The 274,649-nt window shown below is 40.7% G+C and overlaps 36 protein-coding genes and 4 non-coding genes across 57 annotated transcripts in view; 20 read left to right on the top strand and 20 right to left on the bottom strand.

Annotated features, from left to right (window-relative positions):
* Nucleotides 1-227, bottom strand: part of LOC135639577 (small ribosomal subunit protein uS14) — a 5,323-nt gene extending 5,096 nt beyond the window's left edge. Inside the window, exon 1 of the mRNA XM_065153394.1 lies at nucleotides 83-227. Within this exon, the coding sequence (XP_065009466.1) occupies nucleotides 83-144 (62 nt within the window). The 5' untranslated portion in view covers nucleotides 145-227. The remainder of the gene's footprint in view (nucleotides 1-82) is intronic.
* Nucleotides 228-5,265: 5,038 nt separating this feature from the next.
* Nucleotides 5,266-6,241, top strand: LOC135640494 (uncharacterized). The gene is made up of 2 exons (XM_065154966.1): nucleotides 5,266-5,403; nucleotides 5,482-6,241. Exons 1-2 carry the CDS (start codon nucleotides 5,323-5,325, stop codon nucleotides 5,929-5,931), a joined length of 531 nt encoding a protein of 176 aa, XP_065011038.1. The 5' UTR covers nucleotides 5,266-5,322; the 3' UTR covers nucleotides 5,932-6,241.
* Nucleotides 6,242-9,925: 3,684 nt separating this feature from the next.
* Nucleotides 9,926-19,552, top strand: LOC135641575 (casein kinase II subunit alpha-2-like). Its single transcript, XM_065157033.1, has 10 exons — nucleotides 9,926-10,235; nucleotides 11,882-12,011; nucleotides 13,100-13,294; nucleotides 13,872-14,029; nucleotides 15,588-15,678; nucleotides 15,803-15,868; nucleotides 18,040-18,122; nucleotides 18,251-18,314; nucleotides 18,449-18,517; nucleotides 19,243-19,552. Exons 1-10 carry the CDS (start codon nucleotides 10,150-10,152, stop codon nucleotides 19,300-19,302), a joined length of 1,002 nt encoding a protein of 333 aa, XP_065013105.1. The 5' UTR covers nucleotides 9,926-10,149; the 3' UTR covers nucleotides 19,303-19,552.
* A 726-nt stretch (nucleotides 19,553-20,278) lies between these two features.
* LOC135584042 (leucine-rich repeat protein 2-like) lies at nucleotides 20,279-22,829 on the bottom strand. Its single transcript, XM_065153696.1, has 7 exons — nucleotides 22,463-22,829; nucleotides 22,256-22,388; nucleotides 22,099-22,170; nucleotides 21,862-22,005; nucleotides 21,674-21,745; nucleotides 21,511-21,582; nucleotides 20,279-20,560 (listed from the first exon to the last, which is right to left on the bottom strand). Exons 1-7 carry the CDS (start codon nucleotides 22,620-22,622, stop codon nucleotides 20,491-20,493), a joined length of 723 nt encoding a protein of 240 aa, XP_065009768.1. The 5' UTR covers nucleotides 22,623-22,829; the 3' UTR covers nucleotides 20,279-20,490.
* Nucleotides 22,830-29,168: 6,339 nt separating this feature from the next.
* LOC135639434 (pentatricopeptide repeat-containing protein At5g02860-like) lies at nucleotides 29,169-32,110 on the top strand. Its single transcript, XM_065153180.1, has one exon. The coding sequence runs from the start codon at nucleotides 29,194-29,196 to the stop codon at nucleotides 31,693-31,695; it is 2,502 nt and encodes an 833-aa protein (XP_065009252.1). The 5' UTR covers nucleotides 29,169-29,193; the 3' UTR covers nucleotides 31,696-32,110.
* Nucleotides 32,111-35,997: 3,887 nt separating this feature from the next.
* LOC103988011 (uncharacterized) lies at nucleotides 35,998-38,139 on the bottom strand. Its single transcript, XM_009406498.3, has 3 exons — nucleotides 37,471-38,139; nucleotides 36,896-37,246; nucleotides 35,998-36,815 (listed from the first exon to the last, which is right to left on the bottom strand). Exons 1-3 carry the CDS (start codon nucleotides 37,966-37,968, stop codon nucleotides 36,195-36,197), a joined length of 1,470 nt encoding a protein of 489 aa, XP_009404773.2. The 5' UTR covers nucleotides 37,969-38,139; the 3' UTR covers nucleotides 35,998-36,194.
* Nucleotides 38,140-41,409: 3,270 nt separating this feature from the next.
* LOC103988007 (uncharacterized) lies at nucleotides 41,410-53,100 on the top strand. Its single transcript, XM_009406495.3, has 18 exons — nucleotides 41,410-41,661; nucleotides 41,755-41,856; nucleotides 44,002-44,084; nucleotides 44,250-44,334; nucleotides 44,452-44,538; nucleotides 47,024-47,085; nucleotides 47,281-47,474; nucleotides 47,551-47,611; nucleotides 47,752-47,929; nucleotides 48,657-48,695; nucleotides 48,774-48,835; nucleotides 48,954-48,990; nucleotides 50,672-50,721; nucleotides 50,834-50,903; nucleotides 51,961-52,036; nucleotides 52,395-52,474; nucleotides 52,551-52,619; nucleotides 52,698-53,100. The coding sequence occupies exons 1-18, from the start codon at nucleotides 41,602-41,604 to the stop codon at nucleotides 52,755-52,757; spliced, it is 1,455 nt and encodes a 484-aa protein (XP_009404770.2). The 5' UTR covers nucleotides 41,410-41,601; the 3' UTR covers nucleotides 52,758-53,100.
* Nucleotides 53,101-54,641: 1,541 nt separating this feature from the next.
* On the top strand, nucleotides 54,642-56,359 carry LOC103988010 (uncharacterized). Its single transcript, XM_018827808.2, has 3 exons — nucleotides 54,642-55,955; nucleotides 56,040-56,069; nucleotides 56,258-56,359. The coding sequence occupies exon 1, from the start codon at nucleotides 54,779-54,781 to the stop codon at nucleotides 55,775-55,777; it is 999 nt and encodes a 332-aa protein (XP_018683353.1). The 5' UTR covers nucleotides 54,642-54,778; the 3' UTR covers nucleotides 55,778-55,955; nucleotides 56,040-56,069; nucleotides 56,258-56,359.
* On the bottom strand, nucleotides 55,634-70,723 carry LOC135639692 (formin-like protein 5). 3 transcript variants are annotated; one of them, XR_010497009.1, is made up of 20 exons: nucleotides 70,371-70,723; nucleotides 69,312-70,015; nucleotides 69,016-69,231; nucleotides 66,696-68,935; nucleotides 66,026-66,149; nucleotides 65,404-65,475; nucleotides 64,201-64,299; nucleotides 63,935-63,976; nucleotides 62,625-62,705; nucleotides 62,427-62,477; nucleotides 62,271-62,352; nucleotides 61,996-62,090; nucleotides 59,749-59,820; nucleotides 59,545-59,661; nucleotides 58,652-58,720; nucleotides 58,510-58,576; nucleotides 56,996-57,141; nucleotides 56,593-56,907; nucleotides 56,292-56,371; nucleotides 55,634-55,773 (listed from the first exon to the last, which is right to left on the bottom strand). XR_010497009.1 is itself a non-coding variant. In XM_065153556.1 (18 exons), the coding sequence occupies exons 1-18, from the start codon at nucleotides 70,441-70,443 to the stop codon at nucleotides 56,866-56,868; spliced, it is 4,392 nt and encodes a 1,463-aa protein (XP_065009628.1). In that variant the 5' UTR covers nucleotides 70,444-70,723; the 3' UTR covers nucleotides 56,415-56,865. The 3 variants fall into 3 exon arrangements, 1 of the variants encoding a protein (XP_065009628.1); XM_065153556.1 differs by lacking the exons at nucleotides 55,634-55,773; nucleotides 56,292-56,371 and having other exon boundaries at nucleotides 56,415-56,907; XR_010497010.1 differs by lacking the exons at nucleotides 55,634-55,773; nucleotides 56,292-56,371; nucleotides 56,593-56,907 and having other exon boundaries at nucleotides 57,071-57,141; nucleotides 58,652-58,689.
* A 1,383-nt stretch (nucleotides 70,724-72,106) lies between these two features.
* LOC135640715 (probable WRKY transcription factor 4) lies at nucleotides 72,107-76,892 on the bottom strand. Of its 2 annotated transcripts, XM_065155420.1 has the most exons (5): nucleotides 76,760-76,892; nucleotides 75,887-76,694; nucleotides 74,240-74,943; nucleotides 74,022-74,162; nucleotides 72,107-72,700 (listed from the first exon to the last, which is right to left on the bottom strand). In XM_065155420.1, exons 2-5 carry the CDS (start codon nucleotides 76,394-76,396, stop codon nucleotides 72,424-72,426), a joined length of 1,632 nt encoding a protein of 543 aa, XP_065011492.1. In that variant the 5' UTR covers nucleotides 76,397-76,694; nucleotides 76,760-76,892; the 3' UTR covers nucleotides 72,107-72,423. The 2 variants fall into 2 exon arrangements, with proteins under 2 accessions (XP_065011492.1, XP_065011491.1); XM_065155419.1 differs by having other exon boundaries at nucleotides 75,887-76,835.
* An 88-nt stretch (nucleotides 76,893-76,980) lies between these two features.
* LOC135640716 (uncharacterized) lies at nucleotides 76,981-78,712 on the bottom strand. Of its 2 annotated transcripts, none has more exons than XM_065155422.1 (3): nucleotides 78,418-78,712; nucleotides 78,189-78,293; nucleotides 76,981-77,339 (listed from the first exon to the last, which is right to left on the bottom strand). In XM_065155422.1, exons 1-3 carry the CDS (start codon nucleotides 78,656-78,658, stop codon nucleotides 77,185-77,187), a joined length of 501 nt encoding a protein of 166 aa, XP_065011494.1. In that variant the 5' UTR covers nucleotides 78,659-78,712; the 3' UTR covers nucleotides 76,981-77,184. The 2 variants fall into 2 exon arrangements, with proteins under 2 accessions (XP_065011494.1, XP_065011493.1); XM_065155421.1 differs by having other exon boundaries at nucleotides 78,189-78,311; nucleotides 78,418-78,710.
* Nucleotides 78,713-78,922: 210 nt separating this feature from the next.
* On the bottom strand, nucleotides 78,923-82,466 carry LOC135640717 (eukaryotic translation initiation factor 5A-like). Its single transcript, XM_065155423.1, has 6 exons — nucleotides 82,306-82,466; nucleotides 82,042-82,186; nucleotides 80,584-80,706; nucleotides 80,450-80,506; nucleotides 80,292-80,366; nucleotides 78,923-79,272 (listed from the first exon to the last, which is right to left on the bottom strand). The coding sequence occupies exons 2-6, from the start codon at nucleotides 82,162-82,164 to the stop codon at nucleotides 79,171-79,173; spliced, it is 480 nt and encodes a 159-aa protein (XP_065011495.1). The 5' UTR covers nucleotides 82,165-82,186; nucleotides 82,306-82,466; the 3' UTR covers nucleotides 78,923-79,170.
* A 5,951-nt stretch (nucleotides 82,467-88,417) lies between these two features.
* LOC103988003 (probable LRR receptor-like serine/threonine-protein kinase At1g74360) lies at nucleotides 88,418-92,747 on the bottom strand. Of its 2 annotated transcripts, none has more exons than XM_065153980.1 (2): nucleotides 92,076-92,747; nucleotides 88,418-91,966 (listed from the first exon to the last, which is right to left on the bottom strand). In XM_065153980.1, exons 1-2 carry the CDS (start codon nucleotides 92,105-92,107, stop codon nucleotides 88,552-88,554), a joined length of 3,447 nt encoding a protein of 1,148 aa, XP_065010052.1. In that variant the 5' UTR covers nucleotides 92,108-92,747; the 3' UTR covers nucleotides 88,418-88,551. The 2 variants fall into 2 exon arrangements, with proteins under 2 accessions (XP_065010052.1, XP_009404765.2); XM_009406490.3 differs by having other exon boundaries at nucleotides 88,418-91,937; nucleotides 92,021-92,746.
* Nucleotides 92,748-96,245: 3,498 nt separating this feature from the next.
* Nucleotides 96,246-96,325, top strand: TRNAL-UAG (transfer RNA leucine (anticodon UAG)). The gene has a single exon. It is a non-coding gene; the product is annotated as a tRNA-Leu (tRNA).
* Nucleotides 96,326-105,335: 9,010 nt separating this feature from the next.
* TRNAL-UAG (transfer RNA leucine (anticodon UAG)) lies at nucleotides 105,336-105,415 on the top strand. Its single transcript has one exon. It is a non-coding gene; the product is annotated as a tRNA-Leu (tRNA).
* A 2,651-nt stretch (nucleotides 105,416-108,066) lies between these two features.
* TRNAL-UAG (transfer RNA leucine (anticodon UAG)) lies at nucleotides 108,067-108,146 on the top strand. The gene has a single exon. It is a non-coding gene; the product is annotated as a tRNA-Leu (tRNA).
* Nucleotides 108,147-109,981: 1,835 nt separating this feature from the next.
* On the top strand, nucleotides 109,982-110,061 carry TRNAL-UAG (transfer RNA leucine (anticodon UAG)). Its single transcript has one exon. It is a non-coding gene; the product is annotated as a tRNA-Leu (tRNA).
* Nucleotides 110,062-113,899: 3,838 nt separating this feature from the next.
* Nucleotides 113,900-127,095, top strand: LOC135640606 (uncharacterized). 5 transcript variants are annotated; one of them, XR_010497397.1, is made up of 10 exons: nucleotides 113,900-114,946; nucleotides 117,736-117,924; nucleotides 119,642-119,734; nucleotides 119,831-120,013; nucleotides 120,104-120,206; nucleotides 120,281-120,466; nucleotides 121,687-124,163; nucleotides 125,563-125,666; nucleotides 126,584-126,663; nucleotides 126,969-127,095. XR_010497397.1 is itself a non-coding variant. In XM_065155232.1 (8 exons), exons 1-8 carry the CDS (start codon nucleotides 114,716-114,718, stop codon nucleotides 125,569-125,571), a joined length of 3,471 nt encoding a protein of 1,156 aa, XP_065011304.1. In that variant the 5' UTR covers nucleotides 113,900-114,715; the 3' UTR covers nucleotides 125,572-125,822. The 5 variants fall into 5 exon arrangements, 2 of the variants coding, with proteins under 2 accessions (XP_065011304.1, XP_065011303.1); XR_010497396.1 differs by lacking the exon at nucleotides 126,969-127,095 and having other exon boundaries at nucleotides 126,584-126,820; XR_010497395.1 differs by lacking the exons at nucleotides 126,584-126,663; nucleotides 126,969-127,095 and adding an exon at nucleotides 125,835-126,555.
* LOC135640607 (uncharacterized) lies at nucleotides 125,956-128,969 on the bottom strand. The gene is made up of 4 exons (XM_065155235.1): nucleotides 128,561-128,969; nucleotides 127,038-127,127; nucleotides 126,853-126,949; nucleotides 125,956-126,221 (listed from the first exon to the last, which is right to left on the bottom strand). The coding sequence occupies exons 1-4, from the start codon at nucleotides 128,952-128,954 to the stop codon at nucleotides 126,083-126,085; spliced, it is 720 nt and encodes a 239-aa protein (XP_065011307.1). The 5' UTR covers nucleotides 128,955-128,969; the 3' UTR covers nucleotides 125,956-126,082.
* Nucleotides 128,970-129,081: 112 nt separating this feature from the next.
* LOC103988001 (pentatricopeptide repeat-containing protein At5g66520-like) lies at nucleotides 129,082-131,129 on the top strand. The gene has a single exon (XM_009406487.3). It carries the CDS (start codon nucleotides 129,121-129,123, stop codon nucleotides 131,065-131,067), a length of 1,947 nt encoding a protein of 648 aa, XP_009404762.2. The 5' UTR covers nucleotides 129,082-129,120; the 3' UTR covers nucleotides 131,068-131,129.
* Nucleotides 131,119-140,570, bottom strand: LOC103988000 (chaperone protein ClpB3, chloroplastic). 2 transcript variants are annotated; one of them, XM_009406486.3, is made up of 10 exons: nucleotides 140,167-140,570; nucleotides 138,702-138,920; nucleotides 137,774-138,011; nucleotides 136,675-136,870; nucleotides 136,470-136,524; nucleotides 135,043-135,193; nucleotides 133,920-134,228; nucleotides 133,532-133,797; nucleotides 131,917-132,843; nucleotides 131,119-131,617 (listed from the first exon to the last, which is right to left on the bottom strand). In XM_009406486.3, the coding sequence occupies exons 1-10, from the start codon at nucleotides 140,425-140,427 to the stop codon at nucleotides 131,282-131,284; spliced, it is 2,958 nt and encodes a 985-aa protein (XP_009404761.2). In that variant the 5' UTR covers nucleotides 140,428-140,570; the 3' UTR covers nucleotides 131,119-131,281. The 2 variants fall into 2 exon arrangements, with proteins under 2 accessions (XP_009404761.2, XP_065011305.1); XM_065155233.1 differs by lacking the exon at nucleotides 140,167-140,570 and having other exon boundaries at nucleotides 137,774-138,038; nucleotides 138,702-138,834.
* Nucleotides 140,571-141,577: 1,007 nt separating this feature from the next.
* Nucleotides 141,578-144,768, bottom strand: LOC103987998 (formin-like protein 5). Its single transcript, XM_009406485.3, has 2 exons — nucleotides 144,077-144,768; nucleotides 141,578-142,423 (listed from the first exon to the last, which is right to left on the bottom strand). Exons 1-2 carry the CDS (start codon nucleotides 144,650-144,652, stop codon nucleotides 141,866-141,868), a joined length of 1,134 nt encoding a protein of 377 aa, XP_009404760.2. The 5' UTR covers nucleotides 144,653-144,768; the 3' UTR covers nucleotides 141,578-141,865.
* A 2,059-nt stretch (nucleotides 144,769-146,827) lies between these two features.
* LOC103987997 (diacylglycerol kinase 1) lies at nucleotides 146,828-156,207 on the bottom strand. Of its 3 annotated transcripts, XM_018827745.2 has the most exons (9): nucleotides 156,060-156,206; nucleotides 153,902-153,965; nucleotides 152,217-153,802; nucleotides 150,502-150,868; nucleotides 150,345-150,421; nucleotides 148,412-148,531; nucleotides 147,782-147,946; nucleotides 147,374-147,511; nucleotides 146,828-147,285 (listed from the first exon to the last, which is right to left on the bottom strand). In XM_018827745.2, exons 3-9 carry the CDS (start codon nucleotides 153,381-153,383, stop codon nucleotides 147,136-147,138), a joined length of 2,184 nt encoding a protein of 727 aa, XP_018683290.1. In that variant the 5' UTR covers nucleotides 153,384-153,802; nucleotides 153,902-153,965; nucleotides 156,060-156,206; the 3' UTR covers nucleotides 146,828-147,135. The 3 variants fall into 3 exon arrangements, with proteins under 3 accessions (XP_018683290.1, XP_009404759.1, XP_018683291.1); XM_009406484.3 differs by lacking the exon at nucleotides 153,902-153,965 and having other exon boundaries at nucleotides 156,060-156,207; XM_018827746.2 differs by lacking the exon at nucleotides 153,902-153,965 and having other exon boundaries at nucleotides 156,085-156,106.
* An 831-nt stretch (nucleotides 156,208-157,038) lies between these two features.
* LOC103987996 (uncharacterized) lies at nucleotides 157,039-157,330 on the bottom strand. Its single transcript, XM_009406483.3, has one exon. It carries the CDS (start codon nucleotides 157,268-157,270, stop codon nucleotides 157,058-157,060), a length of 213 nt encoding a protein of 70 aa, XP_009404758.1. The 5' UTR covers nucleotides 157,271-157,330; the 3' UTR covers nucleotides 157,039-157,057.
* A 2,710-nt stretch (nucleotides 157,331-160,040) lies between these two features.
* LOC103987995 (protein NUCLEAR FUSION DEFECTIVE 4) lies at nucleotides 160,041-164,406 on the top strand. Its single transcript, XM_009406482.3, has 3 exons — nucleotides 160,041-160,842; nucleotides 162,144-163,072; nucleotides 163,580-164,406. Exons 1-3 carry the CDS (start codon nucleotides 160,507-160,509, stop codon nucleotides 164,088-164,090), a joined length of 1,776 nt encoding a protein of 591 aa, XP_009404757.1. The 5' UTR covers nucleotides 160,041-160,506; the 3' UTR covers nucleotides 164,091-164,406.
* A 747-nt stretch (nucleotides 164,407-165,153) lies between these two features.
* On the top strand, nucleotides 165,154-166,100 carry LOC103987994 (nuclear transcription factor Y subunit C-4-like). The gene has a single exon (XM_009406481.3). The coding sequence runs from the start codon at nucleotides 165,306-165,308 to the stop codon at nucleotides 165,945-165,947; it is 642 nt and encodes a 213-aa protein (XP_009404756.2). The 5' UTR covers nucleotides 165,154-165,305; the 3' UTR covers nucleotides 165,948-166,100.
* Nucleotides 166,101-170,492: 4,392 nt separating this feature from the next.
* On the bottom strand, nucleotides 170,493-172,788 carry LOC135639676 (acetolactate synthase 1, chloroplastic-like). Its single transcript, XM_065153540.1, has one exon. It carries the CDS (start codon nucleotides 172,735-172,737, stop codon nucleotides 170,755-170,757), a length of 1,983 nt encoding a protein of 660 aa, XP_065009612.1. The 5' UTR covers nucleotides 172,738-172,788; the 3' UTR covers nucleotides 170,493-170,754.
* A 7,305-nt stretch (nucleotides 172,789-180,093) lies between these two features.
* LOC135640207 (uncharacterized) lies at nucleotides 180,094-185,199 on the top strand. The gene is made up of 4 exons (XM_065154440.1): nucleotides 180,094-180,313; nucleotides 181,360-181,424; nucleotides 182,601-182,799; nucleotides 184,469-185,199. Exons 1-4 carry the CDS (start codon nucleotides 180,185-180,187, stop codon nucleotides 184,919-184,921), a joined length of 846 nt encoding a protein of 281 aa, XP_065010512.1. The 5' UTR covers nucleotides 180,094-180,184; the 3' UTR covers nucleotides 184,922-185,199.
* Nucleotides 185,200-188,079: 2,880 nt separating this feature from the next.
* Nucleotides 188,080-192,597, top strand: LOC135641159 (glucose-6-phosphate 1-dehydrogenase, chloroplastic-like). The gene is made up of 10 exons (XM_065156260.1): nucleotides 188,080-188,336; nucleotides 188,540-188,766; nucleotides 188,850-188,944; nucleotides 189,097-189,211; nucleotides 190,243-190,448; nucleotides 190,534-190,683; nucleotides 190,769-190,889; nucleotides 191,050-191,279; nucleotides 191,388-191,588; nucleotides 192,003-192,597. Exons 1-10 carry the CDS (start codon nucleotides 188,159-188,161, stop codon nucleotides 192,250-192,252), a joined length of 1,773 nt encoding a protein of 590 aa, XP_065012332.1. The 5' UTR covers nucleotides 188,080-188,158; the 3' UTR covers nucleotides 192,253-192,597.
* A 463-nt stretch (nucleotides 192,598-193,060) lies between these two features.
* LOC135641162 (peptidyl-prolyl cis-trans isomerase-like) lies at nucleotides 193,061-197,857 on the bottom strand. The gene is made up of 7 exons (XM_065156263.1): nucleotides 197,700-197,857; nucleotides 197,404-197,598; nucleotides 196,991-197,129; nucleotides 196,814-196,902; nucleotides 194,364-194,418; nucleotides 194,198-194,283; nucleotides 193,061-193,418 (listed from the first exon to the last, which is right to left on the bottom strand). The coding sequence occupies exons 1-7, from the start codon at nucleotides 197,721-197,723 to the stop codon at nucleotides 193,266-193,268; spliced, it is 741 nt and encodes a 246-aa protein (XP_065012335.1). The 5' UTR covers nucleotides 197,724-197,857; the 3' UTR covers nucleotides 193,061-193,265.
* A 285-nt stretch (nucleotides 197,858-198,142) lies between these two features.
* LOC135641160 (SWI/SNF chromatin-remodeling complex subunit SNF5-like) lies at nucleotides 198,143-203,759 on the bottom strand. Of its 2 annotated transcripts, none has more exons than XR_010497592.1 (3): nucleotides 202,308-203,149; nucleotides 198,608-199,493; nucleotides 198,143-198,296 (listed from the first exon to the last, which is right to left on the bottom strand). XR_010497592.1 is itself a non-coding variant. In XM_065156261.1 (3 exons), exons 2-3 carry the CDS (start codon nucleotides 202,871-202,873, stop codon nucleotides 198,860-198,862), a joined length of 1,200 nt encoding a protein of 399 aa, XP_065012333.1. In that variant the 5' UTR covers nucleotides 202,874-203,137; nucleotides 203,238-203,759; the 3' UTR covers nucleotides 198,423-198,859. The 2 variants fall into 2 exon arrangements, 1 of the variants encoding a protein (XP_065012333.1); XM_065156261.1 differs by lacking the exon at nucleotides 198,143-198,296 and adding an exon at nucleotides 203,238-203,759 and having other exon boundaries at nucleotides 198,423-199,493; nucleotides 202,308-203,137.
* A 4,940-nt stretch (nucleotides 203,760-208,699) lies between these two features.
* LOC135641161 (NAC domain-containing protein 83-like) lies at nucleotides 208,700-210,003 on the top strand. Its single transcript, XM_065156262.1, has 3 exons — nucleotides 208,700-209,086; nucleotides 209,154-209,443; nucleotides 209,537-210,003. Exons 1-3 carry the CDS (start codon nucleotides 208,900-208,902, stop codon nucleotides 209,801-209,803), a joined length of 744 nt encoding a protein of 247 aa, XP_065012334.1. The 5' UTR covers nucleotides 208,700-208,899; the 3' UTR covers nucleotides 209,804-210,003.
* Nucleotides 210,004-213,585: 3,582 nt separating this feature from the next.
* Nucleotides 213,586-219,992, top strand: LOC103987986 (probable U3 small nucleolar RNA-associated protein 7). The gene is made up of 9 exons (XM_018828248.2): nucleotides 213,586-213,685; nucleotides 214,197-214,253; nucleotides 214,676-214,741; nucleotides 214,838-214,927; nucleotides 215,343-215,475; nucleotides 215,712-215,830; nucleotides 216,356-216,423; nucleotides 217,968-218,016; nucleotides 218,521-219,992. Exons 2-9 carry the CDS (start codon nucleotides 214,197-214,199, stop codon nucleotides 219,535-219,537), a joined length of 1,599 nt encoding a protein of 532 aa, XP_018683793.2. The 5' UTR covers nucleotides 213,586-213,685; the 3' UTR covers nucleotides 219,538-219,992.
* Nucleotides 219,993-222,795: 2,803 nt separating this feature from the next.
* On the bottom strand, nucleotides 222,796-229,584 carry LOC135640497 (uncharacterized). The gene is made up of 4 exons (XM_065154972.1): nucleotides 229,440-229,584; nucleotides 226,687-226,869; nucleotides 223,439-223,715; nucleotides 222,796-223,257 (listed from the first exon to the last, which is right to left on the bottom strand). Exons 2-4 carry the CDS (start codon nucleotides 226,862-226,864, stop codon nucleotides 222,918-222,920), a joined length of 795 nt encoding a protein of 264 aa, XP_065011044.1. The 5' UTR covers nucleotides 226,865-226,869; nucleotides 229,440-229,584; the 3' UTR covers nucleotides 222,796-222,917.
* A 1,119-nt stretch (nucleotides 229,585-230,703) lies between these two features.
* LOC103987983 (transport inhibitor response 1-like protein Os04g0395600) lies at nucleotides 230,704-233,790 on the bottom strand. Its single transcript, XM_009406471.3, has 3 exons — nucleotides 232,812-233,790; nucleotides 231,763-232,258; nucleotides 230,704-231,680 (listed from the first exon to the last, which is right to left on the bottom strand). Exons 1-3 carry the CDS (start codon nucleotides 233,261-233,263, stop codon nucleotides 230,901-230,903), a joined length of 1,728 nt encoding a protein of 575 aa, XP_009404746.2. The 5' UTR covers nucleotides 233,264-233,790; the 3' UTR covers nucleotides 230,704-230,900.
* A 3,355-nt stretch (nucleotides 233,791-237,145) lies between these two features.
* Nucleotides 237,146-241,680, top strand: LOC103987982 (long chain base biosynthesis protein 2a). Its single transcript, XM_009406470.3, has 12 exons — nucleotides 237,146-237,432; nucleotides 237,553-237,618; nucleotides 238,641-238,729; nucleotides 238,991-239,136; nucleotides 239,224-239,348; nucleotides 239,457-239,550; nucleotides 239,625-239,788; nucleotides 239,962-240,123; nucleotides 240,215-240,341; nucleotides 240,472-240,638; nucleotides 241,047-241,154; nucleotides 241,252-241,680. The coding sequence occupies exons 1-12, from the start codon at nucleotides 237,301-237,303 to the stop codon at nucleotides 241,339-241,341; spliced, it is 1,470 nt and encodes a 489-aa protein (XP_009404745.2). The 5' UTR covers nucleotides 237,146-237,300; the 3' UTR covers nucleotides 241,342-241,680.
* An 829-nt stretch (nucleotides 241,681-242,509) lies between these two features.
* Nucleotides 242,510-244,788, top strand: LOC135639963 (transcription factor BC1-like). Of its 2 annotated transcripts, none has more exons than XM_065154004.1 (7): nucleotides 242,510-242,999; nucleotides 243,094-243,258; nucleotides 243,354-243,419; nucleotides 243,490-243,558; nucleotides 243,641-243,721; nucleotides 243,815-243,976; nucleotides 244,084-244,788. In XM_065154004.1, the coding sequence occupies exons 1-7, from the start codon at nucleotides 242,643-242,645 to the stop codon at nucleotides 244,153-244,155; spliced, it is 972 nt and encodes a 323-aa protein (XP_065010076.1). In that variant the 5' UTR covers nucleotides 242,510-242,642; the 3' UTR covers nucleotides 244,156-244,788. The 2 variants fall into 2 exon arrangements, with proteins under 2 accessions (XP_065010076.1, XP_065010075.1); XM_065154003.1 differs by having other exon boundaries at nucleotides 243,812-243,976.
* A 1,304-nt stretch (nucleotides 244,789-246,092) lies between these two features.
* LOC135583999 (chaperone protein ClpC1, chloroplastic-like) lies at nucleotides 246,093-253,712 on the bottom strand. 2 transcript variants are annotated; one of them, XM_065154067.1, is made up of 10 exons: nucleotides 253,576-253,712; nucleotides 251,935-252,548; nucleotides 250,652-250,767; nucleotides 250,449-250,571; nucleotides 250,182-250,367; nucleotides 249,646-249,861; nucleotides 249,279-249,496; nucleotides 247,902-247,977; nucleotides 247,744-247,833; nucleotides 246,093-247,566 (listed from the first exon to the last, which is right to left on the bottom strand). In XM_065154067.1, exons 2-10 carry the CDS (start codon nucleotides 252,494-252,496, stop codon nucleotides 246,388-246,390), a joined length of 2,766 nt encoding a protein of 921 aa, XP_065010139.1. In that variant the 5' UTR covers nucleotides 252,497-252,548; nucleotides 253,576-253,712; the 3' UTR covers nucleotides 246,093-246,387. The 2 variants fall into 2 exon arrangements, with proteins under 2 accessions (XP_065010139.1, XP_065010138.1); XM_065154066.1 differs by having other exon boundaries at nucleotides 253,434-253,656.
* An 8,769-nt stretch (nucleotides 253,713-262,481) lies between these two features.
* LOC103987979 (zerumbone synthase-like) lies at nucleotides 262,482-264,723 on the top strand. Its single transcript, XM_009406467.3, has 3 exons — nucleotides 262,482-263,294; nucleotides 263,431-263,508; nucleotides 263,611-264,723. Exons 1-3 carry the CDS (start codon nucleotides 263,275-263,277, stop codon nucleotides 264,416-264,418), a joined length of 906 nt encoding a protein of 301 aa, XP_009404742.2. The 5' UTR covers nucleotides 262,482-263,274; the 3' UTR covers nucleotides 264,419-264,723.
* Nucleotides 264,724-266,322: 1,599 nt separating this feature from the next.
* On the bottom strand, nucleotides 266,323-271,930 carry LOC135640304 (auxin response factor 23-like). 3 transcript variants are annotated; one of them, XM_065154613.1, is made up of 15 exons: nucleotides 271,452-271,930; nucleotides 271,236-271,342; nucleotides 270,972-271,067; nucleotides 270,795-270,851; nucleotides 270,526-270,681; nucleotides 270,369-270,453; nucleotides 269,782-269,872; nucleotides 269,539-269,703; nucleotides 269,220-269,339; nucleotides 269,034-269,109; nucleotides 268,799-268,967; nucleotides 267,765-268,714; nucleotides 267,227-267,417; nucleotides 266,944-267,139; nucleotides 266,323-266,608 (listed from the first exon to the last, which is right to left on the bottom strand). In XM_065154613.1, exons 1-15 carry the CDS (start codon nucleotides 271,636-271,638, stop codon nucleotides 266,600-266,602), a joined length of 2,655 nt encoding a protein of 884 aa, XP_065010685.1. In that variant the 5' UTR covers nucleotides 271,639-271,930; the 3' UTR covers nucleotides 266,323-266,599. The 3 variants fall into 3 exon arrangements, with proteins under 3 accessions (XP_065010685.1, XP_065010686.1, XP_065010687.1); XM_065154614.1 differs by having other exon boundaries at nucleotides 267,765-268,699; nucleotides 271,452-271,929; XM_065154615.1 differs by having other exon boundaries at nucleotides 267,765-268,690; nucleotides 271,452-271,929.
* Nucleotides 271,931-274,649: the final 2,719 nt, after the last annotated feature.

Raw genomic sequence — 274,649 nt, 5'->3', positions numbered from 1 at the left:
AATCCGTAGAACCCTTGACACACAAGATAAAGGTATCACCGAAAGCACGAAATTCAACGAAGAAAAGGCCGATATCGCTCACCAAACACGAGAACCAGGTCCATAGTTCTTGGGGTGCGAGTTCCAGACGTTCGAGTGCCCCATATCTCAGCCCGCCCCGCGCCGCGCTCTCGCCCGATCGCCTCAAATCCCTCGACCAATAACAACGCGTCGAGCGACGGGTCCAAGCTTTTATAGCGCCACTAGAAACCCTAGCAATTGGTCGACTCCATAGTGAAAGCAAACGATCGCTGCCGTCATTTCGTGATCGGACGGTTAGAGTTCTTGGAGTGCCTTTAGACGCTTTCCAAAGCCCATGGGCTGAGTCCATAATAAGCCCATGGATTGGAGGGCCGAATCCCCTAAGAATCTTTCTGCTAAATATTATTTCTGTCTAAATTTTAGTCCTTCTAATTACAGACAACTATTTTGGTGGAGATATTTTATTTAATAAGTTAAAAAAATTCTATATATTTAAATTTTTATACAAAATATCAAATACCCTCTCTATATATTTTGGTGGAGCTGATTTGACTTTTTTAATGGGACGATAGATTCTGGTTGGATTCAATTGAATTGAATACTTTCACCGAATCGGATCGATTCATTTGAACTATATATATATTATTTAAAATTATAAATCAGTTAATCAAATTAAATTAACTAATCTTCAATCGATTTGATATGACAAGTCTTAAGTGATTCCAATTTAACTTATTTTATTTTTATTAAATCGAAAATTGATTAGGTATAATTATCCGATTTGATTTGAACCGATTTAAACACCCAATGTGGCGCAAATGCAAGACCTCATATTTATCCTCTCCCACTTCGCCAAGTTGACCTCATCTTTTCGATCCACAGGAGAGCATGTCCTGTAAAGCTGTGGGGTGCAATGAATGGAAGCAATATGAGACAACGACCAGTCTAGTGAGCATATCAGGTGGTGGAGGAAACAGCAAGTCCATCTCCTTCAGATTCTGCTATCTTTACCTACCTTAGTTATGACTCCATCTGTGCAGCTAAGGGGACAATGAAGCATGGCAAAAGTACAGATGTGATGAACAGGTAAAGCATCCTTACCACTTTAGCTCATTGTCTGTTCCACAAGCATTCATAATCACAAGAAAACTGGTACAAAGAGGGAGTTGACCTAATCACTTGTGGATTCTTCAGCTATAAGAAACCTGAGTGATTCTTTTGAGATTTCTATTAGAGCTTTAGATTAGGCAGAGTGAAGCATCTCTTTCTAAGCTTAATAAAGGAGTTGTTGACACATTATGATCTATCTTGGCATGTGGATTGGCTGACAGATTCTATTTACTAACATTGTTTTTTTCTCAGAAAAGTTACAAGACCTGAAATTGTAGGATATATATGCTTCAACTCTCAACCAGGAAGAACAGCTTAAGCATTTGTTCTTAGTAGACAAGATGAAATGGCAATTGAATTTATGCATCGTTTCAACCAAGAATGATGTGATCAGCAGACAGGTCAACCTAAAGAGACTTGAAAATGATGGATAGATATGTCGAATAGAGTCATCTGTATTTGTTGCTGCAATTGCCATCGAGCTATAGATATGCTGCTTTTGATGGTGTCAAGCGATCTCCTTGTCTTCATCAAACACACAAACACAGCAAGAACAGCTCAGTGATCTTTCCCATCATCCAGTAGCAGAATCAATCATCCTACCTCTTTACTACCACTACAACATCCCATCACTGTCACCTCCAAAGTTGTTTTTCTTTGTGGATTCTACCACCCTACCAACATGAGCTTGGTGGAGTGGTGAGGTCAGCGCTAGATTCTTAACCTCTGATGCAAGGGATAAATCTTGTCTACCAAATGAACACTTGGCCAAGCTGTCAAGGAAAAGTTGGTGCCTTCATGAAATCTGGGCAATTGTTTGCAACTTAACAAGTAGGTCAGTGATGCTCAACTCCATTTAGGTTCTTCTCCCTCAAAAGTAGAAGTGTCAGTTGGGAAATCTCACTTCCTTTGTATAAGAGGAAGATTTAACTATCAGACAATTACCTAAATTTATGAGTGTAGCAATTTTGAGTTGTTTGTTTACATGCTAAACAAAAAAGTACTGATATTAATAATATTCTTCGTCCGATTACGACTTGACATGTGGATGATAATTTATCGTACATTATCACTATATAAATTGTAAGAAAATATGAATCATCATAATTCTATGAATAATTTTTTTTATCATAAGTAGTCACGGATCTCGAGTTATAAATATAGATCATTCTTTTTTTATATTTACTCATATCACGTATCAATTGATTTAGGTATCGAAAGGAACTTATCATATTTAAGTTTTGAAGTCGGGTTTGATTCCAAAGTTCATTCTCCTAAAAATTTGTATCGTTAAGTAATTTTCGATAAAATTTAAAAACAAGTTTGATTTAATTTGTTTTCGATAAAATTTGTCTCCACTAACAAATAGAAAACAATCAAATCAAACAAGTTGCAACATATGAGAATCTCAGCTGCACTTCAACTTCCATAAACAAAGACCTCACTCAAATAAGAACAATCTTTTTTTTCTTCTCATTCCTGCAGAACACAACCAAGAACATTACAGGACACAGGTACCTTGTTATATATCTGACAACGTTGGCATTCAACAGAACTGCTCCTCACTTTCCTAGTCTTTCATCAGCCTACTGAGAAAGCAATGGCTTCTGCTATTTGTGTGCTGAGCTCATGCATTCTTCCTAGTTCCTACTATATTCTCTCTCTTGGGTCATCTTCCTCATATGGCTGTGCCTACCCATCCCGGCAACGCGTGCTCCCCTGTAGGCCCTCCCTGTCTCTCCCTGGCTTTAGCACACACAACCAAAGGAAGGGCTGTGAGATGGGGAAAACATGGAATGATACAGTGCACTGAGAGGAACAAGAAAAGAAGACTTCATCCACATGACCCCCCACTTGTGATCCTTTCTTGGTAGACCACCCAACCCCGACATCTGTATCCCTATCCACTGTGCTCATAGCTTTTTGTTTGGAGCTTTGTTAGTTTCCATGTGCTCTGTATACATCCATTTCCACCTACAATTGGATTGTTTAGGAGGAGGCACTGTCAGTACAGCAGGGACAGAAGCAGAGCTTTCCTCCTCCCCAAAGAAAAGGAAAGAGGCTTTTGTATCATTGGGGCAATAATGCACACCTCCCCATGTGTCATCCCTTGGAACAAGTGATGCTTACTAGGTAGTTAAGACCTTCGGGAGGATGCATCTGCCCCGGCATGATCCAAGGTTTGTGCTTGCAGATCCATATGCAGCCAATGGAAGGTCATTCCTAGGCTCGATGACCTGCCATGTCCATTCTTTATCTCTTGAGGTCCTTGTCATTCATGTCATCCATATGCAGTCACAGGAGGTTTCAAGCACTGCTAAACACTCAAAAACAATAATTAGCATACATATATACATATATATTCTATGGCAAGCAATTTCTCTCGTTCTGGCATCAAGTAGATCCCAGGACCAGCATTACATCATCCTGGTGGAATCAATTCAAAGGGATCACATAGTAGTCATGTAGATGAGGATTAAGGTGCTGATGATTGAAGTAACAAAGTACATGAGAGGACCCACTGGATGAGAATTAATATTGAGGACTATTTGATGGCACACATGATGTGATCAACTAATATGTTCTTGGCTCACCCACCACATATATCTGCAAACATCCAGGACAGATCCAGCTAATGGTTGTAGCAGCCACAACCGGCAAGACAATTATATATACATGTGAATACTAATCATTCTGTGTCTGCTCAGCTTACTTTATGTATGAATGCTTAATGTAGCATAAACATATAGATCTTCTACAAGTCACAAGAGAATATGTAGATTACAGAGACCCACATCTGTCCAAAGAAGTATCTACTTCTCTTATCTGTTTCACAAATCAGCACAGAAAATGTTGGTATGGAGAGGTATTGATGGAACTTATAGGTATATGGTGAGACAACTTGTCATGATAATAAAATTCTTTGGCACATGTGATCTACAATGGCAGGTGTAGCTGTCTGTCCAATGATTCTTTGGAGTAGTGCTCCATAATTTTGGAAAATAACATATAGAACAAGTGGGTCTTCTTCATATTATAATACTATCATTTGTTGGCACTGCCTGGGCCATCTTTCACCTTCATATGCCTAAACTGCACTGGCCAAGGGACTGGGATTTGTTTGGCATGCCATGAGCACCCATTAGAATACTCTGCTGGGAGTCTGTGAAGAGAATCTTAAATCCTCCCTCTGCCTCCAGGTTGGGTTGTAGGGAGATTGTTGTGTTGGTACAAGGACATGTTCACTGTAGTTGCAGGAGAAGAGAACAGTCATCCCTCAGGCTGCAGTTCCGAGTCCTCTCTTCCAGGAGCAGAAGAATTGAGCTGCTAACAGGAGCCAGGTAAGAGTTCCCTCTTCCTTTGTCATTTGTTCCTTTCACCAATTGTGAGATGAGATCATGATAGTTTTTTCGCATTTGTCATGGTCATAGAGCACATAATGTTCTCTTATGGCCTTCAGCTTACAGTAAGACAGAATGGTTGTGTAGGATGATAGCTTATTAGGAAGCATTTCTTGCCAATTTTTCTCTCAGAGATTGACATGTACAGGTTATGCACCATTCTGTAACCAATGTAAATGAGTTAGAGGAAAAGGAGACATCAGAAAACAAGAAATCTAATACAAAACAGTAAAATCAATGCTTTTTCTAGAAAGCAATTTCATAAAATGTTCAACCATAAGACAATTGGAATTTAAGGAACTCATCATGTTCAGGAATAACCTACTGAAACCTGAAAAATTAATTCCTTTTAGGAAGATGTTAAATTGTTAATAATGTTGAAGAATATCTTTCAACTGAATGTCTTCTTGCTTTCCTTTCTTTTTCTCTTCTTTTATCTTAGGTAGCTAATTCAAAAATCACCTGTATCTTTTTTTGCCCTTGTGAACTAATTTACCTAATATAATTGCATGTCAAAAAACTGCATAAGGCATGCATATTAATTGAATTATTTTCTCCATGTATGCTTATATAGGAATTCGATAAAAAATAACAGTAGCTTTGTTGGTTGAAACTTGATCACCTTTGGCAGTCAAATTCAATTCAACAGAACAACCACAGTAGTGAATTTGATTGCAAGATGAGATACCGTGAAGGCAGGGAAAGCAAGGATGCATGATCTTGTGGCTTTAACTTGCCAAAGCACCACAACACCACTCTGAAGACATCAGAAGATAGAATTTGAAGGCCAATGGGGAGATACATGAAGCAGCATGACAAAGAATACTTGAAGATGGCCATCTTGAAGCAGGAAACTGCCTTTCGACAACAGGTAGCTTCTTGTGCCTTCAATTCGGACAAGTCATGAGGAAACTGCTGCTGACTCCATTCTATCGGCTGCCTGATCCAGGTGCATGAACTCCACCGTCTATACCAAGTTCAGCATCTGCTGATGAGAGAAATGAAGAACACCAACAAGAAGATCCAACTGGACGAACATTGCAGGGCACTTGATCTGGAGCTGCCGGCAGAACAATTCAGTGGAAAGCAACATAGAAATGTGGTGTTGGAGACTTACCAGGAAAGCGACTTACAGCTGACGCTTGCAACCGGAAGCAGCACCCGACGAAAAGAAACATCAACTGCTTCAGATTGTGGATCTAGTTTTTCTTCATCTTCAACACAGTCTGGAACTACAAAACAAAATGGCAACAGATCAGGACTGTTCCAGGTTCCTGAGATTGATATGAGGTTCAATCATGATAGGCATAGTGGATTCAAGATTGAGGAACAAATGAGACAGGATGGTGTAAAGCAGCGTACTTGGTTTTCTCAATGTTTGGGCATGAACATGACATGATTGCTTTATGCAAAGCAATGAGATATCATTTGTGGTTGTCAGAGACAACCAATTTAGATGGGAAACTGCCCTGTAGAGTTGAAGATGGTGAGCAGTGAATCTGTATAAGCAGAAAAGACAATAAGCTAGAATTAACAGAGGAGAGATGCACGTTATAATTGGAACTAGAAGGCCTTAGCAGCTTAAACTATTATCAATGCTAGAAGTACATTCTCTAAATGATGTACTAAGTTGTTTATTGGATGATGTAAAACCTATCGATCTCTCAATCACCAGCAACTTTCAAATGACAAACTATTCTGAAGAAGCAGGATGCAGGGGCTACCAAATATGCATGCATTTGTCCAAGCATACTTTGCATACAGAATTGCATTTTCAATTTAGATTCAAGTTAGAGTCAATGGACAGATCAAGGAACATGTTTCTTCAGAAATTTTTTTCTGCAGTCTTGGTATCTAGCAAGATACAAAATTGATATGGCAGCCAACAAATTCTAATCCAACAGCAAGTTATATATTACAATATGCATTACTTTTCAAACTTGTTGTGACATTTATCCAAAAGCTTCAAACTATGAAAGTGAAACATATTGTCATTATTTGGTACTTGTAATAATATTAATGCATGAAAGCATACAGAAGATCATATCTCTAATTGATTTAGCAAAGTGCTATCCTGAATTAGGAGAAAAAATCATATATTGCCCAACCAGACATGTAAAGTCATCTACCAATCTTGCTCTTCTTTTACTAAAATGGAGGAATAATTGAAGAATAACAAGAAATTTTCATCATCAAACTGCACCCATGCCTGTGCAATCTGAGAAGAAACTACTTCTCTCCACTGCCATAAGAAGAACCAGAGAAAGGCACAGCTCTCTCTCTCTCTCTCTCTCTCTCTCTCTCTCTCTTTCTCTCTCTCTAATTACTAAGATAAAGTCATAAGCCCACTGAGTGCTCTACTGCTCTTTGATAAGGAATCCTTCTACAAAATTTGAACAGATTTCCTTATTTATCATTCAGAGGCAAGGCCTTGTTTTCATAATCTAAAGGCCGATTCATATCAGACTGATTACATGAAAAAACCACCTTAAGAACAGTATTATCAATTTCCTGTCATAGTGAAAATATTAAATCAAAATGTATTCCACATATACCAGCAAAATACTTATGATGCAGCAGTATAAGAAGCATCAAGAACCATACTGTTACAGAAAAAAGAACTCATAATTCCTAACTTCAAGTTTACATGTAATAACAATGATATCAAAACCTAAATTATATTTCTTTAATCCTATTTACAACTTTTCTGAAGGCATTATCCTAGACAATACAAATAGAGAAACTGATGTTGCTAAACATACCATATCTAAAGTCTACTATCTGAGCATCTTGCAAAATTTTGGAGAATACAACTGACAGCAGAAAATTCTGATAGGAGTTAGCCAATTGTTTTTGAATGCTTACTTTCTGCAAGCTTGCCATGTAAATGAGATATGTAATCCATAGAAACAAGAATGAAGTAAAAAAATGATATATGAATTAAAAAATTACCAGAAAGAATATCATTTAATGTTCCTGCATTCCAAATTTAAAAAGAAAACCTACTGAATTGAGTTAGTTAGAATGGAGCTTAAAAGACAAGTTAAACTATGTGAAATAAAGATAATTCCGAAGCAAGATAAGCTTTAGCTTTGAATCTCTTGATACAAATCATAATTCAGCTGCTCACTCATATGAGAAAGGAGAAAGCATAATGTTCTACTGCAGAAGCCTTGTTATCTAGATTCTAGACAATCACTGATGCCTTGCTGTCACAGAAGCAAAGCAAAATTGAAGCCTGATCATCAGTCGCATTTTCTTACGATATTTTCTAGTATGTGGTTAGCAATCAGTATCTGAGTCACAACAATTCATGCTATAATTTCACATTCACAATATGATATAAGACATTAACATGCAAGATTTCAGCTGTTTCGGCTTGTGCATTACAAATGCTTCGGCACAAAATAAGAAAGGGTATCTCCCATACATAGATGGTTGCGAGTTCAAAATTTCAACATCTCAGGTAAAATCAACTCCACCATACAGACATTCATAGGCTCTAGTATTCTATTCGTAGTCCACCATTCAGATATTCCTAATTTTAGGCTTTGAATCAAGGTTCGTAATTTTGTACCATATATATATATGTATGTATATATATATATGTATGTATATATATATATGTATGTATATATATATATGTATGTATATATATATATGTATGTATATATATATATGTATGTATATATATATATATATATATATATGTATATATATATATATGTATATATAAATGTATATGTGTATGTGTATGTGCATGTGTATATATGTATATGTTTATATGTGTATGTATATGCATATGTATATATGTATATATATATACATATATATATATACACATACACATACATATACATATATAAATACATACATATATACATATATACATACATATATACATACATATATACATACATATATATATATATATAAGGGCGACGTCACCGAGGCTTCTTCTCCCCGCGCAGATGAGGAGAAGTTGCCGACGACGCCAAGGCCTCGTCGCCTCAGGCAAGAACGAAGCGACATCTCATCTATGGCATCTGGTCAGGGAGGTCGGTGATGGATCGGGATCGTTGAGGGAGAGTGGTGCCAGATCTCCAGGTTCTCCCTTTTCTTCTCCCTCTTCTTCAACTAATATCGCCATATAGCGGGCGACGACGATCGAAATCGACCATCACCGATCAATTTCGCATGATAATGAGGCGGAAACAGCCCCAATTGATGGTATCACCCGGTAGCAGGCGGTATCTTTCGAAATTGAAAAGTTTGATTTGAATAACATTCAACATCCGGATAAGGCTTACTGTTTCTTTCTTTTTTGTCTTGTTCTTTTGCAAAAGGTAATTGGTAAAGATGAGATTCGAGTCCAGAATTTATAATAAACTGTCAAAGTCTTTACCAGCTAAGATACCTGACACCTTCCTGGCTATTAGCTTTACAAACTAAACCCTGAAATCCTAAAGAGATACTCTATCAACCGCACCTCCCTTTAAAGCTCAAGATCAAGAACTATTGAGTGCGCTACACGATTCAGAATTCTTGCAGACATCGAAAATCTTAAAAAAGAACCTAACTTTTAAGATACTGAACCAATTTTAACAAGAAACCACCGAAAAAATGCAAGCTTACTCGGGAATGGATAAATGGGGGGCAGGTCGCGCAATAACGAGATGTCAACGGAGGTGAATACGGCCCCGGCATTGATCGAACCGGGCGTTCCTCGATCGATCATGTCAAGATACCAATTTACGAACTCATTCCGAGAGGATCTCGCAGAAGAAGCGGTGGAAGCGGAGGGCGAGACCACCTCCTGAGATTGGAAGAGAGAACATGGGATTGCGTATAAGCTCTCGCTTGCGGCAATGAGGGCTCGAAGACGTCGCCGGAGAGCGGAGCCCGTAGGTGGTGGAACAGGAGGCGGAAAGGGAGGAGGGCGAGACGCGGGTGGTACGGCGTTCCCGGCGATTACCTTCTCGATCTCGTGATTGGCGCATGGGGGTTCCGTTTTTTAGAATTGCCGCTTACTTCCCAAAAGGAGCCCACAAAACAAACCCAACTCATCAGACGATCACCACCGTTAATCCCGTCATTCCAATGTGCCGACGAGGGCGGTATCGTTGATTTCTTCGTGGGTGTCGAAAGCGGTGCTTCTTTTTGGTCCCTTTCGTTTCGGCGTCTGGTGACTTAAAATGGGCCCCGCGCAGGGTGGGTTTGCCAAGTCGCAATTAGCTTGCACTGAGTTCGGTTTGGGTTCAACTCGAATCAAACCGCAGGACCGGTCCAGATTTTTATCGGCTCGGCACGGCTCATCCGTGAACGAGTCACATGCGGGAATCTTAGCGAGGGCGAGCCATCCTAGCGATCCGAGCTTTGGATTCCGTGGGTCGCACCCACCGGCGCCCACATTGGCCTTCCCCTAGCTCTCGTGTTCGGTTCGCCGTCGCCCTCTCCTTTACTCTTCGTTTTTGCCCCCCGCTCGTGAAAGCTACACGCGATCGCTGTTAAGATTTCCCCTCTCCTCCCGATTTGCCTCTCGCCTTTGCGATCGGCAAGGTCTTCGGAGGACGAGGAGGAGGCCGGGTATATACCGACGTGAGGCCTTTGCGCTGCCATGTCGAAAGCCCGGGTATATACCGACGTTAATGTTCTCCGGCCCAAGGATTACTGGGATTACGAGTCGCTCACCGTTCAATGGGGGTAAGAGCTGGATTCTCTGAAGCCTAGCCGTGGATTTAGCCCTAATTTATATGTCCCCTCTTTGCGGTGTTCTCTTTCTTGATCTGGCACCGATTTGGGCAGCCGAGCTACCCGATGCATGTGGATTTGCTTCTAACGTGTGTCTTGCGTGTGGATTGATGATTGTCCACTTTGATTTGCCTATTTAATGTCGGTATTCTTTTTTATTTTTTATTACGTGAGAGAGGGGGAAATACATGAGCATCGATTGAAGGAAGGGTTTTTGTTTGGGGAAAGAAAAACTTGACCTCGGGAGAAAAAAGGTGGATGATAGGAAATGTAACAGGTTTAGGAAGAAGAACGAATTGAACGCTAAAAGCACTAGTTTTCCTGGGCCACGTGATAGAGAGAATAGAAAATAACATAACAGAGATGTTCGTTTCAGATTTCTTTTGTTTTGCTAGATCTAAAAGTTTAAATTGAATAATCATACACGACTTGGACATTGTGGATGCTAAACGATGGTTTCAAAACCTGATCATTACCAGTACCATTGTTGCAAACTGCTTTTCAGGTAACTTATGATTGAAGCAGGAGTACTAAGGTGCCTGAAGATTGTGACAACCAACCAAAAAAGTGAAATGTTTAATATTTTGCATTTGTTGCTTTTATGCATTGGAGATATTGACAGAAAAATAAATGGAAAAGTTAAAGGCATAAGTATCTATATATCAGTTTTCTGGAATCATTCTTGTCCAAGAAAATTGGTAAACTTCTTATAGAGGGGAAGGAATATAGAACATACATTATTATTAGTCCAAAGACTCAAAGATCTGCTTGAATTTGTGGAAAGAGCATCTGCTAAACCACTCATGAAATCTATTCTGATCTTGGCATGACTCATGGGACAAATGACTGCATGGTGTAGAACCACGGATCATTGGTTTTTGTAAGGTCAATTAAGAAATTCAACGGTTCTAGTAATTGATCAAGCCTTAGAAGATCAAAGTCAAATTTTCAGTATGAATTTCACTTTGCCAAGTCAAGTTACTATCCATAACAGAAGATCAAAATCCTTCAGCAGCAGTATTTGGAGAAGTGAAGATACTTCCTTCTCGAGTGAGCTGCATGGTTTACATTTCTTTTCTCTAGCTTCTTCATACTTCATTTAATCAAACACTAATCCCATCTACTCTAGTTTATAGTTCTTGAAACTTAGAATGTTAATTTGATATGTAAACTAGTTTTTTAATTGAAATGTCAGCATATACAGGAATTTGATAACTTGTTAGTTATGAAGCTTGTATATGTATCAATGATTAATTTATACACAACTAACAACCAGCCATTCTGTATTTCTTTTTTACTTAATTTGCATATAAATAACCTTTCTGTCCGGAGTAATGATCCATTGACATGCCCTAGATTCCCTTTTGGTTATTTTTTTGGATTTTTGCACATTTCATTGTATGTGTATTAAGCTATTAAGAATTCTTGTAAAAAGAGCAACTAGTTATATGGTACTTGCTTCATTAGCTGCTTGTGCGGTGTTTTCTTCAGATTTTCAGAATCATCACCGATGATGATAATGACAAGAAATAATTTTTTGTATTCACTTGGAAGATGAATTATGCTAAACAAAGTTCAAAATATACTTTTTTCTTCAGGAATCAGGATGATTATGAGGTTGTGAGGAAAGTTGGAAGAGGGAAGTACAGTGAGGTCTTTGAAGGCATTAATGTAACCAATAATGAGCGATGCATCATCAAGATCCTAAAGCCTGTGAAGAAAAAGAAGGTATTGATTCATATGTTGGTTCTCATGTGCTATTATTGCATTTTTTATCTTTAGTGTTCTTTTAATGTACAGGTCCTTTACAAAAAATTACTGGAAAAAGAAATATATCCTATTGTTTGTTAATAACTTTCTATTGTTCATGGAAAAAGTAACCACATTGATGTCTTATATAACACGAACAGTTAGTCTGATGGTCACCTGGAATTTAGTTCGGCAAAGAGAAAGTCGGATGGGACCTACTCGTATCATTTATAACTCTCTTCTTTTTATATCAATGAAATATATAAGCTGAAACGAAACTCCAGAGAACGATTGCTGTCTGACCATCCATAATGTGAGTCTTGCAGAATACGTGACAAGACATGACTTGCCGATCAAAGTAAATAAAATGTTTCATTGGTGTTCTCATAAATTAATAAGCTCTCTTGAATTTTAGCTGTCTTATATTTATTTTTCTTTTCTTTGCTTAATATGTTTTTAGGAAGCTATATTACATGATTTTATGAAACCAATTTCCACTTTACACTTGTCATTTTTCTATTGTTCTCCTTGTCTCTTATTATGATGAAAGATAAGTCATGTTTTCCCTGTCCGTATTGTCCAAAAATTTGTAGATCTAGTGGATAGTAACACAATTTATTCATCTGTTTTCTTTCGCCCTTCTCTTATTTTCATTCTTGCTAGTCATGGTGATGGTTTTAGCTCCCGAAGAACTTAGTAAAATGCAGTATTTATATCTAGTGTATTCGTTGACAAATATCCACACACATGAAACAATCTGATTATATAATATTTTGTAAGGTTATTCTTTGTCATATTCTCTGGATCAGAATGAATGGAGATAAATATTGATTATTTCCCTTTCTTTAGTAAGATTGTTCTTGCTAAGAATGCCACCATGCTTTTTTCACATACTCTTCAAATGAAAATGTTCTTCCTTCCCATTCTTTTCTTTAAGTAGTAATTGTGTTTTACTGTCATCTTTTATCAGTTGCTGCAGTTATGCTACCATGAGAATAAAAGTTTGTGGCTAAACCGATTTATCTCCATTGTTCTTTCTAAACTGTTTTTCTTACATCTTTTTGCAGATTAAGAGGGAGATAAAAATACTTCAGAACATTTGTGGTGGCCCAAATATTGTGAAGCTTTTTGATATTGTCAGAGATCAGCATTCAAAAACTCCTAGCTTGATATTTGAATATGTTAACAGTACAGACTTCAAAGTCTTGTACCCTACATTGACGGATTATGACATACGATACTATATTTATGAGCTTCTCAAGGTTTCTCTCTTGCCCCTTTTCAAAACAACTCTGCATGCCTTATTTATATGCTTGTTTGTCCTAAGGTTTAAAAAATTATGAAAGCCATAAGAGAGCCAACCAGTGTTTGGGAGCTATCTTCCTTTGCAAGTCATTGTTAGGCTAAGTAAGCTATCGCATTGAAGAACTTTGATCATGAGATCTAATGTAATTTTCTTGATAGATTCATTCATGAGAATGATGTTAGTTTGTCATTTGTTGTTTATGGTTCAAAAAGAATTGGCTTCCACCTTATCTGGTAGTGATATTTCAGCTTTTGGACTTTTCTATCAATCTTATAAGATGTATACGTAAACTTGGATATATTGTTTAATCTTTCAGTCTGACCATTTGTTGATGCAGCTGGTGGGCATCATTGCTCAGCATATATTTTAGCTGTAGAATAGGAGAGTACAAAGGTGTAACCAATTCTGCAAATAACTTTGAACTTGTACACACATGCAATCATTGTCCTACTTCTGGGTTGCTCGACTATTTCTCGAGATTTATTTATCTTCACATGCCTTGTGAACTTTATACTGCTTTGTGGCACTTGTAGGCACTAGATTACTGCCATTCTCAAGGAATCATGCATAGAGATGTCAAGCCCCATAATGTCATGATAGATCATGAACTACGGAAACTCAGGCTAATAGACTGGGGACTTGCTGAGTTTTATCATCCTGGCAAGGAGTACAATGTTCGTGTAGCATCAAGGTAGGTATCACATGCTAAAGTTTTTATCATCCTTTTATCTGGCAATTAAGGGAAAACATAAGAAATGACTTACTGCCTTTTTCTGAGGTCAGTTACTTTGCTAATTTTTTATGCAGAACAAGGCCAATTATGACATTTTAGCATTAAATAGAAATAAAAATGGCACTGAGTAAGAAGGAAGATTAATGAATGTTGATATTCAAAGATCTAATTGTTATTGTTAGTGCGTCTTTTGTCTTAGTTGTTCTTCTTGTTCAACTTTCTGAAGATTCTTGACTGGTGCCTCATGTTTGAGTTTTTAAGAAAGCAGCAACCTTTATTTCTTCTTAGATTCTTGTAACATCTTAAACAGTAATGAGTCTGAAGTCCAACTTTATCATGTTTTGGACATTTAGATAGCCGTGACTCAGTGATTTAAAAAGCGCTAGGCGCCAAAAGGCGCCAAGGTCCAAAAACGCCCGAGGCGCTAGGCGCTCGCCCAGGCGCTCGCCCGAGCGAAGCGAGGCGCTAAAATATAAAAATATAAAATATAATTAATAAATATAATTATTTAAAATTTTAAATAAAAATATAAAAATATATAATATAATTAATAAATATAATCACATTAACAGTATAAACCTGCTGACGGAGAAACGAGGAAGCAGCGGCGAGCGACGGCAGCAGCGGCGGCGAGCGGCGGTGGCAGTGGCGGCAGCGGTGAGCGGCGGCAGCGGCAGCGGGAAAGGGAAAGGGAGCGGAAGGCGCGAGCAGCAGGAGGCCTCGAGGGAGGCGCGAGCAGCGGGAAGGCTCGCGGGAGGGCTCGCAGGAGGCGAGAGGGCTCGCGGGAGGCGCGAGCAGCGAGAGGGCTCGAGGGAGGCGCGAGCAGCGGGAAGGCTCGCGGGAGGGCTCGCTGGAGACGCGAGCAGCGAGAGGGCTCGCGGGAGGCGCGAGCAGCAGGAGGGCTCGCGGGAGGCGCGAGCAGTGAGAGGGCTCGCGGGAGGCGCGAGCAGCGACAACGGCAGCGGGAGCAGCGGCAGCGAGCGACGAGATCGCGATCGGGATCGGCAGCGACAGCAGGTTAGGGTTGGGGTTATATCGGTTTAGTTGGTTCGATTGAACCAACTAACAACCGAACCAGGACCGAACCAGACCTAAAATTCTGGTTCGGTTTACCCAGGCGCTCGCCCGAAGCGCCCAGCGCCTGGGCTCGGGCGAGCGCCCAGGCGGCGCCTGATTGAAGCGCGCCGCCTGGGACATTAGCGAGGCGCTCGGGCCTCGCCTCGCCTCGCCCGAGCGCCTAGGCGAGCGCCCGAGCGCCTTTTGCAATCACTGCCGTGACTATCTGGAATTACTGCTCTATTTATGAGTTGATGTTGCCTTAGGAACCAGCCGGACATTTAGATAGCCATGACTATCTGGAACCTTTCTTTCTAAATGTCAATCTGTATGACCTCGTACAACCAAAATGATGAAATATAAGATGAATTCTTTATCATGGATGTTTCCTAAACATGTCTAATTGTTAGATTTAGACTAAACTCTAGTAATGTACTTAAATGAGTTTGTTGGAATCCAGATACTTCAAGGGTCCTGAGCTCCTGGTTGACTTGCAAGATTATGACTATTCACTGGACATGTGGAGTCTTGGTTGCATGTTTGCTGGAATGGTAAGTGATCTCTGTTGGAAAATTTATCTAATGAAATGCTTAGTCTTTTGAACACTATTAAGGCACACTGCAATCAACACTAAGAACTGTATATGGTTTACACATCTCTGCTGTTTGATTACAGATATTTCGCAAGGAACCTTTCTTCTATGGTCATGACAATCATGATCAGCTTGTTAAAATTGCTAAGGTAAATATCAGTTAAACTTTGTTCTTTCTGCTTTGGATGTAAGGTTATTCAATGCAATTTATTTGCATTGGCTTTTAACAGAAAATTTCATTGAACTTGTATGTTGATTCTCTTTCCAAATTTCGAAACTTATTAAATAAATATTCAGATTCTGATCAGAAGTGAATTTGTACTAGATGACAACTTGTTATTTTAGCCTATTGTACTTGATGCAGTTTGTGGTGTTTTTTTTTTTTTTACCAAAGAAAATTAAAAATATATTAAAACTTAACCAAGTCTGATACAACCACTGCTGTTCGCATCATTGCGAACCAACATCTCTAAGACAGAAGGCAGTTCAGCCTGCCAAATAACAGTGTCAGCTTGCATTCTTTCATGATTTGCAAGCTAATTTGCTGGTTGATTTCCCTCCTGATAGATATTGGTAATCTTCCATTCCAAAAATTGAGTACATAAGAAAAATGTATCCTTAATTATATTCAAAACTCCCCTTGGGGGGTCAATCTTGTTGGAAATTAGATTGACAATTGTAAGAGAATATGTCTCGATTAATAATCTTTGAATGCCAGCCCGCAAAGCTGCTTGAATCCCTTCCTTAATTGCCCAAGCCTCACAGTATATATTATTCCTTCTTACAAGCTGCCTGCATCCAAAGATTAAAAGTAATCCATTAGTGTCCTTGATAATAAATCCTACTCCCCCTAAATCCTTGTGGTCCCAAGATCCATCCAGCCCTTTTGTGTAGGGATCCATTTGACAAGAATTTCTTGTTTCCTCTTATTTCCCTCAGGGATAGCAATTGTCAACACAGTATAAGCAGCAGCAACAACTCTACACAGTAGGGTGAAGGGCTGTATTTGTGTGTTATTAAAAAGTTTATCATTTCATGCTTTCCAAAGGTACCAAAGAGAAGTAGCAATCAAGGTTTTGATTGCCATAGCATCATGGGAATGAATAAGATCCCACACCCGTTTAGCATAAGAACATTGAAAAAATAGGTGAGCGATAGATTCAACAGGTTCATCACACCAAACACATGTAGAGTTGTTGCTAATACAAAAGGACCCAATCCTATCAGCATTTGTGGTGGTTTCATTGACCTATTTATCAAGTGTCATTCCAGAAATGTGGTTGCATTATAATTAGAAGATATAATTAGAAGGTTTTTAAAAATTTTATGATCTTATTATTGATCAAATTGCTAATGTGACCTTACTGTCTTTATAATCTGGTATCTCATAAGGCTTTGTTCATTAACTCCATTAGAATGTATGTGATGCCAGAGCTGCAACTATTTGTGGTGTACTTTTCTTTGTTTAGCCACTGAACCTGAGAAGGATGTTATTATATAAAATATTTCCTTTTCTCTTCTTCTTCTTCTTCTTCTTCTTCTTCTTCTTCTTCTTCTTCTTCATTCATCCTCCCCTTCCAGAACCACTTTGACATTTAACTACCATGTGCATCTTGGTATGGGCCTGCCAATGTATCATCACTTTCTAAAGCAGTTTTGAAACATGGTATCTGGTAGATCTTCTTTGGTTTCACTTTCTAAACAAGGAGGCCTCATCTTTCTCCTTCCAAGAGTGTAAGGTTAAGGTATACTAATTCCGATATGTGATGACGCATCCCACTTTGTGATTGTGCAGGTGATGGAGCCACTGAGCCACTTGTTGCTGAAATTTCTGTGTATACTCAACTAACCATTTCAACTGGGACTTTAACCATTTCCGACATGTGATCCCACCCATCCCTGCTTTGTGATACCAAGTGGTTTATGCTGGTCCCACCAAGGGTTGATACTGGTCCATATGATTTGGTTTTTTTTTTTTACTCGTATTGGATGATATAAGATTGTATCTTGGTACTATACCAGTCCGATAAGGTATTGAAACTGGTATTGGACCATAATATTAAACCTTAGACCAAAATAACCTGAATTTAATATGAATGCAAACTAGACTAGAGCTGACCCTTTATAGACCTGGCTGCATTGATACTGAGGGGACATGGGTTTTCAAGATGGAAGGAACAGAATATGACTAGGTAATTGAGAGTTGAGAGACATGGATGGTCGTGTTGAAATGTAATCAAGATTTATTGTGTATTAGTTTGTATTTTTCAGGAGAACCATATGGGTTGGTTTGGAGTCAATTCTTATTTTCATTTTTCAGGTACTTGGTACTGATGAACTCAATGCATATCTTAACAAGTACCGTCTAGAGCTTGATCCACAGCTTGATGCTCTTGTTGGAAGGTATGATTGTGTTTCTTCATGTGGACATGATAGATAGTGGTTGTTTATATGTGACGTACTATACTCCCAGTGGGATGGAGTCTTGCATTTTTTATCCCAATATCATAGTCTTGCTTTTTTTGCTGCAGGCATAGCAGGAAACCATGGTCTAAATTTATCAATGCAGACAATCAGCATCTTGTTTCTCCAGAGGTCTTATTTTGTGCTTCTTTTGTAGCTTTAATGTGCAATATACTTTGGCCTTTAGATATCTACTTTTGCCTTCTTTTGTTATCATCATTCCCAATAGCCCTCCATCGTGACTATGGCTGAAAATTTGCATGCAGGCAATAGATTTTCTTGATAAACTCCTTCAATATGATCACCAGGATAGGCTCACAGCGCGAGAAGCAATGGTAGTATTTCTGAACTCATATAAGATATTGCTTTTATTCCAAATGAACCCTTATTGTGCTGCTGATTATGATTGAGAATCCTGCATGTAATGCCCAATTTTGTTGATTGACATTGTAACATCTACAGGCAGCATATTTTCAGTTGAATTTTTTTTTTTCCAAGAATATTTGGAGAGACTATGTTAATAAAAAAAATTTCAGCCATAGTAGACTGTAGGAAATCCTGGAAAGAGGATTTAATTTGTCAAAGTGTGATTATGAATTTTACAGTGTGAAACCAACTTAGTTAAAGACTGTAGATAAGGGTTTAAAGGATTTTTATGAATCATTCTCCGAAAAGTGATTGCAAAAACTTGTGATTGAATTAAATTGGTTGCAAAACTGCTAATAGGAAATTTCATTACTACAATTCCTGAAGAGAGCCAAATGCATATGAAGGATCTATCATGAGGGGAACTCAGGCCTATGAACCAATGTTTTAAATATTGATAAGAACATAAGACCAGTGCCCGGCATGTATTGACCGACATAGGATGGTACATCTGATACATTCATTACCATATTGGTCTATGTACTGCTTGAGATTGTCATCCAAAGATAATAAACCTTATTATGAACAACTATGTTATTATCTTTCTCTAAAAGCCTGATTGTGCTTGCTTTCTACATCAACACAAGCCTTTACAGCACGGATGTTGTATTGTTGCTTTGTTTATCTTTTGCAGGCGCATCCATATTTCCATCAAGTGAGGGCTGCAGAGAATAGCAGGATGCGGACCCAATAAAACAGGCAGTTCTGTTGCTGCTATGAAAGTGAGGGCTGTGCAGGCAGTTCTGTTGCTGCTATGAACTCATCCCCATACTGTTATGGATTTGATGTACCTTTGATCTTCGTCACAATTAATAGCACTTGGACGATGTATCGTGCTTGTAGTACCGCCCGATCGAGCCTTTATCTTCCCCTTCTGTAGCACTCAATTGTCATAATGCCTGATTTTGATGTATACTCGGAAATCCTTAGTTCTTGCATTTTTATTTCCTGGATTCTATTTATTAGAGCACCGGAAAGCATGAATCCAATTTGGTTAAATCGGGCAGTGGATGCTCAAGTCCGGCAAGCAAATTGTTGAATCTGTTTCATGTTGTATGTTTGTTGAAAGTCAACGATCCATAATCAAATCTTGGTATGATGTTAGACATGTAGTCAATTATAGATTATTTTTGTATTTTTAAAAAATATTTTTATATTTATAAAAAATAAAATATTTATTTTTTATATATCATCGATTACTCAACGATAAATGAGATAAATTGTGCTTAATGATATATATTATAAAATAATGATTAAAAAATTAACCAAATAGTTTGTTTTTATAAATATAAAAAATCTCTAATATAATTATAAAAAACATTAAAAAAATCAAAAATATTAAAGATAATTAATTATATTAGATAATTAATAATTAACCCGATAATTTCACACATTATTTCTTCTTCCTACTTGAGTCTCGTCATATTTAATATATCATTCATCATGATTCAATTCACATTAACTTATTCCAACCATTATTAACTTCAGATTCTGCCCAAACTAAACCTATCATACTCATTGATACGTTGAGTCTGAACCACTGTTGAGCTACGAGTGATCTAATGGAATGACGATACTATTTGCACCTGCAAATATATTTATATGGGCTGAAATATATATGCGGGTGAAGACTGCCATGACAAGAAGGTTAAAACAACAGCTCAGAAAAATGCTAGGAAACCAAGACAAGTCCCATCTTCATCCCAATTTATGTGTTCATTGTTGATGTAGATTCTTTTGCCACATAACACTTTAAACATAGCATATTAGATTATAGGTATTCCAAGATTCTGTAACTTAAACCTTTGTACTATAGCCATCTTTCTGAGTATCTGGAAGCACTCGACGACGGTATGCACCAACACCAGTCGATACGTAGGATTCAACAGCCGATATCGTACGGGACCAGGCCTTGCAGCTCAGGTCCATTGAGTCTGCTGTTGTTGTCAAAACTGAAATGCCAAGTAAACAGCAAGGAATTACATTTTGATGACTAAAACCCGATTAGATCTCATGCGGGAAATAACCTCGAAAGACAAAACAGTAAGATGTGCAGCTTCGGAAAATGCAAGCAATGATTTCAACAACTTAAACTTGAGCTCAAAGTAAAAAATGCAGAACATCCGCGATAAAAGAACATAGAGTGCAATAATTCATCCGCGATCCGTGAATTTAAGCGTGGAAATGTTACAATATGCTCTAACACGTTTACTGTTGATTTTGCTCCTCTTGAACCTACATGTGCTACCATAATTGATCCAAGAACCAAGCCATTCAGCAAAATATAATCAACTAAGAATTTATCTTATTCTTGGAAATACTGCAATCAGGTTTTCCATTTGCATCGACTCCTTGTAACGGTTGAGACTTAACCGTATCTCTAACGAACTTAACCATTGGATGCCTCAAGTGCAGTTGTTTGTATGACTTAGAAATGATAAGACAACGATAAGCTTATACTAGCTGTTGCAGTCATCCCCTTGGTCCTACATCAACCACCAAAGTACCTATATGTTATAGAGCCGTCTAATGTAGCAGCTACATAAGCATTGTTCTTATCTTCTCGCGATCTAATAATCGCACGGTAGTACGTGTCAAAAACTAAAAGTTTGGTTCACAAATTAAAGATTAATTCCTGTTGGATGCATACATAGAGCAGAAATTGGCCACCAAAATGTCACATGATGAGAATCCTATTCACCTGACAGTTCATGTTGAATAGGCTTTCCCACAAACCAATTCAATTCTTCCTCATTTTCCAATCAGTGGTTGTGGGTTATGGAACCCCAATTATTAGTATTTTAAATGCAGTTTGATTCCAATGTCCGCATTGAACTAATAAATGGATCATTTGTGTTCTTCTTTAGCATATGCTGGGAGATCTCAGAAACAATGTCATTACCTCTGAAGGGGGAAGTTGGCGAATGGCCCATCGATCGGAATGGTTCCACAAAGATCATTGTTTGAGAGGTCCCTGCAACAAATTTAGAAGAGATTCTTCGGTGTTAGATCTTAGAAACGTGAAAGAAACACATGAATTTGGATGTCAAGTCATTGTTCCTTACAGGACTTTGAGATTTGAGAGGAAGACAAGCTCTCTGGGAATGGATCCGGAAAGCCTGTTGTTGTTTAGCCGCCTGCAGAGATGATTGCAACCAAAAGGTGATCAGAAATAGCTAATTGATACTGTAATTTCGACGACGACGAAGAAGCAATGTTTGTGCATGAGCAATGAAGAAGCAAATGTGCTCACAAGAATCTAAGTGACTTCAACTTGGCGAAGGACTTGGGGATCTCTCCCTGCAGCTGGTTCCCGTACAAGTCCATGCTGATGAGGCTCTTCAAGTTGCCCAGCTCCGCCGGGATCTTGCCTTGGAAGTTGTTCCGGTAGAGCTCCCTGCAACCCAGGCGACACCATCCGTGAATCAAGATCCCATCTTTATGGTGACAGAGGACAGAGACGAAAGAAGAAAGCCTGGGAGGGACTTACAGGTACTGGAGGCGCTCGAGGCCGCCAAGCTCGGGGCCAATAGAGCCGGAAATGTTGGAGTTCCCCAGGTCCCTGCAACGAAAGTTCGGTCTTTGGTAAGGGAAAAGGGTAAAGATGGGTGATTTGAGAGAGGAAGGGGACGGGAAGAAGAAATTACAGGCGGATAACACGGTTCTGGGAGTCGCAGGTGACATGGAACCAGGTGCAGGGGTTGACGAGGGTGGGATCCCAGCTCTGCAGCACGTTGGTGGGATCCGTCAGCCGCGTCCTCCATGCGTGCAACGCTTCCCCTGTTCCCAACCCAAATCAGAAAAGAACTCACCTTTCTTCTTCGAAGAGCAGCGAGGGAGGAAAGAGAGCTCACCTTCGGGGTTGGTGGACAAGGCCGGAGAAGCGGCGAGGAGCAGGAGGAGGCAGGGAAGCAGCACCGGAAGAGAAGCCATTCGAGGATAACGGGGGACAACGAGGAGGGGAGAGGGGAGAGGACTCTGTAATGGAAGCTTCAAGGGGGAGACACTATCCATCAATGAAGGGGGAGGGAGGGAGAAAGGGTGTCGGAAGTCAGCGGTCAAAAAGGAAGGCGCACGGAAGGAGAAGGGAGAGAAAGGCACGCCATCGTCGTGGGCGTGGGGTTTGGTTTTGCGTGTGTGAGGGTCGGTCGGGTGGTGCAATCACCCATCCCGGTCTTCAGCGCGACGAGCCACTCGAGGCGGCGGTGGTGGTGGTGATCTGCGCGTCGAGAGGCGCATCCATTGGCCGCAGCGAAGTGGAGTCAAGTCGTGAGACTGAGGGCACTCATGCATGCGTCACGTTCTGTCACGGCATGGAAAAGCAGCGAAGTTGCACCGTTCCACGCGTTGACTCGGTCAAAGAATCCTTCTTCTCTTCCTGAACAATGTTTGACTAATTCGACGAAGCATTAATTCTATCTGCCAAATATAAAATTTTAATTACTGGCTCATAGAGAATATAATCTTTCTAAGCTTGTAACATTTTGTCCTTATTCTAACATGAAATATAAAGCATTATATCGGATTAATTAAAAATTACCCTATAGTTAGGCCCTCTGTGCATCCTGAATTCTAAATTTAAGAATTTTATAATGACCTCCTTATAGTCATGAAAGTGAGCCACGTATCCATATTTCTTTAAGCATAATCAATTTTAGTAATAGAAGATATAAAATTATCAATATTACGAATGATAAAATGATTGTTTCAACTATTACTAGTTTTGTTATCTATATTAACAACACCTTGGTGTCACCAAGTAGGTCTGCCGGTAGGTGCTATGCCCTGTCGCCCTTGCCCTCCTCCCGTAGCACCTCCATCTACTCCCTCATCTGCAAATACACATACTCTTATCGTCATCGATCATGCACGTGCGCTGGTGCCCCACCTCCAAGCAACCATGTTAAAGGCCTCCATTGTCCGCGAGATCTATGCTTCTATCATCATGGAGAAGCCATCAAGAACATGGAACACCTCGTGCGTGAAGCTACAATACTCGTCGAGCTCCCATGCCATGTTAGGCAGGTGGACCCATGCATTGGTCGCCATATCGTAGGCTAGCATCGATCACAACACATTCTTTTCTCTTTTCATATCTGTCGACCACGAACACCATTCAGTGATCCTTTGATCCTGATGAGCACGAAGGAGGAGCACTACGAGTCGAGCATGGGGCCCCCACGGATGCCAAACTCAATACACCACATCGTAGATGTGGATGTCGTCGGTGAAGGCCTAGCAGTGGTGGTCCAATCCATTCCAATCCATGAACCACCGCTAGCCCTCTCCCAATGGTGTCTAACTGATAAGAGAGTGGGAAGTCGTGGGAGTGACCAAGGATCGATAACATCAAGGTCCAGATACTGATGGCTTGGTCGAGAAGTAAGAGATGAAAAACTAGGAAGGACAAAGAGGATTATTACTAAGAAGAGATAGGTTCGGATCGGACAAGATCGATCGGGTGAGGTAAATAGAATTTTTGAGGCGATGGAAGTAGCACAACTCGAGGTGGTGCTATTATTAGTAAAATCGATAATACCTAAAATGATCATTATTTTCATTGATAAAATCGATAAATTATATGAGTATTATATTTTTTTATAAATAGAATAAATGAGATTAAATATTTTTCTTCAATAACTATGGAGATATTAATATATTTTTTTAAATTTAGGGACTAAATTGTTGAAAGAATCTAACTACTAGAATAATATGTAATATACCCCATTATATCTATTGATTAATGCCTGCCGTCGATTAATAGGACAAGGTAAATATTTTTGATCAGGTTAACACTAATCTCAAAGGTTCTTTATATTCGTGTATAAAGAACAACAAACTAGTTTGAATGATGGAACTCATGATTTATGGCTAACATTAATAGATTAATTGAATCGATATTTTTATTACCCATATCGGTCTAATAAGTTATCGAAATCGATACACGACAAGCATTTAAAGATTTTGATTTGATGATATATCATCGTAAAAGTGATTTGCTCATCTAAACACATCTTCACGTACGTACACATACGAAAGAAAACTTCCAACACCTTTTCAATATCATTCGATTCGCTTCGTATGGCTATGGAAAATACGCAAATAATTATATTGATTAGGAGCTAACTCGGAAAAGGTGAATATATACATATTCAAAATTATTTTATGTGCAATGAATTCAATAGATCAAATCGGAAATAGAATCGATTCAATGGTTCATCAATTTCAAACCTAATCGGAATCGGTAATAACCATTTTAAACAGACAATTATGGTTTCTAAACTGTCTAAATATAATAAAAATCAAAATAAAACATATATAAGGTCTATGATATGATATTAGTAGTTAAATACTTACTTTAAAAGCAATTAATTTGGATTTAAATCTTATAGAGTTATTTAGCTTCATTAAAATTTTATAATTTTACCTTTTTATATTAACTATTTTTTTAAGTCATTAGAGTGATTATAGTTATACATCTATTTTTTATATATTTTAAAAATAAATTTATATTTTTATATTTTAAAATATTTTAATTATTCAAAAATTAACAATTCAAATCGGAATCAGAATAAAAATTTTAAAAAATTCAAATAAATTTTTTTTATTTTTAATTAAATAAAAAATAGAAAGAAAACCATGATCAAGGTTGGCAGTGTAGGCTATAAATTAGAAAATGATGTCCCAAAGCTTCTAGAATTCATTTGAGTTTTTGTGTTATCCATCTCTACCTCTATCTTTAGGCTATAGGAGATTGTTGTGATATTGCTTGTTGTTGTATGGGAGTTGGGTTTTTTTTGTTGAATCTCGAATTTTGATGATGAAACTAATTGATTGTGTTTAGATGTTTAACTGCATTTTGAGTGATGCAGGTCTACTCGATCAGGATTAAATAGTTAACACAGGAGGAATTGACGTTGCGCCGGAGGAGATCACGTTAGGATATTGGATGGCAGAAGGATTCGGACGTCGGGCATCGGGCCAAGAACGGAATTGCGCCAAGGATATCGGGGTTACGGAGGTCAACCGTCGATTGGGCAACAAGCCGCAAGAGAGGACGATGCGCCGAAGAATCGGACAAATCGCCAACCAATGACGTGTCGGGCAACAGAATGTCAATTCGCTTTGTAATAATTGTCTAGATCGGAGTAGAGTTTTGGTTTGTGTGCAGGATTAACTATGATAACAACGAAGACATAAAGCGAAACAAAGTGTCGGAGTCAAGCGCGAAGGATTTGTTGTGAGTTCGAGAGTTCGACGAAAGTCCGAAGGTTCGTCGGGAATGCTGCCGGAACTAGCCGAGAATGAGTAGGGAGCTTGTCGAAGGGTTTTTCGGAAGCTCGCCGGAAGATTCGTTAGAAGTTCACAGAGCTCACCGAGAAAGATCAGAGCTTGCCGAAGAAGCTCATTGGAACTTGCCAAGATCAAATCGTGAAGTCTAGGAGCTTGCCGGGAGTCCGTAGAATGGTTTCCGAGAGTTCGTCGGAAGACCGTCGGAAGTTCGCCGGAAGCTCACCGGAAAAAGTCTTGACTTGCGGATTTTGTAATAGCTTAGAAAATATCTTTAAATTCGTAGCTAGCACGTTAAGTAGGGTTAGGATTAGGTGTTAATCTTATAACTCAAGTAGGGGCCAATTGGACCCGAGTTCGGACTGGTTTGGGCCAAGTTTGGACCCCAACCAGTGAGCTGAAATAGTGTAGGCGGTGGCACCGCCTAGAACCCGAGAACCAAGCGGTGGCACCGCTGGACTGAGCAGTGGCACCACCCAACACCTGAGAGGTCCGACGGTGGCACCGCCAGTACACTGCCAATGTCATACACTGACAGGTGGTGGCACCGCCACTGACAGGCGGTGGCACCGCCAACATCGGGAACCAAAGAGAATTCAAATTTTGGAGCCCAAATTTGAATCCTTTTGAGGCCTATAAATACCCCTCAATTCTCAACTGAGATAACAACCTTTGAGAAGCAAGAGATTGAGATAAAAGTCTTAGCAAAGTCTTTAGCAAGTTTTTGTTTTCAATTGCTTAAGTATTCACCTCCTTCTTTCTTTTTGAAAATTTGTAAGAGAGTGAACCACTTGTAAAAGGTTGTAAGAGGGGTATTTGTCCTTACCTTTCAAAGTGATTTGCTAGTAGAAGTTGGGAGCCTCATCGAAGAAGGCTTCGCAAGTGAATGTAGGTCGCATGACCGAACCACTATAAATCGGTTTGCGTTTATCTTATTGTCATTTATATTACTGCAAACCATCTTCACTTTGATGCTCTACTTCTTTGTCTCCTTCTTACGTATCCCTTCAAGTTAAAATGCAATCGAAACAGTTTCAAACGAAACGTTACTTTTATCATACGAAGTTTCTGAAAGTGTTTAAATCATCAAAAGTTTATCATACTTTACCGCTGCACTAATTCACCCCCCCATACTTTACCGCTGCACTAATTCACCCCCCCCCCCTCTTAATGCCGCTCCGATCCTAACATTTTTATGGTTTTATTTTTGAGGTTTAGAGTTTGTTCTCAACATTCTTTTTTAGGTTTATATGTACCGCTCCATATAGTTAATTTTGATGAAGATTTCATAATTTTATTGCTAGGTGATGTGATAAGGATGATAAAAAATATATTTATCATTCTATTTATATATATTTTTTCAAATCTTTGGAAGAGATAAATCAGAGAACCAACACAGTAATTCTCATTGCATTAATCATTATTATACTCACAGAACATACATTATGAGGTAAGTCGAGCTATCCATCGTTATACATATGGTAAATTCTAGAAATAAAACCTCTAAATTTGATAAATTTCTCCGTCATAGCATTTCTTATTTCATAAAAAATAATTTTACCTCTACAAGTTTGTCCGTCATTGTCTCTGTGTGTGGGCTTCCCACCCTTCGCTTGTCGTCACCATCATTCTTGTCATCCTTGGTAACAAAGGGGGCATGGGTGAGGATACTGAGGGCGAGATGCACAGGCAACAATAAAGATGACGATAAAGGAAGAGAGGAGAGGACGCTAGGGTGACGATGTGTGATAAAGACAGCTAAGAGTGGACGATGGTAACAAGCAAGAGGGAGAGCTTATGCGTGAAGATACAAGCGACCAGGTGATGATTCTCCTTCGCCCTCTTCGATTATTACAAACATAATGATCGTGAGAGATGAGGGTGACGATCAAAATGTGAGGGAATGCACACAAAGGTGAAGGCAATCTAAGAGGCAAACGGAGTCGAGGATAAAATTATCTTTTTATGAATGAAGGGGTGTTACTATGAGAATTTCTCAAAGTATTTTTTTAAAAAAACAATTATCATATATATATATATATATATATATATATATAGTTATATTAGTGAAAAACACATGTTTAATATAAATTCAATATCTTTTTCTTTTGTAGATTATGCATATTAATATGCAATGATAGAAAACACATGTTCAATATTAGCAGTAGCATCATCTTCTGACATATCTAAATAAATATAGGACAGACAAAAAATAAGAAAAAGGGACAAGTAGTTGAGACGAGCGCTAAGGCAAGAGACTCTCATTTCGGTTGCTTTCCTCTTATATTTGAGATGAGTGGAGTCCATCACTAAAGCAAAACTTCTTTAAGAAGAGATTTGAGTTCATCATGCTCTCATATGAGTTAATCGGAACATTTTAATTTAGTTTATTTTAGTTTTGTATCAAAAAAAAAAAAGATTGACTCATAAAAATATGAAGAATAATTATTATCAATTCATATTTAAATATTTTAAACCTAATGATGCAAAATTAATAAGTTAATGGATTACACTAAAAATAAATCAACGCTCTTCTTGAGATTTCGAATAAGAAATTGTTTCACAACGGAGGATATATTAAATCCAATGCTCTTCTTTAAAATTCAACCTTTCATTGGTCGATGATCGGTGAGATGAATTAGTACAAGAATATATTTAAAAAATTTTAGAAGAAAAAATTAAATATTTAATTATTAAATAACATAAGAATTAATTTTATAGTAATTTTATGGATGGCCTAATCTCTTGAGGTCACTCATATCCACTAGCGAACTTTCTTCAATTAATAAAAATCAAAACCATTCACACTTCAAACACATATTTGTTTATGATAATTAAAGAAAAAATATTAAAACTCAAGAGAAATAAATATAAGAGAATTATAATATTTATGTACAGGATCCTTAATGAACATTTGAATTCACTTGTCTCAACTCATAATTTATTTTTTTATTTATAGAGGTTTAAAATTTAAAATATTAAACTATTTTAAAAAATCATAATAATATTTTTTATTATATTTTTAAATATTTTATAAATCAACATATTTTAATACATAAATTCGAATCTAAGATCTATCACTTATCACTTATTTAACTGTATATTAATAATCTTGAATGTCTGAGCAACATTGTTGTTTTTTAATTTATCTATATATATATTTTATATTCTTAAGATATTTTTAAAGTTAAAATATTTTTATTTTTAATATTATTATAAAATGAAAACAAATATCTTGTCGACTGTATTCTATGTAAGTCCTCGCCGTCTCCCTCTCCTCTCTGTGTGTGCTGTGATGGCGGATAAGCTATCCCTCTCCCTCTCCCTCTCCCTCCCTCTCCGCGTTCCCTCCCCTCCTCCGTCCAATTCAAAGCCGCTCTTCCATGAATCCCCGTCCCCTAACACCCCTCCGCCTTCTTCCACTCTCGCCCCAATCCTCCACGACCTCCTCCTACCCCCCCAAAACCCCGCTCTTCCGTCCCCCGCCCTCCGCAACCGCCGCCGCCGCCCCCCGCCCACCTCCTCCCGCAAGCCTCGCCTCGGTAGGTCCCACGACCCCAACCGTGGCCGCCCGTGGTCCATCGACCCCCGCGCCTCCCTCCGCAGCCACCGCGCCCTCCACTCCCTCGTCCACTCCACGTCCCACCCGCCCCCCGACCTCGACGACCTCCTCCGCCCCCTCTCCCCCTCCCCCTCCCCCGATTCCCCCCTCGAACCATTCCTCACCGACCTCCTCGCCGTCATCGAGGGCCTCGAGTTCCACCGCCACTCCGACACTGCCCTCGCCGTCTTCGACTGGGCCCGCCGCACCCTCGGCGACGCCCGCCTCTTCTCCTCCGGCGTCGGCGCTGGTCGACCCATCCTCCCGGTTGTCATCAGTATCCTCGGCCGCCAGGACCGCCTCGCCGATGCCGCTGCCCTGCTCCAGTGCCTTCAGGACCACGGCTCCTCCGCCGACGTCTATACCTACACCTCGCTCATCACCGCCTATGCCCGCAAGAAACGGTACCGGGAGGCGCTCGCCGTGTTCCGCCGGCTGGAGGTCGATGGTTGCAAGCCGACCATCATCACCTACAATGTTGTCCTCAACGTGTACAGCAACCTGTTCATGCCGTGGAACAAGGTGGCAGCCCTTGTCGATGCCATGAAGAGCAATGGAATTTCACCGGACAGGTACACCTATAACACCCTCATTAGCTGCTGCCGCCGTGGGTCACTCTACGAGGAGGCCACCGAGATCTTTAGAGAGATGAAAGCTATGGGCTTTGCGCCCGATAATGTCACCTACAACACGCTCCTTGACGTCTATGGGAAGTCCCGGAGGCATGCAGAGGCGTTGGGCGTTCTTCATGATATGGAAGCGGCTGGATTTTCCCCCAGCATTGTCACGTATAACTCTTTGATCTCTTCGTACGCTAAAGATGGGATCTTGGATGAGGCAATGGATCTCAAGGAGCAGATGGAGGTGAAGGGGATCAAGCCGGATGTTTTCACATACACCACTCTTATTTCCGGGTTTGAGAAGGCTGGCAGGGATGAACTTGCTGTGAGGATCTATGAGGAGATGGAGAGCAAGCGGTGCAAGCCAAACTTGTGCACCTTCAATGCTTTGATCAAGATGCATGGGAATCGGGGAAGATTCACAGAGATGATGAGGATCTTTGAGGAGATCAGGTCCATTGGCTTCAAGCCAGACATTGTAACTTGGAACTCGCTGTTGGCTGTGTTTGGACAAAATGGAATGGATTCAGAGGTCTCAGGAGTGTTCAAGGAGATGAAGAAGGCAGGTTTTGTGCCCGAGAGGGACACATATAATACCTTGATCAGTGCTTACAGTCGGTGTGGCTCATTTGACCAAGCTATGGAGGTTTACAAGAGGATGCTTGCTGCTGGCATTGGACCTGATCTTTCCACTTATAATGCTGTGCTAGCTGCACTTGCTCGCGGGGGGCTTTGGCAACCAGCAGAGAAGATACTTGCGGAGATGAAGGATGGGCGTTGCAAGCCTAATGAGCTTACATATTGTTCATTGCTCCATGCATATGCCAATGGGAAAGAGTTAGATCGGTTGCATGCATTATCTGAAGACATATATTCAAGGACTATCGTGCCACACAACATGCTTCTGAAAACACTGGTATTGGTCAACAGCAAGAGTGATCTTCTAGCTGAAACAGAACGAGCTTTCATGGAGCTGAGGAAGAGAGGTTGTTCCCCTGATATCACTACTTTGAATGCCATGGTCTCAGTCTATGGAAGAAGGCAAATGGTTGCAAAAGTGGATGAGATCCTCAAATTCATGAGAGCCAGTGGCTTTACTCCTAGTTTGACAACATTCAATAGTTTAATTAACATGTATAGCCGGCTGGGAGACTTTGAAAGATGTGAAAAGATTCTTAATGAAATCAAGTTGAAAGGTGGGAGGCCTGACCTTTACTCATATAACACTGTCATCTATGCCTATGGCAGACAGGGCCGCATGAAAGATGCCTCAAGGATATTCTCAGGACTGCAGGCTTCTGGTCTTAGGCCTGATATTGTAACATATAATACTTTTGTTGCAAGTTATGTGACCAATTCAATGTTTGTAGAGGCTATTGATGTAGTTCGCTACATGATCAAAAGTGGCTGCAGGCCAAATGAGAATACCTACAACTCTATAGTAGATGGGTACTGCAAACAGGGGCGGAAGGATGAAGCAATTGCTTTCATATCGAACCTTCAGCAACTAGATCGTGGAATTCCTAAGGATGAGCAAGAAAGGTTATCAGAACGACTAGCGAAAAGTACTTTGTAGTTCCAAAGGAAGTTCACACTAGATGGATACAATCAACTTTTCTTTTGTTGGCTATTACACATTGCAAAAAAACAAGAGGCTGTTACCACACTTATTTACAACTTTTCAGCAGCTTGATGCTGGGAAATGAATTGTTTGAGTAATTGGATGAAGCCCCCTTCTGATCTCAGAGGCTTGAGCCTAGATCATGATCTATATCATCCAAAGTCGCTTCATCCTCTGTGAGCTATTTCTTAGGTATTTCTTGTTCAAATCTCTCTTGGCAAAGAGCACTTTTTTCCCCACATGTAATCTTGATTTGACTTTATGTTGTAACTGACTTGTACATTTCTCGTTAGGTTGCTCTTTAAGTAAAAAAACATGTATTAAAATGTCACATTTATACTGATTGTGCTATTATAAGTTGCATTTTGTACTGATACTGTAAGCAATTTGCTCTTTTTTGTTCGTGTTTTATGCATCAATAACTGTGGTATAGCTTGGATGATGCCTTGTTCAAGTAACTAGACACTAAGGTTCTAGAAACCATACTATGATTGGAGGAAGGGGTCAGTATGATGACAAGCATTCTGTAAGAATAGATATAAGCTGAGGACACTTATCTAGGTGATCTTCCATTGGCTGCTCACAATACATAGAAAACTTGGTGTCTGTTGATCAGGATTCTCTTTGCCATTACATTGTAACTCGTTGATTTTCATTATCGTAAACTCCACTCATCTTCTTCAGAACTATTGACTTGGAGTAATCTATGATGCACTGAGTGAAAGCATTCTTCCTTTGTCATGTGGTTTCCCTTATCCAATCATCTACGTGATTAATTATGTAGCAAAATTATCTTGATAAGTGGAGGAAAGCAGTTATGCAATTTATGGCTTATTCTATGCTTGGTTCAGGCCTTTTGCACAAGAGATAATGAATCAATTAAAGACATAGTAGTTCTATTCCCTCCTCTTCGGCTGTGCCTCTGTGTGCTTCATGTGGGAATTCACATGTTCGCCATAACATCATCTTTCCTGTTAAGTAACAACGGTTGTATCATGCCCTTACCTTATCAATAGTTTCATGTGTTTCACAGTCAGCATTGGTTCTGTATTTCTTCTTCCTTCTATCTCCGCAATGTGGAGAAGATTAAGCTACTTTAAGGTCAGATTTGATGTGTTTATGCAGCTTAGACAAGAAATCATACTTGTTCCAGAATGTCTGGCGTCCTACATTACTTGAATGATACGCATCATGTCAATTATGTGTGTGCCTCACATTTTAATAAGAAATGTGAAGGTTGGTAAGTGAGTGAGTTTAGCAATCAATATTCTTCTCCTGCCATGTTTCTACTCAGTTGTGGGTTCCTATTTCCTATTCCTGAATCGAGTCTCTTGTTTAACATCTGATTTCTGTATCTCAAACTACTACTGGCTTTCTCTTCATTTGTGATAAAACATAACACTGGCTTTGGAAGTAACTCTGATGCTCAAGTCCATTGTATGGCTGAATTTTGATTGCCAGGATCATGAATATCAAGGTTTGCTTTACATCATGTTATCAAGGTTTCCTGTTCCTGGATAGAGTCTCTTGTTCAGTATCTGATTTCTGTATCTAAATGTTCTGCTGGCTTCTTTTTCTTTTGTGACAAAAACATACTACTGGCTTTGGAAGGAATGCCGACAGCCAAATTTATTGTATGGCTGAAAATTTCTTGTCTGGATCAGTGTATCAAGGTTTGCTTACCTTTACATCTTGTTATACTAGAAGTTGAATTGCACCTAAAAGTTTCATATTCATAGTATGGCTGACGTTTTCTTGCCTGGATCAGTATATCAAGGTTTGCTTTCCTTTATATCTTGTTATTACTAGTAGTTGAATTCCACCTTGAGGTTTCATATTCCTAGTGTCTTCAAGGTAAGTTTATTTTCTCTCTTGTACATACTTATAAGGTAAATGCATAATCGAACTTCAGTTGTATTACTTGTCAGGGTTTTGTTTCACATCTTCTAGTAGTCCAGACAGGTCATTGAGTTGATTTGTTGCACATCTCTGCATATTAAATCGCCAATCTTTCCTATTTCTCCATCTTTTTCAGAAAAGGTACTTGTGGACAGCTGTCAAATTAATTGTGAGATACATGTAATCTTCAAACATGAAATTTGGGTCCCTCCAGTAATTCTTATCTTGTTCCTGGTGAGGCTAATTAGGAATTTTCTCTCTGTGGGAACCAAAGAAGATAGACAATGGATCGACCATGAGAACAATATGCTCAGACCATAAATGGAGTAGCCTGCACACTGCCACTAGATTCCATATCATTTATTTGCTGCTGTATGTCCCAGGATCAAGACAAACATTCCCATCAGCATTTCACTTCGGATTTGAGAGGAAGATGTGCCAACATATCATCACTATTGTCAATTTCTTTCACCACTGTTAAGCAAGCAAACCTTAGCTTTCCTTTTTCACTTTCATTGTAATGAATCATGATGTGCACAAGGAGCTAGAACTTTTAATGCATTAGAGAAGTAACTATTTGTTTGAAGGAGGGGAAATTTTGTCTACTTATATTCTATTTTCTGATCTTTTCTTTGGATAATTTCAGGGAAACAAACCTTGTTTCTGGATGTCAGATACAGCAAAGAACAAATAGCATGTTTGGATCAAGTAATCCCACTGATCAAGTTCTTTGTATTTTTTAATACACGAAAGTTAGATATTTCCTTAAATGATATGGATCTTAATAGATTACCAACCTTTATAGTTCCTGTTTTCCTGGAAGCTACAATGATTCTGTTCATTCATCACTACCAAGCAGGACTTTACATGATATGACAGAGAAGAATAGATGTGGATGACATCTTCCTGTGTCCTTTGGTTTCAACTCTGCAAGTGTGGGAGGCTGAAGCACATGGGATGTAAGTGGCAAGAGTTGAAGCCTTTGGAAGGCATTAAAGGGCAGTACACACATGTCCAAAATAGCTGAAAGCTTACCAGGACTGAAACAGTGGTGGTTCAGAAACAGGTTGTGTGATAGTGCAGTGACTGCAAAATGTTGATAGCCTGATTTCCTGCTACCTTGGACATGACCATAGATTCTTATACAAAGCATGCTTGGTGTTTGTAATTTTGACTCACTGAAAGATTGGAAAGAAGACACTAAAAAAAGGAATCAAGGGGATGATTTGAGAGGAATATGCATGCAAAGGCTGGAGGTTTAATTCAACCTGAGAGGAGTATGATTTGTTGGTTTACATCTTTAATACCACAACAGCATGGTTTGATCACCTAAAACCTAGTAATAGTTCTTTTGCACATGTAAAGGCTTTTGCTTTAGATGTAAATAGGACTTGAAAGCAATCAGGTTGCTTGGTCAATGGGAAGTAGTGTTGATGTTAACACTACTTCAACACAAGGAAGACTCTGGATGTACAACAACAAATCATTTTGTCCCAACTTTAATTGATTATATAGAGTAATGTCTTTAGTTAAATCAAAAGTGTTCAAATATCTTTTTTTGTAGTTTTTGTAAGATCTTCATCTCATCTGACTATAATATTTATTGATCTTCTCAAGACATGTTTATTTTAATGTAGGAGCTATAGTTAATTATTCACTTAAGAAATATTTTTTTATAGCTTTCCTAATAACTTTGGACATCTACTTCAATATTCTTATCTTGGTTATACTTTGATGCAGCATATCCATGATATTATGTTGTGAGAGACTACACCACAAATATTCAAATCATTGAGATGGATAATATGTGCAAAGGTACTGAACATATCAGATCTACTGCAAGATATAAGATCAAAAGAATACAGAAACAAAGGGCCATGGTGCTGCATTGAAGAAGATCAAGTGTCAGATTTGGTCAAATTTGGTTGGGGATGCATAGCATCTGCAAAGGTGGACATATCAGATTCACCAAAGATCTTACAGTAGAAAAAAAAAACAGAGAAAGGAAAAGAAAAGAAAAGAAAGGAAAAGAAATCAAAGGTAATGAATGAGATGGGAAACCACATGGAGACCTTGAAATCCCCATGTCCTTGATGCAATGATGCTTTCACACAACCTGTCCCGAGACAAAGCACAGAGTTCTGGGTCTTGGTCAATAAAGGTAGAAGAAGACTAGGAACATACCACCATCCCCAAGACACCCTCCCACCTGGACATGACCTGTGGACCCCCTTCCAGTGACCAACTCCCAGATGCTGTCCCACAACAGGAGAAAGAAGAAGAAGCTCACAGCACACTGAGGAGTTCCTGAAATCTACAGAGAAGTGAAGGGTTGTTCTACACAGACAGCTTCATGTCTTGAGATCCTTGGAACTGAAAACAGTATTTGATTAAAGAACAGCAAGACGAAACAAGGACAGTGAAGTATAAACTGAGGAATCAAAGAAGAAAGCCTCTCCCCCCAATCCATCAATGAATTATACTCTATGGTTAGTCAGCACAAGAAGAAGAAGATGATGATGATGAAGAGAAAGCAGCAGTAAACAGTTTCAATCCTACACTTGGAGCCTCCAAACGATCCGGTCACGCATGTCTTGTGGCTTCTCAACAGCTGCCACCTTCGCCCGGTGCGCAACCCCGGTCGTCGTCTTCCCTCTTTCTCCTTGAGCAAGCTCACAGGTTTCGCCGATCGAGACGCATCTCACGTCAGCAGGAGGAATGAAGCAATCCATGGAGAGGCCGGGGACATTGAAGGCCACTTCCTCGATCGTCCACACCTCCTCCATCCTCGTCTTGGTGTGGCTCATTGCCGCCTCACCGAACCTGAAGAGGGTGACATCGGAGCGACCGGAATGGGCGATCATTATTCCCTCCACCGGGCGGTAGTCATCGAGGAAGGAGTTGATGGTGGTCTCCCAGTACACTGCATCGCCTCCGGCGGTGGCTTGGATTCTCGTCAGGTGTGAATCTTCCATGTGGACGAGGAGGCCGGTTCGCTGGCTGAAGCAGCCGAACAAGACGTGCCGGATGATCTCTGCGGGGCCTTCGCTCCGGGCTTTCAGCGTCTGCGGGTCGGCGCAGAGCTTGAGGATGAAGCAATCCTCCCCGTTAACCTTCTTCTCCCCGATGCAACGCGCGTCGGCAAACATGCTTGCCGTGGTCAATGGATCAAGACCCTGCAGGAAGAGCTGCACTCAGAGCGAATCCATAGCTCGAGGCTTCCTCAAGCAAATTCAGTGACCACAAGAAAAAGTACCTGGAGCGCGCGGCGGAGGGGGCGAACGGGGCCTCTGGCGGCATGGGCGCCGAGCCAGGGGGTGTGGCGCCACACCACCTTGCCATTGGAGCCGGCGTGGACCTTGCTGCCGCCCACGGCGAGCTCCACGTACCACATGTCCGGGGTCATCTGCCAGAGGACGAAGCCGCCGGACTCCGCGGTGCGCGACGAACCGCCACGGTTCTTTACGACTTTCGTCGCGGTCTCAAACTCCGACGCCACCATTCTCACCTTCCCCATGGCGTAGGCGTTGCGGATGGATCTCTGGAGCTTCAGACCCCCCGACGCCGCCGTGTACTGCTGTAATATGTACTGAGCCGACGAGGTCTCCTGAAAGGAAGAAGTATAGGCGATGATGAACTAAATCCAAGCAGAAAAGTTCCATCAACATGTCATTTTGGCGCTACAGATGTATTTGGGCAATAAATTTGGAGCTTTCGTCTCAAGAGAACGAGAAAACCGGACTCAATTAAGAGCGTCAAAGCGTCAAGCTGTAGCTTTTGCCGACGAAGTGATGTGAACAGAGCAATGAAGGAAAAGAAGGCGTAGCTCACGATGGGAGTGTTCTTGATGCTGAGATGAGGCAGAGGGTCGACGCAGCTGACATGAAGGGGGGCGAGCGGCGCACCCATGACTCCGAGCAGGAGGCGGAGGTCCGAGCGGCGGAACGAGGAGGACGCGCCTCCGGCGGACGAGGAGGTGACGGACGGGGCCCGGGAGAGCTGGCCCCTCACCCAGCGGCCCCACCCTTCCTTCGTCGGTGCCCCATCGTCGTCTCCGGAGCCGCCGCCGTCGGGGCCCTCCATGAGTGGCGCGAGCGTCTCCCGGAAGCTCACGGACCTAGCGACCAGCGCTGCCTGGTCCGGGGGCAGCGACAGCGACTGGTGGCGCCCGTGGCCCTTCCTCCGTCGCGGCGCGAACAGCGCGGGGGCCTCCGCCGCCGGAGATCGGCCGCTTCCCGTGTTCTTCTCCCGAGATCGCGACCGCGCCGGCGACAGTCCCCGCACCACCTCCTCCCTCAGCGCCGAGAAGAACCCCTGCTTCTTCTCCATGGACTTGCCCTGCGAAGCTCACTCCCCTGGACTTAACCGTAATTTACAGTCGCAGCAACGGCCGAATCGCCGTTGTCCGTTAGGATCTGAGAAGCTGGAATATAATACTCTTTCCCCCAGAGGAGGTTGCAGAGTCGGATATATAAGCGGACAAGGAGAAGACAGGAGAGAGAGAGCTGCTCAGCTCGGTGGGAAGGGGAACGAGGAAAGCAACCAAAAGCAGCGTAAATAATAACAATAATAATAATAATAATAATAATAATAATAAGAAAAGAAAAGGATTAAATATATCGTAAACAACAATTGGTATTTCGCGTCACGAGATTAGCGTTGATCAGAGATCTTTCAATCGCAGCCGTCCGCCGGCGCCTACTTACTCCACTGTGTTGGGTCTTCACCAGTACTACGTTGTAACGTTAATCCCACCAAACCAAATCATCAAACACAGTGCGTGTGCCACGTGGAGCATCATGCTAACCCATAATTTTGGGTGCATTGCATTATGGATTGATTTGTAAACGTACACAATTCGATAGATATGGGAACTGAAGCGACTCATATAGAATCTTGTCATGTTTGCAAGTAAGATAACACTATAAGGAAAATCCTGCTCAATGATTCTTGCTCTAAACGACTCAGCACTCCTTTTGCTTCGAAGACACATTTATATGACGTATGTTAACAATATAATTTTATATTTAATAGTAAATAGAAAATTATATTCGATTATTCTTAAAATTTTTCATACTCTGACTAATCAAAAGATTAACATCTTTAAATCAGAGATTTTAGTAATCCTTTATTTGCTAGTTGTACGTGACTCAATAGGAAAAGTGTGTTTTTCTACTAAAACTGTAGCTACCAGGCTTCTCTATAAGTTGAGATGAAGCATATTATTATTGATGATGATATGTGATATAGCACAATTTGATAACATGCCCTCTAACATTAGGAGCATCAAAGTCAAGATGACGGATCATGTCGGCACCATGCCCCTCGGGTACGATAGCGTCGATCGAGTATGATGCCATCCCGCAAAGATCAGGACGATGCCGACCGAGTACAACGTCGCCTTGCAAAGGTTGGGACGACGTTGACCGAGTACAATGCTACCCCACAAAGGTCGGGACGACGCCGACAGAGTACAACGTCGCCCCACAAAGGTCGGGACGGTGCCGACCGAGTACAATATCACCCCACAAAGATCGGGACAGCGCCGACCGAGAACAACATCATCCCGCAAAGATCGAGACGATGCTGACCGAGTACAACACTGCCCCATCAAATCGGGACGGTGTCGATCGAGTGCGACATCATTGTTTGGCGCCGAGGCACAAAGGACGATCGTTGTCCGCACGAGAAGCGAGTTCGTCGCTTAAAGGGTCGACGACCATAAATGTGTCAAGTACAATTGGTCCCCATGCGCAGGATATAAAACCCATCGTCGAGCTAACGCTAGAGGAGGATTTCCTTGTCTTCACTTAGCTCTAACTAAATCTTTGGAGGGGTCGAGTCGAAGAATCTCCCTCCAGACCTCGACCTGTATGCAGGAACCAGGCAATAAGAAAGGAGGCAACTAATCAAAGGGGAACCCCAACATTCCAGAAGCGAGGTTCGAGCTCGACCCAATCAGACGATGACTTTCGTTGCCCGAATATCCACATGGGCGATCTTGCGCATCCGGGATAGGACCGAATTCAGCCACAGTGTAATACTAACAATATTTAAATTTTTCTTAGATTCTTTAATAATTTTGACCTCTTTATATAATGGCAAAAGAATTAGGTTGAGATTTTCAAATTTACTTATTTTTGGAGAGGAGACTGAGCTTTGCTTCCGCTTCTTAGCTCTAATAGTACATGTGAGTTTTGTATTCATGATATTTAATGATTAATAATTTTTTTATTTCAGTAAAAAGGAACTCTACAAAGAAAATCTCATTTACGTACTTGTTTAGTACAAATGATGTGGTAATTAATCGACACATTACTTTGGATGCTCAGCACACTATTTCTTCTCTTCGTCTTCAAGTGCCAATTATGGGCATCAAGGTTACGTACCAACTAACCTCTGTCCTTGCATCCACAAGATTCTCGATTAGGTCTTGGTGTGTTCAAACGAATCATGATTAGCTATCTAAATAAATAACCTGCTTTGAAGATGGTAGCTTCTTTGTCTCGCCATCATCCCACAATTAGTCCGATGGTAGCTTCTTTGTCTTGCATCTGACAAGGTTGCCTTTGCTCTTGGTAGTTCACACCAAACATGTCACGTTCACTGCACGCAGAAACAGGACGAGCTCATGTGGAGTTCTGATCAGCAGCGATGGCCGGCGCCACCTCCTCATCATTTCTTCTACGTGAACGTTGGACTGAGCCACATGTAAACATGATCTGGGAAGGAAGGAAGGAAGGAAGGAAGGAAAGAAAAGAAGGATATGGTGAGCCGCCAGGCTCACCGAGAGACCAATCGATGATCGACGGGGATGTCGGGAGGGACGACAACGAGAGGTGGCGGCCGTCTGCTTTCTAATTGCACATGCACGCTTAGGTGGTCGTAATCTTTTGACGCCTTTGATCCCGGGATGTGCGTGTCCTTCGTTTCGGCTTGTTCCCCTCGTGTGGAACAAGAAGCTAATGGAGCCCCGTAATCCCCAGACTTTGATATGATCTTCTACTTCGATCCAGGCCCTGAATCGCTGTGCGGCGATGGCTGGTGCCATGCCCCTTTCAAGCACATGCGTTTGCCTCGCTGAAGTCTCGCGTTCAAGCAATGTCGTGCGATCTTTTCTGGCCTTCCGTCTTCTTCCTTTCACCTTTTACACGAGCATGCAGGGGAGGAGCTACTAATGACGATCGGTGCCTACAGTTGCGGACTGATTGCTGCAGCAGAGGGAAAGCCGTTGTTGTACTTGTCGGTCAGCAAACACCGTTTCTGACAGTCGTGTTCATTCATGGAAAGAGGCAGACGAGGACGAGAGGAACGCTTGGAGACTGAAGAGGCTTTTGATCTGCCCCGGGGCGGCATACGCGGCACGTTTCTTGCTGCTGCGGCCCCGGGGGAGGTGAACGCGATCGCAGACCAAGTGCTTGATCTTTGGTCCGTGAGACGACGGGCTTATGCCCCGAGCTCAAGCTTGGCCCATCTGCCTACGTATGAAGCGGTAGCCCGAAGCCTAGTTCTTTCCGCAACGACGCTTAGGTTACACGCAAAGCAAAGGGAGAAAGCGGAAGGCGTCGTCGTTTCAATGCATCCAACGAGGCCACAAGAAGTCGTCTTGTCTTGCTCAAGCCATTATTCACATTTGGAAGTCATGGATAGCTGCAAAAGATTGGAGCCATATAATTAGGATTGCAATCAATTATATCCAATTATTGACTTATTATTTTCTTTAATAAAAGGAAAAAAGAAAAATAGATTAATAAAATAGCATCTCAGCCTTGGCTGAGACACCGGTGGGGCGGGCGAGTGGAGGAGAAGCGACCGGACCACGTCGCGCCACTTATGGCCGCGCGTTAGCTCTGGGACGCCAACAACTCCACGCTTGCCTGCCCGCCCGCCCATCTTCACTCTCTTCCTCCCCCTTTGGTTCCCCCCAACTCCTCCTCGCTCCGGAGCCCTCTTCTCCCAGTCATGGCTGATCCTTCCTCCCAACCACGCGCCGACTCCCAGGACGTCGAGGAGTTCCTCTGGGTGCGCTTTCTTGCCCCTTCTTGCTTCTTTTCTACAATCCGATCCTTGTTTTCCTTTTCTTTGTTGGTGTTTGATCTTCTTGGAGGAGCGCAGGTGGAGGAGGCGGAGATGGGGATGACGGTGGAGAAGTTCTCCGAGGTGTTCGATCTCGTGCGCCGAGGGAATCGTGCCTTCCGCGACAAGAGGTTCGAGGAGGTGAGCTTTCTCGGCTCGAATTATGACTTTGGGTTTTGCTTCCGATCTTGGTGCTTATGTGGGAGAGAGACGGCTGTGGTCGGTGTGATCTGTCTCAAAATCTTCGCTGAACCGATCTCGGTTGATGAGGCGCAGAAGATTTGTAATGCAGGAATGAAATTGGGAAGTCCTTGTTGCCCTGTTCATGCTTTATCGGTGCAGAAATCGCTTCTTGCATCGGTTTTGTAGGATTTAAAGCGTTGATCCACTTGTATGACCATGGGAGGTAGAGTCACTTGACTAGTTTCATTCGATTTTTCTGCAATTCTTGGGCGAAGGCCGTGAATGACCGAGTGGTGGATTGATTGATGTTATTCAAGACTCATGAAACCTGGCCCAAGAACCATGAGTGTAGATACTGTTTCATCTAAAGATAGTCATGTCAGGGAGGAAGCCAAGAAGCTCAAATTAATTATCTGCCAATTTGATGCCATGATGTGTGACCAGGAACTTGGCTAAAGAAAGGGTCTTCCTTTTTGCTTAGTTGATTTCTATGATTAAAAAAATTTTGTGTTTCCAAAAAAGAAAGTCCTTTAAACTGTAGCATGATCATTGACATCATTTCTTGGATGTTTCATCTAGATGGTATCTTAGGAATGTTGGGCAATCCATTGAATTCTGCACTCATGAGTTCATTGGTATAGGAGGTCTGTCAAAAAATGTGCACTAGTTCTTATGTATCAAACTTGGAGGACACCCACTCTTAAGGTTATATCTGATTTGAAAGGGTGGAGTGTCGGACACTTGACAGTGAATTTGGCATATAATGAGGGGAAGGCGGGAGGTGGAGGTGTAAGGCAGGCCAATAGAGAATAGGCAACATGGGAAACTAATGCACAAGCAGTGAATGAAGTGGTGGCATGATCCAGAGAGAAACTAGAGCTAGAGGATGTATGGGGGTTGAGAATAGGGCCGGTGATGTGCTTGGCGGCAAGAAGTTTTGACCCATTCCATTATATTGTAAACTTATCTAGGCTCAACAAATGATCCAGCCACCTAGTAGACATAGCGCAGGTCTGGTGTATAATAACTATACCCAACCCTTTTCCATAATTTGATTCTTTGATTCTTACGTATCCTACATCCCATCCCAATTACCAACTCCACTTTCCTTCCTTTCCTCTATTCCACTCCACTGTTGGCCTCATGTCAGCTAGCATAAGGATATTGACCATAATCTTATAATAACTGGCAGTATATAAATGAGAATGATGCATCCCTATGACCATATACATTTTAAACTATATACAACAACAAAATCAATTCGTAAATGCCAACTATTTTGAGCTTTGCTACTTGGATCTTTTCCCATCATTGGTGGGCAATATTACAACCAAATGAATAGTCTTTTTTAGGTCTTCCCCTCGTTGTCATTACTTCCACTAATTTGGGGCAATATAATAAGGCTACCTCAGATTTGTCCAAGCCACCTTAAAGCGTTCTCCTCATTTTGTTTATTAACTGAAATGGCTCATAATTTGTTGCCACTGCTGATAGTTTACATCGTTTTATTATTTTCTCTTTTATAATTTGTTGCCACCCCACGTGTCAATTCAACAACCTTACCTGGGCAACACTGAACCTTTTAGATGTATTTTTCTCGATTTGCTCAACATTGAGATTTATGAAATACAGCAAACATTGTTATTGTTTTATAATTGCTTTTATTTTATCTAAGAGGCACATGAAGAGATCATATATATTTCTATTATTTGATATGTTGTGTATATGATGGCTATCGTGCATCAGACATGTAAATTACACAGTCATTGTATCTATCTGATAAATTATATCTATGGATACTCATACACGTATATGAAGTATTATATTTTAGTATTCCTGATCTCTCTTGCATGAAGAGCATTCAGTTATATGTTTGTTCTCTTAGATCAAGTGATTTATTTACTTTCTTAATCCAGTTAAACATATATATATATATATATATATATATATATATATATATATATATATATATATATATTTCTGAGCTTTTATCATATAATATATATATCATGGGATAACCCTACTGTTCTGTTATTCTATAGATGATATACAGTTTAAATTGGTGTTGTTTATAATGCTCTTCTCTATTGAGATTTTGTGCAGGCAGTTTCTTTTTACTCAAAAGCTCAACTTTTGAAGCCACGAGACTGTGTCATTCTTAGCAATCGAAGTGCTGCTTTCTGCAGGTTCATTTTTATATGATGGTTTCGCTTTCGCTTATCATACATTTTACTGAGGCTTAATCTATGTACTTCTGCATTTTGACTCTAGTTCATTGTGCTTACAAATATTTAACGACATTGTTTAGTATGTTAAAAGATGCCTGCTAATTTAATGTTTATAAATAACAGGATCAGTCAACTTCTTAGGGAACGATCAGCACGTGAATCTGAATATCAACCGTTAAATGGTCTAGACCCTACTACACATGCTGAGGTACACCTGTCCATTTACTTCATCCAATCTCAAGTTAGATCACTGTATAATGGATCCAAAATTCCATTCTTTTTGTCCCACTGATGGACAATGCAAGTTTATTTGGCCATATGTTAGCTTGCTTTGAAGGATGCTGAAAAAGTGATTAGTCTCCGGAGCAACTCACCAAAAGCATTTTTCCTGAAGGCCAATGCTCTTGTTCTGGTAACAATTGGAGAAATAATGATTATTTAATTTTGGACTGTTGTTATTTACATGGGATTTTTTCTTGTTGAGATTGTTGTCCTTGGAAAGTTTTCTATTGAAAAACATTTTTTTTTCTGAACATTAGTAGTTTGGCCTTGCTACTCTGCCTAAAAATGATACTTCACCGGTGCTTCTATTTTGCCACCTGTCTTATATGTTTTGGCATTTGGAGGATACTTGTTGTCAGCATCCATGTGTTGTATTATATCTATTTTTGAAATACTATTTTCTATTTTGTTGCATAATCTAAAGGTCAGTTGAATTTTTGCTAATATTGTGTTTCCATTTTCTTCTACTGAAGCAGGAAGATTTCTAGCTTTGTTCTGTCTGTCCAAAATCACTAAAAGCATTGGCTACTGTCTAATTTGAACATTACAATGTGAAGCTTCATGAAGAACTTAAAGACAGAATAGCACCTAAAGAGTTGCCAGATATAAAGAACTAACTCCACACTTTCCCACCAGAAACATATTAGCCTGTTTGCAGGCCTGGAAATGGGCTGGGTTGGTCAAGTCTGATAGCAAGTCTCGCTTGGGCTTTGCATGTGACCAGACTGATTAGTGGATCAATGAAAGGAAGCTCAATGTGTGTATTCATATACTCAGAAGTAATTAATTTTAAATTTATTTCAGATTTGATCTGAAATCAGAAAGCATTGAGGTTGTATTCTAATATCAAGCTCAAGTTCCAACTATTGTTACAGAAGAGACGTGATAGATCATTCAGTAGGGACAGTAATCTTTGTGGCAATTGATGGATATGCTAACTAGCACCAGTGGTTATGGGAAAAAGAAGAAAACTCTTTGAATATATTTGGGAGAGATAGCTTTTGTATCAAGTAGAAATCAAGAAAACTAGCTTTAATGCTCTCTTGTTAGGTTCTAGAATCATTTGGATTCCATCTACTCAGTGTATCTATTAAAACTTTCAACTTTAAGAGGGTAATATGATCAGGGTCAAAACCAAATTATTCCATCTACTCAGTGTATCTATTAAACTTTCAACTTTAAGAGGGTAATATGATCAGGGTCAAAACCATTCAACATGTCAATGAATCAATCACCCTTCAACATAACCTGTATACCTGATGGATCAAACTAATGTATCAGGCTTGCTTAAGTTGCGGTAACCTGAGGGGTCCAGATTGAATTGCCAGGGTGGCTTGTTAGTGACAAGAAAAAGTAGGCTAAGGAAGCAAGGAATAAGTTCAGATGGAAGTAATGTCGAGTTCTAGGCCCCTTGACACGATGTAATTGTGCCACTGAGTTTTCAAAGTATGAAAACAGGCACATAAATCTTCTTTTGGTATTTCATAACACTTGAAGACTTCAGAATATTTTCTCAACAACTGCTAGTAGTTCTTGCCACTTCCATAAATAAAGGAGATTTGATGCTTTAGAATAATTTGAAAGTAGAAAACATGCTTTCCATCATAGGTGCAAGCGGAATTAGATATTTGTCCGATTAAATTCAGTCAGTGACGTATTTTCTGTACTAATAGCTTAGATGGTGAATATTGTGTCATAGAAAGTAATGTTTTCACAGGAACAATTTATCGTCAATTTTATCGAGGTTTCGCTACAGTTTGTCATCATAGATTCACTGCTGTCTAACATCAGTCTGGGACAGCAATTGTCTAAAACTCAAGACTGAGAAGGCATTATAGATTTACGGAAGATTTAGGTTAAGATCAATGCCTATGCATTCTTTAAATTTAAAGTGATATGTTTATTTTTTGGATTCACATTTTGCAGCAGTGTGGAACTCAGTTAAGGGGCTTTCCTGAGCTATCAGTTTATTTTAGTAACTGGTTTGATACCTTGAATGGTGCTGGCTTTTGATTGTTGTAGTTTCAGGTCTTTGTACTGCAGATTATCCTCATGGCTAAACTGATCTTAAGGTTCTTCTTTCCACTGATGCTATATTTCTTAGGCATGGTAATTTAGGATGTGGATCATGTGTGTTGTGACCATTGCCTCGTCATTGACACACATACGAGAATATATGAGGTCGAGTTATTATTATCAGATTATATTGGTTGTAGAAGGCTCAACTTAGACTGATTTCTATCCCTTTTAGTTTCTAGTGCCATCTAAATAAGATAGGTCTGGTTTAGTGTGGTTTAGCTCCTTATATTTCTACCTTGAACAGAATTAGTGCTCAAGACAGGTTGGAACTTTGATAGTTTAAGTTGTTATACTTCTCTTGGGTATCAACAGATTTGAAATTGAATGGCAAAGCTACCTTTTCCAATGGTATACATACTGGGAAGCTCCATTATGTAATGAGATCCCAGTGTCTAACAATATTTCCTGATCGATGGTTAGCATGAAATAAAGTATCATGTGTGTGTTTTTCTGAAACTGAGAACACTAGAAGCTAATCCATTACTCTTGTTAACTTTCTTAAATTTACCTTATGCTTCGCTCCTCTTGCTCTGCAGCTTGAGCGGTATGAGGAGGCACGCGAGACAATTATTGCAGGCCTTCAAATTGATCCTCTTAGGTATAACATCCACTATGTGCTTGCCAGTTGTTCTTTTCTTTTGTTGGTCTGGTACATCTTTGCAATGTTTTTAGAAATTCAGTAATGTTTTTGAGGGCAAGCCTTGGTGTAATTTTAAGGTTCCACTTATGCACTATAAAGAAATGGTCATACTGGTCCATGAAATTTTGCATGACTAATTTGTTTACCTTATAGCAATCTCCTCCAGACATACCTCCAAGAGATGGATAGACTTGCAGCTGGTTCAGTCAAAAAGGTCAAACGCTCAAAACCACAACGTACAGATGACTTTGAATGTACACTATGTCTCAAGTTACTGTATGAACCTGTCACCACTCCTTGTGGGCATTCATTTTGTCGCTCTTGTCTGCATCAGACTATGGACCATGGTGTGCCTAGTATTTTTTTTATTTGTCTCTACCATTATCCTTTAAAACACTTAAATCACATGTTGTCTCCCGGCAGGCAACAAGTGTCCTATGTGCCGGACAGTCTTATTTATTAGCCCAAGAACATATCCCATCAGGTAATGTACATTTTGTGATTATTACACTTTCTACAATAAAGTGCTTTTTTAGTTGTTTTGTTGTTCCACAACATTTCTGAAGTTTAGTGGACCAAAATACTTCTTTGGCATTTCTGATCGCTGTCAATTCACTTTTTCAGCGTGACCTTAAACAATATTATACAGAAAAACTTTCCAGAAGAATTTGCTGAAAGGAAGTCTGAGCAAGAAAACTTGACGCACTTAGGAGTTGATATAATGCCTCTTTTTGTCATGGATGTTGTCCTCCCATGTCAAAAGTTGTCACTGAATATATTTGAACCTCGCTATCGGCTAATGGTATGTATTTTTTTAGGCTCTTTATTCTCTAAATATAACGTCTCTAGATCAGTTTTCTCTGTGGATTTCATTCTTTTTATATAGATTGTTTAAAATGTGCTCAAGTCTGCAAAAATATTTCAGAGGCAAATAGAAAGATCATCATAACTTGGAACAGTTGTGGATATTTCTTTGAAACCTGTAACTATAATGTAACAGCTGAACTTGACTTGACTGGCGTGTGCTGCAATATTATGAAAATATGGTTATATTATCTTTTAAATTTAGTCCAATAAATAGTATTTTTCAACCATAAACTCTAAACTTTTCCAATGTAAGATGATCTTGAATACTGGTTCAGTTTTTTTTTCCGACCAATTGCAACTGTATTTTGTGTATGTAGTGGTGAAATCTATTAAAAAGTTACTTGAAAGCTGTGGACTAAAGTCTTAGCAAGTCTATAAAGGTGAATTGCGTTGCTTGCCATGCCTTTCTGCACATTGTTTTAGGCTCTAAAGTAACTTGAAAAAAAAAAAAATTATAGTCGTGGAGCCAGTAAATTAATGAAGTTGTAGGCTATTTTGATCTTGAAAGGTTATACTGTTATCCTGGTCAGCCTAAGACTAGGCACATGGTTTAGTATTTTTCAACTTTTAGATAAATGAGTTTTAATGTCTTTTTGTTGCCTTTGTTTTGTTATTTGTAATAATTCTTCTTTTATCTTACTAAGTTCCTTCACAATTCATAGGTGAGGAGAGTAATGGAAGGGAATCATCGGATGGGAATGGTTATACGTTGTTCCTAGCCTTTCTTTAACAATAAATTCTGGATTCTTTGTTCATTTATTTTCTGGTGTAACTGGCAGGTCGGTGTTGATCCTTCAACAGGTTCAATTGCTGATTTTGCTTGTGAAGTAGAAATTCTTGAGTAAGTGTTGCTTCTCTTCTGATCTTATGCCTGCTTATTCAGTGTTGTAAGTTGTCACCATATGATAATGTGCTTTATTGGCTTCCCTAAAGTATAATTTGCTTTAAAATTTTGATAGGTGTGAACCACTTCCAGATGGCCGGTTTTATTTGGAGGTAATATTGCATTGTGTGCCTTGAGGTCTCTTAAACATACTGTTTACTTTTCTCTTACCAATTTTGTTTGCTCATTCTATACCAGTTATGTTTATCCACTTCATGTCATTATGGTTGCACTATTTTAATCATGTCCATTTCATTATGTGTTGACACTTTATGTGGTGGTTTATTGGAATGTGGAACATTCTGGATTGTGGTATGGGTATGGGTCGTGGTATGCAACACGGTTTATGGTAGGTGGGGTTTAGGGTTGGTTCTTTTGCTTCCATGCATTAAAATTATGGATTCAAGCATTGTGGTGTATCACCATATCGTGCCCCAAAAGAAAACATACCAGTATGCAATATTTCACACTGTATTGGAGCATACCAGTTCGTCTACAATTTTATAGATTTGTCCCTTGACATATCATGTATGGTTGATATCTGAAAATCACAACAGCCCAAAAAGGGACCTATATAGGGTTGACATCTGAAATTATTTCCTTGTTTTAAATTACTTAAATTGCTACCTAAGGTAAATACTTAGTCTCACTAAGTTATTAACTGCACATCTAATTGTGTCAATAACAATGGCAGTAGAAGAACTAAAACTATATAAACATTAAGTTTATGGAATTTATAGGAATGTCTGAAATTTGTTAGTTGGTATGTTTATATTAATTGAGCGACAGTGAGAAAACTGGATCCAAAATTCAGTGATCAGGGTGGTATACAATAGTTTTGGCACACAAAAGTACCTTGAATTGGGTCAAGGAACTCAATAAAATAAGGATTACTTGGAAATGTTAATCAGCAAGACATTGTTAAGTATTAACAACTATATTCAAGCCAGAAGTTATTGGTGATTGGTCATTTGATAATCAATTTCCAAGGCGGAATGATTATTTGGCTTGTTTCCATTTTTTGCATAATTTGTATAGTTGTGGGAAAGATAATAATTGGTTTTTCAAGATTAAAGCCAGTTTGCAGATTACATAGCAATGATCTTAGGATTTGGTTATAATAAAGCTCGAATGTTCACTGACAATTGGAATGCAATAATGTATTGTACCAAATAATATAATACAACTCTCAAATATATTATATCTCTGTGTATGTTGTTCACCAAGATTATTTCCTTTATTTGATATATCTAATTATTTGATATGCTTTATCAACCATAATTTACACCATAAATTGATATTGTTGTTCTTAGTTGGTCGTGGTCCCCCAGTTGTGGCCCTGTTTTTGGTTGTACTGTTTTTCCAATTTTTTCATTATTATGTCCCTACATAGTCGGTAGAACAATGCTATGGGAACTTACAATACCAGATTTAAAGAAGAGTCTGAGAATTTTGGTTGGTCATGATCTGTGGCTCCATCAATGATTTGAATGAGAGAGAGTGGATTGTGACCCAGGAGCATGTGCAGTGATATTCTCTGAAGTCCATGATTACCATATTCAGTTCACTTCTTCATGCTTTATTGCTCAAGATAGTAAGCTACGGGGACTGAGAAAGATGTGGAACATATTTCTTATTGTAAGCTGCTGCAATATGGTTAATGCTTAATAGCATTAACTGCACAGCTAGAAGGATGACTAGTTCAGGCCTGATTTAGGCTACTAAAAATCTAGAATAGATTAGTTCAGATTAAACACTTTCTAAACTAATGTTGAGATATGTAATTGTATCTAGGTAGAAGGACGAAGGCGGTTTCATATCTTACGGTCATGGGATCAAGATGGGTGAGTAATGTCCAGACATGATTTAGCATTTTTGAATTGTTTTAACTTTCCAAGCTACTCTATATAACTGTGCAGTCAGGTAAAGGGTAATGTTATTCATAAATCATCACAGGTATCGTGTTGCAGAAGTAGAATGGATTCAGGATACACTTCCACCAGAAGATTCCCAAGAGAGGGAGGATGTAAGCATGACATGATCCTTTGCTAACTTCCTTCAATATCTGACAACAGAATATTTCTTCTTTAACAAATAGGACTTATGAAGTAGGTGACTTGATGATTTCGTTACGGTAGCTGTTGGGTTCCAGAAGTATATATGATTTTATGATTCAAGTAAATTGTACCTTTATCATCCACCCTGTTTTCTTGCTATAAGCTAATGTATAGACAAGAAAGATTGTTTTATAGTAAAATAGAGCTTAATGGAAATTTTCAATAATGGGGACACCTCATACAACATCTTTGTTCCCATCTGTCCTTGAGTGAGTTGCTATCTTATGCAAAGTTAAAATACAAGTTGTCAGGGTTCTGCTCAATATAGATAGGCATGGTCAGTATATTTGTAGTGTAATCTGCCCAATCATGTAATCACTTCTTTTTTCATTTGGTTAAAAAGGGTTGCATTGCAACTTACTTTAATCTATTAGAATATGCAGAAGATTGGCCATTGCTATACATCAAAGCAACAAGCTATTAAACCCAGTGGATTCCTTGAAACAATAATTTTTCCTGTTTTTACTTTTCATATCAGCTAAATGACCAGTAAATTGTTGTTTTAGTACTGATTGTGAGGTGGCTAATTTTGATGTTTGGTTCTAGATATTAACACTTCGTTGTATATATAGGGTTGCAAGATCATCATAAGTCTGTAGTCCTAGACTGTTATTTCTGGACTACTTTGGTGTCGTTTCCTACATTATAGTGCCAATCTTTGAACCTGACTTGTCTCTTTTATTATACCTTTATTTTAGACTAAAGAATTGCAAGTCTATATGATCAATATCTCACAACTTACGATGTATGAGATTATCGCCTCGGTGCACAATTGCACATTACCTCTCTTTGATATTGTCTAATCTAACAAATCAACTTTCATCAGACTAACCTCTCTTTCATATCTAAGCAATTTACAGCTTAGAAGATTGTCTGGATTACACATGCACACTATTTTTTCATAGACAGATCATGCAATGCACAAGCACCTGTCAAATTGATTGTCTATTGTTGGCTTATCAACAGATACGGCAAATGGCCAGTGGAGCAGCAGAATTGACTAAATCATGGATCAAGCGTGCAAGAGAAGTTACAAGAATAGGTACTCTATGAGTCCGATATGCATGCCTGACATACAACACTTTGCATTCTGCATCAGGTTCATCAAACAATAAGAGTCCAGTGATTCCACACTAAAGTTATTACAGTTTCCCTACCAGCTATTGGTAAATGATATAGGTCTGCAGATACTTTAAGCATCATGTTTTTCATCTTCCAAACATTTTTGTTCAGCAGAGTTGATGTTTGATTGTTTAATTTTAAGCAGTATATTGTATTGCTAGGTTACTGCCCAGTGCATATGTCTGACCACAGTGGTAGCTTTACCTAGTGTATTTTCTCATCTTATTGCCCTGTTTCTCTCAAACACAAATTGGTCAATTCCATCTTTTTTTTTCCAGGTAGAAGATCAAGGCAACTGGAACTTCTTGAAACTGAAGGAATACCTAAGCCGCAAGATCCTGAACGTTTCAGTTTCTGGGTATCTGTGTTGTACCCTTGAACTTTCACAGGTCACATGATAGTATTAGTATATTAACATTCTTCTTGTCTAGCAGCTCATCAATCTGTTAAACTTGAGGCCATCTGAAAGATTGGAACTATTGCGGTTACGCGACACGAGGGAGGTATGTCTTTGAAACAAATTGGTGATGATTTCCTGTAGTCAGTTGTAATGACTCTGTTATTTAAATGTTTGTCTACAGAGGATTTCCCGTGGGCTTATCTTCCTTAGGGCTGAAGAACAAGGTTGCCGAGTCCAGTAACATCGATCAATTCTCGACTGAGTTTTACACTTTGTTAGATACATGCTTTGATGAGTGATATTGTCCTCAGCAAAACTGAATGGCGGGAAGAGATTTATGAGCTGATCGCAAATAGTTTGGACCTTACGGCTCCATGTGGTCATTGTAACTGTTATCTACATAAGTCAATTTCTTTCTTACGGCAACATATGAATGACAAATCCATCTAGCTAAAAAGTGTTGATCTCTGTACAAACTTGCTGTCTCTGTTCATACATTTATTATATAAGTGGATGCTGTATTATGGCTGTATAAAAAATTCAACAATAGATCCCCAATCATATAAACTTGCATTCTCTGTTCAGACACTCCACTTATGTCACATTATTTGTTGCAGAAAGGTTGATTAAAGTGCTAGTCAAGCATAGAAGTTCAGCAGATGTTTCTACCTACGACTGATGGCAGCTTCCCGCACTTGTGAAGAACACTGAACAACAAACAGTAAGCAGCAAAAACAACTGGATTTCTTTTTTCTGTTGACAATATAATAATAGCTCGATACGTCACATATAAGCAGCCGCACATTCATCGAATGATGGTCAATCTAGATCTTGGAGCTGTTCATTCTTTAGCAGAGTTTCTACTATTACGATTACATGCATTTCCAATTATTAATTCATTATGGAAACATAATCGAAGCAGATGGCGTAAGTGTTACATTTACTATCTTGTGATCTTTGTATGCAGGTTAGGTTTTGATGCTTCACGCCCTCGTTCCGTTCCCGAAGCTTCGATGCAGAGAGATGGAACGGCTTACGCAGCCGACAGCCTCCCCCTGCACCGCACGTCTCTCCACATCCAACCGTCTGATTAGATCATGATCAAAAGAACAGGAACGACGTTCTTGCACGCAAAGAAAACCCGTCCCGGGAAGCCTCTGGAGATAAAGAGGAACCGTCGGATCACTTGGATTCCTACAGCGATGAAACCACTGGCCTCCGTCAACTCCCTATATTAGCAGCCCCTCTCTCACCTTTCCTCGCTCACCCTATAAAAGCCCCCACGGACCGAACCCTGTTTTTTTCGTGTCGCAGACCACGAGAGAGAGAGAGAGAGAGAGAGAGAGAGAGAGAGAGTGGTGTGGCGTCGACAACGCTGGACATGAAACCATCTGTGGAGGCGACGAGGCCGCCGGAGTGCAGGGGCCACTGGCACAACAGCGCAGGGTACTTTAAGATGCCGCTGCACTATCCCAGGTACACCAAGGCGCAGTACGAGTCCATGGACGAGGTGCAGCTCGATCTCCTGCTCAGGGAGTATGGCCTGCCGTCCAACGGAGACGTTACTCAGAAGAGGAAGGACGCCATCGGCCACTTCCTCTGGTCAGATGATTGAAGGCAGAGAGAGATTAGTCCGCTTTCTCACGTTGCTGTGGCACTTCTCCTTTTCTCCCTCAATAACCTTTTAAGCATATGTAGAGAAGTCGCTTTGCTCCATCCATGTCATGGGGTTTGGTGAATTAATTAATTAATTATATACATAAGTAATATGTGAAATGTAGAGAGTCGATGCCGTGACGTTGAGATTCGGATCATCATCATCATCATCTGCTCATCGCGACCGGACATCAAGCGCTCCCCCGAAACGTCCCCTGCCAACGTTCTCGGCCAAGTGGTAGCGGTAGTAGTATTCTTCTGCATCGAAACGAAGCCTTCTCTCTCATCGCTCTCCTCCGTCTTGATGCGCGTGTTCGCACACACTCTTTCTCTCGCTTCCACATCGGTCGCATCTCACGTCTCCTTTTCCGCATCTTCACGTTATTCTCTCTCATGCTTCTTCATCTTCTCCACTGCGCCTCCTCCTCCTCTCCCCACTCCCCCCTTCCCACCCCCCCCCACCCCCCCCCCCCCCCCCCCCCTTTCCACGTGATCTCCATCTTCCTTTATCCTCCTCCTCCTTGCTTATAATAAATGTGACCACTTGCGGTGAAGTCTGACGGCGCTTCTTAGTCCTCAAGAGACCAAAGGAGGAGAGACATACAAATGGACGCCATCAGCAGCGGTGGCGGAGGGGGCGAAGGATGGCGAGTGGCGCCGCCGATGAGCGCAATGGAGATCCTGCGAGAGACCGTCCGGATCCTCCGCGCCGAGCCCTCCCCCTTCATGGCCACACTCGTCATCCTCATCTGCCCCGTCTCCAGCGCCCTCCTCTCCGCCGTCCTCGTCCCCCCTGCCGCCTCCGACGCCCTCGCCCGTCGCCTCGCCTTCCTCGCCGCCGCCAGCGGCCTCCCCCTCGCCCGCCCCCTCCTCCAACTCTGCCGCCACCTCGCTGCCACCCTCCTCTCCGCCGCCGCCTGCTTCCCCCTCCTGGCCACCGCCCTCCTCCTCGCCCGCACCTCCGTCGCCTACTCCGTCGCCTGCGCCTACGCCGGCAAGAAATTCCGCCCCGCCGACTTCTTCGCCGCCGTGCGCCGCGCCTGGCGCCGCCTCATCTCCACCTACCTCTGGGTCTGCGCCTCCATCTCCGCCTGCCTCGCCCTGTTCCTCGCCCTCCTCCTGCTCGCCTGCAAGGCGTTCGCCGCGTTGGGCTACCCGCCCGAGATCGTCGTGTACCCGGCACTGCTCACCGTCCTCGCCTTCTCAATGGCATACGCCCACACCATCATCGTCTGCAACCTCGCGAGCGTGATCTCCGTCTTGGAAGAGGTCTCCGGGCTGTTGGCGTTGCTGAGGTCGGTGAGGTTGATCAGGGGGCAGACGCAGGCGGGGCTGCTGATGTTCCTCGGGTCGACGATTGGGATGGCGTTCGTGGAGGGGCTATTCGAGCATCGAGTGAAGACCTTAAGCTACGGAAACGGGTCGTCACGGCTGTGGGAGGGGCCACTTCTGGTCTTCATGTACTCCTTTGTTGTACTGATAGATTCAATGATGAGCGCAGTGTTCTACTTCACCTGTAGGTCCTCTGTCATGGAAGAATTGGATGGGGATGGCCGTGCTCTGAAAGGAACGCAGAATGCTTCTCCCGAAGTGGACCGATGCTGAGTGAACAGAATCAAAAGCTAATAAGTATTCACCATTATTTCTGGCAAAACAGAGAAGTCGATGCATGCAATTAGACCTGAAAACAAAACAAAAACAAAAACAAAATTGCAGCCTCTCTACACTCAAAACAATGCCACCAAAAGTTTATAGTGTCATTCTGTTAGTTCTGCAGGTTTGGGTAAGAGCTTTACTCATACATTGTCAATTGCAGTACCAATTATGAGCGGCTGCATGTCATTTATAAGAAATTTATTGTGCACAGGTACAGAAATTTGATGATCAAGAATGACAGGTATGTGAACTCTTACATCTCTGAATGTTTTCTGGGATTTAGTAACATACATCTTCCTTTCTATATGCTTGTTTAAACAATTCAATGCTTCATACAAAATTGATTAGTTTTCCAGCCACATAATTCATTCATGTATCAGATAATCTTACTGCACAAAGCATGTTTTAACCACTAGGATGTGTTATCAGAGATTGGAGGAAAAAGAATGCAACAATTACTCACAAATGTTAATGGCCGCTTTTGTTGAGTCAATTTGGTGTTCGACAAGCACTGTTCATCATTCATGAGGCTGATCAATGGAGCTGTAAGGCAAAACAGAAACCTCAAGCTTTGTTAGATTACAGTAGTACAAGTGAAAATGCCTATACAGATATTTATCTTCAATTTTTTTTATTTTTTACACGAGTTCTTGTTTAGCGGAACCAATCATGACTTTACAAAAAGAATCATACCAACTCATGTTAGCTCTGTATCATAATCATAGTTACAGGAACTGAGATTTGGCATTCAGTACCAGGGGTACCTGTTGACATCTGAACCCAGCAACCAACAAACTTAGCGCCTCGATACACAATAGATTAAGATTACCAGACAAGTAGATCACCATCCTGGGATCTCCCGTATCATGATTCCGGTGCCATGTTTGATGCAGCATCTCGGGTTCAGTTCTATCATTCCTGACCCGAGTCGCCTGGTAGGCAGTACTCTTTTCTCATCAACAATGGAGGGATATCATGAGGTGGAGTATTATTTGGGACAAGCTAATTAAAATAGTAGTCAATAAGCAGGTGGATGGTCATCTGACATTTTTATCTCCTCGATTTGTTTCTCTGGTGTCCTGCATGAAATATTGGGGTTCGATAAATTTGAAATCACAACATAAAGCAGAAATGATAATAAGCATATGTTGAGGAGCAATGAGATACCTTGACAGCTCTACTCCTGGGTGTCGAAGATTTGGACTTGTCTATCCCCCAATCTTTCTCAGCTTTCTTCTCAAGCTCAGCCTGCTTGCAGTTATCCTGATGTGCCCGCCGAAATAACGATATGAAATTCCGAAGAGTAGTCACTACTGCATTAACAATAAGGCAGAAATTATAATTCCAGGTTGAGAACTTCCGCTTGAGAAACAAAGTTCCCGTAGCATAAGGAACTTATCATCCATGCTGATTGCTTTGTGGATTCCTTCACATGCCATAGAGAGAAATAGCAGTTTACAACATGGACAATAATTCCTACAGAAAGTACTCAACAGTGGAGTCCTTGGTAGATGTTTCTCCCAAACATTGGCTCGTCATCCTAGCCTTTTCATGTCCTCTGAGCCCTTCCAAACTCTCCATGTTAACTTATTCTAGTCACGATATATACCTAACTTCTATTGCCCATTCTTCACCACCATTCAAGACTTTCTAGACATGTTTCATGTCCTCTGAGCCCTTCCAAACACTCCATGTAAACTTATTCCAGTCATGATATATACCTACAAATGCCCATTCTTCACCACCAGTCAATATCGAAGGCTCCTGATAATAACTCCCATATGCACTAGTAAACGAAGCAGCCAGTTGGAACAAACCTTCCAACCCACCATGCAAACATGAGATGTTAGGTCATAGCTTTCCTGAATATTGTTGTGTGTCTTCCCTCTTATCACACTAGCCATAAAGATTCATTCTCTTTGCTCATATATATAAAAATATATGTGTTGTATCACACTAGCAATACAGATTCATTCTCTTTGCTCATATATATTAATATATATATATATAAGTGTGTTGTGTGTGTCTGAAATCATACTTAACAACCACTAGCAAGAAATAATTTTTTTTATTAAGAATAGAAGGAAAATAAAAACATTATTTTTGAGTGTTCTAGCGACTAGATCGATTTCACATTTCATGTCATATCTTGAGCCTACTTATCTATTTCAGAGAGATAATGCTGAGACATCTACTTACTCCAGGGTAAGAGAGAGATTAAGGCTTCAAACAAATTTTAACAACTAAGAAAGCTGATCATGAAATGATAGACAGCCACACGTACAAGAGATACTGCTTTTTTTTTTTTTCTTTTCTTTACATTGAATCAGCAGTTTGTGCCTGTGGAATTATTATAGGTTCTTTAGTGACATCTCAACAGAGAAGAGGTAAGCAAATCTACCACTGCAGGAGTCTAAAGAATGATCCAATATCATACCACCAAAATAACAACAATGGGAGTTCCTATCTCCCATCGAAGGAGAAGTTGATCATCAGACCATTTCATCATTTAAATTTGCAATACTGAAAAGGATTGTCCAACCGCCTTTTCCATGAATAAGCAGGAAAGCAACATGGAAATATGCAGGGCATGCTTACAAATAGATGGAGTTGTTTAACAGAAATCAGCCACCAAAGTTACCATGAAAAGAAATTTATTTGACCAAGTAGTGAAAACTGACCTTGTTCAAAAGAACATTGTGCAGGATCTTCGCCAAAGTATAAGGCAAGGGCATCTGCTTTTCTACCCTGTAATGGATAAGAACAAGTGTTACTTGAAACTAAGACAGCATTCACGAGTTACACTACTAACTGGTGACCTACCACTTCAGTATAAAGCATTGTTAAGGATTGTACTTCAGCTGCAGCAACAGCAGTAAACTCCTTCAGGGTCTGATAATTTGATAACATAATTTCAGCTATAAAAATAAGAAAATGAACTGATGTAAAATAGGGCAAGATTTTAGCAAACATAGATCAGTCAACAGTTACGAGCAAAATCTCTTCACAGAAGAATATGGCAGATTAATACCAATATTCATGGGTTGCAAGTGCTGATACCAGGCATTACAGTGAAGTTTAATCATTTTCCTAAAGTAGCTTCATTAAGGCCATTGAGCCAAGTCCATATTTCAAATGAGATCATCCCCTATTACTCCCAAGCATTACTGCTACCATTAAATTTTATTTTCCTCCAAGCTAGGTATTCCTAATTCAAACTGAACCACCATCCTTGAAGTTTAGAACAAGATGATGGTGTTGTTATAGACCACAAGAGAAAGCTTAACATTTTATACTTCATCTTAGTGGGCAATGCTTAGCAGTGGCAAACAGTCAAGCAACAAAAATCAGCCGGGTTTAATTGGCAGATGTAATATAATCATTGACTCATGCCTCCAAACATGTTATCAAACAAATAGAGAGAACAAGACCATGGTTTGCTTTACTAGTTTGTACTGATGTACCGCCCGTTCGTTGGTACGATATGTACTTGTGTACTAACACATGTTATAGTAGGGCGTATTGATAGATCAGTATGCACCACCCATATCGGTCCTCTATTAGACCAGTATGTACTGTACTGCCCATATCTAGCGGTACAACGAACCTTAGGCAAGACCTAACAACGCTTAATAGGAAAGACATATTTTTAGACATTTGGAAGCCTTTGAGCAAATGGCATGTGTGTTACTTTGAAGGATAGACAGATGCTGAACCTTTAGAAATACTTCAGATATAGGGCCATCATTTTCAGAAGCTTGCAGCTCAAACCCGACCTTCTCCAACCCTTTGACTACGGCCTGCATTTCTTCAGCCAAATATTTCAGTTGTATCTGCATAAAATTTGTTTCAGAAAAACCTATAAACTGCATGATGCTCAGTTTCCATATTGCAAATAATGGTAGTTAACTGACTGAAACCTTAGATGCAGCTTCCAAACTTGTAATATCCTCATGAAAATCCAGAAGATGTGGGGACTTGATAGCAAGTGCCTGATTTTGTTGCAACAAAAATTCAATGAGATTGTATAAAAGAATTCTTAGAGCCAAGAACATTTTGTATCAAAAGATAAACGGATGCAAGTAGAACTTAATGATTTCAAACCTGATTGACTGAGCTTTTAATTATATAGTAACCCTAAAATGGTATATAGTATATACAGCAACATTGTCCATTCACTGATGATTGTCTAATTTACTTCAATTACTAAAAAGTGAGTCATGTTTAAAGAGCCTATTATTTGTGCATGAATAAAACCTTAAATTTTCCTTGATCATTTATGGGCAGTAACAGTCATTTCTGGAGTCCAGAAAATTTTTAAAGTTTGTAAGCTGAAAAAGAAAGAGGATCGATATTGGATACAACTTTTCTTTTTCTGCCATTTAAAATTGTCCCCTATAGTAATTAAATGCCTAAGAAACACAGAACTTCAGCCTTTTCTTTCTCAATATTTAACACTGCCTAAAAATAATTTAAAAACATTCCTTCCGATTAATCAAAAGTACATAGTACAAAGCTATTCAATCTTGATCATTTTAGCATAGTTATAGACTTGGAGTAACACAAGATCCTACAGAAATAAAGGAGAAAGAAAATCACAACACAGAACTTCAGCCTTTTCTTTCTCAATATTTAACACTGCCTAAAAATAATTTAAATACATTCCTTCCAATTAATCAAAAGTACATAGTACAAAGCTATTCAATCTTGATCATTTTAGCATAGTTATAGACTTGGAGTAACACAAGATCCTACAGAAATAAGGAGAAAGAAAATCACCACACCGTTGTATCCTGTTGCCAGTCATCAATTTTGCTCTTAAGGTCAACCATTCTTAAGACCATGTTCATCCCACTTATCAAAACCCTTTTTAACCCAGTGTGGTTAGTATGATGTGACCTGCGGGCCAACATATCATGTTAAAATGAGGTCTGATTGGATAATTGCCACATTAACTTGATGAGCCTAAACTACCTCTATAAATTGATTCATCTTAGCCCAGTTTGATGATATTAGATCCATCCACCTCTAAATTAATTCAATTCTTCTCTCACATCTAATATGAGACTAAAACAGAGTATTATAAACTCCCCATACTAAAGGTTTGGTGTCCTTGTCAAAGCCTAAATCATCGCCCAGTAATGCTCTAGCTTGACATATGATATTCAGTTTAATAGTGGCTCCACTTAATGATGTGTTTCCAGCTATATACGTAGGTTATAGGTAGTCATCCCTACTTGGTGCCTCACCAAGCTTCCTAGTTATGCTTTTATACCATTTACTATGACTTGATTGAATGGTATTATTGATCCTTTAACTTGATGAACCTGAACCACTGGTACAAAATGTTCCAATAGAGTCATTTAACCTATAAACCAATAGAATGGTCCTTCCATATCCAATTTGAGACCAAACTAGGGTGTTATATATCGGGTTTCCAAGAGAACCACATAGGTTAGTTTTTGGGTCAGAACTTTGGTTACAGAACCTTATCCTAGTACAAAACATAACATATGATTCTAATTAGCCTCATGATAATAGCTCTACAGGTGCATGCAATGCTAAGTCCACTCATTTCAATTATACACACATCTTGGAATGAGAACTAGCTCAACTAATTTCACCATGAAATACTTACAATTTGTTTTATAAGTTCACGAGATTGAACTCATGGAATATCTAGAAATGTCTCATTATGTTATTGTTGGATAGCTTGAAATTTTTAATCCAGTTTAGTTCTATCTTTGTTTTCAAAATCAATTAGTGGTTTTATATAATTTCTTGTTCAAAATGGCACACCAACAATTAAAACTAAAGTAAAAGAGTTAGTGTATGCTTGGTCCTGCATGGACCTCCTGATCCACCTATGCCTATTAATGACGATCACATGTTTTATATGTTACAACACTCCCCTAATAATTTAAGTACTTGGTGTTCGATCAGTATTCCATGTTGACACTTAATATATGTATAAAAGATTGTTAGCTGACATTTCTAAGTATGCATTCCCTCCTTTCAGGTTATATGCTCACTTCACTCCTAAAGTCCTCTAGTATGAAGTTTGAATCAATTAGATTGTCACACTTTCAAGCTAAACATTAGAATGTAACTGATTTAGCTGACAGGACCCTTGCATAATGCATATGATAAAGTAAATGTAGTCATACCTTGCATAAATAATGCATCAGTGTCATCTTATTGTTGGTGGAACGAGTATCAGTAAGTTTTAGAAGACTGTCCAGGTGGAAACCAATAGCTGAGCCTGTAAAATTAGATAAAATGCTATTTCAAACTGAAAACAACTAAAAAGTGGAATGTAGCAAACCTAATCAATTCGACAAAGAATTGGATCATCTCTATTTATTAGACCATCCATAAATGTTCCAGAAATAAACAAGAATGATGAATAGATAATATCAAGAGTACATGAAAATAAAGCTACCTCTTGCAGTTCCTTGGTTTAATGTATTTCCAAGGTACAGAATTTTCTTCATTATCTCCTTTAATTTGGCAGAACTGCAAACCTGACACGCCATACCTAATGTAACCACTGTAAACATAGTGATTAAGATGATAAATGCTATTTCTCATGATGTACCTGTTCACAAACAGAGTCTATAGTGTTTAAACTCTTTCTAATATCCAAAACCTGGAGGAAAAAGGCAAAAAAGGAATACGATCAGAGCCTGCCATTAATTTTCACGATAAATGTAACAGACTGTCATTAATTTTCATGATAAATATAACAGCCTATCATTAATTTTCGATAAATGTAACAATAGAAACATGCCGTGACCTGTGAGCCAAACTGAATCTTGAAAGAAAAAACTCTTAGTTTCGACTCCACACGTGGAACTTTCATCAACTCTAGAAAATACTGCAGTGAACACCAAGTGGTATAAAAGTAAAATAATTGTCTTTAATAATATAAAAAAGTTGAATAATTAGAAAGAACAGACACAGTAAATTAACAATAGCAGAATAGTTCTAATATGTCACCAATCTCACAGAAAATCCGTAAATAAGCTTTACAAGACTTTTCATATATTAAGGTGTCTGTCTGCTACTTCAGCTCATTTATTTATCAAAATCAAGGCAAATACATAAAACATGGATAAAAAAGACTGAGTTTAAAATTGAAACTAAAGAAAAGCAATTTAAATTACTTGGGCCAGAATATTGCACAGACATTAGTTTCTCATGTAATGTCGTCTCAGTCGAGGATAAACTGCAGCAAACAGACATTAGACTCCAGAAAGATTTCCTGGTTAATTTGGTTTCAACTGTAACATGACTGAAGGTAGATAAGGATATATTATAGGAATAATCCCAATGCTCAGGTGGCACATCTATGGATATATGTGAAAACAGGACCATGATGCACTGAAAGACCAAGTTTTGGAGCTTCATTTTGTCCCTTAAGAGTATATATAGTAGCACAAAAATTAAACTCAAGTGTAAAATAATGTAACAACTTGATTATTTGAAAAACCATTAACATGGGTCTGTACAATCTATAACGAATAGGTTGTACCAGATGATTCCAGAACCCACAAAAATGGAACATGTGGGCAAACAATTGAATTGCCTGCTTATAAAACACTAAAATAGAGCAATTAGTAGCAATTTCAGCTCCACCTACTCCCATAATAATATATAGCTTGTCAATTCAGTGGTTGACCATGTATTAACAACACAAGCATCAAACTTACTATAGTGGCTTTACAGTGTTTGGCAGGCTAATTAAATGTCCTGATTTATTTTTCGATCTCATATCATCAGGTGAGCCTTCCATGTGATAAAACTTAAAGTAGCAAGAAGAACTGTATTATTGTTTATGCATATCACTATTGGATAAACAAGCTGATTTTAGGTACAAAACCAAATGAGGCATGAAAAATGTCGCACTACTTTACACTCTAATTTTACTTTTATAAACACCAAAATGCTCCCTATTTTTAATCACAACAGGATTCTGGGATTTAAAACCCATATAAATGACCCAAAGCCAATATTCAAATCTTGGTCACCATTCCATTCTTAAAATAAATTATTATAGCAGAATATCCCTGGAGATATCAGATCACTTAGTGAAGTATAATGTACCTGCTCACATTTACCAAGCTGGTCCTTGTCTCCAGTGTACCCCTAAAAACCATAAAACAGAAAAGGAAAATTTTAGTGACAAAACAAGGTGCAGTCTTTAGAACTATGAAATCTGAAGTTTACCTCTTAAGTATAAAATTCCTAAAACTATATTCTTGCACTTATATCCTCTATAGGACTGCATTTGAAATTTTTCAGGTTACATTTATACTTTATCATATTAACATATATAGATTATTAGGAAAAGGGGTATTAACAAGACGCACCTTCAGCAGCTCCATTTCCTCTTTGGTTGGACAAAATTTGATCATATTTTCCACTTGATCCACATCTAAAATAGAATCATCCATTGCAAGAGCAGCACTCTGGGTAACATTTAACCATTAATTTTCAAATTGAAGAAAACAAAACTAGTATTTTTCAATTATGAATGGCTTAGTTTTGAGAGTAAATTTGTGCTCATGACCTGAATCATTATAAGTAGATGTTCCCTCGACTTTATGCATGCATGAGGGAAATTAAACACATGTTGTATGCCTATACATATAAGTTGTGTGTTGTGTGCAACACATATCACCATGTTGATGCACATTAGTAAATACACATGCTGTCCATGACTACCTTTTGAAAGATAAATAACTTAGTGCAACTCTGGATAATGAAATAACATAAAAAAATCTTGATTAATGTATTGCCTGTATTTTAATTTCTAATATGATCATTCCCAATTAAACACACAGTTAATGATTCTTCTGATTTCTCTTTCCAACTATTTTAGTATACTATATATAACAAATAGTTGTAGAATACACTGGACAGTAGACACTTCCAGCAGCCAAAGTGTAGAACCAACATAAGTATTTATATGAAGCTCTTTGGCAAATTAAAAAGAAGAAAATAATATGAACTGAAGTTCAAATTTCAGTTTTGACCCATATATTTTGTGGAACTAAGAGTATAGTTGTTTCTTAAAGAGAAACGAAAGCTAAGCCATTTGTACAAACTAGTACAAACCCAGAATTACATTCAAAAAAACACTTTCTCATGTTAAAGTTACATTTAATGTTTGGAAAAAGTGGTCTCCCAACTTATCATTTTATCACCATATCAAAGCAGGTCGTATGACTGATATTTGATCGTACCTCCTAATTTTATTTTTGACCCATATACGGAATTTTGTGCAAAGCCTGGTGGTCTTTGGCTCAAGCTGTAATCTTACACTTAGGTTCATGTGTCAAGTGTTTATCCGGATTCTGGCTTGCTCCTGAGATGGATGTTATAGTTTATGTGTTAGGGTCATTTCTTATCAGCTTAAGCTTTTGAAAGACGTGATCATGCAACTAATCATTTTATCACTCCATAAAATGGAATTAAAAGATCTCCATGTGTTTAGAACTCACAGCTAAAGATAATTAAACCATACCTAAAGCAAGATCAAGATTATATTCCAGACAAAAAAATATGCTTACCACCAAATCAGAAAGTGGAATCTTGACTTTTGTCAGCATGATTTCAGTGTTGTTAGCCCGCCTTAAGTCAATCTATTAAAAGAGTTGAGAGAAAAGTTCAGTAGCTAAAAGCTGAAGAAGAAAACATGCATGCACTTGCAGTTATTGAAACCTATTTTTGATTCACAATGTTGTGTACCGTAGTACATAACAAGAACTACATGTAAAAGACAATTTTGTCTGAAACTTCAGCCCCTCATTTATACATAGCCATGTTTATATATACTGTTAGCATTTTCCTTATAAGCTATTAGCATTGCTTGTAAATCGGCCAGCGCCGTCTTATACACTTTAACCATTGAATCAAAAATAAAAATATTTCAGGAACAAATGAGAACATTTAGTTGTTGCTTGAAAAGAGCTCCACATTTTCTTAGCTAATAGTGACACAGAATAACGACCCTTAGCTATGATACACCTGAATCGACTAGATTTCGTTTCTATGATCTACACCTAAATAAATATCAATGAACAAGAGAGCAGTCAATCAAAAACCAGGTGAACTATTGATAGTGCTGCATTTAGACTGAAGCTACCAACATTGTTATGATGTATAACAAAAATTAAGGCCCTCATATCTTACCAAGCGAACTTTGTCAGGTTTCAATCCAAGAAATTTATGACGACCCTCAGTTTTAGAGATATCATTTTTGGGTACCACTGCTGGGAAGAGTCTTTCAAGTTCAGATACATCAAATTCTGAAGCACTGCATGCAAAATGTTAATTTATAAGAATAGGGAGCAATAGGCAGACTATCATAGGTTACAGTGGTTGTTCATTACAAGGACTAATTATCTTATGGTTGTGTCGTGTTTTCTGGAATGATGTTATTGTTGATGGTTCTACAGTTTTTATTTGTGAATTATAAAAAAAACTTTACTTATTCTGTGATTTTCTCCTTTATTTCTTTTGTTTCACTGCATCTCAGGTTACTGAGCTTTCTTTCCTTTCATATATTGTAAACAGAAATACCTGATAAAATTCCACCTTTTTTTCTTTGAAAAAATAGGAGAGTACTCAACATCTAAAGCAATAAGAAGCAAGCAACATCAGTACAAGACAGTAGCCATCTAATATAGTGGCAAGCATACATTACAGAGGAAGCTGTTTGGTGTGAAACTCACATAAATGTATCAGCCATTGACAAATCCAAAAAGCACATGGAAAAAAATACCATAAGTACTATCCTTCAGGTTCTTAGGGGACCAAAAGTGTTAGATGTTAGAAAGAGAAAGAATAGACAAATAATTACTTTGAAGCATCCTCAGATTTTTGAAGTTCTGCCCATATGCTTCCTTGAACTGCTCTTGTTACTTTCACCCAGTGCAATGGCTTCAGTGATGACCTACAAGGTGCTGAACTCACTGAACTTGTTGGACATATGAGTCCATGCCTAGGTGATATACCTCTAGCATCAACCTGAGAAACAGGCATAGCTGACACAGTAGAAGAAGGAAGTCGTCTTACATGAGGAGAGGCTCGCTGTTTAGGAGTACGAGCTCTAGGAGGTGGTGGAGGAGGAGGAGCGCCACCATGTGCTCCTGGAGCACGTAGTGGAGGTCGAGCTCCTCCATGAGTTGCAGATGGAGGTGGAGACAGGATAGGGGCAGCACCTTCTGGGGGTTTTGATGCATTTGAGTGAGAATTTAGCAATGGCTCTAGTGGTGGAGCAGGAGGCATCATTGAAAAGCATTTAACAGATATTGCTGAATGAGGAGGATGAGGAATATATACACCAACATTTTGGTCAAGAGGAGATGGAGGTGGAGGTGAAGGTGGTGGACCTTGAGTTCTTCCTCCTCGATTTGGTAGCAACAAAGGAGGAGGTAACAAATTTTTGGCGTGAGGTGGAGCAGAAGGTGGTTGTGGCAGAAGAGCACCTTTCATATTGGCTTTAGGACATAAGGGTGGTGATGGTGGAGGAGGAGGCAGAGCTGCACTTTTGACAGAAGCTCCTGAGATCACATGGGAATCGAGGAGTGGTAGGCCTTTGGTAGATTCTCCTAAGAGCATAGGTGGACAAGACGGGCCTTTAGCAAATGAACATGAAAGTATAGCTGGTGAAAGAGGAGGCAGACCATATCCGACACTTTCTTGTTGTTTAATCCTTGTTTTTATTACACCGGAATCAGACAGTCTTATACATGTTGGTATTTTCTTTGAAATTGTACACGGAGACTCTTTAGGCGTCAGCATTTGACCATCATATAGTGCTTTCTGACTGACAACCTTCAGATCTATCTCACTTTCAGAAACACCATTCTCTGTATTATCTTTCCCCACATGCATTTCCATCTTGAACTTCCCTTTGTTTTCTATATCCTGGTTCCCTGGATTATGAGCCTTGTCAACCAGAATGAACTTTTTCCTGTTAACAGTAATCTCTGGGTTAGGTTTACACTCTCTTTGCTCTAATATGCTTTCAGCCTTTACTTTCAGAGCTTGTGCTTCTGACTCACAATGTATATCATGCAAATTTATCATCTTATCTGTAACAATGTGAGCTGAATCATGCTTGATATCACACATTTCAGTTGTATCATCTTCAACAGCTAGAACAACAATGTCCTTTAATTCATGTTGGTAATTGCTCACTTCTATTATATTCTTCTCCTCACATGCAACCATGTAGTCTGCAAGCACAGACATTTCATCATTTACCTTAGGTTTTGTGCTAGTGGTAGGTAATCCACTCATTGTTTGGAATCCAATACCCAGAGTTTCCAAACGATTCTTATCCCGTGGTTCTACCTCATCTCCTATAACTAAAGAGCCTGTATGTCTACCACAACACGATGTCTCTGAACTGGGCTCATCATACCTTGCAGCAGACCTCTTTATAGAACTTTCCTGCTTTAGCATACCTGCCATAGATGGAGCTTCTAACTTGTGACTCATATTCTCTGGAATAGCTGACACCTTGATGTCACCTACTCTCTCTTGATTAAAATCGCTGTTCTCTAAAGCAATCTTCTCTTCAGCTTCTGAAGTTGATGTGCCATTCCTTTGCTGAGGGGGTGTGCTTCTCTCTACAATCATCTTGTCTTCAATTGGAACCACAATGTCCAAATCAACTAATCTTTCAGCAACAATCTCCTTATCATGTTTGAAATTGCTAGTTTCACAAATAATCTCAGCTTGACCGAGCATACCAGGAAATTCTGAGTTGACACCTATTTTTTCCACATCGGCAAAATTTTGGGTGATCATACTCTTTGAGACCTCGTCAGAATTACTCATTTCCAATTTGCACCTTGCTCCCTCTGACAAAATATAATTTTCGTCCTTAGGACTCCTTCCAGGATCTCTTTTGGCATCATGGATCTGGAAATAAGGATCTCTTTTTATGTCATGCCAATCTGAACTGCTAAATGCTTCTGCCTCAAAAAACTCAGCTGCTTCTTTGGAAACACATTGTGTCTCTTTCCTCCCTTCAACGACCATTTCTGTGCTTGTATCAGATATGGAAGCATCAGAGTTTGAAAAGACAACCTGGTTGGGACATGAATTTGATATTTAATTTCAAACCTGTGAGAAACAAAATAGTTGTACTCTAGGAAACAGAAACCAACCTCGATTTTGAAGTCCTTTGGGAAATGATCCTTCGCACTCCATACAAGATCAATTTCATCACGTGTCAATGCCAAAATATTAGATTGGACAAATGCTGTGTTAAACATGACTCTGAACATCATTTCCTCATGTTCCAGATCTTCGTCCAGATGCAGGCATTCGATGACAATATCTCCTTGAACGCAGCAACAAGCATTAATTTTTGTTGTTACAGCCTGAGCGTGCAGTGATAGTTAAATACCAAAAATGTATAACTAGATAAGATAACTAATGAAACAATGGGCATATGCAATACCTGTCTATAATGATGAATGTGCTTCTTGGTCCTTGGTGTTGCGAAAAGCATCTTTGGACTACTGCTTGTGGGTGTCAAATGGTCTTGCCGGTATATGCGAACCATTGGCCTACAGCCACCTTCGCGATCAAACCTGGGAATGGCTTTGATAATCAGGCATTCCAAGGTGAAAGTGGTTTCTCGTGGAGGCCAATCTGACATGCTACCTCGTCTGGATATGTATTGAAGGTATCTAAGATGAGAAGGTTGAGGGTTCAAGGGGGACAAAAGATGAAGGAATTCCTTAGGAGCTTGCTTGTACACCATTTCAAGAGTCTTTTGTTCCCCAGTGTACTGCTTCCCGTAAAGGAGTAAGCTAGCAAGCATGAAGGCAAGGACCAGCCAACCTTCCCGCTCACAGTGCATCAGCAATACATTATGTAGCCCTTCCATTGACAGCCAGCTCTCGCTTGACTTCAGGAAATGGTGGATCATCACCAAAGGGAGCAAAGGACATCCCTTGGACTGCAGCGGGTAGTCCATGACCATGATATCATACTCCGACAAAATGTCTGAAATTTGGCTCCTCTTATCTCTTTCTCTGAAATTACAAACCATGAAGGAAGCATCCGGGTGATAGCCCTGCAGTTGGGCAAATGCCCCACCCATATAGTTCTTGTACTCACATTCTCCCGTGGTTTCAGTCGAGAAACAGCAGTCAAACACTGCAGAAACAATTCACCCAAGAATCAGAAGCACGAATCATAAAGGAAAAGACCTTCTGTGTTTTGACACAAATCCCGCGGAACGTTCACATAACGGGCGAATCGAAGATCAAGAACCTCCAGCCGGGAGAAACGGAAAACAAAATCGCCGTTCAACGGCTACAAGATCAGCCAAGACCACAAAATTCAACACCAAAAATTTCCAAGATCCTCCAAACACATTTCCAAGAACAAACCCACCAAAAGTCACCACACTCCACCTCAAGATAAGAGGGAAAATAAATCAAAACCGTAAAGAACCCAGTCATTCCACAAAATCAATGCTCGACGATGGGTACATATAGAAGAGCACTACCGTAAACGCGTTCGGCAATCTCCAGCAGCCGATCGGGCGGCTTCCGGAAGAACAGCCTCTTGAACAGCGCCATCCGTCACCGGCAGCGCCACCCCGCTTCCGGCACCCGGCCTAAACCCGAACTCTCGACCGCCCACCGATCGAACCGGCCCCTCTCCACTCCAAGCTGAATCCTGCTGGTGGCAGTTCAAGAACGACCAACGGACCAAGCTCCCCACAAAAGACCAAGACCCTTTCACGGCGGACGGAGATCGATCGCGAGGGTTTCGCGTCCGCGCGAGACGAGAGAAAGAAAGCAAGTGAAGGAAGAGAGAGTGGAAAGCAGAAGTGGGTGTTTGATTCTTTCTTAATCCTTCCTTTACTCTAATCGATTCGTAATGTGGGTTTGGGGGGGAAAGCGGAAGCGGGAAGGTTGCCACATCAGGGGAGGCTTAACGCATCGTGGTGAAATGAACGATCGAGATCAGTCAGAGTTTCCCAACGGACGGACGATTTTGCTTTCGCGTATACCTAACTTCATGCGTCCGCTCGATTGATCTCCAACGCGAGGCGGGATTGACACGTGGCGGTTAGGCTGGAGCTCGGACTTTTCCAAGTAATTAACTGATTTATTAATAAAGATTAATATTATAGATTAGACGATCTTCCTCTGTGCTAGCCAAACACACCGAATGCGTGGCTTTCTGTGATTCGCTGGGATCAGGTGCGTGTGCGAGCGGATAGATATTGGATCACATAATACTGTCTCATAGCTTGAGGCCTCTAAAAGAAAAAGGAGACGACGGGTCGTAAGAGACCGACATCCAATATCAATATGATGCGGATCCGTATGCGAATCCATGTTCTCTAGATTCGATCATGACCCGATTCCAATTTAATTCCAAATAGATCAAAAGAAATAAAATTATCGTTCTCGAATAACCAGTGAATCGGGTCGAGACTATCTCTCTCTCTCTCTCTCTCTCTCTCTCTCTCTCTCCCCCCTATCGGATTCAGTTTGATGTGATTCGGATCTCATCCTATATGAATGTTGGAGACAAGCTGGCTACTTTACAGCTAGCCAAAACTTTGAATGGTTGTTGATCAATAATTACAGTTTTCCTTTTCGGATATCTCACATTTTTCTGTATAAATTGCTTCGAGGATTGTGTAAATCGTCATCTTTGTAATGCATTTATTTGATTGCTTCATGAAATGGATGTATGATGTTAGCATAATCGACACGTATTCCAGCTTTTCTTTAGAGATCCTTGTCAACTCATCACAGAGCGAAACAAATTGGTGCTGCAGATGATGGCTTCGGCCACGGGTGGCACGCTCGTGGATGCTTCCGGAGAAAGGAAAGAAGAGATAGAAGAGTTGAGACGAAGAAAAGGAAGGATGGAGAGGTCTCACCACCCAACAACTGGTCTGCGGAGACAACAAAATGGCGTGAAAGTGAATGATGAACAAGTGGACCAATCGATCATTTCTTCCTCAAAAAAGGATTGATGGAGGAAAAGGAAGACAAAAAGCTTTGGACTCATCGATCGAAGCGTGTGACTCATGCTCATCGAGTTCTGATCATAATCACAGATATCAGGAATTCCAGATCTGTGTAGTCAAGTTTCTGACTCTCCATCTTTCTCCACTTCAAGCTTGAATTCATTCGATCTTGGGCCATCAGAATCTAGATAACATTAGTACTTTGTATCGAAATCGATTGCACTGCGAACAGACTATGATTACAACAAGTCTAAAGAAATCTGTTTGATTAGCCTAAGAAATTGTTACATACCGAGCAAATATTGAAGTTTCTGCTTTCAGAGTACAATCAGAAGAGAACGATGTACAAACACTTTCTATGACTTTTATCGTGTCAATGTATGTGCAAAGATGAGGTAAACTGGATACAACGACATTTTTGTCGAAAAATCTGTATTGGAGCTAAAATGAATACCTTCCACATCTTTTAAGTCTGAGCACACTGCTGGTTTGCTGGCGTATTGAACCAATAGTAGATCCGCATAATACAGCATATAGTTGTTCAGAAATTGCGACAAATTCCGGTAAACTAAGTGATCTCACGTTCTTCTTTAAGCTGTAAAACTGTGACTGGTTGCTGATCATTGTTTCTGAAGTTTGTGGTCCTGAGGGAGGGTTGGCTATTAGATTGCACAATGCTGGAAGCAACACCAGCGCACGCCAAGTTACGACTGCTATTCCTGGAAGTGGGCACATCATGGTTATGTTTCCCCTCATATGTTGTTATGACAGATTTGGGATCAGTTGGAGCTCTCTCGACATGCTTCCTGACATTGCATCCGAGATATGTGCACTTGTAATAACTCCTGCACATTGAAATGATGAATATCAAGCACTGAACTGCATTTGTTATTAAAGACCATCAGTTGGGATTTGTATCAATATGGATAGTGCATGTTTATTGGGTTTATTGAGGAGCAAAATGCAAATTTGCTACGAAGCCTGGTCAACACAATTCATAGGCTTGTTGGTAAATGATATATCATTTTTAAAAAAAAATAAAAGAGAGTACTATGATATGAAGAACAAATAACTAGAGTTCATAAAAGAAAGAAAAACAAAGTTCATATTGAATTAACTAAAGGCAATCTACGCTCTCTCAATGACGCAGAACATGTCATGATTTATGTCATTACTTAGGCACTTCGAGGGTAAAAATCAATATTGCATAGTCATGTATACGAAGGGAAGCATATTGAAGTGTCTGATCCAGTGAGCAGGCAAAAAGGAGAGAAAGATGACACTCAGTAAAAGACTAATTTAAAAATGAGAATATGATGCTTGTCATGTTGTGCGAATGTGAAACACTGGAAGCTCATAAGAAGCCTTAGAATCATAAAAAGATATATTTCTATAGTACAATTAAAGAATCTGATAAGTATCTGACATGGCTTGTGGGGTGGAAACAAGACTGCATGCAACAATAACAAAACACAAGGTTACCAACCAGATTATGGTAGGATGTGGGACCCGTAGTCCTGTGTCAAATATGCACTACGTTTTATACAGTTGGTGAAGCAATCCACTCCCGAAGACGATACATGAGGATACAGGCTACATTGTGATAGAATAGTACCAGAAAAATTGGCCCTAATAACATAATAATTATGTAGCCGACCCATCCCGGTGTATCTTGATCCACTTGCCTTTGTATGCATGACTATGCATTCTTTAGTAACTAACTTATGTGCATCTACCACCACAGAAACAAAGGAACAAAAAACTGTCATGCTGAATGGCATGTATTGAAGCATATCATGCTCGAAAGCTATCGGCGCACACACCATACAGACCCATGCCAAAGCTATCGATATTTAGCTAAGCCAACTATTGGCTTGCACCTAGTAGCATAGAAGTCTACCAGCATGATGCGGAATCATACCATGCCAGAAAGTATCAGCATCACCCAAGTGTCATGAAATGACAATCTTTGCTAGAAAGTGCCATAGAGACTGAAAAATGACACTATTAACAATACACAATGCACAATTTTATGAAATTCTGCATGCACTACAAGGATAAAATGTCAAATGATAAGAAAATAAATTCTTCAAACAGAATATACTATACAAACAATTGCAGTTTTGTCAAAAGACAAATAGCAGAAATTTGTGAAACTAGTACTACCTCGGATTAGGATTTCCTTTAACAACTTTCTGCCCATACTTTCGCCATCTGTAACCGTCATCCAAAAGATCGACCTCGCTTGTTGTTTGCACAACAATCTTAGGTTCTGCTGATGTCGTTTGGGAGGATGCTGATACATTCCTGTCAACCAGCAGAAATATCCTTGTGAAATGAATAAAGATACAAGAGCAACAGTTTTAGTATATAATGCTACTTACATTCGTTTAGCATCAGCATCATGATTGTCCCTTCCATCTGTTTGTGTCTCAGATGCTTCTTCCCTATCAGTTGACCCAGATAACTGTTCAGGTGCGCCATAGTCAAATTCTCGATCTCTCTTTGAAGCTGAAGTAGCAGCAGTCATGCCATTTGATCTCCTGAGATTCCCATGATTACCATGAAAACCAGATTCAGGTGTTGAAGGATTGTCAAGACTTTCAGTGATCTCATTTGACCCACTAAGAAAACTATCGCCTTCCTTAAATCGTTTATTTGAGGTAGGACGTTGATGGTTGTGCTGACCCTTGTAAATTATCTCAGTAATTTGACCATCTGCCGAATGCTCTACCTTTTTCTTGACTGGACAATTGGGATGGCTGCATTTATAGTAGCTCCTAGGATACTCACTGCTTCTCACCATTTTCTGGCCATATTTTCGCCAATTATAGCCATCACTGGCAGGTTTATCAACTACAATGGCTGTAGAGTGAGATATTTGCTCAGAAAGAGAGCCCTCTGCAGATTCAAATACAGAATTGTTTCGCTTTCGGGTAGGGGTTTCCTGGATAAGTTGCTGTGATGATGGTGGTGTTGTCACAAATTCAGATGGGTATTCTGCCTGACTCAGCATTTTGAATTGGGACTGGGATGCCTGAGCTGTGACCTGAGCCAGAGCCTCTTGATGCGACATTACGAAGGTGCCCTGCAGAGATCCAAATTTAGAGCAACAAAAGAAAAAGATGTTTCACTGATGAAGTTTTTTATCACTTCACTCTGACGGAGAGAAGATCAAAAGAGTATTGCTTAATCGATAAACTCATAGTGAAAAGCCCTTAATATGGAGTCTGTAAATAAGTACTATTCAATAAGCATATCATACTGCTTAAACACGGCAAAAGCATTTCGAACTCTTAGTTGAATATTTTTTAATATATGAACCTTTCATAGAACAACAAACAATAACAATAAAACTCGTAAAGTCTTGACTATTTGGGGTCAACTACGTGCATCTTTTACTGACATTGAACTACAAAAGCTATATGCTTATTTAAGTTAAAGAGTATTAAAATATTTATTTATAATTTTCATTAAAACCTTTTTAGGTCATCTTCTACCTCTCTTCGTACCACTAATAGTAATCATTTCACCTCTTAAGAACTTAGTTTATGACAGCTTGAGCCATATGCTAACTGAAATTAGAAGCAATGAAATCAATTATCCAGACATTTGATAACATCAAACAAGTTGGTTATCGCTAATATGAATTGCATAAACAGATGTTATACAAGAACCTGATAGAAAACAGGATCTAGGGACCTGCTATTCAAGTACCATTAAATCAGCTTCCTTAGGTCAAAAAACAAAATATAATTTACTTCATTATGTCTGCCATAGAAAATAGAAATGTGTGTTCTTCAATAACAAGGCCTTTATCTGCAATAGATGGCAAAAGGTGTTATCTGAACGCAAATTCTTTAACTCTAAATGCTAAAATCAAAGAAAAAGTCTGAATTTCCAGCAACCAAACATCACATCCTCCTTCCAAGAATAATTTTTGCTTATCATGGAGAGGTAAGCAAGAAGATAAATCAAGTTCGAATTTTTATTAATAGGAAATTAAGATCGAATCCTATGAACTCGCATACCAGGCCGGACGAGAAGAACCCAGGAGAATCCAGCAAGCTTGAGGGGCTTAGTCCTGGGGCAATCGTGAATGCCTGCGGCTGGCTTACCGTCAGGCTTGCAGGCCGGTTCTGCTTCACCCGATTCAATCGGCTCACCCCACCGTCACCTCCTATGCCTCCTCCCTCCGCCGCGCCGTCTTCCGAGCCACCAGCCGCCACCTTCTCCTGTTCCCAGGAGATCCCAGCCGGCCTCCTCGCCGCTGCCACGGGAGAATTCATAGCTCCGACGAGCAGCTGAGTGAAGGAACGGCACTCCGTCTCGGGATCGTCCGCGAAAAAGCTCGACACCAGCGTCAGCGGGCCGGGGCTGACCTCCGAAGCGCCCCCTCCACCTTCATGGAAGAGACTCGCCATGGAAGAGCGCGGCGGCAGCATGATGGTGGGCCGCGGCGGCTTCCCTGCACCCGCCGCCGCCATCCCGTCACCTCCACCTGCTCCTCCGCCTCCGCTGCCGGCGCCGTTCTCCGCCATCCGCCTGCCCCAACAGTCCTCACCTCTCTGCCGCCGTCCTATCTGCGCTCGATTTGGGTTGGGCGAGAGGTCAATCTAATATCCTCACTTAGTATCACACTCCCTTTTTCCCCCTTTGGATTTGGGGAGAAAACACACGACACACATCGAAGGATAAAAACTCCCTCCAAATCTGAAGAGAAAGGAACGTTGACTTTGCCGCTGGTCTGATTGGCGCGTGACTTGAGATATGCTTCGTCTAATGACGGAACTGCCCCCATCATCGTCTCCTTTCTACAATGCCGATCCCGATCTTTGCCTGAATCATGTGGGTTATAAATCGAATCGTAGAATTTGAGCCAATCACGAAAGTTCGATACCTACGTGCCGGCTGTTGTTTTGCGCAGCCAACCAACGACAGCTGTTGTAGCAGCTTCCACATATCCTCTGAGAAGCCCTCGAGCTGTCTCTACAACTGTAGTGATGTTCGGTTGATGACGAAGCCAAAACAGGTGCGGGTAAATGACCAAAGAAAGAGGATCAAGATCAAGGCAAACTCCACAAGCCAGCCCTAACCTAAGCAGGTAATATTTGAGGAGAAAGCATTGGATCGAATGTTTAAAGCATATGGATTGAATTGTCTGTGTGACACTTCCCATACAACAATGCCAAAGCTCAATCTGTTCCAAGCGATTAGTACTCTGTTTTACCGGACTATTCGGTGAAGGTTTTGGAGGACAGTTGATCGCACAGATGTTTCCTTCAGCAGCACGGAAACAACAGGCGTATGAGGCAGTTGGAATAGCATGTCATTGCTCTTCCTTGTATGGTAGTTTACAAGGAGCCAAAGGGTTCTTTGATGTCGCCTTCCCCAGCATTTCTGCTACAGTTCTGCATCGACATTGACTCCCTGGACGAATGACATCCCCATAGACGGCCATCTCAATGATATCCAGCTCCTTATCTGAAGGATAAAGTTCCATGCAATAGTTATTGCCAGTTAGAAATCACAAACATAAGTGGATATCAAGATTCAAGTGCAGACAAGCAACAAATAATTCGATATCATCCACCGGGCGGGATCGCAATCTAACAATAGGTGACGACGAGCAACATAGGTTCGGATGTCTCGGAGATAATACATCACCTATAGTTACTTCAATTTGGTAGATACTTTGTTGCCTCAAAAGTATGCAAATTAAAAGTATGCTAGTATCAAAATGAAATATATGTGATGTGAGTAGAAAATCCAAGATTATTTTTCATTTGCCTTCCTATTTTAGTAATAATCACCCTAAACCTAATCTCTCATGGGTATAGACCTATCCTTCAAACTACATGAATCCAAGGGTGCTTTGCAATTGCTCCACTTTCCATCCTTATCATTGTAATGAAATGCTAATGGGAAAACATATTTTGAATTTAGCCTAAGCTTTTACCAGAAATTGGGCAATTTGGCTTTGCAATTGGGCAATTGCCCAGAAATTGGGCAATTTGGCTTTTACCAGAAATGCTAATCGAAGGCAACAGATTTCAATTTTTCTTCAAGTTCATAGGAACAACATATAACATGTCTCAGATAAGCTATAGCTGATATCTTCAATGAAAAGAAATAGCAAGGATAAAAATATCTTGTGAGCAAAGACTATTAATGCAATTAGTGCAATGTGGCAGTTTTAGGTACCACAGTATGCTTGATGTTATTATTAATAAATTAGGTAAATGTATCATGAGAGAGAGAGAGAGAGAGAGAGAGAGAGAGAGAGAAGCATGTCATCATAAGCATTAACATTAAGAAGGAAGAGAACCACACCTGTGAACTTGATGTCACATGAGAAGCCTTCCAGTTCAGCTTTGTCCACCCACTGCTTGTCTGATTTCAACCTGTTCACCCTCGTCTGTAGAATTTGGCAGTTCTCTGCAGTTGATTCCCCACCTACATCAGGGAGTTCATCATGTACGAGAAGAAGAACAGATTCAAGAGACGACAAGTCCCGGAGTAGTGATAGGGATGATCGGCGGAAAAACGCATCAAGATCAACCTTTGGAGAAGGGGATGATGTGGTCGTATTCGTAGCAGAGGCAGCCTTGGCAGTGCCAGAAGCGCTTGCAGACGACGTTGCCGGCGGCATCCTTGCGCCACCGCTCGGGGTGGCGGCCGGGCACCACCTCCGCCTTCTTCCAGCACAGATCCCTGGCCTTGGCATCGAAGAACCTCGGCCGATCCGTCTCCCCCTCCTCCCCGTGCTCGCGACGAGGACGAGGAGCCGATGGAGCGGCCATGCCTCCGCCTCCTCAACGGCCCTCTCGAATGTTCCCACTTCCCACATATCTAATCCTCCTGATTTAAGACGGTTGGATTTGGGCCATTAAGATGGACCGTGCTAAACCGAAGACCAATTCTTACGAACCCGAGTCGGTCGAGTTTAGTATCCGACCCAATTACTTCCATATCGAACGACTCGTTTTACTTCCACATCAACAGAAACAGATACAGAGATATCCTCTGTGCAAATATGACTCGACCATAATATTAGAGAAGAAAAATAATAAACACAGATATTTAGCGTAAATACCAACACTGTAAACATGTGTACAGACGTTGACAACACTCAGTTGGAGAAAGCATGTCCTTTAAACAGCACAACAATGTCAAATATAGCGAAACAAAATATCGGTTTTCAAGTGTGTAATAGAAGCTGTAGTAGGTAGGCACTTCAGATCGAGAAGATAAAAAGGGGTCCTGTGATAGCTGGGTATGTCTATCCTCTCGAAGTCACAAGCAGCCGCAATCCTTATTTGGGACCAATGTCCTTCAGTGCGCAAATCTGCTCCTCTCCCATGGCAGACATGACAGTCACCACCAGATCCTTCCCCTCTGCAAAACCATCTTTAATCTGCACAATTGAGAAAATTCAAGTCAATATGACTCCAAAGCTCACTTGCTAGCTAATTTTGCATCCGACCAGGATTCAAATATCACTGAGAACAATGAATTTAGCCATAATAATGGTGTGGTGCCTGATCTGACTAGATGTCGACAAATATGCTCTGTGAGAATTATAGAAAGAGTCAAAGGATAATAAAGCATATCCACGGTCTTTGCTACATATAATACAAATCAATAATTTTATGTCTGTTACAAGAGGCATCTCTTACCATAAAGAACCAGCAGACCATAAGCAAACAGAAAATATACATAAACATGCCCGTAAGTTGCGTCAATGCTACATAGAAATAAATCTGATGCAGTGAGCACTCTCCACCTTCTAATTGTGGGAAAAAAGTCAACCATGTTCATGTAATATGTTAAATACACAACTATACATGTCCCCCACGATCTATATATACTTGCAACAGTTACCAAACTCAATCCCGCTGCACCTATTGGCTTCTGTTTTCTCACTAGCAATAAGCCTACTGTGTCTGACAAACATGTCTTAAGGATGACTAACACCAGACATCCAAGCATAGAGTAACCAATACAGACTCTGAATTTATGAAATAACTAATAAAAATACTAAAAATTATTGGTCACAGAGACAATTATCTAATATAATTATTTTAAATACATTATTATTTCTATGTCATAAAGTCAAATAAGCACTTGATCCAAGGTATTCGAAGAATCAATCTACATATATGTAGATAATTTTGTTCTACATCTTCGTTACAAGTTTTAAGAACATGTGGTCCAACCACAGATCACAGAAACATCCTACCAAGATAACCATAGACCTAAAAGTTATAACTAAAAAAGTCAACGAATCGTCCACCATAATCTCCAGGCTTTAACAAATGACAGCTAGATTTTGGGTAAATGCCATTATAAACATATTGAGAACTCAAAACATAGTTAATCACAATGTATTTAATATGCACAAAAAAATGAAGAAAATATATCAAGTGGACTAACTTGAGCAAGAAGAGTTTCATCAGTTGGAAGTTTCAGATCATCCTTTGTGTTACCATTTTCAGTCAACAGACTAAGCTGAAACATGCAGTTAAGAGTCAAACATATAAGGTTAATAAACTAACAATAAAAGATAACAACATGATAGTTTTCAAACATACAAAACCATCTTCAGAGATATCAATAAGCTGATAGTCAGTGCGAGTGACATGGGGAACCTGCAAAATATTGGAAAATCAGCATTAATAAACTTGAACAACAAGTATTCAACCAAGGAAGCTGGACAATTACTTACATCACAGTTGTGAGAAGATGGAACAATATCTTCAAGCTTCTTGTTGTTGAAAATGTCAATGCCGACAAAGTGACATTTGGCATGACCGTGCTTTCCAGTTTTGGAGGTTGAAACCTCTACGACCTGGTGCAACAATTGTTAAAATTTTCCAAAAATAATATAGGATTTAGATGATTAAATTAAATAGATATTCTGGGATTTCACATCAAATTACTACTTAAACCGATATAATGAAAAACAATAACAATAATACCAACAATTTCTGATTGATTAGATGGATCTTTTCCTATCATTTTGCATTAATAGGCAATATCTGAAGAAGTAGTCCATGCAACCACATAACACGGCAACTTAATGTGGTCCAAATAAGCATGAAGATTTAGCCACATAACCACAAAAAAGCCTGCGGGTGGCGCCAGGATTTATATTGAGAGGGCATGATTCTCAAAGATTATAGTCAACATACAACTACAATAGTCAACTTACTCTAATAAAATTTATTAATAAGCTAATCAAATATTTAAAATAACATGTAAAGCATTTATCCTATCATGAGATGTTTAGAAATAAAGAATATAAATAAAACGATAACAGAGAAATTGTGAATAAAATATATTGTCGTGAAAACAATTCTGAAATGTGATTGTTTAGAATTCTAGAACGAAACTATTCATATTATTTTACCATCAAAATAATATCAGAAAATATTCAACAGATACAAGATAAAAATTGCAGCTTTATGTTCAAAAAATTAACTGATATTATAAGAGAGGAACAAATGTTGAAAAAAAAAAAGAAGAAACATGGTATTAAACCCTCCAAAATCCACCAAAAATTAGTTTGGCCTGAGATCTAGAGAAGAAAGGACGACAGGCTTTGGTTCTTTTGCAAATTCACATAGTTGGAGAGCGCACACACACGAAAGCCCTATCTTTAGGAAAAAAAAATTGAAGGAAGAATACAGACTATATGAAATACTGATTACTGCAGAAGTTGCTTAAGAAACCAATGTTATACCATCGATTGGTCACTATATAAAGGACCGGACTCAGATGTGAAAATTTGGATCTGTGTACCATGCGCTGACTCTCAAAATATAAGTCAGTGTAATTTGCATTAGGCAGTCATATCTAACCAATACGAAATGTATTACTATTACCCCGTGAGACCTCATCCCTTCTGAGAAGGTATAACGAGTCCAGAAGTCTTATCATCAACTAATTAATATATATATATATAATTAATTAAAATGTCTATGAATAACCAGATTAATAGCGAACACCAGAAATTGCAAAAGTCAGTAATAATACCAAATAATAAGCACAATCACTTTAAGCCCCACAGAACAAAAAATAAATCAGTCAATTATATGGAAAAATCCCAACAAACGATCATCTTCCCAAGTTCATCAAATCAACGAACAACAGAACACAGAGACAAGATGGAATAGAGATCGACCTTGCACGCCCTCCCTTTGATGACGATGTACCCGTTCTTGCGAATAGTTCCTGCCTGCTGCGGATAAGTCTTGGAAGCCCCCGCGTCGGCCTTCGAGTCAAAATGATGTTCCTCGTCCGACATGCTTACTGATACCGATACCTGTCTACACTTGGCCGCATGAGAAGAAACGAAAGAGGAATTAGACCCGACCGATCGAAAGATCCAAAACAGAATCAAAGAACAAAGCGAAGGAGCGGAGAAGGCGGTCGAAGCGATCGGTACCTGTCACCGTGGTCAGGGAAGGAGGCGATGGGAAGCGGTGGTGGCAGAGTAGCCGGCGAGGGGTCAGCGAGGAGCGCCTTAAATAGCGGCACGCCTCGAAGGGATGGGAGATGCCCGGATTCCAGCCGCTGCCTAGGGTTTCGATTAATCTCGCCCTAATCCTCGCGTCACGTCCGGGTCGCATCTAGCCGTCGGATGCGGATTGGCTTTTATTAACGGCGGGATGGCACACGCGTGCAGCGTACGCATAAGAAGGCACGCGTCCGTTCGCTGCTCTCCCGCTCTCCATGTGTGTCGCAGATCAGCGTTCAGGCTTTCTGTCCAATTAGGAGCTTCTTTCGGCGTCCCAAATGCATGCATTTGACCCTTCTCCAATTAGGATTTTTAATCTATTTTTTCTTCACATTTTTAATCTATTTTTTCTTCTTGATGTAAAATCTTTCATGATGCATTGAACCTTTCTTTTGATAAAATGAATCTCTTTATGGTACTTGAACAAGTTTAATTCTAATATTCTCTCCCCTTAAACTTGTTGCATCTAATATACCAAGTTTATTTCGAAGTTGTTAAATATATACACCTTTTTCAAGAATTCTAAATACTGATTTGACATAGATTTATAAAATTTTTTATTTCATTTGAGCTGCTAGAGAGATAAATAATATTATTATGTCTAGTCGAGCAACTAGTACAAATACTTTTTCATATTCAATCTCATATTGTTGTTTGTATCCTTTTGCAATCGGGCCTTGTATTTCTTCACTCCTTTTGTATTTTTTTTTTATTTTAAAGATCCACTTACCACCAATAGCTTGATGGACTTCTCGAAGTATAGTAAGCTCTCATGTATCATTTTTGTTAATGGCATGAATCTTTTCATTCATATCTTTTCGTCATTTTTCGTCTCTATAAGCTTCTTTGAAGATTAATGGATCATATTCTACAAAAAGATAAAATAAAGAAAGTTCATCATTATTAGTATTAATCCTTCGAGTCACATCATATAGCTCCTGAATCGATCTTGTCCTTCTTATAATTAGACTTAATCATGTGACCTAGTTGATCTAGGTGATGATTATGATAAAGTCACTTCGGTGCTTGCTTGTATTATATCATCTTCTTCTGAATATTGAAAAATCTTGGGGGCGACATCATATGCGCAGCGAAAGAACAAGAAAACAAAATCCCCGATTCCCAAAGAGATGTTCGTCGTCGTGCGAAGATTGGTGCACAAAATCTGTGAAACTTAAAACTGCGTATAGAGTAGATTGTGTTACCTAGGGAGATTGTATATCCCTGTTTCCTTGTAGATCTTTAGGAGAGGGTAAAGGAGGTCAAGCGTCCTCCTCTCTAGCGGTGATCCACACAGCAGGGTTGCGACGACGCTCCTCAAATCTCGAGGCCTGCTCTAAGGTGGAGAGGGGGAGGAGAATAGGAGAGGCAAGCAAAGGCTCTAGCCTATGAGGCTCTGAATCCCTCCTATTTATAGAGGCCCCCTGTCAAACCCTAATGGGTCCTCCCCTAGTGGGTATTGGATCTGCATCCAATAAGACAAGGGCTCCGTCGGATATCTCATATCCGAACCTCTACTCATCGCAATGCCTATCATATGTGTGTGACCCTCTAGGCCCAATATCGAGTTGGCCGTGAGTCATACCTGTCAGAACTCCTTCTAACTCAGTGAATTATTATCTTTGTAATAATTCACTCGACTCATCGACTACGGAAGTACTAGGCCACTACGCCGTAGTCCCTAGACGATACAGGGGAATCCAATCTATTGGACCTGTCTGTCCTCAATTACCGTGTACCTATAGTCCCTTATCCATCTAATATCCCAGAGACCGTATATCGAGCATGGTGCTGTCAGACCCATACGGTTTCTACTCGAGTCTCGCTCTAATCGGATTCACCCGGAGAACTATTTCTCTCTCAACCCGAATGACCCTGGCTAGGGATTTGTCTGAGCAAGAACATATGGGATATTCCTCTCATGACGCCGAGAGTAGATGATCCTCTATCGACACTTAATAGCCCTCGTAAGGTCGACTACCACTCCCAATGACCAGCTGTACTAGATCTGGGACAGTCAAACCTATAAGTCTGGTATCAAAGAGTGGAGCACTCATACAGGACATCCTTGGTGTCTCAAGTCTAAGGACCAGATACACCACTAGGACTACGAAATCATTGTCTGACAATAAGGCATCATCAACCATCCAGTATTCCGTAAGCAGATCAATCAGTGAACTCATTCTCCAATGAGCACTTGTATTGTATCCCTAATGTCCTCACACGAGCAGCTATGAGATCAGTTGCATCCATCATATGGACGGGTATACAACACACCAGTCTGTCCGGTTATCACGATGTCCCTCTCGAGTAACCTATGATCGGGATTATTTAGGATCTGTGTTTAAAGGTGAATCGATCTCATTATCGTGATCTCATCACGATCTGATTCTCATTGCACAAATCCAAGGACATCACAATATATATATGCACATATACAATAGTTATAAAGTGATATATGTCAAAATATAATAAGCAAAAAAGATTCTGTATCAAGTCACACGTGTCATCACTCACGTGATTGGCTTGCTGGCACCTATGACTAGCACTGAAGCTATAGCTTTTTTATACTGCTCATCACTTTTCTAGTTCCAAATCTGTTATTCATTAAACTCAACATCTTTTGACATCACAACTTTATTTGTGAGAGGATTGTAAAGTTTGTAACCACTAGAATTCTTTGGATAACCTAGCAAAATACATTTCTGATTTTTATTTTTTAATTTTTTTTTAATTTTTTTCTAGTATTTTGGCAAATGTAACACTTCCAAAAATTCTCAAATGATCAACTCTTGATTTTTGTAAACTTCATGCTCCTTCTGGTGTAACATTACCAATTCGCTTTGTTGGAAACCTGTTAAGCAAATAAACTACACAAGCAACAACATCTTCCCAAAATTCTTTAGAAATTTTTCTTTCCTTTAACATACATTGGACCATATCAAGGATAGTCCTATTTTTTCTTTCTGAGACATCATTTTGTTGAGGTATGCATAGCATGGTGAATTGATATAGAATTTCATTATTTCTACAAAAACTTTCAAATTCATTTGATATATATTCACCACCCCTATATGTTCTTAAATATTTAATCTTACAACAACTTTGTCTTTCAACCAAATCCTTAAATTCTTTGAATTTGTTAAAAACTTCTTTCTTTTCTTTTAACATGTAAACCAAAGTTTTGTCACTGTGATCATCAATGAAGGTAATACCTGCTTCCTCTAAGTATACTGGATTGATAGGGTCACAAACATCTGAGTGCACCAGATCAAGTCGATGCCATGCTTTTTTGTTCTTCTAACTTTGAAATGCTTTCTTTCTTGCTTGCTCATGACACATACTTAACATAATTTTGATAGGCGATCAATTTTTGGGATTCCTGTCACCATATTATACTTATTTAGAAGTTTCAAAACCTCAAATTTTAAGTGAGCATATCTAAGATGTCAAAGTGTAGAAATATTCTCAATATCAGCTTTAAAATAATTTGATTGATCAAAAATACTTAAATGCAGAGGAAATATTCTATTCTTTGTCATTTTCACATGTGATATCAATGTTTTATTCTTGTCACGAATTGAGAGAGTCATATCTTTCATCTCAATATCATAACATTTTTCAAGCAATTGGCCAAAGCTTAGAATATTATTTTTCATACCAGGAATATAATAAACATCTGAAATGCATAATTCTTTGCCATTATTAAGTTCAAGGAGAATTTTACCAATGCCTCTTACTCGTCTTTGAGATAAATCACCAAATGTAATGTTTCCAGAATAACTTGTATCTATTTCTGAAAATAACTCTTTGATGCCACACATGTGATTTGAGACTCTTGTATCTAGATACCACGTCATAGATTGATCATCTTTCAAATTATCATAACTCATTAGCAAAACTTAATTTTTGTTCTTTTCATCCTCAATAAAATTTGTCTTATCACCTTGATTGTTAGGATTATAATAACATTCATAGAGTAATATATATACCTTTTGTAAATATAATATTGTATTTCAGACCTTTTAGAGTTTCTGCCACGTCCACGGCCTCGGTCATGTCCTCGACCATAACCTCAACCTCTTTGACTAGAATTTTCTCCAGCATCTTCATTGTTTTGAGATTCTTGATTGATTTAATTTCTACCTACTCTTTCTCTTTGTCCTCGTCCTCTTCCTCTTTGAGAATTTGATTCATCTTTATTTTCAAAAGTAAGCTTCGTTTGTAGTGCTTACTCCATAGTTTTGTCTTCTCCTCTTTTTATAATCCTTTGTTCATAAACTTGAAGGGAACTCATAAGTTCTTCTCAAGATATTTTTTCCAAATCTTTAGATTCTTTAATTTTAATAGCAATAAAATCAAATTTTGAACCTAGAGATCTTAATATTTTTTTTCTATTACTCACTAATCGTTTATTTGTTTACCATTTCATCTCAAATAATATAAATGATTTTTGAGAAATAATCAAAAATAGTTTCAGAAGTACCTTATTATAATTTTTCAAACTCGACTCGTAAAACTTATAGACAAAGTTTCTTTACCTTATCAATACCACCGAATGCTTTTTGAAGCATTTCCCAAGCCTCTTTGAAGTATTTGCTGGAGCGATGATCTCGAACATTGTATCGTCAAGCTCTTGGTAGATCGTAAACAAAGTTTTTTTCTCCTTCTTCTTTCTTTCTTTGAGTTGTTTTCTTCCTTCTGCATTCATTGCTCCTTCCGTTGGACTTGGTTCAACAAATTCATATTTTACAAACTCTCATACATCTTGGGAGCTTAGAAGAACCTTTATTTGGATGCATCATATGTCATAATTTTCTTTTGTCAATCTGGGAATCTGAAGTTTGATGATACTTGAAGAAGAGGTCATAGCTTAACCTATGCTCTGATATCAAATGTTGATCTTGATAGGAAGAATTGATAGAGTTATCAAAGGAAGAGTATGATAAGCTTCAATCTTCTATATTTCTCTCAAGAAAAACTCTTTACAATTTCAGAAACTCTATCTATTTCATGACCCAACATATGGGGTTTATATAATCCTCAAAGATACATTACATTAATTATATTCAAGATGAATTATTCTTTTTTAAAATCCTTTCATGAACCAATAACCAATTTGACTTATTTTTCATAAAATTTTAATCTATTTTTTCTACTTGATGTAATGAATCTTCCTCGATGAATCTTTCTTTTGATAAAATGAATCTTTTTACGATACTCGAACAAGTATAATTCCAATAATACACTCGAAAGTCATCCGATCCATGATGATGGAGTGAGCTTGAACGAGAGCTTCACAAGCAACGTAGCCACCTGCACCAACAAATCCAAGGAATTGCATGATGATGGAGTGAGGAGGTAACGTTGGACAGAATTTGAGCAGTAAAAGATCATCTTAGATTTATCTAATGAATCGATAATTCCTTTGCTTTTCGAGCTATCAGTTGCTATGCTTCTTTGGATTCTGTTTTCTCTGATGTCGAAGTTAAATGTTGCAGGAGCATACCAACACAAAGTATGACATTTGAGGAGGAAACATGTACAGGGCAATTGAGAGGCTCTTTCTTAATCTCTTATAACCCTAATTTCAATAATGTATAACTTTTATGCAGGTAGTTTCCTAAAACTTGGACGGACATAATTGTATAGCTAAAAGTAATAAAACATTATGTAATATGTTAAAAGAAAGGATAATTATCTATAATAGAAAATATTTTGATATTAATCATAACCCGTCAACTGACCATCAAAGAGCTGACGTAGAAGACATGAGGCTTAGGTCATCCCCCCACGATCGATAATAAGACAACGAACTATCGATCATCATAGATCATAACCCACGAGAAGTAATATAGGTCGATCATTGGGGGAGTGGTTCTCGAGCAACTAAGTCAACTTGCACCTCCCTATGAGCTATAAAGAAGTTTTATGATCCTTAGATCTATCAAGAAGAAGAAAAGAGAAATTACTCAAAAGGAATATGTTACACAGTTCTCAAAATTTTAATTCTGGAAAAACATCAAACACATCCCTTCCATGCAAAACACCACAATCTGTTATTTATCTTATAAAAAAATTGAAATATCGTATGTATCCCATTAAAACTTTTGAACATGTGGGGATATCTGTACATCGACTATCTCATGTGTGATGCTGCACGGTGGTTAGCTGTCAGAAGTATCCTTCCCAGTAGCTCTTCACCGAGGAAGAAGATGATGTGCTGTGGCTCTGCAGCGACCAATGAGGGGGAGGAGAAGTATCGCTGCTGCCCACCTCGCTAGCGCCGATGCCACTGCTGTTGCATATCCTCAGCAGCTTCCCCAGCACCTCCCTCATGTCCGGCCTCGCCTGCGGGGACTCTGCAGTGCAGCGCAGCCCCACCATCAGTAGCCCCAGCATCGCCGTCACCCCCTCGCCCGGCTCCTCCCCCGCCGCCCCCACCAGCCGCAACCCCACCTCCTGCGCCGCCGCCCGTCTCACCCTCTCCACCAGGGACTCCTCCCCACCGTCCAACGCCCGGCGGCCCGTCGCCAGCTCCATGGCCAGCACGCCGAAGCTGTACACGTCGCCCCGCGTGGTGGCCCTCCACGTTCTCCCGTACTCCGGCGCCACGTACCCCACCGTCCCGGCCACCACCGTGCTGACGTGGCTCTCTCCGGCCTCCACGGCGCGGGCCAGCCCGAAGTCCGTCACCCGCGCCCGTCCCCGCGCGTCCAGCATCACGTTGCTCGCCTTCACGTCCCGGTGCACCACCGCGGGGGTGCACTCGTGGTGCAGGAACGCCAGCGCCCGCGCCACCCCCGTCGCCGCCGCCAGCCGCCGCTCCCACCCGAACCGCCCCCACTCCTCGATCACCTCCTCCAGGCTGCCCCCCTCCATGTACTCGTACACCAGCAGCCGCGCCGCCCCCGCCAGGCACCACCCGTGCAGCGCCACCATGTTTGGGTGGCCACGCCCAGTCATCACCTCCATCTCCGCCCGGAACTCCCGTTCACCCTCGTCCTCCTCCTCCCCCCTTCCGTTCCCCCTCCGCTGCAGCTTCTTCACTGCCACCCGCCGCCCGTCCGGTAGCACCCCCCGGTACACCACCCCGTGCCCGCCCCGGCCTACCACCATCCTCTCGTCGAAGTTCCCCGTCGCCGCCACTATGTCGTCGTATGTAAATGCCAACCCCTCTGCCCCCCCGTCCAGCCGGAAAACCCTGACCCCCGCGCTGCCCTTCGACGAGCAGCCCGACACACCCTCCGCCGACGACGTGGACGTTGACGTCACCGTCGACGACCTGCAAGCGTCGCTCCGACACTTCGCGCCGTCCAGAAGCAACCCCTCCGGCTCGGGTTCCGGGTCCGCGTACGTGTCCACCGCCGCGCGGGCGCCACCGAGGCAGAGGACCGCCAAGGAGAGCGCGCCGCACAAGACGAAGGCCGAGCTGAGAGCGAAGAACACCCAGAACGCCGCCACCCGCCAATGCCCGCCCTCTCCAGCGGGGCCGTTGTTTCGGGTGACCGGCGGCGTGTCGCGGGCGGACGAGGAGGCGAAGCTGATGAGGGGGTCACCGAGGAAGCTGTCATTTCCAAAGGTGGCGATCTGGCCGTTCGTTGGTACCACGCCGGAGAGCAGGGGATTGTAGGAGACATTGAACTTGTTCAGCTCGGAAAGGCCGTTCAGGCTCGACGGCAGCTCGCCGGAGAAGTTGTTCCGGGAGAGATCCAAACTCGAGAGGCACCGCAGGAAGCCGATCTCCTCCGGGATCCCGCCGGACAGCCCGTTGTGGGAGACGTTGAGAACGACGAGCGGCACCTTACCAATTTCAGTCGGTAGGCGGCCGGAAAGCCGGTTGGCGGAGAGCTGGATCATGCTGAAGTTCCTCATCCTCCCGATCTCCGGCGGGATCTCGCCCGAGAGCCGGTTTAGGGAGAACTGGAGATAGCCGGAGATGGCTAGGGTTCGGACCCCGGACGTGGAGTTGGCGCAGAACTGGAAGATCCCGTAACCCTTCAGGAGGCGGTCCCAAGTGTCCCGGCAGGTCTTCCTCGTCATTAGCGCGTAGATGAAGTTGAAGGGCGGGTAGCTCGCGGGGATCCACCGCTTCATGGCCAGGCACTCGCCGGAGCCGGCGGCGACGCCGATAATCTCGCGGCGGTTGGCCTCGAACGTGGGGAACGGGTCCTTCCCCATCGCCGATATCTCCGGCGGTATCCTGCCGGAGAGCTGATTGTTGTGAAGGTTCAGCCACATCAAGCTGCTGCAATTGCCGATCTCCGGGGGGATCTCGCCGGTGAGATTGTTTTCCGCAAGCATCAGCCAGAGGAGGGACGTCAATTTGCCGATGGCCGCGGGGATCGAGCCGGTGAGCTTGTTGTACGAAAGGTCCAGTAACTGAACTCCGGCCATGCTGCCGAAATCCGGCGGAATGCCGCCAGAGAACTCATTACCGGCGAGGATCAAGATCTTGAGCGTCGGCATTCTCGTGATCCCCACGGGGATGTTGCCGGATAAACGATTGAAGCTCAGGTCTAACCTCACGAGGTTGGGAAGCTTGAGAATCCCCGACGACGCGATGCCTCCGGTGTACTGGTTCCCTTGAAGGATGAGGTAACTCATCGCCGCGAATCGGCCGAAGATTTCTTGGATGTCGCCGTTGAAGCCGCTGTTGCTGAAATCGAGAAACACTAGCTTGGAGCAGTTCAGCAATTCCTGGGGGATTACCGGGTCGAACGAGTTACTCCCCAGGTTGAGCGCGCTGAGCTCCGAGAGCGAGCCAATGGCGCAGGGTATCGTGCCGGTGAATGCATTCCTCCACAGGTTCAAAGACGTCAGCTTCGAGCAATTGGCGATCGAGTCCGGGAACGCCCCAGAGAAGTTGTTCGCCGAGAGGTCCAAAATCTCGAGGTTGCAAGTTGACTCGAAGGTGCTCGACGGAAATCCCCCAACGAGGCTGTTCTCGGCGACAGAGAACTCCCGCAGGTTAGGGAAGCCTAGCCATATCCGCCCGGTGAACTGGTTGGAGCTCAGGTCCAGGAACTTGAGCTTGGGGCAGTGGTCGAAGCACCCGGTGATGTCGCCGGCGAAGCCGTTGGTGGAAACGTTGAGGCTAACCAGATTGGCACACAGTGCAGGGAAGTTGTGGCGGATGCTACCGTTGAATCGGTTGAGGGTGAGGTCAAGCGTCTCGAGGTTGACCAGCCCGGTCAGGTTCAGCTCGCCGCCGATGAGGTTGTGGGAGACGTTGAGGTACCGGAGGCCGCTGCATTTGTTGAGGTCGGGGGGGAGCTGGCCGCCGATGGTGTTGGAGGAGAGGTCGAGGCGGGCGAGTTCGGTGAGGAAGGAGAAGCTGGGGAAGATTTCACCGGCTATGTTGGATCCCGCGAGGTTGACGCCGACGACACGGTCGGCGTCGTTGCAGGTGATGCCCTCCCAACCGCAAGGAGAGGGGTCCGGCTCGTTCCACCGAGCGTAGGCTCCTTGGTAGATCGGATTCTTGGCTTGGAGATGGCGTTTGAGCCGGAGCAGTACATCCTTGTCGGAGGCGCCGCCGCCGCCGGGGACCGCCTCACCTGCAGAAGATGCAAAGCCGATCCAATCCCTGCTCCCAAAAGGATTCGTGGACCATAAAGAAAGGAGAACAGAGACGCAGTACCTGAGACAAAAACCGAAGACAGCATCAGGAAGCTGATGCAACAGCAGAAGCTCACCTTCTCCGCCGACATGTCCCAGCTGCTAACATCGAAACAACAGCAGCAGGCCGAAATCACAACACAAGAATAAACAAATCAGATCTCCTATATCTTGTCCTCCACCTCGTCGCCTGTTCTCCCTCCTCCAACCATCTCATATCAGCATCAGCCCGAGGAAATCCGAACTTTCTTCTAGACAAAACCAGCACACACACCTCACAGATTGCTTGTTTGGTTTGAATTGCATCGTGATCTGTACCAGACGAGAAGCCCCCTTTGACTCTCCCAGTCTTCGCAGTGCAAGAAGGGGCCGACCTTGTTGACCATTAGTCGGGTTGGGGGTTGCGTCAGGAGCACAGTAAACCTTGCCCTAAAAGCAACTAAGTCTCTGGTGGATTCAAAGCCGAAATCGTTGATCGGACTGGTACTTGTACAGGATTCCTTTCTACTCGCATGCTAGTTCTCCGGAAAGTTGGGATTGCTGCCGATGAGAAGGAAGGAGGTCCAAATTCATCTACATGGACGTCTCCATCCTCGCGGGCTTCCGTCAAAGAATAATACGAATAGGCCCTCTCCTCCGTCGTCGTCATCGTCCTCCTGTGTGGCTGTCGCACGCGCAATTACCTGCGAGGGAAGTGAAGCCATGGGATGGCCTCCTCCGATGGCCTCTCGCTCATCCCAAGAGGCCGAAGCCATTTGGGGCAGTTTGGGTGGTCAAAGAAGCAAAGGGAATAAAGATCGCACGTGTGTCCGTGTGCTTATCGAATCAGACGATGTGACGCAGGGTTTGTTCTTCCATGGACCCACTTCCGATCACATAACGGGCCCCACCGCTTCCCCAACCAAGTTTTTGCCATCAATCTTTGACTTGGGATTTCTTGCATTGATTTCATGGTGGTTGTTGTCGTTAGCTTTTTGACGTCAAACAAATATTAAAAAAAACCTTTCTTTTTCGTATTAATACTCTTCAAATCTTATATATTAATATTTAAGAAATAAAAAATTAATTATAATTAGATAGTTTGACAAAGATGTATCTTATTTATTTTCTTTGCCACGTATGTTTGCAGACATTTACATCTACCATCAACTCGCCTATGTTTATGGTCATGAATATTTTGTCAAACTTTTAACACTATCATCCTGAAAAAAAAAAACGCTTCTTCTCACATGTTTTTCTCTTCTCTCCCGGTCGTGCCTAAGACTCCCGCTCCTTCGAGGTAGTTGTTAGCTTTGTGACGTCAAACAAACGAAAAAAAACATTTTTTTATCGTACTCAAATCTTATATATTAATATTTAAGAAATAAAAAAATTAATTATAATTAGATAGTTTGACGAAGATGTATCGTATTTATTTTCTTTGTCACCTATGTCTGTAGGCATTTACATCAACCATCGACACAAATATTAATGATAAATTATAATAATATTTTCGTAAAAAGGGTCATGAATACTCTGTCAAACTTTTAACACTATCCACCTTGAAAAAAATGCTTCTTTTCACACATTTTCCTCCTCTCCCCCGGTCATTGTTCAAGACTCACTCTCCTTCGAGGTTGTGTCTTTTGAGTGCTCAAGCGCAAGATATAGAAGTTAGATGGTGCTCAACTTCTAAAGATTTAGGAATAAACCTTCCTCTATTTGCAACATAGTGAAGGAAAATTATATCCCAATTAATCACAACTTTAGCTCATATTTGATTTAGTTATATCATAATGAGGGTTTAATATAAAAGTAGAATTACATACAATATTTGTTCTTCAAATGTTAAAATAAAAATTAAATATTCAAACAAGTACCGATAGTCTTTCAGTAGGAGTAAAGATGGAGTCATATCCTTCTTGTAATATGTTATGTTACCTAACTTGCAATTGAGGTGGACTATATGCCGAGGATCTTCTAGTATGTTGATTGGATAAGATCATTAAGAAGGATTACCTAACCCGAAAGTAATTACTATAATGATTTCCAAGTGTGTGAAGCACGAAACAAGTAATTACTATAATTTCAAATTTCTCATCGATTGTAATGGTATCGTCCGAGCTGAAATATTGTAAGAATTGTGTCAGGGCATATTTAACAAGACATCTCCAAAGTTTAAGTTAGTTTGAATTCAAACAATTTAATTAAATATTAAATATATAAAAATATAATTAGTAAAAAATAATCAAAATAGAGAAATAATATATTCATGGTTTTTTTATAGTGTGATATGCAACTATTAGTTAAGGTCATGATTAATGCGTGAACAATTATACTTATCGTTCGACCATAAATGAGATTCTAGAGTTATGTGCTATGATGAACTTGATGAATACATGATTGATCATATAGAGTTAAGTCGATCTTCTTAGTGAAGCCACGCTATTAGCATTGTAGGTTTTAGCCCTCTATGACATGTCGATCAAATGCGATCGATATGCCGAGCAAGTGAAGATGATGTATCAGTATGCTGCCAGTCACACAAAGTTAATGCGCTGGAGCTACACTCCCTAACATATTTTCGTATCAGTTGGGGAATGAATTTAGCTACACTCCCTAACATGTATCATGTGCCTAATAATTTTTGTTGACCATGTCACTATTTTATTAAAACATGTCATGATTTAGTTTAGGAACTTAATCTTGCTTGATTCTTCCATGATTTAGTTAACATGTGAATGCATTATGATTAGGTTGGCTGCTAGCTTTGTTATTTTGATAGCCAAATTATGTTGGCTGCTAGCTTTGTTATTTTGATAGTCAAATTATGTTTCACTATAAAAGGATGTCATCCTCCAACTTATCGATTAACTTTATTATTGGTCTTTGTAGGGAAACTTTCCAGAATTTTCTAGAAACAATACTGAGAAGTGGCTAATATGCACAATGCACATACTTGAAGAACTTAATAGTATTTTAATATAGAAGGAATTAACGAAACGAGCCTTGAAGTATCAGTACGGATTAAACGTACGGCACATCCGGTAGTTCTGCTGAGGTTAAAGTGGTGATCCGACAACTTCCGGTGCTTCCGCCGGCAAATCTACTGCCAACCTTGCGACAGGTCATGTCTGGCGACAGCAGCATGAATGTGGTTTTGGCAGGACACGAGGTCATCAAATCCTATCTTTGCTTACGTGGCAACACGTGGTAGCTCGGCCGGTCCGCTCTCGGGACCCGCGCGTCCAACCGCCCTCAGCCCTCAAGTCACGTTAAGCCTCTCCCTGTTCATGACTTCTGATTGGGTGATTCTGATGGATACTTCGAATTGATGGGAGGAGAAGGATTTGGCCATGAGGAACCAAATGAACAATTAAAAGGGCAGGTTTGACATCTGCATTAATCTCTGCCGGAGTCAAAGATCGATTCATGTTTTGACCACACCTTCTTCCCCTTTCATAACTGCGATGGAATGTTGATGCTGCTACTACAGAGATGGAATCACCATAAACCGACAGCCAGTTTATCGGATATGGAAGATCGCCTGTCATGCAGTTCGTGTATCCTTCACGCTGTAGCTTTCTTCGAGCAAGCTAATCCAAGCACTACAATAGGATCAGTGCCACCTTGTGCTTTGGTGAGCAGAGTCTCGTGCAGTCCTACAGAGAAGCAGACAACACGGAGAGAGCGGCCGTCCATGGCGTTGATGACATCAATGAGAACTCTATGGTGGCAACTGTTGGAACCGAGAAGGTGAATGCACCTGAAGCCGAAGCCAGAGGAGCATCAGGAAGTATCAAGAGGGATGAACAGGTCCTTACGACTTCTGCTGAAGAAGCTATCACCAAAGGTTCTTCACATGATAAAGGATCGCCGGAAAAGCTCCGGGGTGCCTGCACTCAGCCTCCTGATAAGTTGTCGAGCACAACATCAGCGACCGTAACGGCGGCAGCCGAGGCAAGGAGGAAGAGGACGACATGCGCCGCTGAATAGGCTGCGATGGTGGTTGGGAGTGTTCTTGGCTGCTGTTACCGTCTCAGAAGGTACTTATACTGCATTTGCCAAACATAAACATTAGTGAGGGAGATGATAAGCACAAGTCTTATCAGCCATTCTCCAGCATTTACGCTTCTGCTGCATCGCTTCGATTGTTGTCATCCTGTGCAGTGCAGATTAACATAAGAGAAAAAGATTGCCATGCAATTATTAGGAGATAGCATAAGATAATTCAATAAATATATGATATGAAGAGAGTTATCACAACTGACAGTTTGGCCGAGTGGTCTAAGGCGTCAGATTTAGGCTCTGGTCCGAAAGGGCGTGGGTTTAAATCCCACAGCTGTCAAAAAAAAATACTTATAGATATGTTTTATTAATGAAATTTTAATAATAAAATATATAAAAATGGTAAAGTGAAACATAGTTTATCATCAAATAATTTTTTTTTATTTTATTTGGACACACAACGAGAGTTATCATAATTTTATACATAAAATTTTTGGAAAAAAAAAGGTTTGCAAAACGAAGCATAGTTAAATATCAAAGTTATAATGTTAATCCATTGCAATCAAAATTTAGGATGATCTATAATGACAAAAATATTATGGTTGTTTGACTATTTTTTTAAAGTAATACTTTTTATAGTTTAATTAGCATGATTTGATCATGTGCCAATGAGATATATACGATTATCCACCCGAGTGTTATGAGCCGAGATCGAAAGTATTTGATGATCATTATCGTTCAAGAATAATGATCGATCACCTAAGCCGCTCATAATGATACAAATCAGTAATATTTCTTTGCAGATTCAATCAAAAATATATCATGGTTGATTATGTGAAAAAAATAATAAGAGTTCGCATATCCAAATTTAGGAGGACTTAAAATTCACTAAGTATCCAATAGAATAATTTAAAGCATAGAATTGTCATTGGAAACTGATGATGGACGAGCATCAATGGCATATCCAATTGAACCCTCTTCACTAGACGAGCGCTGACAGCCAAAAAGGAACTAAACAAAACCTTACTTGGGCTGGTCAATACTCGACTTTTGTTGAGACACTATAGCCCTTCACAACCTTAGATGACTGTGGGGTACTTTGTTTGACTGCCGACGACGAGATATGCTAAGCAATTGCTACAAGCAACGAGTGCACATTATATTGTGTTTGGTGCTTTGCGGCTGCAAGGTAGAGGAGACTGAAGAGTCCATGAAAAAGGAGAAATGGATTACAGAGAATGTCGATGCAACATGCAGGATTACAGAGTGTGGTGTATGGTACCCTTTCTTTCTCCAACTCGATCCCTTCCCTTTCCAAAGTACCACCTCGAAAACTCTTATGTTTGTCTAAATTAAATTAACATTGTTAGTGTTAAATTTCATTAATCAAACTGAAAATATAGCCGGATCCAATGGAGCCGATGTCAAGACGATCTCTTCCGTAATCAATCTGACTCCTACAAAAATTACATCGACGGTAACACCAATAATGCCCCTTCGATTATTAAGTAAGTTAACTAATCGAATTGATCGGACAGATTGAATGTAATAGACCCAAATCTCTACCTATGTCGAACTATCGTTTCCATTGCCCACGTGATAGTGGGTGTGCAATGGTCAGTTGTAATCATTGTCTTTTTTGTCACATATTAGAGGAGGTCATGTGCTGGTGACCACCGACTTACGTGTCTGCCAGATGTTGTCGATGTGTCGACCAAGTCTCATTTACATGTCAGTCGAGTGTTATTTGTAGGTTGGCTAGGTGTCACCAATGTGTTGACTATGTGGATCGCATCAGTTAGAATCGGAGAATTATTATGCCCTTCATACAAAGTTGTAGAAGTGGTGACTCGTGCTGGCTCCTCAACCAAGTAGAGCCGATGTGTCAGATTGACACGCTGCCACATGGAGTTGATGCCATGTCATTTTTACTATAACATATGTCCCCCACTTCTTGAGTAAAAGAGCATAGGGGGAATCTGATTGGGAAGTATTGTTCAATTGACATCCGTTGTCAACATTGTGGTGGGTGTACGACGGGTCAACACGATCAAGCGTGGTGGGGGCGCAATGGGTTGACATGGCAAGGCACGGTGGCATATGATGGGTTGATACGGTCAGGCACAGTTGCGCATGATGAGTCGACAAGGCTAGCACGATGATTCATGTTGGGCCAACATAATCCGGTGCAATGGGCATTCCTCAGTTGGCAGGAGAATCCAAGCGATCACATAGGATTATCCACTGATGATAGACCACAAATTTATACCCACATTTTTCTCTATAGTCCATGAATTGTCTCCTGACTTACAAATATGAAGATCTTCAAATTGACATCCAATGAGGATATAATTAGAGTTTGTCCAAAGTGATAACATGTGAAAGATTTTTGTACATGGGTGGTTGACACTTATGCCTTAGAGATGAGATTCAACAAAGATATCTCATAATACGACTTAGCAACAACCAACTAATGAGAAGAGGCATTGATAACAAACTTTTTTTTGATGCACAAAATTAAAGTTTGATTTTGAATGATATATTATATGCACAAGATACAATCTATCATGGTTAACAATCATGGGTTTTACTCATAGTTGGGTCATGATCTACCACTTGATGTATGTGGTTTGGGCACACAACAATCTTAGCATTTATACACATGAACATCAACTTCATGATATTGATGGGAATATGCATGATGATAACACTAGACTTTCATATGTTTATACTAATCGACACCACACCTCATAAGTAAGGATTACTAAAAAAAACTAGCCGAATCTAATTTAACATAGTGGGAGAGGAAAATAAAAAAGAAAGTATATCTTTCATAAATACTTATTACATTTCAAGGATATAAAACATTCCTAAGTTATGCTAAAATAAAAGAAAACTAAGAGAAAAAAAAAGGAAAAGAATGATTATTTAGTTAGAAGTGGAGAAGGGGGAGACGAAGGAAGAACATTGGCACGAGAACCCATGGGATATCCGTTTCTCCTCATATGATCCTATACCTTTATGCTGGAGTTTTAGTAATTGTTTATGCACATATTGTCTTTGCTATGTTAACTATACTTGGTAAGAGAGAGAAAGATAACGAAAACACTTTACAAACAAGAACTTCTTTTATAAAAATCAATTCTCACCCAAGATAATTTTTTTCACATTTAGTACCATAAATCCCTAACTACTTATAGAAATCAAGAAATGTCTTATGGAAGGTCATATTCAATGTCATCAAAAGTGTTCACGCACTTTTTTTTTTTTTGGTAAAATCCCTATTCAATGCGATTTTTATATACCTTTCTTTACGATGAATTTTCGTAATACAAGAGAATTCTAGTTGATGAGGGTAATAATAATAATGGGACACAAACTGACGTCGCCTGCTCCCGGGTGACATCTCTTAGGTCACGCGGATCGAGGAGACGCATGGGTCGTCTGCCTCGGTCTGACCTGACAACGCAGGGCCGAGACAGACCAAAACGCCGACCAAGGCACGTCGCCATCCTGCAAGAGCCCGATCCTCCACGCAACCCCAACGCCGGAGTCAGATGCCTTCCCAGGTACGGTCCTACTCCCTGCGAGTGGGCACATCAATAACGGTGACCTTCCTTATAAAAACCCTCGTGTTCGAAACAAGGAGGAAAAAAAAAAGGAGAAAACCTCCTAAGATTATCAACTGACTTGACCATCATAGGGGTCAGGTCGAGCTCTCTCGACCCGACCTGTATGCAGGAACGAAGACGGAGCGCCCCCCACCACGCGCCTAGGCGAGGAGCCCTTCCGGAAGAAACGACTGTCCCATCAAGACCGGATCAACGTAGTCGGCTACCTCAGCACTCTCAAGGGTAATCCAGGAAGATCCTCACTCATTCGGACCCGAACCCAACCGTGTTGGCCCCGAGGCCACGGCTTAAAGTTGTTGACACCAACATTTTGGAGCTAGAAGGAGGGTGTTCGTAGCCTGATTGGTTTGGGTGGACGAGCTCCCTAGCATCTTGTGGTCCTTGCGGACCACCCCCAAAATTACGACCGGAGAATCCCCCTACAGCCTCACATTTGGGACCGAGGCCGTCCTACTGCCTGAAGTGGTTTTCCCTACCCCTCGAATGGAAAACTACGAGGAAAGGACAACGATCGAAGGACTTCGAGCCGATCTCACCATGCTCGAGGAGCGGCGTGCTAATGCACACTTGAAGGCCCTCTCCTACAAGAGAGCAATCGCCAGAATCTATAACCGGAAGGTGCATCCCCGACCGATTTAGTTGGGCGACCCGACCCGAGCGCACGGTAAGCTAGCTCCAAACTGGGAAGGACCTTATCGGGTGATCTACGTCGTCAGGATCGACACGTACCGGCTCGCGACGATGCAAGGCCACGCCCTGCCAAGGACGTGGAGCGTGCAAACTCTTAAAAGATTTTTCGTATATGAAATCAAGAAAGACAAGGAAGAAATCTGAACATTTTTTTCATTTAAACAAAAATCCGGTTACAGGACCAGACAACATATTACAGCATCGGCAACACCCGACCTACCCCATTAGAAAAAATTACAATAAGTAACTTCCTCGGGGGCTTCGACGCTATCATCAAAAGGAACTTCCTCGGGCATGTCGACGTCCAAATCCTCAGGGAAGGAAGCAAAGGGATCTTCCGCCACCTCAAGGTCGGGGTAGCGCGCTCTGAAGCGAGCCAGGGCGACCCGGTACCCATACTCATAGGTGACCTGCCCCGACCGAGTAAGCCCGAGCTCGAAGCCCGGGGATTTTTTTGTAGGCCTCGATCAGCTCCTTGTCCTTCTCTGGCCATTGATGAATCTCATCGGCCAGGGCCACAGAAGTCGAGCGCGCCTCGGCGCGCGCTTCTTCCAGCTTCTGGTTGAGCGCAAGATTCTCACCCATCGCTAGGCAGACCTCAGTCCGAGTCGCCTTCAAATGCACCTGGAGCTCATTGTTCTGCTCCTCAGCCACCTTGAGCTCAGACTTGGGACGCATCACTTCTGCCTCCAAATCCGATGCACGCTGCTCGGCTGCAGCCACCGCCTCTAGGGCCACCCCCGCGCGAACCTTCTCGATCTACCTACGTAGCTCGGCGTTGTAGTCGCTCAAGCTGCCGACGACTCGGCCAGCATCGCGCACGCGATCCATTAGTGCCATGATATAATGCTGACCTTGCGAGGAAGGGAGTCAGGATAATACCGCTCGGGTGCAGACGGGAAGCCGATGGCGAGATACTTACCCACAGCAGCGACTTGGCGGACTTGCCAAGTAGGACTTCAGAGGGCATGGTGTACAACTCCCAAGCCATGTTGGGATGAAGCCCTCCGCGGATGAACAAGGCCACAGAATCCCCGTCGGCCCATATCTGGTCCCCACGGGACAGGCCACCCCAGCGGGCCACCAGCGGGTCGGAGGCTTCGCCCTCCGGGAGGTCTTCCATTGCCCGAACCTAGTAGGGCTCATCCTTCGTGCCCACGAGAAGGCGACAGAGTTCACGAACGGAGGGCTCTTGAGGGGCCTTCCCCGCCCCTCCCCTACTAGGGCCGGCTTCACGCCGCCCAAGGCATCTCCCTGCGCGATCAGCCGATCCAGTAGCGGTTCCTCTTGACTAGGCCGCTGCCACGTTGGATCCCTTCGCGACACAGGTCTTTGCCTTCTTCTGAGGTCGAACGACCTCGATCTCCACTGGTGCATCTTTTGAGCCGATCCTCGGCTCGATCGGTGGGTGCAAGGATGAGGCTGACGAAGCTCGCCCCCCGCGCACTGACCTAAGGTTCACCATCTCTGCGAAAACGCGGGCATTGGTCAATATTCTAAATGATTCATAAAGACCCTAAACTACCCACTACGGGCATACCTCGAGGCGTCGAGCTAAGACCCACCTCGATCAGCCATTGCTCGGTCATGTTCCGAACGACTCGGGAGGCGGGAAGAATCTCCTTGAGCCACCGAAGGTCCCTGTACTCATCGTCATTCAAAGCCGGGGTGGTGTTATTGATCATGCGTGCCGCCCATCGGAGCCCGAAATTCCAACCCCTCGCACAGCAAATATAAAAGAAACGTCACTTCCATTCCTTGTTGCTAGAAGGGGCCCCGCTAACCCGGATGCCTGACCGGGCTGACAATAATAACCCCTCGATCCTTTGGAAAGTCGGAAGCAAGACAGGAAAAAGGACAGAGTCGGGGTATTGTTGGCGTAGTGATACTCCCCCAAGAATGCCGCCAGATAGCGCTAAGAGTTCGATGCCATCTGTGACGGAGAAATGCGCCACCAGGAAATGCAGGAGCTAATGACTAGGTGCAGAGGGAAACGTAACCCCGCCTTAAGGGCATCCAGGGTTAAGGCGAAACCCTTGGGGACCGGGTCGTACGCCCGTTGCCCTGGCTTGTGGGCGAGAAGAACAAAGTCCTTCGGAATGCTGTAGCGCTCCTGGAGGTTGCCCAGCAATGACTCGCTCACTGTGGAGTCAAGGTCGTGCGGCCACATCAGAGTTTCCAGGGCCCAAGCCGCCTTCTCGTCGGAGGACGAGTTGGGGCTCAACGACGGTGTCTTTTCCCCGATGTTGCTAGAAGGGGAAGGGGAAGAGAGTAAAGTCGAGGAGGAAGGTGAGGCCATCCTTACTGACCTTTAGAAGGTAAGGTAGAAGGGCCGACTCGAACGGAAGCAATGAGGTTAGGAAGGAGCAACGGAATAGATCACTAGTAGGAGGCGTGCGGGAAACCATCTACGCCCTATTTATAAAGAAGATCCCGCCGGTAGCGACCCTTTGTCTCCTGGGGAGTGGGTGATAGCCCATCGTCGCCCTTCTCGTGGAGCACGTCGCATCAGACAAGGCAAACGTCACCCCACCATAAATGAGGTTTAACGTGGCAGCCAAAGGGTGCGCGGAGCGAATACCGAAGCGCAGTCTTCTCGATCCCGACTCTCGAGAGCCAGCAACTCCACGCCAGGGGACGTCCCCTGGGCTCCCGCACAGATGAAGATTTACTTAGCCGCCCCCCGTTCACAGATTGCTGCATAATAGATTGCTGCTCCAAACAGCTCCTCGGATGCATACTTCCCGAGCCCACCTCTGCGCGGTCAGCTCGCATGAGCTGTGTTCCTCGGATGCATGCTTCTTGAGCCCACCTCTGTGTGGTCAGCCCACAGACGCATACTTCCCGAGCCCACCTCTGCACGGTCAACCCGCCTGAGCCGTGTTCCTCGGACGCATGCTTCCCGAGCCCACCTCTGTGCGGCCAGCCCGCCTGAGCCATGTTCCTCAGACGCATGCTTCCCGAGCCCCTCTGTGCGGTCAGCCCGCTTGAGCCGTGTTCCTTGGGCGCATGCTTCCCGAGCCCACCTCTGTGCGACCAGCCCGCCTGAGCCGTGTTCCTCGGATGCATACTTCCCGAGCCCACCTCTGCGTGGTCAGTCCGCCTGAGCTGTGTTCCTCGGACGCATGCTTCCCGAGCCCACCTCTGTGCGGTCAGCCCGCAGACGCATACTTCCCGAGCCCACCTCTGCACGGTCAGCTCGCCTGAGCCGTGTTCCTCGGTTGCATACTTCCCGAGCCCACCTCTGCGCGGTCAGCTCACCTGAGTTGTGTTCCTCATATGCATACTTCCCGAGCCCACCTCTGCACGGTCAGCCTGCCTAAGCCGTGTTCCTCGGACGCATGCTTCCCGAGCCCACCTCTGTGCGGCCAGCCCGCCTGAGCCGTGTTCCTCGGACGCATGCTTCCCGAGCCCACCTCTGTGCGGCCAGCCCGCCTGAGCCATGTTCCTCGGACGCATGCTTCCCGAGCCCACCTCTGTGCGGTCAGCCCGCCTGAGCCGTGTTCCTTGGGCGCATGCTTCCCGAGCCCACCTCTGTGCAGCCAGCCCGCCTGAGCCGTGTTCCTCGGATGCATACTTCCCGAGCCCACCTCTGCGTGGTCAGTCCGCCTGAGCTGTGTTCCTCGGACGCATGCTTCCCGAGCCCACCTCTGCGCAGTCAGCCCGCCTGAGCTGTGTTCCTCGGACGCATGCTTCCCGAGCCCACCTCTTTTTTTGACGTACCATCTGGAATGTTCTCAGCTCCCTGAAATGCCAAATCAACTCCGCCGAAGTTGACATTTCTGTCGAATTTCTTGACAACAATCTTTGTTATTGTCATCGTTGCCAAAAGATCCCGAAACCAAGCTCTGATACCAGTTTGTTAGAGCTAGCCCGATTTACATGGTTCGGTCAATTGACCTACATCCACGGACGAAGGAGGAGCAAATCACTACTATAAAAAACGGAACTATTACAAATACCTTAAAAAGATGTTCCTAAACCATAAAACATTGAAAATTACTGATAGTTTCAATAGGAGATAACAAGCCTGATTTTTCCGATGTGGGACTATGAGACTTATCAAACTACCAGATTCTGCATACTTCGAATTGATAGGAGGAGAAGGATTTGGCCATGAGGAACCAAATGAACAATTAAAAGGGCAGGTTTGACATCTGCATTAATCTCTGCCGGAGTCAACGATCGATTCATGTTTTAACCACACCTTCTTCCCCTTTCATAACTGCGATGGAATGTTGATGCTGCTACTACAGAGATGGAATCACCATAAACCGACCGCCAGTTTATCGGATATGGAAGATCGCCTGTCATGCAGTTCGTGTGTCCTTCACGCTGTAGCTTTCTTCGAGCAAGCTAATCCAAGCACCACAATAGGATCAGTGCCACCTTGTGCTTTGGTGAGCAGAGTCTCGTGCAGTCCTACAGAGAAGCAGACAACACGGAGAGAGCGGCCGTCCATGGCGTTGATGACATCAATGAGAACTCTATGGTGGCAACTGTTGGAACCGAGAAGGTGAATGCACCTGAAGCCGAAGCCAGAGGAGCATCAGGAAGTATCAAGAGGGATGAACAGGTCCTTCCGACTTCTGCTGAAGAAGCTATCACCAAAGGTTCTTCACATGATAAAGGATCGCCAGAAAAGCTCCGGGGTGCCTGCACTCAGCCTCCTGATAAGTTGTCGAGCACAACATCAGCGACCGTAGCGGCGGCAGCCGAGGCAAGGAGGAAGAGGAAGACATGCGCCGCTGAATAGGCTGCGACGGTGGTTGGGAGTGTTCTTGGCTGCTGTTGCGTCTCAGAAGGTTACTTATACTGCATTTGCCAAACATAAACATTAGTGAGGGAGATGATAAGCACAAGTCTTATCAGCCATTCTCCAGCATTTACGCTTCTGCTGCATCGCTTCGATTGTTGTCATCCTGTGCAGTGCAGATTAACATAAGAGAAAAAGATTGCCATGTTATTATTAGGAGACAGCATAAGATAATTCAATAAATATAAAGTATAATAAAAAACGTCATAACTGACAGTTTGGCCGAGTGGTCTAAGGCGTCAGATTTAGGCTCTGGTCCGAAAGGGCGTGGGTTCAAATCCCACAGCTGTCAAAAAAAAATACTTATAGATATGTTTTATTAATGAAATTTTAATAATAAAATATATAAAAATGGTAAAGTGAAACATAGTTTATCATCAAATAATTTTTTTTATTTTATTTGGACACACAATGAGAGTTATCATAATTTTATACATAAAATTTTTGGAAAAAAAAGGTTTGCAAAACGAAGCATAGTTAAATATCAAAGTTATAATGTTAATCCATTGCAATCAAAATTTAGGATGATCTATAATGACAAAAATATTATGGTTGTTTGACTATTTTTTTAAAGTAATACTTTTTATAGTTTAATTAGCATGATTTGATCATGTGCCAATGAGATATATACGATTATCCACCCGAGTGTTATGAGCCGAGATCGAAAGTATTTGATGATCATTATCGTTCAAGAATAATGATCGATCACCTAAGCCGCTCATAATGATACAAATCAGTAATATTTCTTTGCAGATTCAATCAAAAATATATCATGGTTGATTATGTGAAAAAAATAATAAGAGTTCGCATATCCAAATTTAGGAGGACTTAAAATTCACTAAGTATCCAATAGAATAATTTAAAGCATAGAATTGTCATTGGAAACTGATGATGGACGAGCATCAATGGCATATCCAATTGAACCCTCTTCACTAGACGAGCGCTGACAGCCAAAAAGGAACTAAACAAAACCTTACTTGGGCTGGTCAATACTCGACTTTTGTTGAGACACTATAGCCCTTCACAACCTTAGATGACTGTGGGGTACTTTGTTTGACTGCCGACGACGAGATATGCTAAGCAATTGCTACAAGCAACGAGTGCACATTATATTGTGTTTGGTGCTTTGCGGCTGCAAGGTAGAGGAGACTGAAGAGTCCATGAAAAAGGAGAAATGGATTACAGAGAATGTCGATGCAACATGCAGGATTACAGAGTGTGGTGTATGGTACCCTTTCTTTCTCCAACTCGATCCCTTCCCTTTCCAAAGTACCACCTCGAAAACTCTTATGTTTGTCTAAATTAAATTAACATTGTTAGTGTTAAATTTCATTAATCAAACTGAAAATATAGCCGGATCCAATGGAGCCGATGTCAAGACGATCTCTTCCGTAATCAATCTGACTCCTACAAAAATTACATCGACGGTAACACCAATAATGCCCCTTCGATTATTAAGTAAGTTAACTAATCGAATTGATCGGACAGATTGAATGTAATAGACCCAAATCTCTACCTATGTCGAACTATCGTTTCCATTGCCCACGTGATAGTGGGTGTGCAATGGTCAGTTGTAATCATTGTCTTTTTTGTCACATATTAGAGGAGGTCATGTGCTGGTGACCACCGACTTACGTGTCTGCCAGATGTTGTCGATGTGTCGACCAAGTCTCATTTACATGTCAGTCGAGTGTTATTTGTAGGTTGGCTAGGTGTCACCAATGTGTTGACTATGTGGATCGCATCAGTTAGAATCGGAGAATTATTATGCCCTTCATACAAAGTTGTAGAAGTGGTGACTCGTGCTGGCTCCTCAACCAAGTAGAGCCGATGTGTCAGATTGACACGCTGCCACATGGAGTTGATGCCATGTCATTTTTACTATAACATATGTCCCCCACTTCTTGAGTAAAAGAGCATAGGGGGAATCTGATTGGGAAGTATTGTTCAATTGACATCCGTTGTCAACATTGTGGTGGGTGTACGACGGGTCAACACGATCAAGCGTGGTGGGGGCGCAATGGGTTGACATGGCAAGGCACGGTGGCATATGATGGGTTGATACGGTCAGGCACAGTTGCGCATGATGAGTCGACAAGGCTAGCACGATGATTCATGTTGGGCCAACATAATCCGGTGCAATGGGCATTCCTCAGTTGGCAGGAGAATCCAAGCGATCACACACCTTATCGAGATTTGACAATTAATCACGCATCGTAACCGCCTGTATTTTTGTTGATGTGGTCGAATCCTGCACCTCGGAGTTGCAATTGTATCGACCATGCGCTCAATGATATTTAGATAGTGTCACATGTCCCCCTCTCTTTGAGGTTCTTTGAAGACAAGGGACGAGCAGGTAATGGAAGTATCAACCTCAACCCCTATAAATGGTGGCCTATGTCGTAAGTCAGACCTCCTCGAACATCAAACTAAGTTCTACCTTTACGTGGAGAGACTGAGTTGCATGATCTTAGCTAAATGAATATGGTTTGCAACATTTAGGTTCCATCAGACACTCCAGTTGAATGTTCAACCAATATATGGCTACCACGTCGACCAACCTAATTCGATAATCTAGCTTTAATCAGGAAATTTTGTTTGGCTTGGCTAGTGAAATCCAAGACCAGCCAGCCATTGTTCATTCTACTAATCCATGATATTCTTATTATGTTAAGTTTTAGAGTGTTATGGTACTTTAGCTACTGTGCCCCCTATAATTATTTCAGTAAGTTCATATCAAGCAACTTTCTGTGTCATCAGTCCTCCTTAATCGACAAGATCATATGCTTTGCTACGTTGCAGTTGTGCCTTTGCCATGTTCTTGATGAAGTTAGTGATCTTAGGTCATAGAAATGGCTTCAGCTGGAATCACCAGTGGCTAAGACGTAACAAAGCCATGGAATAGTAATAAATAATGTGTCACCCACAACGAACCAACATGGTGACAGTTTGGCCGAGTGGTCTAAGGCGCCAGATTTAGGCTCTGGTCCGAAAGGGCGTGGGTTCAAATCCCACAGCTGTCAAAAAAGACAAAAATATTTTTAGACATGTTTTATTAATGAAATTTTAATAATAAAATAAATAAAAAAGGTAAAGTGAAATATAGTTGATCATCAAATAATTTTATTTTTATTTTTATTTTTTTTTATTTGGACACAATATGAGAGTTATCATAATTTTATACATCAAAAATTTTGAAAAAAAAAATTACAAAACAAAACATAGGTAAATGTCAAAGTTATAAAGTTAATCCATCGGAATCAAAGTCTATATCAAACTTACATAGTTTTTTTTATTTTATTTTCTCTCACTTTATTGTTTTACATTCAACTCAAATTTAGGATGATCTATAACCACAAAAATAACGTGTTTGTTTGACTATTCTTCTAAAATAATTATTTTTTATAGTCTAATTAGCATGATTTGACCATGTGCTAATGAGATATATACGGTTATCATGCATCGAGTGTTATGAGCTGAGATCGAGAATATTTGATGATCATTATCGTTCAGGAATAATGCTCGATCACGTAAGCTCTTCATCTCAATCTAAGTCTTATTCTTTAAATCGAGTCGAAACAAGCATCCATCACAAACATCTCGTTCATGTATGCTTATAACGATACAAACCAATAATATCTCTTTGCACATTCAATTAAGAATATATCATAGTTGATTATGTGAAAAAAAAAATATAAGAGTTGGCATATCCGAATTCCTGACCACAAGCATATCAAAATTCCTTAAGTATCTAATAGAATAATTTAATACATAGGATTGTCCACTAATGATAGACCGTAAATTTATACACACATTTTTCTCTATAGTTCATGACTTGTCTCCTGACTTCCAAACATGGAGATTTTTAAGTTAACATCCAATGAGGATACAATTAGAGTGTGTCGAAAGTGATAACATGTGAAAGATGCCTGAGAGATGAGATTCAACAAAGATATCTTATTATTCATATTATGACTTAGCAACAACCAACTATGAGATGAGGCATTGATAACAAACTTTTTTTTGATGCACAAAACTAAAGTTTAATTTTGAATGATATATTATATGCACAAGATATAATCTATCATGGTTAACAACCATGGGTTTTACTCATGGTTGGGTGATGATCTACCACTTCTTGTACGTGGTTTAGGCACACAACAATCTTAGCGTTTATACACATGAACATCAACTTCATGGTATTGATGGGAATATGCATGATGATAACACTGGACTTTCATGTGTTTGTTGCGTGTGGTCGTATGTTTATACTGATCGACACCACATCTCATTTGTAAGGATTACTAAAAAAACTAGTCGAATCTAATTTAACATAGTGGGAGAGGAAAATAAAAAAAAAAGTATATCTTTTATAAATACTTATTACATTTCAAGGATATAAAACATTCCTAAGTTATGCTAAAATAAAATAAGGATATAAAACATTTGTAGGATGAACAATGGCTGGCTGGTCTTGGATTTCACTAGCCAAGCCAAACAAAATTTCCCGATTAAATGTCGGCAACTGACTTCCACATCCTACTAATCCATATTATGTTGTATCGAAGTTATATTTTGCATTGTGAGTTTTAGAGTTTTATGGTACTTTAGCTACTGTGCCCCCTATAATTATTTCAGTAAGTTCATATCAAGCAACTTTCTCTGTCATCAGTCCTCCGTAATCGACAAGATCATATGCTTTGCTACGATGCAGTTGTGCCTTTGCCTTGTCCTTGGTGGAGCTGGTGATCTTAGGTCCTCACAGAAATGGCTTCAGCTGGAATCACCAGTTACCAATACATAACAAAGCCATGAAATAGCAATAAATAATCTATCACCCACAATAAATCAATGTGGTGACAGTTTGGCCGAGTGGTCTAAGGCGCCAGATTTAGGCTCTGGTCCGAAAGGGCGTGGGTTCAAATCCCACAGCTGTCAAAAAAAAATACTTATAGATATGTTTTATTAATGAATTTTTATTTTTATTTTTTTATTTTATTTGGACATAATATGAGAGTTATCATAATTTTATACATCAAAAATTTTGAAAAAAAAAATAAGCATATTTAAATGTCAAAGTTATAAAGTTAATCCATCGGAATCAAAGTCTATATCAAACTTACATAATTTTTTTATTTTATTTTCTCTCACTTTATTGTTTTTACGTTGAACTCAAATTTAGGATGATCTATAATGACAAAAATATTATGGTTGTTTGACTATTCTTCTAAAATAACTATTTTCTATAGTCTAATTAGCATGATTTGACCATGTGCTAATGAGATATATACGATTATCATGCATCGAGTGTTATGAGCTGAGATCGAGAATATTTGATGATCATTATCGTTCGGGAATAATGCTCGATCACCTAAGCTCTTCATCTCAATCTAAGTCTTATTCTTTAAATCGAGTCGAAACAAGCATCCATCACAAACATCTCGTTCATGTCTGCTTATAAGGATACAAACCAATAATATCTCTTTGCATATTCAATTAAGAATATATCATAGTTGATTATGTGAAAAAAATTATGAGAGTTGGCATATCCGAATTCCTGACCACAAGCATATCAAAATTCCTTAAGTATCTAATAGAATAATTTAATACATAGGATTTTTCACTGATGATATGTCGTAAATTTATACTCACATTTTTCTCTATAGTCCATGACTTGTCTCGTGACTCCCAAACATGCAGATCTTCAAATTGACATCCAATGAGGATACAATTAGAGTTTATCGAAAGTAATAATATGTGAAAGATTTTTGTACATGGGTGGTTGTACACTTGTGCCTAAGAGATAAGATTCAACAAAGATATCTTATTATTCATATTACGACTTAGCGGCAACCAACTATGAGAAGAGGCATTGATAACAAACTTTTTTTTGATGCACAAAACTAAAGTTTGATTTTGAATGAAATATTATATGCATAAGATACAATCTATCATGGTTAACAACCATGGGTTTTACTCATGGTTGGGTCATGATCTACCACTTCTTGTATGTGGTTTAGGCACGTAACAATCTTAGCATTTATACACATGAATATCAACTTCATGGTATTGATGGGAATATGCATGATGATAACATCGGACTTTCATATGTTTGTTACATGTGGTCGTATGTTTATACTAATCGACACCACACCTCATATATAAGGATTACAAAAAAAAAAATAGTTGAATCTAATTTAACATAGTGGGAGAGAAAAATAAAAAAAGAAAATATATCTTTCATAAATACTTATTACATTTGAAGGATATAAAACATTCCAAAGTCATGCTAAAATAAAATAAAACTAAGAGAACAAAAAAAGGAAAAGAATGATTATTTAGTTACAAGCGGAGGAGAAGGGGGAGACGAAGGAAGAACATTGGCACGAGAACCCATGGGATATCCGTTTCACCTCATATGATCCTATATCTTCATGCTGGAGTTTATAGTAATTGTTTATGCACATATTATCTTTGCTATGTTAACTATACTTGTTAAGAGAGAGAGAAAAAAAAAAAAGACAGAAAGAGAACGACAACACTTTACAAACAAGAACTTCTTTTATAAAAGTTAATTCTCACCCAAGATTATTTTTTTCACATTGAGTACCATAAATCCCTAACTAATCGTAGTAATCAAGAAATGTCTTATGGAAGGTCATATTCAATGTCATCAAAAGTGTTCATGCACTTTTTTTTTTTTTTGGTAAAATCCCTATTCACTGCGATTTTTATATATCTTTCTTTACGATAGAATTCTAGTTAAGCATTGATATGCATTAGTTGACATGATGGTGTCCATGTTGACATCAGTGTCAACATCTACGTCGACATCAATCGTAATATCGAACTTTATTTCCATATCAAAAACTTTAATACTAGTTTACAATGCTATAAACCTTAGGTCGTATGGAAATAGTTAGTTCTAAAAACTATTCAGCTAAGACTAATACTCTCTCATCTTCTTTTACTAAAGAACTAAATTTGATGATTTCTCAAAATATCTAAAACTAACTTAAGCATCGAACTCTAAGTTTTCCATATCGGGTGCTCTCTCTCTCTCTCTCTCTCTCTCTACTCGGGTTTGTCTAAATTAAATTAACATTGTTAGTGTTAATTTGGAATATAACTTGCAACCATCTCGAAAACTCTTTCTTTCTTTCTTTCGTGTATGGTACCCTTTCTTTCTCAAACTCAACCCCTTCCCTTTCCAAAGTACTATCTCGAAAACTCTTATGTTTTTCTAAATTAAATTAACATTATTAGTGTTAAATTTCATTAATCGAACTGAAAACAGAGAGTCAGATCCAATCGAGTCCTTTTTTCGAGCCTATGTCAAGAGGATCTCTTGCATCGACGATAACACCAATAATACCTTTTAGTTTATTAAGTTAATTAACTAGTTTAACTAGTCGGACAAATTGAACTTGAGAATCATTCGGTCTCTTGAGATGTACTTGACACCCCTTTTTTTATAGTAGAGATTTGGGTCCATTACGTTTGCTTGTTGCATAGCTTATGTAGTAACGGGACGAAAGACTCGGCCACAATTGCTCTCCACCTGTGCTAAACTACCATTTCCATTGGCCACATGATACCGGGTGTGCAATGGTCAGACGTAATCGTTATCTTTTTTGTCACTCGTTGAAAGAGGTCATGTGGTAGTGACCAGCGACTTACGTGATCAATACGCAGTCGTTGGGCTGGGGCTCGGAGAGAGCTTTCAATAGCGATTCCACGATCGTTCTAGCAAGCATCGACGGTTTCGTGATGCGCAAGAGGCTCCGGACGTTGATGCACCGGCCGCGACGTGCACATAGGCGAGGGACGAAGCACGTGAAACCAGTGCGATCATACCAGCACTAAAGCACCGGATCCCATCATAACTCCGAAGTTAAGCGTGCCTGGACGAGAGTAAACCACGTAGACCACATCAATTAGATTCGAACAGTCATTACACCCTTCCTGTAAAGTTGACTCGATGCTGACTCCTCAACCAAATAGAGTCGATGTGTCATTGACATATCGCCACATAGAGTTGACGCCAGATTAGTAGGATGAAGAACAATTGCTGACCGGTGTTGGATTTCACTAGCCAAGCCAAAAAAAAAATTCCGATTAAATGTCGGCAACTGACTTCCACATCCTACTAATCCATATTATGTTGTATCGTTTAATAACAGTCATTACTTCTTGAATCGTTTAATAACGTGCATTATACTTGCTTAACACATATCCCAGCGATTTTATATCTTGCCTGCCTTTCCCTCGTTAAGTTTCACCTGCAACATCGCCGGTGCTCCTTTACTTGTCCTCCCAATCGGAACAGATGATGGATGGACGCTCAAGTCAAAATGCAGTGAAATAGAGAGATTAGATCTAATCTCATAGATCGATCCCCTTTTGTACATGAATGCTTGTTCTGTAACAGCCGAATAATTTGAATTCAATTGTTTTAGTTACTCTGACGGCCGTTTCTCTGAAACCATCGGTGACAACTGGCTCGGTGACGTAAGACGACTCTTATTCTTGACACGTGCGATATGGTGGGGTTTTAAGGTAATTTAATTCACCATATAAATGGAGTATGTATATTAATACATTATGATTTACTAATATTTCTTGCGGATCTTTACACCTATGATTCCATTTACGACCCCACCGTGTTGTTGTCTTTGCTACGTATCATGATCATCACCGCGCGTGGCTTTTCATATACATACATAACCTCCCTCGTCTATATAATTATGTGTAATTTAGATGAATTCCCCACTATAAAACGTTTGTGCCCTAACGCCGATCTCTCTCTCTTTCTCTCTCCACCCGTTTCTTCGCCTTTTCTTCCTCCTTTCCCTTCCACCCGCGTCGCGCCCTCGATCCTCCCCGAATTCCTGCAAGATCTTTGGAGATACGGCTCGACCCCGGATCTTTGGAGCTCGGGTTTTCCTCGCGCCGCTTCTGCTTAGGTTTTCGCCTCCGGGTCCTCTTCTTTCATTTCTAGGGTTTGTGCGGTTAATGCGCGTTGGGGCTCTTTGCGCTTTTGGTCGGCCGCCCGAGTTCCACGGCATTGGAGGAATATCGCCCTGGGAAGTGGCCTCTGCTGACGGTCGGTGGGTCAGTCGAGTTTAGGGTGTGGGGCCATCGCGCTCGAGGGGGAAGTCGAAGTCATCTCTTTCTGTTGTGGATTAAGTTTTGGTTCGCTGTTCTGTTCTTTTGGCCCTCGCGGCAGTCGGAGCGAATTTGAGAGGACGGTGTTACCTTCTGATTTTCTTGAATTACCAAGTGGAATAGTGGAAGCTTGAATCCTTCAAGAGAAGAGGCCCATCGGACCACGGTTGTGGATGATAATCGTTGTTTTCGTCTTCAGATTCTGATTTTTTGGTGTTGTGGCGAAAAGATTTATCTTCGCTGTTTCTGTTGTCATTGTGGCTCTTTCTATTTTCACTTTTCTGGTGCATGTCTATCTGCTATTGCACTCATCTCATCAGTTGTGCTTGTCTAGAGAGTATTCTTTCGCGTTTTCTGCATTGGAAGAGGGGAATAAGGAAGTTCTTTAAGGAGGCATCGGGTACTGACTGTAGGATAGCTTTTCATGGGTGATCATGGAGGACGGGAATGGCTTGGTAGCATACTTCCCAGTGGCCTTTTGCCCAGGGAAACAACCAATGTGACCCAAGTGCTTGATGCAGACAGATGGACTAAGGCAGAGGAACAAACTTCAGAGCTGATTGCCCGAATTCAGCCAAATCAATCATCTGAGGAGCGGAGAAATGCTGTAGCCGACTATGTCCAGCGGCTTATCGCAAATTGCCTCTCCTGTCGGGTGAGTATTTTGACATGTGCTATTTGATTCCTGTGGCCAGATGGCAGTTGTTCAAGTTTGTCCCTCCTTAGTATTTTCATTTTTTTGTAGTACTGAAACTCAGGTTTTCATTTTCACTGTTACATGCACAATTAACCTTACTAACGGATGCATCAATTGTTAATACTTGCACACAGTGCACCTTTGGCTTATCTGCTTAATTTAATGGTCGCCTAGAAATAATTATTGTTCCATTTGTAGCTGGCATAATCAGTGACAGTAGTTAGTGCTTATTTAGAGTTACTCAAAACCTTTTGAATTTATATCGACATGAGGCTTTTAGTAAACTATGTTGCTCGACTGCAGTTTGAATTGTTAAAATGTTATATGAAGAAGCAAGTAAAGCAAGAAGATGATGCCTGGGAAATATTTACACTAAATCAGTCACCGAATTTGGCACGAGTCATCTTGGTTGTGTAAGTTATGTATGCTTGCTTAAAGTTTGTTGTCGAACTATCTATTTGGGGTTTCACGGTCTAGTGCTTAATGGTTGTTGGATTGGCCAGAAAGAGAATGCAAGATAAGCTTTTAAGTTTAGCCAACTAGGTCTCGGCACAATGCTTTTATGGTCTTGTGGTCCTGAAAGAGGCAAGCTCACATGGGAAAAATAATCCATGGGCTTATGCTTTAGAATCTTTTTCTCTAGGATTATAGTTGCCCGATCATGGAACTTCGATTCTGGTACGATAGACAGTAATAATTTATTGCTAGAAATATGGATTATTGAATAAAATAAGACATGCTATTTGGATGCTATTCTTCGACTTTGAAGTATTGTATTGGGCGTAAAGTGTCTGTAGGTGGCTTTTGAAGTCCGCCGTCAAATCCAAGGGCTCAACCCTGGATAGGCGGTGGAAACTATCAAGCTGGAGTATGGTACGGGCATAGGGAATTTCTGGTGGAGCGGTGAAATGCGTAGAGATTGAAAAGAATAGTGATAAGGTTGCTCATACCAATCCTAGACCCTGCATTGGCATGTGCTTTGTTCCGTGGACTGCACTTTTCTCAATCAAGGTTGCTGGTTGGGATCAGTGATTGCAAAAGGCGCTCGGGCGAGGCGAGGCGAGGCGAGGCCCGAGCGCCTCGCTAATGTCCCAGGCGGCGCGCTTCAATCAGGCGCCGCCTGGGCGCTCGCCCGAGCCCAGGCGCTGGGCGCTTCGGGCGAGCGCCTGGGTAAACCGAACCAGAATTTTAGGTCTGGTTCGGTCCTGGTTCGGTTGTTAGTTGGTTCAATCGAACCAACTAAACCAATATAACCCTAACCCTAACCCAACACTAACCTGTTGCCGCTGCCGATCCCGATCCCGATCGCGATCTCGTCGCTCGCTGTCGCTGCTCGCCGCTGTCGCTGCTCGCGCCTCCCGCGAGCCTTCCCGTTGCTCGCGCCTCCCGCGAGCCCTCTCGCTGCTCGCGCCTCTTGCGAGCCCTCCTGCTGCTCGCGTCTCCTGCGAGCCCTCCCGCGAGCCTTCCCGCTGCTCGCGCCTCCCTCGAGCCCTCCCGCTGCTCACGCCTCCCGCGAGCCCTCCCGCTGCTCGCGCCTCCCGCGAGCCCTCTCGCCTCCTTCGAGCCCTCCCGCGAGCCTTCCCGCTGCTCGCGCCTCCCTCGAGGCCTCCCGCTGCTCGCGCCTTCCGCTCCCTTTCCCTTTCCCGCTGCCGCTGCCGCCGCTCGCCGTTGCTGCCGCTACCGCTGCCGTCGCTCGCCGCTGCTGCTGCTGCTGCCGCCGCTGCTCGCCGTTGCTTCCTCGTTTCTCCGTCAACAGGTTTATACTGTTAATGTGATTATATTTATTAATTATATTATATATTTTTATATTTTTATTTAAAATTTTAAATAATTATATTTATTAATTATATTTTATATTTTTATATTTTAGCGCCTCGCTTCGCTCGGGCGAGCGCCTGGGCGAGCGCCTAGCGCCTCGGGCGTTTTTGGACCTTGGCGCCTTTTGGCGCCTAACGCTTTTTAAATCACTGGTTGGGATGGTTTCCTCCATTTAGCCTTATATGGAAGGCATGTTTTCTGTCACTCGTGTTCATGCACAAGAATAAGAAACATGAAAAATTTTGAACTGTTACCTTCCTTTATGTGGCAGCCAAGTTGATCAGATTTTTCATTCAATTTGATGCCAAATCCAAAAAAATCATAAGGGCAAGGGCTCACTTTATTGGTGTATCTGAATAATTTAATACTATGACAACTCTAGTGGTCGAGATAACCAATTTAAACAGCAGGTGCTGGGAAGGAGGGAAACAAATATTGACAGTTGGGTATAAACAGTGGACAGTTATGATATCTGCAGGGTACATCCTGAAACAGTTGGTGTGATCCATGATAGAACTGCATATCAGGCAAGAATCAATATTACAAAATAAGCTGTATAAATATGTATCTAATGCTTTGTTATTAATTTTTGATGCAATGGAGAAATTTCTGGTATGATCTTTTTGCTGAACTAATTTTTCCATGGAGTTGGGAAGATGATAGAAAAGAAGTTTCTTATGGTTACTGTTTTGTGAATCCTTAGATTGTTTAACAAGTCCATCCTTTTGTAAAATTATTTATGGTTAACTCGTTCAGAAATTTCTCAAGGCTATCGATATATAGAGTTATGGACTATACCAAATTGTTTACATTAATGAAAGAGTTATCTCTGTGGATATGCTCTCGGATAGGTGGTTTTTTTAAGTTAATCTTGTTAGTGTGCTATCTACTTAAAATTTTTAACCATCAACCATCATGCTGGTTTTCAGGTTTTCACATTTGGGTCGGTGCCTCTCAAGACTTATTTACCTGATGGAGACATTGATTTGACCGCATTCAGTGATAATGAAAATTTGAAGGATACATGGGCTACTGCAGTTTGCGGTGTATTAGAAAATGAAGGAAAGAGTGAGAATGCTGAATTTCGTGTAAAAGAAGTTAAATACATCCAAGCAGAGGTGCCAGAATATTTTCTGTTCTAGCATTCGATTCTATTAAGGATACTTGCTTATTGCCTAATTGTATATTCCTCATGGTATTATTAGTTCTATTTCTTTTTGTGTTACTGGGTTAGATTATTTTTCCATAGATTTAGCTGTTTTTTAGATAACTTTTCTGTTTTGGTGATTGAGCATCACCCATTTTATCTCTGTGCAGATCTGAAGAGTTTCAGTGAGTCTAGTTTAAGCTAGAGCTTGAGTCTATTTTATGTTGACTCAAGTTTTTTCTTGGGTCGAGGGTCAAAGGTTACTTTTCTTTCTCTACGAGTTATATTCATGTCTTTAGTTCAATTTCGAGAGATGGGTTGATTAATTTGAGATCTATCTTAGATACAAATGAGTTGTCAAATCACTATAATTATCGAGTCTTAGACAAAGTTATGGTGTTTTGATTCATATAATTCTATTGAGAATTAGAAACAGTTGCTTTAGAAGGAAACCAGTATGACGAAAGAAACTAATAAGTTGGTATTTCTTCTTTTTAAAAAGCTTTTCTTTGAGCACTTCAATATGTTGTCCTTGATTCTATGAATATGATGAATTATTGATAAAAGAATGTTCATTGAATTACATGGCTTAGAATCTTAGATATTTCCTTTGTTGTCTAGTGTTGTTTCTTTCATCTTCCAACAGCTTGTACACCCATGGTTTCTCATGTATTATAGATCTTTAGTTATCTTTTTATTAACGATGATTTGTTGCCCTTTGTATTCTAAAACAGATCAAAGAAAAGATCTTGCTACATTGTATGAATTGGAATTAGAGCAAATTTGGGGATCTTGTGAAATATTATATTATTTTCTTTTTGGCTTTTTACTTTGAGGTTTGTTGTTGCTCTTCTGTTATTGATTTGGTAGGCATGTCTTTGGTGCTGGGAAGCATTGTGAGTCACATGCCTCTGCTGCTGGAGGCAACTGCAACTTGGTCATGTTCTACATGGTCCATGATCTGCACTTCCTAACAATATAGACATTATTTTTGTGATCCACCACTCGTAATTTAGTCATTAGCACCTTTGGCCATGTTTAGTTAGATCTACTACACAGAATTTGTTGGGCCAGTAGGTTGTGTTGTTGCATCTTCAATTTGTGTGCCCAATTTAGTGCACTAGTGCTTGCAACATTGTATATTTTTGTGCATCAGAGAAAGACCTCAATCCATTCTTTTGTGATACTAGTTCTTTACTTTGATAGTTCACTGCCAGTTAATTATTGTTTGACTTCCATGGTTATGATTGAGGTTGCAAAATGGTAGTGTGAGTCCTATTTAGTCCTACTCATCTTATTTTTATATTGTACTACAGAATACATTTCTATATTAAGTTGCATTGTTTGGATTGTTCTTGTTGAACACCAGCATTTTCTAACTTACTAAGAGTTTTTTAAAAAGTTAATTTAATTAATCTTCTCTCTGCTCTAGAGCTTAATAACTACTTGTGTTTCTACTGTAGTATAACTTGCATTGTTGTTTTAAATTTTGAATGAAGTTGTTTTTCATCAACTAATTTCTCAATCATTTGTGTTTTTTCTGCTGTTTGTTCTGATACAGATATTGATTTTGGCTGTAGCTAGACATGTTTGTCCGTTAAGAATTCAAGATGAGTTTGATGTATTTATATATTTGTTAGCAGCATTTTTTTTTCACTGAACATTATTTCTTATGATATTGTTTCCAGGTAAAGCTCATAAAATGTCTTGTTGAAAATATTGTTGTGGACATTTCTTTCAATCAGGTTGGTGGCTTATGCACACTTTGTTTCCTTGAAGAGGTTAGTATGTGATGCTTTATAACATTTATGTCATATCTCTTTGAAGCATACAACCTCAGTTTTATTATGCTAACATAACCTTGTGCTTTTCCATAGATGGACAAAGCGATAAATCAAAACCATCTATTCAAGCGGAGTATTATATTAATTAAAGCTTGGTGTTATTATGAAAGTCGTATTCTCGGTGCTCATCATGGACTTATATCTACATATGCCTTGGAGACTTTGGTTCTTTACATATTTCATATCTTCAATAATTCATTTGCTGGCCCACTTGAGGTGATAAATTTTGTTGTATTCTTTTTTTTTTTTACTTTATTCACGCCCTAATTTTAGATAAAGTTTCTACCCCAATTTTTGCCTATACAGGTCTTGTTTCGTTTTCTTGAATTTTTTAGCAACTTTGATTGGGATAACTATTGTGTTAGTCTCTGGGGACCAGTTCCTATCAGATCACTTCCAGATATGACTGGTAAGTTTATGAAAATTCTTTAGAAAGCTGAAGTGTCTGGTATCTTATTATCATTCTCCTTCAAAATCTTGCAGCGGAACCTCCTAGAAAGGATAATGGTAATTTGTTGTTTAGTAAAGGCTATCTTGACAACCGAACTGCAGTGTATTCTGTTACACCAGGTGGTCAAGAAAATCAGAGCCATCCTTTTGTTGCAAAACATTTCAATGTTGTCGACCCGTTACGCACAAACAACAATCTTGGACGCAGTGTGAGCAAAGGTTTTAATCTTGAACTTTGGTATTCCTATTGGGGGGTAGCCCTTCTATCTTTTTGCTTATTTCCTCTGGTGTTATCATCATGTTGAATTTGCCTAATTAATTAATTAATATTTGTTATTCTTAATATTCAGAGCATATGGCACAATCTCAAGTTTAGGTGGTTATATTTCTCATGGTGTAAATGGTGACCCTCAATCCAGGATTATTTTTTGTTTGAACAAACTGTTGAAAGTGGTTATGATGTTGAGCGGTTTATTTTGGTTTTAAGTTGAATCCTATTTAATGTTTTTGATTTTATTCTTAAATAGTATTTTAAATATTTTGATTTTTTTAATTAACTTTTCATATGTTGGTAGTCTTCCAGTTGAACCTTTGTTGCTTTTGGAATCTCTAGGGGAGACTCATGGGCTATCTGATTTTGTAAGTGGTGGATATGTGAGGGAGGTGGAAGAGAAGAGGGAGAGAGAGAGAGAGTCAGTGGCAAGGGTGGGATATGAATGTAAGTGGTGGATATTGGGCTTTAGAGCTTCTCGATTGTTTCAGGTTAAACTATTTTGGGTTTTGACTAGTTTCTTTTGGAACTGGTTAGTTTTCAAGTGGTTTATCAAAACCTAAGGTATTGAAATTCGGTGGTCTGGACTGGTCCAATACATTATATCTTGACATGGCTTTTCCTTTTACCCAGTTGGTGGCATTCAGATATCTGGGTTAGTACAGGTGGTGACATACATTCATGCCTGGTGGAGGTCAAAGCTATAGAGCTTTATTGTTTGTTCCTAATTATTCGTCAACCATTATTCTTTCCAGTAGAGATAGCATTGTCATTATTACTATGTACAGCTGCATCTGTGAACCCAGTTAGTTGTATGAATTTAATGGCCTTGTTGTACCAACACATGCTTTTGCGCTCTCGACTCATCTTGTATTGATTTAACTGTCTATTATTTATCATATGACCTAATGTCATTTGTGATTTGTGAAATATGTGGTTTTGTTGTGTTTGGCTTTAGAAATCTGGAAATTTTAATAACTCACCTTCCATCAGCCTGTCTTGTGCATGCATGGGCATATAAATTTGCAGATCATTCATTTTACATGGGCTTGATTACATAGTTCTTCTATCAACCTTTAGCTTTGCATGCATGTCTGTTGTGGAAGGGAGGGGAGTTTTGGTGTTCTTTATGTCTGTTAAATGAAAGTATTTTTTGGTTTTCCGTCAGGTAATTTCTTCAGGATACGTAGTGCTTTTGCATATGGGGCCAAAAGACTGGCCAGATTACTTGAATGTCCAAAAGATGAGATAATCACTGAAGTGAATCAATTTTTTATAAACACATGGAAAAGACATGGGATTGGTGATCGACCTGATGCTCCTAGCTTAGATTTATGGCACTTGCAACCACCGAAAACTGATCCTATTAAGCAATCAAACAACTTCAAAAGCACTACAAGTGTCAAGAAGAATTTTCAAAATGGTGTATTGCAGGTTGGTGACGAGCATCTGGCTGAAACTGGTTACAATTTTCATAGTTCCATCTCTAAAATCTTTAGCGACAATCAGAACCTATTTAGATCAAATAAACAATCTGCAGTTTCTCATGTGGAGAGCCAAACAAATTACAGCAAGCAGGTCAATACGAGATTCAGTAATCAGCTGGAGAGAAGCTATTACTCTAGTGGATCTGTTCAAAGTGACAAAGACCAGAAAATATTAAAACCTAATTACTTTTTCAATGACAGGGAAGAACAGGTTAAATTTCATTTTGGAAGGACGAGATCTAGTCCTGAACTGACAGAGACATTTTTTAATTTGTCTCAGAAAAGGCATGGCAGATCAATAGAAACAGTGAAGGTTCAGAATCGTGCAAAGTTTGATTCTGATATCAGACGAAAGAACTTGGGCTCTGATATTACAGGCAGTCACAGTTCAAAGTCTTCTCTTGATGATAATATATCAATGAGACAGACTTCGTCTCAAAAGAATCTTGAAGTTGCTTCTGGTGCAATTAGTCTTTCAAATAGCCATCAGGGTGATTTTGGCTTTGGTAACATGGTGGAGGAGCTTGCTTCTGTTTCAGAGACATTGCAGATGCAACAGGAAGAACAGGATTTGGTGAATATGATGGGATCTTCCAACATTAACAGTTTTAGTGGGCAGGTTCAATTGCCAATGCATCTATCTCCTTTTCATCTGCCCCTAACATATTCAACATCTGTGGGTTATTTCAAGGGAAATATGGCTGGAGTTGTACCCTCGAATCTATCTATACTTGGGCCTCCCTATGGACCCAACATCCAGTTTGGTCCAGGTCTTGTTTCCTTCCCTCTTTCCAGTTACTTCCATGCTGCCGCATTTGGTTCGAATGCAGATGATGCCACATATGTTAATAATGGTTCTTCCATGATGGAAGTCAGCTCAGAGGATAATGATTGTGGCAAGTTGCGTGAAGATGATGTTGTACTCTCCAGAGAGTTTGAGCCTGATGAAAGTGGTCCACAGATTATTCATGCTGATGACAAGCAACAGAAGTTAGACGGTAGCTTAACCTCAAGTCTTGCAGCAAGTGGCATTGGGTCTGGTTCATCACCCCGGGGACAGTTGGGTAGAGAAAACAGAAGTTCGACTAAAGAAGATTATAATAGTTCCTTCCAAGGTAAAACAAGTAGAGGAGGTGATTTCCAGAGTTCAAACCCGAGGTTCTTCCCTCTGTCGCAGGCAAGTTCTTCCAGAACCAGACCTGCATCAGAAAATCTGAGGGATAGATCAGCTGCAAATATCTCAAAGTCAGCAAGGGACAAATGGGGGAGAAAACCAGTGTCTCCTTCAATTTCAACTTCCTCTTTTGGAAAAGAAAACAGTCGGTTGCAATTTGAGGGTTCATCTGACCCTGTCTTTTCGAAGGTAGAAGATGATATTTCAGGCTGGATTCCTCTGTCAACCATGGGAAACAATATGTCTGAAAGAATTACAGAATCTTCATCTTCAGCTTCCTCACATGTGATGAGCCATCATCCACCTGGCTGGGAATCAGCACAAAATCAATTGGATCCACGGACCCCAACTGCACCGGTGCTTGTTGGCACTTCCCAGCAGAGGGGTGTGGATTATTCCAAGCTTCTGCCTATGGCATTTGTTGCGACCGGTCCACCAGTTCCATACTTGATGTTTCCTTATGGTAATTTCACATCTAATACAGGAAAACCTGATGAATATGCAAGACAATTTGATAGAGAGGAAGAATCAGATCAGTTTGATGTAAGCACTGCTGGTCAGAACATCGATTTAGTGGATAGCTTTGTCCAGTCTGAGGCTTTCGTTAACCAAACTGTTTCAAGAGATTATGCACCTGAAACCTCTGAGGAGCCTAGTTCTGACATTCTGAACAGTGATCTAAATGACCATTGGCAGAATCTGATATATGGACGGTACTGCCAAAACTCCAATCACGGACCTTTTGTGTACTCTTCCCCTGTTGCAGGGCAACCGATTTATCTTCCCAGTCATCATCTGTGGGATGGTCCTGGCAGACCACTTGCAGCAAATCTGAACTATATACCTATCATGGGTCATGGTCCTCGACTTGTGCCTATGATGCCTCTTCAAACTGGTCCTGATCAGGCTCCTGGTGTCTTCCAGCGTCATGTAGATGGAGCACCAAGATATCGTGGTGGTACTGGCACCTATCTACCAAATCCTGTAAGGTTTTAACAGTTTTTTATATTAGAAGAAAACCTGAATACTAAGAAAGTAGCACCTTTTATTATTCAATTGGTCAAGAGGTAATTTTCATCTTAGCCTAATGTTCTACAGTCCACATGTTTGTCTTGGAGTTCTATCTTTCCTACTTATTTTGTTATTAGAATAGTTGTTTAGACCATGCATCTCATTTTCGCTTTAGATGGTTATTATTAATGTTATTCCCAGATCTTATAAGCATGAGAATTATGAGTAATCTAGGAAGGAGTCAAGAGTGCTTACAAAATTTTTTTGAGCATTAATGTTATTTCTTTCTTTCTACTGTTCCTTTTGGAATGTAGCTCGTACTATGGACCAATTACCACACTACATCCTGAATTTCTTCACAGTCTATGTGGAATGGATACCGTGGCTTTTGCAAAAATGGAAATGATAATATATATTATTTCTGACAATGTATGAGAAATTATTGTTATGATTAAAGCTGGGAAAGTATAGTCTGGAGCATTGATAGACAAAACTTAATTCTGTCTCTTTCTCATTCTACAGAAGGTTTCCTTTAGAGATCGACAGTCAAGTTTGAGAAGCCACCGAGGGAACCGTAACTATGACCACAATGATCCTGTGGATAGAGAAGGAAGATGGGTCCACTCAAAATCAAGAGCTTTTGATCGCAGCCATGGACGCAACCAGGCTGAGAGGTCAAGTTTGCCGCCTGACCACCTGGCTGCATCAAGAAACCAAGACGTTAAAAAATGGGTGTCATACGGGCATGAGCCTCTTGCCTCGTACCAAGGCTCTTTCGCAACAATAAATTCATCACATAACGTAGAAAATGCATTAGGAATGTATCCACAAAACGCAGTTGGTTCAAACGGTGTCACTCCACCTGACTCCACAAATCCTCCTGCTGTGTTGGTGTACCCATATGATCAAGGAGTTGGTTATGGTTTACCTGCTGAACCACTAGAGTTTGGCTCTCTAAGACCTATGCATCTTTCTAGTGGCAATGGAGCACCTAGGGTAAGTGATGGAATTGCAGAGGGTGAGCTCTTTGATCAAAGACACAGATCATCTTACGCTGGTGGAGGAGGTTATCGATCTTCTCCAGATCAACCCTCTTCACCTCAGCCACAGATGTAGTGCTTATTTTCAATTTTAGTTTTCCATTTCTTTTCTGCTGTACATATTCTTGTTGTAGTTATTTTTCGGGGAAATGTAAAATACAGTTTAGAAGCAAATAATGACAGCCATCATTGATATGATCCTTGAGTTTTCACGGTTCCTGTTTAGTCACATCTGTTGACTTGATGCTGATAATTTCAGATTACCTCAATACCATAGTCATTGTTTAGTGGTGAAAGATCTAAGTTGTTTCATGTACTTGGCATTTTTGCAGGTTGATTGACAGATTAGGTTAGCTAACCTATAGAATTGCTATCCCGGCTTTGTGAAAAAGGCTCGTCCATCCGACATAATTATCAGCGTCTTATTGGTACAAATGTAAGTGCTTTCTAGATGCATAATAATTATTATATCATGTTATACTTTTCCTCTTATTTATGTTAGACTCTCTCTCTCTCTCTCTCTGTGCTGCCCATTTATTGTGAAAAATTCCATTCGTCACTCATTTGCAATTAAACCCACAAAACTTTTATACCTTTGGGTCAGTTCTGTTGATTCTAATAGCAGCAGCAGCAGCAGCAGCAGCAGCAGCATATTTGAATAGTGTTCCTCAAAACACACTGTTACATCCTCCCCCATCAGTGTTGTATTGGTTTGATCCGGGAGCTGTACACAGGACACATCCTCGTTTGAGCTAACGTCACATGTTATTACAAGTAAATTACCAAATGGAACAGGTAAAAAAAAAAAGGTCAAACTTTTCTCAATTTTTTTAAAGAAATTGTTACTGCTACTTAATCTCCTCCAGCCCTCTTCTTCAACGTTGCAATAAACTCGTCTCTTTCTTCCTGTGTCATTCCTTGTGTGGAGCAGTCTCCCACGCCCCACTCTGCACCTCTCAAGCAGTACTTATCTTGAAGCTCTCTTTGATTCCTGAAAACATTCGAGGAGCAAAGTCTGTTACTGTGGATTTGTTTGGAATTGCACTAGTTTTCGTGTAGGAGACTACTAATCTGGTCATGAATTTTCCTTCACCATGCATTTATTTCACTTGGTTTGTAATCTTTAGATGCTTTTTGAAGTCATATTTTTAACAGGCAAAAAATAAGCTAGCAACGGAAAGAGATCATACACAAGTTTCTTCAAATGTCTGTGATGGAGTCCTCACAAGAGTAGAATAAGAGATGTATATCTCAAATCTATATAAACTCTTCAATGTAGTAGACTAAAGCTATCTGAAGCACAGATACTTCATTACCTACCATCATCATATCTTGTCAATTTCATTGCAACAGAAGGGAGCATCATTGGAATTGCAAAGATTCCGAAAGAGCAGATATGGATTAAAATCTCTCAAGTCCAGGAGGTAATGCAGGTAACTCCTATCTACTATCCTCTAGTATCTTGATTCAAATCTCTTCTAGTCCAGGAGGTTCTGCCACTATATATCCATGACTTCTGTTTCTAATAGAAGATTCACTGTTTTACATAAACTAGATTGAAGTATCATTGTACCAAGCAGTTCATATATTACTTTTGTAGAATTAGAGAAGCTGATGCTCACCTTTCTTTATTCAATTTGGATTTTTCCAAAAGCTCTTTAAGCACGGATGATGATTTGAATCTTGAATCGAACTCAGCGTACTTCTTCTGGTTTTTCTCTTCATGTTATGCATAAAGTTATGATCAATGGTTGAAGAAAACAAAGAAGAGAAGATTATCTACTACAGAGACATAAGAAAACCAAACCATTCCATTCTTCAAGGAAATTGATCCGTGGTAGCTGGGGACCAGGGACCGACTCGAAGCCCGAGAAACCTGATAGAATTCCAGCATCCACTACAACAACAATAAAACTGGAAGTCTCAATTATTTAGGATCGGTTATACAAATCTTTTCCCGCAAAATATGTTTAACCCTTATGCTCATACGGTTCAAGTACCATCCTAACCTAAATACATGAAACGTAAACTAAGATTCTGGGGACTGAATTAGAAGGAATTTTAATAACACAGCCAGATTAAATGTTAGAAAGAACAAACCAATTATTTGGCTTCCTTTGCATATTGAAAATACAAATTCATAAACCATGTCCTATCATTTCATTTAAGCTTTTAGATGAAACTGCAGAGGTAAGAACTTTAAGCATGTTAACATACTGGATCCAAAGCATGTCTCATTTTGCCTGTCTCACCTGCAACACACAAGGGTAAGTGTCGTAATATGGATAGATTAAACTTGACCCACTAATTGGTAATCTTTAGTTAAGCCAGGAAAGGTCAACTTATACAAGAAGAAACATTGCATCAACTAACCAGAATAGCCAAATGCATATGATCAGGTTGGTCAGTTGACTCACACCTGGACTTACATTGCAGACAAAATATCTAACAAGCTGAGATGAGGTTTGCAAACAATCAAAGGTCTTACATTTAGAATGAATCATGAGGTGTACTTAAGCTATCAGATATAATTTTGAATAAGTTGTCAGGAAATTAACGATTGAACTTCTTTAGCTATCTGCATAAACCAGCACAAAGTCCATATCATTTTTGGAAGAGGTTAAGAGGACCTCATAAGCTTTGATCAACTTCTTCACACAAAATTTAGAAAGATAATCAAATGTATGAAAGTCTAATAAGGTAACTTATCAAATAAAATTAAATAAGGCAAATTATTCTATACAAAATTAATCAACAACTTCACACAAAATTGAATAAGGCTATTTATCAAACAGTTTCCTTGCAATAAAAGTCCCATCGATAATTTGTAGTTCTTGGCTAAACCAATCCAGTTTCAGGCCAAAACTAGAAAGGCATTAGGTAAAGAGGATCTAAACCTAGAGGCAGCCATAAGAACAACTTAATTTCCTAGTGTTCGGTTGCATGAACATGTGAAATTTTTTATCTACATAAACCAGCACAAAGTCCATATCATCTGTGGTCAAAGCTTTTATCAGCTACTTCACACAAAATTGAATAAGGCTTTTTATCAAACAGTTTCCTCGCAGTAAAAGTCCCATCGATAATTTGTAGTTCTTGGCTAAACCAATCCAGTTTCAGGCCAAAACTAGAAAGGCATTAGGTAAAAGAGGATCCAAAAACAACTTAATTTACTTGTGTTCGGGTGCATGAACATGTGAAATTTTCTTATAGTTAGAAACAATAGGCAGGTAAACAAAACTAGTAGATTCTACTAATATCTCTGTCCCTAAGCCCATAAGAAACTCGAATCCAAAGGTACTCATCAGAAGGTTTACAACCGCACACTACCTGGATTCGACCACAGGAGAAGGCAAACGGAGGCGGCTAAAGGGATGGCAACGCCAAGAACTCGAGATGGAGACGGACACAGCGAGGTGGGCGCGGATGGAGGAACGCCAGGCTGTACTTGCAACGGTTGAGCTCTAACCATGGCGGTGATTCTACTGACCTTTCTGGAGGCCGATGGACCGGCAGGGGAGGAGGGCGGAGAGAAGGCCAGGGTGGAAGAGCAGAGCATGTCTCCCCCACAGCAAACGGCCTCGATTGAGCACTTGGGAGGCTCTGCAGCAAGGGATGATGATTTGTTGCGGGGGAAAGAATGAGAAGGGATGATATCTTGTGCTTCCACGTGAGCCACACGTGGGACGTAAATGACGCGCAATTGGGTTACAGATAAATGCATTTGAATAAAATTTAATATAAATCGAATATCCTATTGGCATCTGATAAATTATTGAAATTAATATATATATATATATATATATATATATATATATATATATATATATATATATATATATATATATAGAGCTGTGCTTCAGACAATTCCTCCGACCGTTGCTTATGCCATGACTTGTGCCCTCGCCGTTTCTCCCTTCCAAGTTGTCTCGTCACGCAAGAATGCCACCGCCACCCAAAGTTCCAAGGAACCACCAATCTCCCCCGCGAGTCTTCATGCCACCACCATTGCGACAGCCGCGGACTTCTTCACCCCATCGCAACTCCAGCAGCTCCATGCCCGCCTCATCAAGTCCGGCCTCCCACCCTCGTCCTCGGCCTCCGCCCTTCCCCTCCCCCGCGTAGCGGCCGTCTGCGCCCTCTCCTCGCCCTCTGCCTTCTCCTACGCCCGCCGGCTCTTCGGCCTCTCCGACGCTGCCTCCGAGACCGTCCTCTGGAACTCCCATCTCAACACCCTCTCCTCCTCCCCCTCACCCGCCGACGCCCTCGCGCTCTTCTCCCGCCTCCGCTTCGCCGGCGTCGCCTCCGACGTCTTCACCCTCTCCTTCGTCCTCAAGGCCTGCTCCCGCACCCCGTCCGCCCTGCCCCTTGGCTGCGCGGTCCACGCCCTCGTCGAGAAGCTCGGCTTCCGCTCCGACGTCTTCCTGCTCAACACCCTCGTCCACATGTACGCCTCCCGCGGCGACATTTCCGCCGCGAGGCTGCTGTTCGATGTCATACCGGCGAAGGACGTGGTCACTTGGAACATTATGATCACGCACTACACGAAGACCGGGGAGATGGAGATCGCCCGCCACCTCTTCGACTTAATGCCCGAGAGGAGCGTCCGGTCGTGGACGGCGATGATAGCTGGGTACGGCCAGTGGAAGAAGCCGCGGGAAGCCGTCCGGTTATTCCGCGAGATGGAGTCCGCGGGCGTGCAGCCGAACGAGGTCACCGTCGTCGCCGTGCTTGCGGCCTGTGCCGACCTCGGGGAGCTGGACTTGGGGAAGCGGGTCCATGAGTTCGCCAAGCGGTGCTCGTTCCAGAAGAACAACGTGCGCGTCTGCAACACGCTGATCGACATGTACATTAACTGCGGGTGCGTCGAGAAGGCTCGCCAAGTGTTCGACGAAATGGCGGAGCGGACCGTGGTGTCATGGTCAGCAATGATTGGCGGGCACGCAATGCACGGGCAAGGTGAGGAAGCCTTGAAGCTCTTTTCGAGGATGAGGGAAGCGGGCATGGAGCCGAACGGAGTCACCTTCGTGGGGCTTCTGCACGCGTGCAGCCACATGGGGCTGTTGGAGGAGGGGAAGCGGTTCTTTAGTAGCATGACAGAAGACTACGGCATAGTGCCGGAGATCGAGCACTACGGTTGCATGGTCGACCTCCTCAGCCGTGCAGGGTTCCTCGAGGAAGCCCGAGAGTTCATCAGGGAGATGCCGGTCAAGGCCAACAGCGTCGTCTGGGGGGCGCTCCTGGGCGGGGCCAAAGTGCACAAGAACATCAACATGGGGGAGGAAGCGATACGGCATCTTGTGGAATTGGACCCCCTCAACGATGGCTACTACGTTGTGCTGTCGAACATCTACGCCGATGCAGGGAGGTGGGAGGACGTAGCTAAAGTGCGGCGGATGATGAAGGACCGAGGACTGAAGAAGACGCCGGGGTGGAGCACCATATCTTTGGATGATGAGGTGGTGCATGAGTTTGTGGCAGGGGAGAGCGATCATCCTCGGATCGAGGAGGTCTACAGAGGGTGGGATGAGCTTTTGGAAAAGTTGAGGTGCCGAGGTTACGTGCCAGACACGTCAGCGGTGCTGCTGGACATGGATGAGAAGGAGAAGGAGAAGGTGTTGTATCGGCACAGCGAGAAGCTTGCAGTCGTGTTTGGGCTGATGAACACGCGGGCGGGGAGACCAATTAGGATCATGAAGAACCTTAGAGTTTGCAGTGACTGTCATGCGGCTCTGAAGTTGATATCTGAGGTTACTGACCGCGAAATTGTTGTCCGGGACAGAAACAGGTTTCACTGCTTCAAACACGGGTCTTGTTCTTGTAGAGATTATTGGTAGGTTTTGCAGTCTGTATAATCGATTACGGATGATGCCCCATTCGCTGATGACTTGCAGATCAATGTGTTCTCCTCCATTGCAAGATTATGAAAAGATAGACTGGCCTCCAAATCTGTCATAGAAACTATATCATCAGATTTCTATAGAAACATAGAGGGCCATTATACAGTGCTGTAGCTCTACTGCATGGTGTCTTGGAGGAGGAGACCCACGGTCAACGACTCGGCAAGAAGGCCTTCTGATCTTCGGAGGAAGGCTTATCGGAAGAATCTGCGTCCAGCAGCTTACGGAACACCAACTTCTGCTGAGGACGCTGGCCATTGGAGAAAACAGTGACTTCTGTGTCCACTAACACAGTGTCCTCATCCTTGAAGTCTCCTCTGAGAATACCTTTTGCTAGTTCATTCTCCACATTCTGTTGAATAACACGCTTCACCGGCCTAGCACCGTAGTTGGGATCGTATCCGAGATTTCCGAGAAACTCGACTGCCGCATCGGTGACCTCAATCTTGATCTTCCGGTCGGCAACTCGCTTCTGTACTCTCTCCAACTGTATAGACAGACCAATCAGTACGTCAGGTGGCAGCACATGGGAATAAGGATCCATAGACTACAAAACTAGTAATTGACAAGATAGATTTATAGATTTTGATTTTTCATCGAGAGGAGTTTAATTGTTACCATGTGGTGACAAAGTTGTGAAGTCAAATATAATTAGAGCTGTACTAGCTAAGTTTCTCCATATGGATTTTTTAAAAGGCATGCTTCAACAATTTAAATATTGAATCACATCTACTTGTAGCAATCCTGTGTGTAATATAGAATTTTACGGATGATAAGAGCCCATACCTGTAACTTGACAATGCTGTTAATCTGCTCCCGGTCCAGAGGCTGGAAAACAATATACTCATCAACTCGATTCATGAATTCAGGGCGAAATAAGGACCTAGCAGCATCCATCACCCTCTGCTTGATCGACTCATAGGTTGAATCCCTTGACTCGGTTTCATCATTCATATTCAAGATGTACTGAGAACCCACGTTTGATGTCATAATGATGACTGTATTGGTAAAACTCACTGTCCGGCCCTGTGAATCAGTCACCCGACCATCATCCAGTATCTGCAGGAAAACATTGAACACATCAGAATGCGCCTTCTCTATCTCATCAAACAAAATAACAGCATATGGCCTCCTGCGAACAGTCTCAGTCAGCTGTCCTCCCTCTTCGTATCCAACATAACCAGGTGGGGCCCCAATCAATCTTGACACTGCATGCTTTTCCATGTACTCGCTCATATCTATTCTCACTAAAGCTTCTTCAGTGTTGAACATATAAGAAGCAAGTGTCTTTGCCAGTTCGGTCTTGCCAACCCCTGTTGGTCCCATGAACATGAAACTAGCAATGGGACGGTTTGGGTCTGAGAGACCAGCTCTGGACCGTTGGATAGCTTCTGCCACAGCTCTCACTGCAGGGTCTTGACCTACAACACGCTTGTGGAGTTCTTCTTCCAGGTGCAGCAGCTTTTCCCTCTCAGACTGTTGCAGCTTGGACACCGGAATACCTGTCCATTTGCTGACTATTTCTGCAATGTCATTTCCAGTTACCTCTTCTCTAAGCATTGACTTTCCTGAATTTTGATATTCAGTGAGCTCCTTTTCTGCTTGTTGAAGTTGACGCTGTAGAGAGTTAAGGCTTCCATACTTCAATTCAGCAGCCCGGTTAAGATCATACTCACGTTCTGCTTGCTGAATTTCTAGATTCACCCTGTCAATCTGTGCCAAAGAAAGTGTAGCTTAGTGAGATGGAACATACCAATGATTTTAAGCAAAATTCCAAACTTGTTGGTATAAGTGATACAAGAGGTTCTTATTTTAGTTGATAATCTCCATACTAATAAATACATGTTTTAAATTGTCAAGAAAGCACTCAGCTCAGATTAACTTACTAATTTCTTTTTGAAAGAAGGGAATTTCAGTAAACAAAAATTTCAGTGAACTTGATAATCAGATCACTGTTTCAGACTCGAAACAAATGCAAACCAAACAGGGAATGTGTAGCCTGTTAAACGAATTTTGAATGAATTCTATAATTAATCTTTAGATTTTAATGGGCTAATCAATTTAACAATTAGTCACCATGAACAACTTCAATGGAAGTGTACCTTCGGAGTTCTTGACCATTCTAAGACTGAAATACTAGGTATACTGTGTTTTCCTAGTGAAAAATGGATATTCCACATATGCCCTCCACGTATCTCAATGTTGCACATGCAAGTACAAAGATGCTTCAATTTTTTAAGCAATATTTTTTATGGCAGACTTCTATCATGTGAACTAGATGCACATGATATTAGCAACCTATGGGGTTCCTTCACCCCAAAGTGATAAGCAGAAAAACTTTGCCTCAAGCAATAATCAACACATAATGACTATAATTACTTTACAGAGAGCTACATGATACCTCTTCTTTTATGGATTGAATGCGTGTCATTACTGATTTTTCATGCTCCCACTGCTCAGTAAGTTCAGCTTGCTTCTCCTTCAAGAGTGACAGTTCAGCCTCAAGGCGGTTCAATCTATCTTTCGAAGCTTTGTCTGTATCATTAGTCAGTGAGAGTCGCTCCATTTCTAGTTTCAACACGGACCGATTGATTTCATCCAAGGCCGTCGGTTTGGATGTGATCTCCATTTTTAACTTGGCAGCTGCCTCATCAACTAAGTCAATAGCTGTAGCCAAACAACCACTTCAGAATTCACAATTTGCTGGAAACACATTTTTTAAAGAAATTCCACAGATAGAATTGTGCTGAAAGATAAGGTAACAACTGTAGACTTTATCAAGGGTTTACCTTTGTCGGGCAAAAAGCGGCCACTTATATAACGATCAGAAAGAATGGCAGCCTCCACGAGTGCACTATCAGATATGCGGACACCATGGTGAAGCTCGTATCTCTCACGTAATCCACGCAATATGGATACTGTGTCTTCCACAGTAGGCTGATCTACATAAACTTGCTGAAACCGACGTTCCAAGGCTGGATCCTTCTCAATGTATTTGCGATACTCATCAAGAGTTGTTGCACCAATGCAGCGCAACTCTCCACGCCCAAGCATCGGTTTCAAAAGATTGCCTGCATCCATGGCCCCATTTGTGGCACCTGAAGAAGTGAATAGTATACTAATTAGCATGGGCAATGATGGAATTATAAACTATGAAACTACTTGTTTTAATGATTAAGAGAGAGCAAATTTGAATTTAGAAGAAAGATGAAGAAAAAATCTAGTACATGACTGAACAAAAAAAAAACTAGATGTAACTTTCAAGATGGAACAACTCAAGTATTTGTAGAGGAACAAATGCTAATGAAGAAAACACAAGCAATACAAATTGGTACAAACTTGCTGCTGATATTCACAAACAAAGAGTCAAGATATTTAGCGAAGAAAGACTGTCAAGATATTTAGCGAAGAAAGACTGTCAAGATATTTAGCAAAGAAACAACAAAATAATTAGACCAGAAAGCCTATAATCCTATTAATCAAAATATTTAATGAAACAAAGAGTGTCAAGATATTTAGCGACGAAGCAACAAAATAAACCAGAAAGCCTATAATCTACTAATGATTGTTTATTTCTTAATTTACATGAATATAATAAGTCCCTTTCTGGCAATCTCAGATTACTTGCAAAACCAATCGTGAGACTAGCAATGAACAACCCGTATAGCCCCCACGGTAAACAAAATTGGAGTTATTTCAGATGTTTAAGTGATAGGGATTTGTTAGCTTCATCGGAAGCATTTAAGTTCCACATGCATGACTTGCTTGCATTATTCCACATGATATCTTCAACTCATGAATATACACAAAGGACATCATATGTAGAAAGCACAACTATATCACATTCATATGAAAATTATGCTACTAACAGACCTGAGGATAAAGGTACTTAAGGATGATAATTAACAGTACCTGCTCCAACAACAGTGTGGATCTCATCAATGAAAAGGACTATCTGGCCTTCAGAATCAGTCACTTCTCTTAATACGGCTTTTAGTCTATCTTCAAATTCTCCCCTATACTTCGCCCCAGCAATAAGTGCACCCATATCAAGGGAAATTAACTGCATGACAGATTTAGTGTAAGACACAAAACATATGGCTGGAAGAAAGAAATTAAATAGCTAAACCAAAAGTCTTCATGGTAATTTGTTGCACATGTCAAACTGAAAGCTAGCAAATACGCCAAAGTTTATCTATAAAACAAGAATATTATCGAAACTGTGTTAAGCCAGACAGGAATGACATGCAACCAGTCGGGAATGACCTGCATAGTTTGGAAGGACAATAATAATCCAGAAAAGAAATTAATCAAATAGGCACAGTGGACATAAAATTCATCTGTGCAGGAACAAGGGCAAAATGAGATGCCAGTCTTTGCTAAACAAGGTCATAATTCACATTCAGCCTTAGCTTGAGACTGGAAAATGCACCAGATAATTTTTTGTTTTATCAAACTCTGGTGTATACAATATAAATAAGACGAGCGTTATATGTAATTTTTGGACTATGAGGAAGGAAGCAACCGACCTGAATATCTAGGATGATACTATCTCTTTAAAGAAGGGATCAGAATCATGCATCATATTGACCATTCACATCACCGATGCTAATTTTGGACAATAAAAAAAGTGAACACCATTAAGAATAGCTGTTGTCTCAGATAGGTAACTGTAATCAATTAAACTGACCTCCACAGGAGATTTGTTATTGCAAATACCAACAGACAAATCAACATTAATTGTCCAATAAAGGTTATTTTTATAGAAACGTTCAAAAATTTGGTCGGACCAGCAAATCCCAGTTGGATCAGTATATACCAATTGGTATCTACCAGTCCAACCATGAATCCACAATTGGTCCAATTTGGAACTAATTCTTTCTGAACTTTCAAGCCCGGACAGCCTGTCAACAGCTGTTGACGGCCAACAGCCCTCTCCTCCTCCTGCACCTCTCTTCTCTCCCCCTCTCTTGGGTCCATGCTGACCGATACATCGATGTACTGTGTATCAGTCCACCAGCATACCATGTGTTAGTATACTAGTGTACTGTAAATCGGTATAGTGACATAAATGTCTGTACACTAGTGTACTGTAAATCGGTATAGTGACATAAATGTCTGTACACTAGTGTACCTTATGTCTTGCATGCTGGCACACCACGTGCCAGTATGATATATCATATCTTGATACACTAGTCCGTATTGGAGCCAAACTTATCCAACTAGGGACTGGCATGGGTCTTGGACCACAAGTTAAACATTAATTGTCAGTATGTAGCAAATTTTTATATGTAATTTATCGTTTGAATTTCCCAAAAAGAAAAGAATGTGTTACATACCCTGCGATTCATCAATGCCTGAGGAACATCCCCTTGCACTATTCTTTGGGCAAGCCTGTTAGATTAGAAAGCAAATTAGCCTTTTTTTTAATTCAACAGCAAAGTAAGTCAGAGTAGTACTATAAAGGCGCGTTAAAACAACATTATTGTGTTTGTGAGAACAATTGTATACCAAAACAGTTGAACCAGAAAACTTCATCCTTACCCTTCTGATATAGCCGTTTTTCCAACACCTGGTTCACCTATCAATACAGGATTGTTCTTTGTTCTCCTTGATAAAATCTGTATGCACCTCCTTATCTCATCATCCCTCCCTATGACTGGATCAAGTTTCCCTTCACGTGCCATAGCAGTCAAATCCTTTCCATATTTCTCCAGTGCTTCGTACTTGCCCTCAGGATCTGTTACAAATTGTTTCTTATCATTAGCCCCAATAACTTCAAAAAAACATAAATTAAAGAACTATAGATTTATGGTAGTCAAACTCTAACAATACATATAGGAAACATCTATAGTTGTACAATGTAGATAATTTAGAAACCACAATTTCAGATATCATGGTATAACGACTGTTCCATAAAACCAAATTAACTAAAAGCATAGTGGTACACCAACCTGTACATACTGGTCTGATAAGGGTACTGGTAGGTACTAGTATTTGAAACCTTGTTCCCCTTGGAGAAATCGAAAAGGAAAATATCCATGCAGTGAACAAGCAGGTGTGCATGCATGCTCAATGAATATTTGTTATTTCCATCCATATGGCCGGCCAACTTATTGTTTCAATTATAAATTTTCTATGACAACACATTCAAAATCCTCCATCCAAAATTACATGATTATAGAAATTATTGAACCAACATGCAGTATGTTGCAGAAAACAAAAGATTAGCACTGGAAGTATTTACTGATGTCAAGAAGTTTACATAAGCTGTAAAAACGTTTTTAATGCTATGCAAACTTTAGTTATAGGCAAAGGGAGTAGCAAAATGCATTACAGAAGTAAAACATCCAAACTATGAAAAGAGAGCTACAAAAGAGGAAGATAGTAACTCAAGAAATATAGGTATAAGAGGATAGAGACATGCATGGCAGGATTAAGACATCTAAACTATGCTATGAAAACAAACCAAAAAGAAATATAGCAAAAGGGAAACAGCGAAATGGATGACAGTACTCAAGACAGGATTAGGACATTCAAATACTCTGATTTCATACGTAAAATTTACAACTTAAAAAGTTCATCCCAACATAGTCAAAATGATGAAATGCATCACCATGATAAGCATACCAACTACATTTACCTTGATCAATAACATTTTGCCGTCCCCTTATAGCTTGAACAGCAGATTTCAGAGTATTTATTGAAATTTGAAAATCCTTAAAAAGTTGTCTTCCAAATCTCCGATCATCTGCATAACTAAGTACAATATGCTCAACCGACACAAAAGAGTCACCATACTCTTTCTTGTATTCCCTGGCCCTCTGAATTAAAGTTTCAATATCTCGTCCCAACATGCTACCAGCAGTCTCACCCAGAACCTGGAAAGAAGCCATTTATCTTGGCATCTTGGTTAAACAAAAAGACAAAAGACATGTTTTATCTTGGCAAGCTTTAGTTGCTCGGAAATACAGAATTTAAGACAACACATGATCAGAAGACTAGCAAGTAGGTACAAGCAGAAACAACAAATAAGGTGAATAACATAGATTTAAGATTTGGTGTCATAGTTTCTGTGTCTTCATCAATGATCTGAGCAAGGTTTTGAAATTCTTTCATAATGTGCCGGTTTTAACACAGTAACGATATGAAAATGCAGTATTCAGATCACCAGCAACCTTGCAATCACTTAAGTGATATTCATCATAAAACTTTGATCTACAGTAAGTGTATGCATGTATACCATATTAGTGTGATTGGCCTAAATTTCTCCTGTTTAGACCCAAAACATCTAAAAGACATAATACAGATCAATGTAAACCTTAATTTAAAAACAAAAAACAAAAGACTTAATACAAATCAACGTAAAACCTCAAAATTGAAAATAAAACCCAAATGGTTCCACTAAAGGCATGTTGATTAATGGGAAAACAACTTCCAACTATCTGCAGATTAGAGGAGACAATAGATTAAAAGTACAGCCAACCACCATCTTCTCATATTCATTTAACAAACAATGTTGATAGTAAAAATAAGTCAAATGAAAACACCCAAGTATCAAAATGCACTACCTTAGGTTGCCTCTGGATGAATCTATCAGTAGCTTCTAGAAGCTTAGTATTATCAACTCCTGCCTTGGAAAAGATGCGACGGGCAAGCCCATTTTTCTGCTCCAGTAATGATTTCATCAAGTGTTCAGTCTCTACAATTTGATGCTTGCTCTCTTTTGCAATTTCAGGTGCCGAAACAATAGCTTGCCAACTCATCTCGGTAAATTCTTGTTGAGTAATCTAACATGGATAGAAGTTGCAAAGGAGTCATATTCATAATGTACTTACCATAACAATAGTGCTTAACTTGAATGCAAATATCTATATCAGCAATATAATTATCGATTATATAAAAATCAAGCACATGCTAGAAGGTGTAAATGTTGACAAAAAACATATGCAGAAGTCACAGAATTAATTAAGCCAGTAAATGTGTATAAACAAGTGTCTACAGTAAAAGTAAAGCTTTGAAAACATGATATTCATTAGCATATAGGAAACAGAAAAGAAAAGATGGCAAATAAACCATGGCACAGATTCTTTCCAAACATCACTGGGGCAGGCCAAGTCAAATCCTCCAAACATCACTGGTAAGACGTGTTTGAGGCAAAAGGAAGTTTTGTTAAAACTTAAAAGCATGAGAAAATTAAGCTACAAATTATTGCTCAGAAAAAAAAAAAACCAAAACTCCATTCTATCTTTCCCTCAACAGGTAACCATTTATCAGGAAAGACAACCTAATGAGAATCAACAGTTCTGCCTATTTTAGGGCACACATTTGGAAGAAATTCTGCCTATACAGAGAGCAAACACTTATATATTCATATAAGAAAGAATTCCAATTGAGATTCCATGCTTGCTGAAATTGATTGCTCACAGGGGCAAACCTGTGAGACAATGAGCGTGGGTATCACTACAATAATAATTTGTGAGCTAAAATGAATTTTTAAAAAGGTCACCATGGCAAAGATTTACTTAAAAACCCTCAAAGGTTGGTCAGCATATCATGAAATTTAAGTTGTATGAACAATTTTGTTTCTTGTGGTGGACCTTAACTCCTTTTTGCTTGTTGCAATTTCTCTTCTTCCTTCTATTTCTGTTAATGTATCCCTCATTTTAGATACAGAGAGACCAATCTCTATATTTTCACTTCATGCACCTCGATGCCCATCTGTGCTGTGTCGCATACTCGTAGTGTGATCACTAGGGCGATCGTAAGGGACGTTAATTTCCCAATAAATTAATAATCCTCGTGTCTGTAAGAGCAGAATTACTACATCTTATGCAAGAAATCACAAAAAAATTCTTATAATCTAGAAATTGGTAGAATCAAGAAGACATCAAGCTTGCTCCAAAGTTAAAGAGTGTCTTCCTCATTTTTGGCACCGAATATCTTAAAGCGCACACCAAGCCAAAACAACAAATTAGCGTAAATCCCCAGTCAAGATCTACTAAACAAAGCAAGATAGACCGGAAAGAGAAGTACCCTCCCATCCCTGTTCGCTTCGCATCTGACGACAACCGACCTCGACCTGTTCCCAACCCGCCCAGCCCTCTTCGACACGAAGAGATCGCTCCTCCCGAGGGTTTCCGACCACTTCAAGACCCTAAGGGGCCTCACCGACGCACGGCCCTTGGAGGGGCTGGGGAGGGCGAGCGAGCCCGAGAAGGAACGGATCCCAGATTTCCTCGACGGCAGTGGGAGGACGGGGAGGTGGTGGTGCGGGGCGCAGAACACGGCGGCCATGGGCGTCGGACTTTGGCGTTCGTCGCTTCTTGGTTCGTCTGCGGCGAGGGCGTTCCCGTGGTTTGGGGGAAAAGCTAAGAGGTCAGTGGCACTTAATAGGTAGAGTTGTGAGAATGGGCTGCGAATTCTTTCTCGTAGGTTCGTCGGAGTTCGTGAAGGTGTGAGAGAGCAAAGGATAAAGCTCTGGCGTCTGACAGTTACAGCTTTGGACCGTCTGATCCTGATCCTGCGGCAGTTCCGCGTCGGACCACGTGAAAAGCTCTGGGTGGGTTTAGCTACGCAAATCCGAATTCTATCTCGAACCCGATCCGACCACGTGGAAGGACGGCGGACGCTCAAGGATGATAGCGGGTCGGACTTTTTTTGGATGTTCGGATCTATCCGACCTATTTATATTTATTTCTTAGTAAGTAATTGAAGTGAAAGATATAGATAACTGATGGGGCTCTAACTTCGGTTGCACACATATTATTATTTTTTATTGATGAATGATAATAACAGTGAGTCAAATGGTTAATATTAGATACATTCGGCTATCAATATAGATATACTTGGTTATATGAATTTGCTAAGGGGATGTTTTATCGGATTCGGATCAAGACCATGTGTGTGGACTCGGGTTAGCAAAGTCATCGATAAGGAAGGAGGAGTGTGTGTGGTTGACACCACACAATTTGGGAAGTTCTATTATTTGAGTTTGATCATGCATTCTCCTATTTTCACAAAATAATTAAATCTATCTCAAAGAATAATTTAGCTTAATACATGGAGGCAAAGACTTAATGAAATTTGTTCTGTTACTCCAATGTCTTTTGTTGGTGCTCTCGGCATGACAACACATGTGAGTTCTGTCGACGTCCATAACCCTCTTAGTGATCTTTCTACAAGTTTCAAGCCCCTTGCTATAGATAACAGTTGTATATACACACTTGTAGACAAAGAAGTGGCCTGCAAACTTCTTCTGTCTGCATGTTAATATTTGTAGAAGGGGCAGATAAGCAACAGGAAGAAATTAGTATGCAATGTGGCTGTCAGTTGCCTGAGATGATTTACCTTGACACTGTCCGAATTGCCCAAGAAAATATTTATTGTCCGAATGGGCAGATAAGTAACAGGAAGAAATTAGTATGCAATGTGGCTGTCAGTAGCATGAGAGAAGTAAATTAGATTGTCTTGAATCCCAGTTGACATAAACAAACATCACTGGCATAAACAGAATCCAAGTTAAGGTGAAGAAAAGTTCTAGATATTTCACCATCTACCACGCTTTCGAGCTCGTTTGCTACAGTATGATGGGTCGACAAACAAATGATCCACGGAACACAACCAGTTTCCACCGTGGGTAGGACCAGAATCACAGACGATCAAGAAACAAAGAGTACACCTCCATGCACCGTGGAGATTGCGTCAATGCTTCTTCTTCTGAACATAAATGTCTTCAACTCTCGGCCGCAGCTTTTGCTTCTTGCTGTTTCTTCACCATGGCTGCATGTTTCTGCCCCGCAATGTGATATTCATATACTTTCTGACTGTTGACCACTACATTACAAAGGGTGCAAACCTTCACCTCTTCTGCTGCTGCCCCTCCCTCGAGAACCCTGCGCTTTTTCTCCTCCAACTCCTCAGTTGTTGCTAGAGCACCTCTTTTCCTTTTTTGTTCACCTACATATTTTTCTTCCTCAACAATGGATGTTTCCTTCTCCACAGCGGCTATAGGTTCTTCTTTTTCCTTTGCTGTAACAGACTCTTGTAGCTTCTGCAGATTTTTCTGATGCTTTTTCCCCTGTTTATGTATCATCAGGACTTCCTGAGTGTCGCAGTTGATCTTACAAACTTCACAATATGCTGATTGCACTACTTTGGTGGTCCACTTCTGGTCTTTCAGGGTCCTTTTCTTTGTTAGTTTAGAGGTAGGATGCATTGCCATGTTCCAATCTGGGAATTGCATATGGGATGGAATTGGGTGTTCCAGTTCCGTAGAAAATTGTGGTTGACCCTGCAGGCAAGTAGCATCCGAAGAAACCAATGGAAAACTTGTAAAAACTTAAAAAGAATGAAGAAGTAAGCCACCTGACTGGAGACTTTCAATGGCGTAAATTTGAAAAGAATAAAGTAAGACGCCTGACTATATTTTTCAATGGCATCAGGAAAACAATTTCCCAATCATCCATAAAACGATACTCTCCCCTAAGAAGAAACAGAAACATTTTTTCTTCGGCCAAAGGCTTATAATTTGAACCAAATTGAATGCATGTTGTCCTATCTGGGCTGTATCATAATTGTGTTATACCAGCATATCTATAAGCAGTCAGAACATTAAAGATACAAGGATACTAATGAAAACATCCAAAAACAATGGTCAATCTTGTAAAAAATAATCCAATTATTGTAAAATAGTGAGCAGCTGAAAGAACTAGTAGGCTCAAAAATTTGAGTAGTAAGCCTGTAGCCATACCAAAGATAATACTAAATCAAGGGCACTGGACATATAAGCAGGAAAAATATACAATATATGTATTTTGAATCATTAAAAATCAAATTGAGGATCTTTGTCCACTGGTTAACTGCTAAGCCGGATACACAGAATTAAACAACATGATCAGTTGAGGAATTTATACATTTAAGCACCAAAAGTTCCATTTTTCAATTACACCCAACAAAATAGCATCTTACAACTTCTTTCCAAATTCTTTTTTGGATAAAATAGCTACAAGTTGGAGACAAAAGATATCCATACTTATAACATAACAGATCTAATTCTATTTCAATAATAGTCTACCATTTACAGGAAAATCTAAATGCTCACCAGAGAAAAAGGATGAGTTACTATCAATACTGCAAAAAATTTTAACCGAAAATAAGCTATAAAGTTATCAGCATCTTGCATAGCAAGATCGGCTGATCATATTTGTTTGTTTTATATTACTAAAAAACAGTTGGTATATTGTGTAAATGCATGATGGAGGAAAGGGTTGAAAGGTGTTAGAACGAACTAACATAACAGCTGGTAAAATAGGAATTATAACAATAAAAATGCAACATGATAATATATATAAATTTGGCAACAGTTTTTCCTGAAGATCTCTTGCAGAAAAAGGATAATGTCCAACTTAGAGTTGTCAGTTATATCCTTTATGGAAATGGCAAGTCAATTCAAGGAATTTCTCACACAAGTATTCAATTAGTTCCGACTTTCTTAGTATTGAATTGGGATCAGGAACAATATGGTTCTCCGGGTGAGTTTTACGCTTCCTTTGTTACGGTAAGAACAAATGATCTGATTCATGATTTAATAAGAATTGAGGTGGTCAAGTCCACTATGTCGTATGCTAGAAAATGAAATGATAGGACTAGTTCAGGATTGATTTGCAATAATGGATTAGGTCGCACAAATATCAATCCTCGTTTTCACAAGGCCAGGGTTCAATCACTCACCCAACATCAAGGTACTATTGGTACATTGTTAAATCGAAATAAGGAATTCCAATTTTTGATAATTTTGTCATCATCCAATTGATCCAAGGGTGAACATGACTAACTCCGAGCAAGCAACGTCTGATGATTGTCTTTTACCCTTGAGATATATTTACAGAAGAGGGAAGAGTTTCAAAAATGAAGAACTGGAAGAGGAATTAAGACAAACACTTACAGCGCTATGACCGAGTGGATTAGCGCCGGGGAATGGATGAATCGCCTCCACCGCGAATCCATGTTGTTCGCTACCACCACGACCGTGGTAGTACAACGACACCCCGGAAACCCCCGCCGGACCTTCTCCTCCGCGATATGAGCAGGATGCCGGGTGAAGGACCTCGTGCCCACCGCGGGGAGCGTAGTAGCCACCGACATAGGGATCTACCGGGAACGGGCGGTGGATGGGCCCGGGAACCGCCGGCGGACTTTCTTGTCCAGGATAAGGGTAGGGCACCGGGTGAAGGCCGTCGTGCACACCACGGGTTGCGTAGAGGCGACTGGCATAGGGATCGGCGGGGATCCGGTGGTGACTGGCATGGGCGTCAGGTCTGACTGCGGTCTCAGGATCGCCAGGAGGATAAGGGTTGGGGTGAGGATTAGGATAGGGATAGTAAGCGACGGGGTGGGGAAGGAGATGCTGCGGGACCGGCTGCGGCGGCGGTGCGCTGTAGAGGTGGGATTCGGGGTGGTGGTACGTCGGCGGCGGCTGCGGCGGCGCCTGGGGTTCGGCCCACCTACGGCTGTAATCCATAACCTAGAGAGGTAGTGGCAATGGGGAGAGAGAAGGCGAGAAGATGTGATGTACTCCTCCGCTACGGTAACTTTGGCAGAGAGAACGACACCACAACCGGTGCAGTTACCGTGCGCATTGTCGCGCTACTACCTGCGCTGCAATAAAGTAAAACAGAAAACAAAAAAGAAAAGAAAATTCCAAGGATAAGTCACAAGAAACATGCGTTTGGAATAAGATTCTTCCTTCAGTAAATGTCATTACATAATAATTACCAGTTTATGATTTTAATGCACTCGTGCCTTGTTGAGCTAATGGTCAATTAATAATTTTCCATCTGTATCTCATAATAATTAATACTAGCATTAAACAATGCAATTGATCAATTGATTCAAATCTTCATGTAAGATTCTCATGACTTTCAAGTAATATTACCAATTTGAATTCATTTTTTTTCTATTTAGTATTTAAATTTTAAATTGCAACATATAAAGCCAAACAATGTTTTAAATTGATATAAAGTTCGATTAAATTTGAAATAAGTTAAAATGTTATAAACAAAATTTTAAACACATATGTCTCTATTATAAGTCTTATCTAAGAATGAAAAAGGTCTAAATTTTAACCATTTTTACCAAACCTTCGAACTTTACTTCTTCTTTTTTTCCCCCATCATTTGGTATTTTAAAATTAAAATATGAGATAAGCACCTAAAATTGATTTACAATTTACGGCTCATTTACATGCAATTATAAACATCAAATAAAAATCAGAGTCGCCTAAATTTCATGTTTTCACACTTCATTTTACTAAATTATGGATCTTAGTTTTATCATTTTGTATACTGTAAATGAAGAAACGATCTTAAATTGATGAACAGTTTAACTGTGTGATTTCAACTCGTGTGCATACAAAGATAAAACTTATAGCTCATTCATAAATGATTTTAGTATGAAAATTACTTATAGGGGAACATCGCATTATTGTGATTTTGGGTGTACCGTCCGATGAGTCATAAACGATCGAGATGTAAAGATCATCATCGCGCGAGCGACGCGATTCTGATATCCGACGGCCCTACATAGTTTTCCTGACTGACGTCGGTCTATAACTCGAGACGACCATTAATAAAGACACTCTCACTGGCTACGCACAATTGGCTTAAATAAGAAAACCATCCTTACCCAATCTTTTGTCTTGAAACAATCGTTTCGAGACTCGATCTTGATCACATCGAAATACCTGGTGGCTTCGTCTGTCTTGTTGTCTTGGAATTTATGTTGAATATCCAATTCAATTCATCCTCTTGTTTGGTATGCATAGAACCCGAAACGATTTACCTGCAATCAGTCGAGCGAGAAGTGAACATCCACACCTCAATATCTTCTCTTGCAGATGGAAAGAGCATCACCCACGCCACCGAGGTCATCGACAACCTTGATCCAGTTGCAGTCGCCAGGACAGAGAGACCAAGCCACCACCTCCCTCTTCGACTGGCATGAGCTCCGAACCATGATCAGCCTCCTCGGCCATGCCTTGACGCCCCGGTGGACACCGAATCACCGGAAGACGCAGAGCAGCAACCTGTACGACTCGTTGGAGCTCAAGGCAGTGGTGAACCAGATCGACAGGACCCTGCACGCAGCCCAGCATGGTTGTTCACCCTACCGGAGCCCGAACCTGCTGAAGAAGTTTTACAGGAAGAAGAGCAAGAAACTGAAGCAGGTTGCAGGACCAGAACCAGAGAACGGACATACCTCTTCCAGCCATGCGGGACAGAGCAGAGGGATTGTCCCAAAGATCTGGAAGAAGCTCAAGAGGGCCTTCCGAAGACGACGGTCAGCTTAAACCAGACCTCTGCCGGGGCCCTGATGCATGAAGATCAACATAAATTTGCATCAGTTCTACACACAGAAAAACTACCAACGCACTGAAGAACATGAGAGGAAAGCAAGTAGAAATATACAACCTTGTCCAAACTATTAACAAACAAGATGTTTCTCCTTGTACACTGTTGCCAAGGCATACTACAGGTTGCTGTCCCTTCTTTCTGTGTTTCCCTTCAACTCCTATGCTTCTAGCTGTATCATCTTCCATTTTCGTGATCTCTTGCTTTAGTTTATGCACATAGACCACAGCAAAGCATTTGCACCTTTTCCAAAAATTTCACTGAATAATTCTTTATGAAACATAGCATGGAAAAGACAGTATCAAGTCTTAGAAGTTTTGAACTGTAAAATACAATTTCACATGGACTCTGCAACGAGCCCACAAGCATAAGGAGGAAATGGACATAGATCCAATGTCAAGCCTCCATGATACTAATTATAGGCAGCTGTAAGTGACACGTATAAAGAAAACATACAAACTAAAGAACAAAGATGTTATGTATAATGTACAAGAATTTTCTGATATCTACAAAAACCACAGTATGATTTATGATTTCAACTTCATGGAGGAAAGGATATTAAGGTGTCCAATAGCCATCGATATTTGCCCAGGTACTATGAAAGCCTTAGTGCCATCTCCTGTAGAAGGGCCCGTTTCTGTGAGGCAGTGATCACATGGCTGCTTTCAGCATTCTCTAGCACATCGGTTATTATTGCAGCGGCATGACCAAGCGGCTCCTCTGATACTCTCTTCAACATGAAAGCCTAAGCACTCAAACAAGTACAACATGAAAGGGGAATATATTGAGTATTAGTATAATAATGGCACAAAATATGGAGGTAGGTATGAAACCTGGCCATGATGAGATATTGCTAATGTGCATGGCTGCTGAATCCAAGGCTCCCCATCAACTTGAACAGGGAATGGAACAAATAACTGAATCTTAATTAGCTGGCCTTGTGCTAGTCTCCGAGCTCGAGAAAGCCCAACCTAGTACCACATGAGAATTTTCAGATTTTGACTCCCATTTAAAATAAATTATACTATGTTAAGTATCACTAGACTACAGTTCATGAACAACAAATCTAGCTTTATATGCCAACGTGATTAAGTTAGAATTCAGCTAAGGAAAAACAAAACAAAAGTTTTTTTTTTTTAACAAAAGTTAACGAACAACAATTTTAGCTTTATATGCCTCCGTGATTAAACTATAATTCCGCTAAGGGAAAAAAAGAGAAAAGACATAATTCAGCTATCTACCTGAAGCGTCCCCAGATGCCAAGTCCCGCTGATACTGACAACTTCTATCATCTTGTCATGCATTGACTGAGGATCAAAATTGTCATTGTTGTCCTCCTCATTTTGCCATAAGTCAACACCTCCCATATAACTTCCAATGTTTGCAACAAGTATTCCTTCTGCGTCCTGCAGATATTCAGTACATTCAGCATTTTGCATGAAGTACATGAAGCAACATGGAATGAGAAGAAAGGCCATCCAATGAACTTAGTTCAAACAAATATTAAGCACAGGACACTATTAGTGAAATTGAGGTCAAAAGTAAGCAGCCTTAAAGACAAGAAAGAAAAAGCAAGGTTGCAAGAACTGATTTGGACACAAGTACATGCAAGGAAAAGTGTACACACAGGTTACAGTAGAGTCATCCCTACCTACACATGATTTTGAGATATAGTAGACACACAGGCACTATAACACCTTCAAGCAAAAAGAAAAAATCTAAAGGCATATGATAGTCATCAAGACGATACCACACTCCAATGTACTTATGTAAAGATACACATTAGTTATTTGTGGCATCCACTTCTAGGATGTGATAGCTTGATTTAAACTTTACCATGATTAACACACATCTTACAGGATAACTCATACCTCAGGAACCTCTATTTCAACTCCATCAACCTCTAATCTGATCTGCCAAGGTAGGTCTGCGAATGTCCTGTCCATGATGTTCTTTGCACCTTCTCTTGCATAAAGCATCTTATTTAGGAACTGCAGTCAAGCCAAGATAAAACCTTGAGCTGCTAAATCATGTAAAACCACAAAATCAAAATAAATAACATCATAAGAGATCAGCAAATTAAATCCAATTTTTCAATGTTAGCTGACAAAACATAGGAGTTGAGGCTCTATTATGCTGCTACATAAAACATGAATAACTTTAATATTATTATTAGGAAGGTAGGCAAATGGATAAAGATACCAGTTAAATTTTGCTTGTTGCTGCTACAAAATGAATTTATGATTATATACTTTTAAGCAATCTTGCAATACAATTCCCATGTAAAGCATTTAAAACCCTACTCTCTAGATTGACCCCAACCGCTACTCGAGGATTGTGTGCAAACATCTTTCAATCACAACTACATCACTCTAAAATCTTATGCTGGAATCATGTCCTTCAATGAACTCTGGAAGGTGGGCATGCAACCACAGTGGTAGAAGCCCGAACCAGATTGGCATGTAACATGCAGTTCTTTCTGTACGTATGACTAAAATTTCCAACTCACATCAAGCCCACTATCTGCACTAACTCAGAGCTGATTCTCATGAGCTGCTGCAGTCCCACATGGAATCCTTCTAGTACTAAACCAAATCGCACACCATTCTTCATTTGCTGCTTTGTGCGTATCAACATATTATATGGTTTGTAATGGTAGCCAAAATAAAGAGCCAAGAAGCTCAGATCAGTTCCCGATCCTAGCTTTGAGCGGTTAAAAGCTACCACTCCATCCATCAGAAGTTACTACCAAACTTTGAGCAGCTAAAGCAATAATTTCATCTGCCTAAAAAACAGAAAGCTCGAGAACATGTTTTCAAATGTCATCCAAAATTTTCTTATTTCCAGTTCAAGCTTTATAAAGTACCAACCAGTTTGAGACCACAATTAACTTCAGAGGTAACTATTCATCGAATTTTGTGACATAAAAGGAACAGAAGAAAAGTTATAAAAGGAACAGAAAAGTCCCTAATCACATTTAGTGCAGAGCTAGCTGTAGGCTACATGCACCACCATGTCATGGGCCCATATGTAACAGCCCCACCTTAGTTGGTCATCTTGGAGCTAGAGGCCCAATCAGGCTTAGTGCAGCCTTATACAGCACGCACTGGCTCCAATTCTAGCAACTGTAGCAGGCAGCAGTCTGGGCTAGCCTGAAAATGGTTTTTTCATTTTAAGGATACCTAACTTAAGTAAGAAAAGGGAGGAGAAATCTCACCTAAAATAGATAACAGCTCGATCCAGAAAAGATTTAGAATAAAAAAGACTAAACTACTTTAACAACAACTGAGAGAAGCTGCCAAGCCTCCTCATAAAAAACCTAGTGACTTTAAATTAGCATTTTAATAGTAGAAGGAGCTCTATAGGTGCAGTTTGAGTCTAATTGGTGCCTGATGGGATTTTCATTTTAAGGAAACCTAACTGAAGTAAGAAAAGGAACGAGAAATTTCACCTAAAACAGATAATAGCTCGATCCAGAAAAGATTTAGAATAAAAAAGACTCAACTACTTCAACAACAACTGAGAGATAAGCTACCCAGCCTCGTCAAAAAAACCTAGTGGCTTTAAATTAGCATTTTAATATTAGGAGTTCAATAGGTGCAGTTTGAGTCTGATCGGTGCTTGACAGTCCTCCACAGATATATAATATGGGTTAGAGAAGTTGTTTAGCTACTATGAGTTGGATTTGGCAAGTGGTGAAGGATTCTTTTAGTGGAATTTCACATCATTACGGAACTCCCAGACACAAGAATTTTCACTGTTCAAACAAAAATTTGTAGGGGAAAAAATGACAAAAATAGATACCTGATTGAAAAACTTTTCAGGGTTTTCTTCACGAAGATTATGAATGTCTAGGGCAACCTTTGCATCACATCCAATCCCTGTAAATATATAAGAATAAGTTATTGGTCTATTCAAAGGACCATAGGAAATCTTGCACTGTATACTTTGCATTGCATACCTAGATAGTTATTCATAAATTTCGGGGGATGGACATGCTTAGATTGCAAATCTTCTATTGTTATCTTCCACCTATCAAGAATGGTGACTGCAGCATGCTCTATGTGGTGCAAAACTGTGCATAGACCTCCTTGTCTTTGGATAGCCCCAAGACCACCTCCCCAGGACAAAACTCTTGCAAGATCATTGCCTGTGCCAGCTGGAAGAATTGCAACAGGTGGAGGTGATTCATAGTTTTGTTTGTCTATGGCATCAAGCACCCAACCAACTGTACCATCTCCACCACATACAAGTATCCTAAAGTGGGGTACCTTTCTGAATAAAGATAATCCTGCCTCTGGCCCATTTGTCGAACTCAACTCAAAGACCTGGAAAAATAGTAGGAAAGATATAACAACCATTAGCAGAGACAATGCTACTTCATCTGTCAAGGTAAGTGTGTAAGCAGGTAAAAATCTAGAAACACAATCTACCTTTGACGCAACAAAAAGGAACCAAAGGAAAACAGATATGGGACTTGGGGATCGGGGATTGACAGGGTTTAAAGTAAGAAGTTTCACAATGCCAGAATCATTGATTACAGAAATCTCAACCACCTCTTTGTGATATAGGAGAACTAAACAAGAAATAAAAAGGCAAATCTGGGGGAGAAAATTTGGCTATTTAGTAACTTAGTTTCTTTCTGATATTAATATTAATTGTCTTCCTTCTTTTTGAATTATTCACAAAGTCTGATAATTTCATTCAACTCAATCATTATGATGAGCTCCATTCATATTTTTTTCACCTGAGTTACACCCATCGATCTATCAGTCCAAATAATGGCTGAAAAGTATTTGGCGTAGGTCCCAAGCCTTAGATAATATCCAATTTAGTGTTAAACGTCCTAAATGGAAATAAAAGGTTTAAACTGACAAATGTCATAATTTAACAAAGGGTGTCATCAAGGCAGTTTATTCAAATAACTAAGACTGAACTAACCCAGATCACATGCCGTTTTATCACCATTGCCGAGTCAGATAACCTAATAGCTGTTGTGACCAATCCAAAAATGATGCTTTAATTTATTTAGCTAGTTGAAACAATTTTATCTGATTTCTTGAAAAAAGCACCCTCCGGATTTAGATTGATTAAGAAGGTCAATAAATAGTCAAAGATTCAAAAAGTCAGTGGAATAAAATGATATTTACATATTAAAGGTTAAGATAACATAAAATGGAACAAAACTCAAACATACCAATAAATTGAAGCTTTTGCATGCATAAGCAAAATGAAGTAGAAATTCAATTACCAAACCAATGGTCAGCTATCAAGAAGAAACAGAATAATGTTTTTGTGGACCATCATTGAATTAAAATGTTTTACATGTAAATATTAAATAAATATGATTCTGGCAAAGAACTGAAACAACAAAACGCAAGGTAGATTTGCATTAAAGAGGAAAAAAATTACAAAAGGGGTCACCAAAAAACAAATAAGCTTTTCTTTCTCTTTTCTTGTTGGAACATAAAGCAATGATCAAAGTCAATACAAAATTTATAAATTACACCTAGTCTGCACCATAGTGTACAGGAAGCTCAATAGCAGCTAAAAATTGCAAAACTGCAGCATGATATAATTCTCAATAACTCACTGTTGAAAGGATGATTTAAAAAGAAAAAAATTAGAATCAGGGAGCGGATAACATTGTTATATCAAACCATTCTAACAACTAACCTGTACAGGGTTCAAAAGAATGTGCAGCCTACGTCTCAATGAGTCACCACGTTGTGCACCACTTTTCTTATTAATGAAAACAAGTAGTGGTCTGGCATCAGAAGGTATGTCGACGAATTCATATTTTTGGTTGTTCACCAGATTATGATAATCTTTTTTTTTAGTAAATGAGGCACTTCTTCTCGGCTCCGCCTTCATCACATCTTCATGATCACTATCACCACCTTGATGGCGATTCCCAGCTTCAGTGACTCCATTACAATGTTCACCATTACCAAGGGAGCCCTTAGACACTGAGTGAGAATCTGCTATGCTATCCTTAGATGAGCCATTTGTACTATTGTTATCAGCAGAATCAACAGAAATTTCCATGTCATGCTTGTACTTTTTAGTCTGATTCATAATATGTCCCCGTACAGTAGATGCCAGTTCATTTGCCCCATGTGTTATAGAGCTCAGGAAACCACTTTTTTCAGTCTTGCTCAAGTCCTTCACAAAGAGTGGTGACAAGATAAGGCGCCTAAATGGTCCTAGGTCACAAATATCACCTGTTTCATTAGCCATATTTATGTGACAATCCACATGTACGGGGTGTTGGCACCACATACAACACCAAACTGGAGAGCCACTAAGAAAAGATCCACTGCAAGGCTCTTCACAATAACTGCAGCAAGGAGTTTCTTCAGTTTGATCAGCTGCTTCTGTCCATTGTACAGTCCATTGGTGGATTACATGTTTATAACCTATCATGGAGACACATTTGCAATCTTGGTGTGCCTTTGAAGAGCATGCCAAGTGTGCAGCAGCGCCACAAACATCACACAGGTATACTGAACTATTCGTAGTCATCATCTGTCCAAGAGGTTGAGGTGGTACCACATCCTCCAAGCACACACAACATTTTAGACCTTTCGCATGAGAACCAGATTCTGCGCTCCAACTATGAGCAACACCTGGAACCTTATGCTTTGCTTTTCTACGCTTCCTTGTCCTGGCTATAGCCTTCATCCAGTTTAAACTGAGAGTCCGCCGCCATACGGTCAACAAGTAAACCAAAGACAAAATCCCAATAAATGCAGATATTAAATAGACACCAAGAGAACTCCAGAACTCTGCCATACCAGAAGAATGTTTACCCCACCAAAAGCTCTCTTCAAAAGCATCCATTCCTTTTGGTGACCTAATAGTATTATATATATGTGGTCTATGATAAAGAAAGCAATTATGCTTCTTAACTTCCAAGTTGCAGGTCAAAGTTCAAATTCATGCATGTGAAGGTTAAAAAACGAAGCTGCACAAGGGAATGCTGTAATCGAGGAAGAGACTTAACCACATTATGTTCCTGAGGAGCAATTCTTCCCGAATGCAATTCAATAAAGGCTCCCAGCACCTTAAGTGAATTAGGATAACAGCTCTGAAAAAATCAAAATTACATTGGAGGTATCTGTCATAGACCCTAGTCTTCCTATAGAATTCATTTTTCCACCATCAGGTCTTAATTACCAATAATTTGGGAATACTTTAGTTCAAGAGACCAAACCATAAGTTTCTGATTTCTTCTTACAAACTATTGGCCTCACTTTGATCTGCAATAAATAAATAAAAGAGAATATATGTTAATAATACTTAGCTGGAGAAGTATTCCAACTTATGTAAGATGGGACATTAAAAAATATTATGCATACAATCAACATTTCCAACTCTTTCTATATCTTCAAAGGCTGATATACACAAAACCCAATGCCATATCTGAAAAACACAACAGTATGTCCATTACAATATGCTAACAATATACAAGACTATACAGAACTCAAAAAACTAATAAACAACCAAATTAGTGAAGCAAAACAGATACCACAAGAATCAACTAATCATTTGGTCACTTAATTTTGCCGACTAAGCTGTACCAACCAAACTTCCTAGTAAGAGACAACTAGGTGCCTAACCTGGCTGACGCACTCTTAGCCTGGTTCAATCTAGCTTTTCCTTGAGTGAATTTCTGGTTCAAATTAAAAGACCTGATTTATCACAATAAATCTGGATTTGGAAAAGGCTAGTCTCAGAGTGAACTTCCCAAAATACAATAATGGCCAGATCAACCTCACTGTAAATACTACATGATTCTCTTGATACAATCATATTAATTCCAAATATAAAGATACTATCAAGTATCAACACATATTACTAGTATCTACAACTAGTCGTTTCACCATACTATGATTTTTTTTTTTCAAATAAAAGATATGCGTTACTCAAAAAAAGTGATTACAGATCTAATGGGGAGAGGAGAGACATTGATAGAGGGTGATTCCTAGACGTTGGTGAGGCCCCGAGATGCTAGAAAGTGAGCTTCACTGTTAGAGCTACAGGGAATGTGACAGAAACTAACAACGATGACCTCCTTGGCTACAAACAAAATGTACCGAAAGAGAGAAGATAGGCACCAAGGTACCTCGATTACATTAGAAACATAGTTGATGCAGTTCATAGAGTCAGAGAGGATCAAAAGGCATCAAAGATCAAGCGTTTAAGCTCGTTGGAGCCCCTTAAGGATGGCAACACCTTCGGCTTGAGTGGAGGAAGCGACAAAACATGGAGAACATCCAGCCGCAATCAAATTGCCTTGTACATACCAAATAGTATATCCATAGCCTGCACCGTGTTGGTTAGGTAAAAAAGCTCCATCGCATTCGAGAACAGAATCATGCAGCGGAAGGGTGGAAGTGGTTATAGTGTTGATGGACAAGTTCCCCTCGCATCTCTTGTTGAATTGAATGAGGTCATTGGTGGAAATCACCACCTTCCTCCATAATGAAGAAGTTTTGGCTTGAAGGTTGCAAAAGGAGTTGCGATTTAACCAAAGATGCCAAAGTGAAAGGCCAATAATACTTCAAAGATCATAATTTGGAATAAGGTTGGAAGGATGGAGCTTTGATGCCAGGTACCAAGGAGTGTGAAATTGGGTCGTAGGTGATTTTGAGCGATTGCCCAGGATTCTTGAGCAAGATCACATTCAAAGAAAAAACATGCCTAGGAGAGACAGAGTAATGCTTGCAAACATGACAGCTGTCAATTTGAGCATGGAGGATTCCGGAGATGTAACTAGATGTAGGCAATCTATTGAGCAAAAGTTTCCAAATTAATATTTTGGTTTTGAGATAGACATTTAGGCTCCACATAACCCTCCATCAAGGCCAATCATCTTCATCTTTATGGTCCTCCTTTCTCAACAACTGGTAAGCGCTTTTACTAGAAGCTTGACCGCCCAAGAGTCATCATCGGGGCGGGCTGAAATATGGATGCTTTGAATCATCTAAATTATGAGGGGGTGAAACGATCTTCGAAGAGTATGGGGATTCCAGTGATTTCCCACTATAGTGTGAATTGGCTTAAAAGGTTACACGATTATGATATATCCTTAGTTTCTAAGGAAACTAAAAACATTTCCTGTTGAAGTTGCAAAGTAAAATAGACGATAAAATTCACAATAACCAATCCAAACAGTCTATTGACATCGAAGACAATTATAACTTCAATATTTTCCGAATATTAAGCGCAAACTGAGAGTCCTTAAAACTGTAATCTTCAAGAAGAGAAACAAAGTCCAGAACCCTACACCAACTCAAATGCCTCCATCCGCACCAAAAACTCAAGAAAAATATAATTCAAGAACTAGGAATCCATAGGAAACGGGAATCGAACACCATCTGTCACCAATTATAACACGACTGAGTATAAATCGACGGAGGCCAGCAAAATTCAAGGATCAGACAAAGAAAGCATCAAAGATGAAGGGGAAAAGAGTTTCGACCTAAAAGCACGGGAAAATCATATTCCACGTACCAGACCGAGACTCCTCGAAGGGCACCTGCGCGAGATGGAATCGACCAAAGCCGCCCTCCCACCCCAAACCGATCTCCACGGCCTGTGTCCGATTCCAAGGATCCGAACGAACACGGGTTCTTAACCCCTCTCCCGCTTCCCTCCTCCTCTATGTAACAACGAGACACAATTACTCAAAGAAAACCACCTTTTTATAATCACAAATGGAAACTTCGAGTGGGGGGGCCACCCTTGGTGTCGGATCCTGACCGTCGACTTCTCGATCCGCGGCATGCAGCAGCCGTCAGATCCCAATTAAGCGGTGATCGATGCCAGCCATCCACCCACGTGTACTTCGTTCGTCGTCGTAGGGCCCCTGATGGAAATCGTGGGTAGCCCGTAACGTCGCCTGTAGCGGAATCTTCGGGCTCCACCTGGCCGACCGCTGGGGTCCACTGATCGAACCACCGCGATCATGCCACGTAACGGGAAAGGTGAGGTGGTCCAGGCAGAGTAGTCTAGCTTAAGTGGATCCGACCCATGAGGACATGAAGGATTGCATCAGGAGCGGAGCACGATAAGAATGAGAGCGTACGCCCACCGATCGAATACCTCTATGCAGTGCAAATTACGTGGTCATCTCATTAATCGAGTCGTACATCAATAATAAAAGCTGCTTTTACATTATCTTATTTAAATGAGTAGAAGCAAAGTATCAGATTCATTCATATTAATTTGAAGTTGGTAAAGGCCATGAAGTGAGATCGTTAGCTTCTACTAGACGCTAAAAGAGATGCTCCACCATTTGGCTATGCGTGCGCAACGTTTCTCGTTCGGATACTTCCTGCAAGCATTCATGGTGAGGAACTGCATGCACTCGAACAAGCAAGGCCAGGAATTCTCACTCGTTCGAAGAAACAAGACATCAGAAGCAAGGATCTCACACACTGCGGTCATCAAGCAAAGAGGAACAAGGCACGAGGAAGCGTCTGCAATCCTATCAAGGGGAATTAGACTAGCTAGTAGCCGATGTACATGTGGACGTGGACGGCGAGGAGGAAGATGGCGAGGAGGCCGAAGTAGATGATGGAGTGGACGAGTATGGAGATGCCGCTGGTCTGGAAGTTGCCGAACTCGATGAAGCGGCTCCTGCCGGGGACCTGGAACAAGAGGCCCGGGGAGAGAAGGATGAACAGTATCACCGCCATGAACACCGGCCCCCAGTCTGCCATCTCTGCGGCTGCTCTGGATCTTCTTCTCCAACGCCGATGCTGTATGTCCTCAACGTAAGTACATGTATATGTATATATATATATATATATATACATGGGGGCGAGGGGATAACCGAGGAGAGGGGTAAGAAGGAGGTGGAAAGCTAATGGCCACGGAATCAAAGCAGGAGGAGGAGATCCCAAACCCCAGCACCGAGGTCACCACCCACAGTACTCACTGCACCATTTCCTGTCCTTTTAGTTTTCTTGGATTCAATCCGTTCAGAACATACTTGAAATGATCGTTGGTTGGTTTTATCATCGATTACACAATAATAATATCAGATAATATAAATAAAAAATATTTTTTTTTTAAGGTTTAATGTAACAAATATTATATCGAGGAAAACTATTGATTTTAGACCTTAGAAGCCTTTTTGGATGTACGTAAGGAATATGAAGTTTCGCCGGCCACTCAAGGTATGAACTTTGGAGGGTGGAATGGGCCCCTCTACAGCCCAACTCAAAACCTGGGCTATTGGTTTATCAAGACTAATTCAGATTAAACCTTGGATTAGATTGGGATAACTGTAGGGATGATAGCGGTTTGGACATTCATAGATTTTACCCGAATCGGAATCGGAATGTTATTGTTGCGACGAATTCTATTTGTCTGATGTGTAAGGGTGAAGAGTGAATCTAGATCCACTTTTAGATTCTGGTGAGGTATCTATCAGGGGACAAAAATTATGTTAAGAGACATACTCGATAAAACTCTAACAAGAGATTCCGAAAATTCCATCGGATGTATAAGTAAATGTGTTCATCTCCGAAAACTCATTTGGAAGGTCTTTTTATAATGCAATACATGACAATCAAAGTTGTAGAACTGACTTGATGTGTATATATATATATATATATATATATATATATATTTGTGTGTGGTGGCTGTCTCTTTATCATGTGGCGTCCACGAAGAAAGATCTGTCATATGCAACAACTCATGAATCACGTGATTTATTTAATATTCTGAGGTCGCCGTGTACCGACAAAGATTTAAAATAAGATTCGATGTTTAGGGACGTCAGCGTGATGAACGGGGCTATGTTTGATGAAAGCACTGCCTGCTATGATTTGCCCCGTCTCTCTCTCTCTCTCTCTCTCTCTTTGTAACGACAAAGAGGGAGAGAGGGTGTTGAAAGTTGGTTTTTGCTTGTGCGGCATGACAACATGAGTTGGGGAGCCAATCTACTTAAAGATCGAATATGCCACAAGTTGGTACCACAGTACATACAAGAGTCGGAACGACCTATAAAATCAAATCAAATCATCTCTCTCACTTAAATTATTATAGTTATAATTAAATAAAATAAAAATATTTATATCTTAATTAATATTTTATAAAATTATTTACTTTAGATGAGACCATATAATTTTATATTTATAAGTTCTTTGATTATCTTATTTCTCAATCAACATGAGACTAAATATTTTTATTAATATCGTGTAATAAAAAAGTTAATGACTCATTACCTTTCTTCTAATAGTATTCTGATAATTTCTCAACGAAGGTCATGTGGATTCACTTAAAACAGATAATTTTTCATGAGACTTCATGCTCGCACGATGATGAGATATTAACTTATCGTTAATAAATATAATTAACAAATTTTATATGATTTAAATATTTTTTTACATTTAGTGTGTGGTTGTATTATAGTGATTCATTTTATCAAGTCATCAAAACCATCCAAATCATGACGATGCATTTATTAGAATATAATAAAAGGTTGATCGATAAGACATCGGAACAGATGATAAACACTAATAATGCTGTGACTTTCGACATCCATGTGTTTGATTTCGGTAAGAAATGAAGTAAGTTTCTCCATTTCATTTATTATGTTTAATGTGTCGGTGTTATAATACATTAAACGAACCAATTCGGTCAACGTACGCGTATGCAAAAATCTCCTCTTAGATTGTGTGAGTGATGAAGAAGCAAATCTGATTGCAACTTATGTTGGATTCCTAAGTCTATATGTCAATTTTTGACATAGAAAGAAGAAATCATGTGGATATATATATACATCATCACATGACTTTTAAATGAAAGGCTCAAACTGCTGATCCATGAGAGCTGACACTTGGAATCAGCTCACCCATATCTCTTTCAATGGTGGATAACACAGCTCCATCCGCACCTCTATCAACAAAAAGGGTGGTCGAAAAACCCTAGAAAAAAAAAAGAAACAATTATCTCTTATAAATAATTATTTTTAGTATTTTAATTAATATATTTTCAAAAATTATATTGAGATCCTTATATTTATAAAAATAAAATATTAAGATCCTTATATAAAAAAAATAATTATATAAAATAACGGAGTTAAATGTTTCGTAAATATAGAGATATTAATATGACTTTTAAAAATATAAGAATCGAGATACCTAATTACAAAGGTAATCTCTAATTAGCTTTATTATAATTCTCGAAGACTACTAATAGTAATAATATATGCATGTAAATTATAAATATGATGATTATGCGATATTAGTAAGTGGATAATGCCGCGTGCTCTTATTCTTCTCGGCCACGGCCTCCCTGCGCTCTGGCGTGGTCGATCATTCCATCGAGGCACCGTTCAGGAAAGCGTGTCCTCCCATTGGTGAACCAGGCTGGGTCCGTCCGTACTGTTCCATGATGACGTCACTAGGTGGCTACATGGCAGAGATGGGTAGGGGAAGTGGTGGTGTTCGCTGATCTCGATCCAGGCAGGGAAACATTCCACGGGGCGGCTGTCGTTCCCAGCTGGCCATCGCATCCGGACATCCACAAGGCTCGATTGCAACGCTGACAAGTTAATAGTCTATGCAGGTCGCTGACCCGACCGTCCCCGCGTGTGATACCGGCGTTCGTGTTCCGTGCCCTGCTTCGTCCGTAGGGTTGGCCCCGGAAGAAAGCTTCTCCCTCCACCGTAGAAAATTTTGATCGGTATCATCCCCCCTAATTAATGCATATGTAATTGCAAGAGCAGAAAAGTTTGGTTCTTGGAAGGGAGGAAATCTGATTTGACTTGGAGAATCTACTTCGAGTGTTCCTTCTTTGGTTTCTTGAATCAAGATTTGATATTTTTCTGGTGTAAAAGAGGCACGGGAGGCCTTTAGATTGCGTTCCGGGCGCATCTACCGGGAAGTCGGGAGAAAAGATCCGAGCTTTGGTGAGGACTTTGCGATCTTGATTTGGTCGGGAGGCGATGGGTGAGCTGCGAGGGAGGCTGGGCACGTTGTTGCACAACAGATGGCTCGTGTTCGTGGCCGCAATGTGGGTGCAGGCCGTCGCAGGGATCGGGTACCTCTTTGGCAGCCTGTCGCCGGTCATCAAGAGCTCCCTGGGCTACAACCAACGCCAGATCGCGAGGCTCGGCGTCGCCAAGGATCTGGGCGACAGCATCGGCTTCCTCGCCGGGAGCCTCTGCGAGATCCTCCCGCTCTGGGCGGCGCTGCTAATCGGGGTGTTGCAGAACTTCGTGGGCTACGGCTGGGTTTGGCTCATCGTGACCGGAAGAGCCCCCGTGTTGCCACTGTGGGCGGTGAGTGGATTCTTCCTCCGTACTCTTTTGTTTTGGTGTTGGTATTTTCATCAAACAGTCGCTGTTTGCCATTTCTGCTCCTTGAATGAATCAGAAATCGAGAGGATCACTGGAATTAGCTACGAATTCGAAGTTCATGATTTCGATTTCATGAATCATGACCTGGTGTGTGGGTTATCGTTCGGATAGCACTTCCCCTGAATGAGATTTTACATAGGAGTTCTCCCGCTGATTCTTTATGTTGTTTTGGTGTGAATGATTGAGATAAAGGAGTTCTCCCACCTTCTTTCATCGATGTTTTCATCATTTCATTTGGTCAAGTTGTTCACTGATGTTATTTGATTCTTTTAGTTTCCAAGCAACACGCTGCAAATTGAAACTTAATCTCTTGCTTTGCCAAAAACATTGTTGGGAGATCCATGACTGTTAGAATAGCCAATCTCCTCTTGTTCAGATGCAAATATAACTTTGTTCAGAATAGTTCTTTCGACTATTTTGTAGTTCCTCTCTGAGTTGCAGAGAAGCAATCTGCTTTTCATGGTTTCTTTGAGAGGATTAAAGAACTGTGAGCACTCCACATAAATTAGAATGAGCACTGCTTCTCATGCACACATGGTCAAATGCACCTAATCACTTGGAAAGCTATTAGCGGACATCATGATTCTCTTCATCGAGGGGATGTAGAAAGGTGAGTCTTCATTCGAGTGGGTGTTGGTCCATTTAGCTTTAAGAATCTGAAACAAACACCTGTGTTTGGGATTTACAAGCTATTTTATTGTGGGAAATAAGGGAACATTAAATTTATTTCCTTTGTAGTTTTATCGCATATTCACTTCGGTATTGTCTTTCTGCCACAGTCATGATTTGTTTGAGTGCAGCATTCGGTTTGTTTATTGCAAATTAGTATAATGCTCATTGCAATCCTGTTCAAAACATGATTTATACGCGATCATAGTTGGTTCTCCATCCATCTGTTGCCTTCTTAATGACGTTTTCACTGTGCTCTGCATCATCTGATTTCGAAGTAGAGCCTCCTTGCATTTGATATCTAGACAATTCCCATGCATGACTGAAATGACTGTTCTTCATCATCTCTCGAGTGAAATGTCAGCAGCATTCATCTGTTCAAAGTTCAGTGCCAACATGTAACTTAGCAGCAACATTGATCACTTATCTTCTGTTGTTGTTCGATCTCTTTGAACATTCCAGCATGGTAATCATGTGTTATACTGTTGCTTAGAGCTTCAAAGTGGGTTAATTCTACGAGTAACCTTCTTTATCCTTCTCTGCTTCGTGCACAGATGTGCATTCTCATATTTGTGGGGACAAATGGAGAGACGTACTTCAACACAGCTGCGCTGGTTTCGTGTGTACAAAACTTTCCTAAGAGCAGGGGCCCTATAGTGGGCATATTGAAAGGCTTTGCTGGTCTCAGTGGTGCAATCTTGACGCAGATCTTTGCGATGATACATACACCCGATCATGCCGCTTTGATCTTCATGGTTGCGGTTGGACCATCGATGGTGGTCATCTCCTTGATGTTTATTGTCAGGCCCGTCGGTGGCCACAGGCAAGTGAGACCTTCGGATCAATCTAGTTTCATGTTCGTCTACAGCATTTGCTTGCTCCTTGCTGCTTACTTGATGGGTGTCATGCTGCTGGAAGACCTGGTTGACCTCAGCCGCGCCGTGATCATCGTGTTCACGGTGGTGCTGCTCTTTCTCTTGATAGTTCCTGTTGTCATTCCTTTGCTGCTGACCTTCCATTTCGATGTCGTCTCTCCTGTTCAAGAGTTTCTGTTGCCTGAACCTTCAAATGGAGAGTCAAGCAAATCTGCAGAACAAAATGAGGTCATTTTCAGTGAGGTTGAGGATGAAAAGCCCAAGGATGTCGACCTGCTTCCTGCATCAGAAAGGCAGAAGCGGATCGCTCACTTGCAAGCAAAGCTGTTCCAAGCTGCTGCTGATGGAGCAGTCAGGGTGAAGAAGAAGAGAGGCCCTCACAGAGGAGAAGACTTCACCTTGATGCAGGCACTGATAAAGGCAGACTTTTGGCTCATGTTTGTCTCTCTTCTCCTGGGATCAGGCTCTGGGTTGACGGTCATTGACAATCTTGGTCAGATGAGCGAGTCTTTGGGTTATGACGAGGCTCATATTTTTGTCTCCATGATCAGCATTTGGAACTTTCTTGGTCGAGTAGGTGGAGGCTATTTATCTGAGGTTATCGTGAGGTATGATTGTTTTGTTCAACCTAATTTTCATTTGAAATGATAGTTGAAATGACTTCTTATCTACAAAGAAATTAGAGGCACCAGTAAGTTTCTGCACAAAGATTCTGAAGAATCTTACTGTCACTTTATGAAGAAATCAGATATCTACCAATTTGGTTTAGTCCTAGGGAAGGTTTATTTGTTGATCTTGTAGCCATTGAGGAAGCATCTGTCTTGTGTCATGTTAGATTGGTGATTGCATTAGGAAAAGTTAAGTCAGATACAGGAATAAGTCACTGCAAATTAACTCCATCTCTGGTATATATTGAAGGATGTCATAAGAATGTCACGAGTAATCCATCTACGTTTTCTTTTCTGTATCTTGTTCTAAAAGTTAACATAACTGGCTGGCCAAATTTATCTTTTTGGTATTGATTATTCATGTTTTGACATCGTATCGAACTCTGGGTTTCTTTTCGGTATTGATTATTCATCTCTTAGTAGTGACAGTGTGTAGTTTCTTATCAGGGACCATGCATATCCAAGGCATGTGGCTTTGGCTTGTTTCCAGATTGTAATGGCAATAGGACACTTATTCTTTGCCATGGCTTGGCCTGGAACAATGTACATCGGAACCTTGCTGATTGGACTCGGATATGGAGCTCACTGGGCTATAGTCCCCGCTGCTGCATCGGAGCTGTTTGGCTTGAAGAACTTTGGAGCTCTGTACAATTTTCTTACGGTGGCTAATCCTGCTGGTTCATTAATCTTCTCCGGCCTCATTGCCAGTGTAATTTACGACCACGAAGCAGAGAAACAAGCTCACGGAATCCGCAGCTCATTGCTGCGAGTTCGTAGACTGTTGGAAGGTGCTCTACTCGATGTGGAGGAACCATTGAAATGCAAAGGGTCCATCTGTTTCTTCTTCAGTTCACTGATCATGTCAGGACTCTGTGTCATCGCAGTTATCTTGAGCCTCATTCTTGTTTACAGGACTAGAATCGTCTACCTCAACCTTTACGGGCGCGCTCGCACATAGTCTTCTGCATCAAAATTTGCCATCTATCTCAAGCTCTTTTAATGTTGGGTATTTGGTTAGCCATTGAGACAGAGATGCTTTCCTCCTTGTGATAAGTGCAATAAGAGTTGGCTGCAGGTTCTCCCGGAAGAGAGATCGATGCAGGCCAGAACTGTGCTTCTTCTTCCTTTTTCTTCTGGAAAGTATCAGCTTGAGTATTGTGCTCTGTAATATATTTATTATGATGCATCAATTGACATTTTGGTATAGAACTTTGATTCTAAGCATCTATGACTTGTTATCAGATATATCTTAATCTGAGATGATATCTTTTTTCTGATTGATTGAATTTGATTTCTGCAATACAGGTTTGTGGTCTTGAAGGACTCACATATTAGCACAGGCACACTCACTGCCAAACCTTATCTGAAATCACCATAATCATCACCATGAACATCTTCCCTGACATTTAGATTTGAGGCCAGTCTCTTGAACACATACAATGAGGTCACTGAAGCTTCACTTTCCATGGATATGGCTGTTTCAACTGATAAATTCATTTCTGAGCAAAGTCCATTTTCTTTGTTCTCTTCAATGAGAGTTCTTCTTGAAATAATGAGCTATAATCTTGTCATGTCAAAAGACTGCCTGCTGATGCATAAATCTGCTTACTAGATATAACATATTTGCTATTATCTACTAGATAATATCTGCCAACAATTAGCATGATATCTTCTATCTATGTGAAGTATATGCAATGATACTGTAAAATAAACATATATGTCAATTTTTGATCATTTATGACATTTTCCTCTCTCTCTCTCTCTCTCTCTCTCTCTCTCTCTCTATCTCTCTCTCTCTCTCTCTCTCTCATTTCCAAATTCTTTCTCCATTTGATTTCCTCAGTAACAAGCCAATAAGGAAAGCTAAAACATCCCAAGTCAACCTCTACACAAAGAAGGTATGCAGGATAAGGCCGCCTTGTTTCTTGACAGTCCACATCTGACATTATCCGTTTCCCCTATCACTATATCCCCTACCTCCGCAATCTGAGGTCTACTCATGCTAAGCACCACTGGCGCCATTGCTAAAGCTGACCCATTCTTCCGTACCTTTGTCGCCCAGCTCTGCCACTCCGAGGAAGGAGAAGCTATCCGGTAGAAAGAGGCCGAAAGATCCAACTCCGGAGGCAAAGATTGCCTCTCTTTCCTCCCCCTCCATTGTTGAGCTCGTTGCATGGACAACCAGCAGCTGCACTCGTATCCACAGGCGCCCTTCCATCATCTCCTCCAGCAGCTGCAGATGTTCTGGAACTACCAGCGGCAGGAGATCGAGCAAGCCACCGACTTCAAGAACCACCAGCTCCCCCTGGCGCGGATCAAGAAGATCATGAAGGCCGACGAGGACGTGCGGATGATATCGGCGGAGGCCCCCATACTGTTCGCCAAGGCCTGCGAGCTGTTCATCCTCGAGCTCACCATCCGCTCGTGGCTCCACGCGGAGGAGAACAAGCGGCGCACGCTGCAGAAGAACGACATCGCCGCGGCCATCTCGCAGACCGAGATATTCGACTTCCTCGTCGACATTGTGCCGAGAGAGGAGGTGAAGGAAGAGGGACTCGGACTGGCGGGAGGCGGCGGGGTGGGTGGTGCGGCCGCCGGCGTGCCCTACTACTATCCTCCCATGGGACAGCCGGCGCCGCCAAGAGTCATGATGGGGCAGCCTGCGGTGGCCGGAATCGATCCCTCCATGTACGCGCAGCAGCCGGCGCAGGCTTGGCAGCCAATGTGGCACCAGGGGCTTTCGGAGGATGGCAGCGGTCAGAGTTTGGACGGGCCGGGATATGCTGCTCCTCCACCGCCGCCCGGTTCCCAGTGAGGAAGATGATGCACATAGAGATCAGACATAACTGTGGCTTCTCTTCCATGCTTTCCTTCATTGCTCATGTACGTAGAGATCAACACTGCTTGTGATGATGGGCTCTGACACTGTTCTCATGAATCGATCGGATGCTTGCTTCCATTAACATCACTTGGTTTGAGTTCTCTTTAGATTCCTTCATCACTCTTAATTCTCTTTGTATTCCTTCATCTCCACCAAGAAGAAAGCATTTGACACTCGATTGTATTAGTCAGTGAATGCCCATAATAATTTCTACAATTATCAGCTACATTAAGATATCAAGTTTCGATTATCTTGGGATGAATATATTCTAGTATAAATCATCAAAATATCTACACATTGTGTTGGTCATCAGTCCTGTAAGAACAGACCAGTCAACCATTTCAAAAGGTTGTAGAAGGGAATATAATTCAATAACTTGGAACTTTTATCTAGGAAGAGATTGAATATATATCACAAGTAATCCATCCTAAGAATATGATACAATGCTAGAGCAGAAACATAAAACATGCAACAGGTTGAACCAATACAATAAAGCTGAAGCCACACACTCAAGAAAGTAAAATGAGGAAGAGCAAAGGAAAACTGATGTTGCTTTCATAGGTTACATGTCTGTAGCTTCAGAAAGATTGGTGACAAAGCCCAGTTTTGGTAAAAAGGTAAAATGAGGTAGAGAAAAGGAAAACTGATGTTGCTTTCAAGGAAAACTGGATGCTGGCAATCATGATCAGCTGGTCCAAAGGCCAGCTTCTTTCAGATGAGGAGATATATTGAGGGGCCAAGAACATTTCAACTCAGAACTTCCACCCAAATCCATATCCTACTAAGACCAAACTAGGCCACACAATCTTGATCTCCAATCTCTTCATTCATCCTTCTTATCCAATTCAGCTATTGCTGCAGAGAGCTAGGAAGGTGAACATAAAAAGGTTCCAGCAATGATGGCATAGTGGTACAAGTTGAAGAGATCATTTCCACAGGCTAAATTGTTGCATCATATTTCAGAATTCTTCCTTCACATCTGTAATCCCAAACTGTTTTTTCCTCTGAAATCCAACAGTTTGCTGAAAAAATATATCTAGCTAGGCTGAATTGTGTTCTGAAGACCAGTCAAAGCCAAACATGATTTCATAGCTGAAGTAGAACCCATCATCCTCATCTGCAACATTCAGTCAGTTGTTAATGAAGCAAAATTTTTATCTTAATTCAAGTAAGCTACTCTAACCATAGTAAGATCAACCCCTTGGCTCTTTACCTGACAGTGAAAAGAATAAGCCTGCAGCCTGTTTCTGAACTTTGTTCTTACAGTGTGGAACCAGAGGTTACCCAGTTCAGTGAGGGATTGATAAACAGTTACTTGAACTTTTAAGAGTCTTTCATGTGTGTGTGTTAGTAATTTCTGATTATTACTTTTTGTCTTTTAAATCCATGATGAAATTATGAGAGTGATCCTAAATCAAACTATTTTGACATAGATTCCTTTTGTGTCACTTACAAATTGTTTTAGCTTTGGACTGCCTAACTTATAAGGCATTATCGACACTACGACTTATAATTTGAATGCTCATCCTATGTATAATCACATAGATAAATCCTCATAGCATGGATATTTTTTAATTATATCGTATTTATCTGATGACATGCATTATATTTAATGATACATATTATATGTACTCTTTATGTGTACATCAAAGCTGTTATGCTTAGGACATGCCATTTCTTTGGCAACAACTGAACATTTAGGCAGAAGACCAAGTCATACTTCCATGATTGTCCATGCACAGTGCAGATGTTAAAAACATGCTGTCTAGTCTCTCAATAGTTTCATGTTTTTATTAGGTAAACTTGTTATAGAAAAGAATCATAAAGTTACAAAGATCAGATTTAGGTCTCAGAACATTGAAAAGTTCTCATGCATACTACACTATGATTATTTTTATTTTGTACATACATACATATATATGTGTATATATATATATATGTGTGTGTATATATATATATATGTGTGTATATATATATATATGTGTGTATATATATATATATGTATACAATGTGTGTATATATATATATATGTGTGTGTATATATATATATATGTGTGTGTATATATATATATATATATATACATATATATACATATATATATATATATATACATATATATACATACATATATATATATATACATATATATGTATATATATACATATATATATATACATATACACACACACAGAGTTGAAGTAATAAACAAAGTTTAGAGGTTTCTAAGGAAAAAAATTTAAAATTTCCCTTTTTGTTATACGGAGGATTTTGCTTATCTAAGTCTGCTGTGGTTTTGCCTCTACTTCTCTTAATTCAAGTATATATATATATATATACACACGCACGCATGCTATTATATGTATGCATGTCTATATTGTCCTACTCATGTGAAATTTTCACCCTAATTATAGTGTAATTTTTCAAATCCCTAAATTTATCTTGAGCTACTCATTAGTGCAGCAGAACATGAAATTGTGGGATCCCTTATTGAGCTAGAGAGGGATCCCCTTCTTACTAAATCCATTACATTCACAGGAAAAAAAAAAAATCAACCTCTGCTTAGGATCATGTCACAGATCTTTGTTTCATGCTACAAGAACCTTCTTTGTATGACATCTTAACTAATCATTTCCAACAGATATGGTCATGTGTATTGTAATCAGTAAAAGGGAATGGATATAAGTAGTGCAGGCCAGGGAGACACAGGTAGGAGAAAAGGACAAGGATGTGGCAAGAAGGGAACTATGACCTGCAATTTGCAGCCAGTTATTTCACCAGATTACAATTCCAATTAGGACTCCTCAATCTTCAGATGAGAAAAGACAGTCCAACACCAAGTTACATCAAGTTGTCTGTCTAAAGAAGAAAAATGTCTATATGCAATCACCAAGCCCTGAAGCACTTTCACATTCACATGCATTTTTCCTAATGAATTAAAAGAGCTCTTGTGGCTCCTGGGCCCTTATTTCCTGGTAAGTTTGTCAAGTTTAAAACCTTATACTTCTTCCTCACTACCCTTCTAACCTCCCACAATTCCCTCCCTATTTGTCAATATTATTGTGATCTGATTCATCATGTTGCTATCCTGGCCATATAAAAGCAAACAATTATCAGTTGGCCAAAACAATTCAGTTCTTGCATAAGTCTCAACAAGTAGATTTGTCACTGAAAAAAGGAAATATCTTGTACCTTCATCAGTAAAAGACACCATTTGGGCAAACATATTTGAAGAGAGAGCAGTGGATCATAGATTTAGCAATCCTAGCTTCTTTTAATGGTACATTCTAGCAATATATAATATGTCAATCGAACACCTTATACAATTTAATCAACAGCATGAGGTAAAGAAAGCAGCAATATATCTACAAACTTGAGGCTTGGCCTTTGCATCACAAGATAAGACTTGGTCCAACCTTCATTTAATGCATCTTATCTGAACTGAATAGATCAAACTAATACTAATCAAGGATCTGAATTCTACTCCGTGATCTGTCCAAAACAATAATTTTGGATGAGAAGGCTGTCTAGTCGGGAAAAGATTAAATCCACAAACCAAAGATAGGCATATCAGTCCAAAATAAAAAAAAAATGTATTACATTAATTGAAAAGAAATAAGAGTGAGAAGAACTGAGTTTTCACTTCTGGAATTAACTAGCTGAAATGTAGCAGCAGAATTCTGCTATGCAACTTTAACTCTTTTTTACCAATCGTTCTATTTGAACAAATAAAAAAAGGAATCCCTAGATATGCTTTCTAAAAAGACACCTATCCACAGACTTGAATGAACTAAATTACCCCATATGAACCAAAATGGCTTAATTTAAACCTAGTATGAAATGAGCTATAACTCATTTGAGGCTGTGATGTAAAGCCCAAAGGAAAATATTGCGCACTGTCCTCTCCTTATCCACATATTCATACTTTCTGCAAAAGTGCAAATAAACAAAGATTTTCTGTTTTTAATGTTCCCCTGTTCCTTAGGCCATTATTTACTGCACCTCACCTTTGATTCTTAGATTAATTCTAAAATCTTTAAGCATGATTCATTCTTAGAATCATTCTAAAATCTTAAAATATATAAGAAATACAATGATACAGAATAAACATAGCATGAAAAGAAATTTTGAGGTAAAAAAAGAAAGGAAAGAAGCACTTCCTCCACAGGTTTCACATTCAATAATCTCAGCGTGCATACGAGCACAGCCTGGCTCCATGATTAGGTTAGTACACATGAATTAGATTAAATACATGCTAAAATATAAACCATTACAGTGACCATTTCTATTGGCAAGGGAGAAAAGCTTCAGATATATTGAAGTAAACAAGTTAAGTAGAAACAAGAAATGGAAGCAAAAAGTGAAGCTATATTCTCATGGAATGATGGAACTTAAAAAAGCCATAAGCAGGAAATTATTCTTAAGCTTATAAAACAAAATCCCTGAAAATGCAACAAGGACACCCAGCAATACCAAATAAGTGATAGCGAACAAACTTTGTAATAACTAATGATCAAAACACACAACAAGACGGAAGAAAAAGATTGACCAGTCCTCGTAGGTCGTAGACATGACTATAACATTTCGTAGTTCATAGATATGACCATAGCCAGAGAAAAACTCATCATACCAACAGGAAAGATAGTACTATAGTGTCCTAAATACATAGTTCAAGCCACGACAGAACAGAACTGATACTCAATGCCACAACAGAACTGAACTGATTACCTATCTTAAAAAGCACTAATATGGTGTTCTTCCATCTCCATCAAGTATCATATCTTTAAACGCACCGCCACTTGGAATCATAGGCAACACATGTTCCTCATGTGGCACGATCACATCCAACAAGTAAGGCCCCGATGTTTCCAGCATCTTCCTGATTGCTTCTCTAACCTCACTCTTCTTCGTGACACGAGCAGCAGGTATGCCATACCCCTCTGAGATTTTCAAGAAATCAGGGAATACCTCAGTCTCATTTGCTGGGTTCCCCAGATAAGTATGTGCCCTGTTTCTATGGTAGAATCGATCTTCCCATTGCACGACCATGCCCAAATGCTGGTTGTTCAACACCATAATCTTGACAGGAAGATTCTCAATCCGAATCATTGCCAGTTCCTGAGCATTCATCTGGAAACTACCATCCCCATCAATGTCCACGACAGTAACGCCTGGATTCCCAACAGCTGCACCAGCTGCTGCTGGTAAACCGAAACCCATAGCACCTAGTCCGGCTGATGTCAGCCACTGCCGTGCCCTCTTGTATGAGTAATATTGTGCGGCCCACATCTGGTGCTGCCCAACACCAGTAGTAATGATTGCCTCCCCATTCGTTAGCTCATCAAGCACCTGAATTGCATACTGGGGAGGAATCTGATCCCCAAAAGTCTTATAGTTTAATGGGTATATCTTCTTCTGCTTGTCCAGTTCTTCTCTCCAGGTCGAAAAGTCAAACTTTCGATAAATCTCAGTCTCCTCCATCAATGCATTCATTCCCTGCAACGCCAACTTCACATCAGCACAGATTGAAACGTGTGGCTGCTTGTTCTTCCCGATCTCAGCCGGATCAATGTCAATGTGCACAATCTTTGCTCTGCTAGCAAAAGCTTCAATCTTTCCAGTCACACGGTCATCAAACCTTACACCAAATGCAAGCAACAGATCAGCTTTATCGATGGCATAGTTGGCATAGACCGTCCCATGCATTCCCAACATCTTCAATGATAGCTCAGCATCGGTGGGATAGGCCCCGAGACCCATTAGGGTACTTGCAATGGGGATGCCAGTAAGGTCTGCAAACCGATGAAGCTCCTCGCTAGAGTTCAAGCAGCCACCACCAACATAGAGGACTGGGCGACGGGATTCCGACACCAGGCGGAGGATCTGATCGAGCAGAGGGCGTGCAGGAAGCCTGGGGAGGCGGGAGATGTAGCCGGGAAGGCGGAGCGGTGGGTCCCATACAGGGATGGCAAGCTGCTGCTGGATGTCCTTGGGGATGTCAACGAGCACCGGGCCAGGGCGGCCCGTGGTGGCTACGAAGAAGGCTTCTTTAATGATGCGGGGAATGTCATCAACGTTGAGGACCAGGTAGTTGTGCTTGGTGATGGATCTGGTGACCTCAACGATGGGGGTCTCCTGGAAAGCGTCGGTGCCGATCATGCGGCGAGGGACCTGGCCGGTGATGGCGACGAGAGGGACGGAGTCAAGGAGGGCATCGGCAAGACCGGAGACGAGATTGGTGGCGCCAGGGCCGGAGGTGGCGATGCACACGCCAGGGCGACCAGTGGAGCGGGCGTATCCAGAGGCAGCGAAGACCTCCCCCTGCTCGTGCCGGAGGAGGTGGTTGGTGATAGATGGCGAGCGGGTGAGAGCCTGATGGATCTCCATGGAGGCGCCGCCGGGGTAGGCGAAAAGGTCGGTGACGCCCTCCCGCTCAAGGGCCTCGACTAGGATGTCGGCGCCCTTGCGGGGCTCATCCGGGGCGAAGTTACGGAGGAGAGGGGCGGTCGTGGCATCGGCAGTGGGGGCGGCAGCGGAGGGGGGCTGGCGGCGGTCCGCGGAGGCGGAGATGGGCCGGACGTGGGGGTGGCGGGTGGAGAGTGAATGGAGGGGCTTGGGGAGGGGGAAGGGGAGGCGGTAGGCAGCGGAGAAGGGCGGGTGGGATGACTTCGATGGGGTGATCACGGCTCCCGCAGCAGCCACCGCCGCCGCCGCAGAGGAAGCCATTTGGGGGACGAAAAAAAGGGGTTTTTTAATCTGGATGAGCAGAAAGAGAGGGAGTGAGTCAATTGAGGACTAATTATTTATAGGGACGAAGAACGGGACGAGTGGCTGAGATCGGAAACCGCAGACATGAGCGGGTGTGGTCACCGCAGTCGAGGCTGACTGCTTCGTCACCATTACTTTGGTATGGTAGTAAACAGGAAAGGAGGGTATCCTCGTAAATCACAAAAATAATATGACTTTATTTATGACTTGAAGGTTTGCATTTCTCTAATATTATTATGATAAATATTAATAGTTTAAATATTTATAATATTCTTATTTAAAATATTGATAGGGTGATGATAACTCATTTATCTATAAAAATTAATATCTAAAATATTATTCTGATGTATCTCATTCAGTTATCTTCAAATTTATATCTTTTAATATATATTTAAAAGGGTTAAGATCTATTTTAAATCATGCGATTTTGGTTATGGGCTACTTAATCTCTTATGATTTATTTATGTCTAAAATAACTCTTATATTTTTAAAAATATAGCATATAAGTTCCTTCCATGAAGTCTGAGTTAATAAACGTTAAAGTTACTCACGTACTATGCTAACTCATAATAAATTATTAATATAATAATAAATATAATTTAAATTTTAAAAAAGATCTATTTTAGCTCATATGATTTTGGTCATGGATCACTTAAGTTTTTATAGTTTTACTCACGTGTAAAATAATACATATATTTTTAAAAACATAATATATTATTGGGAAATCATGGGTTAGTATCTCATGCGCAACGGAAAACAAAAGACAAAATCAGATTTCCCAAAGTTAAGTACTTGGTTGTTGTGTGACGATTGGTGCACGAGAAAACTGTAAAAATCAAAAAATCACATATATCGTGTGAGAAGTGTTACTTGGGGAGATCGTATATCCCCGAAATTTTCAGATTCGATGGAATAGATGAAAGAGAACTCGCATACTCCTCTCTAGCGGTGATCCACACAAGGAATGTAACGCTCATATCGCTATAGGATCTCCCTCTCCACGCACACCGCAAGGCGGCGACCACCAACAGTTCTACCTATGAATCTCATTAGATCTATATTCAATTATTCAATTAGATCTCTAATTTGATCTCTATCGAATCATCAAATTGGATCTTATCCACTTATCCAGTTTGATTTGATCGATATGATTCAAATTGGGGACTCTGTGGATATCTTGTATTCATACCTCTACTCATCGTAATATCTACCATATGTGTGTGACTCTTTAGGTCTGATATTGAGTTGGTCGTGAGTTGATCATATCAGAACTCCTTCTGATATAGTGAATTATTATCTTTATAATAATTCACTCGACTCATTGACTATGTTCGTACCGAGCTACTATGTCATAGTACCCAAATGGTACAGTAGATCTAATCCATTGAACATATCTATCATTAGTTATCATGTGTCCATAATCCCTCATTCATCTAATATCTCAAATATTGTATATTGGGCATGGTAATGTTAGACCCATATAAAATCTTATTCGAGTCTTGCTCTAATCGAATTCTCTAATCGGAACGACCCTGGCTAGAGATTTTGTTTGAACGAATATACATGGGATATTTCTCTCGCGATACCGAGAGTGGATGATCCTCTGTTGACACTCAATCGTCTTCGTAAAGTTAGTTATTATTCCCAAGAATCAATTGTATCAGATCTAAAATTTTTAAACCTATAAGTCCAACATCAAAGAATAAAGTGCTCATATAAGACATTTTTTGTGTCTCAAGTTTAAGGACCAGATACACAATTTAGACTACAGAATCGTTGTCTAACATCAGGTATCATTAACCATATAGTATTTTGTAAGCGGATCAATCAGTGAACTCATTTTCCAATGAGCACTTGCACTATACATCTAGTGTTTATACACAAGCGACTATGAGACCAACCGCCTCCATTATATGAATGAGTATACATTGAACCGGTCTATCCGGTTATCTCGATGTCATTCTTAAATAACCTATGACTATAATAACTTAGGGTCTGCGTTTAAAGATAAATCGGTCTTATTATCATAATCTTATCATGATTCAATTCTTATTTCATAGATTTAAAGACATTACAATATACATTCAATTAATATGTAATAAAATGCCAGTAATAATAAGTAAAGATATTATCACAAGCGATTGGATCTTATGGCCCGAGGATGGTTTCGTCATAACAGAAAAATACAAAGATTTTATCTCACAGGCCAGAAGGAGTTGTCGTAAGACTGACGTAATCATGAAATGACTACATTGTCCTTTCAGTCGTCGCGAAATCTCACCTAAAAGTATGAAACTTGGTGAGGGTAATTTGGTCAATGACAGATCGTAAAAGAAGAAAAAGAAAACACACCCTTTTCCTTTTTTTTTTTTGTTATTTCGATGTGAAACATTAGTTTGATTTGATGTGCTAATTTACATCAAATATTTTTTTTCAATATTTTACTATAATTAAAAGGAAAAAGTTCTTGACACATTGGTCTATTCAATTTGACTTCTTCTAATTAAAGAAAGCATTCTCCAGTTCCATTTTAATCAATGATTCTTTTTTGTCTTCCTACTACTAATCCTATATATATATATATATATATATATAGAGAGAGAGAGAGAGAGAGAGAGAGAGAGAGAGAGAGAGGAGGAGGAGGAGGAAGCTCTTTGAGTTTTGATGGGGTTTGTTGTTGGAGTTACTTCTCCTCCTGGAATTGCTCTGGCAGCAAGAAATATAGAAGAGGAAGAAGTCTTTTTTGCCCTGTTTCCTTCTTCTTCATCCTCTTAAGAGGAGAAGTTTCATATGACTTGATATGTGAATCGCTGTCACCAGACATGTTCTTTATATTTGTTTAAGATGCGTCAAAGGTTTGAGTCCGGTTCACGCCACAGGAGTCGTCGCCTTGCGGCCGCAACCTCTCCTATAAAGCCCACCACCACCACCACCACTCCCTCACCCACATCCCCACCCCCACCCACGCTCTCGCCCTCTCCACCTCCTTGTCCACTTGCTCCCTGCACCTTCTTTCCGCTAACCGGACGAAGAAAAAGCATGAATCGACCTTAAGCTCGACAAAGAGAGACCTCGCTGTCGTTGTTGTTGCTGCTGGGTGCAGTAGTTTCTTTCCTCTGTTTCCTGGTTCGAGTTGCAGATGGACAGGAAGCCGGGTGCTGTTGCGGGGCATGGAGTGCTGAGGCTCTCACCTGGGTTCAGGTTCCACCCCACCGACGAGGAGCTGGTGGTTCAGTACCTTAAGAGGAAGGCCTTATGATTTATTTGTGTCTAAAATAACTCTTATATTTTTAAAAATATAACATATAAGTCTCTCACGTGAATCTGAGTTAACAAATATTACTCAGGTGTCATGTTAACTCATAATAAATTATTAATATAATGATATATATAATTTAAATTTTAAAAAAATCTATTTTAGCTCATATGATTTTGGTCACTTAAGCTTTTATAGTTTTGCTCACATGTAAAATAATACATATATTTTTAAAAACATAGTATATTACTAAGAAATCAAAAGTCAGGATCTCATGCGTAACGGAAAACAATAAACAAAATCAGATTTTTCAAATTTAAGTACTTGGTCGTTGTGTGACGATTGGTGCACGAGAAAACTGTAAAATCAAAAAATCACATGTATCGTGTGAGAAGTGTTACTTGGGGAGATCGTATATCCTCGAAATTTTCAGATTCAACGGAATAGATGAAAGAGATGAAAGAGAACTCGCGTACTCCTCTCTAGCGATGATCCACACAAGGGATATAATGCTCATATCGCTATAGGATCTCCCTCTCCACGCACACCACAAGGCGGCGACCATCAACAGTTCTAGCCTATGAATCTCATTAGATCTATATTCGATTATTCAATTAGATCTTATCCAATCATCTAATTTGATCTCTATCCAATCATCAAATTGGATCTTATCCACTTATCCAATCATCATATTTATACCTCTGCTCGTTGCAATATGTACCATATATGTGTGACTCTTTAGGTCTGATACTGAGTTGGCCGTGAGTCGATCCTATTAGAACTCCTTTTGATATAGTGAATTATTATCTTCATAATAATTCACTCAACTCATCGACTATATTCGTACTGAGCTACTATGTCATAGTCCCCAAATGATATAGGGGATCTACTCCATTGAACATATCTATCGTTAGTTATCATGTGTCTATAACCCCTCATTCATCTAATATCTCAAAGATTATATATTGGGCATGGTAATGTTAGGCCCATATGAAATCTTATTTGAGTCTCACTCTAATCGGATTTTCTAATCCGAACGACCCTAGCTAGAGATTTTGTTTGAATGAGTACACATGGGATATTCCTCTCGCGATACCGAGAGTGGATGATCCTCTGTTGACACTCAATCGTCTTCGTAAAGTTAGTTGTTATTCTCGAGAATCAATTGTACCAGATCTGAAACTTTCAAACCTATAACTCCAACATCAAAGAATAGAGTACTCATATAAGACATTTTTGGTGTCTCAAGTTTAAGGACCAGATACACAATTTAGACTACAGAATCGTTATCTAACATCAGGTATCATTAACCATATAATATTTTGTAAGCAGATCAATCAGTGAACTCATTTTCCAATGAGCACTTGCACTATACATCTAGTGTTTATACACAAGCGACTATCAGACCAACCGCCTCCATTATATGAATGAGTATACAATGAACCGGTCTATCCGGTTATCTCGACGTCATTCTTAAATAACCTATGACTATGATAACTTAGGGTCTGTGTTTAAAGATAAATCGGTCTTATTATCATAATCTTATCATGATTCAATTCTTATTTCACAGATTTAAAGACATTACAATATACATCCAATTAATATGTGATAAAATGCCAGTAATAATAAGTAAAGATATTATCGCAACGTGTCACAAGTGTCATCATTCATGTGATTAACTTGTAGGGCACCTATAACTAATATATATAAGCCCCTCCTATTAAGTCTCATTAACAGACGCTAGAGTTTGCTTACATGGTATACTGACTTATAATAAACTATTAATATAATAATACATATAATTTAAATTAAAAAATTGAGATCACCATCAATGGTGAGATGAGTCGTTGTTGCCTAACAGGGCATTGTACACACGTGGCTTCTCCCGCATTGACGATAAGTTCAGGAGCTTCCGGTCCTACCTCAAGTGGATATGCATCGACCAGTCCAACGTTGGCAATGCAATGGTCTCTTAATCTCTCTTCCTCATTTTGGGCATCTTCGTCCCCCGTTGCCTCTCACTTCGTACTCTCCTACGCTCGCACCCATCGCGACATGGTGGTTCAACTCTCTTTTATCTTCGCCTCCGGCCTCTCTTACTTTTGACTCTCTACCTTCATCTGTCATTGCAACCTCCATTGCTTCTTCTTCCTCGATAAGATAAATACTTTTTTAACTTAAATTATATATGTTATTATATTAATGATTTATTGTGAGTCAACATGTGAACTCAGACTCTAACATATGTCAACTCAAATTTAACATGAGGGACTTATATGCTATATTTTTAAAAATATAGAAGTTATTTTAGACACAAACTAAAATATAAGAGCCTAAACGGTTTATGACAAAAACCACAAGGGTTAAAATGGACTCTATTTTTTTACTTAAATTATATATGTCATTATATTAATAGTTTATTATGAGTTTGTAATGTAAGAAAACTCTAACGTCTATTAATTTAGACTTATATGTTATGTTTTAAAAAATATAAAAATTATTTTAAACACGAGTAAATTATAAAAACTTAAATAGTGCATTACCAAAAATGATAGAGCTAAAGTCCACCTTTAACCCTATCTAAAATTTACTTATTATGGAATTCAAAATTATATCTTAAAACCTTTCTAACTATAAAAACGTTGGAGGACTCAAAACAAATTTTTTTTTTTTTGCTTAAAAAACGAAATCTATCTTGAAATATTGAAAGGTCATCATTTAATTAAGAGTCATGCATGCACCATGCTCCTCCTTTCCATCACTTGATGGTGTGTGAGGTATCATATCATATGATCAGTAACTTCTTAGGATGTTTACAATGGATTGCGTTTGCTTTTGAACTTTCCAAGACATTTATTTATTGCACGGGTACCCTCTTTACGACACATTCAATCATATTTGTCGGCACAACCTTTTTGAATAATTTTTTTTATCATATTTTTGTTTTGATATTATCATAATAAATTTTAATTATCCAAGTTGAAAATTAATTTAAATTCAACTTGATTCTTTTATTGAGCCGGTCTGAAAGCAAACTCCTCCAAATAGTATTCAAAATCTTGTAATACTATATCGATAATATTCTTCTAAAATTTTACTAGTCTAATGGAATATATCAAACATAAATTGTTCTCTTTAGTTATACCTATGCATTCTTATTTATAGTGCAATTCATATAATAATGTGGGCATAAAGTTTGATTGTAATTGCAATAAACCTGTGTTGAATATAGAAAAATGACATGGCAACCGTGTAAAATCCATATCTCTTCGATGTGAAACCAATAGTGTTGATGATATGAAGTCAGCTCATTAGCCATACAACCCTATTATGTGGATTAATAAGGTTTTTTTTGTTGGTCAGGCGGAGCCAAGGTGGTAAAGTAGAGTTGATGGGTTAGCGTGAGGTGTTGATGGTAGCATATTAGATTAGAGGATTTGATAGCAGATAAGATTTTTCAACTATACAAGGAAATCTCTTTACTCTGTTGAGGAAAATCATATATCGTCATTTGTCCTAACAGATATATTTTATATTTTTTTATATGAATATTCATATTTAATTATTTTATAGAAGATATTTCCTAAACAGTAATCCTAATTTAATAAAATACCTAAAATATCTCTTAAAAGTTTTTTTTGTCAATATTGTTTTTAATCAGCATTCGAATGTTTGTCTCAGGTTTTTCTAATAAAATATTATTTTAAAAAAATTATAAGTAATATCAAATTATGTATTTTTAATTGTAATTACTCATAAACTATTATAATGGCATATTTTTAAGTTTATAGTTTGTTTTATTGAGGTTAGAAGTCCCCACTTAAATTATTTATAATATTTTTATTATGGTAGTCAAAATACTCTAATAAACAAAAAAAAATTGAGGGATAATTTAAATATTTTTAAATTAAAAATATTATTTTTTAAAAAAGAAAATAAGGGATATATATATTATAAAATATCATAGTATTTTTTAAGAAAACCATCTTATATTTTACGTATTATTATTATTTTGTAACGGACATGTAAACGTTGGGAATCGGAGGCGCATATATATAACGATCGCGTTCTCGTGCGACGGAACGGCCGACTTCGACGCGCACTGCCCATTCGAATTCGAAGCTCGAAACCCTTCTGCAGTCGCTGGCGATGGAATCAAGCGGCGGAGAGGAATTAGGGCTGGGGTCCCGGTGGTGGATCGCATCACGGCGAAGGCTTATGCCCGATGACCCCTTCTTCTCCACCGGGAATATCGAACGCGAGCTCCTCGCCAAACAGGTAAGCCCTCTCCTTCTCTTTGTCTGCTCTACCCGGTCCTCCTTGCTTTCTTTAACGCTTATTTCTTATGCAGAAGCCCTCACAATGTCTGTTTGTTGTTTTCGTTGATTCATGGCAAAGTTTTAATCTTAGGGTTTGTAAAGGTCGGGATCTGACCGATTCATTGTATCTGAATACCGATTCGATTCAAGTTATAATTTGGGGGAAAATCCCTACAGAATTGTAGGGATCAAATAATCCCGTGTGTTTATAGCGGAGATCAACCGTTCAGAAGAAGAACAGGGGCTAAAGTGTAAACAAAGGGAGATAAGTCCGTACAAACTCTTTGAAAAGCCCATACTATTTGCATCACAACTGAAGAATAGATCTTCCTAGATGATTTGCTTCAGTGTATTAGGAACTCTCCAGGTAGCATGACTATCTCGTTCAGGCAAATACACGAATGAGATGAGCATTTGACAGCCTTGTTCGTCTGTTGATAGTAAAATTGGGCTTCAACTCTTCATTTATTATATTTAACAAGGTAAAAAATAACTTTTTCCAGATGCCCAAACTTTTACCTTTAGTAATATCCATTGTCAACTGAGTGTAAGTAGATCATGTGTTGTTCAGTAATCACTTAGGATTTTCCACTATAAGATTTGCTGTCTTCAGAGACTAGGCTTATGAGTCTATGCACAATCATGGAGCAGATCTTTCCACTCCTTATTTTCCCTTTGACTGCCTTTGCTTATCTTCACCAATTCAAAATAAGCCTTAGAAGGTTCATATCTGGTTGGTAAGGATTGGAGAATAATTTGTCAATGTCCTCCATGTAATTTGCACTATTTGATTTTACATAGATGGGAAAAGGCTAGGAGATGATGACTATTTAGCTTCTTTCCAGTACTTGTTTTGATTATTTTTATGCATACATTTTGTTACTCAATAGCATGTGTGCATATTTTTCTTGATTTCATCCATGATTTAAGATGCCACTAGCGCAATCTAACTTTTACATGTAACATGTTTTTCTTTCTTTGTGTGTCTCTTCATAATTCTTTTAGGTAGCATTGGATCTAACTGAAGATGAAAGATATCAGCTCCAGAAAATGGAAGTTGCAAACACTGAGTATGCACTTTTTTCTCAAAAGACTTCTACATTGTTTATGAATATTTTGAAATTTTCTTGGCATAATTTGGCCATTGTTGTGATCAAGTCTTGGAATTTAATGATAAGTTGTTTATATTTTTTACTGTGACTCTTTGCTAGTATCTTATTTTTGAGGTTCGCAGATTTCTTTACTGAACCTAGTAGTAGTACTAGTAGTATATATTGTTCTCAATGGTGTTTGTCCTGTTCCTGCTGGTCAATCTTATTTGAACCATTAAATTTTTTGTCTTGCTGCCTTACTTTGATATGGATACATTGCTTTAATTATCTGATTTATCCAATCAGATACTATGAGATGTAGCTTAGTGATTTTCCACTCCTGTACGGTTTCTTGTTGTTATTGTTATTGTTGTTGTGTATTTCATGACACAGGCCGAAAACAGCTACCATTTCAGAATAGGTCCACATGGCATGCACCAATAACTTTTGGCATGGTACATTCTGCCCTTTGCCTGATAATTTTATGTAGGTTTCAAATGGAACTTTGGAGGGTGCCTCTGTAGTTACATGAGCTTAAATGTCAATTTTCAAACCTTTTTTTATCCATCAACTTGTCCTGGATTAACAAGCAACTTCCATTTGGATAGGATTTTGAAACCAACTTTGTTGAGGCTGATGATAATTTTACATATCACAATTGATCCTACTAAATTTCCATAAGATATTACTAATCATGGATTGCTTGTACCTCTCATGTCAGTCTGTCCACCACCATATTTTTCTGTTGTTGTCGAGCTTGGGACTTCATACCATGCCAAAGGTATGCTTATCCACCATCTGCCCTGTGAGGTAGTACCAACTTGTTGTCACATCACTAGCTTGTTGTCGTGACATCAAACTATAAATCTTTGTTCTGGATCTTGGGTCTTTTATATAATCAATCCCATATTAGTGGAAATGGTATGGAACTCAGTAATTGTCTTCACAAGTAAATACTTCACATTCACCATGCTAATGTAGAGCAAACTCCTGTCTATGTTTGTAGATCAGAAGTAAAACTGCAATGTTTTGCACTTCTGCATCAGGATTCATATCTTCAGTAAAGAAAGTGTTATTTACTTTTTCTGAAACGTGAAAAGTTTTACTCATTTCGATTAATCAATGTATTGTGGGTTAACTTCTTATTGATTGCAGGCCTGTATTTTGCCCTATTGTTGGTTGTGCTGCTCGATTAGATTGTTTGGAGGACTTTGAAGATCACTACCATGCTCGTCACACTGCTTCATGTTCGGTGTGTTCGAGAGTTTTCCCAACATCACGTTTACTTAGTATACATATCTCTGAAGCCCATGATTCATTCTTTCAGGCCAAAGTTGCACGCGGTTTTCTGATGGTAAGTCCCTTTCTGTTATCTTTAGTACAGCAAAAAGTTCCTACTGTCATGTGTAGCAATGGAAGAAAAGAAATCATTGTGCACTGCTTTTCTAGGAAAGAATAGATTTTGTAAATAGTTCTTACACAACAACAAGACCATAACGAAAACATTGTTGACAAAAAAAGGAAGAACAGTGAGCTCACAGGATCTAATTTCAGAATTTGAAAACCTAAGCATTGCTCTTAAAATGAAAGTTCAAAATTTTAAAATGAAGAGGGACTAATTATGTTAAATTTTTTACTTAATTTCAAGTTATTTAATAGTTGAATTGTGCATTGTTAATCTGAGAAGCTCTCATAATCAGGTTCTTGCTTCTTAGCAAAGTTTGACCCTTGCCAATCTAATTTAAGTGAAGTATGTGAATGGGATGAATGCTTTACTCTGTTGGGTTACTTGTGATGGTTGTTAAGAACTCTATAAAGGTTCTTTGACTAGGTGGTTGGAAAAGTGTAAATGCTTACTGATAATTGCATGATTTTATCTCAAGTTATCGTTTGCGTACAGTTGACAACTGAACCTGAGGTTCCCTTGAAATTGCAAAGAGTAATATGTCTGCTATTAGATAAGGGACAGAGCAAATCAGGGAGGGGAAGGGAAAAACATTTTTTCTGTAGAAAAATAGTTGAGATAAGAGGACTATTTTCAGTTTTGAATATAAACTTACTTTTTTCTTAAAGCTGAGGTCCCTATAGTCTGATATTAACAATGTGTACCCCAAAAACAGACTTAACAACCCTGAAACTTTACCTATTTCTCTATCTAATCCTGCCTTTAGCTTCCTTGTGTTGTAGTTAATATAATTATCTTTGAATAGGAAACATTGTTTTCAATGCATTGCACCTAAAGAGCACAAGTACTAAGAAGAATTAGCAGGAAGGGACCCTAAATCAATTTGAATCTAACCTATATGAATTTTCCATTTGTTAGACAGAAATCATCACTCAGAATAGACTCATTAACAGTCTATTTCAACTTCTAAAATAGCTGTTAGAAACAATACCAAAAATAGTTGAATTATCTAAAAGAAGGGGAAAGTGGCAACAAGACAGGATTTCTTTTATAGACCGGTTTTGGCTTGATGTTGTGTGCTGCGGTTTATAAATAAATGTGCTATGCTATTCTTGTTTATTGTAAAGAGTAGAACAGAAGTTGCCTTTCTTATATCCAATTGGAGTTTTCTCAATCACCTGATAGTAAGTTGAGGTTAGTTGAATGTCAGTAAAGACATCACATATATGAATTTTCAATCATCAGTAACAGGAGATTCCTTTCTCCTGTCGAGCAAGTTGTGATGCCTTGTCCTGTTGGCCCTGAGGGGGGAAGACTTCTTTTGGTTTCTGATATTGTCACATTGGTATTTTGCTGCAACATGCAATGTGTCCTATTTGGTAGCTTTCGTTCTCCTTCCTGAAGGACCTAATGCTTATCTCATCAGAAAAATAACTTGCAAGTTTATGGTTTTCATTTATACCTTCTTGTTATTGCTTAGTCATTTTGAAGCTACTAACTGCAGTTATATTTCTTGAACTTAAGACTTATGGATCATAAAATATTATGATTGATATGTAAATAATTATGTTTCTCATTTGTATGATTTTTTGAAGTAAAAGTATCATGTATGAATCAGTATGAATGTTTGGTCGAAGGCTGTGGAATCAAGTTGAAGAGTTATAAGAGTCGACAGCAGCACCTTGTTGACAAACACAAGTTTCCTACTACATTTGAATTCTACAAAAAGGCACATCCTTCCAAGCACCAACGCCAAAAACATCTACGAAGGCAAGCTAGCTATCCAAAGGAGGCATCGAACAATACTGATATGGATGTTGATAGGAAAAGTTCGAAGCAAATTTACCAGAAGTATAGACCAAAAAAGGCTAGTCTCAAGGAGGGGAAGGAAACAGAAATGGAAGTTGAGAGAATGGATGATCTTGTTTCTGCTGTATCAAAGCTGAGCACATCGGATTCTTCTCCTTCGAGCATAAGCTTTGGTCATCGTAATGCTCGTGGCTTTGCTTTTGTCCCTCGGTCGATACATCATAACAGGAAGCAAACCTCTCGATCAGAAGCCAAGGGATAATGCTATCATAACCTGAGTGCAATGTTTTGGCTTCTTGCTTAGTTTTGTGAGCACCACCTATGATTTCATGGAAGTGATAAAAGAGCGAACAACGATGTAAGTCTCATGCGGAGAATCTCTCTATATGCTGAGATGAACCATTTAGTCAAAGAAACACAGTATTGAACTGTGGCCACGATGAACGATGTGGCTTTTGCTACTCTAGTGTTCTTAGCATCAGATTGGACAATGTGATTGGTTATTCCAGTTGAACAAACTGTGATGAATAAGTTTTCTCACATCGAAAAAAGTATGCTATATATTTTTTGGTGTAATGTTGTAGTAATCCGGCCTGATTTAGAAGGAAATGGATGTTGGTGTGAACCCATGCTCTTCTGGGTATTATAACAAGGTGTTCCAGGCAACTCATGGTGTCACCATGTAATGTTGTATGTCTTGAGTGACCAGCTTCGAATGCATTCCAATCAAATACAATCTTGTTTTCTCTCTCTCCAAATCGAATATTTAGTTAAAGAGTATTGTCATGTTTATTAATCTTTGTTCTACTCGACTCACTGACAACAACTAGAAATCAATCAAAGACTGGAAATTCACCACCAAATGCTGCCACTGGAGTTCCTCTTCATGCATTTGTGAGAAATATCTAGATACCATTTTTAATACCCCGACCCGAAGATGGATGATGATATTATGTTGAAACTATGGATATTTGAAGATGGATCGAACGTCTTCGATCTTGATTATATTTGCACTTAATTTTATGATTGAGTAGGCCAATCGACATATTAAATGGTGCAATTGCGTCAAAGTAAATTGGGTAGGAGATGAGGCTACCTTCTTCATGAACTATATTCAGATCAAGTAATTATGAGAGTGAGATTCAATCAATTGATTCATACACTCTTAATCTCTCTCTCTCTCTCTCTCTCTCTCTCTCTCTCTCTCTCTTGTGATCCACACACGCGGCAGCTGTAGCTTCGGACATGCAAAGGCTATGATCAACCCAAACCAAAAGCTTTGTGTGTCTCTATCAGAACTCTGCATTTCCCCCATCTTTTTCGCAAGGAAAAGAAGGTTTGAGTTGACATATACTTCAAAGCTTCCATTCTTATACCATGTAGCCATGATGACTCTGAAGGCCATTTTGGAGGCTGTTCATGCTTTGAGCTGTTCCATTTCTTAGAACAGGAGAATGAGTGGGGCTCCAAGCAGACACCAATCCATGGCTTCTCTGAAGAGATCTAATAATATGAGCAGGAGATACTGGGATGTGAGAATCCCACCATTGGAATTTACCTTCCCTTCCCTTTCCTTTATAACCTTGGTCTTGCATTGCCCTATATCCAGTTCATCTTCTTCCTTCTTTCTTGCAGCCATGGACAGAGTTATATGAGCAGATGTAGCAGGAACCACTGCATGCTACGTGTTGTGCTGGTTGGTCTGTTCATGTCGAGTCCCCACTGGCTCCCCACCATTTTCTCCTCTCTCAGGTTCTTCTTCTTGGTCTGTCTTCCACACATGGGCACCCTAGTCGCCGGGTCAAGTTCATATTCGTCGTCTCCAACGTCATCATCATCTTCCTCGTCGGGGAGTCGAGGCTCTTCGAGTCTTCTGCACAGCCCGACATTTACGACGAGCACATGATGCGAAGCCAAGTCCCGCAGCTGGAGTGAAGGAGAAGGAAGCCACCGTGACAAAGAGGAGGAGGAGGAAGAAGGTATGCCTACAGAGGAGCTCAACCGAAGAGTCGAGGACTTGATTGCCAAGGTTACCATGCAAAGGAGGCTCGTAGCCAATACGCTCATGCGTTGTCAGTGAAGAGTGGTAGAGAGAGAGAGAGAGAGAGTGTGTGTGTGTGTGTTCTCATGCTTCCAACACAGAGGAAAACACAGTGTTCTCATGCTTCCAACTTAGTTCAACAAAAGAATAGAGAGAGAGAGAGAGAGAGAGAGAGAGAGAGAGAGAGAAAGACAGAGGAAAACACAGTGTTCTCATGCTTCCAACTGAGTTCAACAAAAGAATAGGGAGAGAGAGAGAGAGAGAGAGAGAGAGAGAGAGAGAGAGAAAGAGAGGAAAACACAGTGTACTCATGCTTCCAACTGAGTTCAACAAAAGAATAGAGAGAGAGAAAGACAGAGGAAAACACAGTGTTCTCATGCTTCCAACTGAGTTCAACAAAAGAATAGGGAGAGAGAGAGAGAGAGAGAGAGAGAGAGAGAGGAAAACACAGTGTTCTCATGCTTCCAACTGAGTTCGAGAGAGAGAGAGAGAGAGAGAGAGGAAAACACAGTGTTCTCATGCTTCCAACTGAGTTCAACAAAAGAATCCCTAGTCTGATCGAAGCTGAACTGAGCTACTTTCTTCTTGTGTGCGGTTTCTACTCGTAGATATCAATCACTGTTATATAGTATCTCAATTTGAATGTTGATAGTATCGATCAATGAATCCGATCGGAGTTAGATTTAGTCTCCAACGTCGAGCCCGAGCCCGAGCCCGAGCCCGAGCCCATTGGGACGCATTGATTGAGTCATGTGGGCCCGCCCATTAGGAGACGTGCTTTTTGAGGCGAGGGAGGCGTGTAAGCAAGTCAAGAGCACAAATGCGTGTACATTTAGTTTTCTCCCCTCTTATTATCATCATGTGATGATACAATAATATAATAATTCGGATAAATTGTCGATGCTAATAATAACGTCTTCTCCTTTGGACAGCATAACCCTAAAACACCGACCAAATTGATCGTTCGATCGAGCAATTGGATGATTAAGTTAGGAAACCCTAACCCTAATTTAATCCCGAGGAAAGCTGCAGACACTCGCTCCTTCAACCCAAAACAATACCTGCCCCTTGCCGCTCTCCAAGTTTGTCCTCTCTGATGGATGGCTTCTTCCGAGAAAACAACCCTTCGATGCTTCCAAGGGTGGGGGGTGTCGCCTTCGGTGATTCGGGCCTAATCGGCGAACCAGTAGATAGATCAGGACCGTTGGTTGACATGGGACCCGATGATGATGACACCGGTTTTGAATATGGACGGTCCGATCGGAACTAGAGTGCGTCTGGAAAAGTAATGGAGAGGATCTGGGCCCCACCGAGACGAACCCACCCTCTCCGCTGCTTCCGATGCCGTCCCCCGCCCTTCAAATGCCATTGCCTCTCTCGTCTGTTGTCTCTCTTCCGAGGAAAACCCTCGATTCATCTCTCTCTCTTGCTCTGTCTCTCTTTGCCGGAGGAGGAGAGATGGCACTTTCCGTCGCCAAATGCCCCTCTTCCTCCGCCGCCGCGCGTCTGGCACCCGATCACTCCCCTCTGAGATGGTCGACCCTCCTACGGCCCTTACCTAGAACCGTTCTTGCGGGAAGTGTCGCGGTACCGTCGTCGAAAAATTGGAACTTGGGCGTTGCCTGCAAGCAAGAAGGTCCGGTCCCTTTTCTTTGCTCTGACCCTCACCTCGTTCGATCCGCCTCGCTTGACTTATATTTGGGATGGCTGATATGTTTTTTTCGAATCTTCTTTAGTGAATTTTGGTTGTTGATGCATCTACTGTCGATCTTTGGTTCTTGATTTCATGCCTCTGTTGTTGACCTTTTCCCCTGGTTCGTTCTCCTTATTGCACGGCAGTTGGCACTGTAGCCGCATCCAGTCCAAAAGAAGCTCCTTCCAAGAATGTGGAAATTGGTGGCTTGCTTGGTTTATCTTCAGAGGAATACAGAGATGTGATTGGTCCCAATTCAAGTGAAAGGGAGCCTACAGTTAGTATCACTGTCGTTGGAGCCTCTGGGGACCTTGCCAAAAAGAAGATATTTCCTGCTCTTTTCGCACTTTATTATGAAGATTGCCTTCCAAAGGTCCGGTTCGTATAATTGTAGTGCAAGTCATTCCTTTATAGATTACTCTCGTGTTAAGGTGTGTAATTATGTTCTCAATGCAGCATTTCACTATATTCGGTTATGCTCGAAGTAAGATGACTGATGCTGAACTGAGAACTATGGTTAGCAAAACATTAACGTGCAGAATTGATAAAAGGTGATTAATGGTTTTTTGTATTAATACTGAATTAGGTTATGCTAGTTTTTTTTGTCATACAGTTCTGCTTTTGTTTCCTTCAAGATAATTGATTTGAGGACCATTTATTTTGATCTCTGCTGATGCTAAATGTTTCTGCTGATTTTTCCCAGGGAGAATTGTAATGAGAAGATGGAACAGTTTCTACAGAGATGTTTCTATCATTCAGGTCAATATGAATCCGAGGAAAACTTTGCAGATCTTGACAAGGAACTCAAAGAACATGAGGTAATATTTGTATCTATGAGATGAGGAAGTCTTTACAACTTTACAAGCTCAAAATTGGGAGCTCCAGCCTCCTTTTCCAACAATAATCATGTCTTGTTTTACATAATGTAATTATTGTTATGTTGTAGTTCAATGGTGCTTCTCTGTGATCTTTTTTTTTTTTTTTCATCTTTGAGGGAAAATGGGAAGATTCCTCAAACAGACTGAAGGATAAGAAGAGATGCAAAGTCAAGAAGTTAGGAAAAGAACAAAAAATAATAATAAAAGGACAAAGACACAGAAAAGAAGACACAAAAGGAAAAGAAAAAAAAAACATGGCAGCTATGTCACAGAAGTGTTCTGCGGACTTTTGCTTGTCTTCCAAGCTTTGTCACCTTTGAAAGCTACGTAAATCTTTGAGTCTCATGCCAGATAATTATGTAAAATTATAAAAACTCAAAATTTTTAGTTCTTTGGACAAAAAATCTGATGATGCTAGTTCGTGGGGAATTGTTTTGATTTGCAAAAAAACTGAAGCATTTTTTGTCTTAAGTTTGCTAGTGATATAACTGAGGCTTCTAACTAGGGATCATATATGGTGGTGAAGCTTGAGTTTTTTGTTTTGACAGACAAAAACCTCGAGAGTCTCTCGGGATTTGACATTTTTTATTAAAATGATATTTCAGGTAGCCTGATGATATTTCAACTTCATGTGACAAATGACTTCTTTGACTTTAGTTGAATTTGAGATCCTCTTCTTTCACTTAAGTGCAGCTAGTGCAAAATAATTTTGAATCAAGTCTTTAACCTATCTGAAACGACTTTTATGTTAACCTTTTTTAACTTGCAAGACATTTATGTGAACCTTGAATAAGAAGTGACATTGTTGCTTTGATGAAGGTCATGATGATGACGATTAGCATAGCTTGAATATGTTTGGATCGTCAAATATATAATTTGGTTAAGCTTCTCCTCTGCTAAAAATATATTTCATAACTAAAGAAAACATTTATTTAACTGAAAATACCTGGATTTTTCAATTGGGCTTACAGGGTGGGAGGTTATCAAACCGGCTATTTTATTTGTCAATTCCACCAAACATATTTATAGATGTTGTAAAATCTGCAAGCAAGTCAGCTTCTTCTAAGAATGGCTGGACCAGGGTGATAGTTGAAAAACCATTCGGTCGGGATTCTGAATCTTCTGCTGCTTTGACAAGAGGCCTGAAACAATACCTTGATGAAGATCAAATTTTCAGGTGACATGACATCCTACATGAAGATATTCATGTTTGATATCCCATGAAAACATCTTCCTTACAATGATTGTTTAACATTCTACAGAATAGACCATTATTTGGGAAAGGAACTTGTCGAAAATCTGTCCATTCTTCGTTTCTCGAATCTTGTATTTGAACCATTGTGGTCTAGGCAATATATTAGGAATGTGCAGCTGATTTTCTCTGAAGACTTCGGTACAGAAGGACGGGGAGGGTAAGGTTTAGATGATGTTATTATCCATTGAAGTTATGTCATCTATTGATGAGCTTTCCAGTAACCTGTGTCTTGTACTGTGCAGGTACTTTGATAACTATGGTATTATTAGAGATATCATGCAGAATCATCTGCTCCAAATTTTAGCCTTATTTGCAATGGAAACTCCTGTCAGTTTAGATGCAGAAGATATCAGGAACGAAAAGGTTTGTACAAGGAAATATGACAAGACCTTTTTTCCATTAAGTTATAGTCCTAGATGTGATCCATTGGATTCAGTCTCATAACTAGTGTATTGTTCTTTTATTGGATGTAACTCAATATTATTGGTTTCTGTCTCTTGGATAAATTTCTCCATCACTTCAGGTGAAAGTCCTCCGTTCCATGAAGCCATTGCAATTGGAAAATGTGGTGATAGGTCAGTATAGGAGCCACACGAAGGGCGGAGTTGCATACCCCGGATACACAGACGATAAGACTGTACCCAAAGGCAGCCTTACTCCAACATTCGCTGCAGCTGCCCTTTTCATAGATAATGCAAGATGGGATGGAGTTCCATTCCTCATGAAGGCTGGGAAAGCACTGGAAACTCGACGGTAGGTTGTAAATGAGTATTTATGCATTTCTTTTGTGATTTTTGTAAGTTTCATTTGAAATTCAACATCTTTAATAAATGTTGTTGTGTTGGAAATTTCCATTTGCAGAACAGAGATTAGAGTTCAGTTTCGCCATGTCCCTGGTAATCTATATAAGCGGAGCTTTGGAACTGATCTTGATCGAGCTACAAACGAGCTCGTCATCAGGGTACAACCCGATGAAGCTATTTACTTAAAGATCAATAACAAGATTCCTGGGTTGGGGATGAGATTGGACCGCAGTAACTTGAATCTTCTTTATGCTTCAAGGTACAAGTTCTTGTTTTTCTTATAAGGAAAGATTATGCCAATCCCTAGAATGCATAATATCTGATGACAAATGACAATCCCTAGATTGTCATAGCTATTCCGGTGACATTGGAACCTTGGTCGAAATCATCCTTTTTAAACCAATGACATCCATCCATGCTTGATAAGCTAGTGTGAAAATGCTCCAGATCATGGCCCTTACATTCTCCACATCAGATTCTATGATGACTAGTACATGCTTAATAGTAGACTGGGCTAAGAGAAATGCTCTGACACATAATTGTTATGGTTATTAACTGTCATCATCATCATCATCATCAAGAATAATGTCATATTTACTTGCTCGTTGTATAAAGTTGGTAGTTCAGAGCCGTGTCATCACCCATCATCTGAAACTCTTTTGGCTTTTGGTAGATACTCGAAAGAGATACCAGATGCATATGAGAGGCTGCTTCTTGATGCCATTGAGGGTGAACGAAGGCTGTTCATTCGTTCCGATGAACTGGATGCTGCTTGGGAGCTGTTCACGCCGCTGCTCAAAGAGTTGGAGGAGAAGAAGATAGCCCCTGAATTGTACCCTTACGGGAGTTGCGGGCCAGCAGGAGCACACTACCTTGCCGCAAATTACAACGTCCGTTGGGGAGACACTGCTTCAGATGCGTAAACGAATGCTTTTGCTGTCATTTGAGCAGAACCTCCCAATAAATAATTTAGAGATTCACAGTAGTGCAATAATATTTGGCGAGAATTCTCATGAATAGCGAGGAATGTCTGCGTGTGTGTTGGAGAGAGAGAGAAAAATATGTTGGTAATCTGCAATTTTGACAGCACAAGGGAACTGTGTTTTATAGGTTGGTTAGAATCTTCAAGCGTTGTAGTTGGGTTTCTTCCTCTAGTGTGAGTCACTTTGAGGAAATTTAGTTTGCGTTTACAAAGGTAATGTGTCAATTGGATATATCATGATGCCTTGTCAGTATGACATCTAGAAAGAATATTTTATCTTACTCAATAGTTAGAAAATAATCTCTAGACATGCTTTCATTCCAAATTCCAGACTACTCCTAAACTCCTCTCGAATTCCTTCAGTCAATCACTGTGTCATCCATCATATACGCATCTCCTATGTTTCTATGTGGTGCATGCATCATATGTCTGCTTCTCACGTCCCAAAAATCCATGCGACTACGTGTCACATGTGACGCTGTATGTTTTGCCTCGTATACTTCCAAGTCACAGGCAAAACTGGGTTTGGCCTCCCTCCTTCTCTACTCTCTCGACCTCCTACCCTCTTCCCAAATGGGTCTCATCCGACTGTCCTGCCCAACAACATACGTGGAGGCATATCCACGCATCCATTCATGGAAGACTCGTAACAGAATCAACAAGAGCAGTCAAAAAAGTCTTCCCCCTAACAGAAGCAAAGAAATGGAATACCTCGCAACGAAATCTATTCGATGAAGCTTCTGCCACAGTTCAGAAAAGATGCGACAGTCATCACATTCAATTGCCTTGATGCTCCAACAATATAGGGCTGAGGACCATCCAATCAATTAGCGCTCATAAAAGCCCAAAACACAGAGTCATCTACCAGATACTAGTTCAAAAGATCTAAAATAATAGAACTACGAAAAGCAGATATGATCCTGCTCGGTGCATGATAAAACGGTATTCGTTCACTCAGACCGATGGAAGCTCGCCGCAGTCACTAATGACGACATTCTTTTTGGGGCGATCACCACGGTCAGTCTCCTGTGACTCGATTTGCCTTACCACTTCCATTCCCTCCAGAACTTGACCAAACACAACGTGCCGCTTGTCCAACCATGGTGTCTGCAAGGAAATCAGTAATTACAGAGGTCATACTCAGATTTCTTTGCATTAGAATCAGAAATATGCTGTCTCACTTCTAATGGAACAAGCACAGGTTGGAGGAACAAAGCAGAAAAGATTATTGCTGACTTAGAAAATCTTTTTTTTTTTTAGCGTGGATGATTTTTTTAACTTAACTATCCAGATCAGTGCCTGAAAACCTTAATTAACTGCAGATAATAATCAAAATCTCAATATTTACTTTCTTTCAGTAAACCGCCCAACAGCTATCCAATGACCTAACCATGAATTTTGCTATGGTGTTTCCCTTGTCTAGTTGAAGGACCACATATATGGACAGATGGGTTTGGTTGGTTCACGAGGTGACTAATTGTCCACCCCAAACAACAGTTATGGCAGCAGTGACAAACATCAAATTAAGGGGAAAAGAAAACGAAGATCATGAATATATTACCTAGCAAAGTGTGTAAATAGGTATAAAGCTGGAATTTCTTCACCAAATAAAAAAGAATCATCAACAATAGACCAAATGGTCTTTTAAAGAGTGAAACGTTTTAGACTTTGATGAATGTGAAGATAGAGGAGGATTTTAAAACTTTAAAGTCCTGTTGGATCATGTCCTGTTGAAAAAGCAACAACTTTGTGCACAATTTGAGACCTTAACTGTAAACTAAATTCAACTTATAAACTAGATTGCTATGATAAAATAAAATGCATCAACAGTTTCGTAAGGCCAGAACCAGATGCTGGAATCAGTTTCAATGATTAAGCTGAGTTACCTTGACAGTGCAAATGAAGAACTGGCTTCCATTGGTGTCAGGTCCTGCATTTGCCATACTCACAATTCCAGGTCCCAAATGAGTCACTACAAAAGTTTTTCTTAGATTAGAAAATTTTTTGTTTTGGTTAACTTTGAGTACAAACAGTTGAATAAATTTAACTTACATTTGAAGTTCTCATCCTTAAATGTTCGGCCATATATGCTTTTGCCACCAGTTCCCTGAAGTCCGATAAACAAATTTTAAGAATAAAAAAGATGATGTCACTTTTTAGGTATAACCACTACTATATTTTCAACTAAAACTGTTGAAAACCATTCATGCATGACTTGTGCAATTGAATAAAACGCATAAAAAACATCATTAAAAAAAATGATCAGACATGGTAATTTGAGACTTTAGCTTTATACCAGAGCAACATGGGAAGAAAAATAAATCAATTATGCAGCTATGTAATTGAACAAACAGATTACACTAACTTGTAGTTTCCAGGGAACTAAATCAACTCAAAATGCATAAGATGGAAGACAGATCCCAAATAACAACTAAGCACAACACGAGATAATCTGTTGAACACAGAGCAAGGAAACCCATCTAATGTTTGATAATAAATTCATTCTAGGCTGAATTCTAATGTTCTTAATGAATAAAGCATAATAAGAAATCTCCAAAAAAAAGAGAGAGAGAAAAAGCTCCACTGTAAATTCAATCTAAGATGATCATTCAAGCAAGTAGGAACTAGTCAAAACATACAAGAAAATAAGCAACTGTCATTCATTAATTAGCCAAAATTCATTTCGCCCCATCCTTCCCCCCTTTCTTCCCTCTTCTTCCTTATCACATCAAGAGGACTGATTATAATGCAACTCTACCCCTATTCTTTTGTTCATTTCCAACTTACTTCGCTTGTCGATCTCTCTTTTGCATGTTAAAGTGAAGGAAACTTAGTAGTCCATGAGAAACAAACAAGATTTTTCACGTGTTTAGTTAAGCTTTCCCTTATCAAACAAATAATATGGCTTTTTTTATATAAACATACAGTGAAATTATTTATCTGATTTCAATCTTCATCAAAGATTTCTCTGAATTCGTATAAAAACGCCAACTAAGTTCTTTGAAACTGAAAATGAACACCAGGAAGCAAATTTAAAATGTACAAATTCCCCAACTACAAAATGCATTTTCCAACCACATGTCTCCTGATGATTCTTATCACAATCACATCGTGGAAGCAACTAGGTGATAAAAATAAATACTGCAAACCAATTAAGTCATACAAGGAACTGTTAATTGTTAAGGGAGGTTTCTATCATCATGTTATTCAGCTTCTCAAGAATCAAAATTTCAAATATGAAGCAACCAGGATAACTAACCACAGAATGACGATCCACTAAATAGTAACTTTATGCTTGTTCTCGTTGACAAAGGATATAAAAGTATTGATTAGAGCATATTCCTCCTCCAGTGAGCTCTGTTTAGGTAATCAAATCCAAAGATTGTTCCAGTTTCCATCAAAAGGCCTCAGAAAATAAAGTTTATGGAGGGAACACGAAAGCCAATGAATTGGTTCTCCCCAGTCTCCTAATCCATGACCAAAGGCCAAGTGAAATCATCCCAAGCTACCCGTAAATCAACAAAAAGCTATACCCAGAATGAACTTGATATTTACAGTCCACATACAGGCCAATTGGTGTCTCGACTAAGATGACCGCATCATCAATCAGCATGACTACTACCATGATTATCTAAGCATATGGTTGGCTTGCAGTAACCGTTAAGCTAGTAATTTTTCATGACTGAGTACCAACAAATGGATTTTTATTTGGAGAATCTTCTATATGTTCATCAAAGTAACATTCACATGTTTATGAGGATTTCCGAATCAACATACAGAAGAAGATCACCAACACTATGTCAGTACTTTACCTTCAAACGTTGAAAGATCTTGTCGAACATCATCTAAGATCAAGAAATAGATAAAATGTTTGTTTGCTTGAGATATCCATTCGGAGAAGTGCTGATGTAGGATCAAATAAAATTATCTTCTTGATCCTCTTCAGCACCTGAATGTAGCTTCTTAATCCCTTATTCGACCGCAAAAATGCATTGTAGGATTGGGCTAAATATCTTTAGGTCCTCTCCACACCCTAAAAGCTGATAATCTTCACCTTGTATATTTTAAATTAACTTATTTTTGAATGAAAATTAGATTTGAATAACATCTATATTTTTAGACTTTGTACTTCTAAATGAAAATAGATAAAATTGGACCCCATTTAACTGGTCTTGAATAACATACATCTGAACTGACTTGTTTGCTAATTTTTACTTGTACAAGTGACAAATGTTTTGATCCTCATCGTTGAATCTGACCAATGGAACCAAGATAGCAATTATAGACTAGAATAATTAAATTCAAAATTTACTAGTTGTCCCTTATGGACCTTACCATTATTAAATTTATGCACAGCCGTCTTATCAATGCATCAAAGAAACCTAATCTAGTACCATTTTCCTGAAATGTCAATGCCTAAACAACAATAACATCCTAGAGCTATCATGTGTCAAAAGAGAACTTCACATAAAAGTCATGGTAGAAGGTACAGAAGCACATACATTTCCCTGATCGAAGTCTCCCCCTTGAATCATGAAATCCTTGATGACACGATGAAATGCAGATCCCTTGTACCCAAAGCCCTTCTCGCCTGATGGAAACATAATGCTATAAGAAAATGCAAGGAAATTTTGGTCCATTGTAGAAAGAACTATGAACAGAAGGTACAAGTGATTTACCTGTACATAAAGCACGGAAGTTCTCTGCCGTCTGGGGCACATCATCCCCATAGAGACCTATCACGATACGTCCAACATGACCCCCAATGCTAATATCAAAGAACACTTTGGTGGTAACCGTCGACTGCAAGTCAGAAACCTGCAAACGAAATCCAACGATGCCGAAACACCGCCGTCATGAAATCTAAATAATTCCAATCAAGAACCCATTCCGTTTAGTGCAATATAAGCCAATACCCCTATGACCTCAATCCCAGTCCAATTAAACTCAACCGTGACTTGTGATTATAGCATTGAACCAAATTGGGGCGCATCGACTGCAATGCAAGGTTGCAGGAAGCTCGAAGAAAAAGCCCAATTCCAGCTGGAACAAAGAGAAAGAAGAACAAAAGCCCTGATATCGATTGGCGGACCTTCAGTTCGGCACGAGGGGAGGTGGAGAAGCGGGCGGTAGACCGCGAGGAGGGAGAGGGGAACAAGCCAGCGGGGCAGGAGAGAGCGGCGGCGGACGAGAATCTCCGGGAATCGAGAAAGGCTCGGTACGGGCTCAACAGAGGCGTCCGTCCTAAGGACCTCGACCCAGCGACGATCGCCGGACGGACGCTCGCCTGCGAAGTAGAAGATAAAAGAGAGAGAGAGAGAGAGAGAGAGAACACTTAGTAATACACGGAGGAGGAAGAAGAACTGGGGTGTGGGAGAGAGCGCTTACGAGGAATGGGAGGGAAGCCGCCATTAACAGAGACAGAGTGAAGCCGATGGAGATGAATGAGCACGGCCTCTTCGCTATAAAGGGTTTCCTTGCATTTTATATACATAGACACAAAACCCTCGGCAAACTATGATGGCATAACGGAAGACCTAATCCCCACCCATGAAATGAAACTCGAGTGATGGCCCATTAAAAGAAGCCCAACCCAACACAAAAGAGATTTATCGTAACGGAATCAAGAATCTGTTAGATCAATTAGTAAACTGATATATTCAATATTAAAACAATTATAATTATATAATATTTGATAAAATTAATTTTATAATATAATGAAAAGATGATTTTTCTTCGATCCGATAAGACAGTTTGATTTGGGTTTTATAACTATGATAAAATAATAATAATACAAAAAGGTAGAAACAGAATATGACATTCACACCCACCAAGAAAAGCATGAAATATACATTGAAAGGCTCTGAGCCGAAGAAAGCTCTCGTCGATGAGGTCCTTCTGAAGTCAAAAGGCCGGCCGAAGCTTGAACGCTTGCGGACATGCGCTGCGTTGTGTTGATGAAGACTTCTATTTCTGCTTCAAGTACTAGCAAACAGAAAAGAATCTGTAAACCTATGGACGGCACGAGATATTAAAGGAACACCAAGTACATTATGAAGTAGAACTAATACTTCATAATGTACAGACAAAGAGCAACTAGAAATCCCCAAGTTGGGTGCCGAGAATAAACATATAACTTAGATAAGTAATCAGCAATCGGTCCGTCTACACCGATGACAATTTTTCACTGATATCGTTTCAACTATTTCCTACCAGTAATATCTAGAAAGTAAAATGAGTTCAGTTTCAGCAGCACGGCGTTTGATCAAAGCACAAAAGCAGTTGAAAGGTATGACCTTGTTAACTTTCTGGTCGTGCTGCCGGAAAACTATCTCCAAGATAAAAACAGCTGCTCGAAATGAAATCGAATCAGATCCAGCGGTCGAGCCACACTCTTGCTTGGGAAGAGGTAATCTTTCTTTTCACAAACGTAGTCTAAGAACTCCATAAACAAACAGATCTGATCATGTCAAGTTAGCGACTTTGTAACCCTCTGTGCATAAGCTACTAAATGCAAACTGGAAAGTAGCCAGGATTTTATCCTATCATCACCTAGTGTTCAAGTCCAGCTCCCCAGCTTCTCGCCATTCACCTTGTTCTCCGGTGTCTCCATTCTCAGGTTCATTCTCATCATTCAAAAAATCCTCTGATGGCTCTTCATCCTCTCTTTGAGCATTTCCCCACCCATGAATTTCGTCCATGTTACCTGCCTGTTCTTGCCCCATATCATGGCCAGAAACCTCGTCACCAAGGGAACCAGCAGCGCCAGCCCTCACTGGGGCACGAACATACATTTCTGCATGGGCCTGGGCATCTGCTCGAGCATGTTCAGCCTGAACCATTGCCATCCGCATCTTGGCCTCTGCTGCTTCCCTACCAGCCTTCTCTCTGGATTCGATTTCTGCTCTTATTCCTAACAGAGCTTGCTTCTCTTCTTGCATTAAAAACTGCTCCATCATAAGCCTCTCCTCTGACCTGAATTCTCCTTGTGCTCTCTTTCTTGACATTATGTTGAAAGCAAGGACTTGTTTCTCAAACGTAGTGGTAAACTCTGCAATCTTTGTGAGAACGTTGTGGTCCCATTGCTGGATCCGTGAAAATATATGACCAGTGGTATCACTATCAAGGATCCTGTCATCTTCTTCAGCTTCATAATCAGATACCACATGGTATGGCAGCAGCCTAAAAAGTCAGAAGCAAACGATCAAATGAGTCCTATTTCTGGACTGCAAAATCAATTGATCCAAAGTCATGCAGTTTCCACATAATAAGCCATATGCTAGTAGTCGATGAAATGGTCCACAACAATAAAAAGCTCAGCAGCAAAAACTATTCTCAAAAAAGAAAAAAAAATAGAAGTGACAGATTTAAGTAGAATGCAAGTGCAATGAACACCTTAGAAGCTATGCAAAGTTATTAATTTACTGTTTTCTTAATCTCAGGTCTTAGAGCAACATAAACCAGTGATACAGAAGACTTCAGTGCAAGACAGTAATCTGATCTGTCAAAGACTTGATCATGGTAAAGATCAATAAAAAACACCTTTCACATAATGAGAATTCCAATTTATCTAGTCTTGTGGTTTCCTCAACAGAATGCTACAAGTCACTATATAAAAATAGTATATGACAAGTATTATAAAAATGAAAAACTAATAAAGTTAAAACAATATAATCCACATGCAAGTATAAATACTTCCAACGGTATTATAAACACCAAGTAATCCTTAAGTACACAACAAAAGTGTAAAGCTTCCCAGATAGTGATGCTGGAGAAAGCTGCAAGAAATGGATCCGCCGTATTAAATTACTGAAACAACATTTAATCTTGCCTTAATATCTTCCAATATCCCAAATATTTCTACTTAGCAGTTTAAACTATGGACCAATTACATATTAAACCTTGTGCCCTTTGTCTCTTACAAAGGTTTCTTCTCATGAATCTCTCTTTTTTATATAGCCTACTATCTTTAATCTAATTTGAATTAGCCACAATACAAGGTGATTTTATCAAAGTTGAAGTAGAACAGTTGTAAATGCATCTTACTCTCATTCCATGCTTCAATCTCACCTTTTATTTCAGTGCCTTAAGTCCATAATTCATTAGTGAAATCAAGTATATATCTCAGTGAAGACTGGCATCATCATTGGACTTAATGAGAAAGACCTTATTTTTCCCCGAAATATACATAGCTTGAGGTTAAGGTATATATGTGAACCATTTGCACTCATTTACAAAGCAAAATTTCTAGTTGTTAACATGCAGTATAGTCTGGGGAGAACGACCTAGATCTAGGTGCCCAACTAAATGCCTACAGAATACCTTGGGTTCACATACCTACTTAATCTCAAACACTTAAAATTATGTTAGTACATAATCATTTTCAGTAACTGAAGAAGTAATTATTGGAATACTACAGAACACTGACAGTAGAAGTCATTTTGGTGGCCAGTTATCCATGCAAACAACTTAGCCATGGTCTCTCCATATTTTTGGATAATGTCAAACTCTCAACAAACATGTGATACAGGAGTTAAGCAACAAGAAAAAAAGAGATAGGGAATGGAAGAGGCACACTAGATTGCTTTTGATCAAACATGTAGACTATAAAAACTTAACCAAACAACCAAACATTTATATATTATAATGCAGCCTGCTTGCTTTACCAAAAAATATTTGTTATTTGCTTTCTTAACCAATATTTCATTTGTTACGGTTCCAATAATGAAAGTAAGAAAGTTTTTTCCTTCTTTTTGTTCTAAAGACAAAAAGTAAGAAAGAAAGTGAATCCCGTAATTCCTCATCATCCAATCAAACCTCCCTATCGTACTGTCTCAATTAATAAGCAATTTGTATACAGACACTAAATTTAATCTTGCACAAAGTTGACAAATGTGGAACTTAACACTCAACACTTGACAGTGGTACTATGGAGATACTTGTTCAAAGAAGATACTAGAAAGATTAAATTTCAGAAATGAAGCAGCAAGATAAACCCTGAAGGTATTCTTTAATGTCAAGATAACTATAAAGGTTAAAGAAGATTAACATGATGAAGCTCACTGTCAAGAGATGTTTTGCATGAAAGATCATCTTAATGTAGTAACCATGCCCGGCACTCATATTATCTAAAAAAAATACCATGGTGTTCGAGCAATCTATTAATTTCCTAGGCAACACTGAGGATGTTGGATAAACAAGCTGAACCCAAACCCCAAAATTTACATCATAACAACAGATGTTTTGCATGAAAGATCATCTTAATGTAGTATCCATGCCAGGCACTCATATTATCTAAAAAAAATACCATGGTGTTTGAGCAATCTATTAATTTCCTAGGCAACACTGAGGATGTTGGATAAACAAGCTGAACCCAAACCCCAAGATTTACATCATAACCAACAAGAAAGGACATGATTTCTACGACAAAAGTAGCTTCACTAGAACATAAAGGATTCCCTATAATCTGGATCAGTTTATCACCCTAGCTTGGCCGGCTGTGTCTAATCCATAATTTCTTACTAAATTGGCCATAAAGATGCCACTAGCTTCCTTGTGGTACAAAAGATTGTCATCGTTGGTTAGAACAAGAAAAATAGCTGCTTTCCTGGAATTTAGAGAAATGCCTACTTCTTGCAATCTGGCTTGATTGTTACCTCCCGATCTGGCTGCCTCTCAGTAAACAAGATGCAAATATTGCTGCTAATTAAGCAAAATTCAGGAGACAGATGTTGAGTTCCAGTAGAGCCACCAACACTCTCTGCAGACGCCCCACCTATTCCTCCGTTATATCAATCTGTAGATCCTAATTTCCCCAACCCTTTTAAAACCTAGCTATAAACCGTAATTATTTCCTCTACCAACATCAAACTCCAAAATCCTCCTTTTAGAAGAAAAAGGCGAACAGGCAACGAAACCCTAAGATCGCAAGGGAGCTACAGATCTAAGATCCAACAGAAGAAGGAAAAGAAACGAAACCCTAGAAAGGGGGCATACCTGAGCACGGCATCCTCAACGGAGGCGAAGGGGCGTTTGAAGTCGGGGTTGCAAACCATCAAGGCGTCCTTCTGCGCCATCTCAATCTCCAAGGGGTTCCCAGGCCTCCCGACGCCGACCCCGACCCCTGTCGCCGCTGGCCTCGCCGGCTGGGACTGCGAAGCATGGTGGTGGAGGTTGGAGGAGGTAGGCGGCTGTGAGGAGGAGGGCTGCGCCGGCGGAGGAGTAGGGGCCTGGAACTGGAGGGATCGGAGGCCGGGGGCGCGGAGGTGGGCGTCGATGTTGGAGGGGAAGCGAGACATGGCCTGCTGCTGCTGCAGGAGATTATAAGGCGATTGGTGGTGGGCAGATGGCTGCGATTGCTGCTGCTGCTGTTGTTGCCGTTGCAGTTGTTGCTGTTGTTGGAGCTGGAGTTGCTGCTGCTGCATCAGGAAGAGCTGTTGCTGGTGCTGCTGCAAAAGGAGCTGTTGCTGATGTTGTTGATGATGCTGCTGCTGCTGCTGCTGCTGCTGCTGCTGCGCTATGGAATTGGCATTGTTGTTGCTGTTGTTGTTGGCCTCCGCCATGTCTCTTGGTCACGCTCGGTGCGGGATGCTTGTTTGCCACCGAGCGAGAAGGCCACAAAGGGTAAGGAGGGGGGTAAGGGGCTAAGGCACAATAGTAGGTGAAGGGACGGCTGGGATGATGGGATCTGTGCTGGGACGGACAGGATTTGATATGGTGGCGCCACATGAAGGGTGGATTAGCCGATGTAATGTCTTGGGGTGTTCATATTGGATACCACAGCCTCCACCGTTCTTTTGTTCTTGATTTGTGATTGGAATCCCCGTCTGAAATTAAAACTTATTGCAAAAAAAATAATTAACAAGTGAAATTAAGTATTTAAGATGATAACAGATATCGTATTTTGTTTGTTAGCTTGACGCGCACATGATCTCGTGAATACCGAACACCGCAGCAAATGCTCGAACCACCGTTCTCTCCTCGTCTTTTAAATGCCACCGCCTGGGACGACCTTTCCCTCCTTACATCAGATTCCATGGCGCTCAAGGCCGTGCATATCGACGACGTTACGCTCGACCAACCACCGGAGCCGCCGCCGTCGCCCTCTCCTCCTCCGCGTCCTTCCGCCTCCACAAATGTTGATCCCACTCGCCTCCCTCACTCGCCCTGTCACTTGGAAGTTGGAACGTCAATGGGATGAGTGGGGGCGGAGTGGGAGAATAAGGCGGAGAGTCTGGTGGTGATCGGGCACCGTGGGAAGGGGATCAACGCGCTGGCTTAGACGGACCCACGGCTGAGGGAGGTGAAGGAGAACTCGCTCCGCTCCTTCAACGAGGCCGCTCGATTCCCCCATCGACTTCGTGGAGTAACCATACCTCTATTGATCCAACCGACTTCGTAGGATTCTTTCGGGTGGTGATCGAGCAGCTTTCCTTGTCCACGAGAACCCTAAACAGAATAAAGCTCAAGACACTGAGTAAAGCAGTTGATGCGGAGCAAGACAACCTTGACGAGCAGCCGGGGGAGGCGGAGGTCGTCCGGGAACGGGCGGTGGCGTGACCGCTTGGAGGGTCACGGCCTCCGACGACCATGGAGAGCTTGGCAACGAAGAAAGCATGGGCGAGACCGGTCGATGAGGCTTTTTTTAAGGCCTCGAAGAACCGGGCCGGGCCGGACTAAACTTTGAGACCTTCAGACCACCTTGACAACCGGATTGTTGTGAGGACTCTGGCCCACGGCGACGACTAACCACGAGGGAGAGAAGAGGCGGTGCACTGGGCAACGGCAGGGAGAGGAGGTGACGTGCTGGGTGGTAGACGAGGTTGAGGGAGACAGCTACAACGAGATCGATGTTGCATTGGTACTATTGGAACATTAAATTTATCTTTTTATTCTTTTATTTTTATTAATAAAACTAATATTATTAAGATAAATAAATATAAATATTTTATATTTATAACTATAAGGATGTTAATATAATTTTTTAAAATATAAAGATAAAAAAAATAAATATGACATAATTAATATGTAATTAGTCCATCAAAATTTATGTGCACATTTGGGTCAAGTAGAATTTGCCCTTAAATTCAGTTCATAGTTCTTGTGACCTTCCAAGTTTATGGTCCAAACCTACTGATTGAAGCTTTTGTTGTTCTATCTGTTATTTATCTTGGTCAAGTCACTCATGTCCAAACAAGTTATTATTTGACATGGATTGATGGCCCAAGTTCTGTCACTGCAAGAGCCACACAAATAGCAGATTGTTTTCTTCTGCAAAGAAGAATTCATCAACTGTTGTTATCTTTCCCTAAGAGAAATTGACAGGTTGATGAGATCCATCACATTATAGCTCACAACTGTTGCTCATCCTCCTGAGCAAGGAACCTTTATGCTTGTATGCATGTGCTGCTTAGATCATGGGGACAGGGTGGTAGTAAATCCAGAAGCATTGACCCAAGTTGCATTGTGAGCTTCATTTAGTTATAAGAAATGCCTTGTTTTGTCAAACAAGCAAGCACAAGAAGCTTTTGCACACCAAGTTCTTAGTGGGAAGACTTGAGATATCTCCTTTACCTTTGCTGTAAACTATGTCATCTCCCCAGTCTCTTTGAAGGTTGGATCCACATTTGGTCAATGGTTTTAAGGGAAATTACTTTGCAAGATTGGGCAAAAGAAGATGAAAGTGACTTAGGAGAGAGCTTGCAATGACAAAGTACACTTATGTAGAATGAAACATCATGATAATTAAGATTACTGAGTCACTTCTCATTTTGTGACAGGCATAATAGCTCAAACATAGTAGCAAAAAAATTAGCTGAGGCAGGTTAAATGAACAATATTATTTCAATGGCCATGAAATTTTGTGATAATGCCAATTCACAATTTTTGAGTGCAAGGTGATAAAGGCTCCTAATGCAATACTGCAAATTCTAATAGATGTGGAAGGGAAAAAAAAAATTCTTAGCTATAAATTGTTCAAAACAGTTTGTCCTAATATGTAGCCTGCTTAATTAAAAAAAAAAAACTGTTCGCAGATTCGGCTGCCGTTTACAAATAAAGAATGTTGTTTTTTTTTCTCAATTACTTTTTCTGTATTTTACCAAAATATTGTACAATCTAGTCATCAAAGTTCAATCAATTCAAGATATTTGTAATTCCTCTTATTTGTTTTGGCAAGTCTATCATTCATGTCAAAAAGAGTTTTGAATACCTAACTGGCTGCTGTTCACTTTCAGCTGTATAAAGATAAAGAAGGTTTGGATTTTTATTTAGATTTTTTAGACTAACAGTGCATGATTTAAATTCCAATACAAAAAAAAACTTAGGCTCACAGGCAAACCAAGAAATTGAATAATGTTAGTGTTACTTGTCACTGAAAAATCTAAGTTCTGATCTGTGGCTCTACCAATCCTTGATTTTTGTTATGAAATCAATCAAAGATCAAGAAAAAAATATCAACAGAATTTGATGGGTAACACAGAAATGCACACTATAGCTATCCCGAAAATCCATCTCTGTTTCCAATTAAAGTTATTTCAAATATAGAATCATGATTCTCTGAGAGTTCCTTTTCTTTATGAGCCAAGACATGAGGGTCTGATGCTAGTGTTGCCCAACACGGAACACTAAAGAAAACCGAGAAGCAGTACAGTAAATTTTAATCAAGTTTCATATTCTTCTGAAGATTCATGCATTCCTAAAGCTATTTCTTACCTTGTTCAATGACACTTATCCTCCTAAAAGTCATGCAACCAAGGCTAATTATCACAAAAGTATAGGGGAATGATGTCATTTGTGGAAGCAGTTAGTCAAACTTGGGAGGAGGAGAGACATGAGAAACATGTCGCATAATCTGCAATGCCAGTCACCATCATGAATTCTGTCTTCCCTTATAATTCCAATTTTATGTTTGTCTTTTATCGCAAAGAAAGGCATTTTGATATGTGTTCCTTCCAAGGAAGAGACTCAAGGATAACTCCGACATCCAACATCACAAACACATGAACACACAGAAATCACAATTCCAACTCTTCTCTGATACCCACAAGTGGGACTGTGACGTTAGATGCTTCCCCAAAGGAGTAATCAAGAAAGTGAGAGCCATTGAAGCAGAGACTGAGAACCATAAAATGACTAAGACTTTAGGTAGCATAACAGTCACCAATTGATCACGAGAGTATCACCCTTTTCCGACAATGGCAGATCTGCTATCTCAGATTGCTTGGCTGATTCAACTAATGGCCACATCACTTTGGTTGATTCAACTACATGCTTGCTGCTTGCTGACTCATTCAACTGTAGATGCCTTGTGGATGGTGAATTGTGAGGTTGCAGAGGGGTAGTACCTTAACTTATCATGACACCTGATCCTGATATCTATCTATGCATTAAGCATGCCTCCTCTGTAATCAAGTTGTACTCAAGTCCCAGCAGATGTTCCACTTTAAGACTTGGACATGCTTCGATCCCTATCGAAAATTGTGATGCTTCTCTATGTAGGATGATGAAACAAGCCAACCTATTCATATGTTCATGTAGCCATGTAGGTAGGTAAGCTAGCCCTAAATTCCTTATGGGACAGCAGATGCTAGGTCCAAATTTTGACTCCGTGGAACACAAGAAATGCCCAATAGGGTTGATTTCACTTGCTTGCTTCAGTGGGAAAAAAAAGGACCCATTAGGTACTTGTTTGTTGTTAAGTACAAGAAACAAGAACAAACAGATAATTCTGAAGCAGAAATGCTTATCTGTGAAGCCCTATGACCCCATGCCCTATGTTACTTGCTGCCCCTCGTCCCACCATGTGCAATGCTCTACCCAATTCTCCCCTCAATGTATGAGCTTCTCCGGCTCTATCAATTGAAATAAACAAAGCAAGGGCAAGGCAAGCAAGAGAACGCATAAAAACGGATTTGTACCTCGTTGACGTCCTCTCTTCTTCTTCCTCCTCGGCCCCTCTTCGATCCCTGCACGCAAACCCCCTTGACCAGAAATAATAATAATAACAAGTTGTGAATTGTCTAATGAGAAGAAAACATCAGTAGCTACACTCATGTTTTACACGGCCGCATGTTGGCCGTAGATAGCACACCTCGAGCGCACTTGTTCTTCCCGTATCTCCACATTGCAAGTGGGACATGACATCTCTCCCTTTCCCCCCCTTCGTCTCTCTCTTGGCAAATGAACGGGATTGCCTTCCCCCTACGGCAGCAGCTGAGGCCATGCGATGTCAATGCCGCAGTTTCCTCCACACACGCATGTCGTTGCCTTGCGCTGCCACAGCTTTTCCCCTTTGATCATGTCGATTTCTGGTGGAAGTTAATGCCCTTTCTTCCACTGTGGTATTAGATATGTGGTTGGGTTAGCGTCATTTCCACGGTAGTGGCAAATTTGTCATTTTGCCCCTGTTGTCTGCGGTTTCGGAAGCAAGTAGGTCCACTAGTCCGTGGCCAATGCGTATCCGAATCACCATTTATGCCCTCTCCAAGCTACATATAACTACGCTTTGTGATGCGCGGGGATGTCTGATCACGGAAGATGGACGGGCGCGATTGGATCTTATGGCCCGAGGATGGTTTCGTCATAACAGAAAAATACAAAGGTTTTATCTCACAGGCCAGAAGGAGTCGTCGTAAGACTGACGTAATCATGAAATGACTACATTGCCCTTTCAGTCATCGCGAAATCTCACCTAAAAGTATGAAACTTGGTGAGGGTAATTTGGTCAATGACAGATCGTAAAAGAAGAAAAAGAAAACACACCCTTTTCCTTTTTTTTTTGTTATTTCGATGTGAAACATTAGTCTGATTTGATGTGCTAATTTACATCAAATATTTTTTTCAATATTTTACTATAATTAAAAGGAAAAAGTTCTTTATACATTGGTCTATTCAATTTGACTTCTTCTAATTAAAGAAAGCATTCTCCAGTTCCATTTTAATCAATGATTCTTTTTGTCTTCCTACATATATATATATATATATATACATACATACATATATATATATATATACATACATATATATATATAGAGAGAGAGAGAGAGAGAGAGAGAGAGAGAAAAAAAAAGAGAGGAGGAGGAGGAAGCTCTTTAAGTTTTGATGGGGTTTGTTGTTGGAGTTACTTCTCCTCCTGGAATTGCTCTGGCAGCAAGAAATATAGAAGAGGAAGAAGTCTTTTTTGCCCTGTTTCCTTCTTCTTCATCCTCTCAAGAGGAGAAGTTTCATATGACTTGATATGTTCTCAGATATGTTAATCGCTGTCACCAGACATGTTATTTATATTTGTTTAAGATGCGTCAAAGGTTTGAGTCCGGTTCACGCCACAGGAGTCGTCGCCTTGCGGCCGCAACCTCTCCTATAAAGCCCACCACCACCACCACCACTCCCTCACCCACATCCCCACCCCCACCCACGCTCTCGCCCTCTCCACCTCCTTGTCCACTTGCTCCCTGCACCTTCTTTCCGCTAACCGGACTTAGAAAAAGCATGAATCGACCTTAAGCTCGACAAAGAGAGACCTCGCTGTCGTTGGTGTTGCTGCTGGGTGCAGTAGTTTCTTTCCTCTGTTTCCTGGTTCGAGTTGCAGATGGACAGGAAGCCGAGTGCTGTTGCGAGGCATGGAGTGCTGAGGCTCCCACCTGGGTTCAGGTTCCACCCCACCGACGAGGAGCTGGTGGTTCAGTACCTTAAGAGGAAGGCCTTCTCCTGCCCATTGCCTGCCGCCATCATCCCTGAGATCAATCTCGCAAGACTCGATCCGTGGGACTTACCAGGTGCGTCCTATAGCGATCCTTACTGTACCTGTAGCGGTGACTGAAGCCTTGTCCTCGCGGTGCTCAGGTGGGTGCGAGGAGGAGAGGTACTTCTTCAATCTGAGGGAGGCGAAGTACCCCAGGGGTAGCCGGTCGAACCGGGCGGCGAGGTCCGGGTACTGGAAGGCCACAGGGAAGGACAAGCAAATCACGTCTTCCCGGTGCAGCCAGGTGGTCGTCGGGATGAGGAAGGTTTTGGTCTTCTACCGGGGAAAGCCCCCGACGGGGACCAAGACCGACTGGATCATGCATGAGTACCGGCTCGCCGGACCTGAGACTAGTCCCTGCATCTTCCCCCAAAGAAAGAACTCGACTCATGTGAGCTCTCCGTCTTCTTCCTCTTCGAGAATCTACGCTTTACCGGTGACTGTGTCATCTTTGCTGAGTCCTATGATGCTTATGATCACGCAGAGTTCGGTAGATCCGAGCGGCGACTGGGTGCTCTGTCGCATTTTTAGGAAGAAGAGGGCTACCAAGATGGAGGTCGGAACCGATGAAGCTGGTGAAGAAGACGAAGACCCCATCACACGTGATGGCTTCATTGATTTCATGGGGCAGAGAGGTGGCGATCAAAGTCATTCCACATCATGTTCATCCGGCTCGAGCTGCGTCACAGATCACTCCGATGGATCCAGCAGTACCGGAGAGGAAACCAGCTCTAGCAGATCACTTCCATAGGGACGAGAGGACTATCAAAATTCTCTGTATCAGTGTACAAAACCTCGAGTCTCCTCTTTTTTTTTCTTCGGAAGCCAAAGTCTAAATAATCTTTGAGCTATTGACTCTAGGATCTCTAGTCTTCTCATCCACTTGTAAGTGAGCTTTACGGAGCAGATGAACTGATGGTTAATGTGGAAGAAGTGTTCAGTGTTGATGCAGCCATGTGTCCCATTTTCTCCCATATTTGATATTCCCTCACTGTGGATGGCATCTGCCATGAACAGAGGATCCTATGCTGCAGCAGAGAGAGAGAGAGAGAAAGAGGAAGGAAAGGTGAGCAAGAAAGAGGAGGCATGATTCCATTTGGCTTGTGAAAGAGATGCCATGGGCCTCCGGGACCAGCTGGAAGAAGAAGGAGGGTGTGTGAGCTCAGATGCTAGTCAATGGCATCTGGGTCCCAACTTGGCCAAGAATATTTTGCTCAAGATTTTGCTTTGACATGAGGGAGGTGGAGCTCACATCAGATTGAGACCCATGATTAGTGTTGTGTTTAATGTCCATCTCCACTCCTGACCTGGTCAGATGGGGGCATCTGTATCAGAGTCTGTAGAACAGTGGCCTCACAAGTGACAACTATTATTCTACAGTCACAATATTAATTGTGGAATAGCTGCTCCAAATCAACCAAATAGTACAGAGTCATGAGATGCTGTATTGTATGTCTGGCTATACATTTGGGTTACTCTCTCTCTCTCTCTCTCTCTCTCTCTCTCTCTACCTCTTCCATGGACCACTCTTGTGATAACTTCTTCTTCTCCAGCCATCTGTGCTGATTCAAAAGCTTGGAACAGTCTGGATGAGGACATGGAGTGGACAATCATTTGGATGGTGTGAGCTACTGCTACTTTTAGTGATCTGATGGAACATTTATCCTGTGGATGACTCAATGATGCAACTCTCCTTGGTCCACAAACAGCTCCAATTTAAGGTCATATCCATTCTATTCAAGAGCTAATGGTGAAACTGTTGATGATCATATATCTCCATATAACTTCTGACACTGTGCTATTTTGCTGAATTCTGCAAACTTGGATAGACAATGATACTGCATTCACAGAACGCAACACAGTAAAAGGCTGGAACTGCTCCATGAAGGACATCCATGAGTGTTTGCTAGCTTCACGAACACACAACACGATCAAGCTGTGGTGGCAGCATGGGACAAGTAGCAAAGCTCCAAGCTTGCAGAAGGTGGAGGCACATGGGAGACTGATGCAGAATTCATTGCAGGCTGCCCAATACATTTGGCAAAGGCATCCATTGATTGCCACAACCAAAGTTTACAGAGATGAGGCAATTCTTAGCCAATCTCAACTTAATGACCCTAAAAAGTAGACACCACCCTCCTTTACAGGGATGAACAAAGAGTTCATGTGTCAGAACCTGACAAAAGCTGATCTGCAACCTCGATGACATGGTATCCCAGCTTACCTTGACTGCAACAATGGATGGTGTTGCAGTATTTTAAGGTCACACGACGAAGGAAACAAGATGTTTTGGAGGCTGCAATATTTTACTCAGACATGGCACAGGTAAGAAGAACAAGGAGGGCAAGCAATAATACATAAGCTAACCTATGAAGGTGGGCAGAAGAAGAAGAAGATGGAGGGGATCTGAAGCTGCCATGAACAATGCATGAGCAGTATAATTAATTGCTTACGTGATTCCCACGACATGAGGCTGAGATGTGCTGCCGCTTAGGGTTTCTTGTGTGTGTGGGTTTGGGATCAACATCCCACTAAGGGTTTGGGAGTTCGTCCACGACACTACCTGTGTGTTTCCTTTCTCCCATCCCCGGTTCAATGAACGCTCTCTTGTGCCCCTGCAATCCTCCTTGTCCCTTTCCTACCATGATAGCCAGATGATCTCACATCCTTATTCAACTGAATCACCTTTTGGTTTCGGCTTCTTCGTTCTAGAGGTTCTCGTGAAGCAGTCAATCCATTAAACATCAGGCTGGAGTTCTTTTATTGTCTTGTATTTGTCTTTGTCTGTACTGACCACCACCTGATGAGGGACTCTGAGCTGAACAAGAAAGAGAAGCATCACACTGCATGCCTTCATCATCCAGTTGAGAATTAAATGAATGGTGGTTGTAATAGCCATCATCAGTATGCCGAAGAAAGGAAAAGAAGAAGAAGAAGAAGAAGAAGGTGTAAGCATAAAATATATAATTATGCTATATCTAAAATATGAAAATAATTTATATGTCAGGATTGAAATCAAATGTATAAATCTAATTTAACGCGGAATATGTGACTAGATCATTTCTCCTCTCTTCTTATGCTTTTCACAGGACTTACTGAGATTGATAGATTTTTGGGGAGAACTGAAATCCCTCAACGGAAAGGTACGTTTGTATGTAATGTGCCAATGCTCTCTCAACCCCAAGAGGTCATGTCCTTTTATAGAGGGTCTACGATGAGATCTCAAAAGATTTCCTCGGAACCCAATTAGTTATTATATTATATTATATTATATATCTTATTCAATTATAAAAGGGTCACAAAAACCTAACATAAGGTACTCATAAAATTAGAGATATTGGGAGTATAGAGATCCTATCGAGCTTTGCCTTCTGCTTAAATGTACCCATAAAATTAGGTTATCATTTGTCTTGTATTTATCATGACGAATGAATTACGATGAGGATTATGGAATTGATGAGCCTAATTCATCTTATTTCAAAAGTTTAGGATTAAATAGTTCTATACAACATTAGGAACAATTTGAGGCTGGCTTTATCAAGGGAATCCAATCCCAAATCAACCACAAGGCTCACTTATACTTACCATGAATCTTGATCTAGAGGAACATGTTTGACTTTTGAATGGGAAACAAATCATCAACATTCTTTTTCCTATTGGTGTAATTTTTTTTAGGAAGATTAGAAAGTTGGTAAATTTATTTTTATTTTTTTTTGAGAAAAAAAGTCTCTTGCAAAAAAAAAGACAAATATAATAATCATCGTAATTTCGTCGGATTAGGTATATATATGTCACTCTCATGGGTCATATAACCTTACTAAACCCTTTTTTAAAGTCCTAATATTAATTAGTGGAATATTCATAACTTGCCAAAAAATTGTGATCTAAACCCACAAATTTACATTATATCTAATTTGTAAATCAGCTAATCCTAAATTCCATGACTTCATGTGTTCATCTCTCCTCAACTTTATATTTTAATATATATATATATTTTTTATAAATTAATTTTCTTAAATATCTCATCAATAAAAAAAATCATAAACCCAATCAATCGAGTCTAGACAGCTCTTGGCCTAACCCTCATATTGACATCTACCTCAAGAAATATTCTTTAAATCCCTTTGAGTCAAACACTGATCTCATTAGTATTATTCATAAAAATTCTCAAGAACTCCTCATTAGTTATATTTTTTTTGCTGCGAACATTAAGACTTAGAGATGATATTATCATTAAAAGAAATTTAATGATAATAAATATTTTATCATTAAAATATCATAACTAAATCTTTTAAATTTACAGATTAGTCAATTTTTTTTGCTAATATTATTATGAATATTTTGGATTATGTAATTATAAATTATAATTATAATAAATAATATTTTCATGGACAAACAATATATTTAAATATCTATTAAATTTAAAGAGATAAACGATCCGAACCGTCGATTCATATGTAATCTGGACCTAGAATTGCTTGATCAACGATTGAGATGAGTGTTACACGGAGACCTGCGTCTTATTCGTGGGTGAAACCTAAACCTAATTCGAGCGAACGACGACGTCTTCCTCCGACGATTGGCGAACAGCTTCCCTGCACAGGCGAACCTACGGCGCTGTATTCTACTCACGGTAACTCTCTCTCTCTCTCTCTCTATCTCTCCTTCCCCTTCACGACAACCTCTCTCTCCCTCCTCCTCTCGGCTGTCCTCGCCATCTCCTCCTCCGTTGTCGTTCCTGAAGTTCTCCTCCGCTGTCTCGTTCTCCCCCTCCTCCACTTCTCGTCTTCTCCCCGGCAACTCCCGTCCCTCCTTCTACGCCCCCCGCGCCGCCCGGCGCTGTCCTTGCCTAGTCTTCCTCCGCCCCCTCCCTCCGAGTGCGACAGCCTCTCTCTCCATACTCCGACTCCTCCGAACCTTACAGCCCCCGGCTCCATCCTCCTCCTCCCCAATAGCAACAGCGCTCAATGGCTAGTGCGCACTAGCCAGGTAGTCTATTCTGTCTCCCAGATAACCCTCGTTGGTTTTCTTGCACTTCCATACTTTTCACCCTCTCCAGGTAGAGATCAACTATTATACTTCGTTCTAGTTTTTGTTTTCGATTCAATATGTATGCTTGACTTAGTGTGGTGCTAATTGGCCAGATGGCGGCGAATCAAGAAATCATGGATAAGGATCGATTGGTTACTACAACCGAGCAGGTAAAAGTTGAATCTTAACGCCTTTGTTGTTAATGTTTGATTGTTTCTGTCTAAATCGTGGGGCTGATGATTAACGGAGGCCTGTATTTCCAGTGAAGTCCTCGGCTGATAATAAAAGAATGATTATTTATGTATTTGTCCTCAATCTTTGGTCTAAATTGAGGTTGATTTTTTGTGATAGCTGCAAATTATGTTCTTTAGATGTCATTGGTACCAGTCCTTTTCTCATTTAACATGTTTTGTTGTACCTTTAAATCTCGCCTTCTTGTTGGAATCAATGTGCAAAATTTTCTTTTGCGGAGAGTGTTTGTGAATATTCATGAATCTTTGGTTAGCTGCTTGTTGATTGTAGAACTTACGGATATACATTGCTATAAGTTCTTCAAACAAGGAGTTACTTATTATTCTTTCTTAATTTACAGGATATGTCTGATGAGTTGAACTTGAAAACAAGAAAATATTTACGTGGTGATGGTGCTAACTTGGAGGTATGTTATTCTTATCATTTAATTTGAAGCTTGTTTTCTTCTCATATGTAGATTTTGCTATATTGACTTTTCATCTTTTTTTTCTTTATGCCTCAGACTTTACGAGATAAAAAGTTGAAGGGCCAGCTTGCTGTTAGGGAAAAATTATATAGCCAGTCTGCAAAAGCTGCTGCCAAGGCAGAGAAGGTTCAACTGCGATATTTGTTTCTTTCACTAGATTACAACTTAATGCCAATGATTTTGTAGCTACATCTAGTGAACTACTTGGTGCTCTACAGTACATATATCATTTTGAAATTTAGCAGATTGTGAGGCATTAATGATTGCTAACGAGCTATGTTTTTTTATAGATTAGTTTAAATTAACTTAGGTTGCATGACTTGACACATAAGCAGCTTGACTAACATGCCATGTTTCTATTGTGCATTTGCTTTGGTAGTGACCTAGTTTATTCCATGAATTTTGAAATTTTACTTGGCATTTTGTTTTTTCTCCTTTTCCCAAGATTGCTATCTCCTACCTTTTGCTGCTGGAAGATGTTAGTATAAATTTCTTTTTGCTACAGAATCATGAATGATTTTCTGTGTTCTATTTCTTTCAGTGGCTAATGCCTACAGATGAAGGCTATTTGGAACCTGAGGGTTTAGAGAAAACATGGATGGTCAAGCAGGAGTCTATAATTCGTGAAGTGGATGTTATAAGTTCAAGAAAGCCATTCGATATGATTTTACCTGGTAAAATTTGCTTTTTCTTGTTTGTAACTAAAAGTCAATCTGGTACTGAAATACTTTCAACCCTTGGATTACACAACTGTTTGTGACATCTCTAATTCGGGTGTCGTCTGTCTTTCCTTTTATTATATTGGTTATATGACGTGTCTGTTGTTATTCTGATTTTCTTTCGCCTCTTCAAATAGCCTTTGTTGGATAATATTTTATGCCCAAGTTGTCTTTTGCTCGATGATGTCCAGAATTAGGTCCATATAACCTCGAATATGCATCAAGCGGACGCTATATGTTGGTGGGAGGACGTAAAGGCCACCTTGCTATGATGGATATGATGACTATGGATCTGATCAAAGAGTTTCAGGTTTGTCTTTGGTCAAGATTGCCCTCAATCTTTCATTGATAAAGAACCCAAACTGATATGCATGCATCTAATATGTTTGGAGTTTGATTTCATGTATGTAATATGAGATAGGGAAGATTAGAATATATTATCTTCTTTCTTTGGAAATACTACTTGTGAGGTTTGCAAACTGAGAAAGAATGACTAATGGAAGTTATCTTATAATTCTGTGATACTTCTTTAACTTCATAAAAAACATACTCAAGCAAAGAATTATCCACTTCATCACCATTGATAAGTATTATTTGAATATACCTTGAAATGGACACAAAAATGTGTATGATCTTGTTTCCCGAGGGAAGCAAAAACAGGTGTCTGAGATACATATGTGATATTTACTTTAAACATGTCGAATGTAATTCACTACTTCACTCAGGCAAGCTGCATTTAGGCGTACATATAATGAACATCAGTTTGAATTTGTGATTTAATTATTATTATATAATTTCTACTGAGCCTTAGGTTGATAAATTTTCTCTTTTTCAGGTTAGGGAGACTGTTCGTGATGTTGTTTTCTTACACAATGAGCAATTTTTTGCAGTGGCTCAGAAAAAGTAATCTCTCTTGAAGTTTCAAATTTAAGAATAATGTACTTGCTTACCTCATTTGGATGATTAATTTTTCATTTGTAATAATTCTTTTACTTTCTGAGATCCAGATAGTGACAAAATAAGCTTGATCACTCTGATAAACCTTCCACAAGCTTATTATATCAGGGAAAGTTACAGTGAACAAATTCTTTGAAACCCATTTTATTTATGAGAGAATCTAGACTGTTATATTTGAGTTGCAATATTTTCACAACAGAAGTTTTTAAATTTTAAGAGTAAAGATAAATCTAGATTGTAGATCTGTCATGCAAGAATTATTACCATGGGGGTGAAATGGATAATAGGAATTGATCTTTAATTCATTTAGAAAACAACTATTGAATGGATGGTTTTCTGAAATCTTAATTTCTTTAGTCAGCATCATGAATATGTTGCCTCTAGAAACTTGGATAGGATATCTGCATCTGATACGAGCAATGTATGTTGCACATGCATAGCCAATAGTAGAAATTTTGGAATTTCAACAGTATTGAGGTTCCACTTGTTAAAAAAAGTGTCAAGGTTGCATAAATCCTGATTTAGATTGTTGATTAATCTGTATAAATTATTAGATGGAGATACTGGTGCAGTTTGAGAACATCAGATTTCTCAAATCAGGGTGTATTATTTGATATGTATCGTGTGATAGATCAGGTTCCACCTGTTATTGGCATAGATGCATAATCTGTGAACAGAATGCACAAATATAGGGAAATGCCAGTAATTTTTAAGCTATAGAGAGTATGAAGATCCTGCATAGCATCTCATTGAAGGCAAATTTCAATCTTGAGGTAAAAATGGTCAATTACTTGCAATTCCTAGGTAAATTGGCCAATCTATACATTAATTTTGGTGTGATGTAAATCAAGATATTATTTTTTTGATCTATCATGAACTTATTAAAAACAATTGAGTTATGATTGATCATTTAAATGTCTTGCATGGTGTGCATGCATTTGCGCATGTGTTTGCTAAAGTTTCAACACAATTATCACAAAATATACAGACCTCAAAATCAGTACTATAATTAAGCAGTTGTTAAGTGCCTTGAGTGATGCATGGTCTATACATTTATATTTTGAGTGTGCAACGAAAGGATCAAACTAGTTTGTGTTGCTTTCCTGTTTGTGTAAATCAAGTAAATATTTGTTTAAGATGTTCACATCTTACTAAGATTCAATTTGCTCACATGCTTAGGACAAACACTAGTTGCAAAAGTTTCATTGACAATAATTTTCTCGGTATCATCACAAGCCATGTAAATTTGTTTATATATAGATTCTTCCAAGTATAACTGCCCAAGGCTTTGTCATCCTGTTTTTTTGCATTCGCTGGCTACTGTAAGATAATATCAAGTAAACATCCTTGTCAATTTGTCAATGCAGAACTGTTGGCTTGGAAATCTGCACTTTTGCTTTCGGTGTTTACTATGGTGTTTGTGTTCATGTTACTGTTACCATCTGAACTAGTGATATTAATTATCAATATGCTGGTCTTAAATTTGGCAGGTATCCGTATATATACAACAGACATGGTACTGAAATACACTGTTTAGAGGTAAGGCTTTGTGAACATGGATTATTGTTTTGACTTCTATTCCGAGGGGCAAAGTTTGTGTTTTTTTCTCGTAAACCTTTTACAACTTAAATTTCTGTAATTTCAGTTGCATTGAGGTTGTAACTTTCAGTCAACAGATTTTATTGCTTCTGCAGCTCTTGTTCATCTAGATAATGCTAAAGCATGACATAATGTTAGTCAACAGATTTTATTGCTTTTGCAGCTCTTGTCCACCTAGATAATGCTAAAGAATGACACGATGACTGAGATATAATTTGGCTATTTTTAGTAGAACTTCCAACACTAGTCGTGAATGCAACTGTTTAGTGATACTTGCCTTCACATTCTAAATGAAAATTTGTCTATTATATTTTAATACAGTGCTTATCTTTTCGGTTGATACTATGATAGGACTTCACTCATTAACCACAAAATGCCTGCTGTTCATTTAGTATATTGTTTTGTTGGTCGATGGAAGTTACTAACTGTTGTTTTGAATCTTAGGAGCATGGTGCACCTTTAAAGCTTCAATTTTTGGACAAGCATTTCCTCCTGGCATCAGTAAACAAGTTTGCACAACTTCATTACCAAGATGTGAGCACGGGTGTGATAGTTGCCAATTACCGGACGGGTCTTGGCCGTACTGACGTTATGCGGGTGAACCCTTATAATGCTGTCATTGGTTTGGGCCACTCAGGTGGTAAAGTCACCATGTGGAAGCCCACAAGTGTGAAACCCCTCGTCACTATGCTGTGCCATCATGGTCCTGTCACTGCAGTTGCCTTCCACAGTGGAGGCCAACTAATGGCCACAGCTGGTATGGACCGCAAGATCAAGTTGTGGGACCTCAGGAAGTTTGGTGTAGTCAATACATACTCGGGGCATGCTCAGACCATGGACTTCAGCCAGAAGGGCTTACTTGCCATTGGAAATGGATCTCGAGTTCAAGTATGGAGAGACTCAGGGAATCAGGAATATGAGAAGTATATGAGCCATGCTATGGTGAAGGGATATCAAATAGGAAAGGTCTCTTTCCGACCATATGAAGATGTCTTGGGTATTGGTCACTCAATGGGCATCTCTTCCATACTTATTCCAGGATCTGGTGAGCCTAACTTTGATACTTGGGTTGCAAACCCGTATGAGACCACGAAGCAAAGGAGAGAGAAAGAGGTTCATGCTCTTCTCGACAAGCTTCAGCCAGAGACCATCATGTTGGAGCCAAGCAAGATCGGCACTGTGAGGCCACCAAGGAGAAAAGAAAGACCGACCAAAAAGGAGACTGAGGAGGAGATGGAGACTGCGGTTGAGGCTGCCAAGAGCATTACGTTCAAGAAGAAGACCAAGGGCAGGAACAAGCCAAGTAAGAGGGCAGCAAAGAAGGAAGAAGAGGTTTTCAAGGCGAAGAGGCCATTCTTGGAGCAACAAATGAACAATGATAGACCCTTGAAGAAACAACGAATAGCGGAGGCTGAATTGCCGAAAGCACTGCAGCGGTTTTCTCGTAAAAAGGTGTCATGATTTTGGGACGGGCATTTCACTTGCAGCAATCAATAGCTACTTCGATCGAACCCTGTTGGCAGTTCTGAATTTGAGTTGATAATGGTTCCAATCGCGATTTGAATTGGATGGCCAATCATACCAGACTCTCTCGATCCACCTGCATTTGGAAATTTGGTTTTCCTTTTGATCTTTGTAATTTAATCAGCTCTGATGCAGCTGGAAACTCTTATTACCATTTTGCTAGATTTTAATTAGAATCATCTCTTTTTTGGAAAAAAAATTCTAAGATATGGATCTTGAAGGATGACCCTCTGATGTGAGGACAATGGTTGGGGAAGAGATGGTGGAATGTAGATGGGCGGGTTCCCCTTTTCGGTGTTATGATGCAGCTTAAATTTCTTTTAGGGTTTTCCTGAGTCAAATGTGTTTATACTTATAAAGCTTCTGAGTTCTGATCATGAGTTATTTTCTTCTGTCATTTTTGTACATGGTATGCCTTTCTACATTTCATCATTAGAATGCACTTAAATTTTGTAGTTTGTATGTCGTGGCTGGTTCTCCTCATTGCAAGTAGTGCTAGACATGTCCAGCACTTGAGCCATCATATGCATCCAGGTGATTTTTCTATATATCACAATTGCACTTCATCGTAATAGTCATGACAATCTCACATCATATATTTTTTTCAGGTGGCTCGGTGTACTCGAAGCCTACGAGGTTAGCTCTTGAGAGGGGCCTTTTTGGTTTTCTGATATTACCTTCATATTTAATTAGTGGTCCTCATGGTTTTCTTTGCTTCAACTTAATTTGTATTTTTCTGTTATAGATGAAGTGCTTATGTTGTGAATGTTGCTTGTTTGTGTTCTTTAACATCATGCATAAGTGAAAATTGCAGGGAACTTAAGGCTGCTCCTAAGGGCCTCCTTATCGAATGTGGAGTAGGTCATTTGCTTCTGAGAATGGTACACACTTGCATATGCTTATCTTGCCTGCTTTTGCAGCATTAGAAACTATCTCCATTCTCCTGTGACTTGTTTGGAAACAAAGTATGTGAATTGGAGGAAAAGAAAAAGCTCCAGGGGACTTGGTTGATGCTATTGTTCCCTTCATGGGTGAATCTATTACTGATGGGACTTTAGCTACCTTCATGAAAAGTATGTACTTCGCTCTTTGCTTCATGCATATAAACATGGTTGTTGATGCTTATGCAGGCATCCCGTCATGCATATACATATGCTGTCAACCTCAAAGTTTCCTGAAATAACTGGTTAAGTTTGATAAACAAAGTCGAAAAATCATATTTTTTTGGTTCTGTGATATCTAATTGTTCCTATCTGAGACATTTAGGGGCAAGTTCTCGTAAATGCATGTAATGTGCTTGTCTTTTTACATTCCAAATGTGCTAATTGTCTAATGGGCATGATATCTGGCACAGAGCCTGGTGATAGGGGTTGAAGTTGATGAACCGGTTGCCCAGATTGAGACTGATAAGGTTTTATTGTTTGATTTTTATAGTGTAGCTGGTTACTAGAACTGTTTTCATAATGGATCTTTGTTTCAGGTGACAATTCATGTAAATAGTCCTGAAGTTGGGATTATTTAAAAGGTCAGATGTAATCTTAATTTGGCTTCCGATAATTTTCTCCTATATAGTTGATTCTTCCTTCTTGCAGTTGATACAAAATTCAGTGCTTTTCGCCATTGACAGTTTGTAGCCAAGGAAGGTGATACTGTGACACCTGGGACTAAGGTTTCTGTGGTATCCAAGTCTTCTCCTAGTGGCACGCATGTTGTCCCATCAGATGATAAAGATGCTCGACCACGATCACCTCCTGCTGGTGCTCCCCAACCAACTCCTTCAACAGAGAAGATTGACAAACTGAGTGCTTAAAGAAGAAGGTTCAACCAAAGAAAAGCCTAAAGTAACCTCAGATGCAACCCCCAAAACCTCACCTTCAGAACCTCAGTTACCCCCTTAAGGAAAGGGAAAGAGTAAGTCTCTTGGGTTTGCCTATCAGAATTATGTTGTGACTGCAGATTGTGTCCAATTAAGACCTTGATATATTCTTCAATTGTTGTTAAAATACAGCTTCAGTCTTTTGAACTTTTCTGGTAAATATGCAAATTCTAGTACTTTTTAAGTCATGAACTCTATATTGTAGGACAAATCTGATGAAGCCTCAGTCTGAATATTAAGATACATTTTCGTCGATGACTCGCAACTTTATATTTTTGTGATTTCTGTGTACTCAGGCTGCTTTGTTTGTGGACTCCAAAACCAGCCAATCATCAATGCGGTCATCAATGGGGATCCGATGTTATATATAGAAACTGCATCCGAATCAGTACAGCTGTTGGCACAACCAAGGTATGTTGATTGATATCAGAGAGATTTGTAAACGATGGTGTTGTCACTTTTGACTGTATATGCATTGATGTGCGAAGTTTTCTGCCTTGTTGAATTCCTAGAACTCGAGTGTTCCATCAAGATTGAAGGGAATATGGTTGGGTGATCAATTCTTAAATTATTTTCAGGGCCTTGTGGTTCCACACATCAGGAATGGATAGAGAAAGAGATGAAGCAACCTTACAAAGAAGAAGATTCCTGAAGACGACTCCGTTGGAAATCCGACTGATATTGTCCCATTGTTTGCAAAGAAAGAGCTATCTTTCCATATCTTGTGACTCGACCTAACGTGGTGTCTTCCTCTTTTCTGTAATCTGCCATCTTAGGCTTGCACTCACTCCATAGTGTCTCGTCCGATGGTGTCCATTGCTCCGACTTATGATCAACCGTCTTCTTCTTGCGATACAGTAAGATGTGGTGAAAGACTCGTCAGCTACTTCTTCATTTATAGTCCCATACAATACGGATATCAATAGCAATAACAAAATCATGAGTTTTAATTATTTAAAATCGATTATATAGATCTTTTATGATCATTAAAAAAAATATATATATAATTATATATTTAATAAAATTTAATAGCAATGACCGATTTAAAAGAGCACAGTAGAAACCACACCATTCCAGAAATTAATTTGTAGCTACGGTTGACATTTGATTTATGGATATGGTTGTAGAACCGATCGTCTATCTCATCCATATAAGCTGTTTTCCAATCAATTCTGTGCTGATCTTTTCTAGGTTAAACATCTTTTACTCTGATTTTTTTTTTTTAAAGGGGTCAAACAAAGAGTACTTACTTCATCCAAAGAGTAACACATGGGTTTCGTGAACCACAGAGGTAGGTATTGATGCACTCACTACATGGGTTTGATGTAACTTGGATGATCCATCAAATGCGTGAAATCATATTTTAATTCTACAAGCAGGTTCAAGTAGGAAAGATAATAAAAAGACAACATCTGAACAAGTCATATCTCACCCTTATACATCAATCCTTTGCTCTTCTGCTTTTGCTGTGATGCTTGGATCTCTTTTCTGCCCCTTTTCTTTTTCCTAGTTTCTCTTCCCTTGGTCTCCTTTTCTTGGAATGGCATTTCCCTGAGCTACTTGTATGGCACACCCTAGTTTCTGTATCGGAATCATCACAAAGTGCACTGTCAAGCTTCAGAAAGCTTGGTTTCTCAGGGCCAAGAATACGGTTTTCCCATTCTTCCTTCACCCGCACATCATGACTTGGCGAGTGACCATCTTGATCAGAACATGTCTGTGAAAGAAATGGACCAGCTTCATCCATTCTTGAACCTACAGCACCTCTGCCCCGCTTCGCCCTGCATACAGTCATGAGAAATTGGTCAAAATGTGCCAGAAAGAGCAGAAACGCTGATTATGTACGTGCGAAGGCAAATGCTTCAGGTACCTATGCACCTAGGTACTACCATAAATATCTAGAATGCTCTTAACCATATTGAGGTTAACAACTACGAGGCCCACGGTAAAAACATTTATAACCTCGAGTGAAGAAACTCTTCAACATCTTCGTCTCTTAGACCGTCATCTTCATATGAGCAGCAGTCTTCTAGATCTTGTTTGCTTGTCGAGCATGAGATGGTGGTTTCCATGTTCTTCTTCTTCCTCGAACTAGAACCCGTATGTGGTGAATTGGTGTGATGCTTCTCACCCCTGCTTTTATGTCTGTGTTTATTTGATCTATCCTCAAGCTTAGCTTCCAACTCCAATTCCTTCTCCCGAGCTCGCCACATTTCAGTAACCTCAACAGTTCGATTTGCTGATGAAGAACAGAGGGCATCGATAAAATTAATGAAGATAAATGAAGCAAAGATATATTAGATCAAAGTAAACCTTCAGGTATTTCTTTGAAAATAAAATGGCAGTACATTGGCATATAAAAAATAGCACTTGCAGTTCCACTACATGGTTTGCTAAGTGGTTGGTCATGGTTTCTCAGAATCATGATTTTATTAGACACCAGTTGATTTTTTCTCCATGAAACTTTTCGGCCTAACAAGAACCAGTGACATCTTTTTTGGTATCATTTTCCTAGAAGACACTAGAAGCTCATATCTCAAGCACTAAAGGATAGTTTGCACCCTGCTGCAGTTCAAGAAGATAAAATGGGGTAATAGAAACATTGGACACTAATTCACAATTTAACTGAATGGACTTTATCAGTTTGCTACTGGAAGAATACATATATATATATATATGTTTCAATAATTTTACAATAATTTACAATATCCATGCTTGTTATCATTGTGCTTTGGTACAGGAAGTAACACCAGGGAAGTAAGAGGGCAGATGAGACAGCTGTGATCTGATTTGTAAAATAGGCTACGTGGTTTGGGTGACCTGGCTGATCTACTGTCTCCCAATTCCAGTGGGCTTAATATCACAGAAAAAGCATTCCGATCCCAACATCAAACACACTAAAACCCTTTTACAGACATGCTGTCCTTCGAGTCAGCTGCATATATGTATTGTCACATACATGCAATGCATGCAGATACCAATGATTTAAAAAACGTTAGGCGCCAAGGTCTCAAAATGCTCGAGGTGCTAGGTGATTGCTCAAGCAAAACGAGACATTATAAAATATTAAAATATAAATATATATATATAATATAATTGATAAATATAATTATATAAATAAAAATATGATATTAAATTAAAAATATCCAATAATAATTTTAAATAAACAAAGATTAGGAGTGTTAAAATTTAAATAGTATATTATCAATCTAGTAAATAGAGATTACTTTGTATAATAGTTAACAATCATTTGTTAATAGTATATTATTTACTGCTAACAATAATTAGAGGGGGAGAAAAGAACTATTAACAGTAGCAGAGGAGGATAAAAGTGTCACCGATAATGGAAAGCGGGGAAGGAGAAGGCAGGGGTGACAAAGGAAGCTTCGGATGACAATAGTAGCAACGGAGGATTCAGTTTAAGACAGCCGCTACAATGGAGGAAGTTGCAAACGACAATAGCAACGACAACGATGAAAGCTCCAGAGGGCATCTATTGGTGCCAGAGGAACCTACGATCCTCTCCGTCAACGGTGGAAGGAATTGCACACGGAACGACGACAGGAGGAAGCTACAAGCTCTTGCTAGGCCGTCGGACCCGTCCCTCGGTGAAAGAGGGCTCAATCTGCTACGTTTGCGATGGAAGCAGTGGTAGAAAGCATCGACGGTAGAGGCAGAAGTATGCTAGGGTCGACTTGGGGTTGCATGGGTGTGCAAGGGTGGCTTTTGCAAGTAAAATACTGGTTATTTGGTTCAATTGAACCAACTAACTACTGTTGAATAGACCAGACTAAAAAGTCTGGTTCGATTGCTTTATTTGAACCGAGCACTCGCTCGAGGCACCCGACGCTTGGGTTCAAGCGAGTGCCCAGGCGGCGCCTCATTGAAGCGCGCTGCCTGGTCCACCCACGAGACGCTCGGGCGTCGTCTCGCCTCGCTCGAGCGACTAAGTGAGCACCCGAGCGCCTATTTTAATCACTGGCAAACGCAACAACCATGCATGCATATCCATACACCCACATGCTAGCACATACATGAACTTTCATGTATAAAAGAATATCACAATGCACGAGGCTCACATTAGAAAGGTCTGAGGGTCAATGTACGCCGCCTTACTCTTGCAAACAAAAAGACTATTTTCATGGTCGAACCTTGGTTTCAGAAGTCGTAAAGAATCAACCTTGAAGTGACAACAAGGCTTGCCCACATGAATACAAATACACATACAATACACACTAGCAGCCAATTTGTGCCTCATGAAAGATACATGCCTATGCAAATTGCAAGATTAATTGCCTAAAATTATTTTCTGAAACTTCCATCATTAAGAATAAGAACATCAAAAACAAAACAACATCAAAAGACGTAATAAAAACAACCAACATGTATTCTCTATTTAACAAAAACAGCATGGAATCAAGAACTATTAATAAATGTATTCTACATGTTGCTAAACTTGGTTTTCTATTTATCAACCAACCTGTCATTTGAAATATTATATAGAATCCAATCCTTTTTTATTCTTCTCAAGGAAGAGGGTGGAGTTCGAGATGAAGTATAAGTTCTTAATGTTTGATAGATTTGTTCTGAGATAACTACTACAAAACTACAGTAGTGATAGGCTGATTCAAGAGTCACAATCTGGGTAATCAGTCAAATTCCAAATATCTTTCAGTTTAATAAGCCAAGTAAAATGCACCAGGAGATGATCCATTATATCAAAGGAACATGTCTCTTTGTGTTTGAAAGATATAGAGCCTATCCATCTAATAAGCTACTTTAATGTAGACTTTGACAGCTAATATAATTTATCAAGTAATTAAATATTCAATTAGCTCAAGCAAAAGAAGATTTGAATGTTTTAATTGATGTAAATTATTCCAATTAAAACTTGTATTTTGAAAATTTCCAGATCCTTCACTAATTCTATTTTTCCTTTTCTTTAAAATACTGTGATCAATGGTTTTATACACTTAACAAGAGTCTGTTCATTTTTAATAAAATTTACTAGCCTTGGGCCATGAAAAGGCAGCCATGAATATGACAACTCTTTCCTTCCCCAAAGATAAGATTATTATAAAGAATCGATTCAGTTAATACTTATTATGTTTAACTTGGACAAGTTTTGCAATAAACCGAAGCCATACATCAAATGTGGTCACCCAATATTGAAAATGAAAATCCAAATAGAAAGAAGCTATGCAACAAACCTTGCTGCACTCCAAGAACAGTAGCTGTCAAAAATCGTGAATTTGGTCGACCTCTAACATTAGGCTGGTGGAGATAAACATGAACGCCTTCTTTTTCAGCTTCCAAGCGCAATCTCCTGGCCTCTTCCATCAGTAAAGCAGCAAGCCGATTCTCAGTCTCCAGATCCATATCAGGCATTCAGGCTGTAGTACAATATCGTATTAGATATAAACAAAGCAGAGAATCCAAATAGAAAAAGTTAGCATTGAATGCAAAATAGAGCATTTAAAATTTTCAGCCAGCCAAAAATATATAAATATAAAAAAGCACATCAGAGTTGTCACAGCTAACATCATGGATTCATATGCTAGATTCATGAGAAGCAAGGTTGTCAAACTTTCCTACATAGGATTGTAAAAGGGGTCAACAAACTTGGATCGTAGGATCGAATTGTAAGATCCTACAATTTAGAAAAGAATAAATTTAAGATAATATATATACTTATATAAATTTATGAATATTTTTTGTTATGATTTAGTAACTCTCAAATATTGTTAAATTAATAATTGCATTTTTAATAAAGTGAATGCATAGTTTAATAATAATATCTCTTATTTGAATGAATAATAATTTTATTGTTTTGTGACTTTTTTTTTCAGGTTTACAAGGATTCAATTGGTCTCTCTACTCGAGAATGATACCAAAGAGTGTTTGTATATTGGTATTGGTGATGAGATTTCTATTGTAATAATCAAAGAACATTCTATTTATTAGCTTTGTTTTGGAGATATTCTGATTCTTGAGCTGTGACCTTGACCAAATGCTTCTTACATGACTGGAAAAAGGCACACAATAACCCTTTTTGGCAAATAAGAGGTGTTATATAAGCAATGCTCATTGCTGAAACCATGGTTGTCCAATTCGTGACCACTCATAAGATTACATGATCCTATGGCCCACATCGGGCATGGCATGTTGAGATGGTCCTTGAAATGGAAATATATTGATTTTATTGAGTGGACTCACAAGTCGGTCCGAGCTCACTATATTTCCGTTTCAAGGACCGGTCCAATGCACTAGGCCTGATTAGGACCAAAGGATCATATGATTTTACTGTCCTTATTACGAATGACAACCATGGTTGTCCATCACAACTTTTCAGGCTTGATATGAGTTCGCTTCACATGACACAATATTTTGTCTTGTCTTCAGCAACTCAAAGGTGTAAAGTTGGCCACTGTTGACATCAAGCTATAGAACTAACATCTAAGACTGTAATGTAGAATCCATTTGCAACTTTTAAGAAAAACATGGGGAACAAAGTAAGATTTCTCCATAGTCTTATAAAAAAAGAATCAAATTAGCTTACATCACAAACTAAATTTCTCATGATTCACAACCTATAAGACATTTACTACAGAATAATTCTTTTGATCTTAAAAACAAGTGCAGGAAACAACAATATTCATGATGTCAAACTTAACTTTCTAAAGGGTTCTTGACTAGGATATCAAAAGTGTTTGTATGAAGTCATTGTTCATACCATTAATTATGCTAGTCATTTAATATTACATCAAGTAAACAACTATACAAAAGGAAAAGCCCATTAAATGATGAATACATTGTTTGATCACTGGGGTTTAACAATTGATCCAACAACAAAGATCAAATTTAATCTCTACATAGCTAAATTTGGCATTTAGTGGTATGCAGTGTTCACAAATGCATTGATAAGGTTCCAAAATGCCTGAGGTGCCAGGAGTTTGCCCGAGCAAAGTAAGACATTCATCGATATAAAATTATAAACATATAATTAAGAAGAAAGACAATTATTAAAATAAAAATTAGTTAATACATGAGTTTCATGTCATCGTATATTCAAGATTTTACTATTAAGATATCAAAATACATTCATTTAATCATCTATAAGGCAGTGGAAATTGAAAAAAAATACCATTGACAATGACAATTTTAGTCTTTTAAACAGTTTATAAACTGGTATGAACAAAAATTAACCATTATTAACGATAATTAAAACTGATATTAAATTCAAAGTTTGCCGGATGGGGCCTGTCCGGGCGAGATAGAAGAGGAGAAGGGGAACCTGCCAGGAGAATCAAGATCGTCGGAGAAAGAGGCAGAGAGAGAGGAGTTGTGGAGGCTCGGCGAGGGGCGGCGGCTCTGCTGGGAAGAAGGGAGCTGTCGAGGTGGCTCGGCAAGGGGCGGGGAAGGCGGTGGAGAAAGAGGGAGAGGGGCGCGAGGAGGGGAAAAGAGGAGGGAGGGGGTAGAAGCACAGAGGAGGAGGAGGAGGGTAGGGGGCTGTCAGGGAGGCTCCGCTGGGGGCGGCCAGGAGGAGGAGGAGAAAGAGGGAGCGCAACAGCGGGAGGGAAGAAGACGAAGGGAAGGGGGAGGTGCAAACGCGCCGTCAGGAGGGGGACAGGCGAACCGTCGGCTGCCTTTGCACGCGGAGACAAAGGAGAGAGAGCAACGTCGATCTAGGGTTAAATCCATTCTCCTTCCATCCATATAACGATACGCGTTCCCAATTTACTCAATTCAGCACTCAACTCTCGCCCTTCTCAACATCTCCCGACTCCTCTCTCGTTCACAGCCCAGTTCAAGACCCGTAAACCTCGTCTTCACACCGTTCCGTCGATGAAACCCCAACCGATGCTCGAAACAGGCAAAGATTGGGCCACCGTGTTCGAACGACGAAAAGAAGAAATCGATCGAGATAAGGGAAGAGCCGAAAGAAGGAGAGTGGGAATCGCACCTGAATACGACGACGGGAGCGGAGGAGACGATCGCCTCGGCGTTCACGACTGCCGTTTCGGTGGCTTCGACGACCCTAATCACCCCTTTCTACTCGTCCGTAGAGCCGACGCTCGCCCATCCCACTTGGTGTAGAACCCGGCTCAGGCCGCTTCGACTTAAGGTCATGGGCCGAACCCAACACGCACCTATATAGTGAACCGTGGAAACCCAACACGCCACGTATTATTATAAACCCGACTCGTTCTCGAGTCCGGTTAACCGGACCCATTTTAAACCCGGTTCGAGAGCCTAGTCAGCCGCGGGGACGACCGAGTGGGACCTAACTGCAGTAGGAATTGACGAGTCAACGCAATGCGAACAATGACATCGAGGGAAACTTCACCGAGCGACTACCATTCGACAGACCCAAAAGCTTCCATGTACCTCTAATCTTGTTCCTATGACATTGCCCATCCCATCAGCAGCGCTGTGATGTGGGAAACTTAGAACACTGGTTCATCAGATCAAACAACATGTAGATTTTCCTGGCTTTCTCATCCTTCACTTCTGCATCGATTTGAGGTGAAGAACTGCATCAGCAGCAGAGACAAGCGTAGCTAATTACGTGTGGTGAGGCAAAGATAGCATGGCTGGTTCTGTTGCTCCATCCCTGTCTTAATTGTCTGAGAAAAATACATGCCTGGTAATTAAGTGTGGTGAGGAAAGATCGCATCTCCAATCCAAATGAAGAACATAACAAAGAGACTAGTAAGACTGCAATGTCCTGCAACCATGCCAGGCACATGGAAAGAACTCCATCAGTTTCTGATGAGGAGAGACCAAAAGCCAACTGCTAGATGGTAAGAAAAGCTTATCATCCTCTAAGAGCCACAGTGCAGGTAAGCAGTGGATGGAATCATGAGTTCAATGGCAGGTGCTGCAAGAGAAGGCAAAAATTGGAGCTTTCTTCTACACACACCAAAGCTGATGTGTGACAATACTAAGAGAAAAGCAATCCATGTTTGAGGCTGCATGTGTTGATTGCCATGGTGGGTGTCACAAGAACATAGAGAGTGAAGTTACAGACAATTTCGAAAGAAGGTAATCTCATTTCCTTTATTTGAGTTAAATGGATATCAACAGGCAAGACAATAGATCCAAGGAAATGAAATCCATATTCTGAAACTGTACAAGAAGAGTTATAAAAGCTTCATACTTTCGACACAAAAGATATAAAACTACTAAGTGAAAGCAAATCCAAGAAGAAAAAACCGAAATGCCGATGACTGTTAATCTTTTTCATCTACCATTAAAGAGAGAAAACAGCTACAAAGATTACATAAGAGCAAATCCACAAACTCGGGCTTCAATCTACAAAGCCAACCAAGCTAAACAGAGTATTGACAAGTAACACTTTCTCAATGTTAAAACAAACAAAACATCAGACGGACTTACAAACATAGGGCTGTTGTGTCTGATACTACAATGTCCAAACAAAATCTGGTGCATCATTTCTCGGCCCAGCAACAGTTCGATAAACATAAATCTTCTCCAACTTGTGGAGATCACTAAGATTTTCTTCAAACTCATAGGTTTCTTCATTTTCATTTATGATCTCCACGTTCAGCCTTGGCATCTTTGCCGCAAGAGCCTTGCAACCTCCCAGGGTGATGTCGCAGGACGACATCCAAAGGGATCGCATTGTTTCATATTTTGCCACATTTTTCAAGAGCGCAATATCGCCAAACGGGCAATCCCTTATTTCAAGTTTCCTGAGATTTTTGCATCCATTGAGCACGTAAATCATCCCCTTATCACTATCACCAGCAAATGCAATTGACAGCATCTCGAGACGTTCTGCGTACATGCCAATGTACAAGAAAACCTGATCTGTTAAACGACCTGACAACGACAACCTTCTGAGGTTTTTACATGAACGCACGATTGCACCAAAACCTTCATCAAGTGGCTGATTAGTGACAGGGTCTGGCTTTCCAGGATCAAGGATGCATAATCTGAATCGTGTGAAATGTGGGCAATTTTTTGCGATGGTTATCAGTGCAGCATTTGTCATTTGGTAGCAAAAGTAAAGCAATGAGTTAAGTTTAGGACATCCTGAAGATACAGCAAGCAAACCTTCTTCAGTCACAGAAGTAGTTCCAGCACCATAGATGTCGCACGGAAATACCCGCAACTCCTGCAACTCTTTACAAGTGGAGGCCACAACGGCTAATCCTTTATCCCCTATGCTATCCAACACCTGTGAAATGATCGGCCTATAGTTAGCATATGTTTCAGAGAGAAATTTCCATCATCTCAAAAATGAATTGACAAAATCTCACCCAGAGCTTTTGAAGCTTAAAACAAAGGCAAATTATCTTGATAAGGTCATCACCCTGAATTGCAGGAGCGTAGCTCAAGTTAAGAACAGTCAAGCTTGTGCAGACAGGATAGACTGCTCTAAGGCAGCAAGGAGAAGCATCCCAGAACCCTGACAAGTTCCTCAATGACTTGAATTTGGGGAAGGAATTCATGAGCGTGTGATAAACATCGGTTCGGTGGTCAACTGCAAAAGATCCAGTTCCAAGGTCGACCAAGTGAGATGCCCGAGCAAGGATCTTGTTTAGTGACTCCACAGATACTGAAGGGCTAAGCTTCAAGCTCCTGAGATTTGGGCACCTAGCAACTAGCCTCTCCAGAGCACCTCCATTGACCTCCCCTTTAAGGCAACCAAAGTTTAGGGAGACCAGAGAAGTACAGGAATCAGGGAAGAAGCTGAGCCATTGGCACCCATGGTCTTCCACCTCATTTTCCTGTAAATCCAACTCCCTCAGACCTCTGATAAGCAGCAACAAAGCAAAAAACAAAAGAAAATGTTACCACCTTTAAGGATGCACTTTAATCAAATGGAAAGGCTAAATTTACTTCATAGTCACAAGAATTTAAGCCTAACACGTTGGCAGGTGATCACTTGCATATGCATTAACACATCTCAGGCTCACAAATGCAGCCGATTTGGATTCAAGGGAGCAAAGAAAGCAACTAATAATCAATTTAAATGCCTAAACAGCAACGGATAATCCAGATAAATTTCTGCATGAAGCCAAGACGAAAGCTTAGCAGCACAATATAGAAAAGCTCAGCAAAAATACCGCTGCTTGAGAAAATGAATCCTTCAAATTCAACTCAACCAAAACACAGCAACGGGCTTATAAACCTTAGTATAGATGGAGATGCATCTGCAAAACATAGTAAAGATTCAACCTTGAACTACAGCAGCTGATAACATACAATCCCGAAGAACAATTCCAGCAGAGAGTACACTTTCGAGATATGCTTGTTAAGGTAGACATTCGAATGAAACGAAGTCAAACACAGATAGGCAGCTCACCTGCAATATGTGGCAATCGCAGCAAGCCCATCCGTACTAAATCCTTCACAGCTAATGAGAACAAGTGACTTGAAGTTGGGAAAGGAGCGCGCAAGGAGCTCAAGGCCATCATCGTTGACCACCATTCTCTTCAGCCGCAGCTCCTCCAGACCAGGACAGAGACGCGCCGCGGCTACAATCCAGGGGAGAGCGAAGCCGCCCCAATCGTAGGGAACCAAGTTGAAGTCAGCGAAATGGGGCTTCCCCTTGACGCTCAGCGACTTTATCCCGGGGAACCTCGCCATCACTCGCTCGGGTCGGATGGCATAGCAGTTGCCAACAAACACAGTCCGGCGGCTGAGCCGCTCCACCTGATACCACGCCTTGCACACCGTCGACACCGTGTTCCGGTCGCGGTGTGACCCGACGAAGTCGAATATGTGCTCCACCACCTCCTCCGGGAAGTAAGTCATGGCTGAAGACTTCAACTAACGCAATCCTTCCTCACTTCACCTTCCCCATTACGGAAGAACAAGAAACCGAAGAGATTTGGAGATAAACACTACCATAACTAGCGGAAACACTATAAACGAAGCAACAAAGCTTCCACCTTTTCACTGCCGATCCCCTTGACCACAATTTAACTTGGAAGCAAGCTCGGATCTACCCAAAAATGACAGAAAGGACAGTCCTTTCTTGAACAAACACATAGAAGATAAGTTTAGAGGGCGCTAAATCAAGCAAAAAACACTCTTTATTTTTCGCACTCAAAATCACATCGGATAGAAACAAGGAGAAGATTTGGGGGGAAAACTCACTCAAATCACATGGAAAAACCCCAAAAGAAGAGAAAATCTAACGAATCATGAAAGAACAACACATGGAAAAACACCCAGCAACAAGTCTAAACTACTACGTAAAGGATAAAACCTAGACAGAGATCTAAAGAATGATGCAAAGGAAGAGGACAACTTCCGCTTCTCTTCTCTTTTCGTCTCATTTTTTCTCGCTTTGCACGCTCCTTTAACCGGAGTGGAGAATCCGACGGTCAATATGTTTTGTCAGATTCCGTGGACAAGTACAAACCGTTCGATCTCGGTCTCCGGCCCTTCACCCACCGCTAGCGGATAAGGAGAGAAAGGAAAAAGATTAATGAAATTTAAAATATAAAAATTACTATATTATTGTTTTTTTTTATTTTTAATGATTAGGCGTGTCAGCGAAAAATAATTATTTAAATGGGTTTCTATTATTTTGAGGAGCGAATATTTCGGAGGGGGTGCAGCAGAATGGACGGCAGTAATCCGTTGTACCTGGTGATAACGAGAGATCGGACGGTGGAGATGCGCGCCATCCCTCTCTACGATCCCTGCTGTCCTGGCAATAATTCCCCACTAATTGACCCAACGGTCACGTGGCAGACGTCGACGGTGCGTGATGTGACGCGCAGGGCGCCTGATGGACGGGTGCTGATTGCTGGTGGGAAGCGGACGAGTTGGTGGGGCCACCGGCCTTGTCGTTTGGCGAGGAGGAGTGAGCGTATGGGTGGGTCTGCCACCGGTGCCGTCTCGTCGGCAGCCGCAACGTGAGCGAGCGTACCCACGGTCACACCCACCGTGTGGTAGTGGTGGGGCCAACTAGTGGCATGGGCGGTGATTGGGTCGTGCCGTGGCTCCATTTCTGGTTGTGGTTTGGGCTGATAAGACGTGCACTCCATAGAAAATAGGGCGAATTTTCGGATTTTTGGAAAGTATTCTCATTTTCAAAAAAAATTAATAATATTTTTATTTAATATCTGAAATATTTTGATCTAACAGTCAGATACTTATCCTTTTTTTTTATATAGATCGATCTATATGATAAATTGATTTAATTACAATATTTTTTATATTAAATTATAATATTTTTAATACTAAAAATTATAACTAGACAAGTTCAACTTATCCATAATAAAAGTGAGAGAAAACAAATAGATGATTGAGGGTATTTTAGGTATTATATATAAAAAAAAGAATGTTATTAAAAAAATTGAAAATGGACACTTTTCAGAAAAAAAAAAAAAAGAGAACCCACTCTAGAAATATTATTACATTTTATGCATGAAAAGTATGATTAGATGTTCAATTAAAAGATGATGGAGAGTGAGTGTGAAAGGCATTGCATTGCAGCACTGAAAACACCCATTTGCTACAATTGCTAAGAGCAAGAAACAAGTGAAGGAGAATGTGATATCATTTGCACTACCAAAACATTGAGTCTGATGAACTATTGCTTCCACTGACATGGAAGAGTTTGGGAATCCCATCTTTGTTCATCTTGGTCTTATCTTTTAGTGCAGTGCAATGCAATGCAGAGGAGCAGTGAGTTGCAGGCTTTAGCTTTTGGAGATTTTTCTTTTGCTGATGTGAGTGAAGTCAAAAGGGGCTTTATGACCTCTGGGAGTCTCTAAATACTGTCTTTCATAACTTCCAAGGTATTGAAGGAGAGCTTTTCATATTCCTGTGCAAGAAAGTCATCAAAAATCTTCAACCAATGTCCCAAATTCCAAATAATAATAATAATAATAATAATTTTGCCATATTCTATGTTTTGTTTCTCTCTATAGTTCTTATCATTGTTGCTGCATCTATATTGTACATGAAGTATTTTGTATAATAAAAATATATGCATTAGAGTTCTTTTAGAAAAAAACTCCCTTTTTAAAATCAATTATTAAAAAATTACTATATACTATTTAATAATCTTAAAATATATTGCATGTGTGATGAGCAAAATAATAAGCTTCATTATGTTAGAAAGGCATAAACACATGACATATATAACCATTGGAAGTGTATGTCATGATTTAGTATTATATATATATATATATATATATATATATATATATATATATAATCTGTGCAAAAAAACTATAAATTGTGGTTCTCCAAAGACAGTCGGGACTGAATTATTAGATGATTATCTATCTTTAAAAATAAGTTAAATATTTGATGTAAATAAAAATATTTACATCGATTGTCTGATGTCATATGGATCTTGATTCGATGAAAATATTTTTTAATACAAAAAATTATGTATTATTATAGTTAGAACACATTTTCGCTTCAAGTATCAGAGGAACTTTCATCGAATATGATTCTACAATTAGTTTAATTATACAAAGTGCATTTGACCCTCGATTTGTATTTCAAATATGAATCGATATTTGAGAATTTGTCTTCAAATCACATCAAGATTGAATGGTGGATTGAAAATATTGAGTTGCTAATGTCAATATTTATAGGATGATAATATATATTTTTTAAAATTTTTAAATTTTTTTTTATGATTTTATTTAAAATTGTAATATTATCAAATGATTTAGTAAAAAAATAATATGATTTATATTTTCTATTTTATATTTACTTATTAATTTAAATAAAAATATATTTATTTTTAGAATAAATAATAAACATATTAAAAGAATAAATTTATCACAAAAAATATTTAATATATTCAAAATATAATTTTATCAAACAACACCTATTATATTTATTACAATATAATTTTCATTTAGTGTTTATCAAACACTTAAAATATATAATCGATATTTTCTCCCAACTACATATTAACAATATAAATATATAATCGAACGCAGCAACAATCATCACTCAACTCATAGAAAGAACACATCAGGAAAACAAAACCACTTCCGATTTCTAGAAAGTTCCTCCGTCCAAGCAACCACCTCTGTCCTTAGGGTCGACGTGAAGCCTCAGTGGTTGCAAGAGTCAACCAAGTGTTCCCTGTCTTTAAGACGGCCGGTTCCAAAGTCAACCTTTCCATCCTAATGCTTCGGTAGATTGCAACTCAACTGATTAATCACTGCTTCACGTCCAAATGATGTTTGGTTTCTTAATTCAACCGAGAATTATCGTTTAATACAAAATTAATGATCGGAAAGGATCTTGCAGTCATCGAGAGAGACGATTGACCAAATGACATGGTTGACCGAGACCGGTTCGTGCAGGATTGGATCTTGAAAGGCGGCTTCGTTGGTTTACGTGCCGGCTTTGACCAAGTCGGGCGTATTGAATAGGTTAGATGAGATGCAGCATTGGATTTGACTGATGGAACCACTGACCTGCTTCGTAGCGTTGACTTACTCGAGTTCGACACCGTTGGGTCAACTCCTACGAGCTGAAAGTTTACTGCAGCCAGACGAGAACAAAAGAAAGACGGTCAATTGTTGTGGTAGGTTTGAAGAGTATTCTCCCGCTTCACCTGTCAACAACACCGTTCTCTCTCTCTCTCTTTCTCTCTTCTTACCGTCCACCCTACGTTTCAACGCGCGCTTTCTCCCTCTCTCTCTAAAATCCACGACGCCATTGATGACCGTACGCTCAATATAAACCGCACCGCCTCGCGCTCCACATCCCCGCATCGCCTTTGTCGCACCATCGAATCTCTGGTTCGCGCTCTCTTGTGAAGTCACTGCCGGATTTGGGAGCCGAACACCGGCGTTGGAAGGATGGTGAGACTACCGTACCTGACCGCGCTCACCACCCTCTTCAGTTACGGCCTCCTCTTCGCGTTCGGCCAGTTGAGAGATTTCTTTCGGAAGCTCATCGATTGGTCCAAATCCAAGGGCAAGGACCTCAAGGTCTGTTCTTTGATCCATGACCCCCTTGTTTCGCAGCCCATTGCTGCGGTCTTGCCCTTTTTTTCTTTTGATCTTACGTTGGGTTAATTGGGAATCCGGTTCGTTTTATTTTTGTGACAGGGGTATGCCCCCATCTGCTTAGGGCTCGAAGATTTCTACACCCGCCGGCTCTATCTCCGGATTCAGGTTTGTCCTTTCGGTTTCTCTTTCAATTCCTGAGTGTTCTTTCCTCTTCAAAACTTCGATTTGGGACGTTCTAGGGTTAAATGTTACATTGGATATTCTGGCAAACATTTCCATGCTCACTTGATTTCCTGATAATATAATACTTGCTGAGGGAAAACGAATTTAAGAACTGCTGAAAGCGCTAGGGTTTCATTTGCACGTTGCAGCAGTAAACTGCATTCCATGATGAAATTAATGACGGAAACAAATGGTAATTTTTGTTTCACCGCTAAAATTTGATAACTTTAGCATAAATATTTAAGAACGTAAAGAAAACACCTGAGAAAGCTTGATTGTTTTTCGAACTATATTGAAGATGATAGGATCTTGTTGTAACCTAGCCGCATGGTTTGTGAAGGAGATAAGTCTAAGTAGTTGACTAAATAAAGCCTATCTTGTCTAACAACACTTGCTTTAGAGTTTTGGCACCAACTTAACATGACCAGAACAGTTTATCTGTATCTATGTTCCAACTTTTACTTATTTTGACTTTCATTATAAGTAGCTACGAAAGCAAACTAGCAAGACATAGTGCTTCATTTCAATATGAGATGACACACTCCTGAGTTACATGAGATTTTTTGCAAGCGTGCTGCAATCTTTACAATATAGGCAACATAAACATTCTTTAAATTTTAGCTTACTATGTGAATTTTGACATCCAGTATTTTGAATTAACCTCGTGTCCATCAACCAAGCTCATTACATGTTTTGAAGGATCCAAGTGTAAGAATTATCTTGCATCGAGTCATTGTTTCTTTTTCTATGAGTGTTGTTCCTGATCTACTCTATCGAGGCTTTTAAGCCGGACGATATAAGCAAACTAGGATATCCAGTCTCCTATATTAGCCACCTCAAAACAAGGTTGATCTGCTGCAAATGAGTTGTTCATGCACATCATTTAATCAGCATGTCCTACTAAGGTTTTTGTTGGTAAGCTGCTAGTCTTTGAACAATTTGTTGATACCATTCTAATTTGGCAGGATTGTTTTAGCCGACCAATTGCGAGTGCACCAGATGCTTGGATCGATGTAGTTGAGCGTTACTCTAATGACCATAACAAGACGCTACAGTAAGTATTTTAATAGGTTTTTGAACTGTCAGAGACATGCAAGCTATTGTTATATAGAAAGCAGAGGTGGACCATGCATCTTATCTGAAACATACAGCATTTAGTCTCTCTTCTAAGGATATGGGAACTACAAATCCTTTTCTGAAAATAACATATATGAGCAGACTTACAATTTGCTTCTATTAGCAAGCATTTGAAAAGCTTTTTTGTAATTGAAATAGAAATGTGTTAAGATTTGATTATTTTTGTTACCTGATGCAGCCGGACCTCAAATACTACCAAGTGCCTAAATCTGGGATCATACAACTACCTTGGATTTGCAGCAGCAGATGAATACTGTACACCCCTTGTTATCGAGTCTCTGAAGAAATACTCAGCCAGTACCTGCAGCGTTCGTGTCGATGGCGGTAAGAATATTCTGCAGGTTATGTCAATTAGAAAAAACAAATATTTAAAAGTTTGGATTAATTTTATTATGCTTTGTTTGATTCCAGGGACGACAAACCTTCACACCGAGCTGGAGGAACTAGTTGCAAGATTTGTGGGAAAACCAGCTGCTATACTTTTTGGTATGGGTTATGTGACAAACTCTGCAATTATTCCCGCTCTGGTAGGGAAGGTATGTCTAATTCCTTGAGTAACCAGATGGTTAAAAGCACTGGACTTGCAGTGATGAGATTCATATAGATTTTGCTATCCCACTAACACCAATCATGGCCATTCTCAGGGGGGACTGATCATTAGTGATTCTTTGAACCATAACTCTATTGTCAATGGTGCCCGAGGATCTGGTGCATCAGTACGCGTTTTCCAGCACAATAGTAAGTTTAAAACGGTCAAATGTTATATTACCTCATTTTTCCTTGCTCTTAACTTACTTTTAAATGTTGTCTAGGCCCCTCACATTTGGAAGAGGTGCTGAGAGAGCAGATAGCTGAGGGTCAGCCGCGGACGCATAGACCCTGGAAAAAGATAATTGTTATTGTTGAGGGCATCTATAGCATGGAAGGAGAACTCTGCAATCTTCCTGAAATCATAGCAGTCTGCAAAAAATATAAGGTTTGATGTGTTACATGCTAATATTAGTTTCTGGTCTTTAATTCATATGCATCTCGAGAGAAACAGATACGAGAAGCGGATTTCTTTGCTTAAGCATTAGAAAGACTAAACTAATGGTTAAGAGATCAAAAAACAAATTAAACAACGCTGAACAAACTTTTGTATGGAAACAGGCATACACCTACTTGGATGAGGCTCACAGCATTGGTGCTGTTGGAAAATCAGGCAGAGGTGTGTGTGAACTCCTAGGAGTCGATACAGCTGACGTGGACATCATGATGGGAACATTTACAAAATCATTTGGATCTTGTGGGGGCTACATTGCAGCATCAAAGGTAATCTTCTTGTTGGACCAAATTTCACAGAATCACAGATGGAGTCGGGCCAGATTATAATGTAGTTCCTAAATCCTTATGTCTTATGCAGGAAATCATTCAGTATCTGAAGCACACTTGTCCTGCTCATCTGTATGCTACTTCCATGTCACCACCTGCTGTGCAGCAAGTTATATCTGCAATTAAGGTTATCCTTGGTGAAGATGGTTCAAATAGAGGTACTTAATTTTATCACATGTGATGAATATATATATATATATATATATATATAATTTTGTTACAGGCATCTTTTTTTACATTTATTGAAGCATAAAAAATTCTTACATGCGGTTTGTACGACCATACCAGGAGCTCAGAAACTTGCAAGCATCCGTCAAAATAGCAACTTCTTCAGGTCAGAACTTCAGAAAATGGGATTTGAGGTTCTTGGTGATAATGATTCTCCAGTAATGCCAATAATGCTTTACAACCCAGCTAAGATCCCAGCATTTTCAAGGGAATGCCTTAGACGGAATGTAAGTGTCATGCGATTTCTTGATGGTTTAATCATGATTGATAGTGGTATACTCAAACTTCAGTATGTGATTTTTTTCTTCGATGAGTTGTATATATATGTTGTGCTTGTGCTTGTGTCGTTCCCAATACTTTAAAGCTATGTTTTCATCAAGGATATGTTGACACATGGAGTTAGTTCTTCAGGTAGAAATATCAGTTGAATGCACAATTAGATGCCCATATGGGCATTAAGGTGGTTTTGCATGCAACAGTTGCAACTTTAATATCATTTACTAGAGGGAATTAGCCTTTAAGCACCTGTAGTATTCTATGTTCAAATTTTCTTGCTCTTTTTCATGGCATTAGTTATAAATTGCCCCTTTTTTCCTTTCAACTGGTGGATAACAATTATTCCGACAACATTGTAGGTTGCGGTTGTGACCGTTGCATTCCCTGCAACACCTCTTCTTCTTGCAAGAGCTCGAATCTGCATATCTGCTTCACACACCAGAGAAGACCTGATGAAAGGGCTGGATGTAAGCAAATATCATACACAATCTTCCTTCGAATGATCAAATTTCTTGAATAAATAGTTGCCTCTGTTATATTCATATCTTCGTTATGCAACTCCAGGTTATCAGCAAAGTTGGAGACCTTGTGGGCATCAAGTACTTCCCTGCAGAACCTCCCAAGCATGTGGAGCAGGACAAGAAGACACTGTAGTAGAAGAAGACTCAGTTGTTGATCCACTGGAAATCATGCCACCGGCGACATCTTGGGTCGCATCAACCTTGTGCCTTGTCCAATTTTCTTTAAAGTGGGTCTACTTCTTGGGTTGTTTTCCGGAAGTTGAGTTTATTTGTCCAGCTGAAATTGCTTGTTTGAGTCTCTAATATGATCCATGTACAGGTTTAGTAAGTTGAGTGTGTTGTTTTTCTTATGATGTGGTCAATATCATCTCAATTTTTTGATGTAATAGTCTAGTAATCTAAGCTACAGATTATTTTCAATGTACTCTAATAAAAAATTGGTGGAATTCAAACATATATATTTCGACCCGAATTATGTTTGAGAAATAGTACTGTATGGATCAAGGAATTTGCCTTCTCTATGCTATTATTATTCATTGAATACACAATTGTCAGGTGAGAAATCTGTATACATATCAAGGTTCGTTGTATCGTACCGTACCGACGTTTCGATCTGGGCTCGGTATGGTACGGTACCGATGTATCGAGCGGTACATCAAGGCGTACCGAGCAGTACACCCTGGTATATCGAGCAATTTTATATGTTTTTCATATTGTAGCATTGCTACAGTATAATATTGTAGCACTGTAGCAGTGTTATAGTAGAGTACTGTAACGATACCGGACGATTCACATATCGATAATTTGTCGGACCGGTACGTACCGTCCGATACGGGTGGTACGCTTCGGTATGACAGACCTTGATACATATAGTCAAAGTTTTTGGCTGTGATTGTGGGCATCATGATTAATGATTTGTATTCGAGAAATTAGATGTTACTAAATGATTATAAATGGTTAAAGCTTCGAAAAGGAAGTTTTTGAGGAATTAGTATTACATCTTTTCAGAGATGACTGATACTCCAATTTGTCTTTCATCTACAGGACTAGCAATGGACTGCAATTCCACAGTCACCCAACTCCATATCTCCTTTGCTCATATGGTTTGGTAACTGAGCCCCCTTTGCATTCAATTAAATTACAGGCATCTGAGGTTTCAGTGCCGAAGGAAAAATGAATCCAAAATTGTTCTCAGTCAATAAAGATCAAACCAGTCAAGCCAAGTCACTGTAGGTGCTATTAATGGCCATCCTCTCCCACCCACTACCCATTGGCTTTATAAGGACTCAATTGCTCACATCTGTGGATGCTCTCCTCTTCCTCTCACGGAAACCCACCTTGCTTCACCGCTGCCACTGACCTCTGATCTATTTCCTTTCTTCTTCTTCTTCTTCTTCTCTCCCATACATTGGCATCATTCCTCAGCTCTACACAATGGCATTCTCATACCATGAGCATAATAACCCTTCCTTTGTGGAGTTTGCGCATCTTCCATGCACGCCCACCGAGATTCCCTTCCTCCCACAGCAATTGGAAGACGTGACGACCAGTGCTTCCTCTTGCTTCCTCCACTGCTACTCGCAGCTGCCGGTAGCCGATGCCACTGGCTTCGGTAGCAGCGGTTCTCTTGACATTGCCGGTTTAAAGCCTCCTTCGGTTGCTAACCAAGTTGGTCACGCACCAATGGTGGGCGAACCCAGTGACGGCGTGGCCCCGCAGCCACAAGGATCTGGAGAAAAGAAGAGAAAGATCGACAAAGATGAGACCAGCTTGATCGCCGGTCGAGCCAAGGTAATAATAGCATCAGGAATCATCTGCTGTGCTGTGGGTTTTCATTGATGGCGAGCTGAGCTGTGGTTTTCTTTTGTGTTGTCGTGCGAATTAGGAAGGCAAGATTTGCAAGCAGAGAAGGCTAAGGGAAACCGACGACAAGAAACCTAAAGCCGACGACACGAAAGCTTCGAAGACTTGCGGGGAGTCTCCCGCGGGGTATATTCATGTAAGAGCAAGGAGAGGTGAAGCCACAGATAGCCACAGTCTCGCAGAAAGGGTACGTACACAGGGTCTCTTCAACATCATCCTCTCGCCAATTTGGATATCGTTCTTGCAATGGTAATGGCTTCGTTCATGGTGCTTGGCTTTCAGGTGAGAAGAGAGAAGATAAGCGAGAGGATGAAGGTGTTGCAGAGTCTCGTTCCCGGCTGCGAGAAGGTGCGGATGTTGAATCTTCTTCTCCTCATATGCTTTCTTTAACCTCTGTTCTATCATCATTACCGAGTAGGTTACTGGGAAGGCGCTCATGCTGGATGAGATCATCAATTATGTGCAGTCCTTACAGAACCAGGTCGAGGTAAGCCAAGGTCAACAATGAGTTGACAACAGCCTTCTCCTTCCACGGCATAAGCTAACCCAATCCGATCACCTGTCTCCAGTTTCTCTCGATGAAGCTCGCTTCTCTCAACCCCATGCTATACTTTGATGCAGACTCTGATGAGTACATGAGCCAACCAGAGGTAGGCTAATCAAGGACCACATCGATCTCTGTGCTCTGTTGCTGGACACAAGTCTAACATGTTGGTTTCATGTTGATGGGTAATTGGTAGAAGATGATGAAGCTGCAGAGATCAGTGGGAAGCATGCCACTGCCAATGTCATCATCTACTGTGCAAGCCAATCAACTTCAACCCATAGCTCTAGAGAATGGTGAAGTGATGAGACAGTCAGCACAATTTTTCCTGCAGGGCCAAGGGACCACTCCCTTTCCTCAGGTTTGATGATCCTTTCATCAGAAAGCTCATATATGGTTTGGTTTGACACATTATATGAGAACAGAAGTCATGTCCCCAATTACCAAGTCAAGACCATCTTTTTCCAGGGTGGTAGCAGTTACATGATGCAGGCCATGGGCGACCAAAGAGAGGACACCAACTCTTCTTCCTTCCAGTAGTCAGTTGCTCGGTGAGAGAGAGAGTTGATGGGTCTTCGTTCCTCAATGGAGATTGCAAAGTAGACGTCTGAAGAAGAAGAAGAAGGTGAAGCTGGGGAGAGAAAGGAGAGCCGACACAAAATAAAGAGCAGATCTTGGGAGGATCTTTGCTGTTGGCCTATTGGACCATTGGGATGATTCACAGATTCCGAGAGAGGTAGCTGATGTAGGTGGAAAATAGTAAAAACTATGTTTACAACATTGTCTGTCAGTAATCTTACAGTGTTACAGTATGTGAGAGGAGATGAGAGAGAGAGAGAAGGAGAGGGTGGTCATTTGCATCATAGGATGCTGATATGACAGCCGTAGAGTTTGCCTTTGGCCTCTGTGAATAATAAGTTCCACCTTTTGCTCTGAAGTCAGTGACTTCCTTCTGCAACTATTTGGCTCGGTTTGAGCTGCCGTAATCCATGTGAGGTCTCATCGAGCAAATGAAATCTTCAGAGAAACTTGGAAACGAGAACAGATCACATCACAAAAACTATTCCTAGTCAATGAGCTTTGTCGAGGAGACAACAACGTCAACTTAATTGCTTTGTTTGCCGACAAAACATCATTCAACCCATCCACAAACGCGAACGCACTTTACGATTGAGATCCATGCATGCTTGATTGGAGCCATGGATGTTGGGGTTTTCGTCCTTCCTTGCGTGTCATACAGCAGAGGAGTCGAGTCTGGAGGAATGAATGCAGTGCGCAAGGAAATGATATCTACTTGAAAGGAACCTACGCTGAAGAAGAATCGACTCGTTGTTTAGGTCACACGTCAATCCGATGGACTGCGACGCGTATCCTTCGACGTGCTTCCATAAGCATCTCTGCGTCGGCATCGTTTGAGCTTTCCACCCATCAGAATCATCGAGGCCAAAGCAGGGAGTCATGATCTCCATGGCCAGCGATGGCAACCTCACCGTGACACCGCAACAGGCTCGCTGGGTGTGGATTACTTGCACCATTCAATGCTTCTGCTGTTTCCCGGGACCGGAGGATGGGATGGTGGGGGGAACTCGGGCTGCGGCCCGGCCGACATGGGTCGGTGGCCGATCCGGGTTCGGTAGCGACCGATGGGGCCGGGAACCGAAGCGGCGGCCGAGGTGGAGCAAGCCGGCAGGCGGCATGGCGTGGAGTGTGGCGTTGTCCATAAGAGGAAGAGGTCTCCGCTTGGGGAAGACGACAGAAGGTCGTAAATGTCGGATGATGTCCTTATGCGAGCCTCCCTTCTTGTCCATGAAACTGCACGCCCCTCTCATCCCCCACATGTCCATGTTCTTGATTTGTCCTTCCATCCCTCGTTGGCGTCCGTCGTCTCTAAACCACACCACACCACTCCACTCCACACCAATCAATCTCTCTCTCTCTCTCCAGTATACAGTAATATGCTCTAACTTCTATTTCATTCTAAATTAAGTATCTTATAGATCATATAAAGGTTAACGTTCTGAACGAGATTGACTCTGCGACGCTAATTGACGCGTCAAATGTCGAATGATTTCAGACTCTGAACAGCTAAACATTTCGATGGGGGGTTAAGATGTCCAATCATTGCTTGTGGGGTTATATGTGTGGAGTTGGAACTGCTCGGATAAGCCGCAGAGGACAATGAACGACTGCATTATTTAGAGAGGTGTGCTGAAAGGTAGGCAGAGTGCATTGTAGATGAACGACGCTTGCATTTTGTCTGTCCCATATCCATTAAGTTAAACTCACAAAGTATATGAATCAGAGATCGTTTCTTGGGATGACTCACTATCGAGTCATCCCCGCAGAGGAGGATTAGTAAGTCGATATAAATGAAGAACCATCGGAAACTGGGTGGAAAGCATTGTTGCACAGTTGGTGGATTCCAAGTAATTATTTCATGTAATGAAAACACATTAATAGAGGAAGGAAAGGCCAGCAGATACAGATGTATGAGAACATGAATCACACAAAAGTGTCACAGCCAGTTTTGGCTAAAACAATTAAATTTGGTCCAAACTATTTTAAATCTTTTGAAGACAACCTGCCATCTGGTTTTTGTCGAAATTTTTTTTCCTATTAGTGCCCTGCCATACGAACGGGACTGGATGTCGTAAACATGAAGATCAAACGGTGTAAGAAATTGAGCAGCAACACTTTACCTGCTGCTTCTACAAGGATTAGTAACCTGCAGCTTGGCATTTCACCACAGAGATGCAGATGATGTTGTTGATTCTATATGGGAATGGCTTCAGGTGTTGATTCGGGCGCACCACTCCCACCACTGAGAACCGTAACGTTCCCATCGAAGTCGACATCCACAATTGCCGAGTCTCCCTCCTTAATCTCCCTGGCTAGCATTTTCTCAGCCAAGCTATCCTCCAGTAGTCTCATTATGGCTCTTCTAAGGGGCCTAGCCCCATAACTTGGGTTGTAACCTTCCTCCACCACCCTATCCTTAAATCTCTCCGTCACTTGAAGTTTTATATCCTTCCCTTTCAGCCTGTCAAATACCTCCTCGAGCATTATATCAGCAATCTCCTTGACCTCCAGTTTTGTAAGCTGTCGGAAGACGATCATTTCGTCTAGCCTGTTCAGGAATTCTGGCCGGAAGTACTGCTTCAACTCTTCCGTGACAAGGCTCTTGATTCGGTTGTAGCTGCTGTCCTTCTCATCATAGTCAAGATCAAAACCAATTCTACGCCCTCCCTTCTCGATCACACTACTCCCGACATTGGAGGTCATGATCAGGAGGGTACTCTTAAAATATACTGTTCGCCCTTTGCTATCGGTCAACCTCCCATCCTCTAAAATCTGAAGCATCATATTGAAAACATCAGGATGGGCTTTCTCTATCTCGTCAAAGAGAACAACTGTATAAGGGCGACGACGAACAGATTCAGTAAGTTGACCACCCTCGGTGTAACCAACATAACCAGGTGGGGATCCGATGAGTTTGGATACGGTGTGCCTCTCCATGAATTCACTCATGTCCAGTCGGATCATGGCTTCCTCAGAGCCAAAATAATAGGAAGCTAGTGACTTTGCCAACTCTGATTTACCAACACCAGTTGGACCAGAAAATATGAAGCTGGCAATTGGACGGTTGGGATTCTTGAGACCGACACGAGCTCGCCGGATGGCACGGCTTATAGCTTTGACAGCCTCGTCCTGGCCAATGACACGCTTGTGGAGGGTTTCTTCCATCTTGAGGAGGCGGTCAGACTCGTCGGTGGAGACTTTCTCCACAGGAATTCCAGTCCAGGAAGACACAATGTGCTGGATGTCTGCTTCTGTCACCACAGGACCTGAATCACCTGCCTCGCTCTCCGCTTTGCTTCTCTCTTTCCCCTTGTCAATTAGGGCTGAGATCTGAGCCTTAAGCTCCATCTCCCGATCACGCAGCTCCCCTGCCTGTCCAAAAAACCGAATCAGATAGATACTTTAGGATCACATACCTAGGAGCAGCTACAGGATACACAAACGTTACCAGGTATTATTCAGTTATACTGCTTAAAATACATGAATAAGATGTACTCTTAGCGCAATCAAATGATAATATTCAAAATTAAATTGGAACAATTGATGTACCTTTTCAAAATATTGGCTGCGGACCGCCTCATTTTTTTCTTTTGTAATCTGCCTTAGCTCTCTGTCAAGTTCTCTGGCGTCCTCAGGAAGCTGTCAAGAACTAGTTTTGCTTAAAACACAATTGGCAGAACATCAAACTAGAGAGTATAATACCTTACCTTTGCATGACGAAGCCGAACACGAGAACCAGCTTCATCAATCAAGTCAATTGCTTTATCAGGCAAGAAGCGGTCACTGACGGCACAGCAAAATGTATAAGAAATGTTAAGTGTATAAGAATAACCTTTGCATTAGTGACAGAATATGAAGTCTTCTGAAAATAGAAAGGATTTGCACTGTTCCATGGTCATTTCTTTTCATCTGTTAAACCAAGACGAATGAAGAAGACTAGAATACTCAAAGAACTCATAGGATAGCACAGTAAAGCACAAGGGAAGAACTACTGACTTCAGAAAATGTCACTAGGAGAAAAAAAATATAGCAGTGAATACCAAAAGAAGGTGTTGTGCAATCATCAAAGTTCATCAAGAGTCAATTAGACACATCAAAGCTAAATCAATGAAGAGTCAATGGAACACAGACTTAAACTTTATCCACTAGAAAAGAAATTTCCCAAAAGAGAATTTGCTTCACTTTTTTCCACCATGGATGATATTTTTCTTCTCCAACATCAAAGAAAAAAAAATAAAGAGAGAACAATACCAGTGGAGTCATTAAAAACTATCATCCGTCATTTGGGTGTTAAATCTCCATGCTTCTAATACATACATAAATCTTCAACCATTTACTTGCTTGTTTTTGAATCAAGCTTAAGAACTAGTATCTTCTAGTACTTGTTTTTTTTTTATACTTCTGTTATAATTGTTCTAGGCTCAACTTGCACTAGTATCTTCTAGTGTCATATAAGTAAATTATATGACACTAACAGCAAAATGAACATTTGTTAGGAAATTAATCAGATCACTACATTTCAATTCATTCTCATAGGCAATAAATGCCTCGTATCTAAAGAAACCGAATCCAATAACAAGATAGTATTAGTTTGAATCAACTAGAATATTATTATTCTAGCATTAGAATGGACAATTCATGTGCACACTGAACAAAACATGTAAATGTTGAGGCTCCAGAATTTCACTGTTTTACTCATCAAGCTAGCAAAAAAAGTCCTTATCCAATGAATCCTCATCACCTTTTTCTTTTAAAGAATCTTACAACCACTCCATCTAATTTTTTGTTTTTCAGTTGGAGATTTCACCAGTACAAAACAAGAGGTTAGCAAAAATATAACAACAAAAGAAAAGAACTCTATGAAATATTTACAATCCATTCCAAGTACCCAATGAAGTAAACAATGAGTAAAGAACAAAAGTAGAACAGTATTATTTAGGCATTCATGCTTCCATCCATAGAGATAAGGGGAAGAAAATAGAAGTTACAAAACATCCAAAATATTTAGTTGTGTAAAACAAGTAGAGATAATGATTGTTAGATTTGGATAAGTATAAAGGACTGTTAAAACATAGCTCACAGACCTAATATATTGAAAGGACAACTGAGCAGCAGCAACTATAGCTTCATCAGTGTAACAGAGTTTGTGGTGAATCTCATATCTTTCACGAAGCCCTCTAAGAATTTGAATTGCTTCATCTACTGTTGGTTCTGGTACTTTTACAGGTTGAAAACGTCTTTCCAGAGCAGGATCTTTCTCAATATGTTTCCTGTATTCATCGAGTGTTGTCGCTCCAACACACTGAAACAAATTAGCCAAAGAATCACTGCCTTAAGTCATTAAAAGCTTAAAGCTTTCCATGAATGAAAACAACTGGTTCATAACATATGAAGATAGATCATAGATGATGAAACAAAGGAAAAAAAAAAAAACAAATGCATACACTATACCTGCAGTTCACCTCTTGCAAGAGCTGGTTTCAAGATATTGGCAGCATCTATAGCACCTTCTGCTGCTCCTGCTCCAATTAATGTATGTACTTCATCAATGAAGAGTATTATGTCATCACTTTGTTTAATTTCTTCCATCAACTTCTTTAATCTTTCTTCAAACTCTCCACGATATTTAGTACCAGCGACAAGAAGCCCCATATCAAGGGTAATCACCTACATTTAAAGTTAGTGTTAATTATAACAAATTTAAAGACAACAGTGATACAGACAGGACAGTCTTGCAACCAACATGAAATATTCTTCAGCTAACCAGACATGCTATTAAACAAGGACAACGTCATACTGAAGCACAGATGAAAATTTTGACAAGAAGAAGCAATCTCAATAAAGGAAGCATGATGAAGCCTATGGCACAAGGAATCAAGATATACGAGCTGACGATATGAGGCAAGGGCTTAGATGAACCTCAACCTACAACTACAAGGATACATTATGCATATAAGTATAAAATGAAGAGAAAAAATCCAACAAACCTTTTTTCCTTCGATTGTTTCTGGAACATCTCCATTAGCTATACGCTGGGCAAGTCCTTCTGCAATGGCAGTCTTTCCAACACCGGGCTCCCCAATAAGGCAAGGATTGTTCTTCGTACGCCTTCCAAGAATTTGTGTAACACGTTCTATCTGCTCCTGCCTGCCAACAACTGGATCAAGTTTGCCCTGCAGTGTAATTATCTGCCTTAGATGATTGTTTTGTAATAACAACCAGGACGAAACAGAGTGGATGGCAAGAAAGAATACCTCCTCAGCCAACTTTGTCAAATTAGTTCCATACTCCTCAAGAGTAGGCATTTTATTGCCACTGCTTCCCCCCACAACCCCAGCACCTACAGCTTCAGTGCTTTCACCAACCATTCGAATTACCTATTCCATAATAAGCTCAAAATTCACATCACTTTTAAAAATTTACAACAACGAAGAACATGGACTAAACAAAAATTTGCCTGGGTTCGTATGTTGCTTGGATCAGCTCCAAGACTCTCAAGCACACGAGCAGCTACACCTTCACCCTCATGAAGAAGCCCAAGAAGCAAATGCTCAGATCCTATATAATTATGACCTGAAAATTCACCAAAATATGTGAATCAGTCAAACTTAACACACAGGGAAAAGAAGAAATGCATTCATGTGATCATGCTTGTTAACAGCGTCTATCTGCAGAATTCATGGATGAATGTTGCTGGAGTGATTCAGAAGGCATGAGAACAAACATCCCCTTAGGAAACAACAAGCATTCTGTGGGGAGACAGTTAATCCGTTCTAGTCAGGGTTTTGGGGACAGCTAAAACTAGAGGTTACCACAGTGGTTTTTAGCATGCACATATGTATCGAAGGCAATGATGTCCTTGTAGAGATGCTGGGTTATCCAGAAATTCCAGAAATCTTTGTATAAATAAATGAAGTATACCACCACAGAAATCAAACACATTGCTGAAAAGCTCATAATGTATATGACACCGTCTATGTTGCCAGAAACTGGTCACAAATGGTTGAGATGCTGGTGCTGGTGCAGGTGCAGAAAATGGCAAAATCTAAAAACATAGGTGCACTCGTTTGGTTCAGTGGCTGAAGTGGCATTGTGACATATTGGCAACAGTAAGAGTGAGTGCGGGCAACGCACCATATGGCTGGAGGAATCCAGGCTGGCTAAGGCAGAAATGCAATGCAATGGCAACAGTGATGGTAGTGTGGCAGTACACCATATGGCCACAGTTATCCATTGGTTTTGTTCGGTGGGAAGTTCAAAATTCCATTGGTTTTGTTCCGATGAAGTGAACCAGAAAAAACTCTACTTATATAAGTCCATTTCCTAGATTAAAGGGAGTGGAAATTGTATCAATCAGTTAACAGACTCAAATTATGTTGTCAGTCATTTAAAGCTTTTGCTTTGAAGTTGATGGTATTTCAATGCTGAATTCTATATTTTATTATGCTTCACCTCTTACTTTGACTGCAAACTAAACAAAAGTGCACTAGATTCACGTATAGTAAACTGCATTTCTAACATGTCCTGAGTTACATGAAAAAACAAGGGCACTAAGATTGCATGGTCATTTGAAAGGGAAATTTGAAATGAACTAGAAACAGAGCAGCATATATTTACATTAGCAAATCAGAAGATAGGTGATCATCAGTATAATGCTTTCAACAAAGTATTACAAGTTTATAGAAACAGGAGTTAAATGACAGGTTTAAGACAAAACTGTCTGCAGGACAGTTTAAGTACCAAGTTGACGAGCTTCCTCTAAAGATAGTTCTAAAACACGCTTTGCACGTGGTGTAAAAGGTATCTCGACAGCAACAAATCCACTTCCCCTTCCAATAATCTTTTCCACTTCCACACGGGCATCCTTAAGACTAATTCCCATTGATTTCAAAACTTTTGCGGCAATACCAGTCCCTTCACCAATAAGGCCTAACAATATTTGCTCTGTTCCAACAAAGTTGTGGCCTAGACGTCTTGCCTCTTCTTGAGCAAGCATGATAACTTTAATTGCCTTCTCCGTGAATCGCTCAAACATAGCTTTGGTGACTAATCGACTGGGTCTTCCCCGTGGGTTAGTTACATATCCTGAAACCACTGAATGAAAATCCTGTCGATGTCTTGAAGAGAACAAGTTATCTGCAACTCGCAAGCCTGCAAACCCTTGCAGTCTTAAGGGATGCATTCGCAGCTGGCATATCATTCTGTCACCCCTTTTAGCCTTTCCAGAACCTTGAAGCTGACTGTGGCTCCTGTTCATGATGACAGCAGGAAGAACTGCCGACTGAACCAAAGAACCAGCCATCTCTGCTTCTAATAATTAATAGGAGACAAATAAACTTAGGTGGCTGCAGTACCTGCAGGCAACAAGATATTGTTAGACATGAATATTAGCACCTTCTTATATCAACAAATTATTATCTCAGATAATTGACCACATAGTGACTAGTACTATTGGAGATCTCAAGCTTAATGCCTGAAGGTAAAAGGTAAAAGGAAAAAGGAAATGCCATAAGGTGACAGGTAAAATTTAGACAAACAAGAATGGTAACTTGTGATTTTTTTTCCCAATCTCTACCACACTCACTCCTTTTGCATATGATAACTTATGATCTGTCTCCATACTCTTTCAATCTTTTGAAATTATTTCAAAATCACAATTTACCAAACAAACTTTTGTTTATGTTCTCAAGAATATTTTTTGAGGAATACTTTCTTAGGAATGCATCCCTCGGATTGAGAATAAGTATGGATCGATAACAATGCTAAATAATATTTTCTCCAGTTTGAGATGAATTAGTGCCACGATTTAGAAAGAGAGAAAATCAGAAGAAGCTCAATCCAAGCTTTCTGGCACCTCAAAAAACATAACCTTTTCCTTGAAAAGTCTTGAACAAACATTAAGCTACCTAGAATGACATTGTCGCTAAAAACCTAATACACGATACATGTAATCATTAACCAAAAAAATGCCCTGATGCTCCCAAAGCCTCCCAAGTTCTACGCCAACCAGACACTTGAATTCATTGTCTACACTATATATCATCCAAGAAGAGATATTGGTATAAACCATGTGCAAGACAACAATTTCAACTACAAAATAGCTACATCGCATGAGTTAAATGCTATTTACAGAACATCTTTGCGTCCGATCACATGTAAATCTAGATTCCCAAGAGCAACCCAATGCAAAATAAGGAAATGGGAGATCAACAAGATGATGGAAGCAGAAACATAACAACCCAAGAACAGAATCGCCGGAATGCCTCCGCGAGGATCAATCGACACAACGACGACTCATCACCGACATTGGCAATCTTTGAGCTAAACAAGCAGATGAAATCATAGACGCGATGAAATCTGGCGCTGACCGAGTAAACGAACCCTAAGAGCAGATGTAAGGGAAGGTGAGGAGAAGCGGACCACCCGTCACCCGTCCTTTCGTGACGAGGGGACGAAGGGAGAGGAGGCGGCGGCGAGGACGCCGAGAGGAGCGCGACACATTTATAGCTCTTCCCAGAAGACCTTCTCTGGACCATTAAAACCGTACACCATTTGTACCTTCTTAGTGATTGGATCTACCAATGATCTATACGACGCACGAGGAGGTCGCGTCGTGGGTACAAAAACCGTGTTGGACGTCATCAATGATACGGTGAATGAAAGCGATCGGTTGCGTGACGATTCGCGTGACGAGGAAATCGGGTCTTCCCATGGCCCGCTCAAGTGGATCCTATTACTTGACGGATGGCAGTGATGAATCCGAATCCGCTAACCCGTTAACAAGGCTATTTTTTCCTGTCAAAATAATTGAGCTCACGCCAAATCCAATTCATACACATTTGGTTAAATTATGATGGCTCAACATTTTGTTTGAGATATTATTTCTCTATTTAATTAAGAAATCATTGACATAATCATCCAATTAACTTACATCTTTTTTTATATATTTCTATAATATTTTTATATTATTTGTTTTGTTTCCCTTATCACAACTCATTTTATATGCTATCGTTCCCAACATTGCAACTCGTGTGGGTTTGAAGGCCTAATGGGCCGATTAATGACACCATTTAATTCGGGCCACATAGCGGCCCAACAATTCAAACACCAGAGACCATCAGGAGCCCAATGGACACAAATCCAATTCAATTGAATCCATCTTTTATGTCCCTTAATTCCACGCGACTTTGGCAATTCTGATATATAGTTAGGTAAAAGATAATGTTACTTTGGATTATTAGAATTTGGACATGGAGATCTGTTTTGGAGGTCAATTAGTGTAGAATTGAAGAATATGTTATGAAAGGGATGATTCTATTCATTGAAATGATAAGTATTTATGCAGGTCTTAATTGAAAGATTTCCCATGATCAAACACTCAAATCAGGTAATCAGATTAGCTATTCAAATCCATGATTAATCCTCAAATCATAGATTGATTGAGGATATAAGGAAGCAAGGATGTTATTCCATTTGTGTTTAAGCCCCCGCAAGATTAATCTTCTATCAATGATGTCAATCTTGGACCGATGTAATTGAAATGTCTTGCAGAGGAGAGGCTTTGTGAGGGAGTTTGTTAGTTGATCAGAAGTATGTACATAAAAAATATATAGTTGATGATTAATGACTTGATCTCTGATGAATAAAAATTGATGATAATATGTTTCATGCATGATTGGAACACTAGATTGGCTTATAGGTAGGTGGCATCGACGTTATCACAGTGTATTGTAGGAGTTGTTTTTGAGGCAATGTTAAGTTCCTACGATAGATTGGTGACCTAATTGAGTTCTGCATCGGTGGTGGCGATGACTTAGTATTCAGTTTTAGTGATGGATCTTATGATTTTTTTGTTTCTTAAAACTTAAACTGATTGGACTTGCCTTAAGGAAGACAATATAGGCTAACGTAGACACCCTATCATCAATGTTGTTTGCCTAATCAGTAGCGATGAATGTATGAAGATGATGTGATGAGTGTTTATGAAAAAAAAGTCTATGATTGAGAGTCTCATTTAGATACCGTGAGACTCGTTTTACTACAGACCAATGTATAGTGGAGGATTGATATATAAATTATGATAATTTATTAGCTACAAATGAGATATAGAAACATATGAGAGATAAGTACTATAAAAAACCAAGTACTTGTTGGCACTGTGTAGAATCCGTAGTAAGGCTACCATCATATAATTTGAGTGATTTAAAAGTGGAGAGTGGGGTGACAACTTCTTTGGCATTCTGCATGTTCGTCTTTGATAGTAAATTTTGAACATACTTCTTTTGAAATAAGAAAAGTCTAGAAGATATGAACATTGCTTCTTCTCTCAAAAAGTAGCTTAAGGTTCCTAGATCTTTGTTGAAGAATCGATTTGCCAATTGCTTAAGGAATTACTTTATCGCCATAAGATTATTACATGTAATAATAATGTCATCTACAAACACTAATAGATATATAGTATTTTCTCTTTGTTACCGTACAAATAATAAGGTATCAAACTTGAAGTTGATTAAGTAAGTTGATGCCAAAAATAAGCCAATTTTGATATACCAAACTCTTCGAGCTTGACGATAAATAGATTTTTGTAGTTTACAAATATGGCTTGGATATAGATGGTGGATAAAGCCAAGAGATTGTTGCATAAAGACATCTTCAGTTAAGGTCTCCTATAAAAAAGTATTGTTAATATCTAATTGACGTATATGTTAGCCTTGAGTGACAGCCAAACTTAAGATAAGTAGAATTATTGTTAGTTTAACAATTGGACTAAATGTTTATGTGAAGTCAACATCTGGTCATTGGTGAAACCCTTTAGCTTTTAGACATGTTTTGTATTTGGCAACGAATCCATTTGAGTTCTGCTTAATTAAAAAAATCTACTTACATCCGATAATATTTTATGTATGATGAAATAGTATAAGGGTCTATTTGTCATTATAGAGTATGACATCATATTCTTTAGGTATGGCTTTGTGCTAGTGTGGAGATTTTTAGGCTCAAGTGATAATTGTGAGTTTAATAGGTTCACATGAAAAGCTTGTGATAGCATGAAGGTCAAGTATTTAATATAGTTTAAAGATGTTATTTTTGGAGCGTATTATTATTGGAAAATTTAGAATAACATCATATGCACAGTGGAAGGGTAGAAAATAAAAATCTCATACTTTCATATAAAATAAGAAGGTTTTATCGTCATGCGAAGATTGGTGCGTAAAAACCCACAAAATCAAAAACTACGCATATAAGAAAGATGTGTTATCTAGGGATATTGTATATCCCTGAAAACCTATAGATCTATGGGAGAGGATGAAGAAGTCAATTGTCCTCCTCTCTAACAGTGATCTACATAGCATGAGCTGCGAAGACACTCCTTAAATCACTACACAATCCTCCTTTCCATGCGCACCATGCGATCAAGAAGGGATAAGCTCTTCTTGCTTTCTACGTGCCCCAAGTAGAGGTTGTTGGCTGAGAATGAGAGGGAGAGAGGAGAATAGGAGGTGGTAGCTAAAAAATGTCTAGCTTATGACCTTTTGGTTTCCTTCTATTTATAGAGGTCCCTATAAACTTACCCTAATGGATCCTGCCTATTGGGTATTAGATCTTCATCAAATTACCCAAGCCACTTGGATTAATGGATCTCTACCCAATAATATCTTATTGACACTTATTAGATCTCATCCATAAGATACAATAATTTAGGGGTTTATAGGATATCCAATAAGATAGGGGCTTTGACGGATATCTTGCTAGTCATAGGTGCCCAGCAAGCCAATCACGTGAGTGATGGCACGTGTGACTTAATACAGAATCTTTTTGCTTATTATATTTTGGCGTATATCACTTTATAACTATTGCATAAATGCATACATATATTATGATGTCCTTGGATTTGTGTAATGAAAATCGGATCGTGATGAGATCACGATAATGAGATCGATTCACCTTTAAACACATATCCTAAATAATCCTGGTCATAGGTTACTCGAGAGGGACATCGTGATAACCGGATAGACTAGTGTGCTGTATACCCGTCCATATGATGGATGCAGCTGGTCTCATAGCTGCTCGTGTAGGGACACTAGGGATACAGTACAGGTGCTCATTGGAGAATGAGTTCACTAATTGATCCGCTTACGGAATGCTGGATGGTTGATGATGCCTTATTGTTAGACAGCGATTCCGTAGTCTTAGTAGTGTATCTGGTCCTTAGACTTGAGACACCAAGGATGTCCTGTATGAGTGCTCCACTCTTTGATACCAGACTTATAGGTTTGGCTGTCCCAGATCTAGTACAGCTGGTCATTGGGAGTGGTAGTCGACCTTACGAGGGCTATTGAGTGTCGATAGAGGATCATCCACTCTAGGCGTTATGAGAGGAATATCCCATGTGATCTTGCTCAGACAAATCCCTAGCCAGGGTCATTCGGGTTGAGAGAGAAAGAGTTCTCCGAGAGAATCCGATTAGAGCGAGACTCGAGTAGAAACCGTATGGGTCTGACATCACCATGCTCAATATACGGTCTCTAGGATATTAGATGGATGAGGGACTATAGGTACACGGTAACTGAGGACAGACAGGTCCAATGGATTGGATTCCCCTGTATCGTCTGGGGACTACGGCGTAGTGGCCTAGTACTTCCGTAGTCGATGAGTCAAGTGAATTATTACAGAGATAATAATTCACTGAGTTAGAAGGAGTTCTGACAGGTATGACTCACGGCCAGCTCGATATTAGGCCTAGAGGGTCACACACATATGGTAGGCATTGCGATGAGTAGAGGTTCGGATATGAGATATCCGACGGAGCCCTTGTCTTATTGGATGCAGATCCAATACCCACTAAGGGAGGACCCATTAGGGTTTGACATGAGACATCTATAAATAAGAGGGATTCAGAGCCTCATAGGCTAGAGCCTTTGCTTGCCTTTCCTATTCTCCTCTTCCTCTCCACCTCAGATCAGGCCTGGAGTTTTGAGGAGCGTCGTCGCAACCCTGCTGTGTGGATCACCGCTAGAGAGGAGGACACTTGACCTCCTTTACCCTCTCCTAAGAATCTGCAAGGAAACAGGGATATACGATCTCCCTAGGTAACACAATCTACTATATACGCAGTTTCATGATTCGCGGATTTTTGCGCACCAATCTTCCTAAGGATATACGATCTCCCTAGGGATTTTTGCGCACGAATAATATAAAATAAGAAGAATATAAAATAAATAATATGTAAAAAAAGTACATATCATATTACAAGTGTCATCACTCACGTGATTTGCTTGTAGGGTATCTATGACTAGTATGTGTCATGTGATGTTCAAGCATAATGGTATTATTGGGTTGTGTTAGACATATGAGAATTAGTTAAGAGTTATTGACACATACCTAACTAAGCTGATGTACTTCAATATCATTTAATCGAGGAGAGGATAAAAAAAATCATTTTTAGTGCTTAGGGTATTGCTTCATCAGGCAACGCAGGGTGAATTTATGGAGAAGTTATAGAGGGTGTGAGGTGTTGCTGAACTAGAGTGATAAGGGAGTGTATGTCTTGAGGAAAACTACTAGTTGACATAGTAAGAGGTATGTTTGAGGGGGTCTAAAGTATACTTATATGAATCCAATATGTATGGTTGTTGAAGTGGCTTGCGTAGCTAAAGACCTATGATTTTGGAAGAGAAAAGTAGACTTAACTGTTGAATCTCGTATTTTGATAATGAAACCAATTGATAAGTGTTTATGATTTGATCTACATTTTGAGTGATGCAGGATGCTTCAATCAAGATGTGACAATTAAAGCAAGAAGAATCATGTTGGGCCAGAGGAAAACATGTCAGAAGATTGGACATCAGGCCGGAGGATCGATCGACGTATCGACAGAAGGTTTTGGGCCATGGATTCGGGCATTGGGCCAAGAAGAGCGGATATTGCGCCAAGGATATCGGAGTTGCGGAGTCAACTAACCGATTGGGTAATAAGCCGCAAGAGAGGATGATGCGCCGAAGAATCGGATGAAGCGTCGAGGGACCAATGACATGCCGGACAACATGATTAATGCTTAGTATTAATTATATAGATCGAAGTATATATTACATATGCAGGATTAACTACGATAGCAAGGCATAAAGCAAAATGAAGTCTCGGAGTCAAGGACGCGATTTCTTTGGGAGTTCGAGAGTTCATCGAAAGGTTTGCAGGAACTAGCCGAGAAGTCTTGGAGCTTGCTAGAGAAGCTCGTCGGAACTCACCAAGAAGATTATCGTGAAGTCCAGGAGCTTGCCGGGAGTCCGCTGGAACATTGTCGAGAGATCGTCGGAAGTTCGCCGGAAGAAACTAGACATACAGACTTGTTTAGCTTAGGAAATGTCTTAGAATTCGTAGTTAGCACATAATTGGGATTAGATTTGGGTCAAAACATTTAGGGGCCAGTTGGGCCCATGTAGGAACGGTGTTAGGCCCAATGAAAAGGCCCAAATAGTATCCCAAGAGATGACACCGTCGTGGCACAGTCTCCTAGACTGTGTCAGGCAGTGATACCGCCCAGACACAACCTCCGAGAAGCTACAGGCGGTGGTACCACCAGACTGGGCGGTGGTATCGCCCGGACCCAAGAAACCCGGGGTGAGATGTTTTTAGGCTCCAAGTTTGAATCAACTTGAGACCTATAAATACCTGTCTCATCCCTGATTAAAAAACACAAGCATAGAGAATTTAAAAAGGGAAAAACACTGTAAAAATCTCTTGTGAGAATCCTCCTCTAGTCTAAGTATTAGAATAGTTTGAGAGATGACTGAGTGCTTGTAAGGATTGTCTCCTAAACCCGGTAAAAGGAGAAGATGGGTGTAAGAAGGAGGTTGATCTTCGCCTATTATAGGAAGATCGATAGTAGATGCCGGTGGCCTCGACGGAAGAGGAATCAGCGGAGTATATGTATGTCACGACAACCAAACCACTATAAAATTGACGTGTTCTCTGCATTTATTTCCTGCAATTTACATTAATTACAAACTGTCTTCAATACGCTCTTACTTCGCTTTCAAAGTTAAGCATTTCTGAGTTCGATTTTATCGTACAAAAGGATTTTTGGAAACCAACATTTTTTCCGCTGCACTAATTCCACCCCCCTCTTAGTGCCGACCCTGTTCCTAACATTAACAAAATTAACATGACATAATATTATGAAGATACAAGACTTGGATCCTGAGGTTAACTTATATGAAGCATAGGGTTATAGCTAGGGATAACATAAATAACCCAATACTTTGATTTTTTTTAAGTTTGGAATGTGAGGTTTATCACCGAGGAAGAAGCCATTGAGGATAGAGCGCTCGGGCAGAGAGCGCTCAGAGTAAAGATCGGCAAGATGCGATGATTTGAGAAACAAGTGGGGATGCTTCACTAGAGTTCCACGAGATCTAGGGGTAGGGAATGCCACAAGAGAAGGAGGAAGCAGAACTGGTCTTGTCGAAGCAGAGTAGGGTAGTGGTGTCATTGACACTTCGGAGGAAGAAGAGAGAGTCCAACGACCTGAGCGAGAACCAGTAAGGGGTCTGATCTATGAGCAGGACAACAAAATCGCCAGAGAGGAGTAGTATTAGCAAATCGGATGAAGCAGGGCAATCACAACCACTGCGAAAACGTTGTCGTATCAATTCGGAAGAAGGAGGAGGCTGTTGTCGGCATAGGGAGGAAGGGGGAAGACAACTGCAACAAGGTGGAGAAGAGGGGCACCGACGATGGGTGGAAAGGAAGAGAGGGAGGGGAGACGTTAGATCAATCAAGGGTAGCACGACTTTCGATGACTGAAGTCGTAGCAATGACAGCAAAGATAACAAGATGTCGAGGTTTGAGAAAGATCATCGAGCAAAAGAGGAAAAGTCTGATACTGTATAGAATTGAGAAATATATTATAAAATAGATGATTCTATTCATTGAAATGATAAGTATTTGTATAGATTTTGATTCTGATATTTTCCTCAATCAAACACTTAAAGATATTATATTAATGCCACATGCTAAAAGGAAATAAAAAATAAAAGATATTATTTCATGTGTATCTCTATCACGTGCCTTTATCAATTAACATATCTAAGTGTGTTTTGTATTAATGCCACATGCTAAAAGGACAATGAGAGAGACACGAAGAAGCTTGCATGATAAAGTAATATACCATAATAATTAAGCAAAGATGCGAAGCTTCATGCATGGCCAGCTTGTTCGCTTCTTATTTTATACTTGGCAGTACACATTATCTCCTTCTATTAATCGAATGAAGCCGTCGGCGAAGAGCCGCAAATTAAATGATTTCAGCCTATTCTAATCCTTCTCGCAACCAACAAGTAGCTAATGCGTGCCTAAATTGCAAGCTATCTCTTGGATCGTCCCAAAAGTTGGAAGTCGACAAGAACAAAGCTTTCCTTTTACTTAAAGAAACCTGCGGCTACTCAACGTGAAAGGTGGGAGTTAAATGACACCATTAATCCGGCGACCAACCAAATAACGACAGCGGCGGCGGCGGAGGCAGTAATGATCCGAATCGAGGGCCGTCCGATTGCGATCGTGCGGTTCGGCCAGCCCGTCATCATTGCATGGCACAAGCATTAAAGAAAGCCACACCCTGTTGTTAATAGTGTGGCGTACACGTACAGCAGCAACAGGGGAGGCCAGCTGGGGATGTCTCCCCACCCTGATGAAAGAGACAACATAGGAATTCCATCAAATGATCGCAGGGAGGGGTGGAACACAACTGCATGGGGGATAAAAGGAGGCGAAGAAGATGATGGGGGAGAGAGGGGTTGCTTTTTGGATGTAGTGGCATTAGGCGCACCAGCTTTTTGGAGTTCATGGCAGCAGTCATCCACTGCAGAGTCAAAACACAGCACGATTGGACCCTTTTTCCCTGCATTTAGCTGATGCCACGCCATGGATGATGGTCCAGAAGACCGACCAGCCATGGCCAACACATTAATAATACAGACAAGAGAAGGGAGAAGGTGAGTGAGCTGTGCTTGTCATGCCAGCTTCTTCGAGCCGAAACCATGTGTTCTGTGTCCTCTTGAAACTGGAATGTCATCACCTGTATTCATAGCTTTTATTGCCATAGACGTGATGGTTCATCTGATGTCTTGGCTCTCTGATTCCTCCGGTCAAAGAATCGGGGATGTTTTACCCCTCAAAGGAACGAAACGAGGTGAAGCTGCTACTGCGGAGATCTTTTCTCCACCTGCTCTTGGAAGATCTGGGAGCAGCTTTTATGGCCGAAACCTTCCTCGCTCACCTGCTCTGCAATTAATTTCAACTCAGCTGAGACCGAGCACGCCGGGCCATCATTTTCTTACCCTCTCTCTCTCTTTCTCTACCTGCCTCTGTTTCTGCTCTCCCGAAAGCAGCAACAACGATGATACAGCACACCAAACCCTCCCCTTATACGTTGACGAGACCACTCGCTGCCTGTCACACGGTGACCTTCTCCGTCCCCTCCTCTCCCTCAGGCGGGAAGACAAAAGCCGACGCGAATATTAAAGCAAACGCCACGGGTTTTGCTGCCGTACGTGGCCCACCATGCAGCAACGCGCAGTTCCAAAGCATGGGCGCCACCCGATTGGGGGGACACGCGTCGGTAAACCGGTGGCTGACAGGGCTTTGCGTTACGAGTCGAGTTGCAGCGAGGCGGGGCCCAACGGGGCCTCCCCTGTTTTGCGGTATGAAGTCATCGGAAGGGGGCGACATCTCGTGCTGTGTAAACAATGGTTTCCCTGCGAGGGGGTCTGCTGCGAGTTAACGTGTAACAGAAGCATCGATAGGCTCTTCTCGACGTGATTTCTTGGCAGGGCTTATGTTTTCCATTTTGTCCATCCCAAATTGGCCTTTTCGGATCCAAAAAGCAGATCTACTCTTTTTTTATCGCAGATAATATTATATCGGCAAGCGGGTTGCATGGGGAAGCGAGCTCGTCGTCGTTATATAGTGGAGGAAGGTGAGAGACCGCAGACCGAAGGAGCTGCGAAGGCAATAGAAATATAAGCGAGCTTCCGTGGTCCAAGGATCGTGTCCCACCCTGCCTTCACCTTCACCGTTGTTAGGATGCTCCGACTTGTCTCCAGGCACGTACTTTCCGTTTCTTTGGCTTCCACCTTTTTGGTTTTACGTGGTTTCTTGCCCTCCGGGATTGAGATTAAAGGTGTGGAGGCTGTCGATTGTTCTCGAATTGTGATCACTGTGGGTTGTGAAACGGAGCAGGAGAGTGGCCGTGGCCGGAAGGAAGGATGGCTCGTGGCAGAAGCGGGTGAAGTTCTCGACGGCGGTGCGGAGCGGCAGGTGAGTCTAAGAGTCCGTCTTGGCTTCATGCGAGGCGAAGTTCTTATTGGGACGCGACAGTCGTTTGATGACTGTTTCGCTGTTCTAAATGCACCGCCGCAGGTTGGAGGGGAAGGTGGCTTTGGTGACCGGCGGAGCAAGCGGGTTGGGCAAGGCGACGGCCCTCGAGTTCATCCAGGAGGGTGCGAGCGTCGTCCTCGCGGACGTCAATGCGCAGTCGGGCCGGCAAGCAGCCCAACAGCTCGGCCCGAAAGCCGAATTCGTCGAATGCGACGTGACCGTGGAGCCGCAGGTAGCCGAGGCCGTCGACTTCGCCGTGGCCCGCCACGGCCGGCTTGATATCATGCACAACAGCGCCGGCATCGCTGGGCCGCCGACGGCCACCGACGTCGCCCGCCTCGACCTCGCTAGCTTCGACCTCGTCATGGGCGTCAACGTCCGGGGGACACTGGCGGGGGTCAAGCACGCTGCCCGCGTGATGGGCCCGGCGGGCGCCGGCTCCATCATCTGCGTCTCCAGCATCAGCGGCCTCATGGGCGGCCTCGGTACGCACCCGTACGCTATCTCCAAGTTCGCGGTGGCGGGGATGGTGAGGTCGCTGGCCGGCGACCTGTGCCGCCGCGGGGTCCGAATCAACTGCATCTCGCCGTTCGTGACCCTGACGCCCCTGGTGGTGGATCAATTCACCCAGTTGTACGGCGACGTGGGAAGGCAAAGGATGGAGCAGATCGTGGATAGTGTGAGCGAGCTGAGGGGAGCAAGGAGTGAGGAGATGGATGTGGCGAAGGCGGCCGTTTACTTGGCGTCTGATGAGTCCAAGTACGTCTCGGGTCATAATCTCGTGGTGGATGGGGGGTTCACAAGCTACAAGCACCTTAATTTGCCGATGCCGGAGGGGATTAACCCATGACAGAGTTGGTCACAACTGGTTTACATGTGTGTGCATGGACCCAAACTGTAGTGGAGATGGTGCATTCACGATGATCTTATCTTAGTTCATTAGTTGGAGGCAGTGAAAGGAATGGAGGTCCATTTCATGAAAGACAATATAAACCATACCAATCTGGGAGTGGACTTTATCATTGTATCTGGAATTAATGGTGATGGGTGGTAGCCATGTGGGCTGTCCTGGGGATGCTGGTCCTACGCGTTAGAATGTTTCGAGCTTTGTCCAAAATGCTTCTTCGATCAATGGAATTAGGATCATATTACCAACTCCTATCCTCTTAGATCACTTTGTGTCTTCGAACACCCCATTGTATGTATGTAATAAGGCAATAGAGTAGATGATTCCAGGCAGTGAAGCAACAATGTTTTCTCTGCTAATGGCCAAGTTAAGACAATAATAAATTGAGTTCTTGCCTTAATATTCATAAGAATTCCTGCTTAAACATCAAAATCCATACCCTCTTCAATACAACCAACCAAACATCCAAGTACAGTTAAAGTGGCAGCATTCTCTTTAGCCGAGTGATCCATCCATATGTTTTTGTATGCCATACATATCAATAAACTACTACATTCTCTTTCTTAACACAGTAACGGTTCGATTTGGTCTAAATAGCCCATCAACCCATTTGTGCTCTGACCGACTAGTCACAATCTGCCGTAATGACATCTTATCAAGTTCACACAAAACTCCCCTATTTATGACGATCTTCAGTGCAGGTACGTTTGCCAATTTGCTTAACACAGAAACTCTGCAGTCTGATGCAACTTTCTGACAACGAAAATTGCAATATTACCAATAGTGAAACTTCACATAAGGTCTCAAACAAATGAGAAGATTTAGCCTTGGTAACAGGTAAAAATCACAGCATTGTACGTACACATGCACGTCAATTCTCAGACAGAGGAAATTGAACAGAAAGGGGTTCCACTTAGTGGGCGTACCTCGAACAGACGGGCATTGAAGGCAAATGCTATTGATTGATCTCAATTTACATCTCCCCTCTCCGCATTATTGTTCACGTATGGGGCCAGACTGCCTGCCACAAGCGCCAGCAGCGTTCATGACATGTCCCAACAGCACAGCAGTAGCTTGTCATATGTATACTAGCAGAAACCCTGCACGGAAAGGTGAGGAAAAGTACTACACATACGGTTTAAAACTGCTTTGACGGAAGATTTTGGAAATTGATACTCTCTTCCTCCTTTCAAACTGCAAGTCATGTTCTACCAGCCTTTGAGATACATTTATACATAATTCTGAAGACATTTCAAAACAATGATTTTCTCAACTCATCATGGCCTGGACATTTATAAGAAAAAAAAAAACATGACTGCATTTAATTGATTCAATGAAATGCATTGTCTAACCTAAACCCTGGTAGGTTTTTTACCCACAAAGGTGTCCATATCTGACCTGCATGTAGCACTGGAGTTCATATGAAGCCACAATTGTTGGCGAAGAAAAGAGATCCACAAACAACGTTTTGCTGACTACCAAGTATAAACTAGCAACGGTGAGAAATTTCACTGTTCATCCATCGTTCCTGTACCATGATCCACATCATGCCAAATCTGTGCAGTAGTGACAGCATAGGTTGTAAACTGGGAGACAACACAAGCTCCAATAACTTCCTGTCAAGCTTAGGGTTTTCTTGAGAACCAGAGGTTAGGTGCTCAGTTGCAAATATTTGATCAGAAATTTAGAGTGAACAATACACAATATGAAACTGCAAACTAGAACTATCTATCGATTTTCTTAAACCGAGTATGATTTTGAGCAATCCAGAGAATATAATCACGCTCCATGTTCATTCCAAGAGGAAAATTACCGTGGCATGCAGAAGAGGGCAAAAGGATGGGGGATGAGAGTTATAATTACTATAATAGACGGATGGGCTATTCACATGGTAGGCGCAAAAGATCAAGCCCTACCTTACCTATCCGGTATATATACCACAAGGGATTTTGTAAGCAAAAAATTACAGCACCACCAAAACTGTAGGAAATAAGAAAGGTTCCAAGCCCCCAGCAGCAAGCACAAGGACAAAGATGGGGGCTTACCAAAGCATAAAGCATTTCATAAGTTGGACCCACCACAAAAAGCTATCTTCAACGTTCCAGTTTTTTTGGCTTAACATCTTCAAAAAGCCTGCACAGTGCAATAGACAGACAAGAAAGATGAGTCCCTTTCAGTTCTAATCATCCGAAACCCAAAAAGATGATCCAAAGTATGTCATATATGGGGGTATCTTTTGTCATCGTCATGATATATAATGATCGATCAATGAGGTGGAGTTTTTAGTATGATATTAAAGCTCAAAGAGCAAGGAAAACACTACTGCACCTTAAACTAACTTCAAATATTTAATGGAACTACTTTAATTCTGAGAACCGAAAGGTAGGGATGGCCCCACGTTATTTGATAAAAGGTAAGTTCTGAAAGGACCACACTTTGTTTTGGCAGACGCTCAGAAATCCACTTACCGTGCCAATACTTGGACACCTTTCAGAATTCTCAAAATTAGCAGCAGGCACAGGGCCCTTCGGTTCTTTGCCAGCTATTCTTCCGTCAGAAGTGGCTGGACTCTCTTCAACTCTAGAACTTAGTGTTCCTGGGTTCATCCGGTGGACCTCCTCTCGAGTGTAGATGTATATCTTATGAACCATATTACAGAACTCTCTGCAATCAGCAGCAAGTTAGCTTCCTAGAAATTAAGCTCTTCCAAAATGAAGAAAAGCCGAAAAAAGAGTAAATACGAATACTTACTTCCAAGGATCATCTCCAACAAGCATCATATCACCTTCATTGTCAGTGTACACAACCAACCAACTTTTGTTGGGAGACACTAGTGCACCCTCAAATTCAAACATGCGATCTAATTCGGCAATCAATTCATCATAACCATTGAACTTGGTGAGATCAACAGATCTACCAAGAGCAATACCTTGCTTGTGCACCTGAAATGTAAACACTTGGTCAAAGCCCTTGCTATATCAAACTTACGACTTACAGTGATCTTCATAAATGTTAAATCAAAATCTAAAGATCCCTAAGCCCCAGAACTTGTTTCATGAAGCAGACTGTTGGTGCAAAGAGACCAGTCTTTTGAAGAAAATTAACCTTTTGCCATTGTCAATATAAGCAAATTGTAACCTAAAAGATAGATATAATGCACGGTAGAAATCAACTAGGCAACACACTATGTCAAGGGTGATGACGGTAGCCAAAAGATGACTAGAAGCATGATCTAACATTGATTAAGAAGAAAAAAAGATACTACATTTGTGCAATTCAAAAGGATTACCTTTGTGCAACTCCTAGTTGAACCATTTTGCAGTTTGTTCTGGAAATCTTGAGGAGTCCGTGGAGAAACGTGAATAAGTTTTTCAGTTTCACCATTTGTTGGTGCTGCACCAACCAACCTTTCAGTTACAGATGACTCAGAGTGTTTGTCAACCTCTAAGCCTTGCTGATGGGGCAATGCTGCTTCTGGATGGCTATGTGGCATCAGGATGTCTGCTGAGTTGCTCCGTGGCATAACAGATTCAGATATTACTGGATTACTGTTCAGATGAAACCCAAATAGCTTGTACCCACTATTTGTTTTCGGCTTTGCCACATCAGTTTGTGATGGTAACAGAGGTAGAGGTTTCATAACCCTAGGTTGTGCCATGTTCTCTATTTGAGAATCCGGCAGCAAATGTGTAAACCAATTAGGTGAATTTTGAATGCTTCCTAAACTTTGAAGTTCAGAAAAAAATCCCCGTGTGCCATATCTACAATTTCCAGCTTTCTGATAAGACACCTCACCAATTTGTGCAGTTGTCTTAAAGTTGTGGTCACTCATTCCAAAGTTCGAATTTGGAGGAATCAAGGACCATGAGCCAGGAGAATAGTTATGTTTGGCCTCTTGAACTTGAAAGTGAGGCTTTAAAATATTCTTATCGCCTGGAGTCTGCTCAAAAAATGGTGTCTGAAATCCACTTGAATCAGGAGGGCAGTATCCTGAAAATATCCCATTATATGTTTGCTCGTGTCTTTTTATAAGCATCCGGCTATCTGATCCCAATCTTCTCCGAGTAGGAACATCATTTTTCTCTTCATCATTCATTGACCATACTACTGGCTTGTGAGTTGCACCTGACTCATTACTATCAGCATAAGAACTTCTCAAGGTCATCATCTCTGGACCTTGCAAGACCCTTGGTGCTCCATATGATTGGGAAGGCTCTGCAGTGACTTTAGGAGCAGCATCTAAGTAGCATGTCACATTATTTAATTTCGTTTTACATGCATCATGATAGTTGTAATATTGAAGTCCTACCAATCATTCTTTACCTTCTCTTTTAGGAACAGACGAGTCAGGGGAACAAGGAAATGAGGTTGTTCGTGGCTTTTTTGTCCTAGGCATGGGAAGGGGATTGAGGGGAGGTGTAAGAACAGGCTCAATTTTCCAGGGAGAAACCCTCTCTGGACGAGGAATTGAAGATGGCTCATCCCACCGCACCTAAAATTTGAAATGCAGTCGGTCAATTTAGTACAAGGAATAATATCAACAGTCATAACAAGTTACCTTGAGGCTTTTCCATTTTGAACCAGGCCACCTACTTGGATCAGCATCTCCTATGCCGACAATAGTTCCCGTGAACCTTTAGGCACAAAAAATTGTGTAGATCAGAAAAGATTATATCATCTAACTCGAGATACTGCTAAAGTAACCTTATGCCTACAGTAAATTGAAAATATAGATTATTGATACCTCTGTTCTGGGGCCTCTTCACCTTCAAATCTCATTTTGAACCTCATCCCTACAGAATGGTTACTCTTGATAGACTCCACATATTGATCAAAAGGAACAATAAACTCTGATGGACTAGTCCTGTCACATAAACAAAAGGAACATGTAGCTGAAGTACCTTATTGGTTCGTACTACAATCACCAGAAGTTGCTAGAAAGGTAATGAGTTTTTTCCCACCCTTGTAAAATTTCTTTCCAAGATCCAAATTAATGTTTTACATTGTATGCCTTATTATGAGTGAAATAATGCAATGAAAAAAAAAAAACATAGGCGACAAACCGTGGTTTGTAGTACACTGTAAACATCGTCCCAGTGTTGACAGCATGCCATGCTGTTGCAAGGACTCCCAGGTGCATGCTGTGACTTGATATAACCGAAGATGGAACATTAGTTTGCTGTCTCATTGCACGTCTCACTCCAACACGAAGTTCACCATTCTCCCCTCTGCTAACCATGTAGCAATTACTTAGTGCATGATACTAGGAGTTGAATATGTCAGGTAGGGCAGGAACAATAAAAGACCTTAGAAAGATAAAGGCATCCCCAGCAACAAGCCTCTTAGAACTAACAAAGACACTCCATCCACTCTGAAGCAGGTGTCTTCGTGGTTGACCTGTTTAAAGACAATGGAGCAGATTATCAGGTCCGCAGATATTATGTCTTATCAGGTGGACAAGGTAACGACCATAAGATTAAAAAAAACAGATATATTTAGCTTTCAGATTAACCATACATTGTTTAACAAAAATATACATTTCATTGCGATATAGTTTACAATGTACAAATCTCAATAATCCAACATATTGGCCATCTACAAAATTTAGTTGAAAGAAGACCAGTTCATGACAATCCAACATCATGGAATTTCAACAGCATGCCACCTTTGCAGTATGCACATTTTCAAATAATTAATTATGGATATATACTTCTGAGACAAAGCCCATGACTATTTGGTAACCAAGGCGGGCAAAAACATTTTTTATGATATACAGAGCGATTTAGAAGTCAATGAGCCATAAATTCAGAAGAATTATCAACAAAAAGAGGATACAAAATCCATAACCAAACTACAAATAGGACCAAGTGTACATGCTATAAAATTAGGATACCCCGAAAAATGTGGCGGAAGCGCCATTCCACTCTATGCAAATCCTTCGCCACCAGCTCTTGACTTGGCGGCTGCCTGCTCATGTCCTGATCACCAACCAAATAATCAACAAAAAGTCAAAACATACGCGAGGGGAAAAGACAGTCTTAAAACCTTACCAGCGGAGGAAGGCACTCATCAGCATGCCGTCTTAACACCGAGAACCCACCATGGGTGCTCGTGTCCGATGCGGTCAGCGTCTTGCAGAAAGAATACACATGAGGCCGTGGCGGAGGAGTCGAAAGCATCTCCTTCTCCACGGTGTTTTCATCTAGCTGAAGTAACAGCCGTTTTGTTAAAATTCAACTAATTACTCTCTTCAAGGCTTAACAGTAACCACAGTGAACAATTTGGAGTTAGCCAAAATGCTTAAGCTTTGAAGAGATACCTTTGAAACAGGGAGCAAAGTCACCTGAGCAAATACTTCATCGGTGTCCGGCTCAGCCTATTAACAGAGTTTCACTCTTTAAAGATGAGAATCAGAAAAAAGGGGAGAAATCTGTAGTTCTCCGTATACGTCACAAACACACGACAACAAAAAAAAACAGGGATTTCATGAGAGCACCTTCAGGTCGACATTCATCACTCGGCAAAGGATCTTCCATGGTAGATTGTACACTGGCATCTGCTGGTCCGCCCCTTGATTTGTGGACGCTTCCACCTAAAACATCAAAGAAGAGCAGCAAAAATTGAAGACAATGAGAGCCTTCACGAGAACGCAAACAAAGATGGAGAAATAAGGAGAACGATAAAGAGGAAGCCTATTCAGAAATTTTGGGACGAATTCGAGCAAAAAATTGGAGCTTTCATGAAAATTCCCATCGCGAACCTGCTCTATATGCCCCTGTGGGAAGTAGAAGACCTTCTCTCCAACTCTGGGAATCGTCACCAGAGGACCGGCGCATGCGAGCCATAGCTCAGTGTACAACGCATCTTCTGAATGTACAGTAAAAATCACGTCATAATCAAAACCAAAACCTTACACCAATAACCACAATAATTACATTACCTCCGGCCACATCCGGAGATCAGGGATGAAACCCACCTTTCCCGCACACAGCACCGCCCGAAAATCCCAGGCTCCCCTCGGCGTCTCCGCCGACCTTGACCGACGGACCCTCGAGCATCTCGCTGCACCCCGATGACAAACTCTGCCCTTGTCCTCCGCTGCTCCCCTTCACCGACAACTCCGACGACGCCATCAGCCCCCCTCCGAGCTCACCGGAATCCATCTCAACTCCACAATTGCGTCATCCACCACCGATCCAACCCAAGTAACCCATCACAAACCCTAATCGAAGCCCCCCGAACAACACCCACGATCCCAGACCGACAGAGACGCGGACGACCTAATCAAAGAGATCACCGCCCCCCCTCAATAACCCTTCTACTTCCCCTTCCACTTACTCCACCGATCGCTTCTCCCCAATATTACTCCCCCTCTGTGTCTCTCTTTTATCTCCCCTTCTTTTCTTTCGAGCCAAGAGACCAAAGAAGAGAGCAGAGAAACTTCGTACTATCGTCGACCGCTGTATAAATGATCCTGTCCATCTACCAAAGTACAAATCAGCCGTCCGCTCGCTCTACCTAATGCACTGAGAGCAGAATTCACGGGAATGGAGGGTGGTGATCCGAATTGGAAGTTAGTAGTTGCAGGGATGTCCTGCGCTAGAACGTACGAGGTAGCTTAACCCGGTTCCCCCGGGGGCCGTCAGGGCTCCGTTAGTTGAGCCCCTCCACAGATGTGGAAATGAGGAGACGGCGTCTCGCTTGCCCGTCTCGCCCCCGATGCCGCTGCTCCCATGTCGTGCTATTATCGGACAGCCTCCTGAAATTAAAAATAATACCACCTTTTACTCCCGTCACAGTTACATTAAAATTAAATCGTATATTCCTCCCCCGTGGTCCCCGCCTCCGAGGAGGACACGTTTCGAGAAGCCACTGGGTGGTAGTGGAGCCCGCGAGGGCGTCATAAGAAGGTGGTGCTGATACCGGGAAGGTGAGCGTAACGCGGCCCGCGAGCTCATGATGTGCCGAAAGTAACCCCCGCCACGTTTCGTCGGGCTATTCGCCCGAGATAACGGACCGCTTCCGCGTTCTCGTGCCTTTGCTGCCCCAGATCAGACAGCGTCCTTCCAATCTCATAACGTCTTCGCGTTCGGAAACCGTCGAGCGGCGCGATTGCGTGTTATGCGTACTGTATGCTGTGTCGTTCGACGCAGCTGATTGGGAAGGCCATGGAGTAGGTCGCGGCGGCCGACTGCGAGGGCTGTAGCATGTGACTCTGTGGCCGCGGGCGCGTCACGAGACTTTTCGCGACACGGGGATGGGAACCATGTGGTCTGACCTCAGCCGTCCATCGGGCGGTGGGTTGCCGATACCCGTGGGAAGACCTTTTTGCAAGTAAAAACGATGGGCGGGTTGGTGGGGGGTAAGGCCTGTAATAAACAACAATAATAATAATAATAATAATAATAATAATAGATCGAAGCCGCGGTCGAGGACGGTGGGTCAGCGAGGGTGGGTCCCACGCGTGCTACTTCCCGAGCCGACAGCTCTCGCGCACTGCCCAAGCCAGGTGGGCCCCGCTTCCCTGACCTCGGCCAATGGAGCGCGGCAGGACCGGGTCCCACGCCAACCCCACCACCGCCCATCACCCCGGGTTCAGTTAACCCCCCCGCCCTTTTTTCCGACCCGGGACCGGATCGGGTTAAAGCTGATAACGGTAACGGGATCCGTGTCAGACGTTTACGGGGTTTGGTGGGTCGCTGCAGCGGAAGCAAGCAAACAACGCCGGCGTGATGGCGTTTGCCTCCAGGCTGCTGGTAGGTAATTATAGGACAATGATGGAGATTATACGTTAATGATTAAGTAAGTCTACCTTCTCAAATCACAAGTTAATCGTTGCTTCATTATTTTATTCTGCTGGTCATTACGGAGACAAACAAAATAAAGTCCTCGGATCGGTTAATTTAGGCGGCTAATCAGCGTCATGGTATCCTCGTCCATTATTTTAATGGTGGGGATAATGAACCGGTGCATGATTTGAGTGACTCAATTAAATAGATACGTGGTCTGTAGGCAGCATGATACGCCGATCGCGCCCGGTCAAAGCGCCATCGTAATTAAGAGGCTTGCTTTTGTTGGGTCGGTTCGCGGGAGAAAAGACGACGATTCACGTGTGCGCGAATGGTGCGAAGAGAAGGGGGGGCACGCAAAACAATGATGTAGCATCCCGGGGCCACCCACCGAACCAACGTGGATGGAGTCTGGCCCACTTCCTCGTGTCGTACGTGCATGTGGCAGCCTTCATGTGAAGACGTAATAGTGACATTAATTCTGCGTGATATGAGTGTGCTTCGTGTGTTGGTGGCCTCAGAGGCGGATGAGTACGTCCGACTTAAGGAACATAGTGGGACGGTAGGGATATGGTCCGACCCGGGTTGACACTTTGATTCGGGTCACGTGCTTATCCTTAACCAGCATGGGTTGGGGACGGGCGGTGGTAAGTCCGCCACGTCCAAGCGGGGGCGATGGAGCTTTGCTTGGTGGCGAGACAAGACAGCTGATGATGGTGAGGAGGACGGATGTGAGCGTGGTCGCGTACAGGGGGAGGACGATGAGGATGAGGGAGACGGTGGTGGTGCGGGGTGGAGGACCACCAGCAGGCGCACCTGGTTGGATTCAAGTGCCGGGGCCCGCCGGCCCGGCTGCTGCTGCTGCTCCTTCCTCCTCCCCCTCCCCCTCTGCTGCTGCTGCTGTGGAAGAAGAGCCCACGTTGAGGGGAGCAAAGACCGCAGGTGCCCCTGTAATGGCGCTGCTCCCCCGTACATGGATCATCGAACCCACCGCTGACACCAATGTGCGCTCCTCAGACCCTCTGGAGAACCACTGACCCCTCTCTCTCTCTCTCTCTCTTTTTCTGCAGGGACGTTGGTTCTGCTGAAAAGGAAATCAATCGAGCAGGTCATGAGATTGCTGACAGAGTTGCTGTCAGGCGGATTGATTCACCTTTTAGTAGGAAAAGAAATGAAGAGTTGCTTCACTTTTCCAAAAGAGAGCCTGCAACTCTAGTGGCATTTGGTGTGGCTGGTGGATGATACTTGAGGGAGACAATAAATAAGATCATGAGAGAGTGGTTGGCACACAGATGATGATGATGATGAAACGGACGTGTGAGAGCAGTCTTGCCGGGAGAGACACCATGGTGACACTGAGATGAAGAATATATGTGTGTGGGTTG

The sequence above is a fragment of the Musa acuminata genome, chromosome BXJ3-6 (genome assembly GCF_036884655.1).
Source record: "Musa acuminata AAA Group cultivar baxijiao chromosome BXJ3-6, Cavendish_Baxijiao_AAA, whole genome shotgun sequence".
NCBI classification, from domain to species: domain Eukaryota; kingdom Viridiplantae; phylum Streptophyta; class Magnoliopsida; order Zingiberales; family Musaceae; genus Musa; species Musa acuminata.
This window is presented reverse-complemented; position numbering and strand designations above follow the sequence as displayed.

What these genes read in the sequence shown, in the direction of transcription:
- LOC135639676 (XM_065153540.1), bottom strand. Translation starts at nt 172,737, where the DNA reads ATGGCTTCCTCTGCGGCGGCGGCGGTGGCTGCTGCGGGAGCCGTGATC.
- LOC103987997 (XM_009406484.3), bottom strand. Translation starts at nt 153,383, where the DNA reads ATGGATGCTTTTGAAGAGAGCTTTTGGTGGGGTAAACATTCTTCTGGT. An exon ending in GGCATCTGGGGACGCTTCAG is followed by an intron (nt 147,512 to 147,781) that starts GTAGATAGCTGA and finishes ATGTGGTACTAG; the next exon opens with GTTGGGCTTTCTCGAGCTCG. An exon ending in CAATATCTCATCATGGCCAG is followed by an intron (nt 147,286 to 147,373) that starts GTTTCATACCTA and finishes TTGAGTGCTTAG; the next exon opens with GCTTTCATGTTGAAGAGAGT.
- LOC103988011 (XM_009406498.3), bottom strand. Translation starts at nt 37,968, where the DNA reads ATGGAGAAGAAGCAGGGGTTCTTCTCGGCGCTGAGGGAGGAGGTGGTG. An exon ending in GCATCAAGAACACTCCCATC is followed by an intron (nt 37,247 to 37,470) that starts GTGAGCTACGCC and finishes TCTTCCTTTCAG; the next exon opens with GAGACCTCGTCGGCTCAGTA. An exon ending in CCCTCCGCCGCGCGCTCCAG is followed by an intron (nt 36,816 to 36,895) that starts GTACTTTTTCTT and finishes CTCTTCCTGCAG; the next exon opens with GGTCTTGATCCATTGACCAC.
- LOC103988010 (XM_018827808.2), top strand. Translation starts at nt 54,779, where the DNA reads ATGGACGCCATCAGCAGCGGTGGCGGAGGGGGCGAAGGATGGCGAGTG.
- LOC135641162 (XM_065156263.1), bottom strand. Translation starts at nt 197,723, where the DNA reads ATGGCGGCTTCCCTCCCATTCCTC. An exon ending in CTTCCGTGCTTTATGTACAG is followed by an intron (nt 196,903 to 196,990) that starts GTAAATCACTTG and finishes TGTTTCCATCAG; the next exon opens with GCGAGAAGGGCTTTGGGTAC. An exon ending in GAGACTTCGATCAGGGAAAT is followed by an intron (nt 194,419 to 196,813) that starts GTATGTGCTTCT and finishes ATCGGACTTCAG; the next exon opens with GGAACTGGTGGCAAAAGCAT.
- LOC103987982 (XM_009406470.3), top strand. Translation starts at nt 237,301, where the DNA reads ATGGTGAGACTACCGTACCTGACCGCGCTCACCACCCTCTTCAGTTAC. An exon ending in CCAAGGGCAAGGACCTCAAG is followed by an intron (nt 237,433 to 237,552) that starts GTCTGTTCTTTG and finishes TTTTTGTGACAG; the next exon opens with GGGTATGCCCCCATCTGCTT. An exon ending in GGGAATGCCTTAGACGGAAT is followed by an intron (nt 240,639 to 241,046) that starts GTAAGTGTCATG and finishes ACAACATTGTAG; the next exon opens with GTTGCGGTTGTGACCGTTGC.
- LOC103987998 (XM_009406485.3), bottom strand. Translation starts at nt 144,652, where the DNA reads ATGGATTACAGCCGTAGGTGGGCCGAACCCCAGGCGCCGCCGCAGCCG. An exon ending in ATCCACTCGGTCATAGCGCT is followed by an intron (nt 142,424 to 144,076) that starts GTAAGTGTTTGT and finishes ACTTGCCTGCAG; the next exon opens with GGTCAACCACAATTTTCTAC.
- LOC135641161 (XM_065156262.1), top strand. Translation starts at nt 208,900, where the DNA reads ATGGACAGGAAGCCGAGTGCTGTTGCGAGGCATGGAGTGCTGAGGCTC. An exon ending in CGATCCGTGGGACTTACCAG is followed by an intron (nt 209,087 to 209,153) that starts GTGCGTCCTATA and finishes CGCGGTGCTCAG; the next exon opens with GTGGGTGCGAGGAGGAGAGG. An exon ending in AAAGAAAGAACTCGACTCAT is followed by an intron (nt 209,444 to 209,536) that starts GTGAGCTCTCCG and finishes ATGATCACGCAG; the next exon opens with AGTTCGGTAGATCCGAGCGG.
- LOC135639963 (XM_065154003.1), top strand. Translation starts at nt 242,643, where the DNA reads ATGGCATTCTCATACCATGAGCATAATAACCCTTCCTTTGTGGAGTTT. An exon ending in AGTACATGAGCCAACCAGAG is followed by an intron (nt 243,722 to 243,811) that starts GTAGGCTAATCA and finishes GGTAATTGGTAG; the next exon opens with AAGATGATGAAGCTGCAGAG. An exon ending in GGACCACTCCCTTTCCTCAG is followed by an intron (nt 243,977 to 244,083) that starts GTTTGATGATCC and finishes ATCTTTTTCCAG; the next exon opens with GGTGGTAGCAGTTACATGAT.
- LOC103987994 (XM_009406481.3), top strand. Translation starts at nt 165,306, where the DNA reads ATGGACAACCAGCAGCTGCACTCGTATCCACAGGCGCCCTTCCATCAT.
- LOC135640494 (XM_065154966.1), top strand. Translation starts at nt 5,323, where the DNA reads ATGGGGAGATACATGAAGCAGCATGACAAAGAATACTTGAAGATGGCC. An exon ending in AAACTGCCTTTCGACAACAG is followed by an intron (nt 5,404 to 5,481) that starts GTAGCTTCTTGT and finishes TGCCTGATCCAG; the next exon opens with GTGCATGAACTCCACCGTCT.
- LOC103987986 (XM_018828248.2), top strand. Translation starts at nt 214,197, where the DNA reads ATGGCGGCGAATCAAGAAATCATGGATAAGGATCGATTGGTTACTACA. An exon ending in TTTGCAGTGGCTCAGAAAAA is followed by an intron (nt 216,424 to 217,967) that starts GTAATCTCTCTT and finishes TAAATTTGGCAG; the next exon opens with GTATCCGTATATATACAACA. An exon ending in CTGAAATACACTGTTTAGAG is followed by an intron (nt 218,017 to 218,520) that starts GTAAGGCTTTGT and finishes TTTGAATCTTAG; the next exon opens with GAGCATGGTGCACCTTTAAA.
- LOC103987995 (XM_009406482.3), top strand. Translation starts at nt 160,507, where the DNA reads ATGGGTGAGCTGCGAGGGAGGCTGGGCACGTTGTTGCACAACAGATGG. An exon ending in CCGTGTTGCCACTGTGGGCG is followed by an intron (nt 160,843 to 162,143) that starts GTGAGTGGATTC and finishes CTTCGTGCACAG; the next exon opens with ATGTGCATTCTCATATTTGT. An exon ending in TTATCTGAGGTTATCGTGAG is followed by an intron (nt 163,073 to 163,579) that starts GTATGATTGTTT and finishes GTTTCTTATCAG; the next exon opens with GGACCATGCATATCCAAGGC.
- LOC135640717 (XM_065155423.1), bottom strand. Translation starts at nt 82,164, where the DNA reads ATGTCGGACGAGGAACATCATTTTGACTCGAAGGCCGACGCGGGGGCT. An exon ending in ATATCTCTGAAGATGGTTTT is followed by an intron (nt 80,367 to 80,449) that starts GTATGTTTGAAA and finishes TGCATGTTTCAG; the next exon opens with CTTAGTCTGTTGACTGAAAA. An exon ending in ATGAAACTCTTCTTGCTCAA is followed by an intron (nt 79,273 to 80,291) that starts GTTAGTCCACTT and finishes TCAATTGTGCAG; the next exon opens with ATTAAAGATGGTTTTGCAGA.
- LOC135640715 (XM_065155420.1), bottom strand. Translation starts at nt 76,396, where the DNA reads ATGGCGGAGAACGGCGCCGGCAGCGGAGGCGGAGGAGCAGGTGGAGGT. An exon ending in GGTTCTTCTCGTCCGGCCTG is followed by an intron (nt 74,944 to 75,886) that starts GTATGCGAGTTC and finishes GGATCTCTGCAG; the next exon opens with GGCACCTTCGTAATGTCGCA. An exon ending in GATGCTGATGCTAAACGAAT is followed by an intron (nt 74,163 to 74,239) that starts GTAAGTAGCATT and finishes GCTGGTTGACAG; the next exon opens with GAATGTATCAGCATCCTCCC.
- LOC135640716 (XM_065155421.1), bottom strand. Translation starts at nt 78,658, where the DNA reads ATGGCCGCTCCATCGGCTCCTCGTCCTCGTCGCGAGCACGGGGAGGAG. An exon ending in CATCATCCCCTTCTCCAAAG is followed by an intron (nt 78,312 to 78,417) that starts GTTGATCTTGAT and finishes TCCCTGATGTAG; the next exon opens with GTGGGGAATCAACTGCAGAG. An exon ending in ATGTGACATCAAGTTCACAG is followed by an intron (nt 77,340 to 78,188) that starts GTGTGGTTCTCT and finishes TTTATCCTTCAG; the next exon opens with ATAAGGAGCTGGATATCATT.
- LOC135641159 (XM_065156260.1), top strand. Translation starts at nt 188,159, where the DNA reads ATGGCACTTTCCGTCGCCAAATGCCCCTCTTCCTCCGCCGCCGCGCGT. An exon ending in CGTTGCCTGCAAGCAAGAAG is followed by an intron (nt 188,337 to 188,539) that starts GTCCGGTCCCTT and finishes ATTGCACGGCAG; the next exon opens with TTGGCACTGTAGCCGCATCC. An exon ending in AATCTTCTTTATGCTTCAAG is followed by an intron (nt 191,589 to 192,002) that starts GTACAAGTTCTT and finishes GGCTTTTGGTAG; the next exon opens with ATACTCGAAAGAGATACCAG.
- LOC135583999 (XM_065154067.1), bottom strand. Translation starts at nt 252,496, where the DNA reads ATGGCTGGTTCTTTGGTTCAGTCGGCAGTTCTTCCTGCTGTCATCATG. An exon ending in CAAGCAACATACGAACCCAG is followed by an intron (nt 250,572 to 250,651) that starts GCAAATTTTTGT and finishes ATTATGGAATAG; the next exon opens with GTAATTCGAATGGTTGGTGA. An exon ending in TTGCAAGAGGTGAACTGCAG is followed by an intron (nt 249,497 to 249,645) that starts GTATAGTGTATG and finishes AATTTGTTTCAG; the next exon opens with TGTGTTGGAGCGACAACACT.
- LOC135584042 (XM_065153696.1), bottom strand. Translation starts at nt 22,622, where the DNA reads ATGGATAGTGTCTCCCCCTTGAAGCTTCCATTACAGAGTCCTCTCCCC. An exon ending in CTCTCAAATCTCAAAGTCCT is followed by an intron (nt 21,583 to 21,673) that starts GTAAGGAACAAT and finishes AATTTGTTGCAG; the next exon opens with GGACCTCTCAAACAATGATC. An exon ending in GCCAACTTCCCCCTTCAGAG is followed by an intron (nt 20,561 to 21,510) that starts GTAATGACATTG and finishes TTGGCATTTCAG; the next exon opens with TTTTGACAACAACAGCAGAC.
- LOC103987979 (XM_009406467.3), top strand. Translation starts at nt 263,275, where the DNA reads ATGCTCCGACTTGTCTCCAG. An exon ending in ATGCTCCGACTTGTCTCCAG is followed by an intron (nt 263,295 to 263,430) that starts GCACGTACTTTC and finishes GAAACGGAGCAG; the next exon opens with GAGAGTGGCCGTGGCCGGAA. An exon ending in ACGGCGGTGCGGAGCGGCAG is followed by an intron (nt 263,509 to 263,610) that starts GTGAGTCTAAGA and finishes GCACCGCCGCAG; the next exon opens with GTTGGAGGGGAAGGTGGCTT.
- LOC135640304 (XM_065154613.1), bottom strand. Translation starts at nt 271,638, where the DNA reads ATGGATTCCGGTGAGCTCGGAGGGGGGCTGATGGCGTCGTCGGAGTTG. An exon ending in ATGAGTGCCTTCCTCCGCTG is followed by an intron (nt 270,454 to 270,525) that starts GTAAGGTTTTAA and finishes GTTGGTGATCAG; the next exon opens with GACATGAGCAGGCAGCCGCC. An exon ending in GTCTGTTCCTAAAAGAGAAG is followed by an intron (nt 268,715 to 268,798) that starts GTAAAGAATGAT and finishes CATGCTACTTAG; the next exon opens with ATGCTGCTCCTAAAGTCACT.
- LOC135639692 (XM_065153556.1), bottom strand. Translation starts at nt 70,443, where the DNA reads ATGGCGCTGTTCAAGAGGCTGTTCTTCCGGAAGCCGCCCGATCGGCTG. An exon ending in AGGAAATGGAGCTGCTGAAG is followed by an intron (nt 63,977 to 64,200) that starts GTGCGTCTTGTT and finishes TATGGTTTTTAG; the next exon opens with GGGTACACTGGAGACAAGGA. An exon ending in ACAATGTTCTTTTGAACAAG is followed by an intron (nt 57,142 to 58,509) that starts GTCAGTTTTCAC and finishes TTGTTAATGCAG; the next exon opens with TAGTGACTACTCTTCGGAAT.
- LOC135639434 (XM_065153180.1), top strand. Translation starts at nt 29,194, where the DNA reads ATGGCGGATAAGCTATCCCTCTCCCTCTCCCTCTCCCTCCCTCTCCGC.
- LOC135641575 (XM_065157033.1), top strand. Translation starts at nt 10,150, where the DNA reads ATGTCGAAAGCCCGGGTATATACCGACGTTAATGTTCTCCGGCCCAAG. An exon ending in ATATTTATGAGCTTCTCAAG is followed by an intron (nt 13,295 to 13,871) that starts GTTTCTCTCTTG and finishes TGGCACTTGTAG; the next exon opens with GCACTAGATTACTGCCATTC. An exon ending in AGCTTGTTAAAATTGCTAAG is followed by an intron (nt 15,869 to 18,039) that starts GTAAATATCAGT and finishes TTCATTTTTCAG; the next exon opens with GTACTTGGTACTGATGAACT.
- LOC103988001 (XM_009406487.3), top strand. Translation starts at nt 129,121, where the DNA reads ATGACTTGTGCCCTCGCCGTTTCTCCCTTCCAAGTTGTCTCGTCACGC.
- LOC135640607 (XM_065155235.1), bottom strand. Translation starts at nt 128,954, where the DNA reads ATGCATTTATCTGTAACCCAATTGCGCGTCATTTACGTCCCACGTGTG. An exon ending in TTTCCTTGAAGAATGGAATG is followed by an intron (nt 126,950 to 127,037) that starts GTTTGGTTTTCT and finishes CATAACATGAAG; the next exon opens with AGAAAAACCAGAAGAAGTAC. An exon ending in TCCAAATTGAATAAAGAAAG is followed by an intron (nt 126,222 to 126,852) that starts GTGAGCATCAGC and finishes GAATGTTTTCAG; the next exon opens with GAATCAAAGAGAGCTTCAAG.
- LOC103988007 (XM_009406495.3), top strand. Translation starts at nt 41,602, where the DNA reads ATGGCTGATCCTTCCTCCCAACCACGCGCCGACTCCCAGGACGTCGAG. An exon ending in AGGCCAATGCTCTTGTTCTG is followed by an intron (nt 44,539 to 47,023) that starts GTAACAATTGGA and finishes CTTGCTCTGCAG; the next exon opens with CTTGAGCGGTATGAGGAGGC. An exon ending in GGTTACGCGACACGAGGGAG is followed by an intron (nt 52,620 to 52,697) that starts GTATGTCTTTGA and finishes GTTTGTCTACAG; the next exon opens with AGGATTTCCCGTGGGCTTAT.
- LOC103987983 (XM_009406471.3), bottom strand. Translation starts at nt 233,263, where the DNA reads ATGACTTACTTCCCGGAGGAGGTGGTGGAGCACATATTCGACTTCGTC. An exon ending in GCGATTGCCACATATTGCAG is followed by an intron (nt 232,259 to 232,811) that starts GTGAGCTGCCTA and finishes GCTGCTTATCAG; the next exon opens with AGGTCTGAGGGAGTTGGATT. An exon ending in TTAAGCTTCAAAAGCTCTGG is followed by an intron (nt 231,681 to 231,762) that starts GTGAGATTTTGT and finishes ATCATTTCACAG; the next exon opens with GTGTTGGATAGCATAGGGGA.
- LOC135641160 (XM_065156261.1), bottom strand. Translation starts at nt 202,873, where the DNA reads ATGGCGGAGGCCAACAACAACAGCAACAACAATGCCAATTCCATAGCG. An exon ending in GTTGAGGATGCCGTGCTCAG is followed by an intron (nt 199,494 to 202,307) that starts GTATGCCCCCTT and finishes CTGACTTTTTAG; the next exon opens with GCTGCTGCCATACCATGTGG.
- LOC103988003 (XM_009406490.3), bottom strand. Translation starts at nt 92,090, where the DNA reads ATGTCGGCGGAGAAGGTGAGCTTCTGCTGTTGCATCAGCTTCCTGATG. An exon ending in GTCTTCGGTTTTTGTCTCAG is followed by an intron (nt 91,938 to 92,020) that starts GTACTGCGTCTC and finishes CATCTTCTGCAG; the next exon opens with GTGAGGCGGTCCCCGGCGGC.
- LOC103988000 (XM_009406486.3), bottom strand. Translation starts at nt 140,427, where the DNA reads ATGGCCGCCGTGTTCTGCGCCCCGCACCACCACCTCCCCGTCCTCCCA. An exon ending in CCACACTGTTGTTGGAGCAG is followed by an intron (nt 134,229 to 135,042) that starts GTACTGTTAATT and finishes TCACTTCTTCAG; the next exon opens with GTGCCACAAATGGGGCCATG. An exon ending in ACAGCATTGTCAAGTTACAG is followed by an intron (nt 131,618 to 131,916) that starts GTATGGGCTCTT and finishes CTGTCTATACAG; the next exon opens with TTGGAGAGAGTACAGAAGCG.
- LOC135640606 (XM_065155231.1), top strand. Translation starts at nt 114,716, where the DNA reads ATGGGTGATCATGGAGGACGGGAATGGCTTGGTAGCATACTTCCCAGT. An exon ending in CACTTTGTTTCCTTGAAGAG is followed by an intron (nt 119,735 to 119,830) that starts GTTAGTATGTGA and finishes GCTTTTCCATAG; the next exon opens with ATGGACAAAGCGATAAATCA. An exon ending in GCACCTATCTACCAAATCCT is followed by an intron (nt 124,164 to 124,712) that starts GTAAGGTTTTAA and finishes CTCATTCTACAG; the next exon opens with AAGGTTTCCTTTAGAGATCG.
- LOC135640207 (XM_065154440.1), top strand. Translation starts at nt 180,185, where the DNA reads ATGGAATCAAGCGGCGGAGAGGAATTAGGGCTGGGGTCCCGGTGGTGG. An exon ending in ATGGAAGTTGCAAACACTGA is followed by an intron (nt 181,425 to 182,600) that starts GTATGCACTTTT and finishes TATTGATTGCAG; the next exon opens with GCCTGTATTTTGCCCTATTG. An exon ending in TTGCACGCGGTTTTCTGATG is followed by an intron (nt 182,800 to 184,468) that starts GTAAGTCCCTTT and finishes TGTATGAATCAG; the next exon opens with TATGAATGTTTGGTCGAAGG.
- LOC103987996 (XM_009406483.3), bottom strand. Translation starts at nt 157,270, where the DNA reads ATGGCAGACTGGGGGCCGGTGTTCATGGCGGTGATACTGTTCATCCTT.
- LOC135640497 (XM_065154972.1), bottom strand. Translation starts at nt 226,864, where the DNA reads ATGCCTGATATGGATCTGGAGACTGAGAATCGGCTTGCTGCTTTACTG. An exon ending in TGTTCTTGGAGTGCAGCAAG is followed by an intron (nt 223,716 to 226,686) that starts GTTTGTTGCATA and finishes GTTCTTCATCAG; the next exon opens with CAAATCGAACTGTTGAGGTT. An exon ending in GAAGAGTTTCTTCACTCGAG is followed by an intron (nt 223,258 to 223,438) that starts GTTATAAATGTT and finishes GACTGTATGCAG; the next exon opens with GGCGAAGCGGGGCAGAGGTG.